At 45.9% G+C, this 287750-nt stretch overlaps 5 protein-coding genes and 3 long non-coding RNA genes across 29 annotated transcripts in view; 4 read left to right on the top strand and 4 right to left on the bottom strand.

The window, feature by feature from the left end:
* Positions 1-18817, top strand: part of LOC142365633 (SKI family transcriptional corepressor 2-like) — a 34151-nt gene extending 15334 nt beyond the window's left edge. The window contains 2 exon segments of the mRNA XM_075446616.1: positions 9017-9084; positions 18755-18817. Coding sequence (XP_075302731.1) covers positions 9017-9084; positions 18755-18817 — 131 coding nt within the window.
* A 40483-nt stretch (positions 18818-59300) lies between these two features.
* On the top strand, positions 59301-64624 carry LOC142365567 (immediate early response 3-interacting protein 1). The gene is made up of 3 exons (XM_075446447.1): positions 59301-59460; positions 61306-61407; positions 62702-64624. The coding sequence occupies exons 1-3, from the start codon at positions 59370-59372 to the stop codon at positions 62755-62757; spliced, it is 249 nt and encodes an 82-aa protein (XP_075302562.1). The 5' UTR covers positions 59301-59369; the 3' UTR covers positions 62758-64624.
* A 1439-nt stretch (positions 64625-66063) lies between these two features.
* LOC142365647 (uncharacterized) lies at positions 66064-78828 on the top strand. 3 transcript variants are annotated; one of them, XR_012766522.1, is made up of 4 exons: positions 66064-66155; positions 69641-69742; positions 77797-77985; positions 78240-78828. It is a non-coding gene; the product is annotated as an uncharacterized LOC142365647 (long non-coding RNA). The 3 variants fall into 3 exon arrangements; XR_012766523.1 differs by having other exon boundaries at positions 69637-69742; positions 77797-77899; XR_012766521.1 differs by having other exon boundaries at positions 69637-69742.
* A 6743-nt stretch (positions 78829-85571) lies between these two features.
* On the bottom strand, positions 85572-93590 carry LOC142365456 (haloacid dehalogenase-like hydrolase domain-containing protein 2). The gene is made up of 6 exons (XM_075446289.1): positions 93574-93590; positions 93149-93258; positions 88460-88592; positions 87860-88076; positions 87312-87384; positions 85572-85675 (listed from the first exon to the last, which is right to left on the bottom strand). Exons 1-6 carry the CDS (start codon positions 93588-93590, stop codon positions 85572-85574), a joined length of 654 nt encoding a protein of 217 aa, XP_075302404.1.
* A 14118-nt stretch (positions 93591-107708) lies between these two features.
* Positions 107709-174354, bottom strand: LOC142365455 (katanin p60 ATPase-containing subunit A-like 2). Its single transcript, XM_075446288.1, has 14 exons — positions 174315-174354; positions 173462-173513; positions 172062-172205; positions 171504-171670; positions 169333-169340; positions 168069-168167; positions 167484-167547; positions 165579-165697; positions 164279-164328; positions 162673-162721; positions 121655-121716; positions 115934-116096; positions 108638-108740; positions 107709-108297 (listed from the first exon to the last, which is right to left on the bottom strand). The coding sequence occupies exons 1-14, from the start codon at positions 174352-174354 to the stop codon at positions 108158-108160; spliced, it is 1260 nt and encodes a 419-aa protein (XP_075302403.1). The 3' UTR covers positions 107709-108157.
* Positions 174355-192138: 17784 nt separating this feature from the next.
* Positions 192139-243364, top strand: LOC142365710 (E3 SUMO-protein ligase PIAS2-like). Of its 15 annotated transcripts, none has more exons than XR_012766577.1 (15): positions 192139-192485; positions 200588-201062; positions 204134-204218; positions 204839-204889; positions 205016-205106; positions 209747-209881; positions 211553-211658; positions 218307-218380; positions 219248-219408; positions 220010-220143; positions 220589-220757; positions 222986-223125; positions 224886-224923; positions 225417-225776; positions 226532-226551. XR_012766577.1 is itself a non-coding variant. In XM_075446777.1 (15 exons), exons 1-15 carry the CDS (start codon positions 192462-192464, stop codon positions 226686-226688), a joined length of 1920 nt encoding a protein of 639 aa, XP_075302892.1. In that variant the 5' UTR covers positions 192139-192461; the 3' UTR covers positions 226689-228549. The 15 variants fall into 15 exon arrangements, 9 of the variants coding, with proteins under 9 accessions (XP_075302892.1, XP_075302891.1, XP_075302896.1 ...); XR_012766581.1 differs by lacking the exon at positions 225417-225776 and adding an exon at positions 223619-223677 and having other exon boundaries at positions 226532-226541; XR_012766579.1 differs by adding an exon at positions 223619-223677 and having other exon boundaries at positions 224886-225776; positions 226506-226539.
* Positions 228035-240387, bottom strand: LOC142365713 (uncharacterized). Its single transcript, XR_012766588.1, has 4 exons — positions 240263-240387; positions 233771-233941; positions 229296-229370; positions 228035-228367 (listed from the first exon to the last, which is right to left on the bottom strand). It is a non-coding gene; the product is annotated as an uncharacterized LOC142365713 (long non-coding RNA).
* On the bottom strand, positions 240395-257802 carry LOC142365712 (uncharacterized). 6 transcript variants are annotated; one of them, XR_012766584.1, is made up of 11 exons: positions 257718-257802; positions 257118-257197; positions 255144-255316; positions 252746-252864; positions 252353-252471; positions 251896-252077; positions 251254-251457; positions 249205-249296; positions 248617-248730; positions 244932-245925; positions 240395-240867 (listed from the first exon to the last, which is right to left on the bottom strand). It is a non-coding gene; the product is annotated as an uncharacterized LOC142365712 (long non-coding RNA). The 6 variants fall into 6 exon arrangements; XR_012766582.1 differs by having other exon boundaries at positions 240395-245925; XR_012766586.1 differs by lacking the exon at positions 252353-252471 and having other exon boundaries at positions 240395-245925.
* Between the last annotated feature and the right edge of the window lie 29948 nt (positions 257803-287750).

The raw sequence follows: 287750 nt of genomic DNA, 5'->3' as shown, positions 1-287750 counted from the left end.
AACCCCGGAGCCCTAGAAAGCAGGCACTCTCGAGAACTCATTAGCATATATTAATATCTTAATCAGCTAGAGCAGTTTGCAGCAATAAGGATTCTCTAGTTAATACTACAAAGTCGTCTGTAGCCAGCAGCAGGTAAATAGCATCAGGATCACGTCCTGTCAATTGCTGACAACGATCCGACCTTGTGCTGTTAAGGACAAGATCATGTCGGCCTTTGTGGTTAATGTTTTCATGGGCGTATGAGACAAAAAGATCCATTCCAGAGTCTTCAACTCCTGCATGTTAACACACCACCGTCCTAAAAGAGCATAAGGCTGGAAAAAAAAAACCCCACATAAAATATATGCAAATTTGTTGGTAAATTGACATTAATTCTGGAGGTAAAGGCAGTTGCAATTTTATCCAAAACTCTTTGTAAGACAGTTTTCGCTTCTGGCGTCAATCTTCGGGAAGATAACAAATCTTATTCCCTTTTAATAAGGTAAATAGAGGGGACAACTCTTCAGTCGTAATGCCCAAAAGGGGTTGTACCCAATTAATTGTTCCTAATAATTTTTGTAGATCATGAAGAGTGGTGGCCTGGTCAACAATATGCAATGGTTGTGGGAACACTCGTGAAGTAAAAAGTTTCCATCCTAGATACTTCCAGGGCTGCTCTGTCTGCACCTTTTCCGGGGCTATCTGTAACCCGTAGATCATTAATGACGATTCTAATTTAGCGAAAGCAGTGAGCAGTACACTTTGTGTCCCAGCAGCAAGGAGGATGTCGTCCATATAGTAATATAAGTAAATCTGTTTAAAAGATTGCCGTGCTTCTTTTAGCACTGCATCCATGACTACCTGGCAAATCGTGGGGCTATTCACCATGCCCTGTGGCAGAACGACCCAGTGGTATCGCTGCGTGGGTTTGCTGTTGTTAATTGAAGGCACAGAAAATGCAAAATGGGCACAATCATCAGGGTGTAAAAAAAATTGTAAAAGCCCAGTCCTTTCAATCAATAACAAAAAGAAGCCAATCTTCTGGGATCATAGCTGGGTTAGGGACACCAGGCTGTAGTGGCCCCGTTGGGGTCGTTACTGCATTTATAGCCTGCAGATCTTGTAATAATCTCCATTTACCAGACTTTTTTGGAATGACAAATCTAGGGGTGTTCCATGGACTAGTAGATGGTACCAGGTGACCTAATGCCAGCTGTTTGTCCACAAGGAATTCTGCTGCAGTAACTGAGCTGTACACACTTTTTCCAACCAAGGGCTTGAATGCAACAAAGACGGTTCTCGCCGCGCCGCTTCTGTGTCGGGCCGGGCCGGGCGGGTGCGCCGGGGGCGGGGACGGGGTGGCCGCGCCGCGCCGCCAGTTGCCGAGCGCGGGGAGCCCGCCGGCGGGAAGGGGCGGCGCGCGGCAGGCGCGGCCCGGGGGGGGGCCCCACCAGGTGTAAGGTTCGCTGACCCGCCCGGTGCGGTGACCGCTGGCGCTGCGGCCAGACCCGGCCCGGCGCTGCGGCCGTGCTGTGTCGGAGGGGTTGCACGGCTTTACGCTGGAATTCACCCTGCTCTGATCCCCGATCGGGTATGCCAGTTGCTGTAGGGGGACCCTGTTGTACATTTTTGGGGTGCCGGGTTTTGCACCCCACTTCCCGTTTCTCTGGATTTAAAGGATCGTCAGGTTCTGGCGGATTTACCTCCCGCATTTCTCGCGTTGGGTTAGGAATTGCATCATATGTGGGGTTAAATATTTCAAAATACTGCGGCTCTGTCCCTACTTTTGAGATAACGGTGGAGGAGTAGCAGCCGCTTGTAAGATAGTTTCTGCGGGTTTTAGAGCATTTAAAGCGGTATGCACTGATTTCCAAGTAATGATGTCCTCAGGGATTTTAAGGTGCAAGACTTTGTTCTTTCAAAATTCTCTGTAAAATCTTTTCATGGAGCTTTCGTTCCTTTCTAGCTGACTGTCCCATCCTTCAGCGAGCCGGGGGGGGGACAGACCCGATTCCCGCTCAGGGTCTGTTGGACCCAGCCCCTGCTCACGACTCTGGCCCCTGGTTCAGATGGTTTGTGCGATACCCTTGCAGTCATGTGGTGTGAGCTCAGCGGTAAAAATTGAGCGTAATAGTGACTGAGCATACGGGGATCCTAAGCCATGTTGCATGCATGTCGAACGCAATTCCTTGATGACTCCCCACTGAAAAGGTTCCCATTCTGCTGCTACACCATCGGCCTGATAAAACGGATAAGCGGCTATTTCCCCCCCTCATTGCCTTAGCTGTTTCAACATCACCATCGTCCCAAGCCTGCTGGCGTAGGTGTTTCCAGAACTTAGCTGGATCAGGACCAGTGATAGTTACACGCGCGGGGGAGACACTACACAACTCAGTAACAACAGAAGACTCAGGCACCCGGTCGGTGCTATCAACACAACATGTACGTCCCGTCCCAGTACCCCCCCGTATCAGACAAGTCAATCAGTGGAGGCTCAGGACGAGACTCAGGGAGAGGTATTGATGCAGGATCGACCGATTCTCCCACAGTCTGTTGAGCCCCTTCAGTAGGGGGGAGTTGTGGTGCCGTGGGCACGGGGAAGGTAGAAGGCGACACTGGCTGAGGAGAAGGCTCGGGGTCAGTAGCACTCACAGCAGCAGCTTTTGCTTTTTTATCCGCCTGCAGCTGAGCTAGAGAGTCTTTAACCAATCACCACGTCGTCAAATACTGGGTTGCAACCTGATCCCCTCTAGAAGCAGCCTCAAACAGTTTTTTTCCTGCTTCCTCCCATGTCTCTATATCAAAGGAAGTTTTAGCAGTAGCAGGCAGCTCGTTACGCTTACACCATAGCAAAAGTGTGCACACCACTCGTTCTTCATACTTAATGCCGCACTTTTCGAGTACACGCATTAGTATATTCAGGATAGACCTTTCTTCTACAGAAATTTGCACGCGCACATTCCCAACGGCTCACCTCTTCAGGTGTCGAAATTGCCAGCCGGCTACGGACTCTCCTCGTCCGTCAACAGCTTCGTTGGGCTCTGCTGTCACCGCTCACCATCCGTGGTCGATGCCTCAGTGAGATAGCCTCACGTCGGGGTCACCATTTGTGGCAGCACGCCACAATAAGTTACAGCAGTCACAAAGCAAGCAAAAGCAAGCAGAAGTAAAAGCAGCAGCAGAAGCACTTTAATGGTTAATCATAACACTTTTATATCCCCTTGTCCCCCACCCCCAGAGTCTCATTGGTGAGGGTCTTTTGGCATGTAGCTCCTTTGTTCTTCTGATTGGTCATCATGTGTCCGTTCACACGACCTTCACGCTTATCAAAGAGTTGGATTTTCCCATCCTGTTTCTTTGTTCCTTTCCTCCTGTTTTTCAACCACAGGTGCACAAAATAATTAGCTCATAGATATGGCTCTATTCCATCAAGACAGTCAAGGCCGCCCGCAGCCCAGCCGATTCCCACAGTCTTAAGCAGCTTCTTGGAGGCTTTTGAAGAGAGGGTGCTGTACTGGCATCTTTAGGTGGTTCTAGGTGATGCTGGAGAGTTGATTTTGCCTGTGTTTAAGGAGTAGAAAGACATGTTTGGGTTTTTCCTCTTGAGATCAGGGCTGTTTGAGATGGCCCTTTCACCACAGCTGATGAGCAGGGTGCTGCTATCCAGGAGTCATGGAATGTGCTGGGCACGTGTTAAATAAAAGAAAACAAAACGGACATTTGGTAGGGTTTTCATGAAGCTGCCGGAAAAGTTGAACTGCATACACAGGGATGTGGAAAAAGGCCTATTGATTGAAGCCTTCTGAATTACACCAGCAGCAACAGGGGAAAGTGTGCTTCCATGAGAAATCCCACGTACATCAGGACAGGCTAGAAGACACAGTAAGGGCTCTCCAACATGCAGTGAATGTAGTGTGACAGAGCTGGAGTGATGAGGGCGTCTCCATTGTGCTCTGCCTGTCTGTAACACAGCAGCACGCAGAGACAGTACTGTCGTACCGGCTTCCCTGTGCCCGGCTGTCGCAACTCTGCAGCCACCTGCCCACACAGTCCCCCAGTTCAGTATTAAATGCAACCTAAAGGAAAAAGCATGTTTGAACCCACCTTTTGCCGCTTCATGAAGTCTAGAGGAGGTCTGACAGTATCTCCGTTCAGTATTTTCCTAATGTTGATGTTGTGGGTTCTTTTTTAAACTCTGTGTTTTAGAACTCTTCCTTTGTGCCCTTGTTTTCCTGTGAGACGCAGATGGAGCACTGGGGAGTTGCTTGACTTGCAGCAAGCCAAGACAGATACATTTAAACCTTCCCAGACTGATTGTCAGGCTCTTCTGCAGTTTCCTAACTTCTTTTAACTCCCACGTGACTGAAATGTCTGATCAGCACTCAACGCAAAATGTTGGTTTACCATAATTTCTTAAAGAGTTCAGAAACCCTCTGTTTTGTTATTCCTCCAAGTTCCTTCATAAAAGCCAGCATTGCCAGTACCCCTGAGGTAAGTCAGTCATCCAAAATCCACTGTGGCAAGCCGAGGAGTGTTGCACTTCCCTGGATTGCAGGAAAAGATGGGAACACAGACAGCATTTTCCTATTATTTTAAGAAAATACATTTTTCCCCTTTCTGTAGCATCAGACAGAGTAAGTTCAAGGAAGCAAGGAAGTGCGAGGACTGGGAATGACTCCATCTTTAGCCCAAATATCGAAAGATGTAGACAGCTTCATAAATAAAGGAGAAGAGCTGCCTGAGGTGATACAGATATTAATGAAGGGAGGATAACCTTATCCTTCAGTATAAATTCAGTCATTACTTGGGTTTGGGAGGAAGGTAATTTTCAAATAATTTCGGTCGATCAAAACACTGATGTGTTGTATTGGTGAAATGGCATCTTGGAATTTTGCCATTCAGGTCACTCATTTATCCTTTTGTTCTTCTACAGTAAAATTAATGCTCTGTAATTGCCATGTAAATAAATACTGCAATTAAACCACATGAAATACAGTTCAAATAAAAGAAAAGAACACGTATGGCTGACCAAGGAAGTGGCGACCATATATGCCGGCTTGAAAAATATGTGGTTTCAATGTACCGCAAAGTAGTGGTCAATTTTCTTTAGGATTAAAATAGAAAACAGATAATGTGCTATAAACAATATATGCGAGTGACCGTAAAACCTATTTACAGATTTAGATTTACCAACCCCCCCCCCTCCTCTGCATATAATAAAACAAGAAAAAGGGTCTTTGTAAAGCAAATGAGTGTAAAATCCAAGAGAAGTGCGGTTTGTCCTCTAGAGCACTGTGTGTTGATCCAAAAGAGAGAGAGTCTGTCCCAGGCTCTTACTGCCAGAGGGGGCTGCTGCTTTAGGTCAGGTGTTAGAAACTGTTTTGCCAGGTTCCCCAAGTTAGTAACTGCCTGTGGTGGTACTGGCTGGGCAGGAGCTAGGGAAAGATCCCACTAAAGGAAAGTGGAGGTAAAGTTAAAATAGTATTGATGGATTTATCATGGCTTGGAGACACCTGAGGCTGTAGGAAGGAGTGAAGAGCAGGCAGGTAACGGGCTTTATATCCCAGTCTGGCTCACCGCAGCGTTGGGCTAGGTGGCCGCCGGGACTGGAGCTCTGTTCCATCCTTGGAGCTGCTGAGGACCGGAACACACTGCCAGGGTAATTCTCACTCCCGTGGGTGGTGGTGGTTCTCCCTGTACTTTGCGCTGTCGGTGGATAAATAAGAAGCCTTTGGCTTTGAAGTCTTCTGAAGGTTTTCTAAAAAGGAGAAAATTCATCCCTGTTTCAGCAGGGAGGCAGTGTGTGAGATGTGGAAGGTAATGCTGTGTCTGTCTGGAAAATGCTTCTGTCAGGTTACCTGGCGTTAGCTTGGAAGTCACCTTTTTTGGGTCTTGCATTTGGGACTGAGCACATTTGGGGTGTTAAACATGAGTAGCATCAAACCTGCAGTGCTATGCGGTGTTGTGTGTAAATGGTGTTAGATTTCCATGCTCTCCTCATGGAAATCACTGTTAAATATGAACTGATCTTATTTGCAAGCTCATTTAGCAGTACTATGCTGCACGCTTCGCTGTGGCTTCTTGTACTTGCTTGAAATGTGGCCTGTGATAATTTATAAAACAGCAGACCTTGTCTTCTGCTGTTTGCAGCTTTGTTTTTTTATATTGCTGTTGTACTTGAAAGCTGCAGGTGAGGTTTTTCCTTTGCCTAGAAGATCTCTCAATGCAGAGATCACTCAAAGAAAGTAAAAAAAGATAGATCACTTGAAGAAAATCAAAGAATTTGCTGCCCTGGTAGAAACATGAGCACCTGTGCACAGCTGACAGCACGTTCTCCCAGAACCCTTGACTGGTTTGTACCTTTGGTGTCGGCTGTCACGCATTTTGTCTGGCTGCATTTAACAATGTGGTAATAAAATGGCGGAGATGTAGTCTGGCTAGTTAAAGTATTTAATTTTGTGCTAAGAAAACTATTTAAATATTCATATCTCTTCTCTTGGGTATTGCTCATGGCTTTTGTCTGTAAGCATTCAGACTCGGATAAATGCTGCCGGAAAAAAACACTGTCCTTACCATTAACATGGCATTTCCACTGTGAGCTTGGACATTTGCAGCACAGGACTGAGCAAGATTTCTGAGCTGTTTGTTCTGAGAGGTGATGAGCCCGTGAAGAGGCAGTCGAGAGGAAAGTGTTGAGCAGAGAAGGAAAATTTCTCAGTATAGCCTACTCCAGGAGTGGAACTGGAGGATCTCAATAGTAGCTAGCACAGATCTGTCAGCCTTTAGTGACCAGGACAGGAGGAAGTCACCTTTTCATACTGCGCGGCTTTTTCAGGGCTAGGAAGAGAGGAATTGCAAACCTGCTTTGTTTCTGTTGGCTTATTTTGCTGATTGAGTTTGAGTAGAGGGAGTAGGCTGAAAAATTCCGTAGGCATTTACTTGAAATCTGAAGAAATTAATGAAGATAATGTCGTCATATCCTTTTCTGTGTGGCTGTGCTGGATCCTGATGGTTTCAGCCGGACAAATTTTCTCAATCTTTGTTTCATTGCTATTTTCTTGTTGTCCTGAAGTGCCTTCTTGCCTTTTAAACAACAACTTGCTTCAGAGAGGGCAAAATCCGTGTGCGAAAGAGGAGGACAGAGCTCTGCCCCCTTGTACTTTCTTCTAGCCCCTTCCTATGCCCACATTTGATGGGGACACATCCCCTTTCCCTGCAGGCAAGGTCCATCCTTTACTGTATCGTGCCACAGCTGCTCCCCGCCTTCCATTTCCTGCTTTTGGGGTTGAGAAGTCGTGGCGAGGGCATGCAGCTGGTTTGGGAGTGGGTGAGCTCACCACGCTGCGGCAGCATGCAGAGCGTTAATAGGAGCCGCTTGTTCTCACCTGGCCTCAAATCTTTCCACTGCAATTTAGGTGTTTCTGTGACTCCCATTACTGTGCTATCGAAGTGTCCCGCAGTCATTTAATCCATCAGTCCTCCCAATGCACTTGGCAGATGAAGCTGTGCTATTATTCCTGCTTTAGTGGTGATGAAAGGAGGTGCGGGGAGACAGACACACAGAGTCCAGTGGAGCAGGTATTGAACCTGGGCTTCCTGAGTCCTGGGCTAATGTCCCAGCAACCAGTGTGACTCTTTAACTCTTAATTAGTTCATTGTAAATAAACCATTTTAGCTGCCTTGGCCTTTTAGTGCCCTTCTCCAGGTTCTGGGTGTTGAGGTGCTTGGTGTTATTTTCTCTTGGCATTCACCTTGGTGCTTCCGTGGTCCAGGACAGGCTTCAGTCTCCCGGATCAAAATGCTGTTGGTTGGAATGGGTTTTCTTTCCTCTTCTATTTAACAGTCCATCATTGCACCCAGGTCTCCATCATGTAACTCTCCAAGATCTTTGTTTCTTGCCAGTAGTTTTGTTTATATTTTTCTGCCTTTTTCCCACTCTCCAACAGCAATGTTATGGAACATAGACCATCAGCTAATCTTCTGCTAAAGGAAATTTTGTCTGAAATGATTACTGAGGAAGAAAATAAGGGAAGTAGGAGCTGCTGGAGCAGGAAGGCTGGCCTGTGCAGTAACCCAGCTGTCTAGGATCTGTCTTTCAAAGACTTTTTCCCCCTCTGAGTTCCACATCACTGTTTATGGAGCTTTATGTTACAAACTGCAAATCAAACCCTGCGTCCTTGAACGTTTTCTGTTCTCACATATTGGACATCCTTATAGTTGTCAGCAGATTTATGCCAAAGCGAAGAAGAGCGGTTTTTGCTCTTCTCTTCAGTGTTGGTAGAAGTTTGACTAATGACTGCAGAGTCTGGCCCGTAGAGAAAATCACTGTGGGAATGAATGCTAGCGACAGAAACTTCACAGCCACCATTTGGTAATTGGGGAAGTAGCTGAATCTGATTTTTCCACAGCTTTTCTGTTGTCTACAGCATCGCCTGCTAGAGAAGTAGTTTTCGTTATGTAGGGTTTCTGGAGAAACAGGGACATATTGTGAGCAACCCAGACACTCTGAATATGGACTCGATCGGTTTGTAGTAGTGCAGGCTTCAAGCAGCACAGGCCTCAAACCTTTCTCAGGCCGGTTGTGGGAAAACAGACCTTTCCCAGGCTGGCTGTGGGGAAGACAATCATTCTCAGGCCAGCTGCAGGTAAACAGTCGTTCTATGAATACTGACCAATCATAGTTTGAGTATTGCTTATGTAACTGGGGTGTTTTATTGATAGATGTTTTATGTATAGTGACCAATCATAGCTGAGTATTGTACCGAGTGTTTATGTATAGTGACTAATCACAATTAAGTGTTGTCTATATAATCTAGATTCTTTACTAATAAAGTTGACTGTTATGGATCATATTGGTCGAGTCCTTGATGCCGCCGCAACATCGTTAGGCCTGCGTTTTAATTGGGTGAAGGACTTTGTAATGCTTCACAGTTCCTCAGTAGTGATTGAGTTTGATTTCACTTGATTTGTATGAATTCTGCTGTGTGGTCTATTTTAACTATTGCATCTACTTTTTGTTTTTTTCCTGTCTTGCAGATAATTTTCAAGATCAGATGAAGCGAGAGCTGGCCTACAGAGAAGAAATGGTACAGCAGCTACAAATTGTAAGTTTGCCTTCTCTGCTAAAAATGTCACGAGCTGTCACTTTATGTTTTTTAAATGCACTCCTCAAACTTTTCCTTTGTGAGCCATGCAGATGTACTGTTGCCGAGCTCATATTACCTTATACTTAGCAAGACGTAAGCATGCAGTTCTCAGCTGGTTTAGAGTCTAATTATCTGGAGATTTACTTTCATACGGTAACCAGATGGGTCTTCGTGTTTCAACGGAATGAAATGCATTGACTTGACACTGAGAGGTGCTTCTTCAGAGAGAAAAGCAGGGACTGAATCGGTAAACCTTAAGCAGTTCAATGTTTCTACCTTGTACAAGTTGCCAAGGGGTGCATTTCAGCCCTCCGCAGGGAATCAGTGCGAGGCCAGCTTCTCACTGGCAAATAAACCTTAGGATGTGTCTTTTTCAAATTTCAGCCACTGGAAGTAGTGCTTAACTCAGCAGTAAAGGATTCGGTTGCCAAAACGCAGTTCAGGGTAGGCACACCTTGCTGTTTGGTCTTTTGCTTGTTATTTTAAAATCAAGAGGGGTTTTGCGTGTGTGTGTGTGTTAGTGCAACTCCAGATCATTGTGTACAACTGTGCTGTGTTGAAAACTTGACATACTTAAACCAATATGAGCAAGGGCTGGAGGATGTGAAGCTGTTTCTTACTCAGATAACTGCTTCGTGTGGTTTTAAGAGCAGGGCATCGTAATGAGCGGGGAGCTAGCAGCTAACACTTGATTTGCTAGCGGTGTTTCTGTGATCATTATTCAGCAGGGATTTTTGAGGCAGGCTCGCCAAATATTCCCACTTACCTGAATCAGCCCTGTGCTCAAGCATTTATATTTTCCTTGTGCTTGTCACGCACCCTGGTGCGGAGAAGGAGTTGTCCAGCCTTCTGGTACTGTCATTTTCTAATTGATGGGTTAGGACATAAAAATAAAGCTGAAGGCCAGGATTATCAAACTTGTACACCTGTGTTTAAAGGCATTTAGGAGTGGCCTTATTTTTAGAGCTGCCGAACATTCATGCTCCCTGTTCCTGCTGACTTCAGAGATTTCAGTGAGAGATGGAGGGTGCTTGAAGGAGGTTGTTTATGGAGGAAGTTCAAGTCCAGAACATCTTTGAAGATTTTTTTTTTGTTGCTGCTAGTCTCCGCTCTTTTCCTTTAATGCGTCCAGTTGTTACTGTGTTCCCCTTTCTCTCCCGATGCCAGACAGGGAGTTTGGCTTGATCTGTGAATTACGTTGTCACGGAAGATGGTAATTGGGATGGCATCTGGAAAAGTTCTTCCCCAGCTGCTTTGGACTTGAGGCGGGTGACCTTTCCGACTCCTGCTGTGAAGCACATTTAAGCACAGATTTTGTGGGCCCGCTTCAGCCTTTATCTCTTGTGTCAGCTGAACTTGGAGCTAATTCTCCCTTGCAGAGAGAATGGATCATCTCTGCCATTTACTTTGTGGCCTGGTTGGGAAGTTGTTACTGAAACTGGTTATCCCACACCTCCAGTAAGCCATCTGCGGTCGTTTCTCTGATTTACAAGAAGTGGAGAAATTGCAAGGTTCAGTGTAGTGCCTTTTTCTTGAGCGGGAAAAGAAATACGATCATGTAATTGACACCCTTTTCACTTACTGATGCGCTACAGAAGGCCTGATACTCCTTTAATCATTAAACAGAGCTGCCTGAATGTGCTTACAGAGACTATTTTCAACGTTGAATGTGCTGCACCAACAGTTCAGGACGTCTTCACTCGCTGTGACTGCCTGAGTTTAATTATTATTAATAGAAATGTCAGGTCATCAGTAAGTCTTTAGGTCCAGATTTGGGTATCCCTCCTGATGTGGGTGAGGCAGGCTGCGCATCATTGAGACCGATAAAAGGATGTTTGCATGTGAAGAACTGAGAGACTGCTGCAGATTACCAGTGTGTTTGCTGAAGCTGGGTGCAGAAAACTCCATTGATGTTTGGGTTGATAACTAAAACGGAGTCAGCACTTCGGATGTGGTAATCCCTGCAGTTACTTTAATTTGTTCATGTGAATGTATTTTGTGTAGTTGTATCTAGAATTAAGATTAATGAGCTGAACGTGCTAACGGTAGAACTTCTTTGGCCTTCTTGTGCTATGGCATGGGTGAATTAAATCTTTAGATGCAGAATACACAAAAAGCATGGTTACTTCTGATTTTTTTTGTTTGGTTTGTTGTTTTGTTTTTAACAGGGGTAGGTTGTTTTATTTTGTATGTACCTGGGACACCATAGTATTGCTTTAACAGAGCTGCCCACACCTAATATTCTTGTTAACACAGGAATGCAAAGAGAAAAGAAGTAGTGTTTAATGCATACTTAGATCTTAATTTCACTTACAGCTTCATAGGTGTATACCTTTGTAGGATTAAATTCGAATTTTACAGGTATAACTAGCCACAGAATTTGGCTTAATTGCTTTTTTGATTTTAAAAATAATAGAAATGCACAGAGTCAGTTTCTTTGGGGTCTGCTCACCGCTGAAGGAATCTACGACTTAAATGTCCTTCCTGAAGGCTTGTGCATGGTCGTGAAGGGCGCTCTCGTAACGGTGGGTGCCAGGGGCAGGTTTTGCTGTACTGATGGTTTCGCTCACCCTGGCCGTGAACGCTTTGAGCTGCGTAACTGGGTGGTCAGACTTTGCAATAAACTGCCTTGGCGTGTTTGATGTGTCAGAGGTGTCTGGAATACAACAAACTGAAGCTAAGCATGAAAAAATTAACCAAATATAATTACATTTGAAAACTTTCTAGTGCGAACACCCACCGTAACCTGTTAGGTGGAAGGGACGATGTGAAAGCAGTGCTTTGTGCCCAGCCAGCACCGCACACTGAACGTAACGCCTTTTTCTCTCCCGGTTCTCGGGTGCAGAAGTGAGACTGCGGTGCAGAAGGCGAGGGTTGGTTGCCATGTGTGGAGGGGAGCGGCGGCGCGTGCCCTCTGCCACGGCCCGGCCGCCACTGCACCCCTCCTTAAAGCGGCGTTTAATCAATGGGGGGGTTATCGTAATGCTCTGCCCGCTCCCAATGTCTCAAAAATCATGTTATGGTTTCCTGGAAGTCAGGAGCAAGGGTTAACTCCTTGGGAAGACGGGGGATGTGTGTGGAGGGGGGTCCTGTCCTGTCCCATCCTCCCATCCTCTGCAATGGATGTTGGCTGCTTTGGACGCAACCTGGCTTGGTTGGTCACTGGGGCGGCGGGACGTCGTGCGGCCAGCAGCGATTTCTGTGGAGAAAGGAGTTGATCAGAGAGTCTGAAGCAGCTTCCGGGAAGTATCGCAACCCATTTGTGCCAAGCTCTCAGCCAAGCGCTAGGAAGTAACTGATCGACATATTTAACAACAAAATGGATCTTAAATCACTGAACGCGTTTTTCTCGTCTTCCTCCTTCAAAGTCCGTCTCCCAAATTGGCTAAGTACAGTGCGTGTACTTGAAGGTCATATGTAAAATCTGTTTTTTACGGATTTTATGACCTTCACGTACACACACTGTAGGTATATCCATATGTAAAATACAGATTTTACATGTTGACTCAGGCATGGATCATCTGGCTTTTGTTATTAAGATGTACAGAAAGGGCAACTGAGAAAAAATCATTGCCCAGCAAGCTGGGGTAGATTCTAACATGGCACGCGTGGTACGGCCTCAGAAGAGCTCACCTGGCTTTAGAGTTGTCGGTTTCTGTCCAGCGTCACCAGAATTCGTCTATCGGGACAGCGCAGCCAGCCTCACAGAGTACTGAGTCAGCTCCTGCTTCAGACTCCGTATCTGTCTGATGTTGTCTTCCGAGCAGCTGTGTTAGTGGATCAAATTTAAGAAGCATGAACTGGTCTTAGGAGAAAAAGATCAGAGGCCGCATTCCCAGCATGATGATTTTTATCCTTTTATGTTTTTGTGAACCCCTCTAAAACGTTGCCACAGAGAAGCAGAGCACCAAGTGGCAAATTTAAGCCTCCTGCAACCAGGCTAGCTTTTCTTAATTTCCTTTCAGGGGTCCCTTACAAGTAGTTTGTGGGTTCCCAGGAGGTGCTGACCGCAGTTGTAACTGATCCGTCAGCAAAAGCTAAGGTGGTGTTTGTCACCCTGCAGTTGTGGTTTAGATAACTAAAATCAGGTAGTGATCGATCCCACTATTTTTATGTAGGGCAAAAAGGCAGCAGGTCTTTGTGACGCATTAGAAATGTGAATTACTCAGGCAGTCCCTTGTCTTTCCAGCTCAAGTGGAAAGTGTTGTCTTGGTTTTGTTTTGTTTTGTTTAATTTATTTATGTTCCCATGAACCTACTTCCTCCTCACTAGCCAAACTCTGGGCTGATTGTAAAGTTCAGAGCTCAGAACTGGATCTGGCTGGGACTTGTCTGATGTTTGATGGCCTTCTACTCTCAGTGCTGCCTTGAATCAGCTCTGTTCTTTAGAGGCAGACAATAAAATAGATCAGAAACTATCTACCTGCAAAATTGATTTTTATCTCTGCGTCGTCTTTCATCCTCATCTTTAAAGATTCACAAGGAGTGTTTAAAAAGAGGAAAAAAAATCTACCACGTGGTAATGTTGGTAGATCTTCAGAGGTATGAGATCATGTTCCTCTGGGTTGTGCTATAATTAAGAAAAGCACCACTAGGTTTAATTCCTATTTTAGGTTGTATATGGAAAGTGGATGGTTCGTACAACTGATGTATTCATTATACAAACAAGGAATATCCACATTTTTGTGTGTGGAGACCTTGGTCACTGCATACCTGTCACTCCATATTCAAAAAGTGGAAATAGGAAATAGCAGTGCTTTGTTGGGATTTCTGGCTTGGTCCTCTGCTGAAAATGGTCCCGCTAGATTGATTGGCCTTGACAAGGGTGTTAGAGGCAAACATAGGTTCAGCAGAATGGCTCTTGGATTTCTTGAGCTGCATCTTGTGCTGAAGGGCCTGTCCGCTGACACCCAGGCAATAACAGGTAAAAGAGCATTTCTGGAATTTACTGTGTCTTGCAGACTCCAAGGCCGATTGCATTACCTTGCCCTCCCCCAAAACGGAGAGATGTTTGTATTTTTTCCTCATTGATTTCTTCTTCTGTGCTGTAGCAGTTGGGATGATACTGCTGGTCTGTTTCTGTAGGTTCTTTTATCTTAATTTGATTTTTGGTGGAGTTCCTCTCCAGATTTAGTGGTACAGATTGGGAATACGTCCTTTTGATGCCGAAGGTAGCATACCCATCTGTGACTGCGTAAAGAAAAGTGAGCTGACACGTACTATTTACAGCAGAATTTTGTTTGCCACTGCTTTTTGAAGACGGGTGAGCGAAACTTGTGTCTTGGCAATGCATCTGGGTATGCCTTGAGCTGTGCCTCTTTCTCCAGTAAATTCAAATATTACAGAAAAGGAATGCCTTGTAGAATTAATAGTTATTACAAACAGAAGTAAAAGCTTCCTGTTGTTTAGAATCTGCAGAAATTCTGATTAAACATGGATGCGTATGTACCAGAGTGCTACAAGCCAGCCTCTGCTATTGCCTGTCTGCAAAATCTTTGTTTCTATTTTATTATTGTGCTCCGGTACTTAAAAATCCGTAGGGGCAAGACTGTGTGCTCCAGCCATGACTCTCTGTTGCCTTGCGTCCTGTACAGACTGGTACACTGCCCCAAGCACATGCCACTGCCCGCCTGGGAGGAAAGAGTCTCCGAACCCAGCCCACACAGCTAGAAATGCTTTCACAGGGCGGTAGGGGAGACTCACGCTCAAGGGCAAGCTGCTGGCACTTCCATTTCTCCTCCGGCAGTCAGAGGCTCAGTGCATGCTTTTTCTTCTCCTTAACCCCACACATCATTCTGTCCAGAAGCACCCTGTGTGCAGAGACTGTGGTTTTCCAGTGGCGGTTCAGCTGCACGTCTATCTCCTTTCCTGCGTAAATACGGTGTGCATTTGGAAGGGCTGCCTTGGCTGCATGGCGTTTTAAGTCTTCACATGCACTCTCTGGAAATGAGAACTGTTTAACTGAATACCTGTAGATACGCATCGGATAATAGTGCTTTGGGGTACTGACGGTTCCCTCTTCATGCAACAGAAGTCAGGGTGATGTATCATTGTCTGGCCCACTGAAGCCTCCAAAAGAGGATGACGGACAGAAGCTTGATGACCAAGCGTAGCAGGGATCGGACGTGCGCTTCGGAAATGAATCCCCAATCCTGTCCGCTTACCTGCGCTTTGGTAATGCTGTGGAGCAGACTTAGAGCTTGCAAACTGGGTTCCTTCCGATGAAGCAAATGAGGATCTGTTCCAGGAATGCACACAGGAGTGTGCTCTACTCCTCATGAGTGATGGGCTACAAAGGTGATGAGGGGACTGGAGTATCTCTCCTATGAGGAAAGGCTGAGGGAGCTGGGCTTGTTTAGCCTGAAGAAGAGAAGGCTGAGAGGGGACTTTATAAATGCCTATAAATATCTTAAGGGTGAGTGTCAGGAGGACGGGGCCAGACTCTTTTCAGTGGTGCCCAGCGACAGGACAAGGGGCAACGGGCACAAACTGAAGCAGAGGAAGTTCCACCTGAACATGAGGAAGAACTTCTTCCCTCTGAGGGTGACGGAGCCCTGGCACAGGCTGCCCAGGGAGGTTGTGGAGTCTCCTTCTCTGGAGATACTCAAGACCCGCCTGGACAAGGTCCTGTGCAGCCTGCTGTAGGTGACCCTGCTTCGGCAGGGGGTTTGGACTAGATGACCCACAGAGGTCCCTTCCAACCCCTAACATGCTCTGACTCTGTGATCAGTACCCAGGACCAGACTAGAAACAAACCCCAAGAGAAGTGCAGCGTGGACACTAGGTCTTTTTCCTGCACCCTGCAGATCCGCTCCCATTTCGATGTATTTCCTGTTAATGTGGTCTTAGTTGTAAGAAACAGATTGCTTGCTACTTAAACCCAAACTAACACTTCTGTTATTGCGGGCAGGGGTGTACACGCTTCGGTAATGGCCACACATTGGACCTTCACGCCCGTTTGACTGCCGATCCTATCCTGTATCGCAGCAGTCACCACGGATGTGCAAAAGGGGACTGTATGGACACAAAGAGCCCTAAATACTATTATAGTGCAGCACTGGAGTTACCAAATGCTCTTCCAATGACAAAAGTAGAAGATGACATTGTAGGTGATTTAACTCGTGAAGAAAGTAGTCATTTCCCTGTTGGACACCCAGTTTCATTTATTACCAGGAGAATGGATAAACCAACACACATTGTAAAGACGCTGATGTGCCAAATATAGCAGGGAAATGGATTAAGAACAGTTAATTTCTGACAGAATGTACCCCGTTGTATTATCTAGGTCAGTACGGCTTGGGAGATGTCCTGTATAATTGGCGGCCACGCAAACTGCTGTTGCCCGTTGGCCGTTGTGAGCGGGAGAGAGGAAGAAAGCGGTTGGCAAAGCAGCGCGGGTCTCAGCTGAAACGTGCTTGCTCAGGCAGTTTGTTTTTGGCTCCCTTTTGAATCTAAACCATGCAAACGGGCGACCAGGTAAATGATTTCTTTGCGTACTCCTCTCTGCCGAAGGTCACAGAATCACAGACTGGTAGGGGTTGGAAGGGACCTCTGTGGGTCATCTAGTCCAAACCCCCTGCCGAAGCAGGGTCACCTACAGCAGGCTCCACAGGACCTTGTCCAGGTGGGTCTTGAATACCTCCAGAGAAGGAGACTCCACAACCTCCCTGGGCAGCCTGTTCCAGGGCTCCGTCACCCTCAGAGGGAAGAAGTTCTTCCTCATGTTCAAACAGAACTTCCTCTGCTTCAGTTTGTGCCCATTGCCCCTTGTCCTGTCGCTGGGCACCACTGAAAAGAGTCTGGCCCCATCCTCCTGACACCCACCCTTAAGATATTTATAGGCATTTCTAAGGTCCCCTCTCAGCCTTCTCTTCTTCAGGCTGAACAAGCCCAGCTCCCTCAGCCTTTCCTCATAGGAGAGATGCTCCAGTCCCCTCATCATCCAGAGAGGAGTTTTCCAGACTTTGCAAATGCCGTGCCCTGGAAGGCAGCTCTGTTTGAGGACTCAGTTGACGGGAGAGCTCTGTTTTTCGGGGGCGTAGGGCAGCAAGCCTCCTGATAACGTTCAGCTTCTGTGAAGGGTAGGGGTTATAATAGCCAAAACACCTGGATCCTGAGGCTTTTCAGGTCATCAGTGGTTTGATCCTTTCAGTTCTTGCACGCGTATTTCTCTTTTCTGTAGTAGGGGAAGCGATGTGCGCCCATGAAAGGCTCCTGCTCTCATTCAGCTGGACGGCTCATCTTTGCAGACACTGCTGCTTCTTGCTGCTGCTTTCGAGCAGATTGACCTCCTTTCCCGAGAGATGAAAGGCTTAGCTCCTGAACTGCAGGTGCCTCTTTCTTTCCTCTCATCCTGACCTTTCCCTGCTCTTTTCCTTACTACGGAAGGCAGAGGTGGAGAGAGATGAAGCTGCAGACACTGTGCTTTACACCAGCCCAGAGACACGCTGAGCACAGCTCACGCAAACGTCCTTCACATACTGTGGGTATAATGTAATTAAAAACAAAACAGGGACGGACAAGAATGCGTGTTAGGTATACGGGCAGTGGATATGGATGCAAATTCACGTGCTGCTAGTATGTTACTAGGTGTGGGGGGCACGTCGCTTGAACTCTGTGCATTTACCTATCTGTTCCCTTTGGTGTTTGTGCAGCTTAAGGCCTTGCTTCTGACTTCAGCCCAGCCTGTTTGTCAGCTTACGGTTAACGTATTTGACGTTATTTGTGAATATATTCAGGAGTGCTTGACAGCAAAAGCAGGTCACCTCAGCGTGCAGCAGCACCTGGGAGTGTAGGGACATAGATTTTTCTAATCCAAACCTGAATTCCTCCAACGGTCCTTCCAAAAGGCAGCATCGAAGAATAGCGAATTTGTAGTCACTTGGATTTCCAGCTATGGAGAAATCTCAGAGCAATTTAGTTTTGTTGCGTTCTAAAGGCCCAGCATTGAAAAAGAGTGGCCCCGTATTGTGTTCCCAGTAGCCAGCGAGCACATCATCACATTTTGTTTCTAAATATAGCTATGTTCCCTAATATGCCTGTGTTCTCTGTTTTTCTTTAATTATTTGTTCCGCTTCAGTGGCTTCCCTCAGATTGGTGCAAGTCAGAGATAACTATTATGAACTTCCTAATTACGGCGATATAAATATAAGAAGTCTCGTACTCCCAGTCTGCTGTATTTCGGCTGTGCTGGGATGGGTGTTTGTTGCCTGCTCTGTCACAGCCAGCTGATTTTTGTCTTCTCACAGGTAGCGGAATGGGTGGTGGCTTTATTTTTCCCAGCAACTGATATAAACAAAACACCAGAAGACATCTTTTACATTGGATTTTAAGATCTATTTGTGTTTTAATTTGGGCCATTTTTATTTTCTTTCTGCTTCAACATCCTTGCAGTTTTGTGTAGAGTTCCATCCTTTAATTTAGAATCATAGAATCATAGAATCATATAAAGTTTTGGGTTGGAAGGGACCCCTAGAGGTCATCTAGTCCAACCCCCAATTTAAGGCACTATTTTCTAAAATGATGCAGGGAGGCAAACAAAACCTTTCCTTTGCAGGGATTCCAGCTTGGATGTTTCATTAGGCAAACCTTGACTTAAAGCAGTGAGCTTTGTTTCTGTGTCATTGCAGATTCCCTATGCAGCAAGCTTGATCAGAAAAGAAAAGCTCAGTGCACACCTCAGCAAAAGCTAAAGGTGAGCTTGTGAAAGAAGAGACTTTGTTCCACCTAACCCGGCCGTCGCGTTTTTCTTTGCAGGCATTGCGAGAATTAAGAGAATCATTTCTGTTGCACGATGTTACTGGTTCTGGTCTAACAGCTCTGTCTGTGGAGATGTCATGCTACGGTCTAAAGCCGATAACTGACGTATCACATGAATTACGAGGCTTCGCGGGGGTAGGACGTACCGCTGGGTTGATCCAGGCCTCGTTGCCTGAGCACGTGCTTCTGCTCTTTGGCGCTGCAAAGTGGCGTCAAGGCCGTGTGACTTCAGTGGCAGGAGGGAGATACCTTGGCATTCACCGTGCAGTAAAAGTTCACACGCTGAGCTTTTCTGCCCGTAATGAAGCTTCTTCAGCTCCAGGAAAGAGCAGTATATTTTGGGAGCTTTACAGAACTACACCAATACTGTGTCTTCTGTAGCTCAGTCTCCTGCAAATGCCGATTACCCTGTTGCTCACGTGCAGGATCTTCCTAAACCCAACAATGTGTTTTTCCGGAGTGTTTTATGGAAGTGTTCAGTGAGAAGAAACACCGTCTCCGTCATCAGTGGCCTGGGAGATTCCAGTTTTGGGTGCTAAAGCCTTAACATTTAAACAACATTCTCTTTTTTTTCTGGTAAAACAAGAAGATTAGGGCTTGAGACAGACAAGCAAAAAGCCGGTAGCTCTGCTACTGTGTTACACTGCAAAATCTGGCTTGTGGATTTGCTGAAAAAATTCCTGAGGTCAAGTAGGTGTATTAGAAAAAAAGAGCTATTTGTACATAGAGACCTCAGTAATGCAGAAAGGAGAGGAGTTCAAGAGAAAGTCTGGGGCATCTGAGAAGGGTTTGATAGTATAAATGATGGAGGTTTGCCTGAGCTATGGAGGAAGCAGATAGTTAAAGTATTAGGAGTAAGCATAGAGTGACCAGTATCCATGGCCTCAAGCTCTGCCTGACGAGATCAGGAGATTAGTCTTAGCATCAAGATGGTCTGTTTTGCCCTCTTGTGCATGCTTTCTTAGTGACTGCCAGGATTTTCCTGTTGAGTCTACATCAATCTGAGTGCTGATTTAACATAAATTCAGTGATATTAATATCCCGAATAAAGCAGTACACCTCCCCAGATGAGAAACAGTGCGTCCTGCCCCGAGCGCCTCGTCCAAAGCGCTGATCTATGATAAAAGTCTGCCGGAGGATGGCAGCATCAGACGAACGGCGCTGTTTGCTCCCAGCATCAGGTTTTCATCAGCTGACGAGCCCTGCAAGGAAGATGCTGGCATCGCAGCTACGAGCGTTTCCTGGCTGAGAGTGTGGAGGATGGAACCATTTCTCATGCTGGTTTTGTTTCCAGTGGCACGCCATCCCAGCAGACGACGGGGATTTCTCTAAGTAGGCCCTAGTGCTTCTGAAAGATTAGTTGTTACTTAACTGCTAAGCTAAACCAGTCAAGCAGAGAATCTCAACTATATTGTTCAGAAGCGATTTGAGATTCTCGATGTGCCTCGAGAAGAAATGTGTGCGCGCACCCCTCCCTACACACGACACCAAGGGGGTGAAGACCCTGTGCGTTGCAGAGCAACCGCTCAATTGTTGCTCTGCGTTTCTCCTTTCAATCTTTTGCTGCCCTTGCTGGGCTTGGTGTTCCTTTTGCCGCAGCAGGTCGTGCTGTCTTTAGTCATACTTCAGCCAGTTACAGTTTGCACCTCGTCTTTAGTGTGAGTATATCCACATGATGCTACGGATACTAACTACCAAAGTCTCGGAGGATGCCTCTGGAGCAGGCGACTTATGTGTCTCCCTTTTTCTGGGGTTGTAAATAAATGTTCTAACTCTGTGAGTAAAGAAATCTTCAACTGGGGCTTAGTGTTGGTAACGTTTCCTCTTTTTTTTTGTTTGTTTTTATTCCCAGAAGCACAGGATCTTTTGCAGCTGTTACCTTGTAAGTTATAACCTGACTTGTATAAAGACTGAGAAAATGGAAGGGCTTGGGAATTGAAAGAACAAACAAAACAAATCAGGTTCCTCTGAACCCAAGGACAAGTGACCTCAAAGCATCATGGACAACCATGTAAAATAGAATGTAGCAGCCATTTATTAGTAAAACCAAAACAACGAAAAAAAAAAAGTTAAAAAATGCCTGTCCTGGATCTTTTTTGGTGGTACCAAAGTTGAAATCTTTGTGTTTTTAGAAGGACTACTGAACTTGATAGAGAAAATGCTTTTAATGACTCGTACAGATAAGCCACGAAAGGAACTGCCGAGCCTTTCGACGCCACAAACACTGATGACATCTGCCAGTTCATCTTTTGCTTTTGAATAGTGGTTGTTTTACAGAAGGAAACACACGTCGTACCTGACGGGCCAGAACCACGTTTGGGTGGATGGATGGACGGATGGATAGAGCAGCGTTAGCCATACACAGCGCTTTTTAAAAGCGGACTGGAAATTCTCACACCCCTCAGCCCCTTCCTCCTCTGGTATTTTGCCTGCTGTATGAATTAAGATTGTACTCCTCTGGAAATATTTTACAATTTAATATTGAGTGTAATTAAGAATATAATCACTGTTATCAAAAAAGGTATTTAACTCTGTTGTAGTTTCTTTATCATTCATGTGGATAAAAAGTCTATAATAAAAAAAAGAAAACTATGAGATAATAGTTGAGCTTCCTTGTAATTTAATGCTATGCTTACTCAACTGAAGAACCGGGAAATTTATCCCCAAGAATATCGTTTTAGAAGTATTTTAACTCACAGATAATGTGAAGTATTTTGCAGCAGAAATCCTCTGCCTCTGGTTATTTAGAAAACCTTTGGAAGGAGATTTGGTGGAATTTCAGGAAGTGCCTTGTGGATTTGATTTAACTCTTGCTTCCACAGAAATAAAGGGAGATTCTATGATTCTGTGATTATGCCAAAGTCAGGCGGCTTCTGATGACCGCAGCCATAGTCTTCTAGGTCTTTTCCTGACGATGTGCAGCGCCCCGATTGCCAGGGCTTTCCTGAGCGGAATTCCTCTTTGTGCGAAAGGTCTCGGTCCTTGGTGTGGTGTCATCCCCAAGCGTGCGACTGCGTAGAAGATCGTCCACACCAACACAGCACCACCGGCATCCGAAAGCGGTTTGGGCCACCCCGGCCTTTGGATGCGTCACAGAGTTGCTCTCTCCGTATTCCCTTCCTTCCCAGCAGATCCCTGGGAGGTTAAATCAGCTGGCTTTACAGTTCCCTGGGACAGCCTGGCGGATCAGGAACGCCAGAGAGGAAGGGCACAGCCCATTGACTTGCCCTTCCCTGCGTAGTTTGCTCCTTGTAGTAGGTGAGCTGACAAGACTCGCTGAGCTGGCAGCATTACGGCTTTTGTAGCGTGGCAAAAAAAGCAATGAAAGCGCCAGAAAAGCTGGACCAGGTCAGACCAAAAGTTCATCTGTGCCAGTACGCTGTTCCCAGTAGTATCTGAAATCAGATACTTTGTGAAAGCACGCGGGCAGCTAGAGGTATGTTCCCAGAATGTTGTTTCAGCATCTAATGATTTGCAGCTCGTGGGTTTTCTGATCCAGACACGATGTCTTGTTTTTAATAACCCTCAATGGATTTTTATTTCCATGAGCTCGTCCAGTGACTTTTTAAAACCTACGCACGGTTTTAGCAGCTGACAGCATCCTACGGCAATAAGCTCCATAGCTTAAATACAGGTTGTGAGGGGAAAAAACCCCTGAGCTTCTGATGTTTGGAGCTGCCACTCATTAGCCTGATTTTATGCCCTGGGCTTCTTGTACTGGATGAGACCAGCTGACCACTGGCAGTCCTTGTCCGCCTTCTCCATACCAGTCGTGATTCCGTAGGCATCTATCGAGCCTTTTCAGTTGTCTTTTTTTTCCAGCTTGAAGAGTTGTAGTCATCCCTCCATCACAAGCAGTCCCATAGATTTGTAGTGTTCATGTACCTTTTCCTGATCAGCCGTATCCTTTTTTGCGATGGAGAATTCGCTGCGCAGAGCATTTAGGATACAGAATACTGTATAGATTATGGTACAGAGTGACATGATGGTGTTTTCTCTGATGAATGAACTCGACTGTAGTGTGGTGGTAAAATGTCTTACCACTATAGATCAAAAATTTTGCCCAGGCATAAAGTAATCCCGTTGCTCAATAAGCAATTACTACTCTAATGGCTTCTGAGTGCTGGAGCTCCTGGATGTGGTCAGGCGTGCAGAGTAACCCGTTGTCCCTCTCTGTTTGAGAACCAGCCGGTTCAGGCCCAGGAGCAGACATGGAGGATCTACAGCAGATTTATTTGTTTTCTACTTTCTACCCGGTGGTGTTTCAGACCATCGTGTTCCCCAGCGACTTTCCACAGCAAGTAAGTAGCGCGTCTGTATGCTGTGGAAGTTGTCAAAGTGTGTATTAAATGCATAGTTCACGCGAATGACAGAATGGATATGCAACAAATACGTCTCAAATTGAACATTCAGACTTGAAATGTCAAGTTTGCACTTGGTCGGTTACGCTAAACTGCGAAACTCCCCAGTCAGGAAATGGAAACACCGCTTGCCTGGTTTGTGACCGAGCTGCAGACCACAACTGTGAATGTGGAGATGGAACATACGTCTCGGAATTAAGCGTGAATGAAGTATTTTGAATCAAAAAATCGTCCCTCGTGCTGATAAAGCTCAAGAACGTGATCCTAAAAAACAAACACAGAGCAGCCACCGCCTAAACATATCTACTTCGGTCAACATCCGAGGAAGCTTCGTATCGCTGGTGGCTTTTTGTTTGCTTTCCTCTCATGCCAAAGTTTGTACACGTTGAAGTGATGAGGATCCCATCTTGTGTTTCACAGACTCAACCCTCAGCTGGCACCATAAAAGAACAAAAAAAAGGGATGCTGGAAGATTTACCCAGTGGTCGATGTGGTTGTACGTGCAGTATATGTACCCTCAGGCTGTGTTCGTACTAATGTTCCCCTGTTCTTGACCTCAGCTGTGTGGTTAAATCATTGCAGCGGCCCTGGCAGGGTGATGGCCGAGTCCGCCGATGTCCTGGGGAGCAGTTCCTGGCATGGATGGCGAGTCAACCCCGACACACGGTCTGTTCCGACGGCGGTTTGAGCTGAGAGGTAAGGGGTGCGTGGTGTGGGTGCAGCTCTTTGGTGCCGCATGGGGACGGTCCCAGCCACGTTTAATTTACCGGTATAGCATTACCCGTGTTGTTGCTGCCCTTAATATAAATGAATGTCACGTCTGAGTGGAAAATAAACATTCAGCTTTTCTTACACATGACGCGCTGTGGTGAATGACTTCACGGACCCCAATCTTGTGCTCAATCAGAATCATTTTATTGCTCAAGTGAATACCTTATATACTCATACAATAGTTACTACAGCCAGTCAGCTTTGGATTTGTGGCTTTGCAAATGCCAGTTCACGGTTGCTGTTTTCCAGGATCTTTTGCAGCTGGATGTGTGAAAACAGCTTATCTCCTGAGAACAGAGAAGGGAGGCACAGGACGCACTGATCCTTCAGGGTCATGAGACAGTGCTGTTCTGTCTCAAATTATATGGTTTCCCACATCTCCCCCTTTTTTGTTTAGCCAGACGCTGTTGATGATAAGAGCTGACATAATTTGGCCTTCAGCTTGCTACCACTTTCTCAGAGGCCCACACAAACTACAATAGTAAAAATAGACATAAGAACACAAATGCTAATAGAAGACATAGAGATGTGAAGTGCATATCATGACCTGCTGGGTGTAAAGAAGTATCAAATTAACCTGAGAATAATACATATTGATGGCAAATCTTTTATCTAACATATGGGTGTAGATTGATTTACTTGCATCCAATTTTCTTTCTGTGTGGATGGTGGGATCCAAGCACCACCTGACAACAACATATCATTATTGCCAATCAGAGGGGGTGCATCCCACTAAGTCAGGAGTCGAAATAATGGTGGATCAATGATATAAGCTCAGTAAATTTGCACTTGGGTTATAGGTATACTCATCACACATACAAGCATCCATAACAGTTAGTATTGGCTATCCATATTAATCACCTAGGCTAAGATCAATGTATCTAAGGGTATAACTCATTAACTATATCAGCTAAAATCAATGTACATAAAAGCATAAATCTGCAAACTTCACCCCATCTATTCCCTGCTGCATCAAATGCTTCCGCAGCCCCGAGAAATCAGAATCCAGATACAACAATCCAAAGTCAAAAACCAGAAATAATCAATACCTGCAGAACTCACCAAACCGAAGACGCAAAGGCAGTTACTTAGTCCAGACAAATCCATTAGATCACAGAAACCAAATAAATCCATCAGATCACAGAAATACAAACACTATGACAACAAACACATAAAACCACACAATCATAGTCGTGACCGCACACGCACAAGCACACCAAGTTTTCAACATAAATCCAAATCTTACAAATAGACAGAGACTTACAATAATATTCAACATTTAACAGACAAATTCCCGAGCCTCGGTTTCAGGAAGAGTACTGTCTTTTTAGTTCTGTTTTAGGAAGGGCACTTTCCCTTCTCCCTAGGGATATAGCCCAATGCTGTGAAGCTTTCACTACAACTAACAGGCAAGCAACAAGAAATAATACTGGAAGAATGCCTTTGCCTTATTAATGGTCCTTGCTCAGAACCTCTCGGTCCAGGGATCTGAGGTTCTCCCCGAGAATCCCTTGGTGCCGGCTGGAGGTCCTGCGATCCTTCGGATCGTTGAGGCTCAGGAGCAGGGTCCCATCTGGGGTGCCAAAATCTGTTACCGGAAAGCAGCAAAATAATTAACTCTCTAAAACTTAATTTTGGAGTTCTAGAAAGCAGGAATTCTTTATTGCAGTACTAGATGCACAGGGGACAGTTCTACCCAAATGTGCGTACCGAAAAGACACTACTACTAGATATTTATGCCATGTTAACATACATAATCATTACATTTCTGCGAAGTACTTATCATTTTCCCTTTTTTTTTTTTTTGAGATATATGTATATTAATGTCCTTTGTACATATCTATTGGGACTTCTGGGCAGTTGTCAGGAGCCCTCAGGTGAAGGTTCGTACTTTTTCTCACGGTGTCTGCTAGTTCACCTTTGCTCTTGTGCAGACTCAGTTCTAAAATCACGTATACCGTGTCCTCCAAGATTGCTTCATTGTACAAGAGCTGTTGTGGGAGATAATTGCCAAATATGCAAGGAATGTATTAATTGGTGTGGGTGGTGCACCCACTGCAGTCATCAGAGTACTTGCGTTTGCTGTAATTTTTTCAGTGTTCCCTGTGTAATAGGATCATCCAGAGTGGATCTCTTCTACTTCCACGTCAGAGGTTGCTCCTTGAGAGTCAGCATGGTCATCTCTGGCATCAGATTCTGCGTTACGTTCTTTCAGCTCATGATATGGTTACACATATTTTGCTGGTAACCATCAAGGGCCTGTTGAAAGAGGAACACACGCATACCCTCTTCCCCATGTTATTAGTTCTACAGGACCTGTCCACTGCGATTCCCCAAATTCTTTATAGCATACCTTTGGTCGAGCCACAAATGGAGGGACCATCCCGAATTGGTGGTCAGCTGCTGTTGTAAATAACTGATGATCAGAATGTGTAACATCACTCTGCCACAACTCATTAGTTCATAAACCACGAGGGTTCACTCCTATATATGATGATACGGGTGTAATACGTTGACAATCAGGGCATGCATGAACAATTTCTGTGGCTTGCCCTCGGGACAAAGCAAATTCTTTACACGAGGAAGAGGCATTTTGATGAAAGAAGTCGTGAGTTAATCGGGCTTGCTCAAAACTGCACGGCAGTACTGCTGCCATTGTCAATTTGTCTGCTACAGCATTTCCTTCAGTTATTGGTCCTGGTAGAGTAGTATGTGACCGTATATGCATTATGAAATATACATGTACACGATTTTTAAGTAGTGTAGCTAATTTCAATAGCAAGGAAAAAAGTTGTTTGTTATTGACCTCTCTTATATTGCATCTTCAATGTGCTCAACAATACCCACAACATATGCAGAATCTGCGACAACACGGAGTGGTTCAGTCGAAAACAATTCAAAGGCATGCAAGGCTGCTGATAGTTCAACAATTTGTGTGGATCCTTCAACGATTAAAATAGATGATTGCCAATCTGACGAATCTGTTTGTTTCCACACAACTACAGCTTTATGTGTTTTCCCTGATCCGTCCAGAAACACTGTTCGTGCTCCTTTAATAGGAACAGGAACACCCCACTTTTTTGGCTGCAATGGAATTTGAGAGAGGGAATGTAACAGCTTATGTTGTGGAAGGGTATAATATATGTCATTCAAATAATCAGCTAGAGCGGCTTGCAGCGATAAGGATTCACTGTTTAAAGCCACAAAGTCATCTTTAGCCAGCGGCAGGTAAATGGTATCAGGATCACATCCTGTCAATTGCTGACAGCGATTCCGACCTTGTGCTGTTAAGGACACTATCATGTTTACCTTTGTGGTTAGTATTTTCATGGGTGTATGAGACAAAAAGATCCATTCCAGAGTCTTCAACTCCTGCATGTTAACACACCACTGACCTAAAAGAGAATAAGGCTGGAAAAAAGCATAAATTATATACAAATGTATTGGTAACTTGAGATTGATTCTGGAGGCAAAGGAAGTTGCGATTTTATCTGAAACTTTTTGCAAGACAGTTTTCGCTTCTGGTGTCAATCTCCTGGAAGATAACAAATCTGAGTCCCCTTTCAACAAGGTAAATAGAGGGGACAACTCTTCAGTCGTAATGCCCAAAAGGGGTTGTACCCAATTAATTGTTCCTAATAATTTTTGTAGATCATGAAGAGTGGTGGCCTGGTCAACAATATGCAATGGTTGTGGGAACACTCGTGAAGTAAAAAGTTTCCATCCTAGATACTTCCAGGGCTGCTCTGTCTGCACCTTTTCCGGGGCTATCTGTAACCCGTAGATCATTAATGACGATTCTAATTTAGCGAAAGCAGTGAGCAGTACACTTTGTGTCCCAGCAGCAAGGAGGATGTCGTCCATATAATGATATAAGTAGATCTGATTGAAGGATTGCCGTACTTCTTTTAGCACTGCATCCATGACTACCTGGCAAATCGTGGGGCTATTCATCATGCCCTGTGGCAGAACGACCCAGTGGTATTGCTGCGTGGGTTTGCTGTTGTTAATTGAAGGCACAGAAAATGCAAAATGAGCACAATCATCAGGGTGTTAAAAAATTGTAAAAGCCCAGTCCTTTCAATCAATAACAAAAAGAAGCCAATCTTCTGGGATCATAGCTGGGTTAGGGACACCAGGCTGTAGTGGCCCCGTTGGGGTCGTTACTGCATTTATAGCCTGCAGATCTTGTAATAATCTCCATTTACCAGACTTTTTTGGAATGACAAATCTAGGGGTGTTCCATGGACTAGTAGATGGTACCAGGTGACCTAATGCCAGCTGTTTGTCCACAAGGAATTCTGCTGCAGTAACTGAGCTGTACACACTTTTTCCAACCAAGGGCTTGAACGTAAGGAAAATGGTTCTCGCCGCACCGTTTCCAGGTCGTGCCGGGAGCAGGGAAGGGGGAGCCGGGTCGCGCCGCACCACCGGTTGCCGATCAAGGGAAGCCCGCCGGCTCGGTGGGAAGGGGCGGCATTCAGGGGGCCATGTGCCCCACCAGGTGTAAGGTTTGCTGACCCGTCTGGTGTGTGACTGCTGGTGCTGCGGGCTGCGCTGTGTTGGAGGGATTGCGCGGTTTCAGGCTGGAATTCACCCTGCTTTGATCTGAGGTCGGGTATGCTGACTGTTGTAGAGGGACCCTGCTGTACTTTTTTGGTTGCAAGCTGAAATAGCAAGATCTCAGCGACTTCCTCTTGTTCAATTTGTCTCATAATAGCAGTTTGTAACCGATCTAAAAACTGAACATAGGGTTCCTGAGATCCCTGTCGAATTGATACGAAAGACGCTTCTCGCCAGCCAAGATCTGGCACCTTTTGCAAGGCCTTGAGAGTTAAATCCACGGCTTGCATAAATACTGCTCTTGGCAGTGTCGATTGTGCTCCCCCTGTGGCATAATTATCTTGACCCAGCAACTCGTTTTCTCCAATACCTAATCCAGCAGAAATATTCTCCATAACTTGCACAATCACAAGTTCCTTATATTCCGATGCCCAGATGGTGTATTGTGCAGATAACAGAACCATTCTAAGTGCTGATCACCAATCAGTAGGGATCATGACTTAAGATTCTCCTGTAGCCTGTATGAGGTTCATAGTAAACAAAGCCTGGAGACCATATTCTCGTATGGATTTCCGAACTTCCTTAATAACCTCATATGATAAATAAGCATACTCTGGGGCTTGGTTAGGCTTATATACTACAGGCATAGCTTGAAGGATAGAAACTTCTCCTTTGCAAAGCGCATCAATCCTACATTTATCTAACAATACTTTCGACTGTCTGACAACATTCAATGGTCCCATATGAGTCAGAGGCTGTGTAGGAGCCAAAGGGGGGAGGTGTAGGAGCAGAAGGGAGCGTTTTAGGAGCAAAAGGGGGGTTTAATAAGTGACATACACATTATTGATTTTTGTCGTTGTGCCTGTAAAATTTCATCTGCTGTGGGGGCGGGGGTTGCCATAACCTTCACTGGAGTTAGCGGTGGGTATACATCAGGTCCATCCTCGGTGTCTATTTTGATGCCGTGAAAAGCCGGAATGGAAGACTCAATAGTCGGCAGACTATTAAGCAGGTATTCTTTATTGCGGCGCCGGGCACACGGGGGATCTCTCCTCCAAACGTGTGCACCGAAGAGACACAGTTACTAGGTATTTATGCTATGTTAACATACATATTCATTACATTTCCAAGAAATGTTTATCATAGTAATGCCTTTTCCGAGAATTCATTAATATATGGTAATGTCCATCGCACATGTTTGTTTGGCGTCTCTCGGCAGGGGTCTTCAGATTATCCTGCAGCCTCCTTATCTCTGTAGTTTGCATACCTGTTCTCCCAAGGCCCAGGCGCCTAAAGCGATTATTCAGGAGTCCCTTGTCTTGCAACCGTCCTAATATTCACAAAGAACCAAGACTTGTTTCTGACCACCTGAAGTGATAACATCCCCTACATGTTACATTTGTTACGTTTACAGTTATCAATCCCTCCTTTTCTTTTGAGGATTTGTAGCTAGAAAGCTATGAATCCTCACTATTCTATTTTGTAGGTATTATTTTCAAATAATTCTATTTGTTGCCTAATCTTATTCCTTTTTCCAATCACTGTGTGTCTCAACTGAATCCCGACAACACCAAAGGAGACATTTGAGAGACATGCAAACAAGTATTCCTAAAATGACCAGTGTGATCATTCCCATGAACAATTGTTTCAATCACTCTAAATTGGGGAGCCAAGAGGTTAAATTTTGTTCCCCTACTTACAAGTGGGTTGTCTTCCCGTTTGGCTTGTCTCCATGATGTTCTTAATATGCCTTTAGGTATTTGGGACTGATTATATATTCGGTCCTGGCTGACTAGATGACCTATGGTACACATTCCCTTCCAACCCGCAGGGAGTCGCTTTCTGCTAATTCCATCACCACATAGCCACCAATACGTGTTGTGTAATTTACAGGGCCCCGTCAGTGGCTGTGAGATTAGCTCTGCAAAATGCTCCACGGTTTACCCAGCCAATTGGTACATTCCTGAAATAATCCCAGTTCGAGGGGCTATAGGTTTCTAATTGGGTTCTGTTAGAAAAATCTATATATATCGCGCATGTCCCTTTCAAATCCCAAGTTCCTACTTCTACTGTAGTTTTGTTGATCAAATAATCATTCCACCCATCTCTGCAAGTACAATTTTTGTGTATATGGAAGGGGGTCAGCACGAACAAGTGTTGGATCTTGCTTTCCATAGGCAGCTATTATTGCTGACCAATATCTGGGAGTTGTTATCTAATATCTGTAGGTCACATCTTGGTCCAGTCATGTAGTTTGAGTTGTCATGATCGCAGTATCCTAAAAAGCCTAGGTTTAACAAAGTTACCGCCGCAATCATAGTTTCAAACCGCCAGCCTTTTCGACCATCCGTCCTGGTTTAGGAGCCTTCTTCACTCGGGAATAATGGATCCAGGCCGGTTGTTCTTTAATCTTGATTGCAGTGAAGGTAGTCAGCAATACCTGGTAAGGTCCATTCCACTTCTCTCTCAGTGGATCACCTGAAAAATTCTTAACATAAACCCAATCTCCAGGGCTAAATGGATGGATCGAGTGATCTAACCCTTTAGCCCTGGTACCCAAAACATTTTTACTAATCCTTTCTAATTGTTTTCCTAAGGATATAACATAATTTTGTAGATACTGATTTCCCAACTGGTTCAAATCTTCCCCCTGATGTTTAGCCTGATATGGTCTCCCATATAGTATCTCAAAAGGGCTCAAATTTTCTTTGGCCCTAGGTTTTACATGTATCCGAAGTAGTGCAATAGGCAATGCTTGGTACCAATATAGATTCGCTTTTTGGCATATTTTTGCATCTTTTCTACTTGCCCACTGGCTTGTGGTCTGTAGGGCGTATGTAACTGCCAATTGATTCCTAACAGTTTGCTGACCTGTTGCACTACTTCTGCACAAAAATGCATCCCCCTATCTGAGGAGATAATTGTCGGTACCCCAAATCGAGGTATTATTTCATTTAATAATACCTTAGTTACTTCCCTTGCTTTATTTGTTCTACAAGGGAATGCTTCTGGCCAACCTGAAAAGGTATCCGTAAGTACTAATAAGTATTTGTACCCTCCTTTTCTTGGAAGTTCAGAGAAATCAATTTGCCAATGTTGTCCCGGTATACTTCATTTCCCAATACCTCCTAATTGTACCCGGTTACCTGTATTTGGGTTATTTTTAAACACGTTTCACACTGTTGGGTTACTTGTCGGACTGTAGTATACAAATTTTTCCCTATTAATTTCTGATTTAAAAATTTGTACAGGGAGTCCGCTCTCCAGTGTGTCCTATTGTGTTCTTCTTTAACCACCCCCCATATCTGTTTAGCAGGGATTATAATTCTGCCATCACTTAAGTAGGCCCACCCCTGGGATGGAACTTGGCCCCCTAATCCCTCTATTAATTCTTCATCAGCTTTAGAATACTCAACATTTTCTTGGTCACTCAGGTTTCTATTTCTATAATCTGGAATTAAGGCTAAAATCTCTTACATTCTCTCTGCTGCCTGTTTAGCTTCAGAGTCAGCCAACCTGTTACCTCTTTCCTGGTCAGTGTTACCCTTCAGGTGTCCTCGGCAGTACACGATGGCAACTTTTGCTGGTAGTTGAACAGCTTCTAATAGTCGAAGGATTTCCTCAGCGTATTTAATCTGCTTCCCTTGCGCAGTTAGTAGTCCTCGCTCCTTCCAAATTGTCCCATGAGCGTGGACAACTCCAAAGGCATATTTGGAATCTGTCCATATATTTATCTTTTTCCTTTTGTTAACTCCAGAGGCCTAGTTAGGGCAATAGTTTCAGCCTTTTGAGCTGATGTTCTAGCAGGTAGTGATTGAGAACAAACTACTTCGGCTGCTGTTGTCACCGCATACCTGGCCTTTCGAATACCTTGTCCGACAATGCTGCTTCCATCCGTGAACCAGGAGTCCTGTGCATCTTCCAGGGGTTCCTCTTTCAGATCTGGTCTGCTGGAGTACACAGTCTCTATGGTTTCTAAGCAATCAGGTACCAATGGTTCAGAGATTAATCCGCTGAGAAAAGAAGCTGGGTTTGTAATATTAGTCCCTGGTATCATGGAAATTGGGATGGGGAAAGCCAGTAGTTCCCTTTTTGTTGCGGTACAGCTGATATTCTGTGTGAGATCGGTACTGTGATCTTTTGGCCCAAGGAGAATTTTCGGGCTTCCTGAATAGTCAAGACCACCGTCGCCACAGCTCGTAGACATCCTGGCCATCCTTTGCTTACTTCATCCAGTTGTTTAGAAAAGTAGGCCACAGCTCTTTTGTAGGGTCCCAGCCGTTGAGCTAGGATCCCGAGCTATGCCTTGTCTCTCATAAGAAAACAGCCAAAAGGGTTTAGTAACATCAGACAGGCCCAGAGCCGGGGCCTTCATTAGATCTTGCTTAAGTGTCTGAAATGAGTTTTGAGCTTCTTTGGACCAGATCAATCGGGTGGGGTTGTTTTTCAAAAGTTCACATAAAGGTCTCACTATTATTCCGTAATTATAAATTCATAACCAGCACCAACCTGTCAGTCCCAGAAAGGTCCTGAGCTCTTTTACCGTCTGACGGAGGGGAGTCCTGCAGATGGCTTCATTCTGTTCTGTTCCTAGTTCTCTTTGTGCAGACAGCTTGCATCCAAGGTAGGTTACCCGTTGCCGCACCATCTGAGTTTTCTGTTGAGAGACTTGATACCCTTTTAATCTCAAAAACTTTAACAAACTGATAGTCTACTGTATACAGTCAGGTTTTGTTTCAGTTGCTATTAATGTCATCTACATGCTGTAAAAGGGTTCCATCTCTGGAGGGCGCGTTCCATGCTTCAAGTTCTCGTGCTAGTTGATTTCCAAAGATCGTTGGGCTATGCTTAAAACCTTGGGGTAACACTGTCCAGGCAAGCTGGGGGTTTTTACCCGTGGTAGGATTTTCCCACTCAAATGCAAATAAATTCAGACTCTCTTTGGCTAAAGGCAAACAGAAGAATGCATCATTTAAATCCAATACCGTAAACCATACTTGCTACCACAGGGTGTACGTCCCTAACAATCTTATTCACTTCTCTTAAATCCTGTACTACCCAGTAAGTTCCACCTGTTTTTGTTTTTTTTTTTTTTGTTTTTTGTTTTTTTTACTGGCAACACAGGAGTATTGTATTCTGATTCACACTCCACTAGTAGTCCATACTGTAAAAAGTTACCTTGCTTCCCCTCTTTTTCATTTTGTTTTTCTGTTGCTTAACTTCTAAGAACTTTGCCTTTTTTTTTTTCTCTTCATTTAGAGCAGCAGCTAGAAAAGCAGCTTGTAACTTGATACCTTTCTGTTCTAATCACTTTACACAAGCCTCTGTAAAATCCAGAGGGCTTTTCCTTTTGGGTTTTTTTTGTTTTTTTTTTCAATACCGCGTTAAACTTTTCATCTCCTATACTTTTTAATTGTCCACAAAACCGCATCAATTCTAACAACATATCATAATTCAATTAATTGTTTCCTTGTGAGGGGATCACCTCCCTCCGAAGCTCATGTTACAATAAAATAACTTCTCAACTTCTCCACCAATCGGTTAACACAACACACACACACACACACAACCTAGAAGCGATCTTTTAAAATCCTTCTGTTTACAAACTGTATCACCTAAGTACAACAATATATACAGGTAAACCACTTCAGTTAACATGTTTATATACATAGAGCTCTTTCAAAATAATATATACAGTATATTTAATACATACCCCAAAACCAGAGTCCCTAAATGATCGATCAATGCCAAATAACTAGAGAACTTGTAACCCCACAATATATACCAACTTGTATTTTAAAACCAGTCCCCAAATTCCCAACTCAATTCCTAAATCATGCCGATTTTCTTTAAGCAAACCAAACCCCATACATTATTAAGACGTTGTTGAGTGAGGGGTCTCCCCCTACTTTTCCCAATGTTGCCGTCTAGATCCTGGGAGAGGCTCTCAAAATCCCCCCCACGGGAAGACCCTGCACTGATACTTAAGAAATCATAAACCACGGCCCCGAAGACTCAGAGTTCAAATACAACAGTCCCAAGTCAAAAACCGGAAATCAGCAGAACATACCAAACGTACGTGGTGTTTTTTTCTTTTTTTTTTTTCTTCACCATTTTTTTTTCTCTCTTTTTTTTTCTTTTTTCTTTTTTTTTTTCTTTTTTTTTTTTTTTTCTTTTTGACTTATTTGTCTTTCACACAGAGGCTTCATACAGTCACACAAGCTTTCCAATGTGCTAGAATGCATCCTAAGGGGCTTTTCTTTAAAATACCACTGCTTTGCTGTCCCCCATTTTACTTTGTTGATTCTGTACCTCTGTTAGTCTTTATCTTAACAATTTTAATCTGTCGTCCCTTTCTGTCCCGCTCTGACCACGTTCCAAAAATGTCACAATTAATATTCTGGTCACAAGAAAAGAGGTTCGCCGTGCAAGGTGGGTTTTTTTTTTTTGGTTTTACGATGCCTGATGGGTATGTTAACAAGCCAGTATCCGAGATATCCGATATCCGAGTTCAATACCAACAAATCCGTATCGCCAGAAGTACAACTTAAGCGGGTTTCCTAAGCGTACCATACCGAATGTACGTTATTACAGAAGTACAAAGCTTAACCCATGCTTGTACCAACGCACAACTACCAAAAGCACGTTATTACAGAAGTGCAGAGCACAACCCGTGCCTGCACCAACGCACCAATACCCAAAAGTACGTTATTACAGAAGTACAAAGCTTAACCCATGCTTGTACCAACGCACAATTACCAAAAGCACGTTATTACAGAAGTGCAAACCTTAACCCGTGCCTGCACCAACGTACCAAGACGTACACCCTCAGGCACTAGTAGCCTGGTGTACAGCGCTCAGCGTAGGACATCTCCTACGACTTATGAGAACTCTCCAAATGACCGGTCTCACATACCAAAACAGAGAAAGAAAGGAAAAAAAAGAATACCTTTACTTGTTTAGATGGTCCTTGTCTGCTCCCGCAGTGATCCGAGTGAGGCGAGGAGTCCCTCCGGGAAATCCCGGGGGTACCCTAGGGAGTCCTGTTCTCAGCGGGTCCTGCAGCCGAGCAGAGCGGGTCCCATCTGGGGTGCCAGAAATGATGCCGTGAAAAGCCGGAATTGAAGACTCAATAGTCGGCAGACTATTCAGCAGGTATTCTTTATTGCGGCGCCGGGCACACGGGGGATCTCTCCTCCAAACGTGTGCACCGAAGAGACACAGTTACTAGGTATTTATGCTATGTTAACATACATATTCATTACATTTCCAAGAAATGTTTATCATAGTAATGCCTTTTCCGAGAATTCATTAATATATGGTAATGTCCATCGCACATGTTTGTTTGGCGTCTCTCGGCAGGGGTCTTCAGATTATCCTGCAGCCTCCTTATCTCTGTAGTTTGCATACCTGTTCTCCCAAGGCCCAGGCGCCTAAAGCGATTATTCAGGAGTCCCTTGTCTTGCAACCGTCCTAATATTCACAAAGAACCAAGACTTGTTTCTGACAACCTGAAGTGATAACATCCCCTACATGTTACATTTGTTTCATTTACAGTTATCAATTTCTCCGGGATCAAAAGGATCGTCAGGTTCTGGCGAATCTACCCCCCGCATTCCCTGTGTTGAGTTAGGGGTTTCATCCTACGCAGGACTAAATGTTTCAAAAGACTGCAGCTCAGTCTGTTCCTGCTTTTGCAAGAACGGAGGAGGGGCAGCCAATGCTTGTAAGATAGTTTCTGCAGGTTTTAGAGCATTTAAAGCTGTATACACTGTTTTCCAAGTAATAATGATTTCGTCAGGGACTTCAAGCCGCAAGTCCTTTTTGGTCTGCAATTCCTCCCCCACCTTTGCCCACAACGAGCTATCATATGAACCTGAGGAAGGGTACCACGAGCAATAGTCTCTTATCCAAACTAACAATTTAACCAACTTTGTAACTGATACTGCAAACCCTTGTTCTTTCAAAATTCTCTGTAAAATCTCTTGATGGAGCTTTTGCTCCTTTGTAGCCGACTGTCCCATCTTATAAATCTGCAGGTGCTCACCTCAATTGTTCCAGCGAAGGGCGATGTCTCCCCTTGTGTGTGCGCACACGTGCATATGTCTCTCCTCTTGGTCCCAGCTGTGGTTCACCACCGGTAATGATCTCCAACTCTGAATGTCTTCATGTCCAAATATCTTTATATCCAAATATCTTTATGTCCGAATATCTTCATGTTTGAAAACCCACGTTCGGGTGCCGTTTGTGGTGAATGACTTCACGGACCCCAATCTTGTGCTTGATCAGAATCATTTTATTGCTCAAGTGAATACCTTATATACTCATACAATAGTTACTAGAGCCAGTCAGCTTTGGATTCGTGGCTTTGCGAATGCCAGTTCACAGTTGCTGTTTTCCAGGATCTTTTGCAGCTGGATGTGTGAAAACAGCTTATCTCATGAGAACAGAGAAGGGAGGCACAGGATGCGCTGATCCTTCAGGGTCATGAGACAGTGCTGTTCTGTCTCAAATTATATGGTTTCCCACAACGCGCAGCTTGTCAAGGCCTTTAAGAAACCTGCGTGACTGACCAAGTATCGTTTCTACAGCTGTGACCACGGGAGAGGCAGAAGGTAATAGCTGTATTGCAGGCCTTAGTTTTAGCCTTTCTTTCATCAAAATCCCCTGAGAATGGCAAAACCCACAGCACAGGCTGCGCACTGAGCTTCGATTGGTAATTTCCTGGGTGCTTGAATGGACAATAAGTAGAGAAAGCTCATTAGCGATTGACAGTCTTTTTTTTCCCCCCACACAGAGCCGGGCTTCCCTGTACTGCCCACACCACCTCCAGACTGCTTTGAGCTCTGTCCTTCGGACGTGGTGATGCTTCTCCAGGACTCACCACTCACCTCATTTGCTTCTGAGATACTTCAGCACAGTGATTTATGTCGGTGAGGAAGTGCACCGAGCAAAAGCGTGAAGGTATGTCCTTTCCTTTCCTTGAGAGCTTAGGAACGGGCCTTCTCTCAGGGCTGTACTTTTAGGTGCCTTCAGACCATCTCCCTCGAAGACCTTTGTCTACCTTTTGTTGACCTTGTTCTGAAGTGGCAGGTGAAATCCAGCGAATCATGTGCAGGTGATTTGAAGCGGACAGCGTATCTGAGCATTTGCTGCTCTTGAGGTCGATCATACCGATGAATAAATACCTTGATGATTATTAAAAAGTTATCTCCACATGAACAGGGCCAGTTAAAGGCATTATAGTGAAGATTTGGAGGTTTTGTCTGAAATGGGTATGGCAAGCAGGATAAGGCCCTGCTAATTAATAGTAAATAAAATCTCTGCGTGTTTTTTGTGCTGCTGATCAACTCTTGACTGTTCCTGCGTCTCTTGTCTTTGAGGGATTAAAGTTCAGATTTCCTCAGAATTTATTCTTCCTTTTTCATAATTTTTATGTAAAACTTCAAGTTTGCATTGCATAAATTTTGTAGTGTGCAAAAAATAGCACCTTCTCAGCAAACCTGTATTTTTTTTGGGCTGTATCAACAAGGAATTAACAAAAACAAAGCCTAGCATTTGCTCTGACCCTCTTGGATAACCACTTTTACCCCACTGGCTTTCAAAACAGAATCGCTCCACTACGCAAAACTGTTGGGAGAGCTCCTGTAGGACACCTCACTGTTTTCCCATCATCTTTTGTAGCTTTTTTTCCCTCTAAGGGATTTGTCCATGGGGTTTATGCCCAGATGAGCATGGCAGGGGGGTTGGGACTAGGTGATCTTTAAAGTCCCTTCCGACCCAAACCATTCTATGATTCTATGTATATTTTGACACAGTTTTACTCAACTGGCTTGGATTATTCACTACATTTTAGTACATTATTCAGTACATAGCACGTCCAGAGAAGAGCAACGAAGCCGGTGAAGGGTCTGGAGAACAAGTCAATGGCATCCTGGCTTGTATCAGGAATAGTGTGGCCTCCATGAGTAGGGCAGTGATTGTGCCCCTGTACTCAGCACTGGTGGGGCTCCACCTGGAGTACTATGTTCAGCTTTGGGCCCCTCACTACAAGAAGGACATTGAGGTGCTGGAGCGTGTCCAGAGAAGGGCAATGAGGCTGGTGAAGGGTCTGGAGAACAAGTCTTACAAGGAGTGGCTGAGGGAGCTGGGGCTGTTTAGTCTGGGGAAGAAGAGGCTGAGGGGAGACCTTATTGCTCTCTACAACTACCTGAAAGGAGGGTGTAGTGAGGCGGGTGTTGGTCTCTTCTCCCAAGTAACCAGCGATAGGACAAGAGGAAGTGGCCTCAAGTTGCGTCAGGGGAGGTTTAGATTGGATATTAGGAAAAATTTCTTCACTGAAGGAGTTGTAAAGCATTGGAACAGGCTGCCCGGGGCAGTGGTGGAGTCCCCATCCCTGGAAGGATTCAAAAAACATGTAGATGTGGCACTTGGGGACATGGTTTAGCAGGCATGGTGGTGTTGGGGTGACGGTTGGACTTGATGATCTTAGAGGTCTTTTCCAACCTTAATAATTCTATGAATCTGTGATTTTTGAGAGGGCTTTTTTTCACTATGGTAAGATGATCCTTGATACATACGCTGATAGGAAGTGTTCGATCTCCAAACTACTAGCCAAGTATTCACTAGTAAATCCCAGAGCAGGTAAATAACCGACAGCTGTACCAAGAAGCTCAGGCTCTGCATGTGGCTCAGATCCTCACGCTCTGTGGCACGCGTCTCTGCGGCCACATCCACACTTGGCTGGTTGCCCTGGTCTCGCTGGGTTTGTTTTACCTTTGCTGGCAGTTTGCAGTGGTGGACTGCACCCAATCCATGTGAGATAAGATGTTCCTGCAGGAGAGAGCTGCCTTTGCTGCCGCAGCTCCCCACTCTGTGATCTCCAGCTTCTCCACAAAACTGAGTTTGGAGTCAGGTGGATACCAGAATAAAAAAGAAAAAAAACAATTAGGACATTATAGATCACCTTCGGGAGTATTCATAGCATCCCATTGCTTTTTCCTTAATGTCTCTGAAAGGTCAATGAAAGTGAATTTCCATTCACAAGAGAAGTTTGCGGAGAGGAACATGTCCCAGACACTTCCATCATGTCTTCACACTAGACATGTAGGAGGGATGGGGATCTACCGTGCAGATGTTCAGTGGCTTGCAAGAGTGAGGTCTGCCGTGTATTTTGCATCTTTTCCCCTCAGGGCAGGGTCTGATTACCAGAGGAGTCGGTAAAGAGACTCCCAGTGACTGGTGAGCTTTGGAGCAGTCTCAAAATCACAAATGGGTTTTGCGGGGCAATTTAGGTTTTGGTTTGAGCTTTCTGTTTGTTTGATAAAGAAGGAATGCACTGGTATCTGCCCGAATATAAAGCCCTCCCTTCTCAGAAAGTCGACTGTGGCATATACAACATGGGGAACGGGTTTTAACATCGTGCTTGCTCTGGCTCAAAGCCAAATAAAAGGCCAATGATGCCCTGGAGGAGGGAGAGAAGGCACTTACATACTGCGTGTCCTCCTCTGTGGATGGTACAGAATGGGTAACGGATGTGTGGCGTAACCAAGAACATACCTGCATGTATCTGCAGGCCTGCTCTCCGCTGTGCACCTCTCCGTAAAATCTGTTTCATATAGTTCATGCCCTGTTTTCATATCACAGAATCACAGAATGGTAGGGGTTGGAAGGGACCTATGTGGGTCATCTAGTCCAAACCCCCTGCCAAAGCAGGGTCACCTAGAGCAGGCTGCACAGGACCTTGTCCAGGCGGGTCTTGAATATCTCCAGAGAAGGAGACTCCCCAGCCTCCCTGGGCAGCCTGTGCCAGGGCTCCGTCACCCTCAGAGGGAAGAAGTTCTTCCTCATGTTCAGCTGGAACTTCCTCTGCTTCAGTTTGTGCCCATTGCCCCTTGCCCTGTCACTGGGCACCACTGAAAAGAGTCTGGCCCTGTCCTCCTGACACCCACCCTGCAGATATTTAGAGGCATTTATAAGGTCCCCTCTCAGCCTTCTCTTCTTCAGGCTAAACAAGCCCAGCTCCCTCAGCCTTTCCTCGCAGGAGAGATGCTCCAGTCCCCTCATCACCTTTGTAGCCCTCCTCTGGACTCTCTCCAGTAGCTCCTCATCTTTCTTGAAGTGGGGAGCCCAGCACTGGATGCAGTACTCCAGATGGGGCCTCACTAGGGCAGAGTGGAGGGGGAGGAGAACCTGCCATAAAGGAAATGCCATAAAGGAAAATTCACAGCCGTAGTCATTATCTAAAGGTGGTTGGTGCTTTGGACTGTGGACATCTGAAACCTTGCCAAACAATCTCCAGGGGATTTGGAGAGGCACTTTGCTCCTGCTTGATACTAGCAGTGAGGCAAGAGGGGCTGGCATTGTTTCGCAGCTATTTATCTAGGCACAGCGGGAAAAATGTGTCAATCTCTATTGTTGGTTTTGAAACACCTGCCAATGTGGAGTGTATTAATGTATGCTGTGTGAACCTATTAGTGAGAAAGGAGGCTCCACCCTAGAGCACCACTCCTTCTCTGATCACAAAGCACAGGTAATCATATTTTTTATCAGATAACTCCATGGGGTTGCCAGCTCAGCTCCAGTCTGGCAGTAAGGACTAGGGGCTTTTGCAGAGCAAAACAAGGTCCAGATGTGCAGAGGTGTGACTTCCCTAACAGAGGCACGGGAAGAGGTGGGTGCTGCAGAGCGAGGTTGTTGATATCCTTCTGCCCACAGTGCACTGAGGAACATCTAAGTCAGGCTGCAAGAAAAGCCAAAGTGAAGCCCGTTCAAAACCCAACCCTGAACTGCCCATCACCAATTAACAGCTCAACAACAGCTCCTTAAATTCCTACCTCATTCCTTTCAGTGTGAAGAGCCAGGTCTGTCTGCTCAACACCCTAAAAGCAAGGGCCGGGCTCAGGCTTATGGTGGTCCTATAGCCACCCGTTGGCCAGAAGCCATCTCGGCTGGTGGGGTTCCTTCGCCTGGAGAGCACCCAAGCCACGGGGCTGCCTGCCCTCTCCACCCAGGCTGCTGGAGGAGACCCAAAGGCACCGCTCAGGGGACGTGGCACATTTCTGCGGTGACTCCTGAGTGCAAGCTGCAGAGGGAGGTTTGCTGGAGGAGCTCGGGCAACCATAGCATGCCAGAAGGGGTCCAGTGCCCAACAGAAGCCCTGGACGGCTTCTAGGTGGAGTCCAGCCATGTCTCCTGCTCCACCAGAAAGGTTGTGAACAGAGTTGTTTAAAAAAAGGATGGTGAGTAAAGCCGCTCTTTGATCCACCTCCACACTTTATTGATTGGCTATAAATGGAAGAGATTATTCTGTGCTAATAAAAACCATGGAGAGAAGAAAGCAATCAACAGAGGCAAATGAAGTGAGCAATTAGTCTGAAACCCTTCAGGCCAGCTTTACTTTGTGCAAGGTCTTAGCAGTGTGATGCTGATGGAAGGATCTCCAGCAGTCACAAGGTAATCCAGAAATTTGTAATCTTACTCTGCTCTAGATTCAAATTACAATGTTTGATTCTTTTAACTTTTTTCAAGCTGAAGGGCGAGACTGAGGTGCTCCTTAGGACATCTTACTGATGGGACAAAAAGAGATCCTGGGGGGCTGGAGAACTCTAGTAAGCAAGTGATCTTCTATTTTCAGTAACACTCAGCCCAGCTTCCCCTGCAAGCACTGGGGGAAACTTCACATGAGATTCTGGAACAGCTTCTGGGCCAACATTTCAGTTTGTTCACAGACACATGTGTAACCAGGGTGATGATAGAATCAGTTAACCATAAACATGAACAATGTTGCTATGTCCCTTGTACAGCCCAACTCACCTGGAGATTAGGTCTGGGAACAGAGGATCTAGTCTCTAAGTAGCTATTAATGCTAACAATGGTAGGTAATTGTGTTTCTGTCAAGAGAAATGATGGCGTGTGGTTCTGTGAAGCAGACTGAAGAAACTGACCAGGATTGCCAAGATTGCGAGCCTAGTGGGCAAAAGGTAATTCCAGCAGGGGGAGATCATGACCACCGACTCACAGGCCCCCTACTCAAGTAATACCACCTACCCAAAAAGGAACAATAGAAGAGGGTAACTGAGTCTGCGCAACAATTTACGTAAGAAGCGAGAAAAGTTTACACCAGTCGCCAAAGAGAATAACACTGAATATGCATGAATAAAATAAATATGTATATTTTTGATCTATATAAACTGCACGGAAAAGGTATGAGGGATGCACGTTTGGTGGAATTATCCCCCATGCATCCAGCGCTGCAATAAAGAATGCCTGCCTTTTAACACTACATTGGGGTTACGAGGTTTTATTCCTGGATTTTCGGTGACAGTTTCTGGTGACCCAGGTGGGACCCTGCTTGTGAATACCGACGGATCCGTGGGATCATGGGACCTCCAGCCGGCATCGAGGGATTCTCGAGGAGAACCTCTGATCCCCAGACTGAAGGATTCCAAGTCAGTCCCCTGGAAATTAATTAAGGCATTCTTTTAACAAGTAATTGAGCTCCTGGTAGGACGTGGGTTAGAGTCCCACTGGAGGTGGGTTAGAGTCCCACTGAAGCCTGCTCGTAAGGCGCAGCAAAAGCCACGCAGGTTTGGGCAAAAATGGTACCTCAGTTGGAAAGTCTCTGCTAGGCGAAAGCCGGTGGAGTGGGGCCCAAGAGGGGAGTCTTCAACGCGGGGGTTGAAGTCTCCAAGATTGGGATCTCCGGCAGGGAGCTGGGATCCCAGAGGGAGCTCCAACAAGGGTTGGGGTCCCTCTGACTAGTGCCTGTGATAGTGCACAATCACAACCCCTGGTCGTTTGGGAGATGGGTACATTTCCGAGTAAAAAGCCCATCCCAAGGGGTACACCTTTGGGATGTATTCTGAAACATTGGAAAGATCTGGGGGGTGATCCTCTGACTTGGAAACAATTAATTGAATACTGCAATCATTGGTGGCCGATGTATACTCTGGATGGTGGGGAGAGATGGCCAGAGAATGGGACACTGCATTATAACACCATCTTGCAATTAATGTTGTTTTGTAAAAGGGAAGGTAAATGGGAAGAGATGACATATGTAGATTTGTTTTTCTCATTGAGAAATCATCCGGAGTGGCAGAAGCAGTGTGGGATACATCCACATGATTCTATGGTGATGGTTTTAAAGAAAGGGAAATCTGAAGAGGATTTTTAAAAGTTTTGTTCTGCTTGTAGTATTGGTAAAAGGTGTTTAAAATATGGACTTGAGGAAAATTATGTTAAGTTAATGATTGCACCTTGCCGGAGATGGGGAGATGATCAAGAGAATCAAAATTTGGAAGCTGATAGTCCTTCTGCTTCTCCTATGGGAGGGAGGGCAGGGGGATTCAGCCTGGTTTCAGGAAGGACACGGGGAAGAACGGGGTGGGGTGGGGAGGGTGGCTGAACCAGCTCCCCTCCAAGCCCCTCTCTGAGAAGCTAGGGAATGAGGAAGTAAAATTTTTAATAAATACAGGGATGACTTATTCAGTATTGAACACATGTAAAGGGAAATTTAGTCATAAATCAGTAGATGTAGTTGGTGCAACAGGGCAAAAAGAAAATTAACCTTTCTTAAAGCTGTTGAAATTTAGATTGGGAAAACAGTGGGTAACTCACCAGTTTCTATATATGCCTGAATGTCCGTTGCCTTTGTTAGGATGAGATTTATTAAGCAAATTAGAGGCACAAATAACTTTTAAAAAGGGGGAAATTGAATTATTGATACCTGAATCAAAAGCCGTAGAGGCGAGAGTGTTTATGTTACAGGATTCTTTTAAGGAGGAGCAAATTCCAGAAGAGGTGGAAAACGCAGTAATTCCCTTGGTTTGGGCAAATGAAATGCCGGGACAGTCCGAATTAGCAGAACCGGTAAAAGTAACCTTGAAACCTGGATCCAAGCCGGTAAGACAAAAACAATATCCTACTAAGTGGGAGGCTCAAAAAGGATTGGAGGGGTTAATCATGAAATTTTTAGAATATGGACTTTTGGTAGAATGCGAGTCAGAATATAACACTCCTATATTACCGGTAAGGAAATCTGGAGGAAAAGAATATCGGCTAGTCCAGGATTTAAGAGCTATAAATCAGATAGTTCAAGATATAAACCCAGTAGTAGCCGATCCCTATACTTTACTGACATCTCTGAAAGAGGAACATAAATGGTTTACTGTACTAGATTTAGAGGATGCCTTCGTTTGCATACATCTGGATATACAAAGTCAAAACATATTTGCTTTTGAATGGGAGAGCCCTGCCACAGGACGAAAGATGCAATTGACATGGACTGTACTTCCACAAGGATTCAAAAATAGCCCCACAATATTTGGGAATCAGTTGGCAAAAGAATTAGAAATATGGAAGAAACAGAACCAGGAAAAGGGAACATTGTTGAACTTAAAAAGGCGTTGATGATGGCCCCTGCCTTGGGTCTACCTGATCTAACCAAACCTTTTGAGCTGTTTGTACATGAGAGGCAACATCTGGCCCTTGGAGTGCTGGCACAACGTCTGGGATCCTGGAAGCGACCAGTAGGATACTTCTCTAAACAACTTGACAACGTGAGTAAAAGGTGCCCGGGATGTTTACGTGCTGTGGCAGCAACGGTATTGCTGATTCAAGAAACTCGAAAATTGACTATGGGCCAAAAGATGGTGGTATATGTACCACACATGGTGATAACTGTTTTAGAACAAAAGGGGGGTCATTGGCTATCCCCCAGCAGGATGCTGAAATATCAGGTTGTCTTGCTGGAACAAGACGATGTGGAATTAAAAACCACAACTATTGTAAATCCAGCAATGTTTCTGTCGACGGAAAATCCGACAGAAAGTCTGGAACATGACTGCCTGCTAACTGTTGAACAAGTCTATTCCAGCAGATCGGACCTGAAAGATGAACCTCTGGAAAATCCTGATTTGGAGTTATTTACGGATGGGAGCAGCTTTGTGAAAGAAGGAAGACGAACGGCTGGATACACTGTTGTCACCATCACCGAGGTACTGGAGTCAGGAACACTACCTGCAAATACCTCGGCACAGAAAGCAGAACTGGTGGCGTTGAAGCAAGCCTTGCGAATGGCAGAAGGAAAGAGGGTAAATATATGGACTGATTCCAAATATGCATTTGGTGTGATTCATGCTCATGGAGCCATCTGGAAAGAAAGAGGACTGCTCTCAGCCCAAGGAGCATCGATAAAACATAAAGAAGAAATCGTCCAGCTCCTAGAAGAGGTGCAGAAGCCAAAGGAAGTGGCGGTAATGCATTTCAAAGCTCATCGATTTGGTCAGACAACTGTAAACATAGGTAATTGATTGGCAGACAAAACGGCAAAGGAGGCTGCGAAACAAGGAAAAACCCTCGAAGCACTCCGAAAATACATTGTGCTGACCAGATCGCTTGCTTTGGATACACCTGAGCATCAGTATCAACCAGGTGATTTTGTGTATATAAAGACTTGTAACTCTGAACCACTGCAGGAGAAGTGGAAGGGACCTTTCCAGGTACTGTTAACAACTTACACTGCTATCAAATTAGAAGGAGTGGAACTGTGGATACACTACACTCGAGTGAAGAAGGCCCCTTCATGGAGAATCATCAATAGAGATCCAGAGACTGCAAAACTGATCTTAAAATACGTCTAAAAGGGGGGCTATCATTGTAAAATATGGAAAAAATGAATTCTGACCTGGAGACTGATGATGATGGGAACATTGTTTAAAGTATTAAAAGTGAAAATAAGAAGTAAGGATCGGCTGTCAATAAAAGCAGAACAGTTAATATACTTCCCAAGAACTCTGGAAGAAAATTGGCTTGACAAAATTTTCAATGGATTGGGGTGGAATCTGAGTTCCTGGGTAAAATCCTTAATTAGTACTGAGCTACATTTGTTAATTGTATTTTTAGTGATATTACTCATTTATTATTGTTTAAAAAGGAACTCACTAATAAAACAGCCTTCAATTGAATGATTATTCAGACAATAGCCAAAAAACAAAATTTAAGTGATTCGGTCACGACGCTCCCACCATCATATAGTGGATAGTGGATAATTGAATTGTTATAAAATCATTATTGACAGTAGAGTATTGAATTAGTGTATAACTAAAATATAATTTAATTTAGGATGGAAGTATTGAAAAAATGGTTATTTCAAAACTTCCAAAGGGGGGAAATGTAACCAGGGTGATAGAATCGGTTGACCATAAACATGAACAATGTTGCTATGTCTCTTGTACAGACCGACCCACCTGGAGTTTAGGTCTGGGAACAGGGGGTCTAGTCTCTAAGTAGCTATTACAGAATCACAGAATCGTAGGGGTTGGAAGGGACCTCTGTGGGTCATCTAGTCCAACCCTCCTGCCGAAGCAGGGTCACCTACAGTAGGCTGTAGAGGACCTTGTCCAGGCGGGTCTTGAATATCTCCAGAGAAGGAGACTCCACAACCTCCCTGGGCAGCCTGTGCCAGTGCTCCGTCACCCTCAGAGTGAAGAAATTCTTCCTCATGTTCAGATGGAACTTCCTGTGCCTCAGTTTGTGCCCATTGCCCCTTGTTCTGTCGCTGGGCACCACTGAAAAGAGCTTGGCCCCATCCTCCTGACGCCCACCCTTCAGATATTTGTAAGTATATATTAGGTCCCCTCGCAGCCTTCTCTTCTTCAGGCTGAACAAGCCCAGCTCCCTCAGCCTCTCCTCGTAGGAGAGATGTTCCAGTCCCCTCACCATCCTTGTAGCCCTCCGCTGGACTCTCTCCAGTAGCTCTTCATCTTTCTTGAACTGGGGAGCCCAGAACTGGACAGAGTACTCCAGATGAGGCCTCACTAGGGCAGTGTAGAGGGGAAGGAGAACCTCCCTCGACCTGCTGGCCACGCTCCTCCTAATGCACCCCAGAATGCCATTGGCCTTCTTGGCAGCCAGGCACACTGCTGGCTCATGGTCAACCTGTCGTGCACCAGGACACCCAGGTCCCTCTCCGCAGAGCTGCTCTCCAGCAGGTCCACCCCAAGCCTGTACTGGTGCATGGGGTTATTCCTCCCCAGGTGCAGGACCCTGCATTTGCCTTTGTTGAACCTCATCGGGTTCCTCTCTGCCCAACTTTCCAGCCTGTCCAGGTCTTGCTGAATGGCAGCACCACCTTCTGGTGTATCTACCACACCTCCCAGTTTGGTGTCATCAGCAAACTTGCTGAGGGTATATTCTAACTCTTCATCCAGGTCGTTGATGAAGAAGTTAAACAAGACTGGGCCCAGTACTGACCCCTGGGGGACACCACTTGTCACCAGCCTCCAACTAGACTCAGCGCCGCTGATGACAACCCTCTGAGTTCTGCCATTCAGCCAGTTCTCAATCCACCTCACCGACCACTCATCCAGCCCATACTTCCTGCGCTTCCCTAGGAGTATGCTATGGGAGACTGTGTCGAAAGCCTTGCTGAAGTCGAGGTAGACAACATCCACGGCTCTCCCCTCATCTACCCAGCCAGTCATGTCATCATAGAAAGCTATCAGACTGGTCAGGCATGATTTCCCCTTGGTGAAGCTATGCTGACTACTCCTGATAATCTTCTGTTCTTCCACTTGCTTGATGATGGCCTCCAGGATAAGCTGCTCCATCACCTTTCACAGAATCACAGAATCACAGAATAGTAGGGGTTGGAAGGGACCTCTGTGGGTCATCTAGTCCAACCCCCCCGCCGAAGCAGGGTCACCTACAGCAGGCTGCACAGGACCTTGTCCAGGCGGGTCTTGAATATCTCCAGAGAAGGAGACTCCACAACCTCCCTGGGCAGCCTGTTCCAGTGCTCCGTCACCCTCAGAGAGAAGAAGTTCCTCCTCATGTTCAGACGGAACTTCCTGTGCCTCAGTTTGTGCCCATTGCCCCTTGTCCTGTCACTGGGCACCACTGAAAAGAGCTTGGCCCCATCCTCCTGACACCCACCCTGCAGATATTTGTAGGCATTTATAAGGTCCCCTCGCAGCCTTCTCTTCTTCAGGCTGAACAAGCCCAGTTCCCTCAGCCTTTCCTCGTAGGAGAGATGCTCCAGTCCCCTCCTCATCCTCGTAGCCCTCCGCTGGACTCTCTCCAGTAGCTCTTCATCCTTCTTGAACTGGGGAGCCCAGAACTGGACACAGTACTCCAGATGAGGCCTCACCAGGGCAGTGTAGAGGGGAAGGAGAACCTCCCTCGACCTGCTGGCCACACTCTTCTTAATGCACCCCAGGATCCCATTGGCCTTCTTGGCAGCCAGGGCACACTGCTGGCTCATAGTTAACCTGTCGTCCACCAGGACACCCAGGTCCCTCTCCGCAGAGCTGCTCTCCAGCAGGTCCACCCCAAGCCTGTACTGGTGCATGAGGTTGTTCCTCCCCAGGTGCAGGACCCTGCACTTGCCCTTGTTGAACCTCATCAGGTTCCTCTCTGCCCAGCTCTCCAGCCTATCCAGGTCACGCTGAATGGCAGCACAGCCTTCTGGTGTATCTACCACTCCTCCCAGTTTGGTGTCGTCAGCAAACTTGCTGAGGGTACATTCTAACTCTTCATCCAGGTCGTTGATGAAGAAGTTAAACAAGACTGGGCCCAGTACTGACCCCTGAGGGACACCACTTGTCACCAGCCTCCAACTAGACTCAGCGCTGCTGATGACAACCCTCTGAGTTCTGCCATTCAGCCAGTTCTCTATCCACTTCACCGACCACTCATCCAGCCCACACTTCCTCAGCTTCCCCAGGAGGATATCATGGGAGACTGTGTCGAAAGCCTTGCTGAAGTCAAGGTAGATAACATCCAGGGCTCTCCCTTTGTCTACCCAGCCAGTCATGTCATCGTAGAAAGCTATCAGATTGGTCAGGCATGATTTCCCCTTGGTGAATCCATGCTGACTACTCCTGATAACCTTCTTTTCTTCCACTTGCTTGATGATGGCCTCCAGGATAAGCTGCTCCATCACCTTTCCCGGGATGGAGGTGAGGCTGACCGGCCTGTAGTTCCCTGGGTCCTCCTTCTTGCCCTTTTTGAAGATTGGAGTGACAATTAATGCTAACAATGGTAGGTAATTGTGTTTCTGTCAAGAGAAATTATGGATTGTGGTTCTGTGAAGCGGACTGAAGAAACTGACCAGGATTGCCAAGATTGCGAGCCTAGTGGGTAAAAGGTAATTCCGGCAGGGGGAGATCGTGACCACCGACTTGCAGGCCCCCTACTCAAGTAATACCACCTACCCAAAAAGGAACAATAGAAGAGGGTAACTGAGTCTGCGCAACAATTTACGTAAGAAGCGAGAAAAGTTTACACCAATCGCCAAAGAGAATAACACTGAATATGCATGAATAAAATAAATATGTATATTTTTGATCTATATAAACTGCACGGAAAAGGTATGAGGGATGCACGTTTGGTGGAATTATCCCCCGTGCATCCAGCGCTGCAATAAAGAATGCCTGCCTTTTAACACTACATTGGGGTTACGAGGTTTTATTCCCGGATTTTTGGTGACACATGCACCGATGGATAAGCGGCAAAGCCTGGACAGTCTGCTTAGTTACAAAATTATGCTGCCTGGGTTTACTGTCCAGGCTTTATAAAAGTAGGAGTTGTTGCAGATCCCTCTGATTCGTGTTGATAGGAGGAGAGATGGTTGTAGCGACAGGACAAGGGGTGATGGTTTTAAACTGAAAGAGGGGAGGATAAGACAAGATATAAGGAAGAAATTGTTTACACTGAGGGTGGTGAAACCCCGGCGCAGATTGCCCAGAGAGGTGGGAGATGCCCCATCCCTGGAAACATTCCAGGCCAGGTTGGATGGGGCTCTGAGCAACCTGATCTTGTTGCAGATGTCTCTGCTCACGGCAGGGGGGTTGGACTATATGGCCTTCAAAGTTCCCTTCCCACCCAAACCATTCTCTGATTCTATGATTCTATAAAGACCCAGGAGTTAATTAACTGAGCTATGAGATTTTTGAAGAAAAAGTAGTTTCCCAGGAATGCCCTCCTAACGCAGAGCTGGTCACTCCCTGAGTCCACGGTCTGCAGCAGGACAATTTACAGCCTGTAACACCCTGGGGTCATTTGACGACAGGTTGCATTTCTTAAAGCTGTTTGTTGGCAAAACTCACCTGTGATTTCCATACTCTCTTCAAGGTTCATCACCGTCTGCTTACGAGATTGTCATGGAGTCTCTCAGCGGAAGCGGCTTGCTGTTGGTCACCATCAGCATAGCAGTAAGCGTTCTCCGGAGGTGAGTGTTAGGAGAGGACCTAGGGTCACCAAGGAAAGGTGTGCAGCACTGAACTCCTCTGGGAGCCAGGTGTGATCAGGGAGCCCACAGGAAGAGCCTTCCAAGCCCTAGTGCTTCGTGGGTTCCTCCTTCACGTGGGCTCTTTCTCCATCAGCCCGCAGCAGGGGTCATTAGTGGTGGTTGGAGAATTGCTAGGGTGGGGGCTTAGGTAATACCAATTCAGACTCAAAGAATCATTTAGATTGGAAAAGACCTTTAAGACCATCGAGTCCAACTGCAAACCTAACACTGCCAAGTCCACCACTAAACCATGTCCCTAAGAGCCACGTCTACAGGTCTTTCAAACACCTCCAGGGGTGGGGAGTCCACCACTGCCCTGGGCAGCCTGTTCCAATGCTTTACAACTCTTTCAGTGAAGAAATTTTTCCTAATATCCAATCTAAACCTCCCTTGATGCAACTTGAGGCAGTTTCCTCTCATCCTTTGGCTAGTTACTTGGGAGAAGAGCCCGGCCCCACCTCACTACACCCTCCTTTCAGGTAGTTGTAGAGAGCATTAAGGTCTCCCCTCAGCCTCCTCTTCTCCAGACTGAACAACCCCAGCTCCCTCAGCCGTTCCTCACAGGACTTGTTCTCCAGACCCTTCACCAGCTTCAGTACTCTTTAGGGCAATGACATTTGATTTTGGTTTATATCTGGACCAAATTCTTCTCCCTCTCCCCACATTCTATTGGAGTGCGTATTTATACGTATTGAAATTTTATGGAAGAAAATTAAGACACCCAAGCCCCTAATTTCTCACTACTGCCAACACATTCATTTTTTTTTTCCAAGAACAACCTGAAGTCACAAGAAGAGGGACGTTCCTTGAGGTGTTTATTTCTATAACGAGAAAGGAAACAATATGTTTTGAGAGAGCTCTACAAACAAAAATTTTGTTCAGCTTTAGTTTGAGTGCGTCTAGCCAAATGGAGGAGGATGACCACAGATTCATAGAATGTTAGGGGTTGGAAGGGACCTCTGTGGGTCATCTACTCCAACCCCCCTGCCAAAGCAGGGTCACCTACAGCAGGCTGCACAGGACCGCATCCAGGCAGGTCTTGAATATCTCCAGAGAAGGAGACTCCACAACCTCCCTGGGCAGCCTGTTTCAGGGCTCTGTCACCCTCAGAGGGAAGAAGTTCTTCCTCATGTTCAGCTGGAACTTCCTCTGCTTCAGTTTGTGCCCATTGCCCCTTGTCCTGTCGCTGGGCACCACTGAAGAGTCTGGCCCTGTCCTCCTGACACCCACCCTTCGGATATTTATAAACATTTCTAAGGTCCCCTCTCAGCCTTCTCTTCTCCAGGCTAAACAAGCCCAGCTCCCTCAGCCTTTCTTCATAGTAGAGATGTTCCAGTCCCCTCCTCATCCTCGTAGCCCTCCGCTGGACTCTCTCCAGTAGCTCCTCATCTTTCTTGAACTGGGGAGCCCAGAACTGGACAAATGATGGGGTCATAAGACTTGTTTTATGCTAAAGGGCAGAAAGATAAGGGGGAGATGAAAAGGTGACCTCTGTAATTAATGAAATGAGCTCTACCCCAGCTGTCAGTTCTGTACTGCCATTAGTTATATCCTGTTATTAATTGGATTGGGTTCAAAATACAAACAGCTCTTCGTGCTTGTCTGACACCTAATGATTTGTTTTGCTCCATTTCTGTTGTGCCAGGCGCTGCACGTTGAGTAATTCCTCCAAAGGTCTCAATACACCTGTGGTGGTTGAAAATACTACGGTGAGGAACAGTAGCTCTGATGATAAGATTTCAACGGTGGATTTGACTGGCCCGGTGTGTATAAGTTACATTTCTGACAGTCGAACCGTATCCCTGGAGTTTGCCATCTCTGAAGAGACAATTTCCATTTTTGAGTTACCGTTCTTCTCGTTTGCTGTCTCGATAACACCCCTCGATTCAGCGCCGGAGCAGTGATGGGCCACAGCTTCTTTCAGCAGCCGCTTTCTTCTGGAGGGAAGAGCAGATGGAGGACTCGGGGGTGGATGCTAGCCGTGGACTAACATTCCCCACTTCATTTTCTCCACCGTAGCTTTGGACTGTGAACTTGTACCACACCAGTATTAGAAAATGCAGGAAAATTGGATTTTTGTTATGGAAGCGGAGAAAAAAGCATAGACGTATGTACCTTACCTCTGTGATGTGTTAAAAATTTACTGTAGAGACACACATCTTTCCATATTATCTCTTTCTGTGGGATGAGTCATGGGAAGAAAATGCAGGGGGGGATTTCTGGTGATGTTTACAAAGATTTCCCAATTCCTCTGTCTCCCGTGTGAATTCGAGGCGTTGTGCCGATACCTAACCTTTTGCACGTGGTTTCCTGCTAGCTGTACGACTCTGCGGCTATGCGAACATTATCAGACAGATTGCAATCTCTTAAGTCCCCAGGTCTGTGAGGGTTTTTTTAATCTGCCCACTTTTACAGCCGGAAGGAAGATACTGTGTTATCAATCTTCAACCTGAGTGCTGCAGCCTTCCTAGCGCTGACGACCTTTGCCTCTGGCGTGACACCGGCTTGCAAAGGAACAAGCCTGGCTGGTGGCAGTTACAGGGATGGGTTAGTCTGAAATCTGGCACGGAGCGGGGTAGGTGTGCTCCCTGGATCTGGCCAGCCTAGCCCAACTTCATCCCCTTTGCTAATTACTGGTAGGAACCCTGAGAGAGCTGCGGGGTATAGATTTTTCCGTTTATCTTACCAACTTTCTTGGCCTACCTCCTGCGTGTTTTCCATACAAGTAGATGGAAAGTTGAAGGAAGCAGGAGAAAACCCCTTTGACCAGTGGGTGTTCCTCAAAAAAGGGTCTGGCATGGTCCATTGCTCCTTTGTGCTCATGTGTTGCAGAGCACAGAAGTATCTGCAGGATCCTTAGGGCACTTAACAGGTTAGAAGGGTTGTTGGCATCAGTGGCTGTGCCTTAGCTAATGGCTTTAGCTAACCTCGGTGGAAGTGATGCTCTCAGGACTCATGTTTTCTAAGGTCCACCAAACGTATGAACAGGAAGGCTACAGCCTCTGAATTTCCTCCTCTTCCAGGCTTAGATGGGGCCAGCCATTCCCTGGGGAAGCTGCTGATGGAGGGTCTGGCCCCAGCGGGACACGCTGTGACACCGACACGCTCGTGCACGCTCCCGTACGTGATGCTTTTTGAAATGCAGACTTAGGGCAGGCACAGAAGGGTGAGGCTCTCATGCACATATCCACGCAGGTGTTAGGCTTTCCATAGACCCGAGTGAAAATCCATGTCCTATGCTGCAAAGGCAGTCGAACCACATCCATATTTGTCCCAAAAAGTCAGTCTGAGTAACTTTTCTGTTAGCAGAGGTGGAAACCAGACCTGACTGTGAAGCTGAGGCCATGCCAGCCATCCACGGCGGCGGCTCGGCCACAGCAGGATCCTTTAATGTTAGCCATATTCCCATTCAAAATATTGCAACTGACCCCGTTTTCCATGGTGCAATGGAAACAGGTGCTTGCATGTCCATGGTGGCAAACGCCAGCTCCTTGCCTGTAAGACTCTATGCCGTGTTGGTCTCCCGCTTTCCACGCCTGTATTTGGTGAGCTGCTCCTGCCTGTCCGCTGCCCGTAACAGCAGCCTCAGGCACCCCTTCTCTTTGCTCTCCTTATTGCCCCTGCTCTTCCTTCACGCTGCTCACAGCACAGAGACAAAATTCCCCCCACCTTGTCAAAATTCATGGAGCTGTTTCCTCATCCTCCTCTAAATCCCTCCTGAAGACCTGCCGCTGCCTCAATGCCTGCAAATCCTGACCGTCTGTCAGCGGTAAGGCAGGGCTGAGCAGAGACTTCCAATTCTCTGACAAAGTCTTTTTGTTTTCTTGCTGCCCTGTTCCCCGTGTTGGCCTGCTTTTGATATCCACTGTCTTCCAGCTGAGACATGGACTGGCAAATCCCTACGCCTCTTGTCTCTGAAAAATATCTGTATGGTACCGAGCATAACGGGCTTTGGTTCCGGACTGGTGTCTTCCAGCACGAATACAGCACAAACAGTGACTGGGGTGAAGATGCCGATAGTCACAGTACAATATGATGTAACATAATGTAATGCTGTACTATTGATAAGAAGATGAAGAGCAGTGTGTGTGTGCATGTCTGTGTGCACGCGGTAGACAACAAATGACATTTAAAGGCAGTTACAGTTACAGAGCCAAGCACGATAAACTTAGGAAATGGCATTAATAAATTTAGGTGTAAATTCAGAATTTTGTATTTGTTTTTCCTTTGTTCTTCAATCTCCTTTTGTATGTGGAGCCATATGAACATCCTCTCAAGGTACCAATCTTAGGAAAGCTTAGAAAGGCTGTTCACTTTCCAAATGAGCAAGGGCAGAGATGGTACTGCGCAGCACATTTAGAGTCATGGACAAGACCAAGATCTTTTCTGTACTTAGCTGCTGAAGGTTAAGAACCAGACACACGTTCTTTCAAACGTACAAAATCTTACTGCACTCCCAGCTTTGGTGGTTAAACCAAACAGCTGGACATTAAATCAGTTAAATATTCGATTTGTGCTTACGAGAGATGCGTTACATCCGTAGGATGTGTCGTTAACCTTTGCAGCAGTTCAACGGTGCAACAGGTGTGATGACTAAAGGATGACAAAGGCTTTAGTTCAACTGCGAGACGTAGCCATGGGTTTTATTTATAGCACCTAACTGTGTGACAGAACCTAAATTTTTCACAGACACAGAATTTTTCAGTTAAGGGAGTTATTTGTGGTAGAGGTTGGTACATGGCAGGCAGGCGTAAGGATTCACCTTGATTCAGTACCCCTTTCCACATAGCACGATGGTTTGTGTCTGTTCAGAGCCCTGTTAAGGTAAAACCACGACGTAGCAAGCTTCCTTCTGGACTCTGAGGTGATGTGGGGAACTGAAAATTAGTTCTATTTTGCTATAGCTTTAGTTTAATTTTGTTATATAATTTTGCATCTATGTTAAAGAAAGAGTTAAACACTGTTATTCAGTTTAGTTCTGTTCTTTGTAATCTTGCTAACAAGGACTGTTGTGGCTCAAATGTAGCTCACAAGGACTGCTTGCGAGACAGACGAAGAGAAACAAGGACTGATAACCAGAACTTTGTTGTCTGTAAGAAGCAACTCTCTAGCTGAAACTGCTTCTATGGTTTGGGACTCAGCCAACACAGACAACTCAGGAATTTTTGGGCCAAAGGTGAAAGCACACAGCGAGAAAGACTACGAGCCTTCATCCAGAAGACCCCCACAGACGACCACCAGACGACACTGCGCAAGTGCTAAAGGGGGGTGGAGTATGAGAATGAATTCCTAGAAATAATTACAATAGTCCAGCCTACTTAGATAAGCTTTGTAATAAATAGGTGCATGCTTCGTGACTCGGTGTGCAAGTTAGGAGGAGCGATCCCCCTTGCACCCGGTGCCGCAATAAACATACCTGCTTTATAACTCTCCGAGTTGTGAAGTTTGATTCCGCACGTCAGAGGGTCTTTAAAGTCTGCTCATCTTCAGCTCGCAAGGTATTGCCAGGCCCATGGGCGAATATCTGGAGGAGGAAATTGTCAAAGCTAGTCCAGAAAATAAACTCGGGAGATGGTGGCAAGCGAGGTGAAGGATATAGGGACTGAAGCGGTGAGAAGGCTGCCTTTGATCCTGGTATTCACTCACCAGGAATAAGCTAAGGTAATCCTGAAAACTTGCATGCAACAAGCTCGAGTCTCAGTAACTGCAGAGGATAGTTAGGCCCAAGGAGCTACACTTTGTCTGACGATATCGAATGATGAACTGAGAATAAAAAATACCAAGGTCTGCACAATTCTTCACCATCCTGAAGTTTAATCCTTTGACATCTGTAAGGTGGTTTAAAACTCTCCTTTATGGTGATCGATTGCACGCTGCAGATGACAGTGCAGGAATTTAGTGCACTGAAACATAACACCTTAATGAAGAAAAAGAAAAAAAAATGCTTTCCTTCTAATGCGAGCAACTGTGCTTGGTTTTCCCTTCAACCACGTAACACGATGATTCAGAGATAAGGCTCATGTGGTTGGTAAGTTGCCATGATGGATTTTACAAAGGGGAAAATCACGTCAAGTTTATGTAAGCTTGATAGCAGCTGCTCTTTGGAAATACATCTTAATTAGGGGTAAAAATACAAGCCATAACTTGTATATTTACTTTTAAAATCTCATTTTTTTTTTCTTCCAGAGCCATAATTCTAAACATTAGCTCTTCACTGAGGTTAGTATTTGTTTATAGGTTGGATACCGTAAGGAGGTAGCCCAGGAAATGCTACTTGCTGATGGTGGTTGTTAGACGTGCCTGTTTGCGACCCCTCACATTTATCTGTATTTAATTATAGAACTACTGCCATAATGCCCTAAGTTATGTCTGAGAACAAAAGGCAGTTCCATTTGTGAGACCATTATAGGCCAGCACTCATAACTTCTTAAGAAATAGTAATGACCTTCGGGATGAAATCTTTTCAGCCCAATATTGACTTTCTCTGTGTGTATGGAGTTTGGTAAAAATCAAGATCAGCCTTTTTTATTATTTATAGGCATGCGGAAAAAGATGGCTTGTATGATTAAAAAAAGCTTTTTGCAAACTTTGGGGGCCTCTGGGTAACTAGATATGGCTCCATTTTAAGCTGTTAAGCTGCTAGTTTTGAGGAGGTTTAAAATTTAAAGATCTAGGTGAGAAATAAAGAAGTTATGTTGGAATTCCTGAGCTTGCGAGTGTGTGTTCACATGTGGCAGTACCCCTGCGTAGTGCCACTAACTGCTGATGTGCATGAAGCCCAGCATACACATAAATGTTTGCAGAATCAGAACCAACATCTGGAAACACTTTGAGCTTTCGTATAACAAAACACTTCGCTATACGCTTAAATGATATTGATTTCACTGGAAGTGCAACGGATGTTTTACTTGATTCCATGAACTGAGACTGAACTCCTTTTCCAGACTGAAATGACACATATTTTTGACCAGATGACAAAACCCTGATGAATATGTTTGCTTTTTGTTCTATCTATCTCTGTTTTAGTAAATGTGGGGGCAAATTAGTAAAAAAAAATGCTCTGACTCTGATGATGGGGTGCTTTCTCTCACTTCCAGTTCCAGCTGTTACAGCATAATGTAATTTAATAGTAGTGATTATTTCAATGCATAATACGTCATCGACTATATTAAAGCAAGTGTTTTGGAAAGGGCAGCTGAAGGCAAGACGAAGCTGAGGTGTGGGCTTCTTTGTGGCTAATTTGCACGGTGCCTGAGCGTCTGTCGATCCCAATGCTTGACGAACGGCTGAAGGATCAGATCACCTCGCGCTTGCTGGTGAGTGGATCTTAACCCCCAGCTGCAGCACAGAGATATATAATATTGATAAAGTGTGAATAATTTACCCAGATCGTGTCAGAAGTCTATGGCAGGGCAAGGAATCGAGGTGGGGGTCTCTCCAGTCCACCGCATTAAGCCCAAAGTTATCATTTCTAACACGACGAATGAGTCTAATAACCATCAAACCGCAGTGATTATGCAAATCGTTGTACCCTGATTGAGTAATAAAAGCTATCAACCAGCCAGAGTTAAGGGGTTTGCACATCGTACGATTACTGAGAAATAAAAGCGAAGTGATTGCGCAAATCACCCCCTTCAGTCAATTGGACTGAAAGATGCAAGGGCAAAAAAAGTGTATTTATACATCAATAACTATAGAGTATCCCTGAGCTCCAGGTATTGGTATCTTTATTATTTGACTGTGAAAGTACCCAAAGGATCCAGTATAAAATATAATTGTTTTACTTTGGATTCTGCTGGGAATCTGGACTTCGGCAGTCATTACCTTTGGGATAAATGACAAGATCTGAGCTGAATTCACAGAATCACAGAATGGGAGGGGCTGAAAGGGACCTCTGTGGGTCATCTACTCCAAACCCCCTGCCAAAGCAGGTTCACCTACAGCAGGCTGCACAGGACCGCATCCAGGCAGGGTTTGAATATCTCCAGAGAAGGAGACTCCACAGCCTCCCTGGGCAGCCTGTTCCAGGGCTCTGTCACCCTCAGAGGAAAGAAGTTCTTCCTCATGTTCAGACGGAACTTCCTCTGCTTCAGTTTGTGCCCATTGCCCCTTGTCCTGTCACTGGGCACCACTGAAAAGAGTTTGGCCCCATCCTCCTGACACCCACTCTTCAGATATTTATAAGCATTATAATTTATAAATTATATTTATAATTCCTGCTAGAACAAAAAAGTAAATCAATGTATTATTGAAAAAACACAGTGGGGGGAAAAAAAACCCAGGTATTGGCTGTAAAATTCAGTATTTCAAAAGCTACTTTTGCATCTGAAGTAGTTTATGGCATGGAGCGGTTCTACTCGCATTAGGTTGTTAACATGGGTTGCCCGGCCACGCCTGCGCGGCTGAGACCCCGCCCCCCGGCCCCGCCCCTTGCCACGTCCCGCTCTGCGCCGGTTCCCGCCCCGGCGGCGCGGCTGGGCTCAGGGCGGCGGCGGGGCCATGGCTTTCACGCTGTACTCGCTGCTGCAGGCCGCGCTCCTCATCGTCAACGCCGTCACCGTGCTGCACGAGGAGCGCTTCCTCCGGCACGGTGAGCCGACACTGACCGACCGCGGGGAGCGGGGGGGAAAGCCCGGGCCGGGCCCGGCTGCGGCGGGGGCCTGGGGGAGGAGTCACCCGGCGGGACCGCCCCGCGGCCGTCCGGTTCTCGGCGAGCCCTGGGATGCTGGGCCCGGTGTCGCGGAAGCCACTCCAGGCCCGCGGGGCTTCGTGGGGCCCGGGCCTGCGTCCCCCCCCCCATCCTCCGCCTTTCCTTGCCGGTGTTGGGTATCAGCAAGCGGGGACCGGCTGTGGGATTTGCGGGCTTGGAGCCGGCCGGTGCCGCTCCTGTCATCGCTCTGTCCCTTCCCCACGATTTTCCCCCATTTCTGTGGTCGCGAAGGCAGATCCCCAAGGTCGGTCGTCCATCCTCGCCCTCTAAAAGACAGCAAAACCCCACAAAACCCCAGAAAAGCTGCCAATGCCAGAGATCTGCAGCGACCTGCGATCCAAGGCTTCCTCATCTCCTGATCTGGAGAATCCCGACTTCTCCCAGTCGGGCCGAGCGGGGATTTTTGGCCGGAGCGCAGATGGTTACCCCCTTCTTCCGCTCCCTGGCAGGATTTGCCACGAGGGATCTGCTCAGTTTGGGGGTGTCTCTCGCCCCGGGGAATATCCAAGCACATCCCAGTGGGAAGCAGCAGCTGGCAGAAGGAGAGGGTTCGCCCACTGCCCCCAGCCCGGAGCCAGAGCAAGGGAGACAAAGGGGGGGGAAAAGTCCTTCAGAAGTTGTTTCTGGAGGAAAGAAAGTGGCAGATTGCACAGTGAATATTGAGCTGCTCCCCTCTTTGCTCTGCTCATCCTGAAGCCGGCAGCAGGATGTGGAGATCCCCGGTCCCGTCGCTCTGCTCCCCACAGCTGGTGCGGAAGGGTTTCTCCCGGTTTCTTCTCCCGCAGTGCTGCTTCTCATCTCCAGGCCACAGCTTTTGTTTTCCGCTTCTGTCTGCCGGGAATTCTTCCGTACGGCCATTGGTCACCGGCCTTGCCGCCTGCGTTCTGTCGTTTCTCCTTGTCCAGGTGCAAAGAATCACATTGCAGACAATCTTTGCGGTTTATGTAAAGCCATTTTAATACTTTTATTCTTTTCTTCGTGACTTCGCACCCATCCTAAGCCTTTATCTGCTTTTACCTATTACTGCATGCCGAGCAGAGACTATTTATCAAGCTATTGCTAATGATACGTAGATTTTCTTCCGCTCTTCGACGCGGAATCCAGCCACAGTCACCACCATTTCTAAATATTCAGTCCCCTTCCAGTGTTTGTCGGCACTGACCATGGCACTGCCTTCTTGCGCCGCGTTCACTTGAAGGGCTTTGTAAACCTCCAGTGCTTCTGTTGCCCTCTGAAAAGCTCCTAAGTCGTGATTTTTTGACGTAGCGGTTACAAAAATGGTCGTCCCGATTTGGAAACCGTGCTGACTGTTCCCTGGCATGCAGCTCGTTTCTCAGCGCTGAAGTATCACTTCACGCCCGACAGTTACCTGCCGGTTTGTCTTCCGGTAAAGGGCTGCGAAGAGATGTTGTTTGGTCGGTTTTGTTTTGGTGGGTGTTTTTCCAAAGCCCAGATAAACTCCTTCGGTCCTCCGGCAGGTGGGGAACACTAGTGTGTTAAAAAGATCAGGGTTTCCGCTACGGAAACATTGATCTGTCATTACTGTTGCGTTCGTTCAAAGGTTGAGCAGTTTTCAATGTATTGTTTTAAAAATATGATCTTGAAATAAAGCTTGTAGTTTGTCTTTCTGACGTCAGTGATAATGTTTCTGATAGCATTTGCGGCGCAGTTTGGGGTTGGTTTCTTTTTTCCCCTCACGCGTCTGGCTGTTTTTCTGTGCCACAGTTGGCTGGGGGAGCGATCAAGGGATTGGAGGATTTGGAGAGGAGCCGGGAATTAAAGCACAGCTAATGAACCTGATTCGATCTGTACGAACCGTTATGAGAGGTAAGGTGACGATCTTCTGCCTGAACGTCGTTGTCCATAAAGTTTTGCTTCTGTGTTTTCATGAAGTAACATCAGGTTTTTTTGACCCTTTTACCCTATTTCTGCTCGTTGCTCCCAACGCACCCTTCCTGCAGGTTCCTTCCTTCACGCGCGGGTGCAGGTCCCAGCATGCGGCGCTCGTGCCCCGATTGTGGTAAATGCTGCCGCTGCGTCTCGCCTTTCCTCGGAGATTCGGGAGCTGGGGGGAAGCTGGGTGATCAACCAGAGGGTGCAGTTAGCTCCGCCTTGGCTAGGTTCAATTTTCGGGGAAGTACCTGGGGAAGGAAATGTAATTCCTGCGATTCTTCAAGGTGAGTCAGGCTGACGTCCCTCAAAGGGTAGGGGGGAAACCAGACTTTAATTTGCAAGTTACTGGTAGTTTTCTTCACTGTAAAGAGGACCAAAAATCCCTTTTATAGGTGGTGATATAGAGGAAGTAACTAATCTTGCCTGTCCTACTCACCACGGAGTAAAAACCGATACATTTAGGGCAGCGAGGCTGGTGAGAGGTCTGGAGAACAAGTCTTACAAGGAGTGGTTGAGGGAGCTGGGGCTGTTCAGTCTGGAGAAGAGGAGGCTGAGGGGAGACCTTATTGCTCTCTACAACTACCTGAAAGGAGGTTGTAGTGAGGCGGGTGTTGGTCTCTTCTCCCAAGTAACCAGCGATAGGATGAGAGGAAATTGCCTCAAGTTGCACCAGAGGAGGTTTAGGTTGGATATGAGGAAAAATCTCTTCACAGAAAGAGTGGTCAGGCATGGGAACAGGCTGCCCAGTGTAGTGGTGGAGTCCCCATCCCTGGAGGGGTTCAAAAAACATGTAGATGTGGCACTTGGGGACATGGTTTAGCAGGCATGGTGGTGTTGGGGTGACGGTTGGACTTGATGATCTTAGAGGTCTTTTCCAACCTATGATTCTATGATTTCTTCTAAATCACAGCCAAGCCAAGGACAAAAACTGCCTTCGAGACAGTTTAGTTTCATTTGGAGAAAGGGCTGTTTGGGTCAAAGTTATGACATGATGGGCAGTGGAAAAATATTTACACTGTTGCTTCCTACAAATTTTTAGTATTCTAGGCTGTGATCCTGACTCCTTCCACTAACTGATTTTTGCATAAGAAAATTCAGTGTATTTTTAAAACTTTGGTTGATTTTGCACCTTACAAGGCAGTCTCCCAAGATAACAAGAAGTTCTGTCACCTTGTGATGTGCAGAAGAAAATTTTCACAATTGCTCTCTTTTTTTTTTTCCCCGACAGTGCCATTAATAGCAGTGAACTCAGTTACAATCGTTCTCCTCCTGTTGTTTGGTTGAAGACACCTGGTGAAAATCTTTTGGACATCAAAAGAAGCGAGTTGCTGACCATCACTGCTCCGAGTTTTCTGGGGTCCAGCACGGTTTAGCTGTCAATCTGACATTCAACTTCAAATAATAAAGACACTATTTGTATTTATCCTATTTCTTAATGTTCACTTGCAGTTTCATTAAACAAGATGATGGGATCAATGCAACACCGCTGGAAATATGTTGGACTATGACAAGTTCTGTTGCTGCCTGTTCGTAGTGTCGACTGTTAGCGTACGTGTCATGACATATTGCAGTGATTGTCCATAGGATGCGGTTTTTCAACGACTTGTTACTCAGGGATGAGTTTCCTTCAGTATGCTTCCCAATTTCTTTGTAAATGAAGAAAACTTTGTTTTTTATTTCAGTTACTGTCACAGTACTATTTAAGAGGATACGAATTAGGCTCTACAAACATGTTACCAAGCATTCAAGTACAGTTGTGATATTGAGGGAGACAAAACTGGCTGGGTAAAGTCCCAATTCAGTTCGCGTTGGAAATCAAACGTTCCCGGTTTGATTGAGAACAGGATTTTTCTCTCGGTGTTTGGTAGTCTTTTAAAATCAATAATGTTTCGTGCTGATGGTGAAGTAAGTTGGAAATAGGTGCGATTGCTATGCAAAATCTAAAAAAGCTGTACCTAAAGCCGGGCAACTCTCTGTTCGTTTAGACTAGCAGGTGATGTTAGTGATTAGCATTTGTTACTGTTCTGTCAAGGATTATTATACTTATTTTAAAACGTGTGTTAAACTTCTGCGTGGTGGTTGGTGTGGTGGAAGTGGGGAACCATTTGTATTCTGAGCTCCTCGGAGAAATGCGGGAGGGGAATACCGGGCCCTTTTCAAAGGCAATTCTGTGTTAAAAAACAGCAAATTTTCAGCCTCTTCTATCACTGCTGCTTCCTTCCCCGCCCTCCATCTTCCTCTGTTAAATTAACAGCTTACTGAAATTGCAACTATGGGTGTGATCTTGCAGTTCTGTCGCCGAGAATATTGCTAATTGTGTTGGTACAGATCTTAGCTCAATTAAGACTGCTGGGTTAGGTCAAATGTTATATTGCAAGCGTGAGTGGAAGAAGGCTGATTCTCGTGTACCTTTGTAGAAAAGTTAGAAGTCTTATGTCTATTCCTCTGCTCGAGTGTTTCAGCTTCTTTTTAAAGCGGGGAAGGCCAAAGGAAACCTGGCAGTTGTGTTACTTTAAACCAGCTTAGTTTATCATCTCTTCTTCTGACGTCTTGATGACTAAAGCATACGCTGTTGTATACAAAGATAAATCTGTAAAATGTGTAAATGAATTTCATAATCTTCGGTTGCAGTGTTTTGCAGAGTAGAGTATATCCAGGAGGAGAGTTTTATGTTGTTTCCTTTTTTTTAGTGAAAACTTGTAAATAAATTCTGAATTTCTAAGTTAAGCGCTCTCTTTCCTAACTCTCTCCAAATTTGCGTACAGGAGGAGTATCTCAAAACTCAGCTTCGTCCTGCTGCAGATCCCAGAATGACTGTTCTTACACAAAATACTTTTTTCTCATCCCTGTGGCACTTGCGAGTATCATCTCTCCGCTGTAAAGCTGTATTTTGGTTTATGTAGCAAACCTAATGAGCTGTGGTAACGCTGGCCAGAGGAAGAATAGGATCATGCTAGTCTTTAAATTCTGGAGTAGGTAGATCTATTATAAAGTATTTCTTCGTAATGATCTTTGTGTAATTCAGAGGTGACGAGGGTACAGTCTGGATCAGTTATTTTCATATATCTGTCTTTCATGGAAACCGGACAGTAAGTATGTGGAACAGATAAAATGTGGAAGGTATGCGGGTCTTTTTGTAAAAGTTTTGCAAAAAAAAAGCAGCGGCAGATGTTTCCATTGCTGATGCATTGGATTGCAGTGCTGAATGATTTGAAGCACAGCTTGCTTATCGTTTCCTTTTCGTACCTATTGACTGTAAAAACACTAGTTCTTACTAAAATAAAAACCAGTGCTAAAGATTACAAGCAGCAGCTTTAAAAATGGGTGAAAAGCAATTTCTCCATCTTCCTGCCCTTTCGGAAAGGCTGAAGTTTCAGTGAGTGGCTTGCAGCGCATGGGCAGATCGTTTCAAAATCAACTAGGCACATGCAGGAAAAAGGAGCGGCGGTTCTGCGTGCCAGGAATCCTGCAGTGGAGGCAAAACTGGGACGTGATTTACCCGGCAGATGCGAAATAGCGATTCAAAGTGGGGCAGCAGCTGAAGATCAGCAGCGACAAAGGGAAAAAGGGTAGATAGCAGACGGGCAGAGAAGGAAGGAGCGTGGAGAGAAACGATGAGGGAGTAACTATGCTGCTGCTGCCTCCTCATGCAGGTTTGAGCAGTTCTGAAACGAGTCCGCTGCGATGAAGTTCAACGAAACGCCTCAAACCTGGCAGGGGCTCGGCTTCTTTGGTACCGGGGAACACGCAAAAAAGTTTCCGCTTGGCCAAGAGCCTGCGGTCCGGTCATCACTTCACACCGTGAAGAGCATCATTGCTCGTACCTGGCACAGAAAGGATGATAACCAGGATACTTGACAGATCACGATGAGGACGAAGACTTTCCAGCATGGAACCACTGGTTCTAGTGAGGATTTGTAAGCAGCAGATGCTTTCACAGCAGTAGATTGCTGTGTGGTGGTACCAGTTGTGTGGTGAAAACAAAGCTTGTGGGACACTTCATAGAGTCTTTAGCGCAAACATGAATGGGAACAAGGGATGGATTCTGCGTACCTGCGCTGTTAAAGGTTTTGTTTCGAAGTGCACGGGGACAGGTGGAGGGAAAAGTAGGACTGCAACGGGTTTGTACACAAATAAATGGATCTCAAGCTCACTTTAATTATCCTTGACACCTCAGGTTGCGGTGTTATGACTTCCGAACCGCGCGGCCTTACACACCGTGGGATGTTTTGATGTACGATCACAAGGTAAAACTGCAAATGTTCATCACGCCGGTTTATGGACATGCCCTCGCTTCTCACGAAATCCCAACTGCATCTCCCCGTGCTTTCTGGATGTGCATCACGCCTCGGGAGCGGCCTCCGCAGCCGCGGGCCGCCCCTCTCCCAGCCGAAGTCCCTCGCTCCCTTCCCTTCCCTCAGCCGCCGCTTCCCGCCCTCCCCGCCGAGGCGCCGCGCGCCCTCCGCCCTCCTCCACGGGCTGCCCGCCGTGCTGCCTGCCGGCGGCTGCCGAAGCCCGGCCGCGGATACCGGCACCGGAGGGCTGAAAACCGCCGGGGGTTCCTGCGGCTTTGAGCTGGGCGGGGCACCGGTGTTCGGCCGGGCAGCCCCGGCTCCGGGAGGGCCCCGCGGGGCGGGGCGGCGGGCAGACCTCGGTGGCGGCAGCGGGGTGGCTGGAGGCAAGTGAGTCGTGTCGTGTCTAGACTGCTCTCCCCTCTTGTGTGAGTGGGCCCACCCGCTTTCTTCGAGCGCGAACGGGTGGGCGGAACCATCGGCCTCACGGGAAAGGAGAGCCCGCCGAGCTCGGAGAGGCCCCCCTACCGCGAATGGACCTGCCCATTGTAAACTGGTGGAAAGAGGCGGTACCATCTCTTGGGCTTGGGGGGGGGGCGTATTTGTATCCTTATGCTCTTTCCAATATGGCGAGGGGAAGGCATCCGTCCTCGGAGGCGTCGTGGGGCTGGGGACCAGCCCCGGGGCTCCCCACCGAGCAGGAAGGCACTGGCTGCCCCCGGTCCTTGGGGGGGGTGCAATGGCAGGCGCACAGGGGAGGCTGTATGGGCTCTCTGTGGGGCTGGGTGGGCGGCTCTGGAGCCCCACTCCCCTCAGCGTGGCCTGGGCTGCTCTGCTGTCTTGTCCCGGGGTTCGCTTGAGGGGCTCCAGCTTCGCTGCCCGGCTTGTGCCGTGGTCTGAGGGAAAGGCGGCACCGTGCAGGCCCTGTGCTGGGGTCTGGGGGAGAGGAAGAGCAGGAGCCGGCCCTGCCTGGGCGGAGCGGGGCTCCTCCGCCATGGGGAGCAGCCCCTACATGGCCCCAGCGCATCTGCCCAGCTACAAGCCTTCCCGCTGTAACCAAGGTGATGGAATTAGTTAATCATAAAGCACGAACAATGCTGCTATGTCCCTTGTACAGCCCTGCCCATCTGGACATTAGGTCTGGGAACAGAGGGTTTAGTCCCTAGGTAATCATTAATGTTAAACAATAATGGTGAAGGGGGATTTTTAATAGAAATAGCGTTACCAAATGGTTGCAGGTGTATTTGTGGTACCTATCTATTGTGTGAATTAACTGAAGCAAAAAGTCATACATCTCCCCCCAAAGAAGTTAGTGTTAATTAAAACTAGCAGGTGCCTAGAACTGGTCAAGACGACCCGTGCCGCAGGGACAAGAGCCAGAAGAGGACTGAGTTTGCGCAGAAACTGTGATGAAGAGGATAAGCCTTCATCTTGGGACCCCCGACGACCACCACTAGGAGGCACTGCACAAGTGCGGGTGGGAGGAGTGTATGAAAATGGACTGATTTGACTATGAAAGGAAGGGCTTATGTAATCAGATGAATATGTATATTTTGATCTATATAAACTGCACGGAAAGGGTATGGGGTATGCACATTCGGTGGAATTATCCCCCGTGCATCTGGCGCCGCAATAAAGAATGCCTGCCTTTTAACACTACATTGGTGTTATGAGGTTTTATTCCCGGATTTTCGGTGACACCGCAAGGCGGCAAGGCCTCTTTCCCCATAGGTTGTGAGCACTTTGTTGTGTCCCTGTACGGTATGGAGGCCCCTTAGGCCGCCAGAGACCCGTGAGGGTATGGTTCCTCATGTCCTGGTCAGCCTGAATTACTGAGTGGCTTCATCCCATTGCTGTAGCTGTAATGCCAGCATGAAGGCGAGGTTCCCTGATGGTTTGGGCTGCAGTTATGAAAACTGAGGTACTGAAGTTTTGTAGGACTCATGCTTGACCAATCTGATAGCCTTCTATGATGGTACGACCGGCTGGGTAGATGAGGGGAGAGCAGTGGATGTTGTCTACCTCGACTTCAGCAAGGCTTTCGACACAGTCTCCCATAATATCCTCCTAGGGAAGCTCAGGAAGTGTGGGCTGGATGAGTGGTCAGTGAAGTGGATTGAGAACTGGCTGAATGGCAGAACTCAGAGGGTTGTCAGCAGCAGCGCTGAGTCTAGTTGGAGGCCTGTAACTAGTGGTGTCCCCAGGGGTCAGTACTGGGCCCAGTCTTGTTTAACTTCTTCATCAATGACCTGGATGAAGAGTTAGAGTGTACCCTCAGCAAGTTTGCTGATGACACAAAACTGGGAGGAGTGGTGGATACACCAGAAGGCTGTGCTGCCATTCAGCAAGACCTGGACAGGCTGGAGAGTTGGGCAGAGAGGAACCTGATGAGCTTCAACAAGGGCAAATGCAGGGTCCTGCACCTGGGGAGGAATAACCCCATGCACCAGTACAGGCTGGGGCTGACCTGCTGAAGAGCAGAGTATTTTACTTGGAGAATATGTCTTGGAAACCTGGTGCCCTCTTTTCCCATGCAATTGATGAAGCTCCCTTAGGGGTTCTGTTATCAGCTCTTTTATCATAGAGTTTTAACCTTGGCCTGTGTAGCAACAGACATAAAATAAGCATTTTTTTTTTTCTTATTGCTGGGTACTGGCAGGAATTGTGAAAGTGGCATCTCAAAGTTTTCTGTGCGTGTCTTGTACCTGAGACATCAAGTTCACATGATCTTGATCATTGATAAAACTGCCTGCAAAGATAAAACTGTCCTGATTGATAGAAAATTAAATTTATCAAGACAGGTTTTAATTGTGGTGTTGACTACTCTGCGTGTTTTTTAAAAGTGCGTGTTTTTTTAAAAGTGCATACATGCTACATGTTCTGTCTGTAACCAAAACAGCTCAACATAAAATTGTGATGACTTGCTAGTAATGGCAGATCAGATAGTCATTATTGTCTAACAAACAGGAGAAAAGCTTCCATATCGGACATTTGCTAAGAAATAGCTCATCAAACTTGCTTGTTGAGCAAAATACAGCACATAAGGAGATGTACTCGTTTCTAAAGCCAGCTTTTCAGCCAGATGACTTGCACATAACCTCGCTATTTTCTTCCCCAGTGTCTTTACCCCATGAATACTGGCTTCTGTTTTGGGCTGAGTCTCCTGTACCTGTTTGTGTGACACAGAAGCTTGCTGTAGGAAAACTGCTTGACTGTCCCCTTCGCAAGAGGAGGGAGTAACCCTTTGGGGTGCTGAATATCCTGGAGCCATGAGAGCTTCCAGGCTTAATCCACGCTGGCACACAGGCAGTCGACCGCCGAATAACCTAAGAGTTAGGGCACCTGTGTTGTGTTGTGGGCTGGACCACCTTAGATCTCGCTTACAAAAATAAAATTGACAATATCCACTTTTGCAGAACATTTTGAGCTTTACAGTTAGAGCGCTGTATCATTGCCTAGTAGTATTGTATTTATTTTTACTTGAACAGCGCCATTGGTGTCGATGGGACTTGCCGATATGTGCTTGCTGGGGCCTTGAACCAGCAATACCAGACTTAATGATCCTCTTCCCAACAGTCTTACTTTTTTAGAGGAATTTTTGACATGCACAAATAAAGGCACTTAAAAAACAAATAGCACCTGATTTCCATATATAGACTCTTTGGGAAAATACCACCCCATCAATTATGTTTTTTTTTTAAATACTGCCTTTTATTTCTCTGTCTAAAGGGGCCTATTTAATACTGCGAGTAATGTTCTGAGTAATACTGGGCTTGGCACAAATGAGGTGCTTGAGTTCCTTATTTTTATTATCCATTGTCTGCTAACCAGTTTTTCGTTGTTTCATTTATTTGCCTTTTCCCTGGGGAAGGAAGGATGGCAGCTTGGCGCGCGCTGAAAGCTGTCTTGGTGGATCTCAGCGGCATGCTTCATGTTGAAGACTCAGCTGTGCCGGGCACGCAGGAAGCTCTTAAAAGGCAAGCTACCTTTTTTGATTTCCTCTGGTAGGTTATGTCAGCGCTGTTTGCACAAAGAAGCTGCTTTGAGTAAACGAGCCTGACACTTCTGCCTTTTTATGCTGTCATGGATAAGCAAATACGTGGCCAAACTCTACTTTTATTTACACCTGTGTTAATACCAAGAGAAATCAGCAAAGCGTCTAGATATTGAAAAGTTGCCATGAGCCCCTGCAGCTTTCCCAAGTTGCTTTCTAGCTCTTATCTAAGTCTTTTCCAGGTGGAAAAAGACTTAATATTCAGAATGTTTCAGCTAATTTACGTGGGACTCAGCCTTTAACAAAAGTGAAAAGTGGTGAAGTTAACCTGAATTACCCAAAGTCACTTCAGCTGAGCTGTTCCTCAGTGCTTTAACTCCAGGAACCTGATGGTGTGTCTGAGCCCTTAGGTCTGTGGTGAGCTAAAGCGGAAAAACAGAGTAACTTGGCCTAGTGAGCAAGGCATCCTTTACAGAGTTTTCATTTCATTTGGTCTTTCAGCCAAGGCTTTGCTTTGTTATTTGTAAAGTTTCTCTGCTAGGTAAACCACCTCAGTTGTTTTTTAGTTTGAGAAACATTTGATAGTACGGCCCATCTTTTGTAGGAATTTCAACATATTAATAAACAGGACAGTGAAGTACCTCTTTCTCTGTTGATGAAAGGGTGCCTAAAGAAACTGAGCAATAGTAAAATGACTTAATCTGGCCAAGTCAGTGGCAAAATAGGATACACAATGCCAGGGATCTTTGTACTGTGTAATGATGCTGTTTTCCTGGAGAAGACACCTTGCCGTGGGTGAAGAAAAACACAAAGTGATAAACGCTGTCATGGTGAGTGAGGGAGGACAGCTTAAGGTGCTGGGACAGTAAGAACCAGGTGAGAGGAACAGGGTTGAATTAAGGATGAGAAGTTTTTACTGGAGTTGTATTGACTGTTTAGATTCTTACAAAGCTAGACTGTTGCTCAGAGGAAAAGCCCGCAGAGGGATTGGGAAACTCTGCATTTCTTTTCACAAATAATTTTGTGGAAATAATTATCTCCTAAAGATGTAAAATTGCAAGAAAGTAAAAACTGCTAAAGTGTTGGGTACTGATTTATTACCCTTTCATTCACTGGACCTTGTCTGCCAGGTGTTTCATGCTGCAAGGAAAACTTGTGCCAACTGAGAGTCAGCATTCTTAAAAATCCATATGTATGTATATGTATTTATGTATATATGTAAAAGCAGTGATGTTGTTGAGAAGAGCTCAGTATCTGTCCTGTCTGCTGCTCACCTCCAGACCCCCAGGCAGTAGACAGGACGGAAGAAACAGCTTCTGTAGAATCCGAAGACAAACTTTTTTATAAAGCGCCTGATTCTCCTTTGTCTTCTGCTTGATTCCTGCCGAGTTGTGCTCGTGCAGGCCCTGTACTGGCTTTGGCAAGGGAAAGGTGTCACGTTAAAGGAGGGGGTAAGGGGAGTCTGATGTTCAACTTGCCTGCCAGAGCCCTTCCAAGGACTTTCACTGAAACAGTTTTGCAAAGTTGAAACAATAGGTAATTTATTCAAGCGACAGTTATCACAGATTCAGAATTGCCGTTGACAAATGCACTGTCTACAAAAGTTGAGCTCAAAGTAACAGTTTAATGCTTTAGTTAACAATGTGTTCCCGGGGATACATCTGACAAAGTCAGAGGCGTGACTCTTACCAAAAAGGCGTCCCTTCTTGGGGGAGGGAAGAGAGGTTCAGGCCCGTCGACCCGTCCGTCAGGTGAAGTTCTCGCTTGGCTCCTCCTCCCAAAGAGAGTTTTCAAGTGCCAATTTTTATATGTTTGGAGATCTTTTTGCGAGGTGGGACTAAGTCAATTATTGTGTATCGATTGGCTCTTGGCATGGAACGTCGTGTGGTCAGAAGCGGGGCTCAGCAGTGTGACACGCCTTTGGAGCGGGCATCTTGGTATGTGTATTCGGGGGCCATCTGGGCTTTATCCAAAGCAATCTCTGAAGCAATCTCTGGCTGCGCAGCCTCCGCGGCCGCCCCACAGATCCCTGGGTTTACAGTGATGGGCTATCCCCCCTTACTTTTGTCTGATAAGATAAGCACCAGTTAATTACTTCCTTGGTTAGCTCTTTGGCTCTTGACACCTCAGTCGAGAGACGCCTCAGTCCAAGTTTGTGAGTTTGTCTTTCGTCTTCCATTTGACAAGTCCAGCAAGGCCATCAATTACAAGGGGTTTAAAGAAGGGATAGGGTGCAGAGGGAGTCTGGCACAGGCATGGAGAGCAGTTGTCATTTCACTGCCAAGAACAGCCAGGACTTTCTCCTGTAAGAGGCTGGAAAAAAGTATTTTCTCATGTTCTTTTCTGCTAATCCATATCATTGTCCTTCCTGAAGAGAGGCTGAAGTGATTGGCCTGCGGTTTGCTTAGGGAACAAATGGATAGATTCAATCTGTAGAGTTACCTCTCAGTGCTGACATTGATAGGAAAAAAAAAATAGATTAGTTTTCATTTTATTAGCAACCGGAGGCCTTTTTTAGCTGTTCATACTTGTGAAGGGTCAGACCAGACAAGAGAAAGAAGTGGCAGGTGCAAGTGAGTCTCCAGTGTTGACCAATTTTATTCTGATGTTCTCCATGCAGTCCTGATGCCAGTGTTTGTTTCTATAGCAACAAACAGAGAAAGTGATGGTGGGGGAATAATTAAAGGGAATGCCGTTGAAATTGTCACTTAAAATTATTTGATTGTTTGGTAGCATGTGCTGTCAGTGTAGGGCAATAACGTGGTTTTATGTGATATTGATGTTCCTCAGTAAAGGGAGAAATGGCTGCAAAAGCTGACTTAAAATTGCCACGCAGGTAACACCTTGGTCTTTTCCCAGATTTTATTTAAATCTGTTTCTATTGTACAGGTCCATTTAGGCCCCTTCCTCGGGTCCCAACCACATGTTTTCCGATTTTGTTTTCACTAAATAAGAAGTCATAATCTCACCCTTATTTTGTATGGATATCCCCTTCTGTATTCCATAGGGTCATCCATACAGGATCTCAAAAGGGCTCAGTCCCTCTCTTGTCCTAATTTCATAATTTGTTGCTTGATTAAGTGGTTCATTTTTTCCACTTGGCTGCTCCACTGAGGGCATTATGGGGTGTGGAGCTGCCAATCTATACCCAGGTGATGGTTGATTTGTTGTACTATTTTTGAAGCAAAATGTGGTCCCCTGTCAGAGGACATAGTTGCTGGAACCCCAAAGCGTGGTATTATCTCTTGTATTAATACTTTAGTTACTTCCCGAGCTTTAGCCGTCCTGGTTGGGAATGCTTCCGGCCAACCTGAAAAGGTATCGGTTAATACCAATAGATATCGGTACTCCCTTTTTCTTGGGAGTTCCGTGAAATCAATCTGCCATTGCTGCCCAGGCCCATTACCTTTTCCATTCTGACCCATCTCTGGTTTAGGGTTATTTTTCGGATTAGTCTGGAGGCAAAGATCACACTGCTGAGTCACCTGTCTCACCGTGGTATATGGATTTCTGGCCACAATCTCTCTAATTAAGTGTTTGTACAGAGCCTCTGTTCCCCAGTGCCTTTTTCTATGTTCTTCCCTTACTAAATGCCATATCAGACAGGAGGGAATGATTAGTTTTCCCTGTGGGGTTTGAGCCCACCCCTCCTTATTGTATGACCCTTCTAGATCTGTGATAAGTTTCTGGTCTTCCTTGGTATATTCTGGCTTACCTTCTAGGGAGATTCGTCCGTCAGGGATTAAAGCCCCTTCAGCTCTTACCTCCGTTTTGGCCACCTGTTTTGCCTCTCTGTCCGCCAGCTCGTTTCCTTTTTCCAATTCTGAGCTCACTTTCTGGTGCGCCTTAATATGCATGATTGCCACTTTCTTGGGGAGTTGAACTGCCTCCAGCAGTTTCAAAATTTCTTCTGCATGTTTGATGTTTTTCCCTTGAGAGTTCAGTAGTCCTCTTTCCTTCCAGATCGCTCCATGCGCATGCACAACTCCGAAGGCGTACTTTGAGTCTGTGTATATATTCACAACTTTGCCTTGGGCCAATTCCAAGGCACGGGTTAAAGCAATTATCCTCTTTTTGCCTCCAATACTGCGGATACCGTGTGGGACACCAAGACAGTCATTTTCTGGCCCAAGGTAAATTTTTGGGCTTCCTGTATATTTAATATTCCAGCTTCAACTGCTCGCAGGCATCCAGGCCAACCCTTCGCAGTTGTATTAGGCAACTGCTCGTCAGTATGGACCTAGGTCTTGTGCTAGTGTCCCCAGAGCAATCCCCTGCTTCTTGTGAGAGAAAAGGAAAAACGGCTTACTCACATCTGGGAGCCCTAAGGCTGGGGCCAACATCAGAGCCTTTTTCAATAGTTCAAAGGCTTGCATGGTCTCCTTGTTCAATTTAAGGTGATTTTGTCCAGTAGCTGTTAGTGCATATAGTGGTTTAACGAGCAGTCCATAATTATAAATCCACAGCCGGCACCACCTGGTCATTCCCAAGAAAGCCCGTAGCTCTTTCACTGTCTGAGGTCTCTGAGTTTGGCATATTGCCTCCTTACGGGCCTGTCCCAAAGTTCTTTGTCCAGCACTAATCTCATAGCCCAAGTAAATCACCTCGCGCTGTATTATTTGGGCCGCCTTCTTAGATACCTGGTACCCTTGGAGCCCCAAGAAATTTAGTAGACTCACCGTCTAAGTGATACAACTCTTACTGGTTGCCGGCCTTCTTTGAGTCTAACTTCAACGGGTGGAGCATTCTTCGCTCTTCCAGGGACATCAGTGGCTCATACCCCAGGGTATACCTGGTTTAGGATCTCTTCAGGAATTTTTCCTTCTGTGGGAGGACTGGTTAGAAATAGACTCAGTACCTGGATATATTGTTGATCCTTCACCTCCAGAGTAATTTCTCCTTTTTCAAATGTAATTTTTGCACCCAATTGTTCCAACAAATCCCTTTCCAGAAGTGCCTTTGGGGAGTTGGGCATATACAAGAATTTGTGGATGCCCCATTGTTTTCCTAATTTGTACTTTAAAGGTTTACAAAAGTATGCCTTTTCGCTTTGGCCAGTTGCCCCTTTTACCATGATATAGTCACTCCCCAGGGGCATCAAGGCTTGATTCAAAACCGAGTATGTTACCCCCGTGTCAACCAAAAATTCTGCCTCTTGTTGTTCCTTCCCTAGCTTCATTATAACCAGTGGATCCGCTAGGGTGGATTCCCCAGGTCGCCGTTAATCTTCCTTCACATGAGCTATCGTTCTTCCTGTCTGATGATTTCGTTCGCTTCCCTTGTTTTTTGGACATTCCCTTTTCCAATGATCAAACCTCTTACACAACGCACATTGGTCTCTGCCTAACCGGGACTGTTCTCGTCTAGGTTTTTTCTCTCCCTCTTCCCTGACAACTGCTACCATTCTCCTCTGTCCTTGTTTGCACCCTTCCTCTCTATTGCTAAACACTCTCCATGCTTCATCCAGTAAGACTTCCAAATTTCTCCCTTCTGTGGGGCGCAACTTCTGGAGTTTGTGCCTAATGTCTCCCGTAGACTGCCCCCAAAATAGGGAGACTAGTTGTTGTATTCCTACCTCTGACCCAGGGTCCAGCGATGTGTTACGGAGCATTACATCCCTCATTCGGTCCAGGAACTCAGTTGGGGACTTGGAAGGACCTTGGTTAACTGCATATAAAGCTGACCAATTTATAGTTTTGGGAATGGCCTTTTCCGTTCCTTTAAAAATCTACTCTCGGTATGCTTGCAACCTTTCCCTGTGAGCAGACCTGTTAGCATCCCACTTAGGATCTTGGAGGGGAAATAATCCTTAACCTCACCTCCCACAGTTTCATAGTGGCCCTCAGCCAAATCACCTGCAGTTTTAAAAATTAGCTATTTTTCTGTTTCGGTCATATGCTCTAATAGTAGTTGTATATCATTTCAATCTGGATTATGTTGTAATTTGAAGTGTTTAGTGATACCTACTGGGTCGACCTGATATTCCTGCGCTACCGTTTTCCAAGCATCTAAATCGGTAGTGGAAAAAGGTATTTTGATTAGCATAGTTCCACCATCAGGTCCTACCGCCTCTCGGAGAGGTGTTTGTCAGGCCGTTGAGGCAGATTTCTTCCCAGTCCAGGAAGATACAGGGCTGTCCGGAGGAATGGGGATTTCATCTGAGATCGCATCCTGTTCCTGTGGTTGAGGGGGAGGCTTAAACAAATCAGTTAGATCTTATTCTGACGCCTGATGGATTTTATTAGGTTTAATACATCTTTTCCCAATACTACATGCCGAACAACACCGCCTCAGTTTACCTCTGAGTTCTTTATTATTTTTTCGCTCAAGTGCGAGTACCATGGGGTCCTGTGGTGGTATCATTCCGCAGTCCCTTTGTCACTCCAGATGGTTTTGGAGGGTGAAAAACATATCTGCTTATGAGACCTCATCCCGTTTTCCTGCTCTCCTCAAAAACAGCATTAGCTGCAAAGAGTATTATAGTCTATTGACCCATTTAGTGGCCACTTGGCCCTATCTTCCAATTTATATAGAGGCCACCATTGATTGCAATATTTGATAAGGGTCCTTTTACTTTCTATGTCTCCGGTCCCAACAGTGTCTTTCTAATGAGCAAGTACACAGCTTAAAAGACTCTTTTTTCAAAATTCCTCCCTGATTGTTACCCATTTCGTGACTTATTGCCCCTTTAATTCATCTTTTGCTATTCTTTTAATAAGTTTCCACGTGAATTATTTTTTTTACAACTCGTTATAGTTTCTTCCCAATCTTTCTCCCACACATCCCAAATTTCCGGAATCAAATTTTCCCTTCCTCACACCAGCTTCACTACCTCAATTTCTTGATGAGTTCTTTCCCAACTATAAAACCGTGGGGTCCGGGGAAAGCACCTAGGACACTGCGCTTCTCGCCTACTAGATACACAGTACCACTTTTTATCACAAGATTTACACTTCAACAGGACCCAAGCTTGGTGTCAATTCTTATATAATCTAGGAGCTAGCCCACATGCAAAGCAGGGAATTACTCCTACTTGTCCACCAACCCCAGGACTTATAAGGGTTTCTGGAGGTTGTTCCCAATCTAAAGCCACCTTCCACCCTGTGGGAGTCACGTATGCCCCTTTCAAATAAAACCTTTCTTCTCCCCTTTGTATCCAGTCCCCCCATTGATTTAAATACTCCCAAGGTTCGAGCCCAAACCACCTAAGGAGTGATTTCTTTCGCTCTGCACTGTTATGGTTTGGCTGCGGCCAGCAACTGGCTCGATTCACCTTCTCCCTCTTCTCCCAGCTTCTCTGGGCAACCTGGGCCAGGGCCTCACCACCCTCATGGGGAAGAATTGCTTCCTAATATCTAATCTAAATCTGCCCTCTTTTAGTTTAAAGCCTTTCCCCCTTGTCCTGTCACTACACACCCTTGTGAAAAGTCCCTCTCCATCCTTCCTGTCGGCCCCTTCAGGCACTGGCAGGCTGCTCTAAGGTCTCCCCGGAGCCTTCTCTTCTCCAGGCTGATCAGCCCCAACTCCCTCAGCCTGTCCTCGTAGGAGAGGTACTCCAGCCCTCTGATCATCTTTGTAGCCCTCCTCTGGACCTGCTCCAACACATCCATGTCCTTCTTCTGTTGGGGGCTCCAGAGCTGGACACAGTACTCCAGGTGGGGTCTCACGAGAGCTGAGTAAAGGGGCAGAATCACCTCCCTCGACCTGCTGGCCACGCTTCTCTTGATGCAGCCCAGGACACGGTTGGCTTTCTGGGCTGCAAGTGCACATTGCCGGCTCATGTTGAGCTTCTCATCCAGCAGTATCCCCAAGTCTTTCTCCTCAGGGCTGTTCTCAAGCCACTCTCCGCCCAGCCTGTACTTGTGCTTGGGATTGCCCCGACCCACGTGCATGTATGTATATAGATGTATTTCAGACAGGAACAGACTTTACAAATATTCTATACAAATATATATGAAATAGATATGCTTGTAAACGCCATTGCTGTCCGGTGTGTAAGCCTGCAGGCTGTAACGTATCATTCTGATCCTGTCACAGGAAACGGATGGGTACTCTGGCTCGGACATAAAACTCGTGTGCAAGGAAGCAGCTGTGAGACCAGTGAGGAAAATTTTCGATGCCCTTGAAAATCATCAGCCAGGTACCACAGCTCCGAGTGAAGAATCCGATCTGGGAGATGCTGATCTGCTGCTGCAACTCTAGAAGTTATAATATTAAGCCCAGCAGGTGGAGCTCTGTTATCTGCTTAGAAAAGTTTTAAAACTACATTTCTAAAACATCTACCTAAGCTAACATTTCTGAAAATCAGGCCTTTTTTTAAAGCTGTCAGCATCTGTGCTTTGTGCAAAAAATATGAATTTTTCTTCATCTCACTAGGTTTATTCTTTTGTTTTCATATATGAAGTGTTGCATTAGGCAGAAACATAAAAGAATGCCTTTTGGTAATAATAACAGCATTTAATCGGATTTTTTCTGTTTAGGTAACAGCAACCTACCCATGATCTGGTTAGACACGATCACAACAGCGGATTTCCTGGATGTGATCACCCACACTAAGCCATCAGCAAAGAACCTAAGCCAGAAGTACACAGCTTGGCAGAGAGAATTTGAGTCCGTTTGAAAAGAAAAACCCCACAAGACTGAAAACTTCCAAGACTTTTGCTATACAAAAGGACATCGCCTTGCCTCCGAAGGACGGAACGGCGATGGGGAAGGAAGCGCTGTGTTGTTTCCAGGAAAGGGAATGCAGTGAGAAATGTCAGGGGGAAATCTTCACTTTCAAAATTTAGGGGGGTGGTGGGGTGGTGTTTGGTTATTTTTTTATTAGCCATTTTCACTGACCACTCAAAAAACATTCCTCATGGAAATAATCTAATGGCAGTTGCTGTGTAAGGAAGACTCCAGCCTTATTTTGATGTATAAAGACTTAAAAGATTACTTGCTTGTCAGTTGTTTATAGGTTTGGGGTAGAAGAACTGTAGCAGACAGCTTGCTTGTTAAGAACAGTTAGATAATTAGTGTAACTCTCCCTTTCCGAGACTCACTAGAGCATTCTTTTTAATAACAGCATCTAATTAAAACATCTGTAAAACGCTGACAGTTTCATGTAAAATTTGAAAAAAAAAAAACCACAAAAAACAGGAGAGGAAAGATATCAACGGTGGTTACAATTAAACAACAGCGATATTTTAATTTAAAAGTCACTTCTAATCGTGCATAATCTCTACCTTCAAATTAGAGCAGAGCAGAGGCACACTCACCGAAATCACTACAGGCTGAGTAAGGATCCGTTAGTCTTTATCTAAATTTATCTACTTGCGTACTTCCAGTGGGTTTTCCAGTTTAGCTTATTCAGCAGAAGAATGTGACACTTCCCAGACAGCTTTTCATCAGTTACTTCTGGAAACCTGACAATAAGCGGAACCGTGTGTGTTATGGTTTGGCTGCGGCCGGCAACAAAAGCGCCACGCGGCCGCCCCTCCCCCCGCTGGGGTGCAGAAGAGAATGGAAAGAAACAGGCAAAAACTGGTGGGTCGGGATAAGGGCAGTTTAACAGAACAGCAAACAAAGGGAACAGGAACAACAACGATACAGATGAGGAGAAAACACAACACAAACCGCACAACAGAGCCGCTCTCTCCTGGACCGGTGCCGCGCGCTCCCGAGCCATGAGTGAGTTCCCGCCGCCCAGCTCCCCCCCAACCGGAACCCAGCATGACGGCACATGGTATGGAATACCCGGCTCTGTTTGGCCAGGTGGGGTCAGCCCGCCCGGCTGTGGCCCTTCCTGGATTCTGGTGAAAATTAACCCTGTCCTGGCCAAACCCGGGACATTATCCACCCCTTATTCCATACCATCTACGTCATGCCCAGGTCCCCCACTGTCCAGTTGATCACCACCACTTCTCCTGTCTCCAGATATCATTCCCTTAGTCTATGGATCATCACTCTAAAGTGTCCATTGAGTTCATTTAATCCATGACTTCGGGCTCCATCTGTCGTAATGGTCTTCCGTGGCACGAGAGGTGACGTGTGGTGATGGGCGGTCACTTGCTGCATCCGGAGCTCACGGCTGATGTATCTGGTGCGGCCCGTGCCCACGGTCTGCAGGAGATGTCGATCTTGATGAAGTTGCTGGATGCCGATTGTTGAAAACCAGGTCCAGTCCCATCATCGCTGTGCTCTGCTAGGTTTCATCAAAAAGTCCATCCTTCCTTAGTGTGGGCGATCCTTACTATGCTACTACTGGTACAACATGTAACAATTATAGTAGCGATAACAGACAGTGACAGGGTTATTTAGCAATTAACTTTATACAATTTATTTATGGACTGTTCTCACCCAAAATCAAATCCCCATGAGGTACACATCGGACTTCCCCATCCTTCCGCATTACCCACCAGGTACACCCAGGTCCTTGAGCAAAAGCAATCCCGTGGACGGGCTTGCCTTTGCCCGAGGCAGGACTAACCCAGACTGTCTTCCCTAACATGTTCCGCATGTGCACTACAGGGACTTTATCCCCTTCTACGGGGCGCTGAGGTTTTGACTGGGCAGGACCAGACCGGTTGGTGGATCCCCTGGTGTTCACCAACCAGGTGGCCTTTGCTAAATGAGTATCCCAGTTTTTGAAAGTCCCACCCCCCCATTGCTCTCAAAGTGGTTTTTAGCAGCCCATTGTACCGCTCGATATATCCAGAGGCTGGTGCATGGTAGGGGATGTGATACACCCACTCAATACTGTGTTCTTTGGCCCAGGTGTCTATGAGGCTGTTACGAAAGTGAGTCCCGTTGTCCGACTCAATTCTTTCGGGAGTGCCATGTCGCCACAGGACTTGTTTTTCAAGGCCCAGGATGGTATTCCGGGCAGTGGCATGGGGCACAGGGTAGGTTTCCAGCCATCCGGTGGTGGCCTCCACCATTGTGAGCACATAGCGCTTGCCTTGGCGGGTTTGTAGCAGTGTGACGTAGTCAATCTGCCAAGCCTCCCCATATTTATATTTTAGCCATCGTCCTCCATACCACTGAGGCTTTACCCGCCTGGCTTGCTTGATTGCAGCGCATGTTTCACATTCACGGATAACCTGTGCGATGGTGTCCATGGTCAAGTCCACCCCTCGGTCACGAGCCCATCTGTATGTTGTGTCTCTTCTTTGGTGGCCCGAGGTGTCATGGGCCCACCCAGCTATAAAGAGTTCACCCTTATGTTGCCAGTCCAGATCCACCTGAGCCACTTCAATCTTGGCAGCCTGATCCACCTGCTGGTTGTTTTGATGTTCCTCAGTGGCCCGACTCTTAGGGACGTGGGCGTCCACGTGATGCACTTTTATAACCAACTGCTCCAGACGGGCAGCAATATCTTGCCACAATGGGGCAGCCCAGATAGGTTTGCCTCTGCGCTGCCAGTTGTTCTTCTTCCATTGCTGCAGCCACCCCCACAAGGCATTGGCCACCATCCAGGAGTCGGTGTAAAGATAGAGCACTGGCCACTTCTCTCGACTGGCAATGTCTAAAGCCAGCTGGATGGCTTTCACCTCTGCAAACTGGTTGGACTCAACTTCTCCCTCGGCAGTTTCCGCGACTTGTCGTGTAGGGCTCCATACAGCAGCCTTCCACCTCCGCTGCTTCCCCACAATGCGACAGGACCCATCCGTGAACAGGGCATACTGTTTCTCATCTTCTGGCAGCTGGTTATACAGTGGGGCCTCTTCAGCACGTGTCACCTCCTCCTCTGGCGATGCTCCAAAATCTTTGCCTTCTGGCCAGTCCATGATTACCTCCAGAATTCCTGGGCGACTGGGGTTTCCCATTCGGGCGCGCTGTGTGATCAGCGCGACCCACTTACTCCACGTAGCATCGGTGGCATGATGCGCAGAGGGGACCCTCTCTTTGAACATCCAGCCCAGGACCGGCAATCGTGGTGCCAGGAGGAGCTGTGCTTCAGTGCCGACCACTTCTGAAGCAGCTCGAACGCCTTCATATGCTGCCAGAATCTCTTTTTCAGTGGGAGTATAGCGGGCCTCGGATCCTTTGTATCCCCGGCTCCAAAACCCCAGGGGTCGACCTCGAGTCTCCCCTGGTGCTTTCTGCCAGAGACTCCAGGTTGGGCCATTCTCCCCGGCTGCGGTGTAGAGCACGTTTTTAACATCTTGCCCTGACCGGACTGGACCAAGGGCTGTGGCATGAACTAGCTCCCGTTTAATTTGTTCAAATGCCTGTCGTTGCTCAGGGCCCCATTCAAAATCATTCTTCTTCCGGGTCACGTGGTACAGAGGACTTACAGTCTGGCTGTAATTTGGGATGTGCATCCTCCAAAAACCCACAACACCCAGGAAGGCCTGTGCTTCCTTTTTGCTGGTTGGTGGAGACATAGCTGCTGTTTTGTTGCTGACATCCATTGGGATTTGACGGCACCCATCCTGCCATTTTATCCCCAAAAACTGGATCTCTTGCGCAGGTCCCTTGACTTTACTTCGCTTAATGGCGAAACCGGCTTTCAGAAGGGTCTGAACTATTTTCTCCCCTTTCTCAAAAACTTCCTCCGCTGTGTCACCCCATACAATGATGTCATCGATGTACTGCAGATGTTCTGGAGCTTCACCCTTTTCCAGTGCAGTCTGGATTAGTCCATGGCAAATGGTGGGACTGTGTTTCCACCCCTGGGGCAGTCGCTTCCAGGTGTACTGGATGCCCCTCCAGGTGAAAGCAAACTGTGGCCTGCACTCTGCTGCCAAAGGGATGGAGAAGAATGCATTAGCAATGTCAATTGTAGCATACCACTTGGCTACCTTTGACTCCAGCTGATGTTGAAGTTCTAGCATGTCTGGCACGGCAGCACTCAGCGGTGGTGTGACTTCATTCAGGTCACGGTAGTCTATTGTCAGTCTCCACTCTCTAGTAGATTTTCTCACTGGCCATATGGGACAAAGGGTGAGCGAGTTTTGCTGATCACTCCTTGACTCTCCAGCTGGCGGATCACCTGATGAATGGGGATAAGGGAGTCTCGGTTGGTGCGGTACTGTTGCTGGTGCACTGTTGTGGTCGCGATTGGCACCTGTTGTTCTTCAACCCTCAGTAACCCCACAACAGAAGGATCCTCCGAGAGACCAGGCAAAATGGACAGCTGTTTAATTTCTTCCGCCTCCAAAGCAGCTATGCCAAAAGCCCACCGATACCCCTTTGGGTCCTTGAAATACCCTCTCCCAAGATAGTCTATACCAAGGATGCACGGAGCCTCGGGGCCAGTCACAATGGGGTGCTTCTGCCACTCCTGCCCAGTGAGGCTCACTTCAGCCTCCAATACACTCAGCTCTTGGGACCCCCCCTGCCACTCCAGAAATGCAAATAGACTCTGACCCTTTGAACTCTGATGGCATTAAAGTACACTGTGCACCAGTGTCCACTAGAGCTTTCTACTCTTGTGGATCTGACGTGCCAGGCCACCGAATCCACACCATCCAATAAAAGCGGTTGTCCCTTTCCTCCACCTGGCTGGAGGCATGGCCCCTCTAATCCTGGTCAGAGAATTTGCTGCTCACCTGCTGTAAGAATGACTTGGAGGTCCCTTCCAGAGGATCGGAATCAAGATCAAACTGCCTACCTGGTCTGGAGAGCTGGTTGCTGGAAACTGGAGCAGCATTTTTCCTGACAGAATCCCCTTTGGTGATTGTTTTACCTCGCAGCTCATGCACTCGTGCCTCTAGACTTGAGGTGGGTTTTCCATCCCCCTTCCTCATGTCCTCTCCGTGGTCACGCAGGTAAAACCACAGGGTGCCCCATGGTGTGTAGCCTCTGTATTCTCTCTCCTGAGCAGAGAAACGCTTGCCCCTAATAGCTGAGATGCTGGCCTGTACAGGTGGGGATTAGGACATGCTCTCTTTGAATTGCTGGAACTGCCGGGACAGTTTCTTCACAGCTGAGACGAGGGAAGAAGAGAGACTTTCTTCATATTTCTGGAGTCTGACAGCCACCTCATCCACTGTTGGTGCCTCCTTACCCTTCCAGTCTACTACTGCCAGTGAGTTGGCATATGAGGATGGTGCGCTCCGCACAAACTTCCTCCACATGTGTCATGTGCACTGGACTTCATCTGGGTCTGTGGGTACCTGCTCATTGTCTGTGTCATAGTAAACCAGCTCCCGCACAGCTAATTCCCTCAGGTATTGAATACCCCTTTCCATATTGGTCCACTTGCCAGGATAACATACAAAGTCCTCACTGAAGGGGTATCTCTCCCTCACGCCGGTTGGGGGGGAAGAGCCAGTCACAGTGCCTGCCGCTTCGTTTCCCCTTCCTTTCCCTTTAGGGCACTGAACAGTGTTGAACATGGCTCGGTAGGTGTGGGCCAGACCCCAGCACATTGAGGTGATTTGTGTCTCTCTGGAGTTCCCAGGGTGGTAGCACACTTTTTGCAGCTACTTTACTAGTTTGTCGGGATCCTGCACTTGCTCAGGGGTGAGTTTAAAAAACATCGGGGGTGTCCACTGCCCTAGGTACTTTCCCATGCTGTCCCACACACCCAGCCACTCACAGCTATCCAGCCCCGGGGCAGGTCTCTGCACGATGTTCTTAACTACTTGTTTAACCCTAAACAAGACCCAAAACCCATTCAGCATTCAGGACAATAGGAGAGTGCTGCCCTGAGCATCCCACGGGTACTCGAAATTCTCAAAAGCCTTTAGGACCAGCCTGAAGGAGGAAGGGGGGTGAAAGAGTGGGGGAAGGTATCCCCTCCGGTTTTCCCCACAGGCTGGGTTCGATTGTTAACAAATTCTAAGACATAAGATCCAAGGTATGGAAATGACTGCAGGGCCGCATGCAAATACAAGCCTAATTTCATGCACAGTGATGTTATCATGTCATAAGTCGATATCGTACAGTAGAGCAAAATCATCATCCCGATCCTTTTCCCAGTGATGATGAACAGCACAGCAGTGAACAAATAGTGCAAGTACAGATTTACATACCACAGCCATTTGATCAAAGTCAGAAACATTTTTACCGGCGACTATTTAACTAACACAATAAATGCGTATAACAAAATTTTACAAAATCTAAGAAAGCTGTTTTAACACCCGCTGTTCAGCCCTGCCGTTATCCCCGCCCCATGCTTGTGCGCCAAATTTCATGTTATGGTTTGGCTGCGGCCTGCAACAAAAGCGCCACGCGGCCACCCCTCCCCTCTCCGTGGTGCGGAGGAGAATGGAAAGAAACAGGCAGAAACTGGTGGGTCGGGATAAGGGCAGTTTAACAGAACAGCAAACAAAGGGAACAGCAACAACAATGATACAGATGAGGAGAAAACACAGCACAAACCGCACAACAGAGCCACTCTCCCGGACCGGACCGGTGCTGCGCCCTCCGGAGCCGTGAGTGAGGTCCCACCGCTCCGCTCCCCCCCACCCGGAACCCAGCATGATGGCACATGGTATGGAATATCCTGCTCTGTTTGGTGGAGTCAGTCTGCCCGGCTCTGTCCCTTCCTGGATTCCAGTGAAAATTAACCCTGTCCTGGCCGAACCCAGTACAGTGTGCCACGCTCCCGATGTCACTCAGGACAGCAGCTGTGTCAGCCGTGGCCTCTCTGTCTCACCTGCTGGGTACTTGTGGGTCCTCACCACACCCTCGTGGAACTACTACTACGCGGAAGGGGCTTTGCAGTGACCCTCTGCCCTTTCACAACGCCAGCACAAGGAGCTCAAGGCTGGGTTTCTGAGGCAACGCATGCACTGATCCTACGACCTTAGTTTTTGAAGCAAGAGTAAAGCGAATTATGTGACACAGATGTTTCTTCAGACTAACTATTCTCTTTCTCACAACGGATGCTCTAGGATGTGTTCCACTGCCTCTGGGAAATTCTCACAGGTGAAGTAAGGAGCCGGATTGATTTTGGCTTCATCTGCCAGTCTATATTTACCTGTAACAGATTAACAAAACGATGCATTTACCAAGCTCCTTTGGGTATCTCTCTTTTCCCTGAAAATTACAGCCTCCTTGGACTGGTAACAACGAGGCACGGCAGGAGGAACGCCCACATGAGGTTCTGCAAGAAACGTCCCCCAAGCCTTCCCCAGCCAAGCCCTGAGCCTTCCTGAAGGCTCCTCCAGGGGCGGCTCTGGCCCAGAATTGGTGTTGTAACCAGGGAGATAGAATCAGTTAACCATAAACATGAACAATGCTGCTATGTCCCTTGTACAGCCCTACCCATCTGGACATTAGGTCTGGGAACAGAGGGTCTAGTCTCTAGGTAACCATTAATGTTAAACAATAGTAGTGAAGGGGATTTTTAATAGAAATAGCATTACCTAATAGTTGCAGATGCATTTATAGTACCTATCTATTGTGTAAATTAACTGAAGCAGAGAGTCTTACATCTCCATACAAAGGGGTTAGTTTTTGGTAGGGGCTGGAAGTCGCCTAAAACCAGTCAAGATGACCCTACTGTGTGGATGGGAGCCAGAAGAGAACTGAGTTTGCACAGAAACTGTGATGAAGAGGATGAGTCTTCATCTTGGACCCCTGACGACCACCACTAGGAGGCACTGCGCAAGCACAGCTGGGAGGAGTCTATAGAAATGACTTCTTGGAACTGATTTTAATATGAAAGGGATAGGTTATGCAACCTAGTGAATATGTATATTTTGATCTATATAAACTGCACGGAAAAGGTATAAAGTATGCACGTTCGGTGGAATTATCCCCCATGCATCCAGCGCTGCAATAAAGAATGCCTGCCTTTTAACACTACATTGGTGTTACGAGGTTTTATTCCCAGATTTTCGGTGACAGTGTCACTTAGGCAATGGTTTCCCTTCGACTCCGCAGATATTTGTGTTGTAGGTTCTTGAAATAATAATGTTACCATCTTCCCTTCTGGCTTTTATGAGGAAGAGGAGGATTACTTGCCTTCATCTTCACCATAATGGACTGTGAGGCATCAGCAGCTGGCACCTCAGAAAGACCTTACCCAGCCCATGGTACCATCAATAACATTGATAATACCTGTCAGTCCCTTAAGGTTTCACTTTCAGAAAAGAACTTTTATAATTACCAGTGTAATTACTAAGGAATGCGATCAGAGCTCCTAAATAATCAGCGGTGACATTGCTATGATGGATTTTGGCAATCTAAGACGTCACAGTAACACTTCTCTCTGTTCTTTGCCTGGTGCTTGGGATTTTAGAGTCATTAGAGAAAAAAATTCACACCTACAAGCTCAGCTGCCCACATCTATTACTTCATATCATCCTGCTACCAGTTCAGGGTCTGTGCTCTAGCCCTGTTGTTAAAACATTAAATATAATGGCCTATTCTGATTTAATCGCAATTTACTGCTTCGTAGGCTGCCAGCTGAGGCAATGCATCTACTGAATTCACCCCAAAATGACTGGGGTGATGGCCCTGGGGTCTCCCAGCAGCCCCTCGGTGTCACAGACGGCAGGAACGGCAGGCCTCTAAAGCACCGGGGCTTGGTGTGTACCTTCACATCGGGCATGGGGGCTGCTGGTACCCAGGGCAAGGTCACCGAATGCACCGCTGCCTCCCGAAACGACCACTCCAGCGAGTACTTACCGGTCCTCCATGCATGCCCGCATTCTGGGCGCCGCCAACGTCATCCCTGCAGTCCTGGGACAGAACGGGAGAGCAGCTGGTTAGTGGGCACAGACACGCATTTGTCGACGAGTTTTTTATTGCATTCCCTGCTTTACACATCACAAAGCAGCTACGCTGAGTCAAATCCTGCAGCTACCTATTAGAGAAACTGTCACAGAAATACTTGCACTGTGTGCTTTTTGCCCGAACCAATAGTGAGATCCAATCACGCAGGAACGGGGGATTTTAGGAAGGGCCTCGGAGACAGGGCAAGGCGCTTCTTGTCGACAGACCGCTCATGCTCTTGGGCAGGATGGTGAGGGCTTCTCTGGAATCCACCGAAGTAAAAGAACCAACCCCATGGACCACACGTTAAATCCTGCGGGTTTTGACCGTTTGATTTTCACCCCCCATCTTTTAAAAAGCTCGATTCGTGAAGGGCTCGGCACGCAGTGGAGATGAGCACTGCCTTCGCAGGCAGGTGAGAAGGTGTTTGGTCCCCACGTACATCACCAATCATGACGGCCTCCTCTGGGTCACAGCCAGTCCCCTGCAAAGCTTCGAGGAAGAAGGTTTTCTCTGGCTTCCCCACCACTGTTGCTTTGGTGTCCGTCGTGTATTCCAGCCCAGCTACAAAAGGTCCACATCCCAGAGCCAAGCCGTCATTTTTCTTGAAATATCTGGCTTTATGTATAGCTATAAGGGGAACACCATCCAAAATCAACCTAAAGAATGAATGAAGATGAAAGTAGAAACAATATATTAAAGAAACGCTATTTACAGCTGAAGGCCTCAACTGGCTTTCATTTAAATTGATGATAAAACTCCCGCTGACTTTCATGACGCCTCAAATTATAATGCAAGCCAGCATTCATTTGGAGAGTTAAAGTTCCTTTCTTTCTTTTCCCCAGAAACAGCTAATCAAACAAATCCCCCAAATAAAGAATTTATCTTGAGGATTTTAACAGGTAACTACTTTTAAATCCCATCTGTATCTCTAATGCAGTTAGGTCCATGACTCTAAGCAGCCTCACTTTTCACTAAGGCAAACACCCTAACGTTAGAACCTGTCCGATTTCACCACACAAATATTTTAAAACACATTAACCACAGGCAGCAGCTGGAGGTAACAGTCTGATGGCCGCGGCCTTCATCTCCTTGCCTGGACTGAGAACACAGCCGCACCTTCAGGCTGCTGCTGCTGCCAGCAAATCTGCAGCTCTTGGGGCTGTTGGTACCCCCTGTGACAGCCGAACAGCTACATGTTTCCAGCAGAGATGGGCGTTCAGGTGAATCCCGTGCAGAAGATGAATCGTTTAATTTATATTTTAACATTGGAGGAATGACAATAACACTTTACATGAAAAGGCACAAATCACAGAATCACAGAATCACAGAATGGTAGGGGTTGGAAGGGACCTCTGTGGGTCATCTAGTCCAACCCTCCTGCCGAAGCAGGGTCACCTACAGTAGGCTGTAGAGGACCTTGCCCAGGCGGGTCTTGAATATCTCCAGAGAAGGAGACTCCGCAACCTCCCTGGGCAGCCTGTTCCAGTGCTATGTCACCCTCAGAGGGAAGAAATTCTTCCTCATATTCAGACGGAATTTCCTCTGCTTCAGTTTGTGCCCATTGCCCCTTGTCCAGTCGCTGGGCACTACTGAAAAGAGCTTGGCCCCATCCTCCTGATGCCCACCCTTCAGATATTTGTAAGTATATATTAGGTCCCCTTGCAGCCTTCTCTTCTTCAGGCTGAACAAGCCCAGCTCCCTCAGCCTCTCCTCGTAGGAGAGATGTTCCAGTCCCCTCACCATCCTTGTAGCCCTCCGCTGGACTCTCTCCAGTAGCTCCTCATCTTTCTTGAACTGGGGAGCCCAGAACTGGACACAGTACTCTAGATGAGGCCTCACTAGGGCAGTGTAGAGGGGAAGGAGAACCTCCCTCGACCTGCTGGCCACACTCTTCTTGATGCACCCCAGGATCCCATTGGCTTTCTTGGCAGCCAGGGCACACTGCTGGCTCATGGTTAACCTGTCGTCCACCAGGACACCCAGGTCCCTCTCCGCAGAGCTGCTCTCCAGCAGGTCCGCCCCAAGCCTGTACTGGTGCATGGGGTTGTTCCTCCCCAGGTGCAGGACCCTGCACTTGCCTTTGTTGAACCTCATCAGGTTCCTCTCTGCCCAGCTTTCCAGCCTATCCAGGTCATGCTGAATGGCAGCACAGCCTTCTGGTGTATATCTACCACACCTCCCAGCTTGGTGTCGTCAGCAAACTTGCTGAGGGTACATTCTAACTCTTCATCCAGGTCGTTGATGAAGAAGTTAAACAAGACTGGGCCCAGTACTGACCCCTGGGGACACCACTAGTTACCAGCCTCCAACTAGACTCAGCGCCGCTGATGACAACCCTCTGAGTTCTGCCATTCAGCCACTTCTCAATCCACTTCAGCAACCACTCATCCAGCCCACACTTCCTCAGCTTCCCTAGGAGGATATTATGGGAGACTGTGTCGAAAGCCCTGCTGAAGTCTAAGTAGACAACATCCACGGCTCTCCCTTCATCCACCCAGCCAGTCATGTCATCGTAGAAAGCTATTAGATTGGTCAGGCATGATTTCCCCTTGGTGAATCCATGCTGACTACTCCTGATAACCTTCTTTTCCTCCACTTGCTTGATGATGGGATCCAGGATGAGCTGCTCCATCACCTTTCCCGGGATGGAGGTGAGGCTGACCGGCCTGTAGTTCCCCGGGTCCTCCTTCTTGCCCTTTTTGAAGATTGGAGTGACATTGGCCTTTCTCCAGTCCTCAGGCATCTCTCCTGTCCTCCAGGACCTCTCAAAGATGATGGAGAGTGGCTCAGCAATGACATCCGCCAGCTCCCTCAGCACTCGTGGGTGCATTCCATCGGGGCCCATGGATTTGTAGATGTCCAGATCGCTTAAGCGATCCCTCACACACTCTTCCTCGACCAAGGGAAAGTCGTCCTCTCTGTAGGCTTCTTCTCTTACCTCCGGGGCCTGGGATTCCTGAGGGCCAGTCTTAGCACTGAAGACTGAAGCAAAGAAGGCATTCAGTAGCTCTGCCTTCTCCGCATCCTCCATCACCAGGACACCCGCCTCATTCAGCAGCGGCCCCACATTGTCCCTAGCCTTCCTTTTGCTGCTGATGTAGTTGAAGAAGCCCTTCTTGTTGTTTTTGACATCCCTTGCCAGCTTCAATTCCAGGTGGGCTTTGGCCTTCCTCGTCGCATCCCTGCATGCTCTGACCACAGTCCTGTACTCTTCCCAAGTGGCCTGCCCCTCTTTCCACATTCCATGGACCTTTCTCTTCCACCTGATCTCTGCTAGAAGCTCCTTGTTTAACCATGCAGGTCTCCTGCCTCCTTTGCTCGATTTCTTTCTCAGGGGGATGCACCACTCCTGAGCATGGAGAAAATGTCGTTTAAAGAGCGACCAGCACTCTTGGACCCCCCTGCCTTCGAGAGCCCTGGCCCACGGGATTCCTCCCAGTAGCTCCTTGAAGAGGCCAAAGTTAGCCCTCCTGAGGTCCAAGGTTTTGATCCTGCTTATCGCCCTGCTTCCTCCACGCAGGATCCTGAACTCGACCATTTCATGGTCACTGCAGCCGAGTCTACCTCCAACCTTCACATCCTCCACCAGTCCCTCCTTGTTTGTTAACACAAGGTCCAGCAGAGCGCCTTTCCTTGTTGGTTCCTCCACCACTTGCATCAGAAAGTTATCATCGATGCTCTGTAGGAACCTCCTGGATTGCACCTGCCTAGCTGTATGGTCTTCCCAGCTGATGTCAGGGTGGTTGAAGTCCCCCATGAGAACCAGGGCCTGTGATTGTGAGGCTGCTTGTAGTTGCCTGTAGAAGGCCTCATCAACCTCCTCCTCCTGGTCAGGTGGCCTGTAGTACACACCCACCGTAATGTCACCCTTGTGAGCCTGTCCCTTAATTCTAACCCACAAGCTCTCAACTCGTTCCTCATTTGCCCCCAGGCCAAGCTCAATGCATTCCAGTTGCTCCCTCACATATAGAGCAACTCCCCCACCTCTCCTTGTTGGCCTGTCTTTCCTAAAGAGTCTGTAGCCATCCATGACAGCATGCCAGTCATGCGAGTTGTCCCACCATGTTTCTGTGATGGTGACCAAGTCATAGCCATCCTGCTGTATAATGGCTTCCAGCTCCTCCTGTTTATTGCCCATGCTACGTGCATTGGTGTAGACACACTTGAGCTGGGCTGTCAATCTCACCCCTGACCCTGGCACGCCAAGCCTAGGCTCATCCCTAGTGAGCTGGGCAATGTCCCCTTCCCCCTTCAAACCTAGTTTAAAGCCCTCTCAATGAGCCCCGCCAGCTTGTGGGCAAGAATCCTTTTTCCCCTTTGAGATAGCTGAGTTCCACCTGTCGCCAGCAGGCCCGGTGCTGTGTACAGTTCCCCATGATCAAAGAAGCCAAAATTTGACCGATGGCACCAGGTGAGTTTTCCTGCCCCTTTCAGTGCTGTTCCCTGCCACTGATGGGATGGAGGAAAACACCACCTGCGCCCCTGATCCCTCAACCAATCGCCCCAGTGCCCTGAAGTACCTTTTGATGGCCTTGGGACTTCTTTCTGCGATCTCATCCCCGTCAACCTGCATTACCAAGAGGGGGTAGTAATCAGAAAGCCGCACCAGACCAGGGAGTTTCTTAGCAGCATCCCTAACCCGGGCCCCAGGGAGGCAGCAGACTTCCCTGTGGGATGGGTCCGGTCGGCAGATCGGGCCCTCTGTTCCCCTCAGAAGGGAATCACCTATGACAATTACCCTCCTTTTTTTCTTAGCCGAGGCAGTCGTAATAAGTGGGGCTGACTGACTCGTCCTGGGCAACCCCCTGGATGGAGCTTCACCTTCACCCACTTCCTCTGTGGCCGGTCCCTCACATTCCAGAGCCCCATATCTGTTGGTTAAGGGCAACTGGGCAGGTGAGGGAGGCTGGGAGGGGATTCTCTTGCCCCCCCGAGCAGGGACCTGTTTCCATTCCCCCCATCTCTTAGGCCCCCTCTTTCTGCTCGGTGGCAAGAGGGTAGGGGGTTCTCTGCTTTCTGTGGAGCCGCCTCCTGCTGCCTCTGCCTCAGGGAGGGCAGGGAGCGTCTCCACCAGTCGATCTCCCTCTCACACTCCAGGATGCTCCTCAACCTCTCCATTTCCTCTTTCAGCTCTGCCACCAGGCTGAGCAGGTCATTCACCTGCTCGCACCGAACACAGCAGTTGTCCCTGCCGTCCTCCGGTAGGAGCGCCAGGCTCAGGCACTCCCTGCAGCCAGAGACCTGGACACTTGTGTTCTTGCGTGGGGCTTCCGTCTGGGTCCCCACACTCCTTCTAGCAACAGCTTTACCACGGGTGGTAACCATGGCTAGAATATCTCCTGGATGGGCGATGCCCACTACTTGAGTTGCCAGGAGGGGCGTCTGCACCCTGCCTGTCGCCTTCCCTGCTCGCCCTGCCCGTGCAAACTGCCGCGCGAACTGCTGCGCCGGCTCTGTTCGCTGACGCTCCCTGGGGGCTGCTCTTATCCGGGTGGGGGTTTGGCCGCTGTCACACTCGGCTCCGCCCCCGCTGAGTCAGAGCTGCTGCTCGTTGGCACCTCTCGCTTTCCCGCTGGGGGGGGGGGGGTGGTGTGGTGGTGTGGTGTGTGGAGCTGGGGTCTCTTCTCTCGGCGCTTTTTGCCGCCTCGTCGCTGCGGTTTTACCACTGGAGAAAGGGTCCCTTGGCGCGAGCCTCTGCTCCAGAGCCCTTCACCTTCAGTAGCTTCACCTTCAGTAGCTTTAGTAAATCTATTAGGTGCGTTCACATCCCACCGAATTTCCCAGTTAACAGCGCTGTTACCGAGCGATTTAGAAACAAAGCTGGAGTTGGGCTCCTTGCTATTGGGAACCAAAAATTTCAAGTGGAAGACAGTTCAAAGCACTGAGTCAGCAGATTCCTAACGCTTCTGAGCACAATAAAAGGGTCACAGAGTAAGGGCCATAACGCATGGTGTGGCAGCGTTACAGGAGGGTCTTGGCTGGGCACAGCGCCTGGGAGCCTTGGGAAGCAGTGGTCTGAGACCGGGAACTGCTCTTTTCCAACAGCTGAGATCCCCCCACCTTCCACGGGCCCATTTCTGCCCCGACACACCCACGTGCTCCCTCCCTGGGGTCCCACAGACACCCTCTCTGCCTGCCAGCTGCCTGACCTACCTGTTAAAAACCTGCATGGAACACAGCACTGCCTGGAGCACTGGAAAGGGAAGAAGTAATTAAGAAGCTGCTGTCGCTCCACCGATCCCCATCAGCAACTCCGTAGCCTCACCACCCTGTCACCATTGTCAGTTCACATCTGCAGGTCTTGTAAAACCCTTCCAGCAGGGAGCGTGGCCAAACAGCGGACCCATGACAGCGAAGTAATAAACGGGAGTTTAGGAGGGCTTGCTTTCACAGAATCTGGACCCAGTCTTTGATTCTTCCATTTCTGTTACCCGCCCGGTGTCTTTTTCCCACCGCAGACACAGCAGTTACCTGTCCTGCAGTAGAGGGAAGCCTGCGTAGCCGCTGCGCTAGAGGAACCCTCTGGGTACTGCCAAGCACAGCAGCGTTCTCTCAGTGCTCCCCGTCCCTGGCTTCAGCTTCAGTGCCACGAAAGCTCTCCAGAAAGTACCCATAAAAGCTGAGGTAACGACTGCCAAACGCTTCCCGTTCGATTTGACAGCAGGTTCTGCAGGCAGTGCCAGTGTTTATCACAACAGGCAGGGTTGTAACTAGCAAAGCTGGGGGATAGAGAGTTGGTTGTCATCTCCAGGGCAGAAAGAAGGATTCCTTTTCCCCTTAACCCTGCCCGATTTACAAAAAAAACAAAACCTTTAAGGAAACAAATAAAATCTTGCGTGGCCCCTTCACTGCCTTTCTGGAGCTGCGCTGTGGCTCTGCTCAAAGAGGCTGGCTTAGGCGAGTTGCATGCTCCTTGAAGGATGTCTGCTCCTTCCCTCGTGCTTGCAGAGCAGCCCGAGTGCCCTAAGCACAATGTAAATGGGAATATGCCATTTCACTTCATTATCACAAAACACTTCTGCTGAATCAACGCACTCCAAAGCAAGCTCAACAAGAAGAGAGCTGACGTGTACCTGTGAGCAGCCAGATACTTTCACGACAGGAGGATGCCTCTAGGACACAGACGAATTTAATTTGACAGCAGCACCACAACCACTTACATTCAGCAATTTGCAGGAAAGATCTCACCTGAGAGAATTCTTTTAAACGTGGCATCAAAATCCCACGCATACAAAAAGAGAAATTACTGAAGGAAGGGGTTAAAGGGATTTTAGTAGAAGCAGCCTTGCCTAATAGTTAAGGAATTTAGTAGAAGCAGCACTGCCTGATAGTTGCTGTGCAGAGAACTGACAGTGCTTATCTATTGTGTAAATTAACCGAGGCACAGCGTCTTGCATTTTCTTACAAAGGGGGTAGTTCCTGATAAAGGCTGGGGAGTCGCCTAGAAGCGGCTAAGACTGACCTTGCAGTTTGGATGGGAGCCACAAGAGAACTGAGTTTGCGCAGAAACAAAGATCAATCAGCGAACACCGTGATGAAGAGGATGAGCCTTCATCTTGGGACCCCCGATGACCACCACCAGGAGGCACTGCGCAAGTGCGGTTGGGTCATGCATGTGTATAGGCAGATTGGGAAATCTGATGAATATGTAATACTTGACTGTATAAATTGAAGAGGGAAGTTGCTGCTCGGTGCGCACGACTTTGGTGGGGCTACCCCCCATGCCACCCGGCGCCGAATAAACATACCTACTTTACAGTCTTACAGATTGTGGGGTCTGCTTTCCACACGTCACTTTTGGCGAGCCAGCTGGGAGATCTCTACTTGGCCCTGGGAGTGACTGCGGAGCGAACGCTCCTAGGCGCGCCCTGGTCACTTTCCTCGGAGGAGCCTCCGCTGCTGGCCACTCACCCGGAGAGCAGACAACAACCTCCTGAAGCCGCGGATATAAACGGTATGTTTTGTAGGGAAGGACCTGTAAGTGGCCATACACGTGGCTGGGGCTGCTGGTAAATCGCGCAGAGACTTCTGGCGTGCAGCATAGTCCCCGTGGGGAAAGGGTACCCTGGTAAGGAGGGGGGTTTGCTGACCGATAGAGCGGCCGCTAGCGATCTTGAGGGTAGATTGAGCAAACCCGAAGTTACCACTGCATCCCAGTGTTGGGAGCCAGGACGGACCTGCTAATGATTGATATGATTGATATATAAGAAGCAGGAGAAGGGTAAGCGGACCTCCGCGCAATTGCGTTCGGGTTGTTTCTGTATAAACGTTAGCTGCAATTGCGTTCGGGTTGTTTCTGTATGAATGTTAACTGCAATTGCATTTGTGTTGTTTTGTATTAATGTTAGCTGCAAGTGATAATGTTATCATTTGAATGCCCAGGGATTTTATGTTAGAAGTATTGTCTTTGTGCGTGTGTATGTGTGGTTGAGACACAGCATTGCTGTGAAGTGAGTGGGAGTCCCGATCTGCGGTTCCGTAACTCCGCGAGGAGCATGGCCAGAGACGGACAAAGCTCTTGGAACGATTATAAAGCTTGTAAACCTTTTTAACGCGAAAGTTGGGCTGCTGTAGTGCCTAACCACTCTCCTAAGTGACGGAGAACGGGAACTGGCTAATTATTAAAGTGGCTGTCCTGGGTTCGGCCAGGACAGGGTTAATTTCTCACTGTAATCCAGGAAGGGGCACAGCCGGGCTGACCCCACCTGGCCAAACAGAGCAGGGTATTCCACACCATGTGCCATCATGCTGGGTTCCGGTGGGGGGGGAGCTGGGCGGCGGGAACTCACTTGTGGCTCGGGAGGGCGCTGCACCAGTCCAGTCCGGGAGAGGGGCTCTCTGGGTTGTGCGGTTTGTTTTGTGTTTTCTCCTCATCTGTATCGTTGTTGTTCCTGTTCCCTTTGTTTGCTGTTCTGTTAAACTGCCCTTATCCCGACCCACCAGTTTCTGCCTGTTTCTTTCCACTCTCTTCCGCACCCCGGCGGGGGGAGGGGCGGCCACGTGGCGCTTTTCTTGCCGGCTGCAGTCAAACCATAAAATTAAATTTGGTGCCCAAGCATGGGGCGGGGATAATGGCAGGGCTGAGCAGTGTGTGTTAAAACAATATTCTTAGATTTTGTAAAATTCTGTTATACGCATTTATTGTGTTAGTTAAATAGTTGCTGGTAAAAAATGTTTCTGACTTTGATCAAGTGGCTGTGGTATTTGAACCCGTATTTGCTGTATGTGTTCCCTGTGCTGATGTTCATTACCTCGGGGAAAAGGATTAGGATGACGATTTTGCTGTACTATACGATATTGACTTATGATATGATAACATCACTGTGCATGAAATTAGGCTTGTATTTGCATGCGGCACTGTGGTCATTTCCATACCTTGGATCCTATGTCTTAGAATTTGTTAACAATTGAACCCAATCTGTGGGGAAAACCGGAGGGGATACCTTCCCCCACTCTTTCACCCCCCTCCCGCCTTCAGGCTGGTCCTAAAGGCTTTTGAGAATTTTGAGTACCCGTGGGATGCTCAGGTCAGCACTCTCCTTTTGTTCTGCCTCCTGAATGGGTTTTGGGTCTTGTTTAGGGTTAAACAAGTAGTTAAGAACATCGTGCAGAGACCTGCCCCGGGGCTGGATAGCTCTGAGTGGCTGGGTGTGTGGGACAGCATGGGCAGGTGCCTAGAGCAGTGGGCACCACCGGTGTCTTTGAAACTCACCCCCGAACAAGTACAGAATCCAGACAAACTAGTAAAATATCTGCAAAAAGTGTGCTACCACCCTGGGAACCCCAGAGAGACACAAATCACCGCAATGTGCTGGGGTCTGGCCTATGCCTACCGAGCCCTGTTCAACCTGATTCAGTGCCCTAAAGGGCAAAGGGGGGGAAACGAAGCGGCAGGCACTGGCTGAGCCCAATGACCAACCTGTGCCGGTAGCAGTCGCCCCCGTAAAACTAAAGAAAGACACAAAGAGAGCAGATCGCTCCGGGAGGGATGACAATGAGCCAGGGTCATCGCGGGAGATAGAGACAGAGATCATCCCCCGGTCCCTGTCCCTGGGGGAGCTGCGAGACATGCAGAAAGATTTCAGCCGCCACCCAGGCGAGCACATTGTCACCTGGCTGCTGCAGTGCTGGGATAACGGGGCCAGCAGCTTGGAATTAGAGGGCAAGGAAGCCAAGCAGCTGGGATCCCTGGCCAGGGATGGGGGCATTGACAAGGCCATTGGGAAAAAGGAACAAGTCCTCAGCCTCTGGAGGAGACTTCTCTCAGGCATGAGGGAGAGGTACCCCTTCAGTGAGGATTTTGTATGTTATCCTAGCAAGTGGACCAATATGGAAAGGGGTATTCTGTACTTGAGGGAATTAGCTGTGCGGGAGCTGGTTTACTATGTGTCGCGTTAATTTGGCAGAAAATAAACCTCCTTGCATTCTAACTCTCTTCACCGGAGTGAGAGGCTAGGTGCGGCTAGGTTTAAATTCTGAGTGATGTCCAATTGCATTATCCCATATCACTCTTCGAATTTCGGTAGGTGAGGTGCCTTCTTCACCTTCCCTTATAATTGCAGCAGTCATCGATTGCATCCAAAGCTGGGCTTGGATACAGCTGAGTGCTAAAGAAATATTGCTTTGGGCTGCACCAAGTGCATTTGCAATCAGCTGATGGTCCTTTTCACTTGTTTCTTCCCACTGAGGTAATATATTCGAAAAAAGCCATTGATGATTCCCTAGGGCTAAAAGGGAAGACCGTAGGGGGTGTTCTAACCTATTCAAGTCACCAGTAGTTGTGACTAGTTTGTTAGCAAGTACTTCAGCATCTATACTGTTTAAGACTCCCAAGCTTGTTTCTAAGATACCAGTTACATCTCTCTTCAATCGTTGTGAGGAAGTAAGGGTTCATTCATGTAACCACGTATACCATCCCGCATAGGATGTACCTAGGAAAGGTGAGCAAATAGGTTTGATGGCAGAGACATTAATCTGCATTGATAGTTCCACTCGCTTGAGAGAGTAGGTCGGGTTCAACAATATTTGTTGTTGACCGGTATTTTTGAAAAATGTAAGGATTTAGACTTGCGGGTGTCTGAATGGATTCATTCTCAAAATTTTGTTGGGGTGACACCGTGATTGGTACAGGCATAGCTGTAGTTGAAGTCTTTTCCTGTGATATGTCTAACCCAAATTGAAATGATAGTGCTCTGTCTCCTCTGTCAGTGCTTCCTAAACAGACAACAGATACTGACTGAATTATAGTAAAATTGAACCAACAAACATCAGATGCTCAATGCTTCCTATCTATTGTGGGTTCTGTTTTTTGTTCAGGAAATTTCCTGCTAGTAACTTGGGTTGAAGGAGGGAAATCTTTTCTACTACTAGCATTAAAGGTTCGACAACCTATGTGGATTGTTTTCCCTTTATCGACTTTTCATCTATGCATCGAATGCTTCCATTTTGATTCATGTATTTGCAATTCTCTGTTGTTATATATGATGACAGTTGCTAAACTCATTCATTCTAAGTAGAAATACTATTACAGTTAGAATAAGGGACAAAATTCCTTGGATGCACTCGAGGTTAGCGTAAGCCAATGTGTCCGTCTACATGCAGTTCATCCAGGATTCCTGTGAACACAAAAGGGAAGAAAAAACACGCTCGGTCAACAAGACCGATGGGGTTAAAAGGAAAGTGAAATCCACCGGGTGCTGATCCAGTGTATTTTTCTTGAGTAATCTTTGGCTTCCCATGCATAGGGATATTTAGGAGTGACTAGTACCATTGGCACTGCTCCAATTTGAGGCATTTTTACTAGTACAGGTTGTCCTGCATAAAAACCTGTAGGGTATTTCACCACTTCAGCAATATTTGGAACTGCGGCAGTTAGGGGTGTAGTATTAGCATTTATATTTTTTTTTTCCAATTTTACTACCACCCCGTCAATACCAGTAAGTGTTGTTGTTGGCAACGGGTATTGCCAAACATTAGTGATTTTAGAGGGGGGTAATGGTATGGAGGTTTCTAGCAGACTCAGTGCCACTGTGCCTAACCCCTTTTCATGTCCTGCAAAGCTCCACACAGTTCCATCGAGGAGTTTCCACACTCGCCCGTGCAGGAAATCAAATCCTAAAAGATTAGTGTGTGCAGCACCCACTAACACTTCTTTCCTGGTCATTCTCTGTTCTCCTGGTAACCAGAGGGTAATTTTTGCAGTGGGGCATGTTTTTATCACACCATCAATCCCCGTAAATTTGACTCTGCATCGGGTGGGTTTTATGCCTAAAAGTTGTGCTGTTTTATTAGTGATTACTGACATTTGGGCCCCGGTATCGATAAGAAATTCGGTTAATATTTTCCAGGGTCCAATGGGAAGGGCAATAATAGGTTCGTTGATTTTACCAGGGAGCCATTGAATCACTAGTACCCGCCGGGCAGGGTGGCTCACTGCCCTCCCCAGGGATGGGAGTTTTTTTGCTGGGACTCTGACAAATCAATCAAGTTAGATTCTGGTGCAGAAGGCACAACACTGTCATAACCAGGAGATTCTCCGGTTGGATGCTTTACCCCAACCGAATTATTTTTTCTAGTTAAGGATTGGACTAGTGCACGGAGATCTTCTGTAGGGACACCATGCAGGAGCCGTCGAGGTACTCTCAGGTCTAGGGCTTTACGCCACAACTCATTTCGCTCCTTATCAGGTTTAAATCTCCCATCAGGTTTAGGATTGTGAGTATGCATTCGATCAGATTTGGAGTTTTTTATGTGGACCTGGCGAATCCTTCGGGTAGGATCGGGGGGGTTTTCACCAGTTAGGGTAGCCCAGCCCATCTGGCGTGCGTATTTGTCTATTTCCTGTACATATTCATTCCAAGTGGGTATATGGTTACACCGACCCTGACCACGGTTAGGGTTATCACAAATCTCCCGTATGCGGTTTCGAGTTTCGACTGCAAATGGCTTAAGGCAATCAGGGAGACCACGGATGAGAGGGGCTAGTCGGTCTGGGTCAATAGGAGCTAACATCGGGGATTTTTGAATCTCCTCCCGGTCATACATAGCTTGCAGACAAGCTGCTTTTCGTACTGCTGCAGACAGGTCAGAGTAACCCTTAGCTCTAATCTCTAACGGCTCTCCCCTTTCCCGCGGATCCATACCGCCTGCCCAGTAGGCTGCTCGAGCGGTTAGGCAATAACAATGATCTCCTGGCATAGTGGTTAAAAACACTCCAGGTCCCCAGGTGTCTCCTGCTTCATCCTCACTTAACATAATTCTATCTCTGCCTTCAGCAGAAACTCGCCACACATTCAACAGCTGACTCGCTTGGTCGCCTCGAGTATTTCTCTTTTATTCTTTCCAACTCTGTCGGTGTCCACGGCACGGTACGTGTAGTGGTATGGATTTCATCATCATCATCAACAGCTGTTTCAGTTTTAACCAGAGGTCACAAGGGAATCACTTGGGATTTAAAAGTCTCTTTGACTTCACTGACCTCTTCATCATCACTGTTACACCAAAAATCTTCAGTCTGCATTCCTGAGCTCGGGTAACGCATTAACTTACGAATCTGCTGGACCTGGGCAGAAGGCTGCATTTTATCTAAAAGCCCACTCATCTTTTCCAACAACATCCTAAGCTGCTGAGCCTCACCCCTGAGTCTAGCATTTCGATATTCTAAATTTCTGTTTTCCCCCAAGAGCTCATCAACTTGGTTTTCTAATTTCTCATTTTCGCTTGTAAGTTTGCTAACCTGAGTTTCTAATTTTTCTCCTGTCTCCTTCTGGAAAGCTAATGCTGATTTCAGCACCTCATTTTCTGATTTTAAAGCTGCATGGTCTACGGCAGAGACCAGAGTAGGAGCAGGGGCTTCTTTAGCTTCTTTTTGTGCACAAGATAAACAGGCGCCTAACACCGCACAAATCACTCCTTTACCTTTACCCGCTCGGAGCTTTTGTGAAAACTGACACTGTTTAACACATTCAACTACTTTCTTTTCGCCCTTCCAAAACTTCTGGGCCCACTCCTTCCCGACTTGGGAAGGGGCACAACCATATTTTTGCAGCAGTTTATCCATGGCAATCCTGTCCGTGACGCCAATTTTCTGTCGCGTTAATTTGGCAGAAAATAAACCTCCTTGCGTTCTAACTCTCTTCACCGGAGTGAGAAGCTAGGTGCGGCTAGGTTTAAATTCTGAGTGATGTCCAATTTGCCACTACCAGTCCAGTCGCATTTAATATGTATATTAAACTACCAGGATTCTGGATACACTAATAGCAGTCTGCACCTTCAGTCCAGTCGTGCTCATGAACTAGCACGGCCGCATTTGGTCGCGTTCAGTGAGAAACTGTGACAACTGGCTACTTAAACAGTGCAGTTTTATTTGTGCAACAGGTATAGAGGTTTTTTGAATTGCCGGTGATAGTGACTGTCTGCAAGAAAGCACGTGCAAATATAAAACGCGTGAAAAGGTTATAAATAATACAGCCTGGCTATAAACATTAGGGAGTAACTATTCCCGAGAAAAAAGCGCTTAGTTTAAGTCTCACCCAAGGCGTCCCAAGGGGGGAAGAAGAAAGGCTCAGCCCGTCGGCCAATCCCGGTTGTCGGAAGCAGTCTGAGGTGGAGTTTACCTTGACTTGCTCACAGTGTTATCTTCTTTTCCTCCGAAGATCTTCTTCTCCGAAAATCCCCCATTTCCCTGGCTATTTTTATATTCTCTTTACCTTTAAGGTGGAGTTTGAGTGACTGTAGTCATACATACCTTTTATCATGATTGGTGTAAAATTCTCTCACTTCACATTTAAAGGTATAGTTTACGAAAAATCGAGAGTGCAGACTCGAAGAGGGGTGGTCGCACCTCGGAGGCGGGTAGCCTTTGGGATGGAGGTGTGTTTTGGTATTAAAATGATATTAAAACGAGCAAAGTTCACGAGAAGATAGCACTTTGGCAAGGTTTCGAAAACCTGTTGGCTCAGGGGGCCAGATGAGCTGCTTATCACTTCAAGACAACCATTTCTTCCCACTTTATCATCACGGAGCATGGCCACGGAGTCTACACTCCGCTCCATCCTCTATGGTACGTTGCAGGGAGTTGCTGTGTTAGTGGATTCCTCGCATGCCTGCTGCAGCTGTGTCCCATCCTCAGAGCTCCTTTTGCTTTTATCCATTTCCTCAGTGGGTGAACACTGCTATGTTTTTCATATAAACCTTAGTTTTCAGATGTAAAACCTTAATTTTAATAATAATTCCACACTATGAAACATACGATAAGCAGCTACCCACAGACCCAGATGAAGTCCAGTGCACACGACACATGTGGAGGAAGTTTGTGCGGAGCGCACCACCCTCATATGCCAACTCACTGGCAGTAGTAGACTGGAAGGGTAAGGAGGCACCAACAGTGGATGAGGTGGCTGTCCAACTCCAGCAATATGATCTCTTCCTCCCTTGTCTCAGCTGTGGAGAAACTGGCCCGGGAGGTGCGGCAAATCAAAGAGAATATGTCCTACTCCCCACCTGTACGGGCCCGCATCTCAGCTATTAGGGGCAAGCATTTCTCTGCTCAGGAGAGAGAATACAGAGGCTACACACCATGGGGCACCCTGTGGTTTTACCTGTGTGACCATGGAGAGGACATGAGGAAGTGGGGTGGAAAACCCACCTCAAGTCACCTCAAGGCACGAGTGCGTGAGCTGCGAGGTAAAACGATCACCAAAGGGGATTCTGTCAGGAAAAATGTCGTTCCAGTTTCCAGCAGCCAGCTCTCCAGACCAGGTAGGCAGTTTGATCTTGATTCCGATCCTCTGGAAGGGACCTCCAAGTCATTCTTACAGCAGGTGAGCAGCAAATTCTCTGACCAGGATTAGAGGGGCCATGCCTCCAGCCAGGTGGAGGAAAGGGACAACCGCTTTTATTGGATGGTGTGGATTCGGTGGCCTGGCACGTCAGATCCACAAGAGTAGAAAGCTCTAGTGGACACTGGTGCACAGTGTATTTAATGCCATCAGAGTTCAAAGGGTCAGAGTCCATTTGCATTTCTGGAGTGACAGGGGGGTCCCAAGAGCTGAGTGTACTGGAGGCTGAAGTGAGCCTCACTGGGCAGGAGTGGCAGAAGCACCCCATTGTGACTGGCCCCGAGGCTCCGTGCATCCTTGGTATAGACTATCTTAGGAGAGGGTATTTCAAGGACCCAAGGGGGTATCGGTGGGCTTTTGGCATAGCTGCTGTGGAGACGGAAGAAATTGAACAGCTGTCCATTTTGCCTGGTCTCTCGGAGGATCCTTCTGTTGTGGGGTTGCTGAGGGTTGAAGAACAACAGGTGCCAATCGCGACCACAACAGTGCACCAGCAACAGTACCGCACCAACCGAGACTCCCTTATCCCCATTCATCAGGTGATCCGCCAGCTGGAGAGTCAAGGAGTGATCAGCAAAACTCGCTCACCCTTTGTCCCATATGGCCAGTGAGAAAATCTACTAGAGAGTGGAGACTGACAATAGACTACCGTGGCCTGAATGAAGTCACACCACCGCTGAGTGCTGCCGTGCCAGACATGCTAGAACTTCAAGATCAGCTGGAGTCAAAGGCAGCCAAGTGGTATGCTACAATTGACATTGCTAATGCATTCTTCTCCATCCCTTTGGCAGCAGAGTGCAGGCCACAGTTTGCTTTCACCTGGAGGGGCATCCAGTACACCTGGAAGAGACTGCCCCAGGGGTGGAAACACAGTCCCACCATTTGCCATGGACTAATCCAGACTGCACTGGAAAAGGGTGAAGCTCCAGAACATCTGCAGTACATCAATGACATCATTGTATGGGGTGACACAGCGGAGGAAGTTTTTGAGAAAGGGGAGAAAATAGTTCAGACCCTCCTGGAAGCCGGTTTCGCCATTAAGCGAAGTAAAGTCAAGGGACCTGCGCAAGAGATCCAGTTTTTGGGGATAAAATGGCAGGATGGGTGCCGTCAAATCCCAATGGATGTCATCAACAAAACAGCAGCTATGTCTCCAACAACCAGCAAAAAGGAAGCACAGGCCTTCCTGGGTGTTGTGGGTTTTTGGAGGATGCACATCCCAAATTACAGCCAGACTGTAAGTCCTCTGTACCACGTGACCCGGAAGAAGAATGATTTTGAATGGGGCCCTGAGCAACGACAGGCATTTGAACAAATTAAACGGGAGCTAGTTCATGCCACAGCCCTTGGTCCAGTCCGGTCAGGGCAAGATGTTAAAAACGTGCTCTACACCGCAGCCGGGGAGAATGGCCCAACCTGGAGTCTGTGGCAGAAAGCACCAGGGGAGACTCGAGGTCGACCCCTGGGGTTTTGGAGCCGGGGATACAAAGGATCCGAGGCCCGCTATATTCCCACTGAAAAAGAGATTCTGGCAGCATATGAAGGCATTCGAGCTGCTTCAGAAGTGGTCGGCACTGAAGCACAGCTCCTCCTGGCACCACGATTGCCGGTCCTGGGCTGGATGTTCAAAGAGAGGGTCCCCTCTATGCATCATGCCACCGATGCTACGTGGAGTAAGTGGGTCGCGCTGATCACCCAGCGCGCCCGAATGGGAAACCCCAGTCGCCCAGGAATTCTGGAGGTAATCATGGACTGGCCAGAAGGCAAAGATTTTGGAGCATCGCCAGAGGAGGAGGTGACACGTGCTGAAGAGGCCCCACTGTATAACCAGCTGCCAGAAGATGAGAAACAGTATGCCCTGTTCACGGATGGGTCCTGTCGCATTGTGGGGAAGCAGCGGAGGTGGAAGGCTGCTGTATGGAGCCCTACACGACAAGTCGCGGAAACTGCCGAGGGAGAAGTTGAGTCCAACCAGTTTGCAGAGGTGAAAGCCATCCAGCTGGCTTTAGACATTGCCAGTCGAGAGAAGTGGCCAGTGCTCTATCTTTACACTGACTCCTGGATGGTGGCCAATGCCTTGTGGGGGTGGCTGCAGCAATGGAAGAAGAACAACTGGCAGCGCAGAGGCAAACCTATCTGGGCTGCCCCATTGTGGCAAGATATTGCTGCCCGTCTGGAGCAGTTGGTTGTAAAAGTGCATCACGTGGACGCCCACGTCCCTAAGAGTCGGGCCACTGAGGAACATCAAAACAACCAGCAGGTGGATCAGGCTGCCAAGATTGAAGTGGCTCAGGTGGATCTGGACTGGCAACATAAGGGTGAACTCTTTATAGCTGGGTGGGCCCATGACACCTCGGGCCACCAAAGAAGAGACACAACATACAGATGGGCTCGTGACCGAGGGGTGGACTTGACCATGGACACCATTGCACAGGTTATCCATGAATGTGAAACATGCGCTGCAATCAAGCAAGCCAAGCGGCTAAAGCCTCAGTGGTATGGAGGACGATGGCTAAAATATAAATATGGGGAGGCTTGGCAGATTGACTACGTCACACTGCCACAAACCCGCCAAGGCAAGCGCTATGTGCTCACAATGGTGGAGGCCACCACCGGATGGCTGGATACCTACCCTGTGCCCCATGCCACTGCCCGGAATACCATCCTGGGCCTTGAAAAACAAGTCCTGTGGCGACATGGCACTCCCGAAAGAATTGAGTCGGACAACGGGACTCACTTTCGTAACAGCCTCATAGACACCTGGGCCAAAGAACACAGTATTGAGTGGGTGTATCACATCCCCTACCATGCACCAGCCTCTGGATATATCGAGCGGTACAATGGGCTGCTAAAAACCACTTTGAGAGCAATGGGGGGGTGGGACTTTCAAAAACTGGGATACTCATTTAGCAAAGGCCACCTGGTTGGTGAACACCAGGGGATCCACCAACTGGGCTGGTCCTGCCCAGTCAAAACCTCAGCGCCCCGTAGAAGGGGATAAAGTCCCTGTAGTGCACATGCGGAACATGTTAGGGAAGACAGTCTGGGTTAGTCCTGCCTCGGGCAAAGGCAAGCCCGTCCACGGGATTGCTTTTGCTCAAGGACCTGGGTGTACCTGGTGGGTAATGCGGAAGGATGGGGAAGTCCGATGTGTACCTCATGGGGATTTGATTTTGGGTGAGAACAGTCCATAAATAAATTGTATAAAGTTAATTGCTAAATAACCCTGTCACTGTCTGTTATCGCTACTATAATTGTTACATGTTGTACCAGTAGTAGCATAGTAAGGATCGCCCACACTAAGGAAGGATGGACTTTTTGATGAAACCTAGCAGAGCACAGCGATGATGGGACTGGACCTGGTTTTCAACAATCGGCATCCAGCAACTTCATCAAGATCGACATCTCCTGCAGACCGTGGGCACGGGCCGCACCAGATACATCAGCCGTGAGCTCCGGATGCAGCAAGTGACCGCCCATCACCACACGTCACCTCTCGTGCCACGGAAGACCATTACGACAGATGGAGCCCGAAGTCATGGATTAAATGAACTCAATGGACACTTTAGAGTGATGATCCATAGACTAAGGGAATGATATCTGGAGACAGGAGAAGTGGTGGTGATCAACTGGACAATGGGGGACCTGGGCATGACGTAGATGGTATGGAATAAGGGGTGGATAATGTCCCGGGTTTGGCCAGGACAGGGTTAATTTTCACCAGAATCCAGGAAGGGCCACAGCCGGGCGGGCTGACCCCACCTGGCCAAACAGAGCCGGGTATTCCATACCATGTGCCGTCATGCTAGGTTCCGGTTGGGGGGGAGCTGGGCGGCGGGAACTCACTCATGGCTCGGGAGCGCGCGGCACCGGTCCAGGAGAGAGCGGCTCTGTTGTGCGGTTTGTGTTGTGTTTTCTCCTCATCTGTATCGTTGTTGTTCCTGTTCCCTTTGTTTGCTGTTCTGTTAAACTGCCCTTATCCCGACCCACCAGTTTTTGCCTGTTTCTTTCCATTCTCTTCTGCACCCCAGCGGGGGGAGGGGCGGCCGCGTGGCGCTTTTGTTGCCGGCCGCAGCCAAACCATAACACACACGGTTCCGCTTATTGTCAGGTTTCCAGAAGTAACTGATGAAAAGCTGTCTGGGAAGTGTCACATTCTTCTGCTGAATAAGCTAAACTGGAAAACCCACTGGAAGTACGCAAGTAGATAAATTTAGATAAAGACTAACGGATCCTTACTCAGCCTGTAGTGATTTCGGTGAGTGTGCCTCTGCTCTGCTCTAATTTGAAGGTAGAGATTATGCACGATTAGAAGTGACTTTTAAATTAAAATATCGCTGTTGTTTAATTGTAACCACCGTTGATATCTTTCCTCTCCTGTTTTTTGTGGTTTTTTTTTTTTCAAATTTTACATGAAACTGTCAGCGTTTTACAGATGTTTTAATTAGATGCTGTTATTAAAAAGAATGCTCTAGTGAGTCTCGGAAAGGGAGAGTTACACTAATTATCTAACTGTTCTTAACAAGCAAGCTGTCTGCTACAGTTCTTCTACCCCAAACCTATAAACAACTGACAAGCAAGTAATCTTTTAAGTCTTTATACATCAAAATAAGGCTGGAGTCTTCCTTACACAGCAACTGCCATTAGATTATTTCCATGAGGAATGTTTTTTGAGTGGTCAGTGAAAATGGCTAATAAAAAAATAACCAAACACCACCCCACCACCCCCCTAAATTTTGAAAGTGAAGATTTCCCCCTGACATTTCTCACTGCATTCCCTTTCCTGGAAACAACACAGCGCTTCCTTCCCCATCGCCGTTCCGTCCTTCGGAGGCAAGGCGATGTCCTTTTGTATAGCAAAAGTCTTGGAAGTTTTCAGTCTTGTGGGGTTTTTCTTTTCAAACGGACTCAAATTCTCTCTGCCAAGCTGTGTACTTCTGGCTTAGGTTCTTTGCTGATGGCTTAGTGTGGGTGATCACATCCAGGAAATCCGCTGTTGTGATCGTGTCTAACCAGATCATGGGTAGGTTGCTGTTACCTAAACAGAAAAAATCCGATTAAATGCTGTTATTATTACCAAAAGGCATTCTTTTATGTTTCTGCCTAATGCAACACTTCATATATGAAAACAAAAGAATAAACCTAGTGAGATGAAGAAAAATTCATATTTTTTGCACAAAGCACAGATGCTGACAGCTTTAAAAAAAGGCCTGATTTTCAGAAATGTTAGCTTAGGTAGATGTTTTAGAAATGTAGTTTTAAAACTTTTCTAAGCAGATAACAGAGCTCCACCTGCTGGGCTTAATATTATAACTTCTAGAGTTGCAGCAGCAGATCAGCATCTCCCAGATCGGATTCTTCACTCGGAGCTGTGGTACCTGGCTGATGATTTTCAAGGGCATCGAAAATTTTCCTCACTGGTCTCACAGCTGCTTCCTTGCACACGAGTTTTATGTCCGAGCCAGAGTACCCATCCGTTTCCTGTGACAGGATCAGAATGATACGTTACAGCCTGCAGGCTTACACACCGGACAGCAATGGCGTTTACAAGCATATCTATTTCATATATATTTGTATAGAATATTTGTAAAGTCTGTTCCTGTCTGAAATACATCTATATACATACATGCACGTGGGTCGGGGCAATCCCAAGCACAAGTACAGGCTGGGCGGAGAGTGGCTTGAGAACAGCCCTGAGGAGAAAGACTTGGGGATACTGCTGGATGAGAAGCTCAACATGAGCCGGCAATGTGCACTTGCAGCCCAGAAAGCCAACCGTGTCCTGGGCTGCATCAAGAGAAGCGTGGCCAGCAGGTCGAGGGAGGTGATTCTGCCCCTTTACTCAGCTCTCGTGAGACCCCACCTGGAGTACTGTGTCCAGCTCTGGAGCCCCCAACAGAAGAAGGACATGGATGTGTTGGAGCAGGTCCAGAGGAGGGCTACAAAGATGATCAGAGGGCTGGAGTACCTCTCCTACGAGGACAGGCTGAGGGAGTTGGGGCTGATCAGCCTGGAGAAGAGAAGGCTCCGGGGAGACCTTAGAGCAGCCTGCCAGTGCCTGAAGGGGCCGACAGGAAGGATGGAGAGGGACTTTTCACAAGGGTGTGTAGTGACAGGACAAGGGGGAAAGGCTTTAAACTAAAAGAGGGCAGATTTAGATTAGATATTAGGAAGCAATTCTTCCCCATGAGGGTGGTGAGGCCCTGGCCCAGGTTGCCCAGAGAAGCTGGGAGAAGAGGGAGAAGGTGAATCGAGCCAGTTGCTGGCCGCAGCCAAACCATAACAGTGCAGAGCGAAAGAAATCACTCCTTAGGTGGTTTGGGCTCGAACCTTGGGAGTATTTAAATCAATGGGGGGACTGGATACAAAGGGGAGAAGAAAGGTTTTATTTGAAAGGGGCATACGTGACTCCCACAGGGTGGAAGGTGGCTTTAGATTGGGAACAACCTCCAGAAACCCTTATAAGTCCTGGGGTTGGTGGACAAGTAGGAGTAATTCCCTGCTTTGCATGTGGGCTAGCTCCTAGATTATATAAGAATTGACACCAAGCTTGGGTCCTGTTGAAGTGTAAATCTTGTGATAAAAAGTGGTACTGTGTATCTAGTAGGCGAGAAGCGCAGTGTCCTAGGTGCTTTCCCCGGACCCCACGGTTTTATAGTTGGGAAAGAACTCATCAAGAAATTGAGGTAGTGAAGCTGGTGTGAGGAAGGGAAAATTTGATTCCGGAAATTTGGGATGTGTGGGAGAAAGATTGGGAAGAAACTATAACGAGTTGTAAAAAAAATAATTCACGTGGAAACTTATTAAAAGAATAGCAAAAGATGAATTAAAGGGGCAATAAGTCACGAAATGGGTAACAATCAGGGAGGAATTTTGAAAAAAGAGTCTTTTAAGCTGTGTACTTGCTCATTAGAAAGACACTGTTGGGACCGGAGACATAGAAAGTAAAAGGACCCTTATCAAATATTGCAATCAATGGTGGCCTCTATATAAATTGGAAGATAGGGCCAAGTGGCCACTAAATGGGTCAATAGACTATAATACTCTTTGCAGCTAATGCTGTTTTTGAGGAGAGCAGGAAAACGGGATGAGGTCTCATAAGCAGATATGTTTTTCACCCTCCAAAACCATCTGGAGTGACAAAGGGACTGCGGAATGATACCACCACAGGACCCCATGGTACTCGCACTTGAGCGAAAAAATAATAAAGAACTCAGAGGTAAACTGAGGCGGTGTTGTTCGGCATGTAGTATTGGGAAAAGATGTATTAAACCTAATAAAATCCATCAGGCGTCAGAATAAGATCTAACTGATTTGTTTAAGCCTCCCCCTCAACCACAGGAACAGGATGCGATCTCAGATGAAATCCCCATTCCTCCGGACAGCCCTGTATCTTCCTGGACTGGGAAGAAATCTGCCTCAACGGCCTGACAAACACCTCTCCGAGAGGCGGTAGGACCTGATGGTGGAACTATGCTAATCAAAATACCTTTTTCCACTACCGATTTAGATGCTTGGAAAACGGTAGCGCAGGAATATCAGGTCGACCCAGTAGGTATCACTAAACACTTCAAATTACAACATAATCCAGATTGAAATGATATACAACTACTATTAGAGCATATGACCGAAACAGAAAAATAGCTAATTTTTAAAACTGCAGGTGATTTGGCTGAGGGCCACTATGAAACTGTGGGAGGTGAGGTTAAGGATTATTTCCCCTCCAAGATCCTAAGTGGGATGCTAACAGGTCTGCTCACAGGGAAAGGTTGCAAGCATACCGAGAGTAGATTTTTAAAGGAACGGAAAAGGCCATTCCCAAAACTATAAATTGGTCAGCTTTATATGCAGTTAACCAAGGTCCTTCCAAGTCCCCAACTGAGTTCCTGGACCGAATGAGGGATGTAATGCTCCGTAACACATCGCTGGACCCTGGGTCAGAGGTAGGAATACAACAACTAGTCTCCCTATTTTGGGGGCAGTCTACGGGAGACATTAGGCACAAACTCCAGAAGTTGCGCCCCACAGAAGGGAGAAATTTGGAAGTCTTACTGGATGAAGCATGGAGAGTGTTTAGCAATAGAGAGGAAGGGTGCAAACAAGGACAGAGGAGAATGGTAGCAGTTGTCAGGGAAGAGGGAGAGAAAAAACCTAGACGAGAACAGTCCCGGTTAGGCAGAGACCAATGTGCGTTGTGTAAGAGGTTTGATCATTGGAAAAGGGAATGTCCAAAAAACAAGGGAAGCGAACGAAATCATCAGACAGGAAGAACGATAGCTCATGTGAAGGAAGATTAACGGCGACCTGGGGAATCCACCCTAGCGGATCCACTGGTTATAATGAAGCTAGGGAAGGAACAACAAGAGGCAGAATTTTTGGTTGACACGGGGGTAACATACTCGGTTTTGAATCAAGCCTTGATGCCCCTGGGGAGTGACTATATCATGGTAAAAGGGGCAACTGGCCAAAGCGAAAAGGCATACTTTTGTAAACCTTTAAAGTACAAATTAGGAAAACAATGGGGCATCCACAAATTCTTGTATATGCCCAACTCCCCAAAGGCACTTCTGGAAAGGGATTTGTTGGAACAATTGGGTGCAAAAATTACATTTGAAAAAGGAGAAATTACTCTGGAGGTGAAGGATCAACAATATATCCAGGTACTGAGTCTATTTCTAACCAGTCCTCCCACAGAAGGAAAAATTCCTGAAGAGATCCTAAACCAGGTATACCCTGGGGTATGAGCCACTGATGTCCCTGGAAGAGCGAAGAATGCTCCACCCGTTGAAGTTAGACTCAAAGAAGGCCGGCAACCAGTAAGAGTTGTATCACTTAGACGGTGAGTCTACTAAATTTCTTGGGGCTCCAAGGGTACCAGGTATCTAAGAAGGCGGCCCAAATAATACAGCGCGAGGTGATTTACTTGGGCTATGAGATTAGTGCTGGACAAAGAACTTTGGGACAGGCCCGTAAGGAGGCAATATGCCAAACTCAGAGACCTCAGACAGTGAAAGAGCTACGGGCTTTCTTGGGAATGACCAGGTGGTGCCGGCTGTGGATTTATAATTATGGACTGCTCGTTAAACCACTATATGCACTAACAGCTACTGGACAAAATCACCTTAAATTGAACAAGGAGACCATGCAAGCCTTTGAACTATTGAAAAAGGCTCTGATGTTGGCCCCAGCCTTAGGGCTCCCAGATGTGAGTAAGCCGTTTTTCCTTTTCTCTCACAAGAAGCAGGGGATTGCTCTGGGGACACTAGCACAAGACCTAGGTCCATACTGACGAGCAGTTGCCTAATACAACTGCGAAGGGTTGGCCTGGATGCCTGCGAGCAGTTGAAGCTGGAATATTAAATATACAGGAAGCCCAAAAATTTACCTTGGGCCAGAAAATGACTGTCTTGGTGTCCCACACGGTATCCGCAGTATTGGAGGCAAAAAGAGGATAATTGCTTTAACCCGTGCCTTGGAATTGGCCCAAGGCAAAGTTGTGAATATATACACAGACTCAAAGTACGCCTTCGGAGTTGTGCATGCGCATGGAGCGATCTGGAAGGAAAGAGGACTACTGAACTCTCAAGGGAAAAACATCAAACATGCAGAAGAAATTTTGAAACTGCTGGAGGCAGTTCAACTCCCCAAGAAAGTGGCAATCATGCATATTAAGGCGCACCAGAAAGTGAGCTCAGAATTGGAAAAAGGAAACAAGCTGGCGGACAGAGAGGCAAAACAGGTGGCCAAAACGGAGGTAAGAGCTGAAGGGGCTTTAATCCCTGACGGACGAATCTCCCTAGAAGGTAAGCCAGAATATACCAAGGAAGACCAGAAACTTATCACAGATCTAGAAGGGTCATACAATAAGGAGGGGTGGGCTCAAACCCCACAGGGAAAACTAATCATTCCCTCCTGTCTGATATGGCATTTAGTAAGGGAAGAACATAGAAAAAGGCACTGGGGAACAGAGGCTCTGTACAAACACTTAATTAGAGAGATTGTGGCCAGAAATCCATATACCACGGTGAGACAGGTGACTCAGCAGTGTGATCTTTGCCTCCAGACTAATCCGAAAAATAACCCTAAACCAGAGATGGGTCAGAATGGAAAAGGTAACGGGCCTGGGCAGCAATGGCAGATTGATTTCACGGAACTCCCAAGAAAAAGGGAGTACCGATATCTATTGGTATTAACCGATACCTTTTCAGGTTGGCCGGAAGCATTCCCAACCAGGACGGCTAAAGCTCGGGAAGTAACTAAAGTATTAATACAAGAGATAATACCACGCTTTGGGGTTCCAGCAACTATGTCCTCTGACAGGGGACCACATTTTGCTTCAAAAATAGTACAACAAATCAACCATCACCTGGGTATAGATTGGCAGCTCCACACCCCATAATGCCCTCAGTGGAGCAGCCAAGTGGAAAAAATGAACCACTTAATCAAGCAACAAATTATGAAATTAGGACAAGAGAGGGACTGAGCCCTTTTGAGATCCTGTATGGATGACCCTATGGAATACAGAAGGGGATATCCATACAAAATAAGGGTGAGATTATGACTTCTTATTTAGTGAAAACAAAATCGGAAAACATGTGGTTGGGACCCGAGGAAGTGGCCTAAATGGACCTGTACAATAGAAACAGATTTAAATAAAATCTGGGAAAAGACCAAGGTGTTACCTGCGTGGCAATTTTAAGTCAGCTTTTGCAGCCATTTCTCCCTTTACTGAGGAACATCAATATCACATAAAACCACGTTATTGCCCTACACTGACAGCACATGCTACCAAACAATCAAATAATTTTAAGTGACAATTTCAACGGCATTCCCTTTAATTTTTCCCCCACCATCACTTTCTCTGTTTGTTGCTATAGAAACAAACACTGGCATCAGGACTGCATGGAGAACATCAGAATAAAGTTGGTCAACACTGGAGACTCACTTGCACCTGCCACTTCTTTCTCTTGTCTGGTCTGACCCTTCACAAGTATGAACAGCTAAAAAAGGCCTCCGGTTGCTAATAAAATGAAAACTAATCTATTTTTTTTTTTTCCTATCAATGTCAGCACTGAGAGGTAACTCTACAGATTGAATCTATCCATTTGTTCCCTAAGCAAACCGCAGGCCAATCACTTCAGCCTCTCTTCAGGAAGGACAATGATATGGATTAGCAGAAAAGAACATGAGAAAATACTTTTTTCCAGCCTCTTACAGGAGAAAGTCCTGGCTGTTCTTGGCAGTGAAATGACAACTGCTCTCCATGCCTGTGCCAGACTCCCTCTGCACCCTATCCCTTCTTTAAACCCCTTGTAATTGATGGCCTTGCTGGACTTGTCAAATGGAAGACGAAAGACAAACTCACAAACTTGGACTGAGGCGTCTCTCGACTGAGGTGTCAAGAGCCAAAGAGCTAACCAAGGAAGTAATTAACTGGTGCTTATCTTATCAGACAAAAGTAAGGGGGGATAGCCCATCACTGTAAACCCAGGGATCTGTGGGGCGGCCGCGGAGGCTGCGCAGCCAGAGATTGCTTCAGAGATTGCTTTGGATAAAGCCCAGATGGCCCCCGAATACACATACCAAGATGCCCGCTCCAAAGGCGTGTCACACTGCTGAGCCCCGCTTCTGACCACACGATGTTCCATGCCAAGAGCCAATCGATACACAATAATTGACTTAGTCCCACCTCGCAAAAAGATCTCCAAACATATAAAAATTGGCACTTGAAAACTCTCTTTGGGAGGAGGAGCCAAGCGAGAACTTCACCTGACGGACGGGTCGACGGGCCTGAACCTCTCTTCCCCCCCCCAAGAAGGGACGCCTTTTTGGTAAGAGTCACGCCTCTGACTTTGTCAGATGTATCCCCGGGAACACATTGTTAACTAAAGCGTTAAACTGTACCCTCCCCTCAACATTATGTTGCATGTTCTTCTGTTGAATGCCCACAGTACCTTGTAGGAGCAAGGAAAACACTGGACAATTTTTTTCTAAAGGGCAGTTTTCCCTAAGTCAGATAAAACTCATCTTTCCATGTCTTTTCCTGGCTCACCGTTAATAAAATAACTGTATTTCCTTAATAACATTTGTGAGACAAAAACTGAGCAGTATTGTCTCTGTGACCAGATGTAAAAAGGGCCCACTTGGTAAACTGTGAGATGTTTTCAAAGAATTTAGAACGTGACAAAGGGCTAAATGAAGAAAGCCTCGGTATCTGGTGAATCTCTTCGCTGTCTAATTGCTCTTTTCTCCCGCAGCAGTGAAGCTGTGACAAACCTTCCCTACACAATTAACTGTTCGTTACTCCGATGAATTGGAAGTGCTCCCAGCTTGGTGAGAAGAGTGATAAAATAATGCTGTTGCTGGAAGTCTCCCTGTATTTAAGGCTGAAAAGTAGGCCCGATGGAGAGGGTCAGAATACGCCCCATTTCGCAAGCACGGCGGTGTGATTTCCATGGCCAGGTACATGCCCGCAGAGTGCTCAGCCCCGCGTCTCGGTGGTCTCCCTTCGGCCGTCGCCTCGAACTGAGCTGCAGTCCCTCTCCATCGCTGCGTACAGAGGTGCTGTCCCAACCCTCTGGACCTCTTCTGTCACAATATAACACCACTGCTGTCGGTGATGCACGTCACTCTCACAGTTCCCACCCTGGAAGTCCCTACTGCCATGCTCTCACCTGGCCCAGCACGCCGTAGTCCAGATCCGTTCTCAGCTCCACTCCCCCGCTGTTGCTCAGAGGGGGCAGCCAGTGCTGGATCATCACCTGTCGTGCCTCCTGACTTGGGAGGTCAACCAAAATCTGCTTTTCCAACCGCCACAGCATGGCAGAAACCAACTCCCTGCAAGCAAAGGAGGAGAGGAATCGTCTCAGCGCGTCTCGTGGCGTTGACAGCAAGCTCCTCGCTGCAGGGACTGACATTTTTCAACCCCACCTGTAATCATCTCAACCTAATTTTGAAAAAAAAAATTCAAAAAAAGGATTAATTATCCAATGTATTCCTGTTAGTGATACGCTGGCTTGTGACAATGAGGCTTAACAATAACAATCAGAAGTTGGCGTTATAGTCCGTGGCCCTGCTACTCACCTGCAGCATGTCTCATCAGCAATAGCCTCTCCCTTTCTCCCTCTGCTGTTAAGGAGACACTACAAATCATCTGTCAGGACTAATTAATTGCTACTTTGGAAGGGATGCTTAGTAGGTCTAAAACACAGACTGAAGGTCTGGGTTGCGAGGCCCATGTTTGTGGCAGAACAAGGCATCGATCTGAGACTGCTCCTGCAATACAAATTATAAATAATACAGCCCCAAAGGAAAATATCCGTATAAAAAGGATCATGGGAAGGATGGGCAGGCTGGATAAAGGTGTCGGTGAGCCAAAAAAACCATGATGCTCTCAACATCAGCACTGATACAGTTGTTTTGCCTAAAAAAACAAGGCCAGAAAAAGGTCAAATACAAAAGACTGGGACTACTTTTCATTTTTACTTGCTTGTGGTGTACAAAGGAAGCTTGAAAGAAAAATGAACGTTTCTTTCCGTTCCTTCCTCTGTGCATTTCATCACCATCTAGAAATAGCCCTTCTTGCCAGTGCCACAGGTTCTATCAAGTGTTGGGAGTCCTGGCACGCCCGCTCCTCTCAGACACCCATCCAAACCTAGTTTTAGTAACACCCATTTTAACCTAGTTTTAGTAACACCCATTTTAACCTGTTTTTTTTTCCCAAATGCTTTTCAGTTGTTTGCATCTAACGGTAACACGACCAAACAGCTGAATACGAATTCCTACTCCAGTCCATCCCTTGTTACTCGTGTAATGGGGGTCTATAAGTACCCCAATCATCCATACAATTTTCAAGAAGAAACAGCTGCTATAAAACATTAACTCACTCGTAAGTCTCTGGTGCCTTCCAGGAGCTGCTCTGAGCTATTATCCTTCCAAGCACCATACCAATCTTTCTCTACTGGCCCCATTCAGCCACAGACTTGTAATTTCAGTTTAAAATAGAATTCAGTCCTCACACCCGCCGAGAAACTCTCATCGAGGGGAAACTCACCTCAACAGAAGCTCTAAGCACCACTTCCACCCTTGTCAGCTGAGCAGAAGCAGCCAGCCATTGGAGGGTGGTGCCTGCATCTGGGATTGTGGATACACTCAAATAAACCTGCCTCCACCTTTCCCGATTCCCTGGGTGAAGTCTTTGTGCCAGCGAAGTCAACATTCAAGCCACTCTTCTTGTATGAAGCTCCTCTTTAATTTACAGGGAGCTGAAAGCCAGCTCAAGACGGATCTGTAGCGCACCAACACAGCCTTTGGTGACTTGTCCTTAGCTTTTGATAGCAAATGTTTTATTCCACCAGTGTAGCACGTGATAAGGAAAACCAAAAATGGGCTCCCAAATCCCCGTCTAGGTGCCTGCCTAGGTTTTTCACAGACCTCAGCACTGGGGGAGCAGAAGTGTCCCTCTCCCCAGAAAGGACCTCTTGCTTTGGGAGAGCTTGTTCCACATGCGCTGAGCCAAGGGCAATGAAAGCGAAGATTAAAAAAGCAGATCAATAGGAACTCAAAGGACAAAAGGAATTCACTCCGATCCATCCTAGTACTTCTAATCCAGGCCTCAGAAGTAAATACCAGAGGTTGCTAATCAATGGCTGTTGGTATATTGATATTATTGATATTTTTAGGCTATTTAAGATGTCTGACATTCAGTGCAACACCCCTCGCACAGGGTCTCACCCAGAACGGACGAAGATCCATGTTAGTCCCCACTCTCCTTCCAAATGTAGTTTTCAGCTCAACTTCTCCTCAAAATTGTTTCGCTTGGCTGGAAATAATTACTCTCTGGCTGGCCAATCCCATAGCTGTTATTTACCCATATTAGCATCCTCCGTGTAAACAGGGCCAAAGTTCTCAGGGTTTTAGAGGCGTCCATGCAGGTACTCTAGACCATCCTCGCAGGCAAAGGACAACCGCAGCCAGAGCCTCTGCAAATACCCTGCAAATCTTCTAAATGGTGATGTTTTCTGTCACCCCTCCTGCTTCAGAGCACTCCTGGGGGGTCTCCCAAAACCCCAGTTTCCTGAACTCCCTAGCCACGTTCTGTAAGTAAGTCTGCTGGTAGACAAAGTTGCTCTATTTATCCAGAAAGGTTACAGGGACCCTGCTTGTTGACTAAAGAGGAAAATAAAGCCATAATATTTTTGTTATCTTCCATGTTTAGGTTCTTTGCTAAATTGTGCTCTGGAGAAAAAGGCACCGACAATGAGCGAGCTTCTCACCCTTGCCACCTCCAATCCTTCTGTGTAGACAGCCTGGGCAGAGCCCCCGTCAGCTGAGGGCTTGTTCTCACTCCACATCTTCTCCTGCTACTCTTAGGGCTTCCCCACAACGTCCCCTTCCATTCTCCTTCCTCGCTCCTCCACCATGCACTGCTGAGGGTGAAGGAAAGGGCTCGTTACAGGGTAATCCCACATCCGACTTGGGATTTTGCAGCCCACATCTCCCTGAACTCATCTTGGCCACGTGAAACGTCCCAGGCCAGGTTGGATGTGGCTCTGAGCAACCTGATCTGGTTGAAGATGTCCCTGCTCATGGCAGGGGGGTTGGACTAGATGGCCCTCAAAGGTTCCTTCTCACCCAAACCATTCCATGGTTCACCCATCCTGAGGTTGGCGAGAGAGAGGAAAGCAGCACTGCAATGGAAGTCAAATTAAACACACTAATACATTAGGAAACGCTCACTACGTGGTTAAGGATCACTTTGTTTCTTCACTAACGAGGCCTTTGTCTTACTTAATTGCATTGAATCATTTCAACAAGTAAATTATCAATAGAAAGTGCCTTGGCTGAGGAGCAGCAGAAAGCGAGGTTGGGCAGAAAGCTCTGGCTGAAGAGGAAGATCAATAGCTGCACTGCAGCTTAGGACAGTGTAAAGAGCTTTGTTTAGGCTTCTTTTCATTCATTGAAAAGCAGCTTGGTATGAAATTTTTTTTCACAATCAATAAATATCCAAGCTAAACAAATCTCCTGAAATCCAGATTAATACCAAATATTTGCAGGAACAAAGGGCTGTGCTGTGAAGCCACAACCTCGGCCTGTAGTGCTAGGTATTTCGAAACTTTGTTGTGAAATATCCCTGCAAAGCTGAAGTCTGAGGCTTACAGTAAGACTGCATGTCGCCTAATACACATAAAAATAATCTGTAAACATACAGCTGAGATCTTACAGGGGGTTCCAACCCCGCCGATGTCTTTGGAAGCAGGCACTCCTAGAGTCCTCGAGGCCGTGAGCCTCAACGACGATGGAAGATGCTCATGGCTTTCACTAGCTTTACATCCCCCTAAAACACCTTCCCAAGCATACACTCGGCCACATCTTAAAGCATATTCTCTGGGGTAGGCCCATTTCTGCCAGACAACCCAGTCATTGCACTCACAGGTTGGATTTGCTCAAGAGACGGTAAAATGCAACCTGCCCCCAAGCAAAGTTGAGAAAGTCCAGGAGGAAATTCTAAGCTCTCAGGTACAAAACTTCGGAAAGCAGGAGCTGGCTTCTCACAGTGACTCAGCTGCCACCCTCGTCCCAACACAGATTGCCAGCTTTCCATGGGAGCAATTCCCCCAAAGTAGAACTCTTGTCATTTTGGATTGACCTTAAAAAAAAAGCTGTGGCACTTTTGATGTTTCAAAGAGGTGATTTTGCACAAATTAGCACTTCAGAATTGCAAACCGATCCAAAATCAAATGTGTAAACCACTCAATTCTGTAATTTTTGCATGACTTTCCAGAAAGAGCTTACCAGTTGCATAAAGCAGACAAGACACGTGGTAACAAGACGCATGCAGGAATGCCTTTCCGCAGAAGCACACAGAGAGAGGTCGGCCTCGTGCTTATGTTAACACATCGCTGAGATCCCCAGAGCCAGCGCCAGCCATGCAGAGACCTTCAAGGCCAGTTGCTGTCTCTGAACTCTTCCTCGGTGGGTTCCAAATACCCAATTTTTCCTTTCAAACCAGCGTGCAAGGGTAGAAAGACATGGATCCTCTAAAGACATCTGATCTCTTTCAATACTGCCATGCTGCAGCATTACATGCAAAGCTTAGCTACTCGCAGGGTAATTTAAGAGACCACGGAAAGGCGTAATGCGTTGCTCAGAGTTTCTCCTTCTAAAAGGGTAACGATGCTACAATAACCTAAACATTTATAGTGTATTACTAATGAACCATAAAGAGACAAATAGATTATTAATGCATTAATTATCTTTCAAACTTCACTCTTCACACACACTGTAGCTATTTATTTTTCAGCATTTTCTTACACAACTGAAACATAATTAAATCAAATTCGGCTCAATTCCTTTCATGTAGATACTGTAACACAAAATGGGGTGGATTTTGTACTAATTTAAATTCATGAGTTTGTCCAAGGCATAAATCCCCCAAACCAACACACGTACTCTGCCATTACAGTTATAAAAGCCAGTGATGGCTTTGTACTCACACCGCTGGGACAGGGCAGGAACCAGCCTAACTTGTACAGCTGATTTCCACATAAATTTTAGGTGCCCACACAGCCATGCTCCTAGTTTGTGAGCTACAAAATCAAACTGTTAAAAATAGCTGTGCTTAACCAACAGCCATTGTTTTCCCCATCTACTCCTTGCAACCATTTGATAATGCTTTGTATGACAGAAAGAGATAGATTACACGAGTTCAGATGAACAATCAAGCCAGATCAACATGCTGGCCCTGACAGCGGCCATGGGAGACGCGATTCAAGGCAAGCGCACGAGCTGGCCATTTTCTGCAGTCTGTTAGATCTCCCCCAGCATTCACAGATGTTACACTGCAGATGTCACCTCCCTGCCTCATCCTCTCCCATCGGTCTTGTCCTCAATATGCGTCCTGCCTGTTTTGAGAACCAACATGATGAAGTGCCCTAGTTCCAGTCTTCAATCGTTTGTTCTTTTATTCTAAATTGTATTAAAGAAGCTGAAGAATTCTGTCCCTCAACTTTTAAAAGTCACATTTGACACCAATAAAATCCAACATTCCTATTTATAGAGTATCCTTCTAATCACTAGATGTTTTAAGCACCTTACAGTTCCAGGCTGAAACCCTTCTTAGCTTAAACATAGTAAATAACTTGCCTATAAAGTCAAATACTCCATTTTAAATATTAGCAGCTGGTAGCACCAGCATATGTTGACTTTATTATGGATTATTCTCACGTGGCACAAATAGCAAGAACTGTAGAGTTTAAAAGTAAAAGCTCCAAATTAATCTTTAAATACTTTAACCAAATATCAAGGCTTTTTCTGCAAAAGTCTAAATAAAATCTTTATCTGTGCTTAGAAGCTCATGCAAATGTATTAAAAAATGTACTCTCTGGATCTCTTACCGTGGCAGATTGGAAGCTGCTAAAACGAATACAAGATCATCAGATTGGGCCAAGCCATCCATCTGCACCAGTGTCCTGGGTTTGGCCAGGACAGGATTAATTTTCACCAGAATCCAGGAAGGGACACAGCCGGGCGGGCTGACCCCACCTGGCCAAACAGAGCAGGGTATTCCATACCATGTGCCGTCATGCTGGGTTCCGGTGGGGGGGAGCTGGGTGGCGGGAACTCTCTCGGGCTCGGGAGCACACGGCAGCAGCGGGCGGTGAGAGTTCTGTGCTCTACTGTTTTGTTTTGTGTTTTCTCCTGATCTGTATCGTTGTTGTTCCTATTCCCTTTGTTTGCTGTTCTGTTAAACTGCCCTTATCCCGACCCACCAGTTTCTGCCTGTTTCTTTCCATTCTCCTCCACACCCCGGCGGGGGGAGGGGTGGCCGCGTGGAGCTTTTGTTGCCGGCCACAGCCAAACCATAACATGAAATTTGGTGCCCAAGCATGGGGCGGGGATAACGGCAGGGCTGAGCAGAGTGTGTTAAAACAGCTTTCTTACATTTTGTTAAAATTTATTATATGCATTTACTGTGTTAGTTAAATAGTCGCCAGTAAAAATGTTTTTGACTTTGATCAAATGGCTGCGGTATTTGAACCCATATTTGCAGTATGTGTTCACTGCCGTGCTGTTCATCATCGCTGGGAAAAAGATCAGGATGATGATTCTGCTGTACTGTATGATATTGATAACTGTGAATATAACAAATGTAGCATGTAGGGGATGTTATCACTTCAGGTGGTCAGAATCATTGCACAACCAAAACAAGTCTTGGTTCTTTGTGAATAATTGGGATGGTTGCAAGATAAGGGACTCCTGAATAATCCCTTTAGGCGCCTGGGCCTTGGGAGTGCAGGTATGCAAACTACAGAGATAAGGAGGCTGCAGGATAATCTGAAGACCCCACCGATCACTGAGAGACACCAAATAAACATGTGCGACGGACATTACCATATACCAATGAGTTCTCGGAAAAATCATTACTATCATAAGCATTTCTTGGAAATGTAGTTAATACGTATGTTAACATAGCATAAATACCTAGTAACTTGTGTCTCTTCGGTGCACATGTTTGGAGGAGATATCCCCCATCTGCCCAGCGCCGTAATAAAGAATACCTGCTTAATAGTCTTCCGACTATTGAGTCTTCAATTCTGGCTTTTCACGGCATCATTTCTGGCACCCCAGATGGGACCCACACTGCTCGGCTGCAGGACCCGCTTGTCATGGAAAATCCGGGAATAAAACCTCGTAACCCCAATGTAGTATTAAAAGGCAGGCATTCTTTATTGCAGCGCTGGATGCACGGGGGATAATTCCACCAAACGTGCATCCCTCATACCTTTTCCGTGCAGTTTATATAGAACAAAAATATACATATTTATTTTATTCATGCATATTCAATATTATTCTCTTTGGCAATTGGTGTAAACTTTTCTCACTTCTTAAGTAAATTGTTGCGCAGACTCAGTTACCCTCTTCTATTGTTCCTTTTTGGGTAGGTGGTATTACTTGAGTAGGGGGCCAGTGAGTCGGTGGTCACGATCTCCCCCTGCTGGAATTACCTTTTACCTATTAGGCTCGCAATCTTGAAAGCTGTTTTGTTGGTGAGTTCCTTTTTTAAACAATAATAAATGAGTAATATCACTAAAAAATACTATTAACAAATGTAGCTCAGTACTGATTAAGAATTTTACTTAGGAACTCAGATTCCACCCCAATTCGTTGAAAATTTTGTCAAGCCAATTTTCTTCCAGAGTTCTTGGGAAGTATATTAACTGTTCTGCTTTTATTGACAGCCGATCCTTACTTCTTATTTTCACTTTTAATACTTTAAACAATGTTACCATCATCATCAGTTTCCAAATCAAGATCCATTTCCCCCATATTTTACAATGATAACCACCCTTTTCAGACATATTTTAAGATTAGTTTTGCAGTCTATGGATCTCTATTGATGATTTTCCATGAAGGGGCCTTCTTCATTCAAGTGTAGTGTATCCATGGTTCCACTCCTTCTACTTTGATAGCAGTGTAAGTTGTTAACAGTACCTGGAAAGGTCCCTTCCACTTCTCCTTCAGTGGTTCAGAGTTCCAAGTCTTTATATACACAAAATCACCTGGTTGATACTGATGCTCAGGTGTATCCAAAACAAGCGATCGGGTCAGCACAACGTATTTTCGGAGTGCTTTGAGGGTTTTTCCTAAAGAAATCAAATACATTTTTAAATCTGTTTCCCCTGCCATTTTCATATCCCCTGGGATTAAAGGAGTCTGATAAGGTTTGCCATACAAGATTTCGTATGGACTTACACCATCTTTAGATCTTGGTTGGATTCTGATTCTCAGGAGTGCTAATGGTAAGGTTTGTGGTTATTTTAAAGATTCTTCTTGACAAATCTTACTTATTTGTCTTTTTAATGTTTGGTTCATTCTCTCAATTTTCCCACTTGATTGCGGTCTCCAGGAGGTATGTAAATCCCAATTTATTCCTAAAATTTTACTTAGTTTTTGAACTATTTCTGCTATAAAATGTGGTCCCCTATCAGAAGACATGCCTTTTGGTACTCCAAACCTTGGTATTATTTCTTTTAACAATATTTTAACCACTTCTCTTGCTTTGTTGGTGCGACAAGGAAAGGCCTCCGGCCATCCAGAGAATGTATCAATTAATACTAATAAATATTTAAATCCATTTTGCCTAGGTAATTCAGAAAAATCAACCTGCCAATAGTCTCCTGGGGAGTTACCCTGTTTCGTAACTCCTAGGGGTGCCTTTTTCCGATATAAGGGATTATTTTTGAGACAAATTGGACACTTGGCCACTATCGATTTAATTATTCCTGTCATTCCTACACACACTACAGATGATTTTAAACTCGAGACTGTAGCATCTACACCCCAATGTGTCTGCGCATGCTTTTCTTTTGCAAGTTCTAACATAGCTTGCGGGGTTACTATTACCTGTTTTTCTGGCGTTACCCACCACTCTTCTGTATTTTGTGATGCTTTCAATTATTCCGCCAATTGTTCATCCAATTTACTATATTTTGGTTTCAGATTCGGAATTTTTAGGTGTTTTACTGGTACTAGTGCAAGGATACCTTGTTCCGCAGCCTCTTTTGCCGTTTTGTCTGCCAATCAATTACCTATGTTTACAGTTGTCTGACCAAATTGATGAGCCTTGCAATGCATTACCGCCACTTCCTTTGGCTTCTGCACCTCTTCGAGGAGCTGGAGGATTTCTTCTTTATGTTTTATCGATGATCCTTGGGCTGAGAGCAGTCCTCTTTCTTTTCAGATAGCTCCATGAGCATGAATCATGCCAAATGCATATTTGGAATCAGTCCATATATTTACCCTCTTTCCTTCTGCCATTTGCAAGGCTTGCTTCAATGTCACCAGTTCTGCTTTCTGTGCCGAGGTATTTGCAGGTAGTGTTCCTGACTCCAGTACCTCGGTGGTGGTGACAACAGCGTATCCGACCGTTCGTCTTCCTTCTTTCACAAAGCTGCTTCCATCCATGAACAACTCCAAATCAGGATTTTTCAGAGGTTCATCTTTCAGATCTGGACTGCTGGAATAGACTTGTGTCCTGGGTTTGGCCAGGACAGGGTTAATTTTCACCAGAATCCACGAAGGGGCACAGCTGGGGGGTGGGGGCTGACCCCACCTGGCCAAACAGAGCCGGGTATTCCATACCATGTGCTGTCACGCTGGGTTCCTGTGGGGGGGGCAGTGCGGCGGGCACTCTCTCGTGGCTCGGGAGCGTGCAGCACCGGTGCGGTCTGAGAGAGCGGGTCTGTTTTTGTCGTGTTTTCTCCTTATCTGTATCGTTGTTGTTCCTGTTCCCTCTGTTTGCTGTTCTGTTAAACTGCCCTTATCCCGACCCACCAGTTTCTGCCTGTTTCTTTCCATTCTCCTCCGCACCGCGGCGGGGGGAGGGGCGGCCGCGTGGTGCTTTTGTTGCCGGCGGCAGCCGAAACCAAAACATTAAATTGGCGCCCAGGCGTGGGGCAGGGATAACGGCAGGGCTGAGCAGCGGGTGTTAAAACTACTTTCTTAGATTTTGTAAAATTTTGTTATACGCATTTTTCTGTGTTAGTTAAATAGTCGCCGGTACAAATGTTTCCGACTTTGTTCAGATGGCTCTGGTATCTCAATCCTTACTTGCAGTATGTATTCACTGTTGTGCTGTTTGCTACCTCAAGGAAAAAGATCAGGATGACGATTTTACTGTACTGTACGATATCGACTTATGACTTGATAACATCACTGTGCATGAAATTAGGCTTGTATTTGCATGCAGCACTGTGGTCATTTCCATACCTCGGATCCTATGTCTTAGAATTTGTTAATAATCAAACCCAATCTGTGGGGAAAACCGGAGGGGATACCTTCCCCCACTCTTTCGCCCCTCCTCTTTCCCTCAGGCTGGTCGTAAAGGCTTTTGAGAATTTCAAGTACCAGTGGGATGCTCAGGCCAGCACTCTCCTTTTGTTCTGCCTCCTGAGTGGGTTTTGGGTCTTGTTTAGGGTTAAACAAGTAGTTAAGAACATCATGCAGAGACCTGCCCCGGGGCTGGATAGCTCTGAGTGGCTGGGTGTGTGGGACAGCATGGGCAGGTGCCTAGAGCAGTGGGCACCACCGGTGTCTTTGAAACTCACCCCCGAACAAGTACAGAATCCAGACAAACTAGTAAAATATCTGCAAAAAGTGTGCTGCCACCCTGGGAACCCCAGAGAGACACAAATCACCGCAATGTGCTGGGGTCTGGCCTATGCCTACCGAGCCCTGTTCAACCTGATTCAGTGCCCTAAAGGGGAAAGGGGGGGAAATGAAGCGGCAGGCACTGGCGCTGCCCCCCCAGCCGGCCCTGCAGCCCCTCCAGCCCAGCAGGCAGTCACAGCCCCTTCAACCGAAACCGCTGCTGCCACAGCTGCAGGGTCTGCCTCGGTTTCCCCAGTGGGCACAGCAGCTGCTGCAGCCCCTCGGTTTCCCCAGTGGGCACAGCAGCTGCTGCAGCCCCAGCTCCAGCTGCAGGCATCGCGGCTGAGCCCAATGACCAACCTGTGCCAGTAGCAGTCGTCCCCGTAAAACTAAAGAAAGATGCAAAGAGAGCAGATCGCTCCAGGAGGGATGACGATGAGCCAGGGTCATCGCGGGAGATAGAGACAGAGATCATCACCCGGTCCCTGCCCCTGAGCGAGCTGCGAGACATGCGGAAAGATTTCAGCCGCCCCCCAGGCGAGCACATTGTCACCTGGATGCTGTGGTGCTGGGATAATGGGGCCAGCAGCTTGGAATTAGAGGGCAGGGAAGCCAAGCAGCTGGGATCCCTGGCCAGGGATGGGGGCATTGACAAGGCCATTGGGAAGAAGGAACAAGTCCTCAGCCTCTGGAGGAGACTTCTCTCAGGCATGAGGGAGAGGTACCCCTTCAGTGAGGATTTTGTATGTTATCCTGGCAAGTGGACCAATATGGAAAGGGGTATTCTGTACTTGAGGGAATTAGCTGTGTGGGAGCTGGTTTACTGTGACACAGACGATGAGCAGGTACCTGTAGGCGTGGGTAACGGACCGTTGTAACGATGTGACCCCAATATGAGTATGATCGTACAGCTTTATTAGTCAGCAAAACAAGGTTTATATAGCAAAACTATTACAGCATCTGAATGGTTAAAACCCCAACCCATATATAGGCAAAACTACTGCAACTCGTTGTGATTGGTGCAGAGCTGCATCTCGAAGTGAAAACAGTACTGTGGCAGGAAACAGCAACGTGGCAGGAAGGAAGTGACAGTGTGGCAGGAAACGGTGACGTTCCCCCTGCTCCAGTGTCCCGAGCTCATCGCTCTGCCTTCCCAACAGGGTTCCGTGTCAGCCGCTCCCAAGGCTCACCTCCGGATCAGAACCTGGGTTGCTCAACGCACCAAACTATGTCCCCTCTCGTCCAGCCAGGACTCCACAATTCCCCCTTTTTGTTTTTTGAGCAAGCAAGGTTTGCTTCGTCAACTTGGAGAGAGCCTTTTTAAGACAGCTAAAGCAAATACATATTATAACTCCAACAGCAAGTAACACGATACATATGTGCAAAATTTCTATAATTAAACCGTTAAGCCAAGCGGGCAGATTACCAAAGAGCGAGGTGAGAAATCCATCAAAAAATCCCTGGCTTTGTTGTATTTGATTGGCGTGCTGTTCAAGCCATTATAATTGCTTGTGGATGGACTTACTATGATCGGACGAGTTCATACAGCACATGCCTTCAAAATCCTCACAACCATGTCCCTGGGCCAGCAGTAAAAAAATCAATTGCGGCTCTATTTTGCAATACTGCATGTCGTAGACTACTCTGATCTTCTAGCAGGGATTGCAAGACTTTTGTGGTAACACTGGCTTGCTTCTCTGCCCAGCGTTCCGTGTTTACCAATCTACTTCTGTAGCAGTGTTCCGTGTTCGCTACTTTCAAGGTCTATCTCCATTACCAAGCCTGGGTTGCTCAACAGCACCAAATTATGTCCCCTCTCGTCCAGCCAGGACTCCACAATTCCCCCTTTTTGTTTTTTGAGCAAGCCAGGTATAGTTGATGAGGTTGTTGATGATGATGAGAGCTGACATTAATTTTGGTCTTCAGCTTGCTACCACTCTTTCAGAGGCCCACACAAACTACAATACTAACAGTATAAGAACACAAATGCTAGTTGAAGACATAGAGATGTGAAGTGCATACCACAACCTGCTGGATATAAAGAAAGATTAAATTAACTTGAGAATGATACATACTGATGGTAAATCTGTTACCTAGCATATTGGTGTAGATTGATTTACTTGTATTCAATTTTCTTGCTGGATTTACTTGTATCCAATTTTCTTCCTGTGTGGATGGTGGGACTAAAGTACCGCTTGACCACAACATATCATTATTGTCAATGGGAGGGAATGCATCTCACCACGTCAGGCATCGAAATAGCAGTGTATCAATAATATGAGCTCAGTAAATTTGCACTTGGGTCATAGGTATACTTATCATATATACAAACATCCATAACATTTAGTATTGGCTATCGATATTAATTACCTAGGTTAAGATCAATGTATCTAGAACTATGACTCATTAACTATATAGGCTAAAATTAATGTACATAAAAGCATAAAGCTGCAAACATCACCACATCTATTCCCTGCTGCATCAAATGCTTCCGAAGTTTTGATAAATCAGAGTCCAAATACAACAATCTAAAGTCAACAACCAGAAATAGTCAATACCTGCAGAACTTACCAAACCAAAAGACACAAAACAGTTACTTAGTCCAGACAAACCCGTTAGATCACAGAAACCAAATAAATCCATCAGATCACAGAAATACAAACACGGTAACATAAAATCACACGTTCATGGTCGTGACCACACACACACACAGGCACACCAAGTTTTTAGCATAAATCCAAATATTGCAAAGACAGGATTTACAATAATATTCAACATTTAACAGACAAATTCCCAAGCTTCAGTTTCAGGAAGAGTACTCTCTTTTCAGTTCAGGATTAGAAAGGACACTTTCCCTTCTCGTCAGGGATATAGCTCAATGCTGTGAAGCTTTTACTATGACTAACAAATAGGCAACAAAAAACAATACTGGAAGACTGCCTTTGCCTTATTAATGGTTCACGCTCAGAACTTTTTGGTCCAGTGATCAGAGGTTCTCCCCGAGAATCCCTCGGTGCCGGCTGGAGGTCCTGCAATCCCTCGGACCATTGAAGTTCAAGAGCAGCGTCTTACCTGGGTACCCAAAATCTATTACTAGAAAGCAGCAAAATAATTAACTTCCTAAAACTTAATGTTGGAGTTCTAGAAAGCAGGCATTCTTTACTGCAGTACTGAACGCACAGGGAATAGTTCTACTCAAATGTGTGTACCGAAAAGACACTCTTACTAGATATTTATGCCATGTTAACATACATAATCATTACATTTCTGCAAAGTACTTATCATTCTCCATTTCTCCCCCCCGCCCTTTTTTTTTTTTTTTTTTTAATATTAATGTCTTTTGTACATGCATATTGGCACCTCTAGGCAGTTGTCAGGAGCCCTCAGGTGAAGGTTTATACTTTTCCTCACGGTGTCTGCTAGTTGACCTTTGCTCTTGTGCAGACGCAGTTCTAAAATCACGTATACCGTGTCCTCCAAGATTGCTTCGTTATACAAAAGCTGTTGTGGGAGATAATTGCCAAATATGCAAGGAATGTATTAATTGGTGTGGGTGGTGCACCCACTGCAGTCATCAGAGTACTTGCGTTTGCTGTAATTTTTTCAGTGTTCCCTGTGTAATAGGATCATCCAGAGTGGATCTCTTCTGCTTCCATGTCAGAGGTTGCTCCCTGAGAGTGAGCGTGGTCACCTCTGGCATCGGATTCTGCGTTACTTCCTTTCAGCTCATGATATAGCTTCACATATTTTGCTGGTAACCATCAAGGGCCTGTTGAAAGAAGAACACACGCATACCCTCTTCCCCACGTTATTAGTTCTATAGGACTTGTCCATTGTGATTCCCCAAATTCTTTATACCATGCTTTTGGTCGAACCACAAATGGAGGGACCATCCCGAATTGACGGTCAGCTGCTATTGTAAATAATTGATCATCAGAACGATTTTAAAAATTAAGTACATTAACTGTTCCTGTGGGGTAACGCTGCCCATAGGATTCCCCCTTTTTTGTTTATTTAGCATAGCTTTGAGGGTCCCGTGGACACTTTTGACAATGGCTTGTGCAGTAGAAGAATGTGGTATACCTGTAACATGTTGTATACTCCAGTCCTGTAGGAAAACAGAAATTGTCCGTGAAACGTTCCTTTTCTCCCATATGTGCCGTGGCTACCAGAAATCCTGAGAAAGTATCCACATTAACATGTACACAGTGCAGTCGACCAAATGTTGATATATGTGTAACATCACTTTGCCACAACTCATCAGCTCGTAAACCACGAGGGTTCCCTCCTGCACACGATGGTACGGGTGTAATACATTGACAATCAGGGCATGCATGAACATTTTTTGTGGCTTGCCCCTGGGGCAAAGCAAATTGTTTATGCAAGGAAGAAGCATTTTGATGAAAGAAGTCATGAGATAATCGGGCTTGCTTAAAACTGTGTGGCAGTACTGCTGCCATTGTCAATTGATCTGCTACAACTTTTTCTTCAGTTATTGGTTTTAGTAGAGTAGTATGTAACTATATATGCATTATAAAATATACACGTACACGATTTTCTAATTTCAGTAGCAATTGCATCTGCAATGCGTTGAACAATATTCACAACATATGCAGAATCTGTGACAACATTGAGTGGTTCAGTCGAAAACAATTCAAAAAACGTGCAAGGCCGCTGATAGCTTAAAAATTTGTGTGGATCCTTCAACGACTAAAATAGATGATTGCTAATCTGATGAATTTGTTTGTTTCTGAAACACTGTTCATGCTCCTTTAATAGGAACAGAAACACATCGGTGTTTTGGCTGCAATGAAATTTGAGAGAGGGAATGTAACAGCTTATGTTGTGGAAGGGTATAACGTATGTTATTTAAATAATCAGCTAGAGCGGCTTGCAGTGATAAGGATTCACTGTTTAAAGCCACAAAGTCATCTTTAGCCAGCAGCAGGCAAATAGTATCAACTTGCTGACAGTGATTCCAACTTTGTGCTATTAAGGACACTATGATGGGTACCTTTGAAGTCAATGTTTTCATGGGCGTATGAGACAAAAAGATTCATTCCAGAGTCTTCAACTTCTGCGTGTTAACACACCACTGATCGAAAAGAGGATAAGGCTGTAAAACAAAACCTTCATAAATGATATACAAATTTGTTGGCAATTCGACATTAATTCTGAAGGTAAAGGCAATTGCAATTCTATCTGAAATCTTTTGTAAAACAGTTTTTGCTTTTGGCATTGATCTTCGGGAAAATAATAAATCTGAGTCCTTTTTGACAAAGTAAATAGAGGGGAAAAATCTTCAGCTGTAAAGTCAATATTTTCACTTTTCAGCAGAGTGAATAACATCATCTAGGTAGACTATCCGAACCTTGGAAAGATAATAAAGTCCAGCTGTTTGTTCACAAGGAATTCTACTGCAGTAATTGAATTGTTTACATTTTTTGTAACCAAGTCCTTGAATGTTAGAAAAGATGGTTCTCGCCGCGCCGCTTCTGGGCTGGCCGGGACGGGCCGGCGCGCTGGGATCGAGGGAAGGGGGGGGGGGGTGGGGGAAAGGGGGGGGGGGGGGGAGGAACCGTGCCGCCGGTTGCCCGGGGGGAGCCATGTGCCCCACCAGGTGTAAGGTTTGCTGACCCGTTCGATGCGGTGACTGCTGGCGCGGCGGCTGTACAGCGTCTGAGGGACTGTGCAGTTTTATGTTGGAATTCACCTCGTTTTGATCTCAGGTCGGGTACGCCAATTGCTGTCGAGAGACCCTGTTGTGCACTTTCGGGATGCCGGATTTTTACACCCCACTTCCCGTTTCTCTGGATTCAAAGGATCGTCAGGTTTTGGCAGATTTACTTCCCGCACTTCTCATGTTCGGTAGGAATTTCGTCGTATGTAGGGTTAAATTTCAGCAGACTGCTGCTCTGTCCTTGCTTTTGAGATAAGGACAGAGGTATAGCAGCTGCTTCTGAGATAGTCTCTGTAAGTTTTAGAGCATTTAAAGCTGTATGCACTGATTTCCAAGTAATGATTTCCTCAGGGATTTTAAACTGCAAGACTTTGTTCTTTCAAACTTCACTGTAAAAAAATTCTTTAATGGAGCCTTCGCTCCTTTTCTCAGTGACTGTCCCATTCTCCAGCGAGCCGGGGGGGGGGCGGGGAAAACAGACCTGATTCCTGCTCAGGGTCTGTTAGACCCAGCCCCTGCTCACGGCTTTCTTCAGGTGGTAACTTAGTGGCCACTCCTCCGGCCAAACACCTGTACTTACGATTGTCATCCATTAACCTGTTCCACAGGACAGGCTGAGGCTTGTGTACCTCAGATAATGGTGGCAACGTTCCACTGTCCATCCAGGATGGCATCTCTTGTAACACCGCTCCAGCGGGTAGGTGTGATCCGTGCCAGAGGCCCAGCTAAACATCTCGGAGAAGAAGCCTCATTTTCCCGGTGGGGGGGTTGGTAACGATTGACATATGCTGGAACTGCGAGCTCTTGTCTTGAAGATGCTGCAAAACTGACTGCAACAGATCGCACGGTTTTGGGGTTTGTTTGGTTTTTTTGGGTTTTTTTTGTTGTTTTTTTTTTTTTTTTTTTTTTTTTGAGTAATTCGTTCTGGCCGGCATCAGAGGGCGTCGGGAGTGGAGACGCCTCTCTGGAATGTGGCAGGGGTGAATAGAGAGGAGGGGCCGATGTTGCAGGCTGCGCCCCAGGAGGGGCCGATGTCGTAAGCCGCACCCCTTCTCCCTCCCCCTCTGGGGGTGGTACTAGCCGCTCCTCCCCTCTTCTGAAAGACAGTCGCACTTCTGCGCCCGACTCCTCCCCGCTCCCTGGGGGTGGTCGTACTACCGCGTCCGGCTCGCATTTCGAGTTGATGTCTCTGGCAGCAACTTCTGGTGGGCCACCCCCCTCTACGCCGAGACCGGAACCGCACTCTGCACTCGCTCGAATCTCGGCAATTGTGTTACAAGTGATCCCAGTCATCCCTCTAACGGCAGGTAGCCCGAAAACCCGTGATAATGTCCCAGGCTTAGGCGCGTGATCCTTCCCAGGCTCCGAAGCTAGCATCTGAGCTGCAGCACACGCCACCTCTCGTTCAGCTTTCATGGCTTTTAAAGTGTGTAATACTGTTCGCCAGAGCTCGCGGACGGCTTTTATCTCCTTTTCCTCCTTGTCCTCCCCCGTTATTGTCCTTTCCCACATCATCTCTCCTAACTCTTGCCATTCCGAGACGGAAATCAGTACTGGGGTATCCGCAAAGTGACCCCATCATTGCCCCAGTTTAATGAACTTCATGAGTTGGTTTGCCGTTGTGTCTATTCCTCTCTTAGAGAGAATACCGACTAACAACGTTGCCGCGGCATCCACCTCCATGCCAGTGACCCCGGCCTCCACGTTAAAATTTAGCTGCGCCAGGCAGCCCCAGTGTGGCTCGAAAATCCCTGGGAGTCGGCCGTCCGTACCTGCCCTGCGCATCCGCACCCAGGCAGGACCCTCCCAGCCGTTACTCCCACGCCCCCCTCTCTAGCTGCTCACCGCAGACCGAGGGCCTCCTGCAGGGAAACCGTCCATCCTCTGCTACCAAATGTAGGCGTGGGTAACGGACAGTTGTAACGATGTGACCCCAATATGAGTATGATCGTACAGCTTTATTAGTCAGCAAAACAAGGTTTATATAGCAAAACTATTACAGCATCTGAATGGTTAAAACCCCAACCCATATATAGGCAAAACTACTGCAACTCGTTGTGATTGGTGCAGAGCTGCATCTCGAAGTGAAAACAGTACTGTGGCAGGAAACAGCAACGTGGCAGGAAGGAAGTGACAGTGTGGCAGGAAACGGTGACGTTCCCCCTGCTCCAGTGTCCCGAGCTCGTCGCTCTGCCTTCCCAGCAGGGTTCCGTGTCAGCCGCTCCCAAGGCTCACCTCCGGATCAGAACCCGGGTTGCTCAACGCACCAAACTATGTCCCCTCTCGTCCAGCCAGGACTCCACAGGTACCCACAGACCCAGATGAACTCCAGTGCTCACAATCCATGTGGAGGAAGTTTGTGCGGAGCGCACCCTCCTCATATGCGAACTCACTGGCAATAGTAGACTGGAAAGGTAACGAGACACCAACAGTGGATGAGGTGGCTGTCAGACTCCGGCAATATGAGGAAAGTCTCTCTTCCTCCCTTGTCTCAGCTGTGAATAAATTGTCCCGGCAGTTCCAGCAATTCAAAGAGAATATGTCCTACTCCCCACCTGTGCGGGCCCGCATCTCAGCTATTAGGGGCAAGCGTTTCTCTGCTCAGGAGAGAGAATACAGAGGCTACATACCACGGGGCACCCTGTGGTTTTACCTGCGTGACCACGGAGAGGACATGAGGAAGTGGGATGGAAAACCCACCTCAAGTCTAGAGGCACGAGTGCGTGAGTTGCGCGGTAAAACAATCACCAAAGGGGATTCTGTCAGGAAAAATGCCGTTCCAGTTTCCAGTAGCCAGCTCTCCAGACCAGGTAGGCAGTTTGATCTTGATTCCGATCCTCTGGAAGGGACCTCCAAGTCATTCTTACAGCAGGTGAGCAGCAAATTCTCTGACCAGGATTAGAGGGGCCCTGCCTCCAGCCAGGTGGAGGAAAGGGACAACCGCGTTTATTGGATGGTGTGGATTTGGTGGCCTGGCACGTCAGATCCACAAGAGTATAAAGCTCTAGTGGACACTGGTGCACAGTGTACTTTAATGCCATCAGAGTTCAAAGGGTCAGAGTCCATTTGCATTTCTGGAGTGACAGGGGGGTCCCAAGAGCTGAGTGTATTGGAGGCTGAAGTGAGCCTCAGTGGGAAGGAGTGGCAGAAGCACCCCATTGTCACTGGTCCCGAGGCTCCGTGCATCCTTGGTATAGACTATCTTAGGAGAGGGTATTTCAAGGACCCAAGGGGGTATCGGTGGGCTTTTGGCATAGCTGCTTTGGAGGCAGAAGACATTAAACAGCTGTCCATTTTGCCTGGTCTCTCGGAGGATCCTTCCGTTGTGGGGTTGCTGAGGGTTGAAGAACAACAGGTACCCATCGCGACCACAACGGTGCACCGGCGACAATATCGTACCAACCGAGACTCCCTTCTCCCCATTCATCAGCTGATCCGCCAGCTGGAGAGTCAAGGAGTGATCAGCAAAACTCGCTCACCCTTTAATAGTCCCATATGGCCAGTGAGAAAATCTACTGGAGAGTGGAGACTGACAATAGAGTACCGTGGCCTGAATGAAGTCACACCACCGCTGAGTGCTGCTGTGCTAGACATGCTAGAACTTCAAGATCAGCTGGAGTCAAAGGCAGCCAAGTGGTATGCTACAATTGACATCGCTAATGCATTCTTCTCCATCCCTTTGGCAGCAGAGTGCAGGCCACAGTTTGCTTTCACCTGGAGGGGCATCCAGTACACCTGGAAGAGACTGCCCCAGGGGTGGAAACACAGTCCCACCATTTGCCATGGACTAATCCAGACTGCACTGGAAAAGGGTGAAGCTCCAGAACATCTGCAGTACATCGATGACATCATTGTATGGGGTGACACAGCGGAGGAAGTTTTTGAGAAAGGGGAGAAAATAGTTCAGACCCTCCTGGAAGCCGGTTTCGCCATTAAGCGAAGTAAAGTCAAGGGACCTGCGCAAGAGATCCAGTTTTTGGGGATAAAATGGCAGGATGGGTGCCGTCAAATCCCAATGGATGTCATCAACAAAACAGCAGCTATGTCTCCACCAACCAGCAAAAAGGAAGCACAGGCCTTCCTGGGTGTTGTAGGTTTTTGGAGGATGCACATCCCAAATTACAGCCAGACTGTAAGTCCTCTGTACCACGTGACCCGGAAGAAGAATGATTTTGAATGGGGCCCTGAGCAACGACAGGCATTTGAACAAATTAAACGGGAGATAGTTCATGCCGTAGCCCTTGGTCCAGTCCGGTCAGGGCAAGATGTTAAAAACGTGCTCTATACCACAGCCGGGGAGAATGGCCCAACCTGGAGTCTCTGGCAGAAAGCACCAGGGGAGACTCGAGGTCGACCCCTGGGGTTCTGGAGCCGGGGATACAAAGGATCCGAGGCCCGCTATACTCCCACTGAAAAAGAGATTCTGGCAGCATATGAAGGCGTTCGAGCTGCTTCAGAAGTGGTCGGCACTGAAGCACAGCTCCTCCTGGCACCACGATTGCCGGTCCTGGGCTGGATGTTCAAAGAGAGGGTCCCCTCTATGCATCATGCCACCGATGCTACGTGGAGTAAGTGGGTCGCGCTGACCACCCAGCGGGCCCGAATGGGAAACCCCAGTCGCCCAGGAATTCTGGAGGTAATCATGGACTGGCTAGAAGGCAAAGATTTTGGAGCATTGCCAGAGGAGGAGGTGACACGTGCTGAAGAGGCCCCACTGTATAACAAGATGCCAGAAGATGAGAAACAGTATGCCCTGTTCACGGATGGGTCCTGTCGCATTGTGGGGAAGCAGCGGAGGTGGAAGGCTGCTGTATGGAGCCCTACACGACAAGTCGCGGAAACTGTCGAGGGAGAAGGTGAGTCCAGCCAGTTTGCAGAGGTGAAAGCCATCCAGCTGGCTTTAGACATTGCCAGTCGAGAGAAGTGGCCAGTGCTCTATCTTTACACTGACTCCTGGATGGTGGCCAATGCCTTGTGGGGGTGGCTGCAGCAATGGAAGAAGAACAACTGGCAGCGCAGAGGCAAACCTATCTGGGCTGCCCCATTGTGGCAAGATATTGCTGCCCGTCTGGAGCAGTTGGTTATAAAAGTGCATCACGTGGACGCCCACGTCCCTAAGAGTCGGGCCACTGAGGAACATCAGAACAACCAGCAGGTGGATCAGGCTGCCAAGATTGAAGTGGCTCAGGTGGATCTGGACTGGCAACATAAGGGTGAACTCTTTATAGCTGGGTGGGCCCATGACACCTCAGGCCACCAAGGAAGAGACGTGACATACAGATGGGCTCGTGACCGAGGGGTGGACTTGACCATGGACACCATTGCACAGGTTATCCATGAATGTGAAACATGCGCTGCAATCAAGCAAGCCAAGCGGCTAAAGCCTCAGTGGTATGGAGGACGATGGCTAAAATATAAATATGGGGAGGCTTGGCAGATTGACTACGTCACACTGCCACAAACCCGCCAAGGCAAGCGCTATGTGCTCACAATGGTGGAGGCCACCACCGGATGGCTGGAAACCTACCCTGTGCCCCATGCCACCGCCCAGAATACCATCCTGGGCCTTGAAAATCAAGTCCTGTGGCGACATGGCACTCCCGAAAGAAGTGAGTCGGACAACGGGACTCACTTTCGTAACAGCCTCATAGACACCTGGGCCAAAGAACACGGTATTGAGTGGGTGTATCACATCCCCTACCATGCACCAGCCTCTGGAAAGATCGAGCGGTACAATGGGCTGCTAAAAACCACTTTGAGAGCAATGGGGGGGTGGGACTTTGAAAAACTGGGATACTCATTTAGCAAAGGCCACCTGGTTGGTGAACACCAGGGGATCCACCAACCGGGCTGGTCCTGCCCAGTCAAAACCTCAGCGCCCCGTAGAAGGGGATAAAGTCCCTGTAGTGCACATGCGGAACATGTTAGGGAAGACAGTCTGGGTTAGTCCTGCCTCGGGCAAAGGCAAGCCCGTCCACGGGATTGCTTTTGCTCAAGGACCTGGGTGTACCTGGTGGGTAATGCGGAAGGATGGGGAAGTCCGATGTGTACCTCATGGGGATTTGATTTTGGGTGAGAATAGTCCATAAATAAATTGTATAAAGTTAATTATTAAATAACCCTGTCACTGTCTGTTATCACTGTTACAATTGTTATATTTAGTACCAGTAGTAGCATAGTAAGGATTGCCCACACTAAGGAAGGATGGACTTTTTTGATGAAAACCTAGCAGAGCACAGCGATGATGGGACTGGACCTGGTTTTCAACAACTGGCACCCAGCAACTTCATCAAGATCAACATCTCCTGCAGACTGTGGGCACGGGCCGCACCAGATGCATCAGCCGTGAGCTCCGGATGCAGCAAGTGACCGCCCATCACCACACATCACCTCTCGTGCCACGGAAGACCATTATGACAGATGGAGCCCAAAGTCATGGATTAAATGAACTCAATGGACACTTTAGAGTGATGATCCATAGACTAAGGGAATGATATCTGGAGACAGGAGAAGTGGTGGTGATCAACTGGACAATGGGGGACCTGGGCATGACGTAGATGGTATGGAATAAGGGGTGGATAATGTCCTGTGTTTGGCCAGGACAGGGTTAATTTTCACCAGAATCCAGGAAGGGCCACAGCCGGGGGGATGGGTGCTGACCCCACCTGGCCAAACAGAGCCCGGTATTCCATACCATGTGCTGTCATGCAGGGTTCCTGTTGGGGGGGGCGGCGCAGCGGGGACTCTCACGGCTCGGGAGCGTGCGGCGCCGGTTCAGTCCGAGAGAGCGGGTCTGTTTTTGTCGTGTTTTCTCCTCATCTGTATCGTTGTTCCTGTTCCCTCTGTTTGCTGTTCTGTTAAACTGCCCTTATCCCGACCCACCAGTTTCTGCCTGTTTCTTTCCATTCTCCTCCGCACGCCGGCGGGGGGAGGGGTGGTCGCGTGGCGCTTTTGTTGCCGGCGGCAGTTGAAACCAAAACAACTTGTTCAACAGTTAGCAGGGAGTTATATTCTAGACTTTCTGTCGTATTTTCCATCGACAGAGACATTGCTGGATTTACAATAGTTGTGGTTTTTAATTCCACATTGTCTTGTTCCAGCAAGGCAACCTGATATTTCAGCATCCTGCTGGGGGATAGCCAATGACCCCCCTTTTGTTCTAAAACAGTTATCACCATGTGTGGTACATATACCACCATCTTTTGGCCCATAGTCAATTTTCAAGTTTCTTGAATCAGCAATACCATTGCTGCCACAGTGCGTAAACATCCCGGCCATCCTTTACTCGCGTTGTCAAATTGTTTAGAGAAGTATCCTACTGGTCGCTTCCAGGATCCCAGACTGTGTGCCAGCACTCCAAGGGCCAGATGTTGCCTCTCATGTAGAAACAGCTCAAAAGGTTTGGTTAGATCAAGTAAACCCAAGGCAGGGGCCATCATCAATGCCCTTTTAAGTTCTCTAAATGATTTTTGGCATTCAGGTGTCTATGTCAGATACAAGTCTTTGGATTCTCTTAAAGCTTCTGTCAGAATACCATCCACATATTGCAACAATGTTCCCCTTTCCTGGTTCTGTTTCTTCCAGATTTCTAATTCTTTTGCCAACTGATTCCCAAATATTGTGGGGCTATTTTTGAATCCTTGTGGAAGTACAGTCCATGTCAATTGCATCTTTCGTCCTGTGGCAGGGCTCTCCCATTCAAAAGCATATATGCTTTGACTTTGTGCATCCAGATGTATGCAAACGAAGGCATCCTCTAAATCTAGTACAGTAAACCATTTATGTTCCTCTTTCAGAGATGTCAGTAAAGTATAGGGATCGGCTACTACTGGGTTTATATCTTGAACTATCTGATTTATAGTTCTTAAATTCTGGACTAGTCGATATTCCTTGCCTCCAGATTTCCTTACTGGTAATATAGGAGTGTTATATTCTGATTTGCATTTTACCAAAAGTCCATATTCCAAAAATTTCATGATTAACCCCTCCAATCTTTTTCAAGCCTCTCACTTAATAGGATATTGTTTTTGTCTTACCGGTTTGGATCCAGGTTTCAAGGTTACTTTTACCGGTTCTGCTAATTTGGACCATCCCAGAACTTCATTTGCCCAAACCAAGGGAATTACTGCGTTTTCCACCTCTTCTGGAATTTGCTCCTCCTTAAAAGAATTCTGTAACATAAACACTCTCGCCTCTACGGCTTTTGATTCAGGTATCAATAATTCAATTTCCCCCTTTTTAAAAGTTATTTGTGCCTCTAATTTGCTTAATAAATCTCATCCTAACAAAGGCAACGGACATTCAGGCATGTATAAAAACTGGTGAGTTACCCACTGTTTTCCCAATCTAAATTTCAATGGCTCTAAGAAAGTTTAATTTTCTTTTTGCCCTGTCGCACCAACAACATCTACTGATTTATGACTAAATTTCCCTTTACATGCATTCAATACCGAATAAGTGGTCCCTGTATCTACTAAAAATTCTACTTCCTCATTCCTTAGCTTCTCAGAGAGGGGCTTGGAGGGGAGCTGGTTCAGCCACCCCCCCCCCCCCCCCCCCGTTCTTCCCCATGTCCTTCCTGAAACCTGGCTGAATCCCCCTGCCTCCCCCCTCCCATAGGAAAAGCAGAAGGACTATCAGCCTCCAAATTTTGATTCTCTTGACCATCTCCTCATCTCCGGTGAGGCACAACCATTAATTTAACATCATCTTCCTCAAGTCCATATTTTAAACACCTTTTACCAATACTACAAGCAGAACAAAACTTTAAAAAATCCTCTTCAGATTTCCCTTTCTTTAAAACCATCACCCTAGGATTTTGTGGATGTATCCCACACTGCTTCTGCCACTCCGGATGATTTCTCAGTGTGAAAAACAGATCTGCATATATTATGTCATTTACCTTCCCTTTTACAAAACAACATTAATTGCAAGATGGTGTTATAATGCAGTGTCCCATTCCCTGGTCATTTTTCCCCACTTTCCAAAGTATACATTGGCCACCGATGGCTGCAGTACTCAATCCATTGCTTCCGAGTCAAAGGATCACCCCCCAGATCTTTCCAATGTTTCAGAATACATCCCAAAGGTGTACCACTTGGGATGGGCTTTTGTTGGGGTCGATGTAGCTTGAGAATTTGTTGGCGTGGGTTACCGATCCATTGTAACGATGTCACCCCAATATGAGTATTGATCGTTCAACCTTTATTAGTCAGCAAAACAAGGTTTACATAGCAAAGCAATTACAGCCTCTGATTGGTTAGTTATCTTAACCATATATAGTCAAAATAGCTACAACTCGCTGTGGTTGGTGCAGAGCTGCATCTCGATGCGGAAGCGACGATAAGGCAGGAAGCAGCGACGTGGCCGGAATCGGCTAAGGCAGGAAGCAACAACGTGGCAGTCCCCCCTGCTCCAGCGTTCCGTGTTCTCCACTCTACTTCTGTAGCAGTGTTCCGTGTTCGCTACTTTAAAGGTCTATCTCCATTACCAAGCCTGGGTTGCTCAACAGCACCAAACTATGTCCCCTCTCGTCCAGCCAGGACTCCACAAGAATTAGCATGACTAGGCCGCTTAAGAAAAACAGTGTGATTTAACAGGCTTGCTGGAAAAGACAGCTAAGAATAGCCATTGAGAAAGTTCTGATAGCGCACGTGGTGTGGGTTAGCAAAATAAGATGTGTTCAAGGACGTGGAGGCAGTCTGTTGCTATTTGCGTTAGTGCATAGTTACCAATTATAAGGGAATGTGGGGCGTATGAACAGCGCGTGATTTATGTCTGTAGCCTATCCGATGTAAGCATAATCGTGTGTACAGATATGGTAAATGCATATAACTGCACAAGCGGGAGAATAAAGTATTCTGACTGTGTATCTTAGCAATGCGTGTGAGAGTCGCTCCCGTCCTTTCACGGATGCTGAGACCCGGAATTTTGGTGACCCTACGGATTTATTATCGCAGCCAGAAAAAAAAAAGGCACGGGACTGCCAGCTGGCGAGGTAAGCCAGGCTGCCCGAGAAAGGCAGGAGCGGATCCGCGGCACGCCGGGGGGGGCATGAACATCTGCAGCATGGGTTCCACTGTATCAGCGTCAGAAAACACGGCACTGAAAAGCCTGTTGGAATTGGCAAATCGAGCTGACGTTAAGTTAACTGAAGGAGACATATCGGGACTATTATTATGGTGCCGCAGCCGAAAGCTGATAACAGTGGATCAGCTGTTCGATCCGGATGTGTGGCACAGAGTTGGGATGGACTTGTGGGACTCTGTGCAGGTCGGAAACAAAGAGGCACGGCAACTAGCCCCTGTTTTCCGAACTGTTAAAAATATGGTTGCTGATATGAAGGACGATGCTACTGTGGCTGCAGCCGCCGCAAGAGCTGTTTATGCAATCAGTCAACCCGCTGGAGACTGTCAAGATCCCTGTACGGCGCCACGCACGTAACCCGTTCATTCCAGTGAAACTGAGTTTTGGGAAGGACCGTGTATAGAATTGGGAGACTGGGCACTGGCATCACCCACAGCCCCACCACTGCCAGAGAATGTGCCGCTCCCGGACTCCGATTCTCAAGAAATGGATACTGACTTGCCTGAAGGAGCAACATTGCTATCATACCCAAAGATTCATAAAAGTGAACTTATGGACATATTGAGAAAGCAACAGGATCAAATGACAAAGCTGCTGGACAAGATGCAACAACTAGATAAAGGATCCTGTAATGCCACGATTAAACAGGCATATTGAAAGGCTCACCAAGCCATAACGGACGGTTTGCAAGCGGTCGAGCAGCACATATGTGGGGAGTCGGACAGGATGGGGGAGGTGATTTCAGGGGGGTCAAATAATGGAAGCATTAACGAAAGTGCGCCACCAGAACATTCGCAACGGCGCTGGGTTAGGCTGATGCTGGAAGACGGGGAAATGAGCTTAGCTGACGCCGATCACTATTTACGCAGTAAATACGGTAAGGGGGTGGGGGATGACGAACGTGAGGCGTGGAAGAGGGGCGTGAAGTGAAGAGAGCAAGGAGGGGGAGCATCCCGTGTTCAAAAGCTTGATTGCGCGCGCAGTGGGTGTGGTCTGCAGGGACCCGGCGGTACAGAGGGGGGTGGTGTGGCCGCTGGAAGTCGGAGTGGAGACGGGACGCCCCCGATACGCGACCCTAATTTTAATATGGGACAACGATGGAGGGGGGTAATAGAAAATGCTGTAATTGAAGGACAAACGCTACCAAACAGTTTAACAGCATTCCCGGTGTTTACGCAGGGGAATCAACGGATATGGGCTCCTTTTGACTGGAAAACAGTGAGTCAGTTACAAAAAACCTTAATGAACTATGGTTTGGATAACAAGCAAGTTATGACATTGGTTACCACCTTTTTCAAAAATCAGATATTAGTGCCAGCTGATGCCCGAGCCTTGTTAGAATTGGTGTTGCCCCACACTGCCTTTATGTTGTGGAAGGATAAGTGGCGGGATAAATGTGAGGTTGCAATGACGCAAAACCTTCATCTAGGTGCCGATGATCCTTTACGTGCAGTTACACTAGACCAGCTCATGGGTACTGGCGCTTTCCGCGACGGGACAGCTCAAGCAGCGCTACACTCTCGAATATTGCAACAGTCACAGAGCTTAGCCGTGGCCGCTTTAACTGAGTTACCACAGATTGGGCAGCCTGTATTACCTTATACGCAGATTCGTCAGGGTCCTGATGAGCCGTACATGCACTTTATAGACCGATTAAAGGAAGCATTAGATGCGGCACCAAATCTGCCAAGTGAAGCAAAAGGTGCAGTAGGAAAGGATTTAGCTTTTCAAAATGCCAGCACTCAATGTCAACAGATAATTGCATCCCTACCTAGTGGGTCTACCCCTAGTCAGTACGTGGAGGCTTGTTCCCAATTACCTCGCTTAGCGGAGGAAAGAGAGAAGACCAGAATACATGCGGCTGCTATGGCCACTGTTTTACAACCTGTCATGCAAACGGGGAAACGGGATCGAGGTGTTAAAGCAAAAACTGGTTGTCTTATTTGCGGAGAGGAAGACCATTACAAAAGAAACTGTCCTCAGATCAAGAAGCAAAAGGTGGTGGCTGATGAATTTGTAGGGACATGCCATAGATGTGACAAGTTTGGGCATAAAGCAGCTCAATGCAGGTCGCAGTTTAAGAAGGATGGTACCCCCCTGTCGGGAAACGGGCAGAGCAGCGCCAGGATGGGGGGCGTGAGGACAAGAAAGTTCCCCACAGCTATGGCTGTCTCGACGACCTCTGAGCCGCCACAAGCGGCTCCGCAGGAGTCGATCTGGCCGTGGGACAAGACATCACTATAGAAGATGATAAGGTGCATGTCATTCCCTCGGTAGCCACAGGACCTTTAGGTCATGGGCTGAGTGCATTGTTGGTGGGGCGATCCTGTGCATCTAGTCAGGGAATTTTTGTCCTACCAAGGGTAATTGATGCAGATTCCACAGGCCCAATAGGGATTACATTAAAGGTATTCATGCCACCATTAACCATCAAACGAGGCAGCAAGGTTGCCCAACTGATTCCTTTTATTGCTCAGGTCCCCCCAACTGACCCTAACTATAGGGGAAGTGATGCCTTTGGCTCAAGTGGACCCCCCTTGGTGGCATTCGTACAACCTCTTTCTACAGAACAGCCCATAAGAAAGATCACTATTAAAGGACCGAACGGCATTGTACTAAAAGACCAGAAAATGTTTTTAGACTCCGGAGCAGATGTTATTATAATCCCGAGGGCCCAATGGCCAGAGTCATGGCCATTGACGGTAGTGTCGGGCATGGTGACAGGAATCGGTGGTGCAGCAGCAACACAAATGAGTACTGAGTTCATTACCTTTGTAGATCAAGATGGTAAGTTGCTGGCACAAGCATGCCCTTATGTCTTGAATACTACTATTTGGCTATTAGGCAGAGACGTATTATCACAATGGGGTTGTGTCATTCAGACGCCTTTTTGACAGCGGCCATTGAAGCGAGCGCATCCAGGCCTACACTGAAGCTTGCCGCGATTGAGAGACGGGACACCTGCTTGATGCAAGCAGAATGTTCGTTTTATTGCCGTTGTACACATATATTTATACAGATCAAAAGACAGTGTGTTCTAAACTGATTGGTTAAGTTTCAAACTAGGCACTCATTAATTGGTTAACACAAACGCTGGCGCAGACACACATTCTTTAAGCTTATCTTAACAGACACATTCCTTAAGTTTATCTTAACTAGGGCAATACTCCCTCCTCCAGGAAGACTCGACACTATCTCGTTTCTTCCCAGGGCTTGTGGCCAACGAGTTCCAGCACGTCCTCATTTATTAATTGCGCCACACTGGAGGCCCTGCTAAGACCTACATCAGCTCATGTGGTTGACAAAAAAGCCGATCTGGGTGGACCAATGGCCGCTGTCTACTGAAAAGCTCGCCCATCTCCAAGAATTGGTGGATGAACAAGTGAAGTTGGGGCACTTGGTCCCGTCCACTAGTCCTTGGAATACTCCTGTGTTTACCATTCAGAAAAAGTCCGGAAAATGGAGACTCTTACAAGACCTAAGAGCACTTAATGCAGTAATGCAGGATATGGGGCCACTACAACCCGGACTACCGTCACCAGCTATGATACCTGAACAATGGGATATCCTGATTATAGATTTGAAGGATTGCTTTTTTACCATCCTGTTACATCCGGATGATTGTGAAAAGTTTGCATTTACAGTACCGTTGCCTTTGTTAGGACGAGATTTATAAAAATGGGGAAATTGAATTATTGATACCTGAATCAAAAGCCATAGAGGCGAAAGTATTTATGTTACAGGATTCTTTTAAAGAAGAACGAATTCCAGAAGAAGTGGAAAACGCAGTGACCCCCTTGGTTTGGGCAAGTGAAGTTCCAGGACGATCTAAATTAGCAGAACCGGTAAAAGTGACCTTGAAACCTGGATCCAAACCGGTAAGACAAAAACAATATCCTATTAAGTGAGAGGCTCGAAAAGGATTAGAGGGGCTAATCACGAAATTTTTGGAATATGGACTTTTGGTGGAATGCGAATCAGAATATAACACTCCTATATTACCGGTAAAGAAATTTGGAGGAAAAGAATATCGGCTAGTCCAGGATTTAAGAGCTATAAATCAGATAGTTCAAGATATACACCCAGTAGTAGCCGATCCCTATACTTTACTGACATCTCTGAAAGAGGAACATAAGTAGTCTACTGTACTAGATTTAAAGGATGCCTTCTTTTGCATACCTCTGGATATACAAAGTCAAAGCATATTTGCTTTTGAATGAGAGAGCCCTGCAACAGGACGAAAGACTTGTATCTGACATGGACACCTGAATGCCAAAAATCATTTAAGGAACCTAAAAAGGCATTGACGATGGCCCCTGCTTTGGGTTTACCTGATTTAACCAAACCTTTTGAACTGTTTGTCCATGAGAGGCAACATCTGGCCCTTGGAGTGCTGGCACAATGTCTGGGATCCTGGAAGCGACCAGTAAGGTAACTTCTCTAAATAACTTGACAGCGCGAGTAAAGGATGGCTGGGATGTTTGCGCGCTGTGGCAGCAATGGTATTGCTGATTCAAGAAACTTGAAAATTGACTATGGGCCAAAAGATGGTGGTATATGTACCACACACGGTGATAACTGTTTTAGAACAAAAGGGGGGTCATTGGCTATCCCCCAGCAGAATGCTGAAATATCAGGTTGTCTTGCTGGAGCAGGACGATGTGGAATTGAAAACCACAACCATCGTAAATCCAGCAATGTTTCTGTCAATGGAAAATCCGACAGAAAGTCTAGAACATGACTGCCTGCTAACTGTTGAACAAGTCTATTCCAGCAGACCGGACCTGAGGGATGAGCCTCTGGAAAATCCTGATTTGGAGTTGTTCATGGATGGAAGCAGCTTTGTGAAAGAAGGAAGACGAACGGTCGGATATGCTGTTGTCACCACCACCGAGGTACTGGAGTCAGGAACGCTACCTGCAAATACCTCGGCACAGAAAGCAGAACTGGTGGTGTTGAAGCAAGCCTTGCAAATGGCAGAAGGAAAGAGGGTAAATATATGGACTGATTCCAAATATGCATTTGGTGTGATTCATGCTCATGGAGCCATCTGGAAAGAAAGAGGACTGCTCTCAGCCCAAGGATCATCGATAAAACATAAAGAAGAAATCCTTCAGCTCCTCGAAGAGGTACAGAAACCAAAGGAAGTGGTGGTGATGCATTGCAAGGCTCATCAACTTGGTCAAACAGCTGTAAACATAAGTAATCGATTGGCAGACAAAACAGCAAAGGAGGCTGCGGAACAAGGTATCCTTGCACTAGTACCAGTAAAACAGATAAAAATCCCGAATCTGAAACCAAAATATAGTAAATTGGATGAGCAATTGGCGGAACAATTAAAGCATCACAAAATACAGAAGAGTGGTGGGTAATGCCAGAAAAACAGGTAATAGTAACCCCGCAAGCTATGTTAGAACTTGGGAAAGAAAAGCATGCACAGACACATTGGGGTGTAGATGCTACAGTCTCGAGCCTAAAATCATCTGCAGTATGTGTAGGAATGACAGGAGTAATTAAATCGATAGTGGCCAAGTGTCCCATTTGTCTCAAAAATAATTACCATATACTAATGAGTTCTCCGTAAAACTATGATAAGCATTTCTTGCAAATGTAATGAGTGTGTACATTAACATAGCATAAATACCTAATAACTGCGTCTCTTCGGTGCACACGTTTGGAGGAGATATCCCCCGTGTGCTCGGCGCCATAATAAAGAATACCTGCTTAATAGTCTTCCGACTATTGAGTCTTCAATTCTGGCTTTTCACGGCATCAATATCGACTTATGACATGGTAACATCACTGTGCATGAAATTAGGCTTGTATTTGCATGCGGCACTGCGGTCATTTCCATACCTCGAATCCTATCTCTTAGAGTTTGTTAATAATCAAACCCACTCTGTGGGGAAAACCGAAGGGGATACCTTCCCCCACTCTTTCACCCCCCCTCTCTCCTTCAGGCTAGTCCTAAGGGCTTTTGAGAATTTTGAGTAACCGTGGGATGCTCAGGGCAGCACTCTCCTATTGTCCTGCATACTGAATGGGTTTCAGGTTTTGTTTAGGGTTAAACAAGTAGTTAAGAACATCCTGCGGAGACCTGCCCCGGGGCCGGATAGCTGTGAGTGGTTAGGTGTGTGGGACAGCATGGGCAAGTACCTAGGTCAGTGGACACCACCGGTGTTTTTGAAACTCACCCCTGAGCAAGTACAGAATCCAGACAAACTAGTAAAATATCTGCAAAAAGTGTGCTGCCACCCTGGGAACCCCAGAGAGACACAAATCACTGCAAAGTGCTGGGGTCTGGCCCACACCTACCGAGCTGCCCTGTTCAACCTGATTCAGTGCCCTAAAGGGGAAGGAGGGGGGAAACGAAGCAGCAGGCACTGCGACTGGCGCTGCCCCCCCAGCCGGCCCTGCAGCCCCTCCAGCCCAGCAGGCAGTCATAGCCCCTCCGACCGGCACCACGGCTGCCGCTGCCACAGCCGCAGGGGCGACCCCGGTTTCCCCGGTGGGCACAGCAACTGCTCCAGCCCCAGCTCCTGCAGCAGGCATCGCGGCTGAGCCCAATGACCAACCTGTGCCGGTAGCAGTTGTCCCTGTAAAACTAAAGAAAGACGCAAAGAAATCGGATCGCTCCGGGAAGGATAATAATTAGCCGGGGTCATCGTGGGAGATAGAGACAGAGATCATCACCCGGTCCCTGCCCCTGAGCGAGCTGCGAGACATGCGGAAAGATTTCAGCTGCCACCCAGGCGAGCACATTGTCACCTGGCTGCTGCGGTGCTGGGGTAACGGGGCCAGCAGCTTGGAATTAGAGGGCAAGGAAGCCAAGCAGCTGGGATCCCTGGCCAAGGAAGGTGGCATTGACAAGGCCATTGGGAAAAAGGAATAAGTCCTCAGCCTCTGGAGAAGGCTTCTGTCAGGCGTGAGGGAGAGGTACCCCTTCAGTGAGGACTTCGTATGTTATCCTGGCAAGTGGACCAATATGGAAAGGGGTATTCAGTACTTGAGGGAATTAGCTGTGCGGGAGCTGGTTTACTACTGGTGCACAGTGTACTTCAATGCCATCAGATTTCAAAGGGTCAGAGTCCATTTGCATTTCGGGAGTGACAGGGGGGTCCCAAGAGCTGAGTGTACTGGAGGCTGAAGTGAGCCTCAGTGGGAAGGAGTGGCAGAAGCACCCCATTGTCACTGGCCCCGAGGCTCCGTGCATACTTGGTATAGACTAACTTAGGAGAGGGTATTTCAAGGACCCAAGGGGGTATCGGTGGGCTTTTGGCATAGCTGCTTTGGAGACGGAAGAAATTAAACAGCTGTCCATTTTGCCTGGTCTCTCGGAGGATCCTTCCGTTGTGGGGTTGCTGAGGGTTGAAGAACAACAGGTACCCATCGCGACCACAATAGTGCACCGGCGACAGTATCGCACTAACCGAGACTCCCTTCTCCCCATTCATCAGCTGATCCGCCAGCTGGAGAGTCAAGGAGTGATCAGCAAAACTCGCTCACCCTTTAATAGTCCCATATGGCCAGTGAGAAAATCTACTGGAGAGTGGAGACTGACAATAGACTACCGTGGCCTGAATGAAGTCACACCACCGCTGAGTGCTGCCATGCCAGACATGCTAGAACTTCAAGATCAGCTGGAGTCAAAGGCAGCCAAGTGGTACGCTACAATTGACATTGCTAATGCATTCTTCTCCATCCCTTTGGCAGCAGAGTGCAGGCCTGTTGGAGTGGGAAGCCGGACCCAGAGTAACGATGAAATCTCAATGTGAGTATGGTCGTTCTCCTTTATTAGTCAGCAAAACAAGGTTTATATAGCAAGGCAATTACGGCTTCTAATTGGTTAGTTACTCTTAACCATATACAGTCAAAACTGCTTCAATTGGTGCAAAGCTTCATCTCTCGATGCGGAAGCAGTGTTGTGGCAGGAAGCAGCAGCGTGGCAGGAAGCGGCGACGTAACAGTCCCCCTGCTCCAGTGTTCCGAGCTCGTTGCTCTACCTTCCCAACAGGGTTCCGTGTTCGCCGCTCTCAAGGCCCATCTCTAGTTTGAAACCTGGGTTGCTCAATGGCACCAAACTATGTCCCCTCTCATCCAGCCAGGACTCCACAATTCCCCCTTTTTGTTTTTGAGCAAGCCAGGTATAGTTGATGAGGTTGTTGATGATGATGAGAGCTGACATAATTTTGGCCTTCAGCTTGCTACCACTTTTTCAGAGGTCCACACAAACTACAATATTAAAAACAGATATAAGAACACAAACGCTAATTGAAGACAAAGAGAAGTGAAGTGCATACCATAACCTGCTGGGTATAAAGAAAGATCAAATTAACTTGAGAATGATATATACTGATGGTAAATCTGTTACCTAGCATATGGGTGTAGATAGATTTATTTGCATCCAATTTTCTTCCTGTGTGGATGGTGGGACCGAAGCACCGCCTGACCATAACATATCATTATTGTCAGTGGGAGGGGATGCATCTCACCACGTCAGGCATCGAAATAGTAGTGTATCAATAATATGAGCTCAGTAAATTTGCACTTGAGTTATAGGTATACTTATCACATATACAAACATCCATAACATTTAGTATTGGCTATCTATATTAATCACCTAGGCTAAGATCAATGTATCTAAAGGTATAACTCATTAACCACATAAGCTAAAATCAATGTACATAAAAGCATAAATCTGCAAACTTCAGCCCATCTGTTCCCTGTTGCAACAAATGCTTCCGCAGCCCCAAGAAATCAGAATCCAGATACGACAATCCAAAGTTAAAAATCGGAAATAATCAATACCTGTAGAACTCACCAAACCGAAGACACAAAAATTGTTACTGAGTCCAGACAAATCCATTAGATCACAGAAACCAAATAAATCCATCAGATCACAGAAATACAAACACTGTAACATAAAATCACACGTTCATGGTCGCGACCACACACGCACACACAGGCACAACAAGTTTTCAGCATAAATCCAAATATTGCAAAGACAGGACTTACAATAATATTGAACATTTAACAGACAAATTCCCAAGCTTCAGTTTCAGGAAGAGTACTCTCTTTTCAATTCTGGATTAGAAAGGATGCTTTCCCTTCTCATCAGGGATATAGCTCAATGCTGTGAAGCTTTTACTATGACTAACAAATAGGCAACAAGAAACAATACTGGAAGACTGCCTTTGCCTTATTAATGGTCCGTGCTCAGAACTTTTTGGTCCAGGGATCAGAGGTTCTCCCCAAGAATCCCTCGGTGCCGGCTGGAGGTCCTGCAATCCCTCGGACCATTGATGTTCAAGAGCAGCGTCTTACCTGGGTACCCAAAATCTATTACTAGAAATCAGCAAAATAATTAACTTCCTAAAACTTAATGTTGGAGTTCTAGAAAGCAGGCATTCTTTACTGCAGTACTGAACGCACAGGGAATAGCTCTACTCAAATGTGTGTACCAAAAAGACACTTCTATTAGATATTTATGCCATGTTAACATACATAATCATTACATTTCTGCAAAGTACTTCTCATTCTCCATTTCTCCCCCCCCTTTTTTTTTTATTTTTTTTTTTTTTTTTAATGTCTTTTGGACATGCATATTGGCACCTCTAGGCAGTTGTCGGGAGCCCTCAGGTGAAGGTACATACTTTTCCTCACGGTGTCTGTTAGTTGACCTTTGCTCTTGTGCAGACGCACTTCTAAAATCACGTATACCGTGTCCTCCAAGATTGCTTCGTTATACAAAAGCTGTTGTGGAAGATAATTGCCAAATATGCAAGGAATGTATTAATTGGTGTGGGTGGTGCACCCACTGCAGTCATCAGAGTACTTGCGTTTGCTGCAATTTTTTCAGTGTTCCCTGTGTAATAGGATCATCCAGAGTGGATCTCTTCTGCTTCCATGTCAGAGGTTGTACCTTGAGAGTGAGCGTGGTCACCTCTGGCATCGGATTCTGCGTTACGTTCTTTCAGCTCATGATATAGCTTCACATATTTTGCCGGTAACCATCGAGGGCCTGTTGAAAGAAGAACACACGCATACCCTCTTCCCCACATTATTAGTTCTACAGGACCTGTCCATTGCGATTCCCCAAATTCTTTATGCCATACATTTGGTCGAACCACAAATGGAGGGACCATCCCGAATTGACAGTCAGCTGCTGTTGTAAATAATTGATCATCAGAACGATTTTAAAAATTAAGTACATATAATGCTTTGTCTAACTGTTCTTGTGGGATAACACTGCCCATAGGATTCCCCCTTTTTTGTTTATTTAGCATAGCTTTGAGGGTCCCGTGGACACTTTCGACAATGGCTTGTGTAGTAGAAGAATGCTGTATACCTGTAACATGTTGTATACTCCAGTCCTGTAGGAAAACAGAAATTGTCTATGAAATATTCCTTTTCTCCCATATGTGCCGTGGCTACCAGAAATCCTGAGAAAGTATCCACATTAACATGTATACAACGCAGTCGATCAAATGTTGATATATGTGTAACATCACTTTGCCACAACTCATCAGCTCGTAAACCACGAGGGTTCACTCCTGCACACGATGGTACGGGTGTAATACATTGACAGTCAGGGCATGCATGAACATTTTCTGTGGCTTGCCCCTGGGGCAAAGTAAATTGTTTATGCAAGGAAGAGGCATTTTGATGAAAGAAGTCATGAGATAATCAGGCTTGCTTAAAACTGTGTGGCAGTACTGCTGCCATTGTCAATTTATCTGCTACAGCCTTTCCTTCAGTTATTGGTCCTGGTAGAGTAGTATGTGACCACATATGCATTATAAAATATACATGTATACGATTTTTAAGTAGTGTAGCTAATTTCAATAGCAAGGAAAAAAAACCTGTTTGTTATTGACTTCTCTTATCATTGCATCTGCAATGCGTTGAACAATACCCACAACATATGCAGAATCTGCGACAACATTGAGTGGTTTACTCGAAAACAATTTAAAGCTGTGCAAGGCTGCTGATAGCTTAAAAATTTGTGTGGATCCTTCAACGACTAAAATAGATGATTGCTAATCTGATGAATTTGTTTCCACACAAGTACAGCTTTATGTGTTTTTCCTTGATCCGTCCAGAAACACTGTTTGTGCTCCTTTAATAGGAACAGGAACACATCGGTGTTTTGGCTGCAATGAAATTTGAGAGAGGGAATGTAGCAGCTTATGTTGTGGAAGGGTATAACGTATGTTATTTAAATAATCAGCTAGAGCGGCTTGCAGCGATAAGGATTCTCTGTTTAATACTACAAAGTCATCTTTAGCCAGCAGCAGGCAAACAGTATCAACTTGCTGACAGTGATTCCAACCTTGTGCTATTAAGGACACTATCATGTTTACATTTGTGGTCAATGTTTTCATGGGCGCATGAGACAAAAAGATCTATTCCAGAGACTGTAACTTCTGAGTGTTAACACACCACTGACCTAAAAGAGGATAAGGCTGGAAAACAAAACCCTCATAAATTATATACAAATTTGTTGGCAATTCGACATTAATTCTGAAGGTAAAGGCAATTGCAATTCTATCTGAAATCTTTTGTAAAACAGTTTTTGCTTTTGGCATTGATCTTCGGGAAAATAATAAATCTGAGTCCCTTTTAACAGAGTAAATAGAGGGGACAAGTCTTCAGCCATAAAGTCAATATTTTCACCTTTCAGCAGAGTGAATAACATCATCTAGATAGACCATCTGAACCTTGGAAAGATAATAAAGTCCTTGAATGTCAGAAAGATTGTTCTCGCCGCGCCGCTTCTGGGCTGGCTGGTTGCCCGGGGGGGGGCCGTGTGCCCAACCAGGTATAAGGTTTTCTGACCTGTCTGATGCAGTGACTGCTGGCGCAGCGGCTGTACAGCGTCTGAGGGACTATGCAGTTTTATGTTGGAATTCACCTCGTTTTGATCTCAGGTCGGGTACGCCAATTGTTGTAGAGAGACCCTGTTGTACACTTTCGGGATGCCAGATTTTTGCACCCTACTTCTCATTTTTCTGTATTTAAAGGATCGTCAGGTTTTGGCAGATTTACTTTCCGTATTTCTCATGTTCGGTAGGAATTTCGTCGTATGTAGGGTTAAATTTCAACAGACTGCGGCACTGTCCTTGCTTTTGAGATAAGGGCAGAGGAGTAGCAGCTGCTTCTAAGATAGTCTCTGTAAGTTTTAGAGCATTTAAAGCTGTATGCACTGATTTCCAAGTAATGATTTCCTCAGGGATTTTAAACTGCTAGACTTTGTTCTTTCAAACTTCACTGTAAAAAAATTTTTAATGGAGTTTTCGCTTCTTTTTTCAGTGACTGTCCCATTCTCCAGCGAGCCGGAGGGGGGCGGGCAGACCCGATTCCGGTTCAGGGTCTGTTGGACCCAGCCCCTGCTCACGGCTTTCTTCAGGTGCTACATTTGCAACAAAAGGACTTTTCTGAATGACTCTGGCTACTTTTTTTCTCTGCTAACACATCTTTTAACGCTTCATAAACCAAACGCCAAGTTGTTAATACTCGACTCGCATTCACATCACCCCTTGAAGTATGTTTAAAAGGTAACTCTCCTGACACCTTCCAAGTTAAAATACCAAAAACACGCGGTGATTCCGCGGGCACTCCATTACTTCTGAGTCAGGCTAACAACAGCTCGAAAAACAGGAACTAATTATCGCTTCTCTTTGTTGCCGACCTGCATGCAGAGTCCACGATTCTCTGCCACACATTCAAGTTGAACAACTGATTTGTTTTCTGATTTTTTTTGTACTTGTTGGTATTGTGGTTATCCCGCTTATAGTTTACACCCCACTTTAGCTATCCCTCTCCACCGTACCCCCGACCCTCCCCTGGTTCCCAACCCCCCATTCCACGGCACGGTGCAAGGTGGGGCTGGAAGAGAAAACGGGTTATATGGGTTAGGGACTGGTGGCTCCGGCAGCAAAGTGTCCGTAACCTTCTCATCTGTAGAATGAGTCACTGGAGTCCTTGGAGACGGCGGCGTAGGCGGAGGAAGTGGAGGATACCGTGGTACAGGATTTGGGAATATGGGATGATCGGAAGGGGCAGCGGCGGCGTGCGGCCGACCTGTGGGTGGCAGTGCCTCAGCGCATCCCTCTCCGCGGCGCGGTGGCGGTGACTCTGGTGGTGGGGGTGGAAACCCCTGTGCCAGTGGGTCTCGCCGCGCATACTCCTTTTCCTGGACCACAGGTTTCCCTGCCTCCACGGGCTGCCGACTCAGACCCCCTCCTGCTTTCACAGGTGGCATAGGGAGGCTAGGACCCTGAAACAGCAGAGTTGTTGCCAAGCAGGTCCCTCCTTCGGGTGTTAATGTAGCGAAAGCAGAAGTAACGGCTTAAGTCCTTTCTCCGTGCAGCAGCAACAGAAACTTCAAGGTAGCTGAGTCATATTGTAACCCTCTCACGGAGAGGATGGGTTGGAGGAGCTTAACCGCTGCTGACTTTTTCTATATCAGTGTGGACCCCATCTCCTCCCCGGCCCAATCAACTTCACGAGTTTTTTTCCCGTTGCCTCTATTCCTCTCTTAGAGAGAATACCGACAAGCAACACTGCCACAGCCTCCACTTCCATGCTTACGGCTCCGGCCCCCTGTGAGGCAAGTCATCACTTCGAACTGTGTCTGCCCTGCGACTCTGCAGCCAGGCAGCACCTCTTCCAGCCACTGTTTTCCCACTCCCCTCCTCCAGCTGCTTACCGCAGACTCGGAGATTCTAAAGGAAGATGAATCATTTTTTGCCGCAGGGAACTAACCATCCTCTGCTACCAGTTGTTGGAGTGGTAAGCCGGACCCAGAGTAACGATGAAATCTCAATGTGAGTATGGTCGTTCTCCTTTATTAGTCAGCAAAACAAGGTTTATATAGCAAGGCAATTACGGCTTCTAATTGGTTAGTTACTCTTAACCATATACAGTCAAAACTGCTTCAATTGGTGCAAAGCTTCATCTCTCGATGCGGAAGCAGTGTTGTGGCAGGAAGCAGAAGCGTGGCAGGAAGCGGCGACGTAACAGTCCCCCTGCTCCAGTGTTCCGAGCTCGTTGCTCTACCTTCCCAACAGGGTTCCGTGTTCGCCGCTCTCAAGGCCCATCTCTAGTTTGAAACCTGGGTTGCTCAATGGCACCAAACTATGTCCCCTCTCATCCAGCCAGGACTCCACACAGGCCACAGTTTGCTTTCACCTGGAGGGGCATCCAGTACACCTGGAATCGACTGCCCCAGGGGTGGAAACACAGTCCCACCATTTGCCATGGACTAATCCAGACTGCACTGGAAAAGGGTGAAGCTCCAGAACATCTGCAGTACATCGATGACATCATTGTATGGGGTGACACAGCGGAGGAAGTTTTTGAGAAAGGGGAGAAAATAGTTCAGACCCTCCTGGAAGCCGGTTTCGCCATTAAGCGAAGTAAAGTCAAGGGACCTGCGCAAGAGATCCAGTTTTTGGGGATAAAATGGCAGGATGGGCGCCGTCAAATCCCAATGGATGTCATCAACAAAATAGCAGCTATGTCTCCAACAACCAGCAAAAAGGAAGCACAGGCCTTCCTGGGTGTTGTGGGGTTTTGGAGGATGCACATCCCAAATTACAGCCAGACTGTAAGTCCTCTGTACCACGTGACCCAGAAGAAGAATGATTTTGAATGGGGCCCTGAGCAACGACAGGCATTTGAACAGATTAAACGGGAGCTAGTTCATGCCGTAGCCCTTGGTCCAGTCCGGTCAGGGCAAGATGTTAAAAATGTGCTCTATAACACAGCCGGGGAGAATGGCCCAACCTGGAGTCTGTGGCAGAAAGCACCAGGGGAGACTCGAGGTCGACCCCTAGGGTTTTGGAGCCGGGGATACAAAGGATCTGAGGCCCACTATACTCCCACTGAAAAAGAGATTCTGGCAGCATATGAAGGCGTTCGAGCTGCTTCAGAAGTGGTCGGCACTGAAGCACAGCTCCTCCTGGCACCACGATTGCCGGTCCTGGGCTGGATGTTCAAAGAGAGGGTCCCCTCTGCGCATCATGCCACCGATGCTACGTGGAGTAAGTGGGTCGCGCTGATCACCCAGCGCGCCCGAATGGGAAACCCCAGTCGCCCAGGAATTCTGGAGGTAATCATGGACTGGCCAGAAGGCAAAGATTTTGGAGCATCACCAGAGGAGGAGGTGACACGTGCTGAAGAGGCCCCACTGTATAACCAGCTGCCAGAAGATGAGAAACAGTATGCCCTGTTCACGGATGGGTCCTGTTGCATTGTGGGGAAGCAGCAGAGGTGGAAGTCTGCTGTATGGAGCCCTACACGACAAGTCGTGGAAACCACCGAGGGAGAAGTTGAGTCCAACCAGTTTGCAGAGGTGAAAGCCATCCAGCTGGCTTTAGACATTGCCAGTCGAGAGAAGTGGCCAGTGCTCTATCTTTACACTGACTCCTGGATGGTGGCCAATGCCTTGTGGGGGTGGCTGCAGCAATGGAAGAAGAACAACTGGCAGCGCAGAGGCAAACCCATCTGGGCTGCCCCATTGTGGCAAGATATTGCTGCCCGTCTGGAGCAGTTGGTTATAAAAGTGCATCACGTGGACGCCCACGTCCCTAAGAGTCGGGCCACTGAGGAACATCAAAACAACCAGCAGGTGGATCAGGCTGCCAAGATTGAAGTGGCTCAGGTGGATCTGGACTGGCAACATAAGGGTGAACTCTTTATAGCTGGGTGGACCCATGACACCTCGGGCCACCAAGGAAGAGACGCGACATACAGATGGGCTCGTGACCGAGGGGTGGACTTGACCATGGACACCATTGCACAGATTATCCATGAATGTGAAACATGCGCTGCAATCAAGCAAGCCAAGCGGCTAAAGCCTCAGTGGTATGGAGGACGATGGTTAAAATATAAATACGGGGAGGCTTGGCAGATTGACTACATCACACTGCCACAAACCCGCCAAGGCAAGCGCTATGTGCTCACAATGGTGGAGGCCACCACTGGATGGCTGGATACCTACCCTGTGCCCCATGCCACCACCTGGAATACCATCCTGGGCCTTGAAAAACAAGTCCTGTGGTGACATGGCACTCCCGAAAGAAGTGAGTCTGACAACGGGACTCATTTTCATAATAGACTCATAGACACCTGGACCAAAGAACATGGTATTGAGTGGGTGTATCGCATCCCCTACCATGCACCAGCCTCTGGAAAGATCGAGCGGTACAATGGGCTGCTAAAACCCACTTTGAGAGCAATGGGGGGGTGGGACTTTCAAAAACAAGTGGAGCTCAGCTATCACAAAGGGGGAAAACAATTCTTGGCCACGAGCTGGCGCGGCTCATTGAGAGGGCTTTAAACTAGGTTCGAAGGGGGAAGGGGATACTGCCCAGCTCACTAGGGATGAGCCTAGGCTTGGAGTGCCAAGGCCAGGGGTGAGATTGACAGCCCAGCTCAAGTGTGTTTACACCAATGCATGTAGTATGGGCAATAAACAGGAGGAGCTGGAAGCCATTATACAGCAGGACGGCTACGACTTGGTCGCCATCACAGAAACGTGGTGGGACAACTCGCATGACTGGCATGCTGTCATAGATGGCTACAGACTCTTTAGGAAAGACAGACCAACAAGGAGAGGTGGGGGAGTTGCTCTATATGTGAGGGAGCAACTGGAATGCATTGAGCTTGGCCTGGGGGCAAGTGAAGAAGGAGTTGAAAGCTTGTGGGTTAGAATTAAGGGACAGGCTCACACGGGTGACATTACGGTGGGTGTGTACTACAGGCCACCTGACCAGGAGGAGGAGGTTGATGAGGCCTTCTACAGGCAGCTGCAAGCAGCCTCACAGTCACAGGCCCTGGTTCTCATGGGGGACTTCAACCACCCTGACATCAGCTGGGAAGACCATACAGCTAGGCAGGCGCAATCCAGGAGGTTCCTACAGAGCATCGATGATAACTTTCTGATGCAAGTGGTGGAGGAACCAACAAGGAAAGGCGCGCTGCTGGACCTCGTGTTAACAAACAAGGAGGGACTGGTGGAGGACGTGAAGGTTGGAGGTAGACTCGGCTGCAGTGACCATGAAATGGTCGAGTTCAGGATCCTGCGTGGAGGAAGCAGGGCGATAAGCAGGATCAAAACCCTGGACCTCAGGAGGGCTGACTTTGCCATCTTCAAGGAGCTACTGGGAGGAATCCCGTGGGCCAGGGCTCTCGAAGGCAGGGGGGTCCATGAGTGCTGGTCGCTTTTTAAACAACACTTCTTCCATGCACAGGAGCAATGCATCCCCCTGAGAAAGAAATTTAGCAAAGGAGGCAGGAGACCTGCATGGTTAAACAAGGAGCTTCTAGCGGAGATCAGGCAGAAGAGAAAGGTGCATGGAATGTGGAAAGAGGGACAGGCCACTTGGGAAGAGTACAGAAACGTAGTGAGAGCATGCAGGGATGCGACGAGGAAGGCCAAGGCTCACCTGGAATTGAAGCTGGCAAGGGATGTCAAAAACAACAAGAAGGGCTTCTTCAACTACATCAGCAGCAAAAGGAAGGCTAGGGACAACGTGGGGCCGCTGCTTAATGAGGAGGGTGTCCTGGTGACGGAGGATGCGGAGAAGGCAGATCTAATGAATGCCTTCTTTGCTTCAGTCTTCAGTGCTAAGACTGGCCCTCAGGAATCCCAGGCCCCGGAGGTAAGAGATGAAGCCTACAAAGAGAACGACTTTCCCTTGGTCGAGGAGGACTGTGTGAGGGATCGCTTAAGCGATCTGGACGTCCACAAATCCATGGGCCCCGATGGAATGCACCCACGAGTGCTGAGGGAGCTGGCGGATGTCATTGCTGAGCCACTCTCCATCATCTTTGAGAGGTCCTGGAGGACAGGAGAGGTGCCCGAGGACTGGAGAAAGGCCAATGTCACTCCAATCTTCAAAAAGGTCAAGAAGGAGGACCCAGGGAACTACAGGCCTGTCAGCCTCACCTCCATCCCGGGAAAGGTGATGGAGCAGCTTATCCTGGAGGCCATCATGAAGCAAGTGGAGGAAAAGAAGGTTATCAGGAGTAGTCAGCATGGATTCACCAAGGGGAAATCATGCCTGACCAATCTGATAGCTTTCTACGATGGCATGACTGGCTGGGTAGACGAAGGGAGAGCCGTGGATGTTGTCGACTTAGGCTTCAGCAAGGCTTTCGACACAGTCTCCCATGATATCCTCCTGGGGAAGCTGAGGAAGTGTGGGCTGGATGAGTGGTCGGTGAAGTGGATAGAGAACTGGCTGAATGGCAGAACTCAGAGGGTTGTCATCAGCGGCGCTGAGTCTAGTTGGAGGCTGGTGACAAGTGGTGTCCCCCAGGGGTCAGTACTGGGCCCAGTCTTGTTTAACTTCTTCATCAACGACCTGGATGAAGAGTTAGAATGTACCCTCAGCAAGTTTGCTGACGACACCAAACTGGGAGGTGTGGTAGATACACCAGAAGGCTGTGCTGCCATTCAGCATGACCTGGATAGGCTGGAAAGCTGGGCAGAGAGGAACCTGATGAGGTTCAACAAGGGCAAGTGCAGGGTCCTGCACCTGGGGAGGAACAACCTCATGCACCAGTACAGGCTTGGGGTGGACCTGCTGGAGAGCAGCTCTGCGGAGAGGGACCTGGGTGTCCTGGTGGATGACAGGTTAACCATGAGCCAGCAGTGTGCCCTGGCTGCCAAGAAAGCCAATGGGATCCTGGGGTGCATCAAGAAGAGTGTGGCCAGCAGGACAAGGGAGGTTCTCCTTCCCCTCTACACTGCCCTGGTGAGGCCTCATCTGGAGTACTGTGTCCAGTTCTGGGCTCCCCAGTTCAAGAAGGATGAAGAGCTACTGGAGAGAGTCCAACGGAGGGCTACAAGGATGGTGAGGGGACTGGAGCATCTCCCCTACGAGGAGAGGTTGAGGGAACTGGGCTTGTTCAGCCTGAAGAAGAGAAGGCTGCGAGGGGACCTTATAAATGCCTACAAATATCTGAAGGGTGGGTGTCAGGAGGATGGGGCCAAGCTCTTTTCAGTGGTGCCCAGTGACAGGACAAGGGGCAATGGGCACAAACTGAGGCACACGAAGTTCCGTCTGAACATGAGGAGGAACTTCTTCTCTCTGAGGGTGACGGAGCACTGGAACAGGCTACCCAGGGAGGTTGTGGAGTCTCCTTCTCTGGAGATATTCAAGACCCGCCTGGACAAGATCCTGTGCAGCCTTCTGTAGGTGACCCTGCTTTGGCAGGGGGTTTGGACTAGATGACCCACAGAGGTCCCTTCCAACCCCTACTATTCTGTGATTCTGTGATTCTGTGAAAAACTGGGATACTCATTTAGCAAAGGCCACCTGGTTGGTGAACACCAGAGGGTCCACCAACCGGGCTGGTCCTGCCCAGTCAAAACCTCAGCGCCCCGTAGAAGGGGATAAAGTCCCTGTAGTGCACATGCGGAACATGTTAGGTAAGACGGTCTGGGTTAGTCTTGCCTCGGGCAAAGGCAAGCCCGTCCGCGGGACTGCTTTTGCTCAAGGACCTGGGTGTACCTGGTGGGTAATGCGGAAGGATGGGGAAGTCCGATGTGTACCTCATGGGGATTTCATTTTGGGTGAGAATAGTCGATAAATAAATTGTGTAAAGTTAATTGTTAAATAACCCTGTCACTCTCCGTTCTCACTGTTATAATTGTTATATGTTATACCAGTAGTAGCATAGTAAGGATTGCCCACACTAAGGAAGGATGGACTTTTTGATGAAACCTAGCAGAGCACAGCAATGATGGGACTGGACCTGGTTTTCAACAACTGGCACCCAGCAAATTCATCAAGATCGACATCTCCTGCAGACCATGGGCACGGGCCGCACCAGATACATCAGCCGTGAGCTCCGGATGCAGCACGTGACTGCCCATCACCACACATCACCTCTCGTGCCACGGAAGACCATTACGACAGATGGAGCCCAAAGTCATGGATTAAATGAACTCAATGGACACTTTAGAGTGATGATCCATAGACTAAGGGAATGATATCTGGAGACAGGAGAAGTGGTGGTGATCAACTGGACAATGGGGGACCTGGGCATGACGTAGATGGTGTGGAATAAGGGGTGGATAATATCCTGGGTTTGGCCAGGACAGGGTTAATTTTCACCGGACTCCAGGAAGGGCCACAGCCGGGCGGGCTGACACCACCTGGCCAAACAGAGCAGGGTATTCCATACCACGTGCCATCATGCTGAGTTCCGGGTGGGGGGGAGCTGGGCAGCGGGAACTCACTCGTGGCTTGGGAGCGTGCGGCAGCAGCGGGCGGTGAGAGTTCTGCGCTCTACTATTTTGTTTTGTGTATTCTCCTTATCTGTATCGTTGTTGTTGCTGTTCCCTTCGTTTGCTGTTCTGTTAAACTGCCCTTATCCCGACCCACCAGTTTTTGCCTGTTTCTTTCCATTCTCCTCTGCACCCTGGCAGGGGGAGGGGCGGCCGCGTGGCGCTTTTGTTGCCGGCCACAGGCAAACTACAACAACCAGTAATTCTGTTTTCATCTGCTGACTTCCTTCATGTTCACCACTACCAAGATTCAGAGAAATATTATTTGCTCAGTGCATTAATCATCTTCATTTATACAGTGTCATTCACGGCAACTGATCCCTTATCACAGTTTTGCCCCAGTTCAAAGCATGATTAAGCTCCATTAGCTAACATCTAAGCATTAAAATTAAGCTTTCTAATGCTTACTTAAATGGACTCTTTTCAGTGCATTAAAGTGAGGAGAATTCACTATTACTGAACCCAAAAAAAGCATTTATTTTTATTTTTTTCTTCATACTAATCTCCACGCACTATTGACATTTACTGGAAAACAGCTAAAGCTTTGACTGATTGAGCTATATAAGAGAATTTTTATAACGTGATAGTTGCCATTAAATAACTAACACACCTACCTATTCAGGGCAACTATTGGCATTTTTCTGTGAGTGAATGTCAAGTGGCCACAAGAAGACGCACTTACTACTGAATTCAATATTTTGCAAAATGTTCTATCAAAAGCAAACAGAAAAATATGCCGTATTGAAATGAACTTAAAAATGGGGCAGAGACCATGCAGAAAAGGATCCTTCCTCAAAAAGAGAAGGGGGAACTTAAGCAAAGTGCTAAGAATTCTGGTCAGCAAACCAGCTTGAACCCTTGGTCCCAGATTTGGAGTTCTTGGAAACTCCTGGATCAAATCCAGAGAAAACATCAGGGCCATCGATGGTAAGAGCTACAATTCACATTTAATGGCTTATTTCCGCAAAGGCATCCACACATTGGTGCTATGTCAATATTTAATAAGGATATGTAAAAATAACTACGTAATCTTAGATTAAAATCCTCTTTAAAATATATAATCCGGTGATGTTAATGCACTTTTAAAAATATGTATGAAGGCAAAATTTGGCCCATAATTTATAGCTATTATCTGACAATTATTACAGGTCAACTGAGGAAAACAAGATAAGTGAACATTCCTCCAAACGACCACAAAACCCACATATACTTCACGCAACTTCAGAAAACTCCTGCACCAGCCTCGTGTCATTTTAGGATATAAATTCACGCAACACACTTCTTAGAGCTGTCCCAGTCCCCAGTCTTATTTCATTTCTGGATTCTGCCAAAAACTCGACTAAGGGTGAAATGCCACAAATGCGGTATCATTGCAAATGCTGCAGCACGTTAACAAAACCCCTTTTGGATTGTGGTGTCAAAAACCAGACTGTGCCATCGCTACTCTTGCCAGAAGGGAAACTTCTAGGAAGCCACTGAGACAGATGTCAAGAGGATCAATAATGTAGGAGGTGAATGTCAGGAGAAAAATGTGCCATTTTAAAGGACAAAGGACACATGAAGAATAATTACATTGCAGACATTGCCGAAATTTCAAGAGAGATCAACAATGCTTGTAATGCCATTTGCCAAGTGCAATCTGTTACAGTTATTCATTTTCAAGAGCTCTGTATCTATCCAAAGCGTAGCCTAAGAGATGAGCGTAAAGGGAAGCTAAGTCCTTGTGGATTTCTTAGACTGAAGTGGTGGGCATTATGGAGAGAGTAGGATGGGCATCTTAGGGCAAGGGTGCTGCACCTGGATCCCTGAATTTTTTTGTGCCACTGTTGAGCCATGCATGCTACTTGCTACATGCAAAAATCATAGAATCATTGAATCATTGATGTTGGAAAAGACCTCTAAGATCATCAAGTCCAACCATCCACCCAACACCACCAGGCTTACTAAACCATGTCCTGAAGTGCCACATCTACACGTGTTTTGAGCACCTCCAGGGATGGGGACTCCACCACTGCCTGGGCAACCTGTTCCAATGCCTGACTGCTCTTTCAGTAAAGAAATTTTTCCTAATATCCAATCTAAACCTCCCCTGACGCAACTTGAGGCCATTTCCTCTCGTCCTATCGCTAGTTACCTGGGAGAAGAGACCAACACCTGCCTCTCACTACACCCTCCTTTCAGGTAGTTGTAAAGAGCAATAAGGTCTCCCTTCAGCCTCCTCTTCTCCAGACTAAACAATTCCAGCTCCCTCAGCTGCTCCTCCCAAAACTTGTCCTCCAGACCCTTCACCAGCCTCATTGCCCTTCTCTGGACATGCTCCAGCACCTCAATGTCCTTCTTGTAGTGAGGGGCCCAAAACTGACTACAGTACTCGAGGTGTGGCCTCACCAGTGCCATAATCACCTCCCTACTCCTGCTGGCCACACTACTCCTGATACAAGCCAGGATGCTGTTGGCCTTCTTGGCCACCTGGGAACACTGCTGACTCATGTTCAGGCAGCTGTTGACCAGAACCCCAACGTCCTTGTCCTCCATGCAGCTCTCCAGCCACTACAAACTACCTTCCTTAAAACAACATCACATCTGTGTTTGACTGCAATATCTTTGTGACAAGGGAATTATTTGCCAATTCTGCTCCCTGAAGACTAAGAATAGTAGGGAATTTGGGAATCTAAATAACATTTTGTCAGGAACCTAGGATCCAACCCTCGCAGAAAGGATATGAAGTGCTTTGAAGGGGTCACTAAGCAAATATAAGCAAGTATTAGCAAATACTAAACAATATTTTAGTTCAGAACTCTACTTGCCTGACTCTTATTCAGCGAGTCAAAAATCTTTGATGCCTTCAGGACATCTGCTTCATCTTACATTACAGAATTAAAATTCCACAGCAAGAAACCATTGTGAGACTTCTGCAGAAGTGATGTTATTCCTGTTTCAAGAGCTAGATACGAACACAGTCATGTGTTTTGTCCAAGACAGGAAAGATTATGAGTATGAGAGGAATACTCACTTTCCAGTTCTGTGTTAAACTCCAGTTCTTTAAGTGGGAACCTGAGGTTTGTTCAAGTAGAACGAATAAGGTAATAATTCTTACCCGGACAAGTTTTTCTGAATCACCCCTCAATTTGCTGACAATGGTGGGTGCTGATATGTTGAAAAAGGTTGTACTGCATTCCGTGGCAACAGCCTTAGCAAGCAACTTTTTTCCAGTACCTGCAAATAACAGCGATGAAGAAATTCACTCTCTAAAGAATACGATGCAATTGTTTGAATAATTCCCCTCATCCTACCATTGGACAGATAAAAACAGTACAATAGAAAAAGTCATGGAATCATAGGATACTTTGGGTGGGAAGGGACCTTTGAAGGCCATCTGGACCAACCCCCCTGCAGTGAGCAGGGACATCTTCAACCAGAGCAGGTTGCTCACAGCCCTGTCCAACATGGCCTGGAATGTTTCCAGGGATGGGGCATCTCCCACCTCTCTGGGCAACCTGGGCCAGGGTTTCACCACCCTCAGCGTGAACAATTTCTTCCTTAGATCTGGTCTGAATTTCGCCTCTTTTAGTTTAAAACCATTACCCCTTGTCCTATCGCAACAGGCTCTACTAAAAAGCCTGTCCCCATCTTTCTTATGAGCCCCCTTTAAGTACTGGAAGGCCGCAATCAGGTCTCACCAGAGCCTTCTCTTCTCCAGGCTTGTGCCAAGGTGGAGCAGAGGGAGCAGTGAAGCTATGCTGACATGGAAAACACCCAGCTAGCACAGCAGTGGGCAAAGCTTCCACCACATTTCCAAAACGACCCCCAAATGCAGAAGAAAGAAAGGACATTTTCCTTAAGAAGGTGAGTCCATGCCAGATATATTCACATTTTGTAAGATCGCGTCAAGCCAAACTTGATTAATATGGCCCAAGCTGAGTAAAACCAGAACCGCATGAAGTTCAACAAGGCCAAGTGCAAGCTCCTGCACATGGGTCAGGGCAATCCCAAGCACAAGTACAGGCTGGGCGGAGAGTGGCTTGAGAGCAGCCTTGAGGAGAAAGACTTGGGGGTACTGCTGGATGAGAAGCTCAACATGAGCCAGCAATGTGCGCTTGCAGCCCAGAAAGCCAACCGTGTCCTGGGCTGCATCAAGAGAAGCGTGGCCAGCAGGTCGAGGGAGGTGATTCTGCCCCTTTACTCCGCTCTCGTGAGACCCCACCTGGAGTCTGGCATCCAGCTCTGGAGCCCCCAACAGAAGAAGGACATGGATGTGTTGGAGCAGGTCCAGAGGAGGGCCACAAAGATGATCAGAGGGCTGGAGTACCTCTCCTACGAGGACAGGCTGAGGGAGTTGGGGCTGTTCAGCCTGGAGAAGAGAAGGCTCCGGGGAGACCTTAGAGCAGCCTGCCAGTGCCTGAAGGGACCGACAGGAAGGATGGAGAGGGGCTTTTCACAAGGGTGTGTAGTGATAGGATGAGGGGGAACAGCTCTAAACTAAAAGAGGGCAGATTTAGATCAGATATTAGGAAGCAATTCTTCCCCATGAGGGTGGTGAGGCCCTGGCCCAGGTTGCCCAGAGAAGCTGTGGCTGCCCCCTCCCTGGCAGTGTTCAAGGCCAGGTTGGATGGAGCTCTGAGCAACCTGGTCTGGTGGAAGATGTCCCTGCTCATGGCAAGGGGGTTGGAACCAGATGATCTTTGAGGTCCTTTTCAACCCTTACCATTCTATGATTCTATGATTGTATATAACACAAGTTCTCACTCCTCTGCATGGTTAGTGCAAGTACTGTCTTTCGGAAGATTCAAGTGTAGAAATAGTCAAGGGTTGTGAGAAAGGCAAATGGACAGGTTTGAGTGTGAGAGACAGACGTAATCATCCACCCTTGTCTCCTTTTATCCCGCATTACAGAACATGTTCTTTATCAACGCATTTCATCTAATTAGCATCAATGATTTATCTGTGGGACAAAAACAGAAGTAGTGATAAACAAACAGATACGGTATAAAGCTTTTCATACCTGGTGGTCCGTACAGCAATAATCCTTTCCAAGGAGACAGAATGCCTGTAAACAGCTGGGGGTACTGAGGAAACCGAAAAGTAATTCAGGGATTAAAAATACATCATGTATAACAAAATGCAAGGAATTCTAACCCCTACCCCCACTGCTCCTATCGTATTCAAGGAATTGAAGAGATTTGAAGAGAGGGGGATAAAAACCCTCCAAAACAATGCAATATATATAATCTGAGTAGTGAGAAAAAAACCTGTGTTTACCATTAAGTGAATTCTTCATATGTGATTAGTTTGATATTCTCTTCTATAAGTCATTTTCCATTGGATTAATATAGGCCAAATCCAGCACCTCTTACATTGTCAAAGGTGCCACAGAATAAGACCCAACACATAATTTTAATATTGAAAGGCCATTTTCCTATAGGAGAATGTGTACGCCATTGTCAGATGAAACAGCAACAGGACTAGTTCTAACATGAACTGCCAACAAAAGCACAGCAATAGTGACAAGTCCAAAACATCACTGTAATTACAAGGAAAATGCTAACGAGCCCAACACTGGTTTTCTCAAGACTATTTAGTGCCTTACCCTTATGGGATAAACAACTGCTTCTTTCACTAGCCTCTTAGCTGCATCCAGTCCAATAACATCATCCCACTTCACGTTTGGATTATGGAGATATATGTCCTGCAACACACATTGCCTCCTGTTAGTAAAACAACTTCTGCACTGAGATGATGACCTCTGGCAAAAGAACAGAATCAACTCAGTTCTAAAATACGAGTGCTCTCAAGTGATACAAACTGTTATTTAGCCCTGCGTACTAGGGACCTCCCAAGAGGAAAGCATATACAGCAATCTGCCAAATCTATATGCTGAGCAGATCTGTTTCTCCGATCTGTTTTCTGTTAGTTAATGTATGAAGAGCTATCATGATACTAAGGTTCACCGAGCCTAATACTTTGTCTCTGATGCTGGCAAGTATTGGATGTTTATAAGAAAGCATAAGAAATAGGAGTGACATGTTGGTTCATATTTACATCCACTGAAATCTGCAACCGAAGGACTTTGATAATTACAATTAAGTCTTAGCCTTGGAGTTCAAACACCTTTTGACATTCATTCTTCAGTGAATTGCTCTTATCTCTTTTCTAAACGTGCTTATTCTGCAGTAATGAGTTTCACAGTTTAATCGTGTGCAATGTGAAAATACTTTTGTTTGTTTTAAACTTGATGCTCAGTAACTTTCTGGCTGCACCTATTACTTATGCTATTACCTGTAAGTAACAGTGAAAAATTGCTATTTACTCCACACTATGCGAGATGTCATATGCTGCAAGAAAAGGTGCGAGGAGCTCTGTAACAGGAGGAAAATTTTCCCCTAGGCATCTATCAAAAGATAGTCGGTAATTAGTCTATGCCCTAAAGCACTCACTAAATTAATTTCATTTAATTAATCAAATCTTCCAAATCTTCTATGAATCCTTCCATTTGCCTTAGTAATATTTTGTGGCTTTGTGTTCCAGAGACTAATTGTTCTGCAGAAAATATCATATCCTCAATGCAAGTACTTGGGATAAAATCTGCTCTCCAATAAAAACAGGCAGTCCCTAGAGAATGAAGAAAAATTATGTGCTTATATCCGAGGGGAAAATTTGATTTAATACAATTAAAAAAATTATTTATATAGAGTAGATTATACTTTCCCTTTCCATTAACAGCAAATTAAGATGAATCATATTTATGATACTAAGTAGAGACTTCCATAACTGTTTCCAAATTAAATTAGATTGTGTTGTGAAACAGATACCACATGCTATTTATTTTTATTGATTTACACAGCGTTGATTACCATAGCAACTAGGAACATGCCAGCACAATTTGAAAAACATACCATAATGAAGGCTAAAACGACCCTATTGCTTTTTGCTAAAGCGGCAGCAAGAGCAAAACTATTTTAAATGTTTACCATAAATTAAAAACTAGACAGGGATTGAAATGAATGAGAATTTTCTTACTTTAAGGTTGGAAATTTCTTAGACTTCAGTTCTACTAAACATCACACTGTTTGATGGGAAGTGATTTGTTTGAGACTGTAAGGAGTTGTGTATCAGGCCTCACTAGGCCACAGGTGTCTATATGTTTAGTCTGTAAGCACTGTTGTGGATATATTATTGCACATGGTATATTTTGTAAAAAGAATTTTTACAAAAAAAAGGCTGCGGGTGGCCTTGACTGTCTTAATGGAATAGAGCCATATCTATGAGCTAATTATTTTGTGCACCTGTGGTTGAAAAACAGGAGGAAAGGAATGAAGAAACAGGATGGGAAAATCCAACTCTTCGATAAGCGTGAAGGTCGTGTGAAGGGACACATGATGGCCAATCAGAAGAACAAAGGAGCTACATGCCAAAAGACCCTCACCAATGAGACTCTGGGGGTGGGGGACAAAGGGATATAAAAATGTTATGATTAACCATTAAAGTGCTTCTGCTTCTGCTTGCTTTTGCTTGCTTTGTGACTGCCGTAACTTATTGTGGCGTGCTGCCACATTGGTTCTGTAGGACTTGCTGAGAGCATTACAAAGAATTTAGGAGGAAGGACCACTGCAGTAATCATGTTGTTTGGCCTGTGTATACCACAATCTGACCATGGACACAATTTAAGGCAGGTCACAAACTACCAGGCAGCAGCTTCTCAGGAGACACACATGCAGGAGGGAGGTTGCTTAGGCTTCAGGAAAAAAGGATGATACATCCCTGCCGGCATGATCGCAATTCTGGGCTCGCATAATGGCAGAGTGCCCCATGTCTGAGTAGCTTTACTGCCCAAAAAATGGTTACTGAGAGCTTGTACGCATCTAAGAGATTTACTGGCTTTTTGGGAATTGTTCATGTGGATCTAAGTTCATGGATGTGGCCTTGGCTACCACTCAGTTTGACTAAGAATAAGTATGATGTGATAAATGCTTTGTAAAACATTTTCTTTCTTGATTCATGACAAATCCCTTTGGTTTTGTCCTGCAAGGCTGCTCCTCTTTGTATTAACACCAATGAATAGGTTCTAGCCGTACATCTCCTCATAATGTTTGCTTCCAGCTAGTACTGATCTTCTACATCACCATGAATGTAATGATGACTAGTAGCTTTAGTACCTTTCAAAATCATTTCACCTATACAGGTAATTTTACTATATTGATATAATGTTTCATTTAGCTGCAATTTCAAAGTTGCTGGCACCCATATGAAAGAATGACAACTGCTCAGAGATGTTCCCTGGCCAATCATCCTCTTCTCTGATGATTATATTTTTCTTACAAGACAAACAGGTAGAGATGTTGGTGTTTTCTATACCATCCAAGCTCTTCATAACTGACTCTTACATAGTTGTTCTTACGGCTTCTATAAGCTGCATTTTGTGCTCAAGTACAAAACCATCATGCTCTCAGGGTCATAACAGAATACTCATATTTTGGTTTGCCTTATTCTGTATCATTCATTTATACCTCAGGCTTTAAGTCTTTTGAAGAAAATAAACCTATTACTTGTTTGGCACATGACCTTTAGTATATGAAAACGTGCAGAATAAATGGTTAATCAGACTAGTGGTGATAAACTTTTAAGCACTAGCTTGGATGAGCTAAGATACAGTGTTTCACTTAAGTGATTTATTGTAATTTAAAAATTAAATGCAAAAATCAAACAGACTTACTATCTTCTCTCCATGTGAGTGTATCTGTTCCACAATACTTTGTGCTTACATGGCATTTCCCAATATCAAAGCAGTTTTGAAAAGATAAAAATATCCTGTTTGTTCCTCTACATAGAGAGGGAAGAGCAGAAGGGCTCCAAGCTCCATCTCTCAATTATTATGTCCTACGTGCAAGAACCATAGCTCTCTAACTGTAAGAGTGTTCCAACATTAAACGCTGACATAAATGAGAAGTGCTGTGAGTATATCAGACAAATGCACATTTTAGGCTTTGAGAAACAAAAGCTTTCTTTTTGGAAAACCACCACATACCAGTGTCCAGGAGCGTTTTGGTAATTTTGGGGTACTTCTGAAACTTTACAAAGTAATAGCTTTCATTTTCCATCAAAATTGTCTCAAGATCAATGTTGTCACAAACTTCAAAGCCACGTAAACTTAATTTCATCTCTTGTTCCAGAGCATTTGCAGCATCGACACACCTGGTAATGTCAAAAAAACAAAGATCAAAAAACTGGGAGTCATTACCTTACTCTGATTTTTGAGAGAAAAAGCAAACAATAGCATTAGTAAGTATATGGTATTTTTAACCTGTCCACAACTCTATTATAAAAGTATAAACTCTATCTAAAAACCCTTTTCTGATTGCTCTGAAGTATTTTTAAATTATACAAGACATTTTTGTTCCAGAAACTGAAACAAATTAGAAAAGCAAACTGCCAAGATACGTAATAGTAGTTTACCTCTTTCTCACAGCAAACCAAAGGGCCATGCTACCCATCCACGCAACAGAGGACTGAAGGACAACCTTACAGGAGGCCAGACACACACAAACCCACAAATGTAGAGCACTATTATTTCAAAAAAACATACCCCTCCTCCATTAAATAATGGAAAATTAGAATGAGGAGATTTTTTCGACGAGCTTCTGTTCGCATCTCATCCTGTGAATTAAGACAGAACTCTAGATCAAATGTAATATTCTCTTTATTGCTGTAAACAGAATCTAAATGTAGCCTGTGGAAACAAACAAATTAAAACAACAGCACGTAAGAAATGTAAAACAACTCACTGTTAATAAACAGAAGTGGGTTTCAATGTAATTTTTCTTACACATTATCAGGGCTACTGAATGGATAGAAAGCTTTTCTTAGAGAAGAGAAAATTACTTTGAGGTTGAAAAAATAACTTACTTCCCTTACTATGGTCACGGATCTCCAACATGTTCAGGCTGGTGCGAATTTCAGAGTAGGACTCTTGCAGACCTCATGCACGGTATCTCCAGCGGCTGTGCGAGGAAACCTTGTGCCGCAGCATGGCTGTGTCCCTCCCTCTAGAAACTAGAAACCCTTTTTCTGAGTGCTTGGAGAAGGGAGGATGAAGAAAGGGTCTGGGATCTGCATAACCATGCTACAAAGACCAGCTGTACACTGTTGGCACCTCCCAATTCATGGGCCTTGATATACACAAACACAAGTGAAATACAGAGCACCTGAAGAATCAATAGTTTGGGATAACACCAGACTTGCACGATTTTAAACACAGGAGTAACCAAAGTCAGGCCCCAGCATGCAGGAATCTCAGTATGGAGTCAGTCCCATGGATTTCTTCACACAGATTGGAGAACCCGAAGTCATTCACAAATGGTTCAGCAATAAAAGCGAGGCAGCATAGAACATCTTTGCCATCATTCAGTGAAGCTACATCAGGGGAGCATAAAGTGCAATATCAAGTACAGCAAAAGGGACACTGGAAACAGAAATCTCGTAAGATATTGGGACAAAGCCTTACTCTGATGAAATGTGCCATATATGCTGAGTGCCTGCAGAGAAACCCTGAGATTTTAGGGTCATAGCAGAAGTTGCCCCAAGGAAAGCTCTAGAAATCAGCATGTCCACTTTGGTCTGCCTCATTGGGATTTGAAGCTGGGACCACAGGAAAAGCAGGTATGGCCAAACCCACATTTAGGCAAATAAATTATTTCCTTTCTCTTTTAGGTTGCTGACATTCAGCATTATTTACGAGGACCCAGCATGAGCAGGAACGACTGGCACTTACTCAGCTGATGGAGAAAGAGCAGTAGCTTATGTTGCTTGCACAGCACATACATAATCCCACAAGATGTGTAAAAGGAATATCCATACAGAAAGACAACTACCCTATCCTTCCCAGTCTCTTGGAAGGAAGTATCGTTATAGCAAACTGTGGATACTGGAAAATCGTTTACTCCTACGAGCAAAGGTGCTTTGGGGTGGTGCAAAAAACCAGCTCACCTCTTCTGCGTGTCTTTCTTTTGTCGGATTAGACCTATCTGCTCCCTCCGCTCTGTAAACAGCAGTGGATATCATACAGCATTCTGCTGCCAATTGAAACACTTGAGATAGTTTTCAAAGAAAGCAATAGCTGATTGCACTAATACCTCCCCGTGTGTTTGCCAACCTGTAAAAAGTACTGGGCAGACCAGGCAAAAGGTCTTCCAGTACAGTAGGTATCTTCTGGGACATTTGCTTCAGACGTGGGGCCATCTAGTGACACAACTAAGAAAGGTTTGCTTTTAACAATGTTTCCTGTGGGGTGAAAGTGTATTTGTATTTCATACCCCAATAAAAAGATTGGTAGAATCTTCACTCTGGTTTTCTAGAGAGATCAATCAAACTGGCTGGGGAAACGGAAAGAAACCATACCCCACTTCCAGCCTTTACTACCTTTGATACCTGCTGATAAAGTTATGCAGCCAATCTGTTTCTGAGTCCATAAGCAGGCTACAATTCTGTTTGCCTTTCAGTCATGGTATGAAGATGATTTTTCTAAACAATTTTTTACGGAGGAAGAGTGCTGTGTAAATGCTTGGTAGATCAGTAACTCTTGAACTAAGTCGATCGGTCCCTTACAGGTGCTGTAATGAGAAATGAATCAATTCAGAGAGCTGTCATGAGCAAAGAGAAAACAGTGGCACTCTGGGATGAAAGGGTCTTTCCCTTCTTACTATTTTGACATGCTGGTGTTTGAAAAAACAGATTTTGAACTGTGGACCTTTCACCATTTCTCCTGGATGATCTGAATTTTCAGAAATAGGGTTGGAAGTGGAAGAAGGAAGCTGGGGTCATCACTTGCTGAGACTCCCACCTGTATGCTCTTCTAAATTCAACTGCTCCTGCTGTTTCATGCTGAGAAAAATTAACTGTTAAGTTTGCCCACATATCAAAAGGCAAGATCACAGCTACCTCTAAATATTTAAACATGGTATGAAAACACAGTGGTTGCCACAGAAGACAAATCCATCATGTGTTTAATGTTTGAGTATTCACAGTAATACTCTTGACAAGCGAGGAATTGCATCTGACTGATAAACTGACAGGTTTTACAATCCATGCTTGGAACATTCCTTGAAAATAATTTGTATTTTGGTGTGTCCTCTGCCACTGTTGTTTTGGTTTTGGCTGCCACCGGCAACAAAAGCGCCATGCGGCCGCCCCTCCCCCTGCCGCGGTGCGGAGGAGAATGGAAATAAACAGGGAGAAAACCAGTGGGTCAGGATAAGGGCAGTTTAACAGAACAGCAAACAAAGGGAACAGTAACAACAACGATACAGATAAGGAGAAAACACAACACAAACTAACACAACAGACCCTCTCTCCCGGACAGGACCGGCGCCGCGCGCTCCCCAGCCATGAGTGAGTCCCCGCCGCGCCGCTCCCCCTCCACCAGAACCCAGCATGATGGCACATGGTATGGAATACCCAGCTCTGTTTGGCCAGGTGGGGTCAGCCCCCACCCCCCCGGCTGTCCCCCTTCCTGGAGTCCGGTGAAAATTAACCCTGTCCTGGCCAAACACAGGACATTATCCACCCCTTATTCCATACCATCTACGTCATGCCCAGATCCCCCATGGTCCAGTTGATCACCACCACTTCTCCTGTCTCCAGATATCATTCCCTTCATCTATGGGTCATCACTCTAAAGTGTCCGTTGAGTTCATTTAATCCATGACTTCGGGCTCCATCTGTCGTAATGGTCTTCCGTGGCACGAGAGGTGATGTGTGGTGATGGGCGGTCACTTGCTGCATCCGGAGCTCACGGCTGATGCATCTGGTGCGGCCCGTGCCACAGTCTGCAGGAGATGTTGATCTTGATGAAGGTGCTGGGTGCCAGTTGTTGAAAACCAGGTCCAGTTCCATCATCGCTGTGCTCTGCTAGGTTTTCATAAAAAAAGTCCATCCTTCTTTAATCTGGACGATTCTTACTATGCTACTACTGGTACAAAATATAACAATTATAACAGTGATAACAGACAGTGACAGGGTTATTTAACAATTAACTTTATACAATTTATTTATGGACTATTCTCACCCAAAATCAAATCCCCATGAGGTACACATCGGACTTCCCCATCCTTCCGCATTACCCACCAGGTACACCCAGGTCCTTGAGCAAAAGCAATCCCGTGGACGGGCTTGCCTTTGCCCGAGGCAGGACTAACCCAGACTGTCTTCCCTAACATGTTCCGCATGTGCACTACAGGGACTTTATCCCCTTCTACGGGGCGCTGAGGTTTTGACTGGGCAGGACCAGCCCGGTTGGTGGATCCCCTGGTGTTCACCAACCAGGTGGCCTTTGCTAAATGAGTATCCCAGTTTTTGAAAGTCCCACCCCCCCATTGCCCTCAAAGTGGTTTTTAGCAGCCCATTGTACCGCTCGATCTTTCCAGAGGCTGGTGCATGGTAGGGGATGTGATACACCCACTCAATACCATGTTCTTTGGTCCAGGTGTCTATGAGGCTGTTACGAAAGTGAGTCCCGTTGTCCGACTCACTTCTTTTGGGAGTGCCATGTCGCCACAGGACTTGTTTTTCAAGGCTCAGGATGGTATTCCAGGCGGTGGCATGGGGCGTAGGGTAGGTTTCCAGCCATCCGGTGGTGGCCTCCACCATTGTGAGCACATAGCGCTTGCCTTGGCGGGTTTGTGGCAGTGTGACGTAGTCAATCTGCCAAGCCTCCCCATATTTATATTTTAGCCATTGTCCTCCATACCACTGAGGCTTTAGCCGCTTGGCATGCTTGATTGCAGCGCATGTTTCACATTCATAGATAACCTGTGCGATGGTGTCCATGGTCAAGTCCACCCCTGGGTCACGAGTCCATCTGTATGTCACGTCTCTTCCTTGGTGGCCCGAGGTGTCATGGGTCCACCCAGCTATAAAGAGTTCACCCTTATGTTGCCAGTCCAGATCCACCTGAGCCACTTCAATCTTAGGCAGCCTGATCCACCTGCTGGTTGTTTTGATGTTCCTCAGTGGCCCGACTCTTAGGGACGTGGGCGTCCACGTGATGCACTTTTACAACCAACTGCTCCAGACGGGCAGCAATATCTTGCCACAATGGGGCAGCCCAGATGGGTTTCCTCTGCGCTGCCAGTTGTTCTTCTTCCATTGCTGCAGCCACCCCCACAAGGCATTGGCCACCATCCAGGAGTCAGTGTAAAGATAGAGCACTGGCCACTTCTCTCGACTGGCAATGTCTAAAGCCAGCTGGATGGCTTTCACCTCTGCAAACTGGCTGGACTCCCCTTCTCCCTCGGCAGTTTCCGCGACTTGTCGTGTAGGGCTCCATACAGCAGCCTTCCACCTCCGCTGCTTCCCCACAATGCAACAGGACCCATCTGTGAACAGGGCATACTGTTTCTCATCTTCTGGCAGCTGGTTATACAGTGGGGCCTCTTCAGCACGTGTCACCTCCTCCTCTGGCGATGCTCCAAAGTCTTTGCCTTCTGGCCAGTCCATGATTACCTCCAGAATTCCTGGGCGACTGGGGTTTTCCATTCGGGCGCGCTGGGTGGTCAGCGCGACCCACTTACTCCACGTAGCATCGGTGCCATGATGCGTAGAGGGGACCCTCTCTTTGAACATCCAGCCCAGGACCGGCAATCGTGGTGCTAGGAGGAGCTGTGCTTCAGTGCCGACCACTTCTGAAGCAGCTCGAACGCCTTCATATGCTGCCAGAATCTCTTTTTCAGTGGGAATATAGCGGGCCTCGGATCCTTTGTATCCCCGGCTCCAAAACCCCAGGGGTCGACCTCGAGTCTCCCCTGGTGCTTTCTGCCAGAGAGTCCAGGTTGGGCCATTCTCCCCAGCTGTGGTGTAGAGCACATTTTTAACATCTTGCCCTGACCGGACTGGACCAAGGGCTATGGCATGAACTAGCTCCCGTTTAATTTGTTCAAATGCCTGTCGTTGCTCAGGGCCCCATTCAAAATCATTCTTCTTCTGGGTCACGTGGTACAGAGGACTTACAATTTGGCTGTAATTTGGGATGTGCATCCTCCAAAAACCCACAACACCCAGGAAGGCCTGTGCTTCCCTTTTGCTGGTTGGTGGAGACATAGCTGCTGTTTTGTTGATGACATCCATTGGGATTTGACGGCACCCATCCTGCCATTTTATCCCCAAAAACTGGATCTCTTGAGCAGGTCCCTTGACTTTACTTCGCTTAATGGCGAAACCGGCTTCCAGGAGGGTCTGAACTATTTTCTCCCCTTTCTCAAAAACTTCCTCCGCTGTGTCACCCCATACAATGATGTCATCGATGTACTGCAGATGTTCTGGAGCTTCACCCTTTTCCAGTGCAGTCTGGATTAGTCCATGGCAAATGGTGGGACTGTGTTTCCACCCCTGGGGCAGTCGCTTCCAGGTGTACTGGATGCCCCTCCAGGTGAAAGCAAACTGTGGCCTGCACTCTGCTGCCAAAGGGATGGAGAAGAATGCATTAGCAATGTCAATTGTAGCATACCACTTGGCTGCCTTTGACTCCAGCTGATCTTGAAGTTCTAGCATGTCTGGCACGGCAGCACTCAGCGGTGGTGTGACTTCATTCAGGCCACGGTAGTCTATTGTCAGTCTCCACTCTCCAGTAGATTTTCTCACTGGCCATATGGGACTATTAAAGGGTGAGCGAGTTTTGCTGATCACTCCTTGACCTCCAGCTGGCAGATCAGCTGATGAATGGGGAGAAGGGAGTCTCGGTTAGTGCGATACTGTCGCCGGTGCACCATTGCGGTTGCGATGGGCACCTGTTGTTCTTCAACCCTCAGCAACCCCACAACGGAAGGATCCTCCGAGAGACCAGGCAAAATGGACAGCTGTTTAATTTCTTCCGTCTCCAAAGCAGCTATGCCAAAAGCCCACCGATACCCCTTTGGGTCCTTGAAATAGCCTCTCCTAAGTTAGTCTATGCCAAGGATGCACGGAGCCTCGGGGCCAGTGACAATGGGGTGCTTCTGCCACTCCTTCCCACTGAGGCTCACTTCAGCCTCCAGTACACTCAGCTCTTGGGACCCCCCTGTCACTCCAGAAATGCAAATGGACTCTGACCCTTTGAACTCTGATGGCATTAAAGTACACTGTGCACCAGTGTCCACTAGAGCTTTATACTCTTGTGGATCTGACGTGCCAGGCCACCGAATCCACACCGTCCAATAAACACGGTTGTCCCTTTCCTCCACCTGGCTGGAGGCAGGGCCCCTCTAATCCTGGTCAGAGAATTTGCTGCTCACCTGCTGTAAAAATGACTTGGAGGTCTCCTACAGAGGATCGGAATCAAGATCAAACTGCCTACCTGGTCTGGAGAGCTGGCTGCTGGAAACTGGAGCAGCATTTTTCCTGACAGAATCCCCTTTGGTGATTGTTTTACCTCGCAAATCACGCACTCGTGCCTCTAGACTTGAGGTAGGTTTTCCATCCCACTTCCTCATGTCCTCTCCGTGGTCACGCAGGTAGAACCACAGGGTGCCCCGTGGTGTGTAGCCTCTGTATTCCCTCTCCTGAGCAGAGAAATGCTTGCCCCTAATGGCTGAGACACTGGCCCATACAGGTGGGGAGTAGGACATATTCTTTTCTAGTCGCTTGACCAGTTTCTCCACAGCTGAGACAAGGGAGGAAGAGAGACTTTCCTCATATTGCCGGAGTCTGACAGCCACCTCATCCACTGTTGGTGCCTCTTTACCTTTCCAGTCTACTATTGCCAGTGAGTTGGCATATGAGGAGGGTGCGCTCCACACAAACTTCCTCCACATGTGTCATGTGCACTGGACTTCATCTGGGTCTGTGGGTAGCTGCTCATCGTCTGTGTCACAGTAAACCAGCTCCCACACAGCTAATTCCCTCAAGTACTCAATACCCCTTTCCATATTGGTCCACTTGCCAGGGTAGCATACAAAATCCTGACTGAAGGGGTACCTCTCCCTCATGCCTGACAGAAGTCTCCTCCAGAGGCTGAGGACTTGTTCCTTTTTCCCAATGGCCTTGCCAATGCCCCTATCCCTGGCCAGGGATCCCAGCTGCTTGGCTTCCTTGCCCTCTAATTCCAAGCTGCTGGCCCCGTTATCCCAGCACCGCAGCATCCAGGTGACAATGTGCTCGCCTGGGTGGCGGCTGAAATCTTTCCGCATGTCTCGCAGCTTGCCCAGGGACAGGGACCGGGTGATGATCTCTGTCTCTATCTCCCGCGATGACCGTGGCTCATTGTTATCCCTCCTGGAGCGATCTGCTCTCTTTGCGTCTTTCTTTAGTTTTACAGGGGCAACTGCTACCGGCACAGGTTGGTCATTGGGCTCAGCCGCGATGCCTGCTGCTGGAGCGGGGGCTGGAGCTGGAGCTGCAGCAACTGCTATGCCCCCTGGGGAAGCCGGGACAACGCCAGTGGCTGCAGCAGCGGTGGTGCCGGTCAGGGGGGCTGTGACTGCCTGCTGGGCTGGAGGGGCTGCAGGGCCGGCTGGGGGGGCAGCGCCAGTCGCAGTGCCTGACACTTCGTTTCCCCCCCTTTCCCCTTTAGAGCACTGAATCAGGTTGAACAGGGCTCGGTAGGCGTGGGCCAGACCCCAGCACATTGTGGTGATTTGTGTCTCTCTGGAGTTCCCAGGGTGGCAGCACACTTTTTGCAGATATTTTACCAGATTGTCCGGATTCTGTATTTGTTCAGGGGTGAGTTTAAAACACACCGCGGGTGCCCATTGCTCTAGACACCTGCCCATGCTGTCCCACACACCCAGCCACTCACAGCTATCCAGTCCCGGGGCAGGTCTCTGCATGATGTTCTTAACTACTTGTTTAACCCTAAACAAGACCCAAAACCCATTCAGGAGGCAGGACAATAGGAGAGTGCTGGCCTGAGCATCCCACGGGTACTCAAAATTCTCAAAAGCCATTAGGACCAGCCTGAGGGAGAGAGGGGGGGTGAAAGAGTGGGGGAAGGTATCCCCTTCGGTTTTCCCCACAGATTGGGCTTGATTATTCACAAATTCTAAGACATAGGATCCAAGGTACGGAAATGACCACAGTGCCGCATGCAAATACAAGCCTAATTTCATGCACAGTGATGTTATCATGCCATAAATCGGTATCGTACAGTACAGTAAAATCATAATCCTGATCCTTTTTTCCGAGGTAATGAACATCACCACAGGGAACAAGTACAAGTACGGATTCAAAAACCACAACCATCTGATCAAAGACAGAAACATTTTTACCGGCGACTGTTTAACTAACACAGCAAATACGTACAACAAATTATAACAAAAATCTAAGAAAGCAATTTTAACACCCTCTGCTCAGCCCTGCCGTTATCCCCGCCCCACGCTTGGGTGCCAAATTAATGTTTTGGTTTCGGCTGCCGCCGGCAACAAAAGCGCCATGCGGCCGCCCCTCCCCCCGCCTGCGATGCGGAGGAGAATGGAAATAAACAGGCAGAAAAACGGTGGGTCGGGATAAGGGCAGTTTAACAGAACAGCAAACAAAGGGAACAGTAACAACAACAATACAGATAAGGAGAAAATACGACACAAACTCTCACAACAGACCCTCTCTCCCGGACAGGACCGGCGCCACGCGCTCCCCAGCCATGAGTGAGTCCCCACCGCGCCGCTCCCCCTCCACCGGAACCCAGCATGATGGCACATGGTATGGAATACCCGGCTCTGTTTGGCCAGGTGGGGTCAGCCCCCACCCCCCGGCTGTGCCCCTTCCTGGAGTCCGGTGAAAATTAACCCTGTCCTGGCCAAACCCAGGACAACTGTTAATCCCACTAGGTTACTTCTGCTATCCATAGAATCATTTTAAGTTCTAGTACAAACAGTGATACAGTGATGGGCAGCAAATACTCTTCTAGGTAGAGATTCGCTTTGGGTATAGGATAACATTGTGTCTACGTACGAGCAACCCACTTCATCCTTAATGTTGTTCTTATTGTGGTGAGCAGAAGTGAAAATTTACATCAAAAAAAGAGCTCCACTGAAAAATCAGAAAATAGTTTAGACTAAGAGGTTCATTCTGTCTTTATCTTGTATTAATACGAATTCAAAAAGCAATGGTTAATTTGAGAAGTCAGACATCTGTCCAAAGAAAATTAACTCCGCTGTTAATCAGCTGATCAACTGACAAAGACTTGCATTAGATTGGACCTGAAAAACAGAGCAGAGGTATCAAAATCTCTGATCCCAGTTCTGTGAAGTTTCTATAAAACAAGAATTCAGGATCTTTCAACACGTAACTCTTACCAAATCATAAATCTTGTGAACCAGTAGCGCATGGACTATCGCTTTCTTGACCAGCCCCACAAAGCCGCGTCTCCATGCCTTTCACCAGTCTTATTCCACCACGCACTCTTTCCAAGGGACAGATGAAACTCCGCATGTGTTGGTTCCACCAGCAGCTTTAGCTGTCCATTTAAACAGCTCTCTGCCCACGCTGCTCTCCTTTCCTGAACTCCAGTCTGTTCTCTAGGGCCTGACTGCCACTGCAAATACGTCCACAAAACAACATGCCTGCCACAGTACACACATATACTAACACTGCCCAGGACTTCTGCTGTGCTTAGAGAGAAAATGGTAAATCTTACACGGTGTGAAAAAAAATAGGAGTACTTACCAGTGCAAAGTTACTTAAAATTCAGTTTAGCTTTATAGCGATTTAGCCTTCCTGTTCAATTAGTATTTAGAATTGCACGTTGTTTATAGCCACTGGTATTTCAATAGATGTTTAAGTGTTTAAAGTTTAATAAGCTTCCATTCTTAAAAGAACAAAAAAAGTATGTAATTAAATTTTCAGTTACTATAGGGGATTTTGGGGTCCATGCAATTAATAAAAGCTTAAGGCACTTAAGCACGATCTTGTTTTAAAAACTAAATAGTTGAGCACTTAACTAATTAGCTCCAACACTTATAGTGTATTTTATTTATTTCTAGCTTAACGAGAGCGGTACGTACTCCTTTCTTTGAGCCGTTTAAAATTAAACTCTGTTAAGAGTCATGCATCTTTAAATGCAATTGTTTGTGTAGTCATTTCCATACCTTTTACTAAACTTCATTTACATTATGAATCAACCTAGTCTCTTGTGTAATTCCATCAAATTAATGGACCTACTAAAAGATTAATTTAACCCCATAATGTTTCATTATCATTTGACCATATATTTCTGCATAAATATATCTGATAGAATGAAGAAAAAAGTTACAGAGTAAGTCATGGTCCGAGAAGCTTGGAAATAAGAAGTACCCTGCTGTAATACTGTGCCGTTGTACATCCTGCTGGGGCAGTCAATAAGGTGTTTGGAAGGATCTGCGATGAGGAGCTCAGTCAAGAGGCAAACAAGGAAAGATCTTATCGTAATACACATTGTCCCTGCCCTATTTACCTTTGGGATCCCAGGACAGCTGCCAAGTGTGGGGTTCCTCAAGATCAAGCTGACACCATGCGCCAGGACAGAGAGCAGCTGAGGTGGGATGACTCACCCAATTTTCCTCCTCCTTCCTCCTTCCTGTATCCCCACAGCTTTCCCTCTCCCCTAGTCCTTTGCATCTTACATTGGCAGCCTTGCCAGGCTTTTTAGAAGGCTGATGTTCAATTATTGTTTGGCTTGCTGGCAGTATTTTTTTGAGAAACACAAGCGGACAAGGGAAATGGCGAGTTTTAAACCATGTATAACTTGGCTGCCATTGAATAGAATTTCCCAGCACAGAGAAGAGGCGATTCTTTTCTCTCTTTGCTCTTCCAAATTATACAAGCCTGCTGCAAACAATAGAGTTGGCAAATGTTCTCAAGAAGGATTACAAATGGCTTTCATAATTAAATACATACAGCAAGCTCACCACAGAAGTTATGGCTGTCCTAGTAGTAACACTAGGGTGCACCTGAGAGGTGTTACGTTTAAAATCTAAAGACATTTTACAATTTGAGTTCGGAAACAGAAACCTTCTGATTTCTCCCCCCACCGCAATAGTTACTTGCCAGCTTTCATTAATTCATGCTCCGATGCTAAGAGCCACTTACAGAACACTATTATGTCCCTCTTTGAACAGGAACATTGCTGAAGCCAGGTTTTGCACCACTGAGACTTCACTAATTTGAAGCAGTATGTGTTACAAATACATAAAAATGAATGGACACAAAGTATGGTGAAGTAATAAACAATACAAATTAAGGATGCTGAATTTACAAATTAATTAATAAGCATTAACTCTCCCCGTCATTTGTATGAATTTGCAAAGTTCTACTGCAGTTTACAATAATATTGCTTGTCAAGAGTGATTTACAGAACAAACATAGGAAATACTTCATAAATAAAATCAGTGAAATGCCTCACAAAACAAACTTCTTTGATTGTAAGACTACACTGGGTAGCTGTGAACAGCCATAGAACTGTAATGCATTTAGGAATTTATATAGGAAATCATCTTTTTTAAACACTTTTCCCCAAACAGGTAGAATAATAATCTCCATTCTGTAGAAGATATTAATGGAAAAATGGAATACAGATAAGGACAGAGCTGGGGAACCAGGAAGTCCAGTAATTATTTAGTGCTATAAATTAAAGATCATAGAATCATAGAATCATATTAAGTTTTGGGTCGGAAGGGACCCCTAGAGGTCATCTAGTCCAACCCCCCCGCAGCGAGCAGGGACACCGCTAACTAGATCAGGTTGCACAGAGCCCTGTCCAACCTGGTCTTGAATGTTTCCAGGGATGGAGCCTCCACTACCTCTCTGGGCAACCCGTTCCAGTGTTTCACCACCCTCATTGTAAAGAATTTCTTCCTTATATCTAGCCTAAACCTACCCTGTTTTAGTTTAAAACCATTACCCCTCGTCCTGTCACTGTTGTCTCTACTAAAAAGATTGTCCCCATCTTTCCTATAGGCTCCCTTTAAGTACTGGCAGGCTGCAATCAGGTCTCCCCCCAGCCTTCTCTTCTCCAGGCTGAACAAGCCCAACTCTCTCAGCCTGTCCTCATAGGAGAGGTGCTCCAGCCCTCGGATCATTTTTGTAGCCCTCCTTTGGACCCGCTCCAACAGTTCCACGTCCTTCTTGTGCCGAGGGCTCCAGAGCTGAACGCAATACTCCAGGTGAGGTCTCACCAGAGCAGAGGGGCAGAATCACCTCTCTCGACCTGCTGGCCACGCTTCTCTTGATGCAGCCCAGGACACGGTTGGCCCTCTGGGCTGCCAGCGCACATTGCCGGCTCATGTCCAGCCTTTCGTCTATCAGTACCCCCAAGTCCCTCTCAGCAGGGCTGCTCTCAATCCTTTCATCCCCCAGCCTGTATTGATAGCGGGGATTACCCCGACCCAGGTGTAGGACCTTGCACTTGGCCTTGTTGAACCTCATGAGGTTCACACAGACCCACCTCTCCAGCTTGTCCAGGTCCCTCTGGATGGCATCCCATCCTTCTGGTGTATCAACCATACCACTCAGCTTTGTGTCATCTGCAAACTTGCTGAGGGTACACTCGATGTCACTGTCCATGTCATTGATAAATATATTGAACAGCACCGGTCCCAGTACGGACCCCTGAGGGACTCCACTCGTCACTGGTCTCCATCCGGACATTGAGTCGTTGACCACTACTCTGTGGCTGCGACCATCCAACCAATTCCTTATCCACCGAACAGTCCACCCATCAAATCCATGGCTCTCCAATTTAGAGAGAAGGATGTTGTGGGGGACCGTGTCAAAGGCTTTACAAAAATCCAGATAGATGACGTCCATTGGTTTTCCCTTGTCCACTCTTGCTGTTACACCATCATAGAAAGCCACTAGGTTGGTGAGGCAGGACTTGCCCTTGGTGAAGCCATGCTGGCTGTCTCGAATCACCTCCCTGGCCTCCATGTGCCTTAGCATATCTTCTAGGAGGATCTGTTCCATGATCTTCCCAGGCACAGAGGTGAGGCTGACAGGTCGGTAGTTCCCAGGGTCTTCCTTTCTACCCTTTTTGAAAAGGGGCACAATGTTTCCCTTTTTCCAGTCACTGGGGACTTCCCCTGACTGCCATGACTTTTCAAATATCGTGGAGAGTGGCTTGGCAACTACATCAGCCAGTTCCCTCAGGACTCTGGGATGCATCTCATCAGGTCCCATGGACTTCTGTACGTTTAGGTTCCTCAGGAGGTCCCGAACCTGGTCTTCACTTACAGCTGGAGGGATTTTACCCTCCTGGTCTCCTTCATGCTATCCATCGACTCGGGAGGGGTGAGGAGAGAGGTTGCCAGTGAAGACTGAGGCAAAAAAGTTGTGGAGTACATCAGCTTTCTCCTCATCTGTTGTTACCAGTTTGCCGGTCTCGCTCATGAGCGGGGGTACGCTTTCTTTGACCATCTTTTTCCGGCTGACGTACCTGTAGAAGCCCTTCTTGTTATTTTTCGCATCCCTTGCCAAGTTCAGCTCCAGCTGTGCCTTGGCCTTCCTGACCCCATCCCTACACAACCGGGCAGCTTCCCTATACTCTTCCCAGGAAGCCAGTCCCTGCTTCCACTGCCTGTGCAGTTCCCTCTTCTTCCTTAGTTTGACCAGCATCTCTTGTCTCGGCCATGCCGGTCTCTTCCCTTCTCTGCCCGACTTCTTACACTTGGGGATCGAGAGCTCTTGCGCTCTCTGGAATACATCCTTAAAGACCTGCCAGCTCTGTTCTGTTCCCCTGTCCCTGAGGAGCGTTTCCCAGGGAGTCCTTCTGACTATCTCCTTGAAGAGCTGGAAATTTGCCCTCCTAAAATTTAGGGTCCTGACTATGCTCTTCGTTATTCCCATTTCCCTCAGTAGCATTAGTTCCACCAGCACGTGGTCACTGCAGCCCAGGCTGCCTCCGATCTTGACATCCCCAATGAGCTCACTCACATTGGTGACCACCAGGTCTAGTATCGCATCCCCTCGGGTAGGGGTGCTTATTACCTGGCTTAAGAAGTTGTCCTCAATGCATTCTAGGAACCTGCTGGATTGCCTACAGCTTGCCGTGTTGCTTTTCCAGCAGATGTCGGGGTGGTTGAAGTCCCCCAGTAGGACGAGAGCCTGCGAGCGCGAAGCCTCCTGGAGTTGGAGGAAGAACGCTTCGTCTATCAGCTCCTCTTGATCTGGCAGCCTGTAGTAGACACCAACCACTAGGTTCCCTTTGTTGCCTCTCTCCGATTCTTACCCATAAGCTTTCGACCTGCTCGTGGTTATTCTTCAGGGACAGCTCTTCACTCTGTAGTGTTTTCTTGATGTAAAGGGCAACGCCCCCACCCCTCCTTCCTCGCCTGTCCCTTCTGAACAGCCTGTAGCCATCAAGAGCTACATTCCAGTCATGGGATTCATCCCACCAAGTTTCCGTGATGGCAATCAGGTCGTAGCTTTCCAGCAGCACGACTGCTTCCAACTCCTCCTGTTTGTTTCCCATGCTGCGTGCATTTGTATAGAGGCATTTCATCTGAGCTGTCGGCCTCGTTACCTTCATAGCAGAGCACCCCTTTTTTCCCTTGAGGTTATTTCATGGGTATTTTCTTGTTGGCACCTGATACCTCAGGCACCTCCAGCTCCCTTCCGCAAGACTTCCACATTGCTGCAGTGTCCCTCGCATGCTGCTGGGCAACGGGTTGAGGGCTCCTACTAGCCCCCTATCCCTCTAACCATTGTGTATCCTTCCCTAGCCTGTCGCTGGCAAGCCTGATAGGTTCCCCTTCCCCCTTCACCTCTAGTTTAAAGCCCTGTCAATGAGCCCCACGAGCTCCTGGGCAAAGATCCTCTTCCCCCTTTGAGAAAGCTGGTTCCCATTTGATGCCAGCAAGCTTGGTGCTGTGTATGTCATCCCATGGTCAAAGAACCCAAAGTTGTGGCGGTGAGACCAGTCACAGAGCCATGTGTTAATAGACTGAGTCTGCCTATGTCGCTCAACGTCTCTGCCCACCACTGGAAGGAGCGATGAAAAGATAACCTGTGCTCCAGATTCCTTTACTAATCGTCCTAGGGCTTTGAATTCTTTTTTAATTACCCTCGGGCTACTTACTGCTTGCTTGGTGGCAGCCACAACAGGGCATGAGGTGGGACAAAAAGGGTTGAAATGAGGCAGAGCAATTTTCTGGAAACACCCTGTCCGTTGGTACGTGAGCGTTTCCCAGCCAGGCAGCTGTAGGTACACGTTCTGTCCCAAAGTCCTGCCCATTGGAGGCCAACCACTGTTCTCAAACAGCGTGACAACCAGGTTCTTCACATCCATGCCGTGTAACGATTGCTTGGCAACCTCAACCCCGTGTTCTCAGACATCTAGACCTTCCCCAAAATGCTGTCTCCACAGTATAACTGTCAATACCCCAAAAGGCTTTATCCATTTGGTGCAACCCCGTTCCTACTCAGGAATGTTTCTCCATCCCTTTTCTTAAACCTTCCCAATCCAGTATATGCCAACACAAGCTTTCTGTTGCCTTGAGCTCCCTTTGCTAAGCATCTCCAGCTGCACATACCTCTTATAACCCTTCTCTCTCTCCTTCAGATATGTCTTAATCTCAAGGATTCCCTAAGCAAAAACAGGGCTTCAGCGTATGTGAACTGCTCAGTTAGTTGTGCTGCAAATGTAATGTACTACCATCCTGTTAAGCATGCAATTTAATACATATCTTTTTTTATTAAATTCATCCCATAAAACAAGGAGTTTTCAAAGTGGATCAGATTAATGTTTCTGCATCCAACTTAGGTCCTCTCCTGCTAGTCTTTGTGTTTAATTTTGTGGTCTTGATGTGGCAGTAGAGTAAGCAAAGCATTCATTTCCCATTATCGGGCGCTTCTTTTTTACGGCTGTGAAAGAGAATTTCCTATAATTGAAGTTAGGATCCAACCCATCCCAATTAGATTTCCCAGATCATATCACTACTGTTGAGAGAATAGCCTGGGTTCTCAGCTTTGCTTGACTGGAGAGAGTTTCCTACCGGGTCTCTAAAAGGGGTAGTGGTAACTTAGTATGTGGTTTGCTACTGCTTTGATGGATACAGAGAGAGAGTCTTCAATTCTTAGAACACAAACTTGAGGGTAATTTTCACCATATGTTTGTCAGTGAATCTTTCAAACTGACCTTGGAGACAAATACACACCCACAGTCAGGGAGGCCGTGTTCAGGGCTCTGAAATACTCATGAAAGCTCAGGCGGTTAAAGCTGCGAGGGCGGACTTGTGCGGCTGAACAGCGCTGGCTGGCAGGATCGAGCAAGTCAAGAATCTACAAAGAAACCTTGCTAGGGAACTCATTATCTAGTCCTTACATTCAATAGACATCATTTAATAAAAATAATAATGGTCAGGTAAAAAACTTTATAGCAAACATTTAAATATTTCCTTGCTGTGCTTATAACAAAAATACAGGTGTATCACTGGTATGTTAGGATAGGCAAGCAAAACTAATTAACACAATTTCATCATCAAAACTGATTAGAATATAAAAAGTAAAGGAGAATAAATTAGGTTTCTAAGTTTCATTTTTTCTGCTAAACATTAATATGAGTGACATCGTGGTAGTATATAGTTATAAATAGTAGTATATATATGTAGTTATATATAACTTTATATAACTTCACTGCATGTCTTGACATAACAGACAGAAGATTATATCCCATCTAAGCTCTGTTTTGTCAATTGGCTGCCCAGGAAGTGTGGATGCAAAGCACCCACGTGAACTATTTCTTTCCAATAAATAAAGTAATTATCCAACTCAGAATCTCCTGTCTTGTAATCAGAGCCCATACTTTTATCGACAGCAGAGCAATGAAGTGGGTCTGTGAGCCTCTGTGCTTTGACACTTCTAGACCTAACAGGAGAGAAGTGTGGGCACTGAGCACCACGTGGTTACATTTTTGCCATCCACTTTCTCTGGTGTTACGTTAAAGATAAACGGCTATGGGATAGGAAAGAGGATGGAGAAGCCTGAAGCTAGTCTCAGAAAGTTCTTTCCTTTAAACACAGCAAACAAAAAAATCTCCCTTCAACCCAGTCATCTCCGTCCTAGTGTTGCTTGTAATTGGTGTTCAGCTCTCTATCAGCAGCTGGTTAAGCAGCACAGGAGGAGTTTGTTGAGGTGTAATGCTGAGGAGTGTAATTGCTGCAAAGCTGGGAGCAGCTGTAGGATGGGAGTTTTTGTGTTTTTTTTTTTTTTTTTCAGCTGTCTCAGTGTGTTTGTGGGAGGCAGGCAGAGTTGATTTTAATGATTGGATGTCTCTCAGTAGGTAACACGGCTGTGGGAAGAGTCAGCGCTTGTATGGACAGACTGTGCATAGTCCTAGAAACAGTACTAGAGAAGGTTGAAGCCCAGATGTATTTTTCATTTTCCTAGCAAGCCTAACTCAATTTAGGGGGTAGGATGCTTAGTATATATAGGCTCCCTTCTTACCCTAATTAGAGCCTGTTGGGAGAACAAACTAATTGCTGTAGTGATGTCCTATCAGATGGGAGTGTGAAGTGGCTGCCTTGAAAAAGGGCAGGTTGGGTGCTTCTTTGATGGCTAGTGCTGGGCAAAGTTTTAAAGCTTATATTGTGAAATCAGAAAGGGCTGAAGGGGTGAGTGGGGGAAATGCTTTAGGAGCTACAGCAGCAGGGGCTTGTGAAAGGAGAAAGAAGAGGGGAAGGAAGAAGCATTGGAAGTGGAGGTGCAAGAAGAAGCAGCAGAAGCTGGAAGAATGCCTGACACTTGAGATAGGTTTCTCAAAAGTTTGTTGGAAAGAAAAATATTGGAAAGTGTGAACCTTTGGTAAGCTGCTTAAGATGGCCTGGTGTCTGAGGAGTGTTGAGTCTGGAGCTGATGTGTGTGAGGAGTTTGGAAAAACCAGCGGGGATTTGAAGACCTGGAACAAAAGGGGAGACTGGTTCTAGTTACTGGAAAAACCAGAAGAGGGAAGATTTGAAAGAAACCTTGGTGTAGAGATAAGATAATGGAGTGGGAGAGGATAGGCCCTATGTTTTTGTGGACCTAGGAAGAGGCTAGAGGAGGACCAGGTGTATGGAGTAGGTGTTTTTTCAAGGGTATGGCCCCAGTGATGAGTAGGAGAAAGGTTGTGAGGGAAGGCTGAGGGAAAACAAAATATGGTGAAGCGAAGAACTCTAAGGAACTCTTCAAGCAAAAAAATTAGGGTAAGCTAATATGGAAACTTATTGTCTTATGCATGTGAGGTATTAAAACACAAACTATAACCTGTTTGCCTTTATCCCAGTGGATGTAGTGAATGAGATGAATGGGAAGGTTGAAAGATGTGATTATAAAGTGAGAGGTGAGTGTTCATGAGGAAAGAAAAATGTCCAGCTTTCATGTGAGTTTGACTGCTCCTGTGTTTCCCAGCGCGCAAGAGAGAAGAAACATGTGAGGGTGTTCTGAAAGCAGAAGAGAGCAGGCTTTGGTCTGGCCTGCACTGTGTGTGCTTTAACGATCTGAGAGCTCCTAACCTGCGGCTTGCCCCTTTGTTCTGGTATTGAATTGTGGGGCAAAATAAATGTCTGGTGGATGTGGGAGTTGAACTCGCGCAGCTGCGTGGCAGGCAGCACGCTCTATTCAGCTGCGAATCCCTGGTTTTGACTAACGACTGGCGTTTGAAATTAATAAAGTCCTTATGTTTAAATCTTCAAGGAAGTGACTGTTGTAAGACCAAGCACAGAATGCAGGGAAGGACTCGCTAGCTGCTGTTATGGTTAAAAACTTTCGCAGAACTATGGGTTTATCTTGGACTAGCTGATAGTAGATAAATAGGAAAGCCTGCTTCAAAAGGCTAGTGTGAAATTACCACTAAAAATGTGAATTATTGAGTTCCTCTGTGTCCAGGTCTTGTAGCAATATGGAGTGATGGTAGCCAGTATTTATGGCTGCATCAGTACCCTCTGTAAAATCTCACCTAATTAGTCCCCCAAATCGTCTGCCCTCCTGGCAAAGCGTGCTGCCAACGCAGCTCCTCTCTTGGCCTGTTAAGCAGCGTACTCATACTTTTCCTGAAACACCTTACAGCTGTAGCTACCGCTCCGAATCTGTCAACCGTGCAAAAACTGCTGAATTTTGGTTAATAGGGGCAAATACATTTTGCCTTTCAGACCTCCTTCCCCCCCCCCCCCCCCCCCCCGGTGTCTCTCTTCAACTTCTTGTTTGAGGTGGTTTGGCTGCTCGCCTGTTTGTCAGCTTAGTCTCTGCCTTTTTTTTCCTTGCAATAAATCGGTTGTTTGGTTTAATGGCCCAGTTGCTGGTAGAACTGAATATTGTGACTAGGTAATTATTGTGACTAGATAATGAGCTCTGGCTGGTTTGGAAAATCATATTCTCAGCTGCACCTCAGTGTTTATTTTTCTGTAAATGCCTCAACATTTGCCTTGCAGTAGAAAACCCATTATCTGGTTTTGAAGCTTGCTGCCAGTGACATTTTTTGCTTTGTTTTTTATTAATAGAACATGTCACATCATCATTATAACATGAATTATGAGAGCGTTTTTGAGGAGATGGATAGAACTAAGCAAGCTGTCAAATCCCAGCACAAGTCTGACCTTTCTGTTTAATACCCTTCCATCGTGAGACTGTTTTATTTGCCGTTATTCCTTTTTTTTTTTTTTTTGTGAATATAGTAATTTTTGTCTAACCGCTGAGCGTCCCCTCAGCGGCGTTTCGTTTTGGGAAGAGGGAGGGCGGCAGCCCTGGGGGTGCCGATCCCGCCGGCTGCTCCTGGCTCGGGCCAGGCCTCTTTGGCTGCCTCCTCCCCGCCGCCCCGCGGCTCTGGGCCTGCTGGGGACCCCCGGGGGTCGCGGAGGGGCCCGGCCCAGTACCGGCGGGTCCCCGTCTACAAAAACCGGCTGGTTTTCCCTCAGGGGCGGCCCCGGGAGGCGGTGCGGAGCGTGCTACCCCCCCCTCCGGAGCCGCTCTTCGCCGTCACGTGCCGGGGGCGCGCACAGGGTGCACGATGGTGGCGGCCGGGCCCGGCGGCGGCAGCAGCAGCAGCAGCAGCAGCAGCAGCAGCGGCGGCGGGTAGAAAATGGCGGATTTCGAGGAGCTGCGGGTGAGGAGCGAGAGAGGGAGGGGGAGACGAGGGCCAAGATGTTGCCCGGCCCTTCCCGCGGCGGGGGAAGGGAGGGCCCCTCGCCCATCTCCGCCGGCCTTTCCTCATGGGGAGCCCCCGCCGCACCCCTCGGCGCTTGCCGGGGGAGCGGGGAGCCGTCGGCCGCCTCTCGCCGAGGTGGCAGCTCCTGACGGCCGGCCGGCCGGAAACCACCGGGGCCCCGCGTCCCGCCGGCGCCTTCCCCGGGGGAAGGGAGGAAGCGGGGCCGCCCCGGAGGGCGGTCGGGGGGCGGCGGGAGCCGGCGGCCCTCCCTGAGGAGAACCCTCCCTGGCGCTTCCCCAGAGAGCCCGCTTTCCGGCTCCGCCGTGGGGGTTGTGGTGGTGGTGAGGCTTCTCCCCCACCTCCCGATATCTTACGAGCCATTTCGGTTCTTGCCCGCGGCCCGACCGGGAGAGGAGCCGGGCCCCGGCCCGCTGCCGGAGGCTCGTTTGGCGGGGCCCAGCGCCCTGACTGCGAACTGAAGGGAGAATGCCGGATAATTACTGAATTTTTGAAAACGCTAAGAATGATTGCATTTTTGGTAAATCCATTAACCGCTTGTGGACCGGGAAAACTGTGCCTGCAAAGCATGAAATCCAGTATTTCTTTTCAGACCTGTTTTGTCTTCAATTGAATGCCTTTCATATAGGGCTCGTGGACTTTCTGTAACAGATTTTTTTGGTGGGGGGGTGACCTTTCATGTTTTCAGGTGTGTACACAAAGAGCCGACTGCATCGTTTCAGTTTTTCCTTGTGTTTCCTGAACAATCTGTGAGTATCTTTGTTCTGAAGGAGACTTGTCCTTCTGTACCATCTACACCTGCAGAAGTGCTACCGAGGGAATGCTATGTGCTTGCTGAACCCACCCAACCTAGACTTTCCTACAGAAGGAATAAAAGTTAGTTTAATAGGAACCACTGTGAGTTAGGCTTTAGTGTAGAGAAAGGTCTGATGGCTGAACTGACTACAGTCTGACCAACAGTGGGAAATGTGCTGCAATCACCAGAGAATTTCCTATGCCAAGGCTTCTTCCAGTGCTAATATTGCTTGGGTTGAGGTGCCTGTAGTGTAGCTGAGGAGCTGGGTTATAAAAAAAACCTTATGGATAAAACTGAGTTTCTTCCTTTGAGGGCAATAGTGCTCTATCTCAATCTTCGGTTTAAGAAGGGTTGGCTTATTTTTTCATAAGTGAAGCTTTTTTTTTAACTTGTATTTCTTTACATGTTTTCTTGTTTAGTGTCCTTGGTCACTTTCCAAGGTCTCTCAAATGGTGTAGCTACATAGGTGGCTAAACCCCCAGTGTAAACTTTGTAGCAGAGACAACTTTTCGTAGTGTAGCTTCTCTTTTCTAGGCTTGAGCGAGAACTGTGATCCGCATTTTCCAAAGCGCTCTTATCACTTATCTAGATATGTGTGAGTGTTGATGGACTTTCTCTGCGAATTGGGTACCGAAATATTTTTGAAATTATCTATGCACCCGAGTTGCTTGCCAGAAGTGACACAGGAAGGATGGGAGGAAGAGGAAACGGGGTTTCAGGCCCACTACAGGACTGCCCTTTCATCCCTCAAAAGAATAGGTATCAGTAGTTTAAAAAAAAATATATATACTGGTCTGAAGAAATCTTTTGATGTTCCCATTCATCTTATTTGTTAACTGGAGTGCTGGTGAAATGAATCTGTTAGCCTGAAGCTTCTCTAAATGTTCAGTATCTGTCTGATAATAATTCATAGTCTGTTTTGGGAAATTTCTAGATATTTATTGGAAGAGAGTATAGTAATTGCCTCATGTCTTCAAGGCCTTTACTGCCATTTTTGTTTTAGGAGTAATCTTAAACTGCTGCTTTATAGATTAACACATGGGATGTTTTTATGGCAGTGTTGTTTGCTGCTCTCTTGTTGATTGCAATTTCCTATAGTATGTGATCTCTACCTGCCTTAGAAAGGGCCGCTAGGGCAATTTGGAGGCTTGAATTTATGTTAGTAAATTGTTAAGGACTGACTCAAGGCAGAAGGTCAGAGTTCTCTCTTAAATCCTGTTTTCGAGGGAAACATGCAGGGACAGCATTTTTCTGTTCTCAGGGTAAAGGATTGTTTTAGTACTCGTTAGTACCATCCCTGCCATCCTCTGCATCTGCAGAGTAAAAGTTCGGGGGAGCTATTACCAGAGGGTTGTAACGAAGAGGCTGTAGTGAAGGAAAACAAAGACTCCAAGGAACCTGCTGTTACATCATGCCTTTTGGAAATCTTCAGTTCTGTTAAAGGATTTAGAAGTAGCTGTAACTGCAGATCCCTTCCAGATATTCATAGTAACCCTTAATTAATTAGTAGCGTTTATTGAATTCTGTAGGCTACTAGTTTCTGGAATGTTAGGGAGGTGCTGAGAAGATGTGGTGAGCACAACTGTACCTGTTTTACATTTTGAGATACAATTTCCAGACCTGCTGTTCATAGATGTGTTTTTAAACATGGCTCATACCTTTATCCGTAATCCTCACTCACAAGCAGCCGGATGAATGTCAGAGGGATTACACAGGCACAGGCAGGTGTGGAACAGAAGTCAGCAGTCTGATGTGGAGGCCAGAGATGGCATGTGAATGCATTTTTGAACAGAATTGGCCCAGGAGTGGGGGACTACAGCTCCTTCTGAGAGCCATCTGTGAGAAAACAATTCCAGCTCCCAACAAATTCTGAATTGACTGAGATTTGGCTTGAAGCTACGGTTTGCATACCAGCAAAATACTGCAGATAATTGGTTATGTATTGTTACTTAGAGAGAGGGAGGGAGGGAGGGAGAACATCTCTTGGGTCCCTTACGTTTCTGCTGGCATCCTGACTAGTTTGGAAACAAATAATACAGAGTGCATGCTATCCTTGAAACATCGCAGATCCCCAGTTTAGAAGATAACTGCTTCAATCTCATAGTTTGTATTTATTTGGGTTTTAAAGTAATGTGTGAGTTTCATCTTGGGGGGGGGGGGGGAGAACAAGCTCTTCTATGCCAAAACTGATTTGTGTGACACTAGCCATCAGTTCCATGGCCATTATGGATAAAAACCTCGTTTTAGTGAGAAGAAATGGAAGTGTGCTCATATGCCCTATGTGGAAGGGGAGAGTACACAAAATTTACTGGAAAATCAGGGTTTATAAATGCTGAAAGTAAGTCCTACTTTTAATTTTTGCTCTTGCACACCCAGAGCTGAAGTCATGCGATTCAAATATGAAGAGCAGTATGGTTTAGAAACCATATTAAAATACAGAAATATAAGTCTCATTCTTGTATGTATTGGATTGCTTGTTTGTACCAGACTTTGTCTTTCCACTCCTCTTGCTTTATTTTTCCAGTCTGAATGGACAGTGTTTGCCTGTTCACCAGGTGAAGCAGTGCTTAGGGCTAAATTGTTAGCCAGGAAGAAAACCCTGAGAGCTGTCTTCACGTGTCCTCATCAAGCTCACTGCCAAACACTCTGTTGTACTCTGTTTTATTTTAGCTGTATGAACGTTGTATTGTATGTGCCAGCCCGTTTGGGGGTTTGATGTAGAAATCAAATTCCATGTGTTGATCTGGGGTAAGGGTAACATTATGGACAGAACAGAGATTGAGAAGTTTCTGTTGGTGATATAGTGATCTTTAGGTTGCAGTTAACATTGTGTTAAGGTAGCCTCTGAGAAAACATTTAGTAACCTATGATAGTATATTGTTATCTTGTATCTGTACATAATTCCCCTCTTCTTCCTAGATGCACAGTCACTTTTTCAGACCAGTGAGGCTTGTTGTGGTACCTTAAGTTTGTTATGTCTTGAATAATTGACAATTAATGACTGTGCTGAGATACAGTGATGGGGGAAAAGGAGATAATGTAGTTTGCGGCAATTAAAAAATGATGCAGCAATTACATGGATCAAGCTTTCTTTTGAACATCTTATGTAAGATGAGTGCAAGTATTTAATTTAGGATTTTCACTGTTACATTTAAGTGCATGCAACTTTAAAGACTGATGCCTAATTTAGGAGCTGGGCTAGAGTTAGTCCAAAGAAAAATTCCCACATTACTGAGGGCCTGATGGTCATGCTGCTTGCACCAGTTGTGTTCTGCAGAGCTGCTCTTACTGTGCTGTACTACTTATACAGATTTAACTACTGACAGCTTTGTTCTTTCCCAGGACTTGCTGTTTTTTTATCTATAGTCACACTGGTTTCCAGGGTACATTTATATTTGTATTTAGAGTCAGCATAGAGGTCTTCAGCCATGCCAAGACACAAATTGCTCTTTCTTACCAATATGACACATTTCTATCCCGCTGTAAATCAGCGTGTATGCAAATATATTGCGAAAGGTGTCACAAATGTGCTGCTATGCTGTGAGTGCCTAGAACAGGGCTTAAAAGCCAGGAGTGAGGATTTGTGGGGCTGGTCTTTGGTGCGTCCCCTCCCTACATAGCCTTCAGATGCTTTGGAAGGCATTTGGAAGCCAGTGGAGCTGAAGCAGGGCTCTTAGTGGGAGACTGGAACTTTTGAGTTGACTTGAATTGCTTCTGCAGATTCAAGTGTAGGGTTTGCTACCTGAGCTGTTGTGGTTGCCCTAGAAGCTACAGTCGTTGGTGCTTATTGTAGATACATGTCAAGCATTCAACAGGCATTCTTGGTTACCTTTCATTCATATATCTAAGTACAATGACTGTTAAAATTGCTGTTAGCTTTGGCAGGGGGAGCGTGGAGGATCACGTACCTCTTGAGACGCGTGTTTGATCCCTTACATTGCTCTGAAACATGCCTGCCCTTAATGTCAGCATTTCCTGGACACCTTACCATCATCATCCTTGTGAAATGAATGTCATTCCAGATACAGCATTAAGCCGTAGATGTAGAATGATATTTCTTGTGATGAATCATGATTGCTATAGTTTAACAATAAGAAGTTTCACAGGGTTTTTTGTTTCTTATGACCTTCAAGGATGAATTTCAGGGGAAAAAAATGTTTCTGGAATATGAAAGTACTTGAATTATCCACTCTGATTTCCTTCCTGAAAGTTCTGTTAAACTACTCTTTGTATTCATGGAGAAGTATTAAAAATAAAATGGCTTTGGTCTTCTGTGTTAAAAAAGCTTTTTATTGGGCTGCGCAGCAGTAAAGAACTTCCCTTAAGAGAAAACTGATGGCATTTACATTACTCAACTTGAATGTCTAATCCTAATTCAGCGATGTGAAAAGCATGTTAATAGCTAGGCTGCAGCCTTCTGCAATATTGCTGGAACCCCAAAAGAGAATAACTTGGTAGGGTTTGTTGGAAGTAGTATCTGTCTAGCACCACGATTACAAATGCTCCTAAGCATATGTCATGTCTTCATAAAACCTGGTTGATTATAACGAGTGTCCACTTAGATATGTGTGTAAATGGAGTAATAAGATGAAGTGTGTAGATCAGACTAGCTGTGTTTTCATGCATGTGGCTGTTGTTGCCTTAAAGGCAAGTAGAATCTGCTTTAGGGGGAGAATGTTGCAAAAGCCATTGTTTAATTACTTCCAGTAAAGCTCACTTTTGCAAGGCTTCTTTCAAAAGCATATGTAAGATTTTTGTGTTGATGGACAAAACTGTGTGGTTCTTTTTTACTCCCAAGCATTTTTAATGGAGGTGTCAATTTAAAATCTTGCTGACTATGGTATTGAAGCCAGCTTGTGTCTTCTAATAAAATTAAATCCATCTTGTAACAAAATGCTGATCTGTGGAATTTCCACATAAGATGTTAGCTGTTTCAAGGCATGATTGACTGCACATTTCACCTTGATTAACTAGCAGGAATGCACAGAAGGCAGCAGGCGGGGTAATAGGCAGTGTTTTGCAATACATGCTGTTTCCTTAATCTCAATGTAAAGGATTATTTTATTCATTTGCATTCTGATTATGGAATCCAGACTCGTGCTTAGTGCCTGCATCTGAAATAAAGGAGCTGATGTTGCTGTCAAGCTTAAGCAAGTATCCGTGGAAGCAGGCAATATGAAGTTCTCAGTAAATTCTTGAATATCAGTATTAACTTTTAACTCTTTTATGTGGCATGCTATAAAGCTGTTATAGTACTTCAAGTTATTTGTTGTGAATACTGAAACATTTTATTTTCTTCACTCTAAGGAAACAGAGCAAGGGAAGGACAGGCAGAAACTAACCTCCTCCAGCAGCTTGCACACTGGATGGGGTTCTGTCTCCATCTTCTCTTGTATTGTTTTGCTGTTGAGAGAAGTCACTGGGATGAAATTAAGGTCACATCTTCTATTGGCCTCTTCAGATAGGGCGAGCCACTCAACACCTCATGTGACGCTGCTTTCACTGGCAGTTGCATCCCTGGTGCACTGATAGATGGGATATTGGGGGAATACCAGTTTGAAGACTGCTGGGTTAGCTTCCTGATAGCTACTTGACAGAAGCATCACCGTACTCAAACTGGCTGTCTGGAAATGTTGAAATTCAGTATCTGAAATGGGATGCTCTTGTCCCCTCAACAATGAGGAAAGGGTGTGCCTGATGAGTGCTATGACAGTATTTTAGATAGTTATTTTGATATGCACGAATAATGTGGCCCTTGAAGAGGCAGGTCCTGGCTGTTTGCTCCTGCTGTCTTGTAATAGACAGGTTCAGTTTTCACCTGGCTTAATTCCCTGATCTATTTTACTGTAAAAACAATTTTCTCAGCATTAGGGGAGCAAGCAGCTAGGGGCACGGGGGGAGTTCAGATGTTTTTTGGTGGCTGACTGTGGTTGTAGCATAGTTGTATTAAAACTTCAGCTGAGATCAGATCTTTTAGAATACATAGGTGTAAACTCTGTAACTGTATAGTAAGAATTGGGGAACGTAAACCCAAAACATTGCATTCTGAGTTGTATCTCTTCCGAGATCAATGCCTAGAGCTCTAAATGTTGTATATTGGACTACAATTTAAAAGTCAACAATGCACTTTTGAACTGATCTTAAAAATATCTTTTATGATCCTGGATGATACTTCATACCTTCTGTTAGGGCCTTCATTTGCCGGTCCTTGAGTCGGGAGTTGGTATGGTACAACAGTACAGATTGAAGTCAGATGTTCTTTAATCTTTAAAATGTAACTTCCTTGTTACGGTGGAAGATTTCCCACAGAAATAGGAAAGAAGTGCTTAGAAGAATTACAGGCAATTTTATATCTCTGAAAAGAGAGCTTGATCACAAAAATGTGAGATGATGGGTCTATGCCAAGTTACTCGTTGATAGTTATGGGGGGAGATGATCACTTCCTCTTGCATAGTGCACTTTATTTCTTGTCTGTTTAAAATGAGAAACTTTCTTTTTATGAACTTCATAGTTCAGTCCTCAGTCTTCCACAACTAACTCGGATAACCGAGTAAATAGTATTATTTCCTTTAAGAGACCTTTGTGTCCCGTGATCACAGCTTCTGCTGATACAAAAAGGACAGGAAGTTTTCAGTGATGTTCTGGAAGAATCAGTTGATTAAACGGTTTGTTAGTATGGTATAATATAGCTTTTTAAAAAGTGTCCACCTTGTGCCATCCTTTCAAGAGTGAAACCTGATGTGCCTGTCTCTCTTCATGCATGCATTTAACATGCTGCCCAAAATAAAGGATGTTTCAGAATAAACTATACAGAACTTAAATGCTTCCTTATTTTATTTCTTAAAGTGTGTTGGAAGACAGGTGATGATACTGATTAATCTGTGTTTTTTTGTTTGCTTGTTTCATGAAGTAAGACACATTTTGTATTAGAGCTCATGCTTCGACCTGTGAATTTAAGATAGCACTGTACAGATTGCATTAAGGTGGTGGTGTTGTTATTGTTTGAGTGTGGAAACAATTAGAAGTCTTTGAAACCATTAACACGACCAAACGCAACCTGCATCCTGGATGCTTTGTTTCCTCATTTTAAACTAACTATACTCGTGTTGGGTAAGGATATGGGCGGTACTTAAGGTGGCAAGTGTGAAACTAGATGGTGAAAGTTCAGATGCTTTGCCGTGCTCCTCAAAAAGGCCTTCTTGGGGTACTGTTGGTTCACCTGTGCTTCTTTCTCTTTTCTTTCTAGAATATGGTATCAAGTTTTCGTGTTTCTGAACTACAAGTGTTATTGGGGTTTGCTGGGCGTAATAAAAGCGGGCGGAAACATGACCTCCTGATGAGGGCACTGCACTTACTGAAGAGCGGTTGCAGCCCAGCAGTTCAGATAAAAATCCGAGAACTCTATAGGTGTCGGTACCCAAAGACGAATGAGGGACTTTCGGACTTATCGGCTATAAAACCCACGGTTTTCAATTTGGACAGTAGTTCTTCTCCTGTCGAGCCTGACCTGGCTGTTGCTGGCATTCACCCACTCCCTTCAACTTCGGTCATGCCTCAGTCTCCTTCGTCGCCTGTCAGTTCTGTGCTGCTCCAAGATACGAAGCCCCACTTTGAGATGCAGCAGCTGTCCCCACCGATTCCACCCGTTCATCCCGATGTTCAGCTGAAAAGCCTGCCTTTTTACGATGTGCTTGATGTGCTCATAAAACCTACAAGTCTAGGTAAGTCTTTAAGGGCTCTGCAGGTTGCTTAGTTCATGAAATAGGTGTTGCTTCTGACAGTGCTGAGTCCAGACTTAAATGGCTTTTTGCAGCTGGGGAAAAGGGGGAAACTCCCCTCCCTTCTCATCTCTAATCTTGTCCCCAAAAGTGCCAAGCCATGCTTCAGAAAATAGTGTTGTCTTTTTGTGATATTATATGGTTGAAGGTCTTTGTCTTTTAAATATTAAATAAGAGAGTAAATAGTTCAGTTGGAAGGTACCTACAATGATCATCTAACTAGCTGACCACTTCAGGGCTGATCAAAACTTAAAGTAAATTAATTAAATCAAATTAAGTAAAGAATAAGGGCATTGTCCAAATGCCTCTTCAATGCTGATAGGCTTGGGGCATTGACCAAGTCTCCAAGAATCCTTTTTCCAGCGTATGAGCACCCTCTCGGTAAATAAATGCTTGCTAATATCTAGTCTGAACCTCCGCTTTTGGCTGAAAGATTTGGACCTGAAGTCTCTGCCTGGTGCAAGTGAGGAACGCATCTGTCGGGGCCAACAGGAAAAGGATTTCAGGGTCAGTAATTAAAAAGTTGCAATGATAGAGCAAGTTCACTTGTCTGTTAGTTTAGGCTTATCTCACTGCAACAGTTCTGCAGGTTCTGGCATTTGGCACTGAAATAGATACTTTGTGCAACAGATACTGAGTGTTGTACTCGGCTTAGCGGAGGTTTCTCGGCTTAGCGGTTGTTGCCAAACTCTTGCTTAAAATGTAGAGTGGACCTTTGTCTTCCAAATAGCCTGAAATTTCAGTTTAGGTTCCTCAAACCCCTCACTCCTAAACATATTTAGTTATTTGGAAATATGTTATTTTCTGTCTTGAAATTCAACCTGTCCTACCTTACATGGTAGAAAATGTTCCCTGACTATTTAGTAGCATCGTTTAGAAACACTTCAGCATTTTTGCAAGCTGTTTGTATCCTCTTAGACATTTTTTTCCAAACTGATAATGGAGCCTCCTAGGCTGTGACTTGTACCCCAGTGAGGCATATACTGATTGTTGGTCATCCTCCAGTACCTAAAGCAGCAAACATTGATGGCTTGTCCTGCCATTACCTTTACAGAGATAATCTGTCAGTGCTGTGATGTTTTGCCTGATTCCTGCTTATGTTCACTGTGCGCAGTAGCTGGGTATCTTAACTAGCTTCCTGAATTATTCTGTATTATGGGACAACTGTTGGCTCATAGTTAACCAGATTGGTTGCCAGCCACATCGCCACCCTGTCCCATGTAATGCAGTGTGTGCTCTGCAGCATATTTCTGCTATGCAGTTACCTTTTGCTTCCTGGTCGATGATATCTAGAGGTGGTGGTGATATGCTAGAAACTTCCTTAACAGCTGTTTTCCTCAACTTTGGATGTGATCCTTTTTTCCTGAAAGGAGAATGCTTCCTTAGGGGTGTCACCATGATAGAGCTGCATGTAAATTCCTTTTTACTTTGAAAACTGTAGGCTTTTTGCCCAGTTTTCATAGGAGTGAGGATTATCTAGTCCTGTGACATTTGGGTCCTCTTAGGACACGGGCAAGGGGGACAAGATTAACTGAGTACTTGCTTGCCTTCAAACTCTTTCCAGAGCACAGTAGCTGAAGGTGGCAGCAGCTGGAGCTACAGCTCAGATCTGTGTGAGGAGTGGGGAATTGCGATGTGAGGAATAGCTTGATATGCAAATAATGGGCCTTTCCAATATTAGAAGGATATGAACATTGGCTGAAAATCACTTTTCTAAATTTGCTCATGAATCCATGTTAATGAGGCTTTATTTAATGTTTATAGATTGATATGGATAGCTTATAGTCCCAGTTAGCAGACTCAGGTGACTGGGACATGGAACAAACAGGGGTTTTTGTGTTTGAGAATGAAGGGTTTGGAAACCAAAGAGGTCGGAGCTAGGAGTATAGTCTGCTTCACTGTGACTCTCTTAAAGGGATGAGTGTAGGTGTTTGCACTGAAAACGCAAGAGCAGGTGTAGGTGTGAAGCTTAGTTTTAACCCACACTCAATTCAGTAACAAAATACTTCCATGATCTTTTGAACACATGCGTAATTATAATTTTCAAATAGAAAATGCTGTCTGTGGGGTGTGTGTGTGCGTGCACACATACATGCACAATGTAGTTCTTTTAAATTGTTTGAGGAACTTGAGGTGTGTGTGCTCCACCTGGATTCTGTTTTATGTTTGTATCTTTTTTTGTGTGTGTTCTGGACATAGAGATAATCTTCTCCGAATGTTACAGTGTACAAGATAGTCTAGTTCTTCCAATTTTGCTTGGTTGAGCTGTGCTATTTTTGCATTTGTCCTCCTTGCTGGTTAAACTGCTGGACAAGTCCAATCTACCTTTATTTCAGGTCGAGATTTCTAACTTCAAGTCAAAAGAAAGTGGAAAAGTAACATGTACCTGTTATGAACACTTAATACTAAAATATTACTGCTCCGCATCACTGACAGACAAGGAGGATTCTGATATGAAAGTTGTATTTATTTTTTTGTTAAATGCTACTGAGGGGTAATTCCCAGATGTGAAGTCTAGCTGGCTTCTGTGGCATTAGGGGTTGTGCTTCCTCCTTTCCTCCCCAAAGGCTTAGTTACCTTTAGCTGTTTCAGAATTGTGTAGTTTTCCAGCTGTCCATTAATAACTTCAGGTGCATGTTCTCTTCTTGTAGTACGTTAAAATAGTTGTAAACGTCTTCTCTGTGGTACTCTTCTTGCTAGGTATCCAGTGTTTTGTTGTGTGTGTTTGAGCCTTTCTCACTTGGGAGAAGGGATTATAACACGGCTTGCCAAGCTGCTTTAGTACTGAAGTGTAATGTGATATTAAGCCATCTGAATATAGATGAATGAATGATTTGTTCTGTTGCTTTCCTGTTGATGGTTACATGCAGTTCAGCCACAATTTGATTATATTAATTGACTTTTGCCTTGTTCCAGGCAAAACTTAATTGCAGATCCTGTTTTAATCAATGACTTCAATCCCCATGGTTAAGCCTCTTTTGTGTCTGTCTTTTTTTTTTTTTTTTTCTTTCTAGTACAGAGCAGTATTCAGAGATTCCAAGAGAAGTTTTTTATCTTTGCTTTAACACCTCAGCAGGTCAGAGAAATCTGTATTTCCAGGTAAGTAGTAAGAGCATGGCATAATGAAGGTAAACTTTTGCAAAATTTCAGGAGAAAGTGTGGGTTTTGGGTTCATTTTACGTGTCACATAAGCTTGCAGATGCAGTGTGATAATCATCACCGAAGCTATACTGAGTTTATCTGTCCTGTTTTCTTCAGGAACTACTGCGCACAGTGTTTATGTGCGCCACCAAAGAGTTAACAATTATTTGGTTCCAAATAGTTGTGACGATTTAGAGAGGTGGTAAGCTTTTCTTCCCTGCGTGTTTCCTGGCTGCAGGATTGGAAGGCTGCTTTTATCTTTTGTCCCGGGGTTCATGTTGTTGCAAGACCTATGGAGTAAGCCAAGAGAATTCGTAGGGTTTTTTCCTCTCTGGCAACATCATACTTTATTGTTACTAGAAGCTCTTGATAGAGGATGCTGATCCTAAAGTCCTGTTTAACCTGCAGTAGCTGAACAGAGGTGTCACTTGTAAGACATGTTCATAGCTCAATAAAAGAAAAAATAAGAGCAAAGTTTAGTGATGCTGGGGCAGGCGTGCCAGTTCTTTCTGCATATGACTAAATATGGGATCTGCTGTGTAAATGGGTGCTTCTCTTTTTCTTTCTCTTTGTCACAGGGACTTCTTGCCTGGGGGCAGGAGAGATTACACCGTCCAAGTTCAGCTAAGGTATCTTTTTCACAGTATTCTCTTGTAACTTCTTAACTGGCTAATGTAACATAAGTCTGGATGTCTGTGGGGATGTGTGAATGTGGTGCCACTTGAAAATGACACTTTCTATTTTTGGGGATATAGGTTATGCCTAGCAGAGACGAGCTGCCTGCAAGAAGATAATTACCCTAATAGTTTGTGTATTAAAGTAAATGGGAAGCTGTTTCCGTTGCCGGTAAGCTTGTTTGTACGTATTTGTGGCTTCTCTGTGGCTGTGTGTGTCTTTTCTATAATGCTAGCTTGCTAAAACAATCAAGCTTTTTGTTATCACTCATTTACCTAGTTATTAACATTAGGTATATGGTTTGTATGTTTGCTGTGGGAGATGGCCATTATTGCTGTTAATCATGTTACAGCCACTGCATGGATTAATTGTGTTTTAGCCACCTATAGCCATCCTCATCTGTTGCAGTTAACGCAACAAAACATGTCAGAACCAAACCAATGTCTGCATTGGGAATCCTCCTCCTAGGTCTTCAAACTGAGTTTATTTGACTTGATTGATAGCAGCCCTCGCTGTTTGGGCTATCTATATTTGTGATTGGCTTGAGTTCCTTCTTGTTACGAGGCAATGGTATCACCTTCTCATGTACAAGTTTGTGTGCTGCTCTGCATCTGTCTGGTCTGAGCAGAATTCATTGCTGGGATGAAGAACACTTTAGGGTTCTTGGCATTTGCTGATACTAGAGCAGAACAGTGCTGGCAGCCATACACTTTACTGGTGTCTGATGTGGCAAAAGTTAGTATGTAGGCAGGGCCACCTCAAGGCTGGAATATATACAAAAAGGGAAAAGCTCTCATTCTTGAAAAAAAATCCCTGGAACAGGTATCTCTGTACAATAGAACAGAGAAACTCTTACACAACCCATTCTGAAATAGTTCTGGAAGCTACAGAAGATGGAAAAAGTAGTGCAGAGGGGTTTTTTTTTCAGCAGTGGATTTGGAAAAATGCTGTGTAGAGAGAGGAGGTGTGAAACCTCTTTTTTTCAGAATGTTTGTCACCTTCTTGGTGTCAGATGTGGCATCCTGTAGCCTCCCTCCTATATGTGACCGTGACTGCTTTTTCTGTCTTTACTCAGCTTCAGTGAGACTCCCTAGCTTCTCTTCCCCTACTCCTTTAACCGTTGCATCACTGTTCTTTTATCTGTGTCTTCAGTGTGTAAGAGGATTTCTTTCATATGTTTTCTGGTCAGTGTTTTTTGCAAATGCCAGTTATGTTCTTTGTGACAGCCTTGCAGGATTTTCTCCTTTCTTCTGCAGATTGTCTTCCTTTCTTTAAGCCACCCACCAAAAAGAATTTGGTCTGATGTTGTTCTCTGGATGTCAATGTCTGCTGGCGCTCAATCTTGCTAATACAGTTTATATTCTGCTATGCTGTGTTATGCCATCTGTTTTGTGTGTAGCATACATCAGTCGTAGCGAAAATTGTTTGCAGTCTTGGATTATTGCTTTGCTTTAGATCTAAACCCTCCCTGTGGGTGCTTCCTGCACATCATAAGATGATTCTTTAATTGGTTCAGCAAAAACTTTAGGCGAGAAAGTGAATAAATGACTATTGTCTTGGCAACTTTCTTTCCTGTCCTCTATCAGTATGAGCTGAATGGCAAATAGTCTGTGTGAGTGCTCCTGCAAGTGTGTTTTGTCGATTTGGTCAGTGGCAGTCCCTTTCTGTTGCAGGAAATATAAGGTAACTTCTTTGAGGCAAAGATTACTATTGTCCAACTCCACCAACACACATTGGTGTTAAGTAATTAATCGGTGATGCCAGCCTCTATTGCTAGCTTGTACAATTCGTGAGTACTGTTCTGTTTTTCCCTGGTATAGCAGTTCATGCCTCTGCAGATGTCTGAATTACTGTTGGTCATCTCCTTGGCTGCAATCCTTAGTAGAAACTTGAGAGAAATGCTGCCAGCGTGCCAGTACTGCTTCAGGTTGTGCCAACTCATGTTAACACGGTGTTTTCTTGTATTCCTACAACTGTGTCGTCCTCTTGCAGTGTTGGTTCTGACTTAAAAGGAGTAAATGTAGAGCCTTGCATGGTGTCTTGGCAAGTAAGAAGGATTTTATACATAATGCACTACAGCAGCTGCTTCTCCCATTGATTTCTTATAGGCAAGACAAAACGCAAAAGTTCAGAGAGGTAATTTGCTTTTCTTGGGGAGCTCTGTAGACCACTGCAGGTCTCTTTCAATGGACAAAATCAAATGTGTCAGGGCAGGTTGGAAATAGCTAGATAGAAGAGCAATCATGCTTTCTGTTAGAGTTTCTGGCTATAGTAGATTCCACCTGCTTTGACTAATATGGTTCTTGCAAGGAGAGTGGGAGACTTCTACCCAAATAATGTTGGTGCTTGGTAGCCACTAGCACTGGCAGCCTAGCTAAGCAGTGCTAGACCATGTTGGTTGCGATCAGTGAGCAGAGTGCTCTTTACCTAAGTTCTGGAAGGGTAGGAAGGGACGGTTTCAAAGTGTTCTAGGAGTACAAGATGGAATCTGATCTCAAGGTCATTGCTCTGTGGATGAACATATCAAAACCTTGACTGAAATGAAGGGTATGAGTTGCAGAGCCTGTCTCTGAAAAAGGAGGGGGAAAAAAAAAAGTTGGGAAAGGTAAGAGAACTTGCATCCTTGCTCTCTTGAAAGCAAGGCAGCTTCATTTTAGGTTGGAGACCAACAGGATTATTGTGGCTGGTACAGTGTGTGTGGAGATACTCTCATAAATATTGCAGTGATGGTGCGTTCATCCACGTAAGCTCATTGTGAAGTCACCGTAGTGGAGAAAGGCCTACTACAGCAAAGCCATTGGGATATACACTCTCTAAATGGCTGCAGCTGTTATGTCTGATCAAAGAAATAGTAAACTGTTCATTCTGTTGAATGTGAAATTGTCAGCAGTCCCCCCGCATCTGTTGCCTCTATGTTGTGAGATTAAAGCACCCATGGTGAGGTTCCTGATAGCTACTGGGTCAGCCCTCACCTGGGGCTAGAACCATTTTGGAGTTCTCCAGCAGTTGCTGTCTGCTGCTCTGACCTGGCAGACCTGCCTCTAGGAGCTCAGAGTCCGGATTCTGCCACTGCAAGCGAGAGTCCGGATTCTGCCACTGCAAGCGAGAGTCCGGATTCTGCCACTGCAAGCGAGAGTCCGGATTCTGCCACTGCAAGCGAGAGTCCGGATTCTGCCACTGCAAGCGAGAGTCCGGATTCTGCCACTGCAAGCGAGAGTCCGGATTCTGCCACTGCAAGCGAGAGTCCGGATTCTGCCACTGCAAGCGAGAGTCCGGATTCTGCCACTGCAAGCGAGAGTCCGGATTCTGCCACTGCAAGCGAGAGTCCGGATTCTGCCACTGCAAGCGAGAGTCCGGATTCTGCCACTGCAAGCGAGAGTCCGGATTCTGCCACTGCAAGCGAGAGTCCGGATTCTGCCACTGCAAGCGAGAGTCCGGATTCTGCCACTGCAAGCGAGAGTCCGGATTCTGCCACTGCAAGCGAGAGTCCGGATTCTGCCACTGCAAGCGAGAGTCCGGATTCTAATTAATCAAGGGCAGTGGTGAGGCACAACCAGGACTTGGTTGTCAGGTGGAAGGTGCAGGCTACTAACACAGGGGCTTTGGAAACCTGGGAAATGGTGGGACTGCTGTCGACTCCCCCTTGGATTAAAGGCAGTGATGATCCTATGGTATACTTGGCTAGAGAGTGGAAGAGGCTGTTTACTTCTGGTTTTTGTTTTCAGACTTAGCATCTTTCAAAGTAACTCTTTTTAAGCACTAGGCTGTGGATGTGTGTGTTTGGGTAAAAAATCAGTACATTTGTGTGTGTTTCCAACGTATCCTTTCTGGGAGAGTTTCTTGTATAGAACTGTCTTGATGTGAATGAAATCTGGCAGTCGGTTCTGTGCAAGGCCACATCCTTCTGGTGTGGGAGGAGTTTTGAGATGAGTGGACTGCAGGCTGTCTGTATGAGCTCCAAACAGCGACTGTCAGAGTTCCCGTTACGGATCTGGCTTGCTTTTATAGTGACAGGGTGAGGTGAATAAGCTGTACTCAGGCCGTGTGCTCCTTCACATTGCATGAGTAGTTTCTGCTCATGAGATGCCGGCGCTTGCCTAGAAGCAGAACTGAACTGGATGGCTCCTGATTCAATTTGCACACATCGTATAGGAAATAAAACTACAGAGAGAAACTGTGCAGGTTATGAAATTCTTCATCAAAGCTGAGGAAACAATATCTAGTTTGTTTCTGCAGACAAAAGCGAAGCCTACTAGTTCTTAAATACAGCTGATATTCCATGTACAGGCCTTCTTTCAGGGGCCTTGGCAGACTACAGGTGACAACCTGTCGCTGATGGGGCCAGGTGTAGCTGATGGGAAGCAAAGCAGACACCAAGGAGACATGGAGCTCTTGTTCCAAGACTTAATATTGTTTCTTCAATAGAATCAGTGAAGTGCTTTCTGGATGTGAAACACTGAATTAACTCCTCATGACTCGCTGTGACTTTGATGTTCTGCTCTCTGTCCATGGGGTGGGGGGGAAAGGACAAAGCATCAACATTGACCAAAATTGTGTTCTCTTCCACCTCTTCAGCACTTCTGTAAAACCTCTTTTGAACCAAAAATACTTCAAAATTGTGGTTGACTTATGGTGTTAGACTGGCAAAGACTGGTATTGCTCAGAGCAAGTGTTAACTTTAGTCTCCAGCCTAGAGAGCTGCTAGGTTTACCTGCTTCCCATAGATCTGTTCAAAACTCAGTCTGTTTCAGCAGGTTTCAGAGTACAGCAGGAAGACTTGTTAACACTTTCCTTGTCCTTTCTTCCCGTAGGGATATGCTCCACCGCCAAAAAATGGAATTGAGCAGAAGCGACCTGGGCGTCCCTTGAATATAACATCTCTAGTTAGGTTGTCGTCAGCAGTACCAAACCAGATTTCCATTTCCTGGGCTTCTGAAATTGGAAAGGTAAACTGTACGTTCTGCAGGATGTGAAAAGCTGTCTGAAGAAGCTCACCTAGCATTTGTTTTCCCCCACTGTCTGATGTTGCTACAAACCATATGCCAGCAAGTGTTTAGTATTAAGTGGCTGAACTTGTTATCAGTGCCAGGAAACAAAGTTTGCTCAAAGTATGGTAGCTTACAGTCATGTTCATAAAACTCACATACAGACTTCAAAGACTTCATTACAGAATTCAAACTGGAAAGCCTACTGTTAGGAGTTGTCTGAAATGTGTGTCAAAATAACAAAAATCTTTGTGGTGTAAATAGTGCAGAACAGGTCAGATATGACAAAATAACACTTTGCAGTATCTGTTGTAACTGTCCATTGGAGAAGGCTTTTTTAAACTGACCAGATGTGCCAAGGCTGTGGAAGTGGAGACAGACACTTGTTTTTGAGGTTTTTGTATTTTCTAACCAAGTAATACTGAGCAGTTTTACAAAAGCAATTTTTTTTTTCATAGGAAGAACTGGTTGATGGATATTTCCATCTCTATTCTTTTGAGATTGCACTTTTTTTTTTTTACATGAAAATAGCCTCTCTGAGTTGATTTTAAAAGCTCTCAGATGGCAGGTTGCTGGCAAGGGTTTACTGAGGAGGTGTCAGGCCACTGGTGTCAGCTGGGCTTGATGGATCTCAGACGTGCTTGGTTGGACCGTACTTGTGCAGTGTGTGCGTTTGTAATGTGGGATATCTGAGCAGTGTGTGGTTTACTACAGATGAAGAGTATTCTGGAAGTTTGGGTGGTTTCTTAGTGGTTTTCCATGCATTTGGATAACTTCATGTGCTCATCTAGGTAAAAGCTGGTTTTCCTATAGGTGGTAAAGGAGGAGCAGGGTGACAGGTGTTCTTATTCAAAATTCTTGTGCAGTACCCAGTTGGTGTAGGAGCCGTGAGAAGGTGGCTGGCAGGGAGTGGTGATAAGAGATGGCAGGCTGTGCTTGTTATACAGATGAAACCATTATTATTCTGCAGCAGTGGGACTTGCATCATTTTCTCTTCATTAGTGACCTTGAAGAGAGAGTGAACAGTGAACAAAAGCTGGCAAGCAGTATGAATTAGGGAAGAGTAGTAAATGCTAGGGCACGTGGCCAGCCTCAGAGTATGGTGTAATGAGGCTTGGATAAAAAATGCAGAGCAAGCTGAAGAAAAGGCACAAAGAAATTGGTGCAGTTGTGTGCCATTTGAAGGGTGTGTTTACACCCAAAAGAGCATTTGCCTTTTTCTTTTGTCACATGATTGTCTCTGAGCTCCCCACTAACAGATGGACGCTGGAAAAAAAGGGAAGGATTTAGGAGAAGTTCATAGAGACTGCATGTATGAGAAGGTGTGTGTCACCAGGCTAAATCATCTTTCCAAGAAAAGAGCCCGGATTGTCTCCTGGTTGTAGAGTTCCTCTTCTTGGTGAAATTACAGCTGGGGTAGGATAGTTGGACTTGATTGGCGGGAGTATTCTGGCAGAGTGTTGGACTCCTTCACAGTAACGAAGTTGTCTGTCAAGGCTTTTCACAACTACTAAGCAAAAAATCGGCATGTTTTTGTTTTTACTGTATGCTACAACTAGTGTAAATAATATGTTGTCATGGTCAAAGTAGGGTATGAAATCAATATTTAATCTTTAATTGCTCTTTTTGTAGAATTACTCCATGTCTGTGTATCTCGTTCGTCAGCTGACTTCGGCTATGCTTTTGCAGAGGCTAAAAATGAAAGGTATCAGAAACCCCGATCATTCCAGAGCACTAAGTAAGTCAAATGAACTTGCCTGTCTGTGCTTTCTGAGGGTGATGGGTGGCGCTCTAATAGAATGGGTAATACTAGGGGGATTTGGAGCATTTTGAAAAGAAAGACCATGTCCGAAGGTTCCTTTTGCTGTTTGTCCTGGGTTTGGCCAGGACAGGGTTAATTTTCACCAGAATCCAGGAAGGGACACAGCCGGGCGGGCTGACCCAACCTGGCCAAACAGAGCAGGGTATTCCATACCATGTGCTGTCATGCTGGGTGGCGGGAACTCTCTCGCGGCTTGGGAGTACGCAACGGCTCTGGCTCTATGGGTTCTGCGGTTTGTGTTTGTGTTCTCTCCTCATTTGTATCGTTGTTGTTCCTGTTCCCTTTGTTTGCTGTTCTGTTAAACTGCCCTTATCCTGACCCACCAGTTTCTGCCTGTTTCTTTCCGTTCTCCTCTGCACCCCAGAGCTTTTGTTGCTGGCCGCAGCCAAACCATAACATTAAATTTGGCACCCAAACGTGGGGCAGGGATAACGGCAGGGCTCAGCGGAGTGTGATAAAACAGCTTTCTTAGATTTTGTTAAAATTTATAATACGCATTTACTGTGTTAGTTAAATAGTCGCCGGTAAAAATGTTGCTGACTTTGATCAAATGGCTGTGGTATTTGAACCCTTACTTGCACTATGTGTTCATTGTTGTGCTGTTCATCATCACTGGGAAAAAGATCAGGATGATGATTCTGCTGTACTGTATGATATGGACTTATGTCATAACGTCACTGTGCATGAAATTAGGCTTGTATTTGTATGTGGCACTGTGGTCATTTCCATACCTCGGATCCTATCTCTTAGAGTTTGTTAATAATCGAACCCACTCTGTGGGGAAAAACGGAGGGGATACTTTCCCCCACTCTTTCGCCCCCCCTCTCCTTTAGGCTAGTCCTAATGGCTTTTGAGAATTTTGAGTACCCGTGGGATGCTCAGGCCAGCACTCTCCTATTGTTCTGCCTCCTGAATGGGTTTCAGGTTTTGTTTAGGGTTAAACAAATAGTTAAGAACATCATGCAGAGACCTGCCCCGGGGCTGGATAGCTCTGAATGGCTGGATGTGTGGGACATCATGGGCAAGTATCTAGGGCAGTGGACACCACTGGTACTTTTAAAACTCACCCTTGAGCAAGTGCGGAATCCGGACAGTCTAGTAAAATATCTGCAAAAAGTGTGCTGCCACCCTGGGAACTTGAGAGACACACAAATCACCTCAATGTGCTGGGGTCTGGCCCATGCCTACCGAGCTGCCAGGTTCAACGCTGTTCAGTGCTCTAAAGGGGAAGAAGGAGGGGGAAACGGAGCTGCAGGCACTGTGACTGGCGCTGCCCCCCTAGCCGGCCCTGCAGCCCCTCCAGCCCAGCAGGCAGTCACAGCACCCCCGATCGGCACCACGGCTGCCACAGCCGCAGGGGCGACCCTGGTTTCCCCGGTGGGCACGGCAACTGCTCCAGCCCCAGCTCCTGCAGCAGGCATTGCGGCTGAGCCCAATGACTCACCTGTGCTGGTAGCAGTTGCCCCTGTAAAACTAAAGAAAGACGCAAAGAGAGCAGAATGCTCCAGGAGGGATGACAATGAGCCAGGGTCATCGCAGGAGACAGACAGAGATCATCACCCGGTCCCTGTTCCTGAGCGAGCTGCGAGACATGCGGAAAGATTTCAGCCGCCACCCAGGCGAGCACATTGCCACCTGGCTGCTGCAGTGCTGGGATAACAGGGCCAGCAGCTTGGAATTAGAGGGCAAGGAAGCCAAGCAGCTGGGATTCCTGGCCAGGGATGGGGGCATTGGCAAGGCCATTGGGAAAAGGGAACAAGTCCTCAGCCTCTGGAGGAGGCTTCTGTCACGCATGAGGGAGAGGTACCCCTTCAGTGAGGATTTTGTATGCTACCCTGGCAAGTGGACCAATATAGAAAGGGGTATTCAGTACTTGAGGGAATTAGTTGTGCGGGATCTGGTCTACTATGACACAGATGATGACCAGGTACCCACAGACCCAGATGAAGTCCAGTGCACACCGTCTATGTGGAGGAAGTTTGTGCGGAGCGCACCACCCTCATATGCGTACTCGCTGGCAATAGTAAACTGGAGAGGTGAAGAGGCACCAACAGTGGATGAGGTGGCTGTCAGACTCCAGCAATATGAGGAAAGTCTCTCTTCCTCCCTTGTCTCAGCTGTGGAGAAACTGGCCCGGGAGGTCCAGCAAATCAAAGAAAATATGTCCTCTTCCCCACCTGTATGGGCCAGTGTCTCAGCCATTAGGGGCAAGCGTTTCTCTGCTCAGAGAGAATACAGAGGCTACACACCACGGGGCACCCTGTGGTTCTGCTTCTGTGTGACCACGGAGAGGACATGAGGAAGTGGGATGGAAAACCTACCTCAAGTCTAGAGGCACAAGTGTGTGAGCTGCAAGGTAAAACAATCACCAAAGGGGATTCTGTTAGGAAAAATGCCGTTCCAGTTTCCAGCAGCCAGCTCTCCAGACCAGGTAGGCAGTTTGATCTTGATTCCGATCCTCTGTAGGAGACCTCCAAGTCATTTTTACAGCAGGTGAGCAGCAAATTCTCTGACCAGGATTAGAGGGGCCCTGCCTCCAGCCAGGTGGAGGAAAGGGACAACCGTGTTTATTGGACGGTGTGGATTCGGTGGCCTGGCACGTCAGATCCACAAGAGTATAAAGCTCTAGTGGACACTGGTGCACAGTGTACTTTAATGCCATCAGAGTTCAAAGGGTCAGAGTCCATTTGCATTTCTGGAGTGACAGGGGGGTCCCAAGAGCTGAGTGTACTGGAGGCTGAAGTGAGCCTCAGTGGGAAGGAGTGGCAGAAGCACCCCATTGTCACTGGTCCCGAGGCTCTGTGCATCCTTGGTAAAGACTATCTTAGGAGAGGGTATTTCAAGGACCCAAGGGGGTATCGGTGGGCTTTTGGCATAGCTGCTTTGGAGGCAGAAGACATTAAACAGCTGTCCATTTTGCCTGGTCTCTCGGAGGATCCTTCCGTTGTGGGGTTGCTGAGGGTTGAAGAACAACAGGTACCCATCGCGACCACAACGGTGCACCGGCGACAATATCGTACCAATCAAGACTCCCTTCTCCCCATTCATCAGCTGATCCGCCAGCTGGAGAGTCAAGGAGTGATCAGCAAAACTCGCTCACCCTTTAATAGTCCCATATGGCCAGTGAGAAAATCTACTAGAGAGTGGAGACTGACAATAGACTACCGTGGCCTGAATGAAGTCACACCACCGCTGAGTGCTGCCGTGCCAGACATGCTAGAACTTCAATATCAGCTGGAGTCAAAGGCAGCCAAGTGGTATGCTACAACTGACATTGCTAATGCATTCTTCTCCATCCCTTTGGCAGCAGAGTGCAGGCCACAGTTTGCTTTCACCTGGAGGGGCATCCAGTACACCTGGAAGCGACTGCCCCAGGGGTGGAAACACAGTCCCACCATTTGCCATGGACTAATCCAGACTGCACTGGAAAAGGGTGAAGCTCCAGAACATCTGCAGTACATCGATGACATCATTGTATGGGGTGACACAGCGGAGGAAGTTTTTGAGAAAGGGGAGAAAATAGTTCAGACCCTCCTGGAAGCCGGTTTCGCCATTAAGCGAAGTAAAGTCAAGGGACCTGCTCAAGAGATCCAGTTTTTGGGGATAAAATGGCAGGATGGGTGCCGTCAAATCCCAATGGATGTCATCAACAAAACAGCAGCTATGTCTCCACCAACCAGCAAAAGGGAAGCACAGGCCTTCCTGGGTGTTGTGGGTTTTTGGAGGATGCACATCCCAAATTACAGCCAGACTGTAAGTCCTCTGTACCACGTGACCCGGAAGAAGAATGATTTTGAATGGGGCCCTGAGCAACGACAGGCATTTGAACAAATTAAACGGGAGCTAGTTCATGCCGTAGCCCTTGGTCCAGTCCGGTCAGGGCAAGATGTTAAAAACGTGCTCTACACCACAGCTGGGGAGAATGGCCCAACCTGGAGTCTCTGGCAGAAAGCACCAGGGGAGACTCGAGGTCGACCCCTGGGGTTTTGGAGCCGGGGATACAAAGGATCCGAGGCCTGCTATACTCCCACTGAAAAAGAGATTCTGGCAGCATATGAAGATGTTTGAGCTGCTTCAGAAGTGGTCGGCACTGAAGCACAGCTCCTCCTGGCACCACGATTGCCGGTCCTGGGCTGGATGTTCAAAGAGAGGGTCCCTTCTATGCATCATGCCACCGATGCTACGTGGAGTAAGTGGGTTGTGCTGATCACACAGCGGGCCCGAATGGGAAACCCCAGTCGCCCAGGAATTCTGGAGGTAATCATGGACTGGCCAGAAGGCAAAGATTTTTGGAGCATCGCCAGAGGAGGAGGCGACACGTGCTGAAGAGGCCCCACTGTATAACCAGCTGCCAGAAGATGAGAAACAGTATGCCCTGTTCACGGATGGGTCCTGTTGCATTGTGGGGAAGCAGCAGAGGTGGAAGGCTGCTGTATGGAGCCCTACACGACAAGTCGTGGAAACTGCCGAGGGAGAAGGTGAGTCCAGCCAGTTTGCAGAGGTGAAAGCCATCCAGCTGGCTTTAGACATTGCCAGTCGAGAGAAGTGGCCAGTGCTCTATCTTTACACCGACTCCTGGATGGTGGCCAATGCCTTGTGGGGGTGGCTGCAGCAATGGAAGAAGAACAACTGGCAGCGCAGAGGAAACCCATCTGGGCTGCCCCATTGTGGCAAGATATTGCTGCCCGTCTGGAGCAGTTGGTTATAAAAGTGCATCACGTGGACGCCCACGTCCCTAAGCGTCAGGCCACTGAGGAACATCAAAACAACCAGCAGGTGGGTGTATCACATCCCCTACCATGCACCAGCCTCTGGAAAGACAGAGCGGTACAATGGGCTGCTAAAAACCACTTTGAGAGCAATGGGGGGTGGTACTTTGAAAAACTGGGATACTCATTTAGCAAAGGCCACCTGGTTGGTGAACACCAGGGGATCCACCAACCGGGCTGGTCCTGCCCAGTCAAAACCTCAGCGCCCCGTAGAAGGGGATAAAGTCCCTGTAGTGCACATGCGGAACATGTTAGGGAAGACAGTCTGGGTTAGTCCTGCCTCGGGCAAAGGCAAGCCCGTCCACGGGATTGCTTTTGCTCAAGGACCTGGGTGTACCTGGTGGGTAATGCGGAAGGATGGGGAAGTCCGATGTGTACCTCATGGGGATTTGATTTTGGGTGAGAATAGTCCATAAATAAATTGTATAAAGTTAATTGTTAAATAACCCTGTCACTGTCTGTTATCACTGTTATAATTGTTATATGTTGTACCAGTAGTAGCATAGTAAGAATCGTCCAGATTAAAGAAGGATGGACTTTTTTGATGAAAACCTAGCAGAGCACAGCGATGATGGGACTGGACCTGGTTTTCAACAACTGGCACCCAGCAACTTCATCAAGATCGACATTTCCAACCTGCAGACTGTGGGCACGGGCCGCACCAGATGCATCAGCCGTGAGCTCCGGATGCAGCAAGTGACTGCCCATCACCACACGTCACCTCTCGTGCCACGGAAGACCGTTACGACAGATGGAGCCCGAAGTCATGGATTAAACGAACTCAACGGACACTTCAGAGTGATGATCCATAGACTAAGGGAATGATATCTGGAGACAGGAGGAGAAGTGGTGATCAACTGGACAATGGGGGACCTGGGCATGACGTAGATGGTATGGAATAAGGGGTGGATAATGTCCTGGGTTTGGCCAGGACAGGGTTAATTTTCACCAGAATCCAGGAAGGGCCACAGCCGGGCGGTCTGATCCCACCTGGCCAAACAGAGCCGGGTATTCCATACCATGTGCCATCATGCTGGGTTCCGGTTGGGGGGGAGCTGGGCGGTAGGAACTCACTTGCAGCTCGGTAGTGCGCGACGGCGGGCGGTGAGAGTGGCTGTCTGGGTTGTGCAGTTTGTGTTGTGTTTTCTCCTTATCTGTATCATTGTTGTTCCTGTTCCCTTCGTTTGCTGTTCTGTTAAACTGCCCTTATCCCGACCCACCAGTTTCTGCATGTTTCTTTCCGTTCTCTTCTGCACCGCAGCGGGGGGAGGGGCGGCTGTGTGGTGCTTTTGTTGCCAGCTGCAGCCAAACCATAACACTGTTGCTGAGGCATCGTGTGATTTTTTCATCAAGGGTTGCTGTGCTGGTAGGGAGTACGCCTAGAGATCCCAACTGAAATGTTCTTGTGGGGATGCCATGAGCACCGCTTACTGTGGTGGGCTGTGAGGTGCAGGCAGACGTCCTGAATTATCTTCACTTGCATGTGATTAGCCATTGTCCTTGTACCTCACTCACTGATGATTATTTTATTGATTATCTCTTCGCACCTTGGGTTGAGTTTGCTCTACTAACTGTTGTGGCTGTTAGTGCATCTGCTGCACATCAAACAATCTTGTGATGCACAGTGTTTGCCAGTTGCTTATAAATAGTGAAACTATTGTTGACACTGCTGTGAACGAGTTTCCTAGATGCTTATTTTTTTAGGTAGCTGAAAATAAAGTACATGTACTGGTGAATCAAGAATAGCGTTTTAAATAACGGTGTTTGTCTGTAACCTCTTAATTTATTTCTATAGTTAAAGAAAAATTAACTGCAGATCCTGATAGTGAGATTGCCACAACCAGTCTGCGAGTATCTCTGATGTGTCCTGTAAGTACTGCTGGAAAGTACCAAATACTGATTTGTATTTACATCTTTGGTGCAGAGTTGTGCTGCTTTTAAAAGGCCTCGCTTTAGAAACTTTGCTGGCTTTTGTTACGTACTGATTCATTAATATAAAATAGTGAGGGAGAAGAGTGCATCTGCAAGCACCTGATTGTAGCAGCACTCAGCCAGCTATGGTTTAGAACTGCAAATGCCTCGGCTGTAATGTGGTCAGAATCAGGCTGCTGCTCCTCGTGTGTGTAGAGTGAGGCCTTTAGAAGGATTAATCGTGTATATTGAGGTGTTGAGACTAATTGGACAGGGTGACAGAATAATTAATGGGCACAGTGATAACTAAAACTTTGGATCCCCTCATCTTGGTGGTATTGCTTATACTGCCAGTTGCTATAACAAATAAAAAAAAAATTGATCACTGTGTAGCAAGGTAACACTGCTGTGGGGTTGCTCTTCCCGGGTAGAACCTGGCCCTGTGACTCCTCTGTTAAGCTAAAGGTTAAAATGGGGGTTACGCTATTCTGAGTCTAACGTAACGGGAGCTCACAAAATGTGGCTGAAAGAAAATGGTAAAAGCAGGTGCTTCAGTAGGTCTATTAATAAAAAATAAAATCCTAGAAATAATGTTGGTGTGGGTCCATTAGAAATGTTTCTGATCATTTTCACCTCTGAAGACTTTGAGGATGACTTTATTGTGCCTTTGATAGGGCTTGGTTTGCCTGCAGCGATATTAGTGCTGGGCACCTCTGTAGTGAGGAGAGACAGTTACTCCACTGCCTGCCTCCGATTTCATTGTTAGCCATCCAGGGCTACTTCACTGTCTTCTGTTCTGACGCTCTTTAAATGCATCTCCTGCAGCTGGGAAAAATGAGACTGACAATCCCATGCCGGGCTGTTACTTGCACACACTTGCAATGTTTTGATGCTGCTCTTTATCTTCAAATGAATGAAAAGAAGCCTACCTGGATCTGCCCTGTCTGTGACAAAAAGGCAGCTTATGAGAGCCTAATATTAGATGGGTAAGAGACTGGGTTTGCAGGTTACACAATTGCTTAAAAGTTTTCACGATGTACTTGATAGCTACTTTTGTGACTTGAGGTTTAGACATTTCATGCTATTTTCTGTGTCAAAATACTTTAGACTGGGAGGAACCATTAGACATAGTTTCTATTCCTGTGTAATGAGCTACGTCAACTTATCTACTTACCGCATCATCAAACTCTTGAGCCTCAGTATATTTCCTCTGGAGCAATCCAGATGGGATATCTAAGGATAGGGCTCCCTTTTACATGGCCCTGTCTCTGAAGTTATTAACTTTAAAATTTAACTCATAAACAAGTGTCAAACTTGATTCAAAGGGTGATGGTTTCTGCTTCTGTATGGAAATCTATAAATTGCAGTGGTGCTGGAGTGGAGTATGGGTAGGCTGGGATACCCTTTCAGGTTTTGATGTCTGCAAAGGCTGTAGTTCTGGGCTTTTGGGTAAGATGAACTAGGGAGAGAGTATGTCCAGTGGGTCTAAAGGTGATCATACAGCTTTTTAGCTGTGTCTCCTTTTCACTTAGAAGAAAAAAATTTCATTTGGAATCAAAAATGAAACCACTTAACTTTATTTTTCAGGCTCTTTATGGAAATCCTTAATGAATGTTCAGATGTAGATGAGATCAAATTCCAAGAAGATGGCTCCTGGTGCCCCATGAGGCCAAAGAAAGAAGCTGTGAAAGTCTCAAGTCCACAGTGCACCAAAATAGAAAGTACGTACACCTGGGTACTGGTTGCAAACTGACAAAAAGTCTTGGAGACTTGGTTGTAGCTTGGATGTTGATGTTTGGTTTGTGGAGGGCTTAATATTTCCAACCTTTGTCATTTGAACTAAAAAGAAAGGATTGTGTGTCTACAAGCATGAGGTTTTGGGCTTTGTCTTTGTGCTTTATAATAGCAGTTAAGAAGATGAAAGGTTGCTCTTGTTTTAGGTCCTTCAACTGATAATTAAAAGGATAATTAAGAGATTAAAGCTTGTGCTTTAATATTATTGGTGTGATACAGAATACTAATAAAACAGTTCCTGGGCTGTAATGTTCTCTGTAGTGGCCAGGAAGATGAGCTAAAACAGGATTTGAGTTCCTGGTTCTGTTGTGACTAGAGACTGCAGATGTCAACAGCCTTTTAAAAACAGTGACGCTTTATTCTCTTGTTTAGGTTCCAGTGTTAACAAACCATGTTCTGTGATGGTGGCCAATGAGGTCAGCAAGAAGAAAGTTGACATTATTGACTTGACAATAGAAAGCTCCTCTGATGAAGAGGAAGATCCTCCTGCCAAAAGGAAGTGCATATTTATGTCTGAAACACAAGGAAGCCCAACCAAAGGGTTTGTCAATTTTAAAGTTAGTTGTTGTTCTGTAATGTCTCAGATAAACTGATGTGTAGACAAATGGACTTGTAATATCTCTTCGGGATCCAGCTCCACGCTTCCAGAGGGGAATTTCTAGGCCTCTCCTTGCAGAAGGTTGTATTGAGACAGTACCTTTGTACAGGCAAAACACTATTGAATAGTTTTACATCTCACAAAAGACTTGTGCTGACTGTTGCTGTGTTTGCAGGGATATTTCTGTATAGGAAAGGAAGCTGATTAAGGTAACGGACAGGATTCTTCTGAGAAAGCAAGTTGTGCCAAGTGGAGGAGTTTCATGCGTTCTTGCTAAGTTAGTGTCGTCTTAAAGGTTTTTCTCTCACTGTCTATTACGCCCTTTGCCTAATCTGCTCTGGTGCCCAGGAAGCTAGGCTGTGTTGTGTGTTTCATCCATCCTGTCAGTCTTGAAAGTGAGGTGCTTTGCTGTTTTGAATCAAGACAAGCTCTTCCTCCACCTCTCTGTTAATCTCTGGAATGTCTTGGACACTGTTGGCTGTGGTTGTTGGTCAGTCCTGCAGCTTGGTTAGCACAACCAACGACTTCCCAAGTCCTCTGTCAACTGCTCCATCTTTGTAGTCGTGCCTGACTTCAGTGGCAGGCTTAACCAGCTGCTTTACCGTTGTGGCTCCTTCTATCTGTCCTGACCTGTGCAGCTTGGATGCAGTAACTGTTTGTGGCTTCCATAAAGTTCTTGCTCTTGGCCCGTAGGTGCAGGAGACATGCAGGGAGTGAGAGGCACCGATTAGGCTCACCAGCAGTCACTGCCCCACCAGGCAATTCCAGTGATGGCTTATTAGTGTTGCTGCCTGCATGAGGTGTGTGTCTGTCTCTCAGCATAGCGGCTTACATCTTGTACTAAAGTAATAGTAATAAAACCAAAGCCCTACTGTTTTGCCAGCTCTTGAAGCAGTGAGCAGATGTATGGTGTCTCTAGTCCACGGGGATGTGTGGTGTTTGAGCAGATAGTTGGTCTTCGACAACTTTCAGCAGCGATACTGAAATGCTGTTGCTTTTTGTGAGGTTTGTGGAGGAATTCTTCTGTGAGAGACTGTTTCTTATGTTTGTAAGAAAGAAATAGCTACAAATACATCTCTCAGTGATTGTTTCAGAAGGCACCAAGACTTCCTTCCATCCTCCTGTGTTTCTCTGAGATGGCTACCTGCAACCCAAACTGTAGAAGGACTGAGTTTTCTTGTCTGTCTCTGACCAATGTATTTTCCTTACTGTCTGGGTATGGAAATGGCATGTTTCCATTCTTCAAATCCAAGTTGAAGCCAGGCTTCTGGGGAATAACTTATCTCCCATAAAGCATGTTGCCTGAATGATAGTTTTAGCAAAAACGGTGGGGTGTCTTCCTGTAGACAGAAGCAACACAGACGGAAGTGTAAGAGGTGCTGGAGAAGGGAGGGTCTGAAATTCAAGCTTCTGAAATAAGTAGCATAAATACAGCAATGCGACAGTCTGAGGAGGAAGACTTGAGTGGGTGACGCTCATGGCTGGTGGGAGCAGCTGGGAGTGGGATTCTGGGTGTTTCCACCCAACTTCGAGTTTATGAAGGATTTTACGCATGGGGCTGGTGCCTGAACTGCTGTGGTGTCACCCTTAACAGTGCCACAAAGTAATTGGGCAGAAGGTGGGGATGCAGAAGGGTTTGAACTGGTTGCACGCTCCTGGAGAGCTGAACTTAGCTTGGGCTCAGGCTGTGAGTAAAGATGGGGTTGATGGTGAACTCCCATGTGTAACCTGTGCTCCAGGGGCTGAGTAATGGTCAGTTGTGCCCTTGGTGTGACAGGTTAGCACTGAGGAACAGTTATGTGGAGAAACAGAAAGGAGCGCTCTCCTCCCGGCTCTGGCAACCTGTGCATCCTTCCCGGGGTGCTCTGCAGACACAGCCAGCCATTTCTGTCTCTGAATGGTCGACTGTTCTCAATGACTCCAGCACTGTATGTTGTTTTAATGCCAGCTTGCTCTTATGTCACAGCTGCTGTTGAGAGCCAAGATACAGTCATGTTGTTATGAAGACTGTTATGAAAGAGGAAATTAGAGTGGAATACTGTGTAGTGAGTAGCCACGCTACAGCTGTGTTGTAACATAGTGACCTCGTGAATGATTGCACAGCAGTGCATTGTTTCTCTTCTGTAACTAACGGCCAGGTTGTTTATAATTTCCCATGCTGTTTGCAACAGGGTTCTCATGTATCAGCCATCTACTGTCAGAGTGCCCAGCGTGACAACGGTTGATGCTACTGCTATTCCTCCTTCATTAACAGACTACCCAGTACCATTCCATCACCCGCCAATATCCAGTATTTCATCAGACTTGCCAGGTAGGTGGTGGCTATTTTTAACGTGTATTCTGACAGCCTGATTAATTTGCGGGGTGGGTGAAAACTGGAGAACTGATCAACTTTGGTGTTTTTTTTTTTTTAATGGAACAAGACTATATGCAGTATTGTGCTGATGTGATGTCTAGACAAGACCAGTACAGGCTGTCTTTCCAGTTTCAGATTGCACTTCACAACAGTGATGTGAAAAACGTTGCTCCTGGGGTACAGACGGGCCCTTTGGAATGGCAGCCAGAAACGCTTCTCACTAGACGCAGTTAGACTTTGTGTAGACATCTGGTCGTTATGTGTCGTAGATGTGAGGGAGAGCAGCTGCTTATTTTTTTACGGACGTGCGATGGCACCGACTCATCCCAGCCCTAGACGTAGAGAGATTCTGCTAGCTGATTCTCGTGGTGCTCTGTCTAGACTGTATGAAAAAGGTTAAGGTGAGCTACAATATGTAAGCTGACCTCTATTGACTTTCTTTATCTAGACATACCCTAAATGCCTATGATGTATTCTTCAACACTGCTGCTAAGTATCAGACAAAAGGTGGGGATACTGATTGTTTTCTATCCTGGCTCCTTGAAAAGAACACTCTGTGTAGGGACTCTGGGGGTTCTCTTTGCTGGCCATAGTGAACCCAGAGCCCGGGAAATGGTGACTTGTGGTGACAGGTGTCACACTGGCCTCCCGTACTTCCCTCTTCCCGCTTCATTGCCTGTCTCCATTTCTCCCCTGCAACATCTCTGGGTTTTTTCCTCTTCTTTCAGCACCAGTTTGGCAATGGGATGGATATCATTCCCCTTGTTTCTCTGTCCATTTTGGCTTCCTTACTGCTCCCTCCCTCCACTTCTCCCTTGTTAAGGAATTGGTTGTCTTCCCAAATTGGCGGGAATGGAAGTCTAGAACTGTTGTCTATCTCTGAAGTTCTAGAATGTGCAAGAACAAAAGAAGCTGAGCTTGAGTCTCCTTCAAAATTTTTCTCTAACGGAGGAGGAGATATGCTACTGGCTGGAACAGATTTGGAGGCGAGGGAGGAGGGAGGGAGGAAGTTTACCATTTCTTTCTGTTGACATAGCAAACACAAGGCCAATATTTAGAAACGAACCAAAAAAGGCTGTAATTTCTCATTGGTTTCCTGATTTTAAACATCTTGCACTAAATGCTTACACGCTAATGGTGTAAAAGATAGACACTAGTTGTCACTGCTCATAGAGGATATATGTTGAACTACTTGTAGTTTCCTCTTCTTCGTTCCTTTTATTTGCCTAGACACAAAAGGGGGATGATATTAGAAATGTTTCCTTATTGGCTGCCCGTGGGTGGAGGAAGAGACCTGCTGCTTGTTTTTGGACTTGTGCATGTTGTGACTTTACTTCATTCCAGCATCTTTAATGTGATGACACTCTTCATGTCCCAGTTTGGCCAAGTCAGGTACAATATGCAGTGAAACTTGCATTGTGAACCAACAGCTCCAAACGGCAGCCTCCATCTAAGCAACCGCATTGAACCACCCTGCAATATCCCGTGAATAATAATAATACATCATTATGTCATTCTCATTCTTAAAAAGGGTCACTTGTACTAGATAACTCGTTTTGCTGCTGCCTGAAGTAGTCTTTGAGAGTGGTGTCACAGTGGTATATTCCATTTAGAAACTGTAACAAAATTGCAAAATCTGTTCTACGACAACAAAAAAAGTTGTGTATGAATAAAAGAGAAGATGCATCAATTTATTATCCTTCTCTTCTTTCTAGGTCTGGATTTTCTTTCGCTAATCCCAGTTGATTCACAGGTATATTTCTAAACTGCTGTGGGGTTAATTTCTGAGTCTCTTTGTTTTTTGTGACATACTACTTGAGTAACTATCGGGATGCTGTCATCATTCATATTGTGCTTGCGATCCACTTTCTTAGCTCTAACCACAGACCAGGAAAATCCACTTTCCCATGAAGACGTAGTGATGAAGGCGCATTAAGGGAGGGTTTGGTTTAGCCTCATTGGGATATAAACTCAGGCATGGAAACTCACTCTTTATTGAGAGTTTGTCTTTCTAAAGCAGATACTTGCAGAGCACTAACATGAATACACCCATCGTGCACTTCACGGTCTTAGTTTGTACTGTGTATCCGTAAGGCAGATTAAGCTCTGTAAATATACTTCACTGATTGTTGTTTCTGTTGGTTTTGATATTAGTAGAACATTAAGTTTTAAAGAAAATATCTTCATTAATTTAATGGGCACATGAATGAACACTTTCACGATAAATCCCTCCATGTAACACCTAGGCCCTATCGGCTTTGGAAATTACCTGTATATACAGACTACAGCCTTTCAATGTGGGGGAGTATTGACTCCCTAACTAAGACAAGAGTATCTGAAGCAGACAGTAATAGGACTCTGCTGTAGAATTGACTTCCTGGTGCCTTAAACACAGAGGATGAACTCCCTCCTTTTCTTCCCACACACTGCATCTTGCACTACTTTGTGCCTGACCTTGAGATCTGAACTGCCAAAAGTGGGAGTAGCAGAAGTTTGTTCCATGTGGGAGGCTGGAAGCAGGTACGCTGCTATTGAGTGTCCCCTTCGGACAGTTCAAACAGGTCAGGCTTGGTCCCAAACACGTGCCCAAGATTGGAATCCACGGGGTAAGAGACAGTAAGGTGTGTTGAACAACGTGTGTGTGTGTGCATGTGTGTGTGGAGGTGCTTTGTATTACCCTCCTTTTTGGCACCTGGCAACCTTGTTCTGTTTCTAAATGCTTAAAATGTGTAGCTCTGGTTTGAGACAGCTCATCTTCCACTTCAGGAAACTTAAATAAGCTTAGTGATTTTTCTTAATTTGGCTTCATTAAGAAAGGGTTCAATTATCACTGCTGAACTGTTGAGACCTGCATGTGTCATTGTAGGGATATGCTATAAAAATGTGGATTAGTACCACAGCTGCCATTTGAGAGGATGAAACAATTCTAACCTCTACTGAAGCAGCAAAAAGCATTCCACTACCTTTCACGATGAAAGGAGCCCACAATATGCAGTTATGCCCAGTAGCTATGCGCAGCAAACTTTCTCCAAAGGCTAAGGGGTTTTTGATCATCCTGGGGACGTGATAGTGTTTCTTAATGTGCTACTCAAGGCTTGAGCTAACTAGTTAGGAGAAGAAAAAAAACATGGGGAGGATGAGGGAGAAGGGCTTGCGGCTACCATCTCTGCTTGCTTGCTTACTGGCTTGCTGAACCGTGGCTCTTGCCCTGCACATGTTTACTGAGGTTCTGCTAGTAATGTGGTTTGTGCTCGTTGTATGCTCTGAAGATACATCTTCCCTACATTTCCCTTGTGCAGTTAGTCTCCTCATTCTTCGTTGTTTGTTTCAAGCAGTACTGTCCTCCTATGTTTTTGGATAGTCTCACCTCAACCTTAACAAGCAGCACGCCTGGCAGCATCATCACATCCACCAGTCACCATGAGAGCAGCACGCATGTTAGCTCCTCTGGCAGGAGCGAGGTGGGAGTGATAACCAGCAGCGGAGGCAGCGCTCCCGACATCATCTCGCTGGACTGAAACGCAGGGCAGCATGGGGACTCCAGGAGAAAGTGTGCAGAGCTGCTGCTGCTTCTGTCTTGAACTTCGGCATCTCGGGAGTTATCCTGATACTTAGTGAAAGGATTTGCCTCCTGGAAAAGGGAGTAAATTCATCTACACTAGGAACAGAAGCGATAGGGGTTTTTTTTCCTTTTTTCTTGCTCATTAAATAGCTGGTATAGAAAAGGCCCCTTCAGAACATGCTTTTATGCTTTCAGCTTGTTCTGGGGAAACTGACTTTTTGTTGCTGGGGGGATTCCACAAATGGTTGTTAATTTTGTTGTAAGACACAGCAATAATGTAAAAACAAACAAACTTTTTTAATAAAAAAAGAAGGCACTTAACTGCTCTAGAACAGCACTAACCTGGACAAAGATGCAGAAGTGTATGCATTGGTTAAACTTTTAATATTTTCACTGAGGCCTGTAATAAACTTTACTGAAGACAATGAAGCTTTGTGAGACAGCCATGACGGGTGCTCGATGTCTCTTGTTCCCCACTTCCCCCTTACCTGGGGCTGTAGGGGGAGCCTCTGTAAATGGGATGGGGGTTTGTTTTGGTTTGTTTTTAGTCCTGATTTCATGTTTTTCACAAATGCACCGAACTCCAAAGCTGTGACTTCTTCCTCTTACTGTTCTTTGGGCTGGGGAGGGGACAAACTATCTCTGCAAACCCTGCATTGCCCGCTCTGTGCTGTGCTGTCAGAATTCGGATACCTCCCCGCCACCCAAACCCTCCAACCTCTGCAGCTGAGCTACAGTTGAATTTCTGGTTTCTTACTTTTAAGAGGTAATGGGGGGGGGAGGGGGGAAAGCATTTAAACTTAAATTTAGGAGTCCTGTGAACCTGCCACCCCTCCCCAGATGCTGGAGTAAAGTGCATGCTTTCTCTGGCAGCTGGAAGGAGACAAAATAGGAATTACTTTTTCTAGCACAGAATTGTTTTCTAGGATCTCGTGCTCAGGGCTTCTCCTGCTTGAGTAACTGTTGTGTTATGCTTGGGAATACTGCAGGGGCGAGGCTTGGCTTTGTGGAAGACAGCTTTTGTCTTCCCACTGAACTGGAATTGTGTTTAGGGCTTGAGGATGCTTTGTCCCACATTACATGGCCTTCTAATCACAGCTTTTCTAATTTGATGGGAATAACTTCCTTTTGTCTTAATCCTCTGATAAATCTGCTGCTTTGTGTGTGCATAGTGTCTCCCCACGCCCCTCTGAGGATAACCTGTACGTAGAAGAGGTTACAGACCAGGAAAATCAAGTCATTTCTATAGCGCTGGAATAATGGTGGTGTCGATATATGTTGGCATAGCAGCTTTTCCAAATGGTGTTTCTGTGTCTGAGAATTCCTTCCTTACTTAGCAGCTTTCACTTGTTCCTAACTTTTGTGTTCCTTTTTTCTTATTTCTGTAGTCAGGTGTCTGATGCTTTTTGCCTTCTGTTACTGTTACAGTATTTGAATGAAGTACACGGATAAGAAATATCGAAGCGGGATATATTGTAACTGTGTCTACCCTGTACTCCCGCCTTTAATACTGCATTCTTGTTCCTCGTTGCCATTTTTGTATGATCTTGCACAGCAGTCCTCAATCCATGTGTTGGTCTTAATATTGCATCCGATCTTTCTTCTCTTTTCCTTATTTGTTGAATTTTCTTGTACCTGTTAAGGATCAGTTTTTAGCGTGATTTATTTCCAATAAAGCCATGCTAAGCATGAAGTTTTTTCCTAACGGCCTGCAGCAGATCAGTGCTTTCTGCATCATGATTGCACAGTGACTTGAACTATAACTAATGTCTGAAGAGAGGTTCCAGAGTCATTTTGAATAAAGTGTTTAAAACCGGTATCTGTTGCTGAAGATGCTGTTTATACCCCTAATGCTAACTGAAGTGGGACCCAGTTGCTGAACTGGCTGAAGGCATGTAAACATCTGTGTATGTCAGAAAAGTGAAGGGAGTGCCATTTTTAGGACCTGTGCTCTAAACCATTCATGGTTTTATAAAATACGGCTGGAATTTTAAGTTCATTATTGGGCCCTGTTAGGAGTTACTTCTCAGGGCTGAGATGCAGTTGTGTTTTCCAGCTGTTTTGGGCAGGAGCTGGGCAGCTGCGTTTAGCTTTAAACCATCTAGACCTCTGACAGCGCTGTCAAATGCTGACTGAAGGCACCTGAGCCTTACTGGTATAGGAGAGCGAGATTGTCGGGGGCTGTGGTGTGAGGTCAGCGCGCAGGTGAACAACGTAGTTTTCCTGCAGTGCTAATGTATGCATGGTAAATAATTACTGGGCTTGTGTCATCCCTGAATCTTTAATTGCTGGAGTTTGGGGAGGAGGTGTAGCAAGGGGGGCTTCTTCGGAAGATGACAAAGAATTTACCTGAGCAGTGGTGGGTGGGGAGAGGACTGGGGCTTGCAGCTTAATCAAAGCCCGTACTGCTGCTCTAGCCCTGCTTTAAGTAAACCTGTCCCTTGTAGCTAGCTGGGGTTTTGGTGTATTTTTCCCTCGCTAAGTTCTAAACCACATCAGAACGTCTAGTGGAGAATTTACAACACAAGAAAAATGTTGGAGAAAAGGTTAGATGACTTCTTACCTCTTGTTTTCACAGTGGAAGTATCTGGTTATTGATTTGAGCGGGCTGTATCACACACAGATCCCTTTAAACCAACTGCAGAAGGAAAGTAAAGCTCATGAGACTGATACAAAGTCCCTCTACTGCACTGACAACCACCAGGCGATGAAAGCCACGCTGCAAGAGCCAGCCCTTCTTTTTCCCTACCTATCCATTTGCTACATTTTTTTCCTCCATCTTCTGGAAGCGAGCTAGCTGCTCAAGTACTAGTTACAGACAGGCTCTACCAATACACCTGAAGACTGTAAGTCTGAGCTGGCCTCTGATTTTCACACTTCCAGGTCAGATGAAGATGTCTGAAACAACTGTGAGCCACAGAGGCAGGACTTTGCTGCCCAGCGATAACAGCACCAGCATGTTCTGCACCTGTCCAGCAGCAAGAATTCAGGCATTTCCAATGTGAGTGGGGGTTTTCTGTATCTGCCGTTAAATCTGGATGCTAGAAAGCTCATATGGACCTGCAAGCCTTTTGCTGTCGGTCTTCAGGAGCACAGAGGATTCAAACTGGGAAATGAGAGAATTCATCTTCTGGCTGAGAGGACAAAACCTGACCTTTCAACAAGAGTTTCTGCAAGAGCGACAAGGAAGAGAGCTGCTTCCTAGGTTAAAAGACAATTGTGGATTAGGCAAACTGTAAAGAACACCCTTAGACCTACATGACTGATTTATCTGTGTGGTTTTTCTTTTTTTTTTTATGTGTATTTTTGACACGGGCACGAAGTGACCCCCAGACAAGATATAGGCAGCAACAATCCCGTAAGTCAAATTAGCATGTTGTTTTTATGAGCAGGTGATCATGCCATCATCACAACATGTGGATGCTGTGTATGTATTTGATGTGACACTAAAAGTTTTCCATTTCCTTCCTGGTCTTAGAAGGAAGTGGTATCAGGATGAAACCACTCAGCTAAGAAAAAAAGGAGGGTCATAGGTGATTCCCTTCTGAGGGGAACAGAGGGCCCGATCTGCCAACCGGACCCATCCCACAGGGAAGTCTGCTGCCTCCCTGGGGCCCAGGTTAGGGATGTTGCTAAGAAACTCCCTGGTCTGGTGCAGCCTTCTGATTACTACCCCCTCTTGGTAATGCAGATTGGCGGGGATGAGATAGCAGAGAGAAGTCCCAAGGCCATCAAAAGGGACTTCAGGGCACTGGGGTGACTGGTTGAGGGATCAGGGGCGCAGGTGGTGTTTTCCTCCATCCCATCAGTGGCAGGGAACAGCACTGAAAGGGGCAGGAAAACTCACCTGGTTAACAGATGGCTCAGGACTGGTGCCATAGGTTAAATTTTGGCTTCTTTGATCATGGGGAGGTGTACACAGCACCGGGCCTGCTGGCGACAGGTGGAACTCAGCTATCTCAAAGGGGAAAAAGGATTCTTGCCCACAAGCTGGCAGGGCTCATTGAGAGGGCTTTAAACTAGGTTCGAAGGGGGAAGGGGATATTGCCCAGCTCACTAGGGATGAGCCTAGGCTTGGAGTGCAAAGGCCAGGGGTGAGATTGACAGCCCAGCTCAAGTGTGTCTACACCAATGCACGTAGCATGGGCAATAAACAGGAGGAGCTAGAAGCCATTATACAGCAGGATGGCTATGACTTGGTTGCCATCACAGAAACGTGGTGGGACAACTCGCATGACTGGCATGCTGTCATGGATGGCTACAGACTCTTTAGGAAAGACAGGCCAACAAGGAGAGGTGGGGGAGTTGCTCTATATGTGAGGGAGCAACTGGAATGCATTGAGCTTGGCCTGGGGGCAAATGAGGAACGAGTTGAAAGCTTGGGGGTTAGAATTAAGGGACAGGCTCACAAGGGTGACATTACGGTGGGTGTGTACTACAGGCCACCTGACCAGGAGGAGGAGGTTGATGAGGCCTTCTACAGGCAGCTGCAAGCATCCTCACAGTCACAGGCCCTGGTTCTCATGGGGGACTTCAACCACCCTGACATCAGCTGGGAAGACCATACAGCTAGGCAGGCGCAATCCAGGAGGTTCCTACAGAGCATCGATGATAACTTTCTGATGCAAGTGGTGGAGGAACCAACAAGGAAAGGCGCTCTGCTGGACCTTGTGTTAACAAACAAGGAGGGACTGGTGGAGGATGTGAAGGTTGGAGGTAGACTCGGCTGCAGTGACCATGAAATGGTCGAGTTCAGGATCCTGCGTGGAGAAAGCAGGGCGATAAGCAGGATCAAAACCTTGGACCTCAGGAGGGCTAACTTTGGCCTCTTCAAGGAGCTACTGGGAGGAATCCCGTGGGCCAGGGCTCTCGAAGGCAGGGGGGTCCAAGAGTGCTGGTCGCTCTTTAAACGACACTTTCTCCATGCTCAGGAGCAATGCATCCCCCTGAGAAAGAAATCGAGCAAAGGAGGCAGGAGACCTGCATGGTTAAACAAGGAGCTTCTAGCGGAGCTCAGGTGGTAGAGAAAGGTCCATGGAATGTGGAAAGGGGCAGGCCACTTGGGAAGAGTACAGGACTGTGGTGAGAGCATGCAGGGATGCGACGAGGAAGGCCAAAGCCCACCTGGAATTGAAGCTGGCAAGGGATGTCAAAAACAACAAGAAGGGCTTCTTCAACTACATCAGCAGCAAAAGGAAGGCTAGGAACAATGTGGGGCCGCTGCTGAATGAGGCGGGTGTCCTGGTGACGGAGGATGCGGAGAAGGCAGAGCTAATGAATGCCTTCTTTGCTTCAGTCTTCAGTGCTAAGACTGGCCCTCAGGAATCCCAGGCCCCGGAGGTAAGAGAAGAAGCCTACAGAGAGAACGACTTTCCCTTGGTCGAGGAAGAGTGTGTGAGGGATCGCTTAAGCGATCTGGACGTCCACAAATCCATGGGCCCCAATGGAATGCACCCACGAGTGCTGAGGGAGCTGGCGGATGTCATTGCTGAGCCACTCTCCATCATCTTTGAGAGGTCCTGGAGGACAGGAGAGGTGCCCGAGGACTGGAGAAAGGCCAATGTCACTCCAATCTTCAAAAAGGGCAAGAAGGAGGACCCAGGGAACTACAGGCCAGTCAGCCTCACCTCCATCCCGGGAAAGGTGATGGAGCAGCTTATGCTGGAGGCCATCATCAAGCAAGTGGAGGAAAAGAAGGTTATCAGGAGTAGTCAGCATGGATTCACCAAGGGGAAATCATGCCTGACCAATCTAATAGCTTTCTACGATGACATGACTGGCTGGGTAGACGAAGGGAGAGCCGTGGATGTTGTCGACTTAGGCTTCAGCAAGGCTTTCGACACAGTCTCCCATAATATCCTCCTAGGGAAGCTCAGGAAGTGTGGGCTGGATGAGTGGTCGGTGAAGTGGATTGAGAACTGGCTGAATGGCAGAACTCAGAGGGTTGTCATCAGCGGCGCTGAGTCTAGTTGGAGGCTGGTAACTAGTGGTGTCCCTCAGGGGTCAGTACTGGGCCCAGTCTTGTTTAACTTCTTCATCAACGACCTGGATGAAGAGTTGGAATGTACCCTCAGCAAGTTTGCTGATGACACCAAACTGGGAGGTGTGGTAGACACACCGGAAGGCTGTGCTGCCATTCAGCGTGACCTGGACAGGCTGGAAAGTTGGGCAGAGAGGAACCTGATGAGGTTCAACAAAGGCAAATGCAGGGTCCTGCACCTGGGGAGGAACAACCCCATGCACCAGTACAGGATTGGGGTGGACCTGCTGGAGAGCAGCTCTGCGGAGAGGGACCTGGGTGTCCTGGTGGACGACAGGTTAACCATGAGCCAGCAGTGTGCCCTGGCTGCCAAGAAAGCCAATGGGATCCTGGGGTGCATCAAGAAGAGTGTGGCCAGCAGGTCGAGGGAGGTTCTCCTTCCCTTCTACACTGCCCTGGTGAGGCCCCATCTGGAGTACTCTGTCCAGTTCTGGGCTCCCCAGTTCAAGAAAGATGAAGAGCTACTGGAGAGAGTCCAGCGGAGGGCTACAAGGATGGTGAGGGGACTGGAACATCTCCCCTACGAGGAGAGGCTGAGGGAGCTGGGCTTGTTCAGCCTGAAGAAGAGAAGGCTGCGAGGGGACCTAATAAATGCTTATAAATATCTGAAGGGAGGGTGTCAGGAGGATGGGGCCAAGCTCTTTTCAGTGGTGCCCAGTGACAGGACAAGGGAAAATGGGCACAAACTGAGGCACAGAAAGTTCCGTCTGAACATGAGGAAGAATTTCTTCCCTCTGAGGGTGACGGAGCACTGGAACAGGCTGCCCAGGGAGGTTGTGGAGTCTCCTTCTCTGGAGATATTCAAGACCCACCTGGACAAGGTCCTGTGCAGCCTGCTGTAGGTGACCCTGCTTCGGCAGGAGGGTTGGACTAGATGACTCACAGAGGTCCCTTCCAACCCCTACCATTCTGTGTGATTCTGTGTGATTCTGTGTGAAACTGGGCAGTGCATCACACAACACGAAACAGAAGTGATTATTACTTATCTAGGAACTTACCCAGAGGTGGAATTCCCTCCTCCAAGCCTTCACATTTACAGGTTTCAGCCACAACTTGCCAAGGACGAGGATTTGCATCGTAATGATCTCCAGGCAAGATCTGTCAGTGGTCAAAGGCACAGTGTGGAAAAGCCTGGTTGCCAGTGCTGGATCTCAAGTCGGCAGTAAAACCTGGCGGGAAGAAAAAATTAAAAAAGGGATGAGCCAGCTACAGGAAAAAAAATAAAACTGGTTTGTTGTGAATTTCTGCACAGGCAAAACCCTAAGAACGCTCTTCCAGAACCTGGGCACGGTACTGTTAGGAAACTGCTACTTCGCAGGTAATTCTTTCAAGTGGGTAAAAATGAGGCCAACTCCAAAGAGCTGCAGAAAAATCTAGTGTGACCAAGTAAACTGGCAATAAAAAGGCAAACAAAATTCAATTTAGATAGAAAAGTATGTGAGGAAAATTATGTTTCACGTGTCACAGGACCTGAACCGATGACTACCATTCAGTCTGAGATCTTAGGGTTATCCTAAGGAGGACAGAAGTGTTAGCTCAGTGTTCCGAAGCAAAAAGAGAAATGCCAGTACCTGCTAGGAAAGGAGCAGAAAACAAGACACTACATCCAGTGAAAGCCTGCACCTTCATTACAAAGGCATGCGGTTACGGTTCCTTTCTCATGAAAGCCGTTACTGCAGAAAAGGTTGAGAGAAGGGGAATATAGCTGACCAAAGCTCTGAAATGGCTTCCACGTAAGGAAACGCGCTTAGCAAGCTGGGACTCTTCAGCACGGAGAGAGCAGCAATGTAGCAGGAAAGAGATAGAGGGCTAAAAATTAAGTGACTTGGACACAGCGGATAAAGATCAAAATAAGTTCGTGCTCATTTCTGATACAAAGGAAGCATCGGCTGAAGCTAGTGGGAGCCAGAAGAGGAGGCAGTTCTTCGCATGCTTAGATCGGTGCTGTGGATGCTGAGGTTTTACGCTGAGGGGGAGAGCGAGTAAGTTCGTGACGAAATCCGTCAAGGGTTACTAAATTGATCTAGAAACCACTTCTGCTCCAGGAAGCCTCCGAAAGTGGTTGTAAGAAAGCACCTGGGGAAGTTTTACAGCAGCTGGCCTTGTTCTTTCTCTTCCCTAAGTGCTGTCAGTCATTTCCATGAACAAGATGCTGGGCTAACCCGACATTTAGTCTGACAGCACAGGAACTTTACATTTAACTGAAGATCTATAGACGTTTCCTTTGCCATTTCCTCATCTTCAGAGCAGTGTCATCCCCTTCTCCCAAGTCCTCAGCCCCGTGAAGAGCTGCTGCCTGTGAACTGAGACTTTGCTCCTGTAGAACCGCTTCGAACCACTAGTTTATGGGAATACTGATATTTCCCCCCATCTTTAGATTGCTGTTTTAGCAAGATTCAATGGCAGCTTTGGCAAGGAACTAGAAAGGCAGTTTCGCAGAACACGAATGTTAACGTGGTATTGTAAGCCAAGACTGAGAGCCCAGTGTAATACGCATCCTACCACGTCTGAGCTTACACTGCTTTTTGTTTTTCCACGTTTGGAAAATGGGTCTCTCTGAAATCGGTTTAAGCTCTGTGGAAACTTGGAGAAGGGGAAAAAAATGAAGATACTCAAAACCCAGCCACACAAACACGTGTAAATTGTTCTTTTAAGAAGTTAAATTGCCAGCTTAGACTTCAAAAGGCATGCATCTCTTATTTCATCGCTGATTATTTTAGCAGGTACCACGCTAATGTACTTTGGCAAAGAAGCGCCCTCCAAAATAAAACATGACATTTCTTACAGTTTTACCGTGTCGGGGGTTCCAAACGCGCCCCATGAAACTGGTAAAAACTTTCTGTCACGGTGTCACAGGATGCTCTTGAAGCACATTTTTGAACAGGGAGGAGGGAAATGGGACACGCAAGCAAACCACAATACCCGAGGAAGGGCTCTGTACCACACTGGAAAGCTGAAGTTTCAGGGACAGCATAAGAAAGATCAAATTATTATTTTAAAGGCAGTCTTAAGGTTGGCAAGAGGGTATAACGCCATTGAAGCTACTCAGGCTGGCACTCTGTCCTTCTTTTAAAGAGTCGGATTGGTACCAGGTTTTCCAGCCTGCTGCCGCTCAAGACTAATTCTTTCTTCCAGGCTTGCTTTAAAGGAAGGCCTTGATTTAAAATGACGGAAACCGAATCTGGTGCACACTGAAAAGTCTTCACGTGCGGAAGCTGCCACATCTTTTTGGCACAATGGATTAGGCCGCCAGGAGAAAAGAAGTGAAGTCTTTGTTCTGAACTGAAGATGCAGAGGGACAACAGGAAGCAGCTTGGAGCTAATAAAATGGGAATCCTGAAGTCTCTTCGATCGTGCAGAAGTCAGTCTTTAATTGCATGTGGGTAACAAAAGAAGCATCGTCTTACCAAATTCTTGGAGTGGGAGACGGACCCAGAAGTAACGATGTAATCTCAATATGAGTATGGTCGTTCTCCTTTATTAGTCAGCAAAACAGGGTTTATATAGGCAAAGCAATGACAACCTCTGATTGGTTAGATACCCTTAACCGTATATGGGCAAAATTGCTATAACTCGCTGCGATTGGTGCAAAGCGTCATCTCCATGCGGAAGCGACGACAAGGCAGGAAGCGGCGATGTGGCAGGAAGCGGCGATGTGGCAGGAAGCGGCGACATGGCAGTCCCCCTGCGCCAGCGTTCCGTGTTCGCCACTTTACTTTTGCAGCAGTGTTCCGTGTTCGCTGCTTTCAAGGCCTATCTCTGATTCGAAGCCTGGATTGCTCAATGGCACCAAACTATGTCCCTTCTCGTCCAGCCAGGACTCCACAATTCCTCTTTCTTGTTTTTGAGCAAGCCAGGTATAGTTGATGAGGTTGCTGCTGATGATGAGAGCTGACATAATTTTGGCCTTCAGCTTGCTACTACTTTTTCAGAGGCCCATACAAACTACAATACTAAAAACAGACATAAGAACACAAATGCCAATTGAAGACATAGAGATGTGAAGTGCATACCATAACCTTTTGGGTATAAAGATCAAATTAACTTGAGAATGATATGTACTGATGGTAAATCTGTTACCTAGCATATGGGTCATTTAGTATTGGCTAACCATATTAGTCACATAGTGACTCATTAACTATATAGGCTAAAATTAATGTACATAAAAGCACAAAGCTGCAAACATCAGCACATCTAACCTTTGTTGCATCAAAGGCTTTCAGTCCTGCTAAATCAGAGTCCAAACACAAGAGTCTGAAGCCAAAAAAGGAAAACCAGAAAATAATCAATACTTGCAGAACTTATTTCTAACCGGAAGACGCAAAACTTGTTACTTAAACCAGATAAATCCATCAGATCACATAAATAGAAACACTGTAACATAAAACCACACATTCATGGTCGCGACCACACACACACACAGGCACACCAAGTTTTCAGCATAAATCTAAATATTGCAAAGACAGGACTTACAATAATATCTAACATTTAACAGACAAACTCCCAAGCCTCAGTTTCAGGAAGAGTACTCTCTTTTCAATTCTGGTTTAGGAAGGACGCTTTCCTTTCTCGTCAGGGATATAGCCCAGTGCTGTGAAGGTTTTACTATGACTATCAAGCAGGCAACAAGAAACAATTCTGGAAGAATGCCTTTGCCTTATTAATGGTTCCTGCTCATAACTTCTTGGTCCAGGGATCAGAGGTTCTCCTCGAGAATCCCTTGGTGCCGGCTGGAGGTCCTGCGATACCTCGGACCATTGATGTTCAAGAGCAGGGTCCTACCTGGGTACCCAAAATCTATTACTAGAAAGCAGCAAAATAATTAACTTTCTAAAATTTAATTTTGGAGTTCTAGAAAGCAGGCATTTTTTACTGCAGTACTGAACGCACAGGGAATAGTTCTACTTAAATGTGTGTACTGAAAAGACACTCCTACTAGATATTTATGCCATGTTAACATACATAATCATTACATTTCCGAGAAGTGGTTAATATTTTCGTGGCCATTTGATACCAAAAGATCCATTCCAGAGTCTTCAACTCCTGCGCATCAGCACATCACCAACCTAAAAGAGGATAAGGCTGGAAAACAAAAAAACTTCATAAATTATATACAAATTTGTTGGCAAATTGACATTAATTCTGGAGGTAAAGGCAACTGCAATTCTATCTGAAACCTTTTGTAAACCAGTTTTTGCTTTTGGCGTTGATCTTCAGGAAAATAACAAATCTGAGTCCTTTTTAACAAAGTAAATAGAGGGGACAACTCTTCAGTCATAATGTCAATATTTTCACCTTTCAACAGAGTGAATAACATCATCTAGACAGACCATCTGCAGTAATTGAATTATGCACACTTTTTCCCAACCAAGGTGTTGAATGTCAGAAAGATGGTTCTCGCCATGCCGCTTCTAGGTTAGGCTGGGCTGGGCCGGCGCGCTGGGCTCGGCAAGGGGGGCGCGGGCCACGCTGCCGGTTGCCCGGGGGGGGCCGTGTGCCCAACCAGGTGTAAGGTTTGCTGACCCGTCCGATGCGGTGGCTGCTGGCACGGCAGCTGTACTGCGTCTGAGGGACTGTGCAGTTTTATGTTGGAATTCACCTTGTTTTGATCTCAGGTCAGGTACGCCAATTGCTGTAGAGAGACCCTGTTGCACACTTTCAGGATGCCGGATTTTGCACCCCACTTCCCATTTCTCTGGATTTAAAGGATCGTCAGGTTTTGGCAGATTTACCTCTTGCATTTCTCGTGTTGGGTTAAGAATTTCGTCGTATGTAGGGTTAAATTTCAAAAGACTGCGGCACTGTCCTTGCTTTTGAGATAAGGCGGAGGAGTAGCAGCCGCTTGTAAGATAGTTTCTGCGGGTTTAAAAGCATTTAAAGCTGTATGCACTAATTTCAAAGGAATGATTTTCTCAGGGATTTTAAGTTGCAAGACCCGATTCCTGTTCAGGGTCTGTTGGACCCAGCCCCTGCTCACGGCTTTCTTCAGGTGGTACATTTGCAACAAAAGGACTTTTCTGAATGACGCTGGCCACTTTTTTCTCTGCTAACACATCTTTTAACGCTTCATAAACCAAACGCCAAGTTGTTAATACTCGACTCACATTCACGTCACCCCTTGAAGTATATTTGAAAGGTAACTCTCCTGACACCTTCCAAGTTAAAATACCAAAAACACGCGGTGATTCCGCGGGCACTCCATTACTTCTGAGTCAGGCTAACAACAGCTTGAAAAACAGGAGCTAATTATCGCTCCTCTTTGTTGCCGACCTGCATGCACAGAGTCCACGATTCTCTGCCACACCTCCAAGTCGAACAACTGATCTGTTTCCCAATTTTCTGCATTCATTAGTATTGTGGTTATCCTGCTTACAGTTCACAGACCACTTTAGCTATCCCTCTCCACCGTACCCCCGACCCTCCCCTGGTTCCCAACCCCCCATCCCACAGCACGGCACAAGGTGGGGCTGGAAGAGAAAACGGGTTATATGGGTTAGGGACTGGTGGCTCCGGCAGCAAAGTGTCCGTAACCTTCTCATCTGTACAACGAGTCACTGGAGTCCTTGGAGGCGGCGGCGTGGGCGGAGGAAGTGGAGGATACCACGGTACAGGATTTGGGGACATGGGACGATCGGAAGGGGCAGCGGCGGCGCGCGGCCAGTCTGCTGGCAGTGGCGCCTCAGCGCACCCCTCTCCGCGGCGCGGTAGCAGTGGTGGTGACTCTGGCGGTGGGGGTGGAAACCCTTGTGCCAGCGGGTCTCGCCGCGCGTACTCCTCCTGGACCGCAGGTTCCCCTGCCTCCACGGGCTGCCGACTCGGACCCCCTCCTGCTTTCACAGGCGGCAGAGGGATACTAGGACCCTGAAACAGCAGACTTGTCGCCAAGTAGGTCCCTCCCTCTGGTGTTAACGCAGCGAAAGCAGAAGCAACGGCTTCCCTCTCAGCTCTCATAGCTTTCAAAGTGTCATGAATCAGCCTCCACAAAGTGGAGAATTTGCTTGCTTCCTTGGATCCCGTACTAATTTCTTCCCACAATTTCGTTCTTATATCTGCCCAAGTCTGAACATCAAAGGCAGCATTAACTGAGGGGATTAAGTCCTTTCTCCGTGCCACAGCAACAGAGACTTCAAGGTAGCCAAGTCATATTGTAACCCTCTCGCAGAGAGGATGTGTTGGAGGAGCTTAACCACTGCTGACTCTATGTCAGTGTGGACCCCATCTTCTCCCCAGCTTAATCAACTTCACGAGTTGTTTTCCCATTGTCTCTATCCCTCTCTTGGAGAGGATACTGACGAGCAACGTTGCCGCAGCCTCTACTTCCATGCTTGTGGACTCAGTCCTCCGTGTCTGCTCTGTGTCTATGCACCCAAGCAGCACCGACGGACCCTTTTTTTCCCTGGGAGGCGGCCGACTGTGTCTGCCCTGACTATGCACCATGGCAGCACCACTCCCAGCTGTTGTTTTCCCACTCCCCTCCTCTCGCTGCTTACCGCAGTCTCGGAGATTCTGCAGGGAAATCAACCATCCTCTGCCGCAGGGAAATAAACCATCTTCTGCTACCAGATGTTGGAGTGGGAGACGGACCCGGAAGTAACGATGTAATCTCAATATGAGTATGGTCGTTCTCCTTTATTAGTCAGCAAAACAGGGTTTATATAGGCAAAGCAATGACAACCTCTGATTGGTTAGATACCCTTAACCATATATGGGCAAAATTGCTATAACTCGCTGCGATTGGTGCAAAGCGTCATCTCCATGCGGAAGCGACGACAAGGCAGGAAGCGGCGATGTGGCAGGAAGCGGCGACGTGGCAGTCCCCCTGCGCCACTGTTCCGTGTTCGCCACTTTACTTTTGCAGCAGTGTTCCGTGTTCGCTGCTTTCAAGGCCTATCTCTGATTCGAAGCCTGGATTGCTCAACGGCACCAAACTATGTCCCTTCTCGTCCAGCCAGGACTCCACACCAAATGATTCATTTACAGGTAGCTACGCCTTGACCACAAACATCGGAGTTCATGCCCCTTGGGATTCTTCAAAAACGTGTCCCCTTTTCCTGTTCAGCACACTGTAGATCCCACCGACCGCTTGTTCTGCACGCTACAAAAAAAAAAAAAATTCTATCGAGTTACATAAAAGGAGGAGATCACCAGTTATAAAAACACAGCCAGCCAGCATTAGACAATCCCTCTAGACAGCTCTCGTGATGTTTTTCCCCACGATGCCTCCTCACTCAAGAGAAATTCCTCTCATATGTAACAAGAGGCTTCCCTCTAACTTCCAAGACATCTTTCAGAAGCTCCATCTGCCTCCTCTGCCTCACGTGGCTGTGAAGTTTCCGATTACTGTATGCACTGAGTGTACAGGATCGTTGTGGGAAACCACATAATTTGAGACAGAACAGCACTGTCTCATGACCCTGAAGGATCAGCGCGTCCTGTGCCTCCCATCTCTGTTCTCAGGAGATAAGCTGTTTTCACACATCTAGCTGCAAAAGATCCTGGAAAATAGCAACCGTGAACTGGCATTCGCAAAGCCACGAATCCAAAGCTGACTGGCTCTAGTAACTATTGTATGAGTATATAAGGTATTCACTTGAGCAATAAAATGATTCTGATCAAGCACAAGATTGGGGTCCGTGAAGTCATTCACCACAAACGGCACCCGAATGTGGGTTTTCGAACATGAAGATATTCGGACATGAAGATATTTGGATATAAAGATATTTGGACATGAAGATATTCAGAGTTGGAGATCATTACCAGCAGTGAACCACAGCTGGGACCAAGAGGAGAGACATATGCACACGTGCACACATACAAGGGGAGACATCACCCTTCGCTGGAACAATTCAGGAGAGCACCTGCGGATTTATAAGATGGGACAGTCAGCTACAAAGGAGCAAAAGCTCCATCAAGAGATTTTACAGAGAATTTTGAAAGAACAAGGGTTTGCAGTATCAGTTACAAAATTGGTTAAATTGTTAGTTTGGATAAGAGACTATTGCTCGTGGTACCCTTTCTCAGGTTCATATGATAGCTCGTTATGGGCAAAGGTGGGGGAGGAATTGCAGACCAAAAAGGACTTGCGGCTTGAAGTCCCTGACGAAATCATTAGTACTTGGAAAACAGTGTATAGAGCTTTAAATGCTCTAAAACCCGCAGAAACTCTCTTACAAGTGTCAGCTGCCCCTCCTCCGTTCTCGCAAAAACAGGAACAGACTGAGCTGCAGTCTTTTGAAACATTTGGTCGACTGCGTTATGTAGATGTTAGTGTGGATACTTTCTCAGGATTTCTGGTAGCCACTGCACATACGGGAGAAAAGGCACGCGATGTGAAACGCCACTGGCTAAGATGTTTTGCCACTATGGGCGTTCCAGAAACAATTAAAACTGATAATAGTCCTGCTTATGTTTCACAGACAATTTCTATTTTCCTACAGGACTGGGGTATACAACATGTTACAGGTATACCACATTCTCCCACTGGACAAGCCATTGTTGAACATGTCCATGGGACCCTCAAAGCTATGCTAAATAAACAAAAAAGGGGGAATCCTATGGCAGTGTTACCCCACAGGAATAGTTAGACAAAGCATTGTATGTACTTAATTTTTTAAATTGTTCTGATCATCAATTATTTACAACAGCAGCTGACCGTCAATTCGGGATGGTCCCCTCATTTGTGGTTCGACCAAAAGTATGGTATAAAGAATTTGGGGAATCGCAGTGGACAGGTCCTGTAGAACTAATAACATGGGGAAGAGGGTATGCATGTGTTCTTCTTTCAACAGGCCCTCGATGGTTACCAGCAAAATATGTGAAACCATATCATGAGCTGAAAGAACGTAACACAGAATCCGATGCCAGAGATGACCACGCTCACTCTCAAGGAGCAACCTCTGACGTGGAAGTAGAAGAGATCCACTCTGGATGATCCTATTACACAGGGAACACTGAAAAAATTACAGCAAACGCAAGTACTCTGATGACTGCAGTAGGTGCACCACCCACACCGATTAATACATTCCTTGCATATTTGGCAATTATCTCCCACAACAGCTCTTGTACAATGAAGCAATCTTGGAGGACATAGTATACGTGATTTTAGAACTGAGTTTGCACAAGAGCAAAGGTCAACTAGCAGACACCGTGAGGAAAAGTATGAACCTTCCTCTGAGGGCTCCTGACAACTGTCCAGAGGTGCCAATAGACATGTACAAAAGATATTAATATATATATATATATCAAAAAAAAAAAAGGAAAATGATAAGCACTTCTCAGAAATGTAATGATTATGTATGTTAACATGGCATAAATATCTAGTAGTAGTGTCTTTTCGGTACGCACATTTGGGTAGAACTGTCCCCTGTGCGTCCAGCACTGCAGTAAAGAATTCCTGCTTTCTAGAACTCCAAAATTAAGTTTAGAGAGTTAATTATTTTGCCGCTTTCCGGTAACAGATTTTGGCGACCCAGATGGGACTCTACTCCTGAACCTCAATGATCCGAGGGATTGCAGGACCTCCAGCCGGCACCGAGGGATTCTCGGGGAGAACCTCCGATCCCCAGACCGAGAAGTTCTGAGCAACGATCATCAATAAGGTAAAGGCATTCTTCTAGTATTATTTCTTGTTGCTTGCCTGTTAGTTGTAGTGAAAGCTTCACAGCATTGGGCTATATCCCTGGGGAGAAGGGACAGTACCCTTCCTAAAACAGAATTGAAAAGAGAGTACTCTTCCTGAAACCGAGGCTCGGGAATTTGTCTGTTAAATGTTGAATATTATTGTAAGTCTCTGTCTATTTGTAAGATTTGGATTTATGTTGAAAACTTGGTGTACTTGTGCGTGTGTGGTCACGACTATGATTGTGTGGTTTTATGTGTTTGTTGTCATAGTGTTTGTATTTCTGTGATCTGATGGATTTATTTGGTTTCTGTGATCTAACGGATTTGTCTGGACTAAGTAACTGCCTTTGTGTCTTCGGTTTGGTGAGTTCTGCAGGTATTGTACATAGTTAATGAGTTATACCCTTAGATACATTGATCTTAGCCTAGGTGATTAATATGGATAGCCAATACTAACTGTTATGGATGCTTGTATGTGTGATGAGTATACCTATAACCCAAGTGCAAATTTACTGAGCTTATATCATTGATCCACCATTATTTCGACTCCTGACATAGTGGGATGCATCCCCTCTGATTGACAATAATGATATGTTGTGGTCAGGCGGTGCTTGAATCCCACCATCCACACAGAAAGAAAATTGGATGCAAGTAAATCAATCTACACCCATATGCTAGGTAACAGATTTACCATCAATACATATAATTCTCAAGTTAATTTGATCTTTCTTGATATCCAGCAGGTTATGGTATGCACTTCACATCTCTATGTCTTCTATTAGCATTTGTGTTCTTATGTCTATTTTTAGTATTGTAGTTTGTGTGGACCTCTGAGAAAGTGGTAGAAAACTGAAGGCCGAATTATGTCAGCTCTTATCATCAACAGTGTCTGGGTAAACAAAAAAGGGGGAGATGTGGGAAACCATATAATTTGAGACAGAACAGCACTGTCTCATGACCCTGAAGGATCAGTGCGTCCTGTGCCTCCCTTCTCTGTTCTCATGAGATAAGCTGTTTTCACACATCCAGCTGCAAAAGATCCTGGAAAATAGCAACCGTGAACTGGCATTCGCAAAGCCACGAATCCAAAGCTGACTGGCTCTAGTAACTATTGTATTAGTATATAAGGTATTCACTTGAGCAATAAAATGATTCTGATCGAGCACAAGATTGGGGTCCGTGAAGTCATTCACCACAGATCGTAGCTTGTATGCACAAACTGAGGCAAAAGGGCATTCACCCTGTCAATTACCTTCAGCAGTCTCGGGGCACAAGGAAGCCGAGTCCTCTAGTGCTTTGTAATAAATGCATTTACTACAGGACGCAAATTTTATAGAAAGAGGAGCTCACCGGACCTTATCCTGGAACTTATAACATGGCTGACAAGCACTCTGATAAAAACTGTACTTAAAAAACTGCGTTTGATTAGAAACACACCGCTAAGGCTGCACAACTCCCCTGCTTCGTCATGACAGTTCTCACAAGTCATCGAGGTGAAAAAATTCTCCATTTTGCTGTTTTGTCCTCACTTGCACTCACCTCTTTCAGCCCTCATGGTCGAGACATTTTTTAAGCAACCGAGCCGGTAGGTTTCCTGCCCAACACTCAGCACCGTAGTCTGGAATTAATTTTTAACGCAGGTTTTAAATCTTCCAACTGCTTTTAAGACAGTTAAGACAAACTGGTATATGAATAGCTGTACTTGGTGATAAATAAATACTTTTAACATGGAATATATTTTCCAGTCTCCTTCATGGAAGAATTTAATTTACCAAGAAAATCCAGTTACTCAAAGGACAGAAGTTAATGTTGAAACAGCTCAAAAAAAGCTTCTTAAATAAATTAAATCCCCTTGCTGCTCTTTCTGGTTATTAGGGATACCCATTGTTTGTTCTGAATATTTACAGTGACAGAAAGGAGGGGGGGGAAAAAAACCCAAATCATAACTTTCCCCAAAGTACTGGCAATTCGTAAAGAACAGCATAATTCACCTCCCCGCCTACACTTTGCTGTTTCCATTTAACCTTTTCCTAATGTGGTGGTTTGAGTGAAATCGAGTTGATCTGCTTCGTGCAGTTAGAAACTTTTCTTTCTCACAGCTAGCACGGTCGTTGTTTGAGTTTAGTTCGGGAAGGAATGTAAGAACTTATGGGTATCTTAGCTGCTACCAGGGAAACTGAGGTCTTCCTCAGCTTTCCATCCGCCAGGTGTGGGGCAGCTGGGAAGGGGGGCACCGATGGACAGGCCTTGACTGACAGCCAGGTTGATTGATGAGAGTATTCGATACCATCAGTGTCATGCTTTGTATATAATGATGAGCTTTTCCAGCTTGTCAGAACAATCCTTTAGGTCAGAACAGTCTTTTTTGGGAGAACCGTTCCGGGCAGAACCGTTCCCGCTCAGTTCTGTTTGCAGCCAGCCTTTGTGCCTTCCCGCCTTTCTTGTCTCTTCGCTCTCTCCGCGGGATCAGAGGTGGGGACCACTTTGGAAATGTGCATCATCAGAGGGCCCTTGGGATCACAGTTTTTGACACCTGCGATAAAATACGTATCTGCATCAGACACACGTTCTGTGAGAATTCAAAACTTAGAGCTATTTACACACCATTCTCAAAATTCAATGCACCTTATTAACAGCTCCTCTCTTTTTCAGTCAGCAAAGGCCAAATGTGTGCGGACAGATCAATTATAGCTATGGTAGCTATCAAAGATTCTTCATTAAGGTAATGAATCATCACCACTGTCATTTCTTTCAATACTGAGACCTCTGTTAGTACTTATTCCCTGCTCGCCCAGCCTTCCCTCTTCTGGTAGCAGGTTCCATGATATCACTAAGTCTCTCCTAATATGACCTAGCCCCAGGAAAAGTTTTGAATAGGGGGATTTAAAGAGCCCCTGTAATTCATTGGAATCCAGAAGGCAAAATACAGCACTAGAAGTTTGTGTTTGATCATATGGATGATATGGTCAGAAGCAGGGCCTCTAACCAGAAGTCCTGTTCTGGTTTCGCAAGAAGAAAGAGTTAACAGTTTATTGGAGGATTAAACACGTATGCCATCACAGATAAGCTTCTTTTCTGCTAGTACTGGACTTGAAAATTACTTCAAATATGATTTCTTTATTTCAACATTTGTGGATTTCTAAGGGAAGTGACAAATCTACACAAATCCAAAGAATGCAGATAGTCTTGAAAATACTCAAGCTGATGATCATATTACAGGTGAATTCTTCAAAACTTAACTGCTTCCCATCAGTGTCAGACCAAGAGCCTCGTATCAGATTCAGACTCAGCTATTTGTTCCTTATCTAGTCATGATCGCAGCCACGCCTTCAGACAAGTGGGAGATGGTTCCATTTTTTACCAGATTTTCGTCCTCCACCTTGAAGGTTGAGAGCAAATCAGAGAACAGTGACAACACGTCAGCTACCAGGGGACACGTTATAAGTGTCTCAAAGTAAAGTATCCTGTTACGATTATGACTGTGACTGAGGAGAAATGACAGGATTCCCTAGGAGATCATAATCAAAGCTGCAGAGAGAATAAGAGCGAGGAACTTGCTGCTCCATCCATCTCTCGCAGCGTATCCAAAGGCTGGTACATACCATATCCCTGCTCATCTCAACCACACCTTCTCTGAATCTAAAATAAATGCAATGGGGTTCCACGCACGTCAGCATCCAGTACATCAGGACATAGATCAAGCTCTATGTGTAGTGTCCCAAGGCTTTTCCTTTGCTTTCTTACTTCTTGTAATACCCTGCTCAACAGAGTCCCAAATTAGTAATTATCACTATAGCACAGAAACTTAATCCAAACCCATTTCGGGCAGTTTTAGTTATCTGTGCCCTGGGGATGCTGTATTTTCGACAGCCCCTGGTAAGCTGGGAAATTTTTTTTTCACCCATAGCAGCTTCATCATCAAGTGGCCCCTCATGAAGAAGTCCACAGCAGTATTTTCATGCTGTTACAGGGGAAGGTTCCATGGATGGAACACCATCGCTTCAGATGAATGGTGATCATATGAAGCAAGGCATCATCAGCAGGCAGGCAGCGCATCACGGCCTAGGGACCCACAATTCACACTGAGATTAAAACTTGTTTCAACAAACACAATAACCGAACCCCAGATAAACTTTTTGGATAGCATGTAGAAGGCTATGCCTAGGGATGCAATGTAAAAAGTCTTGAGAGCCATTTAAAATTTCCCTACAACTACTTAAATCTTTTTAAAGGCTATGAGTAAAATACTTATCTAGAACAAGCAATTTGAACATAAGTGTGTGTTTGAATTACTGAGAAGCGGCACTCCTTGCATTCTTTGTTTCCTTGGGCTAGGGACTTACATTTCAACAGAAAGGTTAGGATTCTTGGACTGTATTAAGCTCCTGAAATAAAATACAAATGTCCTTCTCTACTGACAACACATTACAACAGCAGAAGGAAAAAGGTCCGTGAATAGTCATATTTTATGACTGTATCTTCCATATATGGAAGATAAAAATAAACCCAAATGTTTTATTAAATCTCTGGCCATTTGCCGCAGTGATGTGATTTCCCTTCTCTAGTGATTGTTTGAAGAAGTTTCCACGTGTTTTCCTCAGGCCCCCTTTTCATGTGGGTTGTAACACACCTGAGGAGAACACGAGTTAGCATAGGCACTGGACAGTTTCTTAAAGTCTCTGCTCTTAACATTCAGTGTTACAAAGAAAGTGATCAGGTGCTTTCCGACATTACTCTTCAAAAGGTTGACTGGAATTCAGCGGTGTTCTTCAGTATATTGGAATTAGTGAGACCCAGCCAGAAATGTTGGTTCTGATTCCACAGCCACAGCATAGATGTGTGGCAACAGACACTTTCTATTAGCATTGTGTTTACACCTTGAGAAGAGGGAGGGAAGCAGTATTAGTGGCTTTTTTTATATATGAAATAAAAATGTTCTCCCTTTTCTTAAATCAAAACAGGTATGTCTTTTGTATGCTGCAACACACTGAAGTCCTGTTATCTCTCTAGTAAATTCAGTGCAATACATTACCAAGCACTTTATTTCAAATCATGACGTTCCTGACGCACAAATTAACCACTGACCAGATTATAAAAAAAAAAACAATGAAGGGAAGTTTCTGTGGATTTTAGAAAGACCTAAAAGACTGTTCTCATTACACAGCTCAAGGGTAAGAAATGCTACCACGCTGGCAATTCTAATGAAGTAGAAAAGCCAATTTACCTTAAGAAGGGGCTTTTCCTCTTTATCTCCATCTTCAATGTCTAGCTTGACATCAGGTTTCTCTTTCAGTTTGGCTGCCTCTTCTTTCTTAAAAATCATAATGGCATCAAAGATCTGAAACAAGTTTATAGCGACCGGAGTAAGTAATATAAGAGAGACAGGTTTTGCTTACCACTTATCTTAAACATGGTGTATGTCTGAAAACCCTCTGGTTTCTCTGTTCTGGGCTTCCGTTTGAGAAACTATTCGCAAGGGTCATACAGCTCAAGATTCACAAATTATAGCAAATGTTTCCAATTCCAAAGTAAATTCCAAACTCCTGTCAGAAGAGGTTCACACACAAGACACACAAATCTTTAACAATATGCAAAACATGTTATTTCAGTGAACAGACTGTTCAGATTTGCTGCCTTCTGCTTCTGTGCCACCTTTTGCACATTGTTCTTACACTGTAGAATTTTTCTAGCCTATACAGAAAGTATGGACCTACTTTGTAAGTGGGATGGCTTTCCTAAGAGCTAACCTGCTGAACTAAAAAAAACTCCCCTTATGCCCTTGGAATCCAATCAAGACAAAATCTTGCTTTACCTTAAAGACAGGAACCAGAACTAGCTGGCAGAGTGATCTTGGCAGCTTCTTTCCATCTGGGCTAGTGGCTGGTTTGCCGAATGTTCCAGTTGCTGGATCAAAATATTTAAAGAAGATGTTTATTTTTACTCATCCAGTTTGAACTTGAGAAGTATCCACTTTTCCTGCAAATTTCCACTTAGTGATTTTTAAAAGAAAACTCTGTAAAGTTTCACAATTAAGCAGAGATTAAAATAGCAGAAGAGTGGTAAATCCTTATTTAAACATGGCAATAACTGTTAGAGGTTTGAGGAGGCAAAGGATGGCTTTTTGTTTGTTTAGGTTTTTGAGGTTTTTTTACCACACTTAAAAACACTGACTTCAACGTGCATTTTTAGGCTTTTACAGGGAACTAGGCACTGCAAGCAAACCTATTGCCAAGAATTCTCTTACTCCACCCTCTTATCTATAACTGTCTTTTGAAGCCTTGATAAAATCATTTAAATACCAGAGAAGATAAATCTTGGGAGTACACTGTGGGCTAAATGAGTCAAGGTAGGTTAATTTATTATAAGGCATCAGAAGACAAGGAAATATATGGAGCTTTCACACGTATATAAAGCATTCAGTTCAAGTTGCGTACACATCTAATAGGAAACTAACTCCATCGTTTATAAGATACAATTTAAGGTTAATTAAATTCACAGGAATGCTCACTGGTATCAAAAGACTGGATTTGGTTCATAATCTCGTGTTGTGTATTAATTTTACCTATGCAGTTCAATAAAAGCATTTATGTTCTGAAGTTCTCTCTGCTCTTACGGAGCAAGTTATCAGAACTCATCACAGAGGGCACATACAGCGTATCTGCATTACAAGCAATTGCCTTTCCCAGATACAGAAATATTTTTGGTGCAAGAGTTACAAACTCGCGTCTAATTAGCTTTCTAGGCTGCCTGTGAAAGCTTAGTTTTACAGAAGCACGAACTCAGCATGCACTGGTATGTGTCACTGATATCCTCAGAGTGTCACTGTGGTATCAAAGCACGTATGTACATCCATTCCATGCATAGAACATTAACGGAATTGTTAGTGAACTTTCTTTCTCTAGAAATTAAAATACAGGTGGCTCATGCCTGCCACACAGATAAAACTAGTCTGACTGAAGAATGCCTGAGATTCATGGAATATAAGAATCAGAATACAATCCTAGCTGAGAATCCTTTGTTCCAGGAACTAGATTAAGCTGCAATCAATTTTAGCCATAAAACCAGCTAGTACAAGGCGATCACATTTAAACAAAGGGAACCAGGTCTGAAAACTCTGGTGAGAAGGTCTGTCTTGTAGCTATTTGGTAGAAAAAATAATATCTGAAGCAGCCTGATTTTGACAATTCCTTACTCTTAACAGCTGGACCACCAGAGGAGATTTGCAGTTGACTTTGGTTTTTTTATTTTGCAATTCTCAGCGGCAATATTGGGAAATATTATTTGTCTTTCTAGTTTCAAACCATCCTTCCCGAGATATCCAGCATACGATGATATAATTACTGGTAGAATAACAAGAGACCTACATCTTCAGATCAGAAAACCGCAAATTAAATGTCTTATCAGTCAGGAATAGCAGAAAGGCCATGCTTTTTGTCGTGTAAGAGACAAAAGGAGCAAAGCCAGTCACAGAAAGCTAATCTTCTGGCTTCTGGTCCTTTGCCTTAAATTTCCAACCATAGCTTCCCTTCAGCAGTTTGCTCCAGGCATATGTCTGACATCTGATGTTTGAATGACACTGAGCAAGTGGCTTGAGGTTACACATTTTGTTAGTGAGAAAGCATCACTAGAGGATGATTGGCTTTGTGAATTCTCTCCTCTCTCCTAGCTGCTTTTGCTCCCCAGTTGGTCGGTCTGAAATAATATCCCCAAAACAAAAAGTATGAAGCAGTGGGGGCGTAAGGGGACTGAAGAACAGCTCCTTCAGGTTCACCAGAGATCTGAGATGATCTTGTTTCATCTCAAGGTTGGTATTCTCCAAAATAGGATTCCAACCACAGCAAAGTTTTAAAATTTTCTTTACCGTTATGTTACCCATTGGTCCAGTTTCACCCTCTCCGTAGGTGGAAATGATGACACTGACATTTTCGACAATACGCTGCAATGGTAAAGTTCCTCGGGCTCCAGCTGCAGTGCCAGCAAAGCACGATCCATTTTGTTCATCATCAGCACTGGTTTGATCCGTTCTGCAATAGCCTGCCGCAGAACAGTCTCTGCACACGAACCCCTTAAAAAACATGAGCACAGTTAAAACATGCCTTATATATATGGGCAAGATCTCTAATCTACTTTGTACAGTGGTGACTGGGAAATTCAAACTGGAAATGTGGTGGTAGTCTCTGTGCTCCCCAAAACCATCATTACTCAGTTGCATGTACTGCTCCATTTTCTAACTGAAGGCAGCTCCACTCCCTAGGATTTTACTGAAAGACTGACTATTTCCTCAGTTACCCTACATTCAACCCACAAGCTGGATACAGAGTGGGTGTAATCCTCTGAGGTACAGGAAAAGCCATAGGCTAAGACTGCAAATTAGAATTCATACCATCAGAAGTCAAACTTTCAGAGAAAGAAGCTTTTTCCATCATTCATGTTTTTTCTTTTTTTTCTTAAGAGGAAGAAAACAAAATACACCGAGGTCTTTCTAATAGAAGAGCATGCTTACCTGAAACATAGTCAACCACAACAAGGGCACCATCAGTGACACAGAGAGCTGCTGTAACTTCAGAGGAGAAATCAACATGTCCAGGGGAGTCAATTAAGTTAATAAGAAAACCTGAACCATCCCTACACTGTTTGATGAAGGCCAAGTCGTTGTCTGAGAGTTCATACTACATAGAAATTGCCCTGTAAGAGAAGACAATTCATTTTAATAATTTGATAATGTTTCATCATTTGCTGGGTTTAAAATTTGCACTGGTCAGGCAACTATACCCACTCTATTACAGTGCCAATATTTCTTGATGTACTTAAAGGAAAAACCACAAGGAGACTTCAATATTTTAATTTCTGAAGTTCTTAGGTACTAAAACTCTGCTTTGGGTGTAATTAATTTTTATTCTTATTCAAAATCAACACCTCAAGACAGCAGTCACAGCATAATATCACTGTCAGACACTTACAGAGTCATGCTCCACATCACTTTACAACTTGTTAACTTTGCAGATGCAGACATCAAAGACGGAGGTAACAATAACAAAACCCAGCCCACCACAGTGGCTTGGAGGAACAGGGTATTAATCTGTAAGCAATCCAATAAAAACGAAGGTTACTACTAAGACTCTTTCTGAAAGCATCTTTCTCCATAGTGAGGAGCAGGTTAGAATGGTTGCTAGATATCACTTAAAAGCTCTACTCCAGTGTTGCCCGGATTGCACTCTGAAGACTGTGAACTTGTTCTGTAATTCACAGCTTGATTCACATGTCAACTTAAAAGAGATCGGACAAGATAGAAAGCAAACCATTTTTCTGTCTTCAGATTAAAAAGAAAAAAGAAGGAAAAGAAAGATACAAACAGATTCTTATGTAGACTTGATTGTGATACATATTTCTTGCTCATCTTTCCTTATGTCTGTGAATCGCATTTCTCTGGCTCTGGCTGAAGCAATGATGCCCACTTTGCACACCAAGGAGCCTGTCAAGGTTGATTTGCTGTGAGCAACATGAGCAATCACAGACTGCCGCGATCAGCATTCGTGCAGGGACAGGAACGACACTCACACATTGATGCAATGCACAGTCAATTCACTTTATTGCTCCGCTTGCGTGGTTATATACATTTTTCATATCTGCACATGCGATCACGCTTATTCGGATAGGCTACAGACATATATCATGCGCTGTTCACGCACCCCATATCCCCTTATGATTGGTAACTATGCACTGACACCAATAGCAACAGACCGCCTCCACGTCCTTGAACACATCTTGTTTTTGCTAACCCACATCATGTGCACTGTCAGCACTTTGTCAATTGCTATTCTTAGCTGCCCTTTCCAGCAGCCTGTTCAGTTATGCTGTTTTGCTTAAGCGGCCTAGTCATGCTAACTCTGAAGCTACATCAACCCCAACAACAGATATATTCCTAACGCTGGACTTCTTGTCCTCGATTGCTCAGATCTGGTCTACTGTGAAGTTCACCTGGATGGGGGAGGGGAAAAAACCCAACCAGCTACTGCTTCCTTTTAAACTATACAAATATCTATCTGAAATTTTGAACTTTTACTATTTGTTATTAAATTCACAGTCTCAGGAAGAAATGAAGTTGTTCATACTTTTAAGCTTAGTATTACACATAGTTGTTCACATTTTCGGCATGTTTTTGTAAGTACGAAGAGTGGAGGCATAACTGAAAATACAGCTCACATTTCATATCACCAAACGTCAGCTACCACAGAAATGAAGAATCCACCCGAGGAAACAGAACAGCTCATCCCTGCCTGATGTCACAGGAGGGTTAGCGCACACCACCGCAAGCCGCAGCTCTCATCAGAGCTTCCGTGCACATCCTCCTCCTCCTCCCCCCCTCCCACTGCTGACCCTCGCTTTGCCAAGCCTTCCTCCCGCACCCACTCACCACCTCCCAGGGCTTTCCGGCAAGCCACCCTTCCCTGTTTCGAGAAGAGGCTGGGCCTTCTCCTTTTTCAGCCAACACGCCAGCTCTAAAAACCTCTTTAAAGACTTTAATTAGCCAAGTGCAACATTTTTAGAGCCCCTCTCACAAATGATATCCCAGAAAGAAATTTTTCTTATCTCCATGATTCTTCTCTCTCTTGCTAAGAACAATTCCCCTCCTCCAATCTGCATTAAAAAAAAATCTTGACCCTCAGAAGCCATGATAATTATCTGTTGAACACATGACAACTTAGCAAAGGAAGATGAGATCTTAGTAATCTGGGCCTGTCTCATTCTGTAATGAGTCTCCTGTAGGTCACAGGAGTACAGTTAACGTGGTTATTCTTGCAAATCCCTTTAACGCACGAAGCGCTTCATAGGGACACAGAATAAGACAGAATTGGGAGGAAAAAATGACGGGGAATATTGAACAAACACACACAAAAATCAAGGACCACATCAGTAGTTTATGCTAGTTGCTCAAGTGAAGAAAAAAATAACATAAGAAACACTTAAATAGGTTCCTCATCTGTGTTTGAGTTGTAAATGACACAGAGATAATGAAACATGCATTTCTATTGTTACACCAACACAGGTTTCACAGAATCACAGAATCATTAAGGTTGGAAAAGATCATGAAGTCCAACCATCACCCCAACACCACCATGCCTGCTAAACCAGATCACATCTACACATTTTTTGAACACCTGCTACACAGTCTGGGTCTTAATGAGTGCATCTGAACACAGGGAACCTGTCTTCTTGCAAGGATAAGATATTAATTAAAAAAAAACCCAAACAACCCAGCCCAGCTCAGAATATATGTAGGAGACAAAACAGGTTTGTTGTTTGTTTTTTTTTTTTTTTAACATGAACTAATATATATCTTGCTACTGCATATTCTCATACCAACTTTGGATCTTCAGCTCAACTTTTTCATTATACATTTTCTCAAGAAAATGGATCTTATTAAAAAAGGGAAGACTTCTAATTAAAATAGCCAAGTTCTTTTTAGAGATGAGAAATATCCAAACTAAGCAGCAGCCTGGCCTCTTCCCCCCAAAATGTATTATTTCCCCACCCTCCCCTACATTTATAGTTTCTTTCCTACCTCAAAGTCTGCAATGGAGGAAACAACCAACCCAACCCTTTTTTTTCTGCTAAAGAAAATTAAGTATGAACAAGAAAACTTTTAGAGTATGCTTATGGTTTTGTCAGTGATCAACCTCAAATGAAGGCACTTCATTTCTGAATTTGTTCTGTTCAGTTATTCTTCAGTTTAATAAAAAACAATTATACCTCTTTCTAGAACGTTCCAGGGCGTCCTGACATCCAAAGTCTCACTCACAGCAAAATTGACATACTTCTTCTGAGACCTTGAAATATTTCTTTCTTCTGTTTATTTTCCATGTAGCGAAAACAGCACCACTTTTCTACTCTTAAGATTTTCCCTGTTTTTAAATTGTTCTGTGCTAAAAAAAAAAAATCAGTACTCTTAGTGAGAATTAAGTCCAGTGCTAGAGCTGTTCTATATACACACTTGTTTCACAATGTAAATAAATACTTAAGTGTTGAGAAGGATAACTACGTGCTCTTTGTATTTGCTAATTATGCACTTTCTTAATGGAACAATAAATATTTAACTAGCACAGATATAACATTTTGAACTGAAACTTGTATTTTTTCCATTGTCTCCAAGTTTCCAATACATTTAAATACACAGGCTACATTACCTTGCAGCTTTCTTTCAGGGCAAGGAGAAGAGATGACCATAAACCAGTTTATTTCTTCCTCATATTTTAAGCATACAGGCCTCCTATGCATGTCTATTTATGTTAATTCTAAATGTAAACCTCATGCATGTGTCCTCTGACAGGACTGCATGTTCTCCTATTGACTGTTGAAGCTATTCATATCATCTGAGAAAGGATGGTATTGGAGTTGTAAAAACCTTGATTTGTGCTTAAAACTAATAGAGTCTCGCTCTCCAGCTGTCCCACTGTTACAAAAGTAGAATGAAAGCAGATACATGGAGTGACCATTATACGAGATGTGGATGTAAAATGTTAGTTTCATGGGTTTAGTAGCGTGACATTTCAAAAAATCATTAATATATTGCTATTAGTTTGAGCTCGAGCAACTCGGGTTTGAGATGGAAAAGAATCACCAAGTCACAGTGAAGGGAAGGAGAGCCAAGAAGCACAATGAGAGAAGAGCAGGGTCAGGCATTACCAGGGTGGGAGGTGGGGGGTAAGGCAAAGACAAGAGCAATCGCAATCTACAACCAAGTTTAAGGGATTAGATGGACTGTGTGACCCCAAACTCTACAATATTATACCTCGCAAGAAGACATCACAGTCAAGGAGGTAAAGAGGCAGGCCTCTGTAAGTGACCTCAAAGCTTCCTCCAGTAAGTCTCACGGCAAGCCAATCTCAACACCACAAACGTATTTTTATTTCAATCTTCCCATCCTTTCACTCAACTACAAGACTGCATCCCTTCTCAGAAACTGAAGGTCAGGTGTCTTAGTTATTACTGCGCTAGCACTTTTGCCAAGCTTACAACGATGTAATACACCCGGGCATGAAGCTTTCAGCCTGTAGGAACTTAATTCTGAGAGTTTTGGTAAGTGGCACTCCTTTAGTATTGCTTGGTTCAATCCTTTGGTCTAAATGAGTATTTTTAAGAACTTAACACTGCTAGCTCACTTTTAATTCACTTTGTTATATCATAGCATCTGTTCTTGTTAATATAAGTAGGTAAAACATTCTTAAGTTTCTGCTAATTAGCTTGTTAATAAAATATAGCATATTAGAAAAGCATGGCTTATCCCTGGCTGTCAGTAGCGCCTCCGGCGTAGGCTGCCTTCCTCTTCTGCAGGGCATCTCCTTCTCTTAACGATGTTCAAATTCCCATTGTAACGAGCCATTACATAGCTTCAATTCAGAAATACATACTCTAAAAACAAAACTGAAAACACTTCTTGAAGCTGACATAGGGAACCAGAATGTCCATTTCAGTAAATGTTAATACTTATACAATGAGAGATTACAAGAATTAAAAAAAGGAAAGGGTTCCAACAGCATTAATTGCCAAGAAATGCAAAGACGTACAATCGTCTGTTTATCACGGAAATCAGGTGGTAAATTCTGAGTCACTAGAATAAGAGACACGCAACAGGTGAAATGCGTTACCCAAACTGCAGCGATTTAAAATCACGGGGCAGGCTTGCTAAAGGGGAAAATCAGTTAAACAAAACCCAGCACAACTCACCCTGTGGTGTTTCTAATGGATTGATTTCCCTGAGAAAATGCTGCTGATCGGATCCAGGCCAGACCATCCTTCCTCCAGCGCTGTACAACAGAAATATTCACATGCAGGCATAGCCTTTTCCCAGTCTCCTTGGAAGCAACGCTTTTACCTCCTATCCTTAGGAACGCTGACCATCAGGATTTAACCCCAAAGCTTACACTTGAATAACGACAAATAAATCAGCTCAGCGGTACCCCGGTCCCAAGCCCGGCGGGGAGGGCGGCAGCCGGGACCGCCTCAGCGCTACCGACCCTTGTCAGCCCCGGGAGGGCGGGAACCACCTTCCCCCCCCACCCCCGGTCAGCCCCCGGGGCTGAGAGAGAATAAGGAGAAGCTCCTAGGGAGTGCCATGCTCTGGCGAAGGCCAGCTGAGCGGCTCCAACCCGCCACCCTTTCCGAGGCACGGTGAGGAAAAATGGCCGCCGCGCCTCCCCCCGGTCCCCGGCAGCCGCCCTCTACGTGAGGCGAGGGCAGAGCCCGGCTGCTTCAGGGCGCGGTGGCGGGTCGGCGGCTTGGGCGGCACCGCGCCGGGCCTCCTCCCCTTCCCGCCCGAGCACTCACCGTCGTGGCGGACGGCTCCCATCCCACCTGCCGCTGCCTCAGCCGGGAGGCGGGAACGAGCATCGCCCCCCCCCCAGCCGAACACTACTCAGCAGGCTGAGGGGCGGGCGAGCTCCCCTCACGGCGGCGGGGCTCCCTCCTCCCGCCCCTCATGCCGCCATGTCCCCCTGTTATAAATGACAATACGTCATTTGCATTATCTTTTTCTTTATTAATATTTAAGGCAATAAAAAGCAAGCAAACAGCGCTGGGTGCGCGGGGAGTCACTGCTCCACCAACACGCACACCTTCTAATGGCACTGGTGGTCTTTATATTCTCTCCGAGCTGTTGGTTTCCGTGAAGTCTCCTCCTTCTTTTGATTCTCTGTGCTTACGTGGCATCATTTATTGACGCATGCGTCTTATGATGTTGGTGGTCTTTATAGTTGCTCTGGTGGTCTTCAGGATGAAGAGTCTCTTCTTCCTCGGTGTCCTCTAAATGTCCTTTTTTGGTGCGCTGCCGCAGCCTCCCCGCCGCTGCCCGCTCATCTTGCATAAGCAATATACGTTAGCCCAGTCTCAAACCGCACTGGACTTCTATATTAGCCCAATCTCAAACCCACAGATATTCTGTCTATTGTTCCATGCCTTATGTAGGTTTGTTATTTCACATTATGCTAGTTTCCACAGTTGCACAATATGTGCACTCGACACGAATCATCTTCTAGTCTATTACACCCCCTTCCCCTCAGTCATCCCTCGGCCCCGAGGCTCCCTCAGAGGGGTGGGGGGGACGGGGTACCGGGAGGGGACGGGAGCCCCGGGAGGGCGTGGGTAACTGACCTGCGGAAAGCAGATTCCACACTCTCTAAGATTGTAAAGTAGGTATGTTGATTCGGCGCCGGGAGGCACGGGGGGGGGGGGGGGGGGGGGGGGTAGCCCCACCAAAGTCGTGCGCATCGGACAGTAACTTGCTCCTTCAATTTATACAGTCGAATGTTATATATTCATTAAATTTCCCAATCCACCTATACATATGCATGACCTATCCCCGCTTGTATTAAAATCAGTTCCAAAAAGTAATTTCCATAGACTCCTCCCAGCCACGCTTGCGCAGTGCCTTCTGGTGGTGGTCGTCGGGGGTCCCAAGATGAAGGCTCATCCTCTTCATCACGGTGTTCGCTGATTGACCTTTGTTTCTGGGCAAACTCAGTTCTCTTGTGGCTCCAATCCAAACTGCAAGGTCAGTCTTAGCCGCTTCTAGGCGACTCCCCAGCCCTTATCGGGAACTACCCCCCTTTGTAAGAAAATGCAAGACACTCTGCCTCAGTTAATTTACACAATAGATAAGCACTGTCAGTTCTCTGCACAGCAACTATCAGGCAGTGCTGCTTCTACTAAATTCCTTAACTATTAGGCAAGGCTGCTTCTACTAAAATCCCTTTAACTATTAGGCAAGGCTGCATCTACTAAAAACCCTTTAACCCCTTCCTTCAGTCCCCCCTTTTCTAAAAGGTTAGTAAATTCTTTTACTACTGTTAATTCTATTATAGTACATCGTTATTTAACATCTTCTCAAAATACTTATCGGACTCCAGCTTTCGTCGTAATTGGTTTCTTTTCTATTCACTGTAAGAATCTCCTGTACTCTTGCAACACCAAAGGCTACACCTAATTAAAATACACAAAGCAATTCCTAGCATTATGATTAAGACCATTGTAACGAATAATTGCCTCAGCCATCCTAAATTAGGTAGCCAAGAAATGAGTTTTTCCCATATTTCCGAGAAACCCCAGGATGTGTCGTCTTTTGTCACTTCATGTAATATTTTAGTTTGTTTCCAAATCTCTTCTAGATTGGTGGAAATTCTCACACTTTGATCTACATACGTGCAACAACTCGTATTTATAACCGTACATACTCCCCCTTGAGAGGCCAGCAATAGGTCCAAAGCCATTCTATTTTGCAATACAATCTGAGATAAGATATTTTTAGTTGTTGAGCTTTTATTGCATCTGTAGTCTTGTTTGCAATATCTTCGATTACTGCTGAGATGTTAACTATAGCTTTTTCCAATTCACTCACTCCCAACCATGGCAGGAACCACCGTGCAAAACTATGAAAAGCGGTGGTCCTCTCTACTAAAGGATTTTTGGCATTTCGTTTCATTTTTCGTAAATGTGTGCGTACCCATCCTTTTGGTGGAGAATTATGTATGGTCATGTTCGGAACTACTGCCCCCAAAGTACATGTTCCTTTCCAATTTTTTTGGTAATACTTTCCGAGCAGTGTCATTACATAGCCAGTACCACCCTCTTCCTTCCAGTACCGGCCATGCGGTAGTGTTAACACCAAATGAAGCTCCAATGCTTACAGTGTGATTACAAGCCGTATGGTTCCCTACATATGTCAATGGCACATCTCTACAATCCAGTTTTCCTTTGCCTCTTGGTGGATTGCATCTCTGTACACATGTACAATAAGGTTTCTGGGCCTCAGGACTTATTATTTCTAATTCCAACACTTCATCATTTTTGTCATTCCATGTGGTGTTTGTCCAGAGGTTAGCCCAGGAGATGTTCTTCAGAATTGGAATACCGATTAATGAAATCCCTTTTCCCCCATGTTCTGGCATGTGTGTACATATCCAACAATTAGTTTTGTTCAAAATCTGGGAAACGTTTTGACTTATTGCTAGATGTGAATTTAGATTCCACCTAGCTTCGTTTGAATCCAGTAATAACCACAGGGTTATTACTGTCTGGAGAATCGTAAACCCATAGGTCCAGTAGGGGTTACCGTCCATGGTTTCCCAGATGCCTTTTTAACTCTGGTGTGATGAATCCAGGCGCTCTGTTCCTTGATTCTGATGGCCGTGAAAGAGGTGAGTAGTACTTGGTATGGTCCTTCCCACTGTGGCTCTAGAGTCTTTTCTGTAAGAGACTTTATATATACATAATCTCCAGGGTATATATTATGTACAGGTCCATCTAGGACCCTCCCCTGGGTCCCAAGCACATGTTTCCTGATTTTGTTTAATTGTTTGCCCAGTGCCACTAAATAAGAAGTCATAATCTCATCCCCAATTTGTATGGATATCCCCTTCTGTATTCCATAGGGTCGTCCATACAGGATCCCAAAAGGGCTCAGTCCCTCTCTTGCCCTCAGCCTTGTCCGTATATGCAAGAGGGCTAGAGGAAGGGACTGAGGCCATGTCAAATTTGCTTCTTGCCCTAATTTCACAATTTGTTGCTTGATTAAGTGGTTCATTTTCTCCACTTGGCCGCTCCACTGAGGGCGATATGGGGTGTGGAGCTGCCAATCTATACCCAGGTGATGGTTGATTTGTTGTACTATTTTTGAAGCAAAATGTGGTCCCCTGTCAGAGGACATAGTTGCTGGAACCCCAAAGCGTGGTATTATCTCTTGTATTAATACTTTAGTTACTTCCCGAGCTTTAGCCGTCCTGGTTGGGAATGTTTCTGGCCAACCTGAAAAGGTATCGGTTAATACCAATAGATATCGGTACCCCCCTTTTCTTGGGAGTTCCGTGAAATCAATCTGCCATTGCTGCCCAGGCCCATTACCTTTTCCATTCTGACCCATCTCTGATTTAGGGTTATTTTTCGGATTAGTCTGGAGGCAAAGATCACACTGCTGAGTCACCTGTCTCACCATGGTATATGGATTTCTGGCCACAATCTCTCTAATTAAGTGTTTGTACAGAGCCTCTGTTCCCCAGTGCCTTTTTCTATGTTCTTCCCTTACTAAATGCCATATCAGACAGGAGGGAATGATTAGTTTTCCCTGTGGGGTTTGAGCCCACCCCTCCTTATTGTATGACCCTTCTAGATCTGTGATAAGTTTCTGGTCTTCCTTGGTATATTCTGGCTTACCTTCTAGGGAGATTCGTCCGTCAGGGATTAAAGCCCCTTCAGCTCTTACCTCCGTTTTGGCCACCTGTTTTGCCTCTCTGTCCGCCAGCTCGTTTCCTTTTTCCAATTCTGAGCTCACTTTCTGGTGCGCCTTAATATGCATGATTGCCACTTTCTTGGGGAGTTGAACTGCCTCCAGCAGTTTCAAAATTTCTTCTGCATGTTTGATGTTTTTCCCTTGAGAGTTCAATAGTCCTCTTTCCTTCCAGATCGCTCCATGCGCATGCACAACTCCGAAGGCATACTTTGAGTCTGTATATATATTCACAACTTTGCCTTGGGCCAATTCCAAGGCACGGGTTAAAGCAATTATTTCTGCCTTCTGCGCAGAGGTGTTTATGGGCAAAGGTCCTGACTCTATGACTTCTTGACTGGTGGTGACAGCATACCCCGCGTGTCTCTTACCACTCAGAACATAGCTGCTTCCATCTGTGAACCAGTCTTCCCCATTCTCCATAGGGCTGTCTCTCAAATCCGGGCGACTCGCATAGGTTGCTTCAATGGTCTCCAGGCAGTCATGATGCACCGGTTCTCCTGTGTTTCCAGTGAGAAAGGAAGCTGGGTTGACAATGTTAGTAACTATAATCTCTACATCATCCTGTTCTACCAGTATGGCCTGATATCTCAGGAATCTTTGTGGAGAAAGCCAGTGTCCTCCTTTTGCCTCCAATACTGCGGATACCGTGTGGGACACCAAGACAGTCATTTTCTGGCCCAAGGTAAATTTTCAGGCTTCCTGTATATTTAATATTACAGCTGCAACTGCTCGCAGGCATCCAGGCCAACCCTTCACAGTTGCATCCAGTTGTTTGGAGAGATAGGCAACTGCTTGTTGGTATGGACCTAGGTCTTGTGCTAGTATCCCCAGAGCAATCCCCTGCTTCTCGTGAGAGAAAAGGAAAAACGGCTTACTCACATCTGGGAGCCCTAAGGCTGGGGCCAACATCAGAGCCTTTTTCAATAGTTCAAAGGCTTGCATGGTCTCCTTGTTCAATTTAAGGTGATTTTGTCCAGTAGCTGTTAGTGCATATAGTGGTTTAACGAGTAGTCCATAATTATAAATCCACAGCTGGCACCACCTGGTCATTCCCAAGAAAGTCCATAGCTCTTTCACTGTCTGAGGTCTCTGAGTTTGGCATATTGCCTCCTTACGGGCCTGTCCCAAAGTTCTTTGTCCAGCACTAATCTCATAGCCCAAGTAAATCACCTCGCGCTGTATTATTTGGGCCGCCTTCTTAGATACCTGGTACCCTTGGAGCCCCAAGAAATTTAGTAGACTCACCGTCCAAGTGATACAACCATCTTCTGTTTTGGTGGCAATCAGGATGTCATCCACATACTGTAATAACTTCCCTTCTTCAGACGGGATTTCCCAGGATTCCAAGTCTTTTGCGAGTTGATTGCTGAAGATGATAGGGCTGTTCTTAAATCCTTGTGGCAGCACCGTCCAAGTGAGCTGAGTCTTTCGACCACTTTTGGGGTTTTCCCATTCAAATGCGAATAATTTCTGACTGGCTTCATGGAGAGGGAGGCAAAAGAAGGGATCTTTCAGATCTAAAACAGTAAACCAGGTTAATTCGGGAGCCAATACAGTCAACAAAGTATATGGGTTTGTTACTACCCGGTAAAGGTCTTCTGTTATTTTGTTTACAGCTCGCAAGTCCTGGACCACCCTGTACAACCTGTCAGGTTTACGGACAGGTAGTATAGGGGTGTTAAAATCCGACTCGCGCTCTTTCAATAATTTTAATTGTAAAAATCTTTCTATCACTGGCCGGATTCCTTCCTTATCTTCCTGTTTTAGGGGATATTGCTTAACTCTTACTGGTTGCCGGCCTTCTTTGAGTCTAACTTCAATGGGTGCAGCATTCTTTGCTCTTTCAGGCACATCAGTGGACCATACCCCAGGGTATACCTGGTTTAGGATCTCCTCGGGAATTTTTCCTTCTGTGGGAGGACTGGTTAGAAATAGACTCAGTACCTGGATATATTGTTGATCCTTCACCTCCAGAGTAATTTCTCTTTTTTCAAATGTAATTTTTGCACCTAATTGTTCCAACAAATCCCTTTCCAGAAGTGCCTTTGGGGAGTTGGGCATATACAAGAATTTGTGGATGCCCCATTGTTTTCCTAATTTGTACTTTAAAGGTTTACAAAAGTATGCCTTTTCGCTTTGGCCAGTTGCCCCTTTTACCATGATATAGTCACTCCCCAGGGGCATCAAGGCTTGATTCAAAACCGAGTATGTTACCCCCGTGTCAACCAAAAATTCTGCCTCTTGTTGTTCCTTCCCTAGCTTCATTATAACCAGTGGATCCGCTAGGGTGGATTCCCCAGGTCGCCGTTAATCTTCCTTCACATGAGCTATCGTTCTTCCTGTCTGATGATTTCGTTCGCTTCCCTTGTTTTTTGGACATTCCCTTTTCCAGTGATCAAACCTCTTACACAACGCACATTGGTCTCTGCCTAACCGGGACGGTTCTCGTCAAGGTTTTTTCTCTCCCTCTTCCCTGACAACTGCTACCATTCTCCTCTGTCCTTGTTTGTACCCTTCCTCTCTGTTGCTAAACACTCTCCATGCTTCATCCAGTAAGACTTCCAAATTTCTCCCTTCTGTGGGGCGCAACTTCTGGAGTTTGTGCCTAATGTCTCCCGTAGACTGCCCCCAAAATAGGGAGACTAGTTGTTGTATTCCTACCTCTGACCCAGGGTCCAGCGATGTGTTACGGAGCATTACATCCCTCATTCGGTCCAGGAACTCAGTTGGGGACTTGGAAGGACCTTGTTTAACTGCATATAAAGCTGACCAATTTATAGTTTTGGGAATGGCTTTTTCCATTCCTTTAGAAATCCATTCTCGATATGCCTGCAACCTTTCCCTGTGAGCAGACCTGTTAGCATCCCACTTAGGATCTTGGAGGGGGAAATAATCCTTAACCTCACCTTCCACAGTTTTATAGTGGTCCTCAGCCAAATCACCTGCAGTTTTCAAAATTAGCTATTTTTCTGTTTTGGTGTTTTGATTAGCATAGTTTCACCATCAGGTCCTATCGCCTCTCGGAGAGGTGCTTGTAAGGCTGTTGAGGCGGATTTCTTCCCAGTCAGGGAAGATACAGGGCTGTCCAGAGGAATGGGGATTTCATCTGAGTTCGCATCCTGTTCCTGTGGTCGAGGGGGAGGCTTAAACAAATCAGTTAGATCTTATTCTGATGCCTGATGGATTTTATTAGGTTTAGTACATCTTTTCCCAATACTACATGCCGAACAACACCGCCTCAGTTTACCTCTGAGTTCTTTATTATTTTTTCGCTCAAGTGCGAGTACCATGGGGTCCTGTGGTGGTATCATTCCGCAGTCCCTTTGTCACTCCAGATGGTTTTGGAGGGTGAAAAACATATCTGCTTATGAGACCTCATCCCGTTTTCCTGCTCTCCTCAAAAACAGCATTAGCTGCAAAGAGTATTATAGTCTATTGACCCATTTAGTGGCCACTTGGCCCCATCTTCCAATTTATATAGAGGCCACCATTGATTGCAATATTTGATAAGGGTCCTTTTACTTTCTATGTCTCCGGTCCCAACAGTGTCTTTCTAATGAGCAAGTACACAGCTTAAAGGACTCTTTTTTCAAAATTCCTCCCTGATTGTTACCCATTTCGTGACTTATTGCCCCTTTAATTCATCTTTTGCTATTCTTTTAATAAGTTTCCACGTGAATCGTTTTTTTACAACTCGTTATAGTTTCTTCCCAATCTTTCTCCCACACATCCCAAATTTCCGGAATCAAATTTTCCCTTCCGCACACCAGCTTCACTACCTCAATTTCTTGATGAGTTCTTTCCCAACTATAAAACCGCGGGGTCCGGGGAAAGCACCTAGGACACTGCGCTTCTCGCCTACTAGATACACAGTACCACTTTTTATCACAAGATTTACACTTCAACAGGACCCAAGCTTGGTGTCAATTCTTATATAATCTAGGAGCTAGCCCACATGCGAAGCAGGGAATTACTCCTACTTGCCCACCAAGTAGGTGTAGTTTTGTTATTTCACATTATGCTAGTTTCCACAGTTGCACAATATGTGTACTCGACACGAATCATCTTCTAGTCTATTACAATCCCCCATCTTTTTTCTTTATCTCATTGATTTGTGTTCTTGCTTCAAATCGAGCTAAATGTGTTGAATCGGAGTGGGCTCCTTTTCTTCATTTTAATTATTATCAAGGAATGGGTTTTTCCCTTTTGAACCATTTCTGGATCCATTGGTATTGCTGAAATTTTCATCCCTTGCACAACAGAATGAATTAACCGAATAAAGCATGGAATCATACAGGGTAAAAACAAAAGTTGTATAACAGAGCATAATAATATGAATCTCAACTTTTTCCATCAAACCCTGTTAAACAAATTATCCCACCAGTTATCAGATAAAATAGAGTTCCATTTCTGTATTGGCACATGAGCAATTCTTTTTATTTCATCAGCAATTTTTGTAATAGCTTCTCTGTTATCATCTATTTTTAGACAACACTCTACACATCTTTACACAGGATGTGGCCCACGTATTTAGTGAAATTATTTTCTTCCCTGGCTATACAAATGTGACCAATTACTTCATGGCTTAATATCCATCTCTCAAGTCTCTTCTCTCTGAGAGTAGTGTGTGTTTGATTCCACAGTAGAATTTGTTTCAGGGTTAGTCCTTCTCCCCTCCAGGGCCATTGTTCAGTCATTTGTGAGTCTCCAGAAATTTAACAACCAGTTATGTTTAATTCTTGTGCTATCTTTTGTATTAAATTTATGAACAGGTTTTTACCTGGGCTGGGTAGATCCCATTCACTGAGTCTTTGTTTTAGTTTATCATATATGTTCGCGGGTGGCCTGCCCGGTTGTTTAGAGTGTTGTATTTGTTTGGTTACATTTCTAACTACTTCTTCTTTATATTGATCTTGTACTCCCCCTCCATCAGTATATCCCCACATACCTGTTTTGGAAAGAGTCCGCACCACTGTTCTTCCATATTGGATCAGTCAATAGCACTTAGAGCAGGTATCTTGGGTCGATTCCTCCAAATTCGAGAAAAAAAGCAGTATCCCTAGAATCCATTTTACCCCTCTGTCTCCCTCGCCCACCAGGTTGCTTCTGGCAGCAGGTTTTCTGTTTTTCTTCTCGACAGCAAGGGTAATGGCCTGGGATTTCCCATCTGCTTTGTTTCCCTTTATGTTTCTTTTTATAGCTTCCCAGCTCTTAGCTTTGACTGCTTCCCAGCTATGGCAAGAACAGCAGGGCACCTGACTTGTTTTACGACACTCCCTTTTCTCAATCACAGTTTTACTTTGCAATTTACCTCTAGTACCGTGTATGAACAATTTTCCACTGCTGTGGCCCGTTTAATTCAATGATTTTTTTCTGCTGTTAATTTTTTAGTGTTTGTTCAGTAATTATATGCTCAAGATGTTCACACTCCAGGCATAAGCCTTTAGGGGTGTATTTCCCGGGGAAATGGTAATACCACAACTCTTTACGGTAATTGCATTGAGAACATACTATTGGGTTACAGTCACAATTACTTTTATTGCAAACTAATTTAGACATCTATCCTTTTGGAAGATTATCTGTAAATCTTCCATTCATGAATTGGCCCCTTTATTTGCGATGCGTGAGACTAACCTTTTTCTGTGGTTCGGACAGCAGTTTCTGTAGTCAATAGAACAAGATAATGTCCTTCCCATTGAGGAGACAAACTTTTTTCTTTTCATGTTTTGATCAACACTTTGTCTCCGGGCTTAATTTTATGTATGGTAAAATCTAAAGGGGCTGTTTGAGCCAAAATTCCTTTTTCTCTAAGTTTCTTAATATTTTCAGCAATAGTTTTGATATATTGCTGTACTGAATAATCTCCAATTAGGGTCTCGTTAAGGGGCATCCCCTGAGAGTATGGCATTCCGTACAACATTTCATAAGGGGAAATCCCCATATACGTATTCAGCATAGTTCTTATATTTAGTAAAGCTAACGGTAGACATTTAACCCATGATAGTTTGGTTTCTATTATTAATTTAGACAATTGTTGTTTTAAGGTTTGATTCATTCGTTCTACCCTTCCTGAACTTTGTGGGTGCCACGGAGTATGATATTCCCAGGTGATACCCAAAGCAGTGGTAAGCGCTTTAACAACCTTTGAGGTAAAGTGCAAACTTTGGTCAGAATCTATCACCTGCACTATGCCATATCTGGGAATAATATGCTCTAATACAATTTTAGCTACTGAAGAGGCAGTAGCCCTTGCTGTGGGAAATGCTTTGACTCAGTGGGTAAGTTGATTTATGATAATAAATAGATACCTCCACCTCCCCACTTTGGGCAACTCGGTAAAATCTACTTGGATCTTTTCAAATGGTCTGTAGGTAGTTTGTTTCCCTCCAGCTGGGGCTTGACGTAAGGCTCGTTTATTTAGTTTTTTGGCAAGTGAGGTATCTATAGGTAGTTTGTTTCGCAACATCATATATTCCAATACAAGCAAAATGTTTTTAAAAAAATGGTCACTTAAAGTTTTGGTTCCCCAATGTGTTCTCTCATGGAGCTGATCAATGAATCTTCTTACATATGATTTTGGTAGAATCTCTCTACAGTCTGGCAAAACCCACTTATTATTTTTAAATTCTGCCCCTAGTTTTTTAATGTTTTTCAATTCTTGTGTAGTGAACCTTTTTTCTTTTAATGTCTCCTCTGCTTGTAACTGTAATGTCAGAATGGGAGAGGGTTGCGTCCTAATAGCCACTTCCTTAGCCTCCTTATCTGCTAGGTTGTTTTCACAAACCCGATAACTGGTGCCCTGTTGATGACCCCTGATATGGGTTACAGCTATTTCTTTTGGGCCCTTCAAGGAGTCTAAAATTCGCACAATTAAGCCTTGATGGATTAGTTCCTTTGCCTTGTGTATTCATTAATCCTCTTTCTTTCCAGATTTTTCCAAAGGTATGCACTATGCTATAAGCGTACTTTGAATCTGTATATATAGTCCCAACCTTATGCTTTAATAGCTCTAAGGCCCTCCATAAAGGATATAGTTCACAAGCTTGTGTTGACCAGGAGGCACTTAAGGGACCCGATTCTCCATTTTTCTTCCCTCCACTATTGCATACCCTGATTTTCGCTTGCCTTCAACTACTCTCGAAGACCCGTCTATAAATAATCTTTTTCCTTTCTAAGGATACAGGATATTGTCATACCCTAATAGGAATATGCGAATCTTTCACTTCTATTTTCACGAGTTCAATTTTCAATTTCCCAATATCCCCAGTATTGTGCCAAACTCTAGGATCTATCTTATTTTCATCTTCTATGGTTAAAGTGCACAACTTTATTTCAAGTTTCCCATTTTTAGTTTCTATCTTTAATCCTAGTGCAATGATTAAATCCCTTCCCAGTAAGTTATTTTTTGCCTCAAGTACTACCAATAAATCATTTAGGCATATACGTTCATCTGATTCAATTTCAACATTATCTATGATAGGAACTTTAAAGGGTTCTCCCTTGGCCCCAATGACCAAGGCAGTTTTGTTCCCCTTCTTGATTTCTTTTGGTATACTCCTAATGGTTGATTTTTTAGCGCCTGTATCAACTAAAAATATTACTTCCTCTTTCTGGGGACCTATTAATAGTTTTATTAAGGGCTCTGTTTCCCTTTTCTGGGTTTCCCGAACAGTTGCCACAAATACTTAGGCTTTAGCTTTTCGTTTCTCCTCATCTCTCCTGACATAAACTTTTTGAGCCTCCCGTAAAAGTTTTTGTAATCCTTGATCTTACCAATTTTTTATTTTCTCTGATCTCTTTCTGATGTCTCCCCAAGATCTGGCTACAAATTGATCCACCCCTGAATACATCTGGAGACTTTTTCAACCACACACACAGGCACACCAAGTTTTTAACATAAATCCAAATATTACAAAGACTTATGAACAGACAAGGACTTACAATAATATTCAACATTTAACAGACAAATTCCTGGGCCTCGGTTTCAGGAAGAGTATTCTCTTTTCAATTCTGTTTTAGGAAGGGTACTGTCCCTTCTCCCCAGGGATATAGCTCAATGCTGTGAAGCTTCACTACAACTAACTGGCAAGCAACAAGAAATAATACTAGAAGAATGCCTTTACCTTACTGATGGTCTTTGCTCGGAACCTCTCGGTCCAGGGATCAGAGGTTCTCCCCGAGAATCCCTCGGTGCCGGCTGGAGGTCCTGCGATCCCTTGGACTATTGATGTCCAAGAGCAGGGTCCTACCTGGGCACCCAAACTCCCTCACCAGAAAGCAGCAAAACAATTCACTTTCCAAAACTTAACTCCGGAGCCCTAGAAAGCAGGTACTCTCGACGGGGGTGATGGGGCTGGGCGTGAGGTAGGAGCTGAAGGGTTCTGCGGGGGAGGTGGGGGAGCAGGATTCTGGTCCTGTCCGTAGTGTGGTGGCAAATGATCTAAAGGTTCCCAGTTTTTCTCCTTCCCCTTCGCTTTTATTGGAAATAATAACGCAGGCTTAGAGGAGCCTGTCCATACAGTATTGAATCATTTTCTCCTTACTTTTCCCTTTTCTAGATTCCCATATATCCCAATATTTAGTCATTAACTACTCTCATATATCCCAATATTTAATTATTAACCCTAGGGGACTGTCCTGGGGTTAAGTCACTCCCCTTTCTTTCATTTCCAGGATCTCTCTGTGGGTCCTAGGCCCTCTCTGTGGGTCCTTTGGGCCGGGATTTTACTTTTCCCTTGACCCATCCTGACTGGTGCTCCTGAGGGTAGGGTCCCAAAAATTTCCCCCCCCACAGCCGCTTCATCCCTTCGCTGGCCAAGTGCCTCGTGGGAGATTGGAACCGCAGCTAGAAGGACTCCGCACTCGCTCCGCAACTAAGTTGCATCTCACTCACACACACAGTCTTTCTCCCACCCAACCGAACGATACTTACAGTCCGATGTTCTCGTCCGGGTCTTCATGCACTAGAATTACGGGTGTATTTTTCTGCAGATTTTGGGAAGCTCAATTCTTTGCTTGCTTCTTATTTTTCATAATCTCATTGGTCTCCGGAGCCACCCCAACCAGAGCCACGAAATCGTGGGGCGCCCCTCTGATTCAGGCAGCACCCGGATGATCCAAGGAGATCACGTCAGGATCACCAAATTGTTATAAATGATAATATGCTATTTGCATTATCTTTTTCTTTATTAATATTTAAGGCAATAAAAAGCAAGCAAACAGCGCTGGGTGCGCGGGGAGTCACTGCTCCACCAACACGCACACCTTCTAATGGCACTGGTGGTCTTTATATTCTCTCCGAGCTGTTGGTTTCCGTGAAGTCTCCTCCTTCTTTTGATTCTCTGTGCTTACGTGGCATCATTTATTGACGCATGCGTCTTATGATGTTGGTGGTCTTTATAGTTGCTCTGGTGGTCTTCAGGATGAAGAGTCTCTTCTTCCTCGGTGTCCTCTAAATGTCCTTTTTTGGTGCGCTGCCGCAGCCTCCCCGCCGCTGCCCGCTCATCTTGCATAAGCAATATACGTTAGCCCAGTCTCAAACCGCACTGGACTTCTATATTAGCCCAATCTCAAACCCACAGATATTCTGTCTATTGTTCCATGCCTTATGTAGGTTTGTTATTTCACATTATGCTAGTTTCCACAGTTGCACAATATGTGCACTCGACACGAATCATCTTCTAGTCTATTACACTTATCGGGAACTACCCCCCTTTGTAAGAAAATGCAAGACACTCTGCCTCAGTTAATTTACACAATAGATAAGCACTGTCAGTTCTCTGCACAGCAACTATCAGGCAGTGCTGCTTCTACTAAATTCCTTAACTATTAGGCAAGGCTGCGTCTACTAAAAACCCTTTAACTATTAGGCAAGGCTGCATCTACTAAAAACCCTTTAACCCCTTCCTTCACAACCCCCGCCGCCTCACGGAGCCCGCGGGTTCTCCCCAGAGCCCGGCCATGGCGCTGGTTCTCTCCAACCCTTCCCCTCAGCAGGGGGGGGCCGCGGTTTTCCCTCACAGGGCGTTCAACGGCGGGTTTGGCTGCTCGCTTTGAGCTTAGCAGTGACTTTTAAAAAGGAGTTAAATGACCGATTGGTTCCCCGTTGAAATGCGAAGATGGCATCGCGTCCCTTTAAAAATAGCTCACTCTCAGGGAAAGGCACTGAGGCAATAACAGAACTTCACGTTTTTTCACACAGGCTTTCACCCAAAAAAATGTCTTTTAGGAATATTCGGTAATTAAACTGTCAAGCGCGGAGGGAGCGTGTGAATGCCTTCACTGAAAAGCACTGAAAGCACCAACTTCTGGCGGGATCGAACTGAAGGAGAATTTACGCACTCGTGCTTCCCAAGCATTGAAGATCAGAAAAGGCAGCTGTCAAACCAAACTATTACACAAGCGTAATGTTATATATAAAGCACTGTGGGTGGAATAAACAGCCCTCACAGCCACGCAGAGTGAACGGGCCTGGTCAGAAACCGCTCTCAGCCTCAGGCGCGGGAAAATACTGCCCTGTTACTTTCAAACAGGATTCTGCCGCAGGAGAACTTGCAAGATTTCACTCCATTAGGTAAAGTTTAATACGATCAAATACATTTAAGATAGCAAAATGGCAAGAGCAAGCACTTTGGGGGGGGAAGTAGCAGAAAGTTGGGATGTGATTAGGAAATTGTGGCCTGCGGGTTTCTTTTTATTAAACAGCAATTTCAATGGTCATCATTTAGGCCAGTGGGGGTTCGGAATTACACGTTGCCTCAAAGACATTGCTCATTTTATTAAAGAACAGGTATTAGTTGCACCATATTGCTCGAAGCAATACTATAACAGAGGAAAATCTAGTTCTGAGAGCTCCAGACCTGCTTTGGACAGATGCTTAGCAACTTCACACTGAATAGGCTGTACGACCGGTGCTTTTGCTGCCCGGTCAGCACCTCTATTTGAAAAATAATCTGTTTGACCAAAGTCCTTTAGCTGGCCAAGAAAGAAGGCCGAGAGCTTCTTGCCATTCAGCCCCTGTGACTTTACATGTGCTGTTTTACTCGTCTGTTTTCCCTGAACAAGAGGAAATACTCACCAGATACTTCACTGGTGAGTTTCTCTACCCGAAGCCTCATTTTTCTTTTAGCCTATCTTCCGGGGGTTGTGATGCAGACATCAAATGGCTTCCTTAATCAACCTGGTTGTGTCGCAACAGAGGAGAAGTGCTGTTGTTTTGTTGTGAAGAGCTGGGCAGCACTTGTAGGGATTTCCTTATGCAGACTGAAGTTCAGCTCTGTGCACAGTTCTCTGTCAATGTGGGGAGTTTTTTCTAAAGACCTGATGGCTGATTATGAAACCTTTTCCTTATGCCTGTGTGCATGCACATATGCAACTTTAGGACCATTTTGCACAGCTGGTGCTCAGCCATGATCCTATAAATATAATTGAAATTAACTTTATTTTCCTCTCTCTTTTTTTGCACTCCGATTTATGCCAATCTGTGCAGGAAAACAAATCTTATAGAACAGCTGAATAGTTTCCAAGTTAACAGGCTCCCTGAAAAAAACCCTCAGTGCTTACTGGCTTGCTGGTTTTATGGACATTTTATTCTTTATACGACCTCCTTTCTGTTTAAAAATTACAACTCTTACACAAATTATCTTTCAGCCTGTGCACTACCTACAGAATTCTTCTTACAGGTGCTAACCATTCCCCTTCCCAAATTTTTTTTCCTAAGAGGACAGCCTGCTTCCATATTTCTGGAGCAATTACTGTCCTTATTGTCTCCTCCACAGCATCACCTTCAGCCGTAGATATGCAGAGTTCTGTACTAAACCCCTTCTAGTTGTAGCTTCACTAAAACCAGCTAAATTGTGCCTGAAGAATGAAAGAAGTGCCTGTAGATATACCTCAGCCCAAGGGCTGTGTGCCATTCAGCACATGTTTTAAGGGAATATTGAAGTGATGTATTATTTTTGTACCTGCCTTCTGCACAGATTTGCATTTTTTTCATACTCTGTGATATGGCCTAGGAGAGTCTAAGATGATTTAATGGAAGTGATTAATTGTTCTGTGTTTAGAGCAGTCTAAATAAGAGTAGACTGTAGCAAATTTTGGAGGCTTAGATAACTTTGAAAAGAGAGCTTTGTAAAAGTGTAGCGGAGGCTTTGTGAAAAGGAGTTGGTCCAAACTGTACCTGGTATTGCTTCGCCGCTGTATTGAGGGTACAAAGAGCCAGAGTCCTTATTCAGTAAGGTGTACTGGAACAGGGAAAAGATTGCTTTGCTAGTTAATACCTGCACGGCAGGAGGAGCTGTGATGGAACAGGAGGAGCGGTTTCCTCTCAGAGTTTTTAATCCATTTTCACTTGCCCTGTTTTGCGCTGGATCCACTCTTTCTCATGCACATGCACAGGTTTTACCTTTGTAGTGCCTGATGCACTTTGGTCTGGATTCTGTTTTCTGTTTGATTCGGATAGATTTGGTTTTCCATGGCTGTAGCTGAGCTGAATGGTCCCATTGTCTATACAATTTATTTTTGATAACATTCAGTGGTTTGGAGAATGGGTGTTATCAAAGGTTATTTGTACCTGGATTTGTGTAGACAGGCAAGGCCTTTTCTGGCCAACATCCAGGTTAGACACGCAGAAGGCAGCTCTGACCTGAAAGCCAGATAGCCCGTTTGTCTGGTTTTGAGCTAATAATGTCTATGTTTTCTCAACAAGGGTCTTAAATTCAGGGGTGGCACTCCATTATCATTACTGTATAGCTTCCACCCCAGTGTTGCCTCAGCTCTTGAGAGTTTGAAGTGCATCTGAAGAGCTGAAGTCTGCTTTTGCCTGCTTGTATATAGAATTTTCCCCAGAACACTGCCTGGATAAGAATGGCACCACCTTAGCCAACAGCCTAGCTTGTTCTGTGAATCCAGGGTCTTACTCATGTCTTATTCAAATGTGTTGGCTAAAATATTTTCTCGCATGCAGTATTAGTATTGTTAAGACACTGCAGTTAACTGAGATCAATCTGTAGTCTATTTGTTTTATTTACCAAATAAAATACTTCTTTAAACCTGCCATTAACACCTCTGAGGGGATCCTCTGAAGACAGCAGGTTTACGCATGTTTCAGTAGATTACGTATTTGGATCTGACTTCTAGTATACACGAGAAGAAAAAAATGCAACTTTATTACTAAGCCACTCTACAAGAAAAGCTTTTGCTGATACAAAATGCCTGATGAGGCAACTGTTTCTTTACAATTGATGTTTCATGTAATTTTTAGACTGCTAACAGGGACCAGTCCTGCAAATTTTTCATCAAGGAAGCAGTGGACCATTTACCTCAAAATACTACTGTGAATCTTCTGCTTTACAATATTTTTGTATGAATAAAAGCCAGTGATGGCTGCGCTTATGGCAGCAAGAAGGTACCTGACCAGTATGGTGTGAAACTGATGGCAGTAAACCTTGTAAAGAGCAGGAAAAGTCTAAAATTTTTGATTTTCAGGACTGTGAAAAGAAAATTCTGTTAGTTGTAAGTTGAAGCTGTATGGTATGATAATCTTTGAAAGGCAGTGAATAATTTTACTACCATCTTTTGGGATTTTCCAGGGTAGCACTGCTTTAAAAGCTGAAAATTTCCTTTATCTGTTGCCATAGTTTTTTTTAACTTTGTAACCTCTCATCTCCAGCAGCCTGTGGCTTTGCACCCTTGACTATCCGACTAAACTTAATTTCATCTTGAAATTCAGATAATCAAGGATAGATAGTTATATATTAAATGTGACTTTAACTTTTCTTTCCCTCATAGGCTTTTTCAAACAGCATGCAGTTCCTTTAAAACTATTAATCAGAAAGCTGATGAGTTCTTTTGCTTTTTTTGTTTTGAACTATGCTTTGGTTATAGTCAAGCAACCTCTTCAGATTTTGCCTGCACTTCAGAAGTGCCTGTGTCCATCTCACAAGATATTAAGCATTTAACAGAGATGTCTACGTTGGAGGCCTTGCTTAGTGATGTAGAGAGACAGGCACTTCAGGAAGGCAGTTCAGCTTTTTGTTCGCCTGTGATTTGTTGTGACTGAATGATTAGTAAATATGCCACATGATATTATTTCTGCTCCTTCACCGGATGGTTTGCAAGAATACCCGGTGTAGATACTAACACATAAAAGCAGCGTGTATGATTTTCAGAAGTACTATCTCTGTGTTGCCTTTATGCTGCTCTTCTTAAATCAGTGAGATTGCTGTTGTCATTGGTTTGAAATAGTTTGGCTCAAAATGACTGTTTTTGAAAACCCAAGCTGTAAAAGTAAGCATTTTGCAAAGACCGGTATTGTGTAAATTTGAAATGGATCGTGTGATCATTTGTGCTAGTGAAACATGCTTGCTTGTCTACATGTACCAAATGAACAAGAACGTGACTGAACCAAGTTCGTTTAGAGTTGAGGGTTAGTCTCATAAATAAGGCACCTGACTTGGTTTGGGAAATAAATGAAAGACATCGCTGAATAATCACATAATCTCTTTGCCACGAGGTCCCTGCTTGTGAATGAAATTAATAATGCTTCCCCACCTTATCATAATTCATTATTATGATACCTCTTATAATGAAGTATGATTATTTTAAGTTATATTATTAAATACGGTGATATGGATGTAGAAGTAGTTATGTTTTATCAAAGATTCAAGAAAGTTTAGTCATAGCGTTCATTCAATTCTGGTTGTGGAACAAAATGGAAAGGAAGGGATGAAGTGTTTTTCTGCTTCAGGAAGAATGCAGGCAGATTTTCTACAGTGAATTAAATAAGGGTTACTGCTCAGCTTTCTGCTAACTTGGCTACATTGAGAACATCTGCCAAATTGCACTGAAAAGGTCACATCTGTTTATCTGGGAGCAGGATGGGTTTGTAACTGATTGAAAATAATGGCATAGGCCAAGTGGCAATGCCATGAGGCTGCCCTGAGTAAAGCCAATGTGGAAGTAAACACAATTTCAAGAAGCTCTATCAGGAATGAGCAGTCTCGGTGAACCCATACATACAGGGTTTGAAGTCTCTGAGGAATCTCTGGATCTTTATTACTCAGGAAGTGAACAGATTAAGACTGAAAGCTCCCAGCTTGAGCCAGACTCAGCAGGTTCCTTTGTTGGTAAATCCACTGTGAGCACTTTTAAGCCTGGGATGGAGGAGTTCACGCTTTAAAACCCGTTTGGATCAGCTGCCTGGGGCATTCAAACTTCATCTCTGGCTACAGCCCACCAAGGCAGATGTGCCTCTTTGAGGCAATGGATATCACAGGGCTGAGGCACAGCATGAGACGACCGGAGGAAGGGCACTCTCACTGAAGGGAGTGGAACAACGCTCCGCAATGATCATGTTATCCAGGCCGATGAAGCAAAGCCAAAGTTTCACCATCTTCCTCTCACACCACAACTATGGTGAGGCTTGTAATAATCAACTTTTACTCAGGTCTTTTTTGGAAAAGGTGACTTACTTCTGCCTGAAGAGGCCTATATTGATCCATGATAGCTCTCTTAGAGCTACTGTGGGGAGGTGAAAAGCATTGCCACTACAGTAACACCACTGTTAAATATTTCTGCTTATCTGAGTGATGATAAGAGCTTTTTGTGTAGTCTCCCATTCTTCCAGGGTCTCCAGTCTTCTAACATATCTTCTTCTTCCCTCGTCTAGCAGCAGTCATGAGCAGTTTACTATAATGATGAATGTGTTCACAGCAAAAAATGGCATTATAAAATCTGACTGTAATCGGGGTTAAAAGCATCTGGTCTGGTGCTGAACATTTGTCCATGGTCAGCTCTTTACAAAGCACAAGTTCATTTTACAAGTAGAAGGATGATTTTTATAATGCCTCTATCCCTCAGTGTTCCCTGAGAGCAAATAAAATTTGTGCTTCTTAGTGTCCCTGACATAACTGTGAGGCATCAGGTTTCTGCAGAGCAGATAATTTTGTCAGTGACACATGAGACAAAATAGCATCCAAGTCATTCTTTCAAGTTTTTATTTGGTCACAATGCCAACAGGTCAAAGGACCAGTTTTTGTCATTAGTGGGAAGAGGTAGGAGCTTTTTTTATTCTTGGCCTGAGTGTGTTTCATAATCAAATGTTCCTTTAAAGCTGAGAAACTAGATTAACATCAAAAACAAAAAGAAAAAGGAAGAATTTCTCTCTTAGGCACTGCCATATGTCTTTCCAGGTGGGAATACAACAGGGTGCAGTAAGGCAAGGATTGTGAAGGGACCCTGTTGTGCTTGGCTGTTGGAAAGCATATGGTGCAAAAATGTTCCATCTCTGACTGTGAATTTTCTTTCTCTTGTCTTCTCTGGCAAATATGATTGTTCTAATATATATTCAACTATTCTGTTTGTGCCTAGGAACAGGGTGCTCCTCCATCTTCAAAACTGCCTATTAGATCAGATCCCACTTTGGAGAGAAGCCCAGAAGAAACAGGGAAGAGGTATGAAAAATTTCCTCACTAATTGTCTGAACCACCTTTATAATGTAGAACAGGTTACGGAGGCTTGGATTTCAAGGGGCCTGAATGTAGACTTTAGGATGCTGGAATTTCAGGAAAAGGGATCCCTCCCCATCTTGAAGCGGTAGCTGCTCCAAAGAAAAACAGTGCTGGTCCTCAGCCAATTTTTGTGCCCTTGCAGTAATGCTGAGCTGCAGCTGGCTTGGTCTCAGGACTTCCTTCCTAGCCTTGGAGGTGACTGTGTGCAAAGTATTGCATTTCGGAACTGATTATTTGTTGTTGAAGTTTCTCAATGCACTCTTCAGGGCATGATGCAGCAGAAGTGTTAGCAAAACCCGAGTTCCTATCATCCTGCTCTCCTGTGCTTGGCCAGGCATGTCTAGGACTACACAGAGCCCTTCACGTCTCCAGGGCCTTCATTTGTGTGGAATCCAGTGAAATGCTTCAGATACATGTGTAATCAGAGATTATAACAAAAATTAGAAGTAGTTTGTGGAGTCCTGGCTGGACGAGAGGGGACACAGCTTGGTGCGTTGAGCAACCCAGGTTCTGATCCGGAAGTGAGCCTTGGGAGCGGCTGACACGGAACCCTGCTGGGAAGGCAGAGCGACGAGCTCGGGACACTGGAGCAGGGGGAACGTCACCGTTTCCTGCCACACTGTCACTTCCTTCCTGCCACGCTGTTGTTTCCTGCCACAGTACTGTTTTCACTTCGAGATGCAGCTCTGCACCAATCACAACGAGTTGCAGTAGTTTTGCCTATATATGGGTTGGGGTTTTAACCATTCAGATGCTGTAATAGTTTTGCTATATAAACCTTGTTTTGCTGACTAATAAAGGTGTACGATCATACTCATATTGGGGTCACATCGTTACAACGGATCCGTCACCCATGCCTACATTTGGTAGCAGAGGATGGACGGTTTCCCTGCAGGAGGCCCTCGGTCTGCGGTGAGCAGCTAGAGAGGGGGGCGTGGGAGTAACGGCTGGGAGGGTCCTGCCTGGGTGCGAACGCGCAGGGCAGGTACGGACGGCCGACTCCCAGGGATTTTCGAGCCACACTCGGGCTGCCTGGCGCAGCTAAATTTTAACGTGGAGGCCGGGGTCGCTGGCATGGAGGTGGATGCTGCGGCAACATTGCTAGTCGGTATTCTCTCTAAGAGAGGAATAGACACAACGGCAAACCAACTCATGAAGTTGATTAAACTGGGGCAACGATGGGGTCACTTTGCGGATACCCCGCTACTGTTTTCCGTCTCGGAATGGCAAGAGTTAGGAGAGACGATGTGGGAAAGGACAATAACGGGGGAGGACAAGGAGGAAAAGGAGATAAAAGCCATCCGCGAGCTCTGGCGAACAGTATTACACACCTTAAAAGCCATGAAAGCTGAACGAGAGGTGGCGTGTGCTGCAGCTCAGATGCTAGCTCCGGAGCCCGGGAAAGATCACGCGCCTAAGCCTGGGACATTATCACAGGTTTTCGGGCTACCTGCTGTTAGAGGGATGACTGGGATCACTTGTAACACAATTGCCGAGATTCGAGCGAGTGCAGAGTGCGGTTCCGGTCTCGGCATAGAGGGGGGTGGCCCACCGGAAGTTGCTGCCAGAGACATCAACTCGAAATGCGAGCCGGACGCGGTAGTAAGACCGCCCCCGGGGAATGGGGAGGAGTCGGGCGCGGAAGTGCGACTGTCTTTCAGAAGAGGGGAGGAGTGGCTAGTACCACCCCCAGAGGGGGAGGGAGAAGGGGTGCGGCTTACGACATCGGCCCCTCCTGGGGCACGGCCTGCAACATCGGCCCCTCCTCTCTATCCACCCCTGCCACATTCCAGCGAGGCGTCTCCACTCCCGACGCCCTCTGATGCCGGCCAGAACGAATTGAAAAAAAAAAAAAAAAAAAAAACCAAACAAAAAAACCCAAAAACCGTGTGATCTGTTGCAGTCAGTTTTGCAGCATCTTCAAGACAAGAGCTCGCAGTTCCAGCATATGTCAATCGTTACCAACCCCCCTCACCGGGAAAATGAGGCTTCCTCTCCGAGATGTTTAGCTGGGCCTCTGGCACGGATCACACCTACCCGCTGGAGCGGTGTTATAAGAGATGCCATCCTAGATGGACAGTGGAACGTTGCCACCATTATCAGAGGTACACAAGCCTTAGCCTGTCCTGTGGAACAGGTTAATGGATGACAATCGTAAGTACAGGTGTTTGGCCGGAGGAGTGGCCACTAAGTTACCACCTGAAGAAAGCCGTGAGCAGGGGCTGGGTCTAACAGACCCTGAGCAGGAATCAGGTCTGTTTTCCCCCACCCCCCGGCTCGCTGGAAAATGGGACAGTCACTGAGAAAAGGAGCAAAGGCTCCATTAAAGAATTTTTTACAGTGAAGTTTGAAAGAACAAAGTCTTGCAGTTTAAAATCCCTGAGGAAATCATTACTTGGAAATCAGTGCATACAGCTTGAAATGCTCTAAAACTTACAGAGACTATCTTAGAAGCAGCTGCTATACCTCTGTCCTTATCTCAAAAGCAAGGACAGAGCAGCAGTCTGTTGAAATTTAACCCTACATACGATGAAATTCCTACCGAACATGAGAAGTGCGGGAAGTAAATCTGCCAGAACCTGACGATCCTTTGAATCCAGAGAAATGGGAAGTGGGGTGTAAAAATCCGACATCCCGAAAGTGCACAACAGGGTCTCTCGACAGCAATTGGCGTACCCGACCTGAGATCAAAACGAGGTGAATTCCAACATAAAACTGCACAGTCCCTCAGACGCTGTACAGCCGCCGCGCCAGCAGTCACCGCATCGAACGGGTCAGCAAACCTTACACCTGGTGGGGCACATGACTCCCCCCGGGCAACCGGCGGCACGGTTCTCCCCCCACCCCCACCCCCCTTTCCCCCCCCCCCCCCCTTCCCTCGATCCCAGTGCGCCGGCCCGTCCCGGCCAGCCCAGAAGCGGCGCGGCGAGAACCATCTTTCTGACATTCAAGGACTTGGTTACAAAAAATGTATACAATTCAATTACTGCAGTAGAATTCCTTGTGAACAAACAGCTGGACTTTATTATCTTTCCAAGGTTCAGATGGTCTACCTAGATGATGTTATTCACTCTGCTGAAAGGTGAAAATATTGACTTTACAGCTGAAGATTTGTCCCCTCTATTTACTTTGTCAAAAAGGACTCAGATTTATTATTTTCCTGAAGGACAATGCCAAAAGCAAAAACTGTTTTACAAAAGATTTCAGATAGAATTGCAATTGCCTTTACCTTCAGAATTAATGTCGAATTGCCAACAAATTTGTATATCATTTATGAAGGTTTTGTTTTACAGCCTTACCCTCTTTTCGATCAGTGGTGTGTTAACATGCAGAAGTTGAAGACTCTGGAATGAATCTTTTTGTCTCATACGCCCATGAAAACATTGACTTCAAAGGTACACATCATGGTGTCCTTAATAGCACAAGGTTGGAATCACTGTCAGCAAGTTGATACTATTTGCCTGCTGCTGGCTAAAGATGACTTTGTGGCTTTAAACAGTGAATCCTTATCACTGCAAGCCGCTCTAGCTGATTATTTAAATAACATACGTTATACCCTTCCACAACATAAGCTGTTACATTCCCTCTCTCAAATTTCATTGCAGCCAAAACACCGATGTGTTTCTGTTCCTATTAAAGGAGCACGAACAGTGTTTCGGAAACAAACAAATTCATCAGATTAGCAATCATCTATTTTAGTCGTTGAAGGATCCACACAAATTTTTAAGCTATCAGCGGCCTTGCACGTTTTTTGAATTGTTTTCGACTGAACCACTCAATGTTGTCACAGATTCTGCATATGTTGTGAATATTGTTCAACGCATTGCAGATGCAATTGCTATTGAAATTAGAAAATCGTGTACGTGTATATTTTATAATGCATATATAGTTACATACTACTCTACTAAAACCAATAACTGAAGAAAAAGTTGTAGCAGATCAATTGACAATGGCAGCAGTACTGCCACACAGTTTTAAGCAAGCCCGATTATCTCATGACTTCTTTCATCAAAATGCTTCTTCCTTGCATAAACAATTTGCTTTGCCCCAGGGGCAAGCCACAAAAAATGTTCATGCATGCCCTGACTGTCAATGTATTACACCCGTACCATCGTGTGCAGGAGGGAACCCTCGTGGTTTACGAGCTGATGAGTTGTGGCAAAGTGATGTTACACATATATCAACATTTGGTCGACTGCATTGTGTACATGTTAATGTGGATACTTTCTCAGGATTTCTGGTAGCCACGGCACATACGGGAGAAAAGGAACGTTTCACGGACAATTTCTGTTTTCCTACAGGACTGGAGTATACAACATGTTACAGGTATACAACATTCTTCTACTGCACAAGCCATTGTCGAAAGTGTCCACGGGACCCTCAAAGCTATGCTAAATAAACAAAAAAGGGGGAATCCTATGGGCAGTGTTACCCCACAGGAACAGTTAATGTACTTAATTTTTAAAATCGTTCTGATGATCAATTATTTACAACAGCAGCTGACTGTCAATTCGGGATGGTCCCTCCATTTGTGGTTCGACCAAAAGCATGGTATAAAGAATTTGGGGAATCACAATGGACAAGTCCTATAGAACTAATAATGTGGGGAAGAGGGTATGCGTGTGTTCTTCTTTCAACAGGCCCTCGATGGTTACCAGCAAAATATGTGAAGCTATATCATGAGCTGAAGGAACGTAACGCAGAATCCGATGCCAGAGGTGACCACGCTCACTCTCAGGGAGCAACCTCTGACATGGAAGCAGAAGAGATCCAGTCTGGATGATCCTATTACACAGGAAACACTGAAAAAACTGCAGCAAACGCAAGTACTCTGATGACTGCAGTGGGTGCACCACCCACACCAATTAATACATTCCTTGCATATTTGGCAATTATCTCCCACAACAGCTTTTGTATAATGAAGCAATCTTGGAGAACACGGTATACGCGATTTTAGAACTGCGTCTGCACAAGAGCAAAGGTCAACTAGCAGACACCGTGAGGAAAAGTATAAACCTTCACCTGAGGGCTCCCGACGACTGCCCAGAGGTGCCAATATGCATGTACAAAAGACATATATACATATATATATAAAAAAAAAAAAAAAAAAAGGGCGGGGGGGAGAAATGGAGAATGAGAAGTACTTTGCAGAAATGTAATGATTATGTATGTTAACATGGCATAAATATCTAATAGGAGTGTCTTTTCGGTACACACATTTGAGTAGAACTATTCCCTGTGCGTTCAGTACTGCAGTAAAGAATGCCTGCTTTCTAGAACTCCAGCATTAAGTTTTAGGAAGTTAATTATTTTGCTGCTTTCTAGTAATAGATTTTGGGTACCCAGGTAGGACGCTGCTCTTGAACATCAATGGTCCGAGGGATTGCAGGACCTCCAGCCGGCACCGAGGGATTCTCGGGGAGAACCTCTGATCACTGGACCAAAAAGTTCTGAGCGTGAACCATTAATAAGGCAAAGGCATTCTTCCAGTATTGTTTCTTGTTGCCTATTTGTTAGTCATAGTAAAAGCTTCACAGCATTGAGCTATATCCCTGACGAGAAGGGAAAGTGTCCTTTCTAATCCTGAATTGAAAAGAGAGTACTCTTCCTGAAACTGAAGCTTGGGAATTTGTCTGTTAAATGTTGAATATTATTGTAAGTCCTGTCTTTGCAATATTTGGATTTATGCTAAAAACTTGGTGTGCCTGTGTGTGTGTGTGGTCGCGACCATGAACGTGTGATTTTATGTTACCGTGTTTGTATTTCTGTGATCTGATGGATTTATTTGGTTTCTGTGATCTAATGGATTTGTCTGGACTAAGTAACTGTTTTGTGTCTTTTGGTTTGGTAAGTTCTGCAGGTATTGACTATTTCTGGTTGTTGACTTTAGATTGTTGTATTTGGACTCTGATTTATCAAAACTTCGGAACCATTTGATGCAGCAGGGAATAGATGTGGTGATGTTTGCAGCTTTATGCTTTTATGTACATTAATTTTAGCCTATATAGTTAATGAGTCATAGTTCTAGATACATTGATCTTAACCTAGGTGATTAATATGGATAGCCAATACTAAATGTTATGGATGTTTGTATATATGATAAGTATACCTATGACCCAAGTGCAAATTTACTGAGCTCATATTATTGATACACTGCTATTTCGATGCCTGACGTGGTGAGATGCATTCCCTCCCATTGACAATAATGATATGTTGTGGTCAAGCAGTACTTTAGTCCCACCATCCACACAGGAAGAAAATTGGATACAAGTAAATCCAGCAAGAAAATTGAATACAAGTAAATCAATCTACACCCATATGCTAGGTAACAGATTTACCATCAGTATGTATCATTCTCAAGTTAATTTAATCTTTCTTTACATCCAGCAGGTTATGGTATGCACTTCACATCTCTATGTCTTCAACTAGCATTTGTGTTCTTATACTGTTAGTATTGTAGTTTGTGTGGGCCTCAGAAAGAGTGGTAGCAAGCTGAAGACCAAAATTATGTCAGCTCTCATCATCATCAACAACCTCATCAACTATACCTGGCTTGCTCAAAAAAAAACAAAAAGGGGGAATTGTGGAGTCCTGGCTGGACGAGAGGGGACATAGTTTGGTGCTGTTGAGCAACCCAGGCTTGACAACGGAGATAGACCTTGAAAGTAGCGAACACGGAACACTGCTACAGAAGTAGATTGGTGAACACGGAACGCTGGGCAGAGAAGCAAGCCAGTGTTACCACAAAAGTCTTGCAATCCCTGCTAGAAGATCAGAGTAGTCTACGACATGCAGTATTGCAAAATAGAGCCGCAATTGATTTTTTACTGCTGGCCCAGGGACATGGTTATGAGGATTTCGAAGGCATGTGCTGTATGAACTTGTCCGATCATAGTAAGTCCATCCACAAGCAATTACAATGGCTCGAACAGCACGCCAATCAAATACAACAAAGCCAGGGTTTTTTTGATGGATTTCTCACCTCGCTCTTTGGTAATCTGCCCGCTTGGCTTAACGGTTTAATTATAGAAATTTTGCGCATATGTATCGTGTTACTTGCTGTTGGAATTATAATATGTATTTGCTTTAGCTGTCTTAAAAAGGCTCTCTCCAAGATGACAAAGCAAACCTGGCTTGCTCAAAAAACAAAAAGGGGGAATTGTGGAGTCCTGGCTGGACGAGAGGGGACATAGCTTGGTGCGTTGAGCAACCCAGGTTCCGATCCGGAAGTGAGCCTTGGGAGCGGCTGACACGGAACCCTGTTGGGAAGGCAGAGCGATGAGCTCGGGACACTGGAGCAGGGGGAACGTCACCGTTTCCTGCCACGCTGTCACTTCCTTCCTGCCACGTTGTTGTTTCCTGCCACAGTACTGTTTTCACTTCGAGATGCAGCTCTGCACCAATCACAACGAGTTGCAGTAGTTTTGCCTATATATGGGTTGGGGTTTTAACCATTCAGATGCTGTAATAGTTTTGCTATATAAACCTTGTTTTGCTGACTAATAAAGGTGTACGATCATACTCATATTGGGGTCACATCGTTACAACGGATCCGTAACCCACGCCTACAGTAGTTCGGTTTGTTTCAGTATCATCTTTCAGTATCAGGACAGTGTACAATACAGTTTCTGAGTGAGGCTGTTGCTTGGGGCTTCTGAGGAAAAAGGCATAAATCTCGGGCACTTAGCAATTTTGAAATAAGAAGCCCATTCAGGGAAGTTTGTAATCATAAGCAGTTTGATGTCTGGCTTCTATTCTGAAGCTGGAGGGGGGTTTATGTCTCCTGAAAATACACAATTATTATCTCTAGAGCTGCTATCTCTAATGTAACTGTGGGTATTTGCATTGTCCAATCCTTTTTAAAAATCCTGTTAGGCTTTTGACCTCTGTGATTTCTGTCTGCACGAAATCCCTTAGAGCAAAATTAACCCCTTACAAAGTTCCCTGCACATGCACCACTGAGCATATTTCTATACCACAGGCTTTCGGCATTGTGGTGTCCAAACAGTTAGCAAGCTGAAGCTGTGTTTGCCAGCGTGGCTGAACTGTAAGCTGCCAGCTTTGCAGTGTGGTTGTAGTGCGGCTGTAAGTAACAGGGCTGAAATACTGAGCTGCTCACTATGCTCCTAAAACTAGCTTTGCCTCTATCTTTCTTCTTCCTTTTCTTGCCTTGCCTTTCCTTTCCTTGCCTTGCCTGTTGCCCTCAGAAGCTGGAAACGCAGAGTACAAATAAACTCACGCACAGTAGACGCAAAATAAAGATTGCAGATTCTGTTGTAAAGTGGAGTCCGAGTTGTGCTTCCAGGCAGCGACTTGTGAGCATTACCCAGTGTGACTCAGCAGTGGCACGCAGAGCATTCATCAGGTTGTTTGTCTGCCCTGCTGCAGTGCCCTTACTGACACTTGTATATACTGGTTGAACGAACTGGGTATCATCATCATTGCTGTGTCCTAGGCAAAATACTTGTGGCAACATCATTTTGCTTTCCCAGCAAGAGTATTCCTTATTAGCACTCTCAATCTTCTGAGTTTTTAATTCTGTTGTGTTTTGTATTTTAATGTTTTTCTCTGTGGTCAGGGTACTGCTCCACAACCAGAGCAAAAGAAGGTAGCGAGGTTTTCTAATGGTAACAGTGGATGTTGCTGTTGATAACAATATCGCTTGGAAGCAGTGGGATCTCATCTTGTCCTCCCTCATCAGCACGAGTTCTCTTCATTAGCCTGTGCACGCACCTTTACAGCACTTTTAACATGGATGTCTCTTAATCTGCTTTGCTGCTTTGAGGGATGTCTCGTTGTGAATAGTCACTCTTGAGATACTTAGTCTGAATTTGCCATTTATCCTTGATCCTCCAGATCTGATGAAGACATTGTTCTCCCTTTCCTTTTTGCTACCTTTCCTGTGGAAGGAAACGGAATTCTAAAAATTGAGAAATGTCACTGTAATGAGTTTATAATCCCTTCTGCCCATCTCCTGCTGGCCTACTGTTATCTGATGGTGGTGATGGTGGTAAATAAAGGATGAAGTTGTATTTCTATAAGTGTAAACTCTGTAATGAGTAAAAGCACATATATAGCAAACCTTCACAATTCATAATTCTGATAAAAGCCAACTCTTTCATGCGGAGTTTTGAGAAACATTCCCATAAACTGTAGGGATCTGAGGTGAGTTTATTGTGGGGCCTTGGGTGCTGGGAGCTGAGCTCCTTATGACCACTGACTCTTCTCCATTGAGCGTGTACTTGGGTGGCAGAGAAACATTTTATCCCTCCTGTTCCCTTTTCTCTCAGGGAAACCCACAAATGTATCTGGCTTGGGAGTTCCAGTCTGCAAAGGGGAAAGCTGGAGTATGGTGCAGTCATGAATTTTACGGTGTTAGAGTTCAGATTTAGTGGTGGTGTATTTTAAACTGAGTTGCTCAGAGCTTGAGGAAAGCATGTTCTAAGTGTCATGTAAACTGAGAGGTTATGACAGAATTACAGAGATCACAAATTGTTCCAGAAACGGAGAAGTCCTGCAGTGTAACTTCTTGCCCATTATCTTATCTGTGAGTGTATCTAACCAAGCTTGCAC

The sequence above is a fragment of the Opisthocomus hoazin genome, chromosome W (genome assembly GCF_030867145.1).
Source record: "Opisthocomus hoazin isolate bOpiHoa1 chromosome W, bOpiHoa1.hap1, whole genome shotgun sequence".
In the NCBI taxonomy this organism is placed as follows: Eukaryota; Metazoa; Chordata; class Aves; order Opisthocomiformes; family Opisthocomidae; genus Opisthocomus; species Opisthocomus hoazin.
The sequence above is the reverse complement of the archived record's forward strand: the minus strand, read 5'-3'. Positions and strand labels throughout refer to the sequence as shown.

Bases quoted from the DNA above. Each gene is read 5' to 3' on its own strand.
- LOC142365567 (XM_075446447.1), top strand. From the start codon at position 59,370: ATGGCTTTCACGCTGTACTCGCTGCTGCAGGCCGCGCTCCTCATCGTC. The intron at 59,461-61,305 runs GTGAGCCGACAC...TCTGTGCCACAG, and splicing joins GGAGCGCTTCCTCCGGCACG to TTGGCTGGGGGAGCGATCAA. The intron at 61,408-62,701 runs GTAAGGTGACGA...TTTCCCCGACAG, and splicing joins TGTACGAACCGTTATGAGAG to TGCCATTAATAGCAGTGAAC.
- LOC142365456 (XM_075446289.1), bottom strand. The intron at 87,385-87,859 runs GTACGTGGGGAC...GTTCTGTCCCAG, and splicing joins AGGCCGTCATGATTGGTGAT to GACTGCAGGGATGACGTTGG. The intron at 85,676-87,311 runs GTCGTTTCGGGA...AATCTGTTACAG, and splicing joins GGTAAGTACTCGCTGGAGTG to GTAAATATAGACTGGCAGAT.
- LOC142365455 (XM_075446288.1), bottom strand. From the start codon at position 174,354: ATGAAACAGCAGGAGCAGTTGAATTTAGAAGAGCATACAG. The intron at 173,514-174,314 runs GTGGGAGTCTCA...TGCTGTTTACAG, and splicing joins GAATTTAGAAGAGCATACAG to AGCGGAGGGAGCAGATAGGT. The intron at 164,329-165,578 runs GTAAGAATTATT...TTTTGCATGTAG, and splicing joins ATTCAGAAAAACTTGTCCGG to CAAGTAGCATGCATGGCTCA.
- LOC142365710 (XM_075446776.1), top strand. From the start codon at position 192,462: ATGGCGGATTTCGAGGAGCTGCGG. The intron at 219,409-220,009 runs GTAAGAGACTGG...TTTATTTTTCAG, and splicing joins GAGAGCCTAATATTAGATGG to GCTCTTTATGGAAATCCTTA. The intron at 220,758-222,985 runs GTTTGTCAATTT...TGTTTGCAACAG, and splicing joins CAAGGAAGCCCAACCAAAGG to GGTTCTCATGTATCAGCCAT.